This window comes from Pinus tabuliformis, chromosome 3_2 (assembly GCF_031772625.1).
Source record: "Pinus tabuliformis cultivar Carrire ecotype Pingquan chromosome 3_2, CPIR1, whole genome shotgun sequence".
Taxonomy (NCBI): Eukaryota; Viridiplantae; Streptophyta; class Pinopsida; order Pinales; family Pinaceae; genus Pinus; species Pinus tabuliformis.
The window spans coordinates 204,135,961-204,424,318 of record NC_142302.1 but is presented as its reverse complement, the minus strand read 5'-3'; the positions used below and the strand labels follow the sequence as shown (position 1 = coordinate 204,424,318).

At 38.5% G+C, this 288,358-nt stretch overlaps 1 protein-coding gene across 1 annotated transcript; it reads right to left on the bottom strand.

Annotated features, from left to right (window-relative positions):
- Positions 1-70,714: 70,714 nt before the first annotated feature.
- AAR3 (defective in cullin neddylation protein (DUF298)) lies at positions 70,715-205,882 on the bottom strand. The gene is given in 10 exon segments (XM_089416135.1): positions 70,715-71,313; positions 71,457-71,581; positions 105,413-105,458; positions 188,992-189,088; positions 189,405-189,487; positions 189,830-189,908; positions 190,240-190,291; positions 191,565-191,652; positions 205,507-205,608; positions 205,611-205,882. Coding segments are annotated over 10 exon segments (1,125 nt in total). The 5' UTR covers positions 205,633-205,882; the 3' UTR covers positions 70,715-70,882.
- Positions 205,883-288,358: the final 82,476 nt, after the last annotated feature.

Below are 288,358 nucleotides of genomic sequence, written 5' to 3'. Positions count from 1 at the left end.
TCAGCATCTCCAAAAACAGAGATTTCTAAAATATTCGTATCTTTTGCATTTTTTAAGCCAATTAACAATATTCAGCCACATTATTAGTTGTTTCAAATTCAAGTTTGAAAGAAAAAGTGAAACTTTCCTTCAAAGGGGAAATAAGAACAATCCCTGCACCAGCACCTTATTTGGAACATGAGCCATCAAAAAACATTTGCAATACCTTCGATCCTTCATGATTGATTTTATTTTCAGCAGGCTTTAAAATCTAAAAAATTTATGTAGGCAAGGCGGAGTCAACCATATGTAGAATTATTGAACCAACTCCAGTTGTTCTAGCATATATCGGATGATTAGTAGGGTCTTTGCTATCACTAATAATATATACCAATAGAGCTTCTCTGTAAAGTCTTCTTTGTTCTCCTCCAAAAACAGGAACAGTAGCATAAGTTAAATCCATTTGCAAGGTTCCTCCCAACCTTTTAATCCATGACCTAGAAAGTAACATGCCAAATCTCGGAGGGCTATCAGCTACAACAATATCCATTACCATCCCTCTCATAGGTAACTGAAAAATACTTACTGCAAAGTCTTTGGTGACACCAAGGCATTGGACTTTCCGGGAATCAAAAGAATAGAGATCTTGGTACACTCTAGTTATCTCAAGACCTAATTCATCCATAACTACCTTGGGCATTAGATTATGTGAAGCTCCAAAGTCCATAAGACAATTATGCAGGGTATTTTCATGAATATTCAAAGATAGATAGAAGGGAGGGGTAGAGTCATCTTTTTCTTCTACCAATGGACCTAAAATAACAGTGGGATTATCATCTTGAAGGTTAACAAAATCAGAGACTACTTCAGTAGGTGAAGGTTGCAAAGCTTTCATAAAAGTATTTTTGAAATCTTGATTTTTCATGAGTTCAACAAGGGGAACAGGAATCTTGATCTTCTGAATCTCATTTTCAAAATTGAAAGAAGAGTGTGGTTTGTGAGCAATTTTTACCTCAAGTGAAGGAAAATCAGACGCTACCGGAATTTCCAGTTTGTCAGGTTCGGTCACTTGTTTCTCTGCTGGAATATCGGATGCTACCGGAATTTCCGGTCTGTGAGATTTTTCCATTGAAACTTTAACTGCATCTTTATTCTTCTTTGGTTGTGCAACATGCTTAGAAGTATCATCATTTTTCTTTGATCTAAGATTGTATCTGCTTTGATGATCAGCTGCAATCATGGAATGATTAGGACTCACTTCATTATTCTGAGTATATCACATGAAGTCTTCAGAATGTGCTTGTGTAAGATAAATCATCCCTTCTTTGTCTCTAAGACAATTTATATTAGCGCCTCTTTCCAACCCTTCAGCTTCTTCTTCATCTTCAAATATAACATTCTGCAAAGGAGGATGCACCTTTTGATCATCAGCATCTCTTCTTTCTCTCTGCGGAATTTGAGGAGCATTAGGTCTTCTAAACGACTGTCTATTTGGAAAATCAAATGAAACATTTCTAGTAGTAGATGGTCTTGATTCCATATTCAACTTAGACATATCAGTAGTCAATGATTTGACCATCTTGGTGATCCGAATTGGATCCTAAAACTCTCTAAGTTTTCGTGACTGTTTCAAATTATGCTAAAAGATTCAAGTCCTAGAAAAGATCAAAGCTATCAGAAGGAATCCTCGTAACAGTTGCAGTTGTGGTCAAAGCGGAGCAATGAGGACCCTCGGTCGAGCGCGCAAACTGTTGGCCCATGGTAAAGCGCAATGGCACAAAACTGGCAAAACTGGAGGCTAATTCGAGAAACAGAGGTGGATTTAAGCACTAATCGCGTATCACAGGGCATCCCCCTCAGTGAAGGAAAGCCCCGAAGCACCCGGACCCAAAATAGCTATAAAAAATGGAAAAGTAATTGTTTTGGTTCCGTAGCACGAGATTCCCCAAACCGACAAGATATCGGAAGGCTTCGAGGCGATAAGAAATTTTGACTGAGTCTTGCCTGATGCCATACCTTGAGCGACACGCATCCAGTGGATGAGAGAGAAAACTGCCCGCATCGGACAGGTAAACACTGTGGGACTTGTCTGCCCGATATGAAGGACGACCGTAGGATCTGGGGGGGCCAGATCAATGACGGAGATACGTCCTGATGACTGACCGGATTTGACAGGTCAAAAAGCAAGATGACAAGGGATTTGAAGTCTGACATGGATGATGAGTTGGCAAACGATTCATGATTCACGGGCGATCTTGAAGCAAACGGAATTAACAGCCATTCAAAAATGATTCAAGGAATCTGACACCCAGTTTGTTGGGAAATAGGTGGCCACCTCCCTGTGAGGCGTTATCCAGTGATGATGAAGCAGAGCAGAGGAATTTGAACGGACAGAGGTAAGGAAACTAGAAGGCCGAGAAGTGAAAATGAGCAGTCAAAGAACAGACTGGCTTTAAAGCCATGAACTGGAAGAAGCATAGAACAGACAACACAAAGAGGCACACACAGAGACGCAAGAAGCTAATAGCATTGAACGGAGAGTAGAAGCCGAGCAGACCTGAAGGCAGCATCGACCCAGACAGAGCCAGAGAGAGTTAGAGAGTCTGTGTACTCCATTGAAGGCTTGAGAGGTTCAAGCAAACTCCTCGACATAGGCTTGTCATACTACTGTGTCCCTCAGAGGTCGAGTTTCAATAAGGAGAGTCTGTGCACTCCATTCCTACTGACTTCATTCTGATTACGTGAGTCTCGAATTGAGCTCACTATTGTAAAAACTTTGCTTGAAAACATAATAGAGAGGCCACCACTGAAAGGCTAGACTAGGAGACGTAGCCCAGGAGCATTGGGTGAACTGCTTATTAAACTTGTTTTATTTACATGTTTGAATGTTATGTTTTCTCTTATTGCCTCAGTGTCCATGTATTCTAGCAATCTTATCGATCCATTGCATAAGTAACATAGGCACATCCATGCACATGATTCTGTAATACCTTTAATTCTTTGTCCTGGATAAATTCCAGATCAAGTGGTATCAAAGCACTAGGTTACTAAGGTTAGACAAGCTTGTGCTGGATTTTGTTGTTGAATGCTAACTAGATCAAAGCTTAAATTAGGAGAAGGAGAACTGGTTGAAGCTAACCCGGAAATTGGAAGAGTCTATTCTAAGAGGAAAATGTCAGAATAAAATCCCTTGGAATCAGACCCCCAGTTCATGGATAGTTTTATGACCCTGAGATCCATGGTGGAGGAAATGTATAGGGACTTTAAGAAACATAGAGATGAAGATTCATCAAGCTCCAAAAAAGACAAAGGAGTAGAAGAATCTCTCGTCCATGACTACTCTAAAGGCAAAGGGAAAGAAGAAAAATTTATCACGCCTCCTAATAACCCTAAAAATAAAAAGAAGACATCTTTGATTAAATTAGATGTTAAATTTGATTTACCAATATATGATGAAGAGTTGAATGCAGAGAAGCTAGATAATTGGATCAGATAGATTGTTGTTTATTGCAGAGTGCAGAGCATTGACTCAGACAAGAGTAAGATTCAGCTAGCCAGCCTATGCCTTGGAAGCACTGCCTTGGTATGGTGGGAGGGCAGGACACAAGCTGACATGAAGAAACATGGTAAGATTCTTTCTATCTGGAGTGAATTTGTTTCTGCAATTAAAAAGAAATTCTATCCACTAGCCTACATGCAACAAGCCATTATGAGCTGGCAAACTCTTCAACAACTAAAAGGGCAAAGTGTACAAGGTTACACCCAAGAATTTAGGAAAAGATCTTTGATTCTAAGAATTTCTTTAGACTCACGTGAGACTCTGTTGAAGTATATAGGTGGTCTGCACAACTACATCAGGCATACTATCCTCATGTTTAATCCCACTAGCATAGATGAGGTATCCGTTCAGGCTACGCATCTAGAAGCTAGAGGTAAGAATGGGAACCCAGAAGTTGGGGGATCATCCCAACCATTGCAAGCAAAAATAAGGAGAAAAAAAACAAAAATGGAAAGAGAGAAATACAAACACTGTACAGAAAAGCAAGTCTTCATGCACTCACTGTAAGAAGGATGGGCATGACGATCAACACTGTTGGATTCTACATCTGGAGCTGAAACCAAAGAAGTTCGAGGCCAAGAAGAAGAAGACTGTTGCAGTTGTTCAAAAGGATTTGGGGTCAGACTCAGGGGATGAAGCAACAATCGCAACCACAGGTATAAAAGGTAAAAATTCTGAAGCATCTACTAGTACTTTTGCACAATCTACTGATAATGAAGAAAATGAGAGAAAAAGACATGAGATTTTTCATATTCGAGTTATTTCCAATCATCAAAAGATTGATACTTTGTGTAATAGTGTCTCACAAGTAAATTTAATTTCTGAAGCAATTGTAAAGAAGTTAGGATTACTAACCACACCTCACAATAAACCATATCCATTAGGTTGGCTATGTGATAAAGCAAAGCTACAAGTGACTAGACAATGTAAACTTAAGTTTTCTTTTGGGCCAGCATTTGTAGATGAGGTTGAGTTAGATATAGTTCCTTTAGATATATGTGGAATTGTTTTAGGAAGTCCTTACTTTTATGAAAGAAAAGCTATTTTCTATCGAGTTGAGAACAAGTATCTACTCGTTAAAGATGGAATCGAATATATTGTAAGAGCTCATAAGCTCAAGAATAATTATACTCTCATAAACTCAAGGCAGATGAAACGAATTGTAAATTCACGCAAACAATTTTTACTGATGATTGTAAAGGAAAAGAAACCTGATAAAACCAATGTATTTAAGGGTTGTGATGCTAAACAGCAAGCTGATTTAGAAAAAGTTGTTTCAGAATATGATGTATTGTTTCAAGAACCTAAAGGCTTGCCACCCAAAAAGGAAATAGTGCATGATATTAATTTGCAGCAAGATGCTCCATTTCCTAACATCGGAATGTACAGGTTGTCTACTTAGAGAATGCAGAAACCAAGAAGAAGGTACAGGAGCTGCTCGAGAGGGGGTTCATCAGACCTAGCACATCACCATGTGGGTCTCCAATTGTTTTGGTGAAAAAGAAAGATGGCTCGTGGAAAATGTGCATTGATTACCGAGCACTGAATAAGATAACGATCAAAAATCATTATCCCCTTCCTTGCATAGATGATCTATTAGATCAGTTGAAAGAAGTTGTTTATTTTTCCAAGTTAGACTTGCATAGTGGCTATCATCAGGTCAGAGTTGCAGAGCAAGATGCATGGAAGATTGCTTTCAAAAAAAAGCAGGGATTGTATGAGTGGTTGGTTATGCCTTTTGGCTTAACTAATGCTCCCACTACTTTCATGAGAGTAATGAATGATGTACTCAGACCTTTTCTTGATGATTTTGTTATTGTATATTTGGATAACATTCTTATATTTAGCAAAATGTGGGAAGAACATTTAAAGCATGTTAAGTAGACACTAGATGTTTTGGAAAGAGATAAACTTTATGTTAAACTCTCAAAATGTGAATTTGGCAAAACATCTTTGAATTATTTGGGACATATAGTAGGGGGTGGTGAGTTAAAGATAGATCCCTCTAAGGTTGCAGTCATTATAAATTGGCCTGAACCCAAATCTGCTACACAGGTTAGAAGCTTCTTAGGAGCAGCGCAATATTGGAGAAAGTTTATTTCTAACTTTTCCTTAATTGCAACTCCCTTACATGCTTTAACAAGATTGAACAAGGTGTTTCAGTGGGGAGGCAAACAGCAGAAAGCCTTTGACACCTTGAAAGAAAATATTAGTACATCACAAGTACTAGCACTGCCCGATCTTCAAATACTATTTGAGATTGAAACAGATGCCAGTGACGATGCCATGGGAGCAATGTTGATGCAGCACGGTAAACCCATATGTTATCATTCTGAGACATTTAATTCTGCAGTAGTTAACTATCCCACATATGATAAAGAATTGTATGCATTAGTACAAAGTGTGAAAAAGTGGAAACATTACTTAATGGGAAAAGAGACAGTTATACATATTGATCATCAACCACTTCAATATCTACACTCCCAAACTAAGTTGCAGCAATCAAGACATTATAAATGGATGGGTTTTCTACAACAGTTTCATTTAGTCATCAAATATAAAAATGGCATACACAATAAAGTTGAAAATATGTTATCTAGACCAATTATAAATGCATCTACTATACTTAAGCATAATTCAGTATTGCATGAGAGCTACATTGAACAATATGCTCAAGATATAGATTTTAAAGATGTATATGCAACTTTAAGTCAAGGCAAACGAGTAGAAGAATTGGATTATCATGTTAAGGACCAACTCTTGTATCATTTTGGGAAGCTATGCATTCCACAAACTGAAAGGGTAAAGATAATTCGAGAAGCACACACTTCTCTAATATCAAGTCACTTTGGTGTAAGTAAAACAGTTGCACAGCTGCAAAGATTTTGTTATTGGCCAAAAATGAATGAGACAGTTTCTAGATATGTATGAGGGTGTACCATGTGTACTAAAATCAAGCCCAGCAATAGAAAACTAGGCTTGTACACTCCACTATCAGTTCCTTCTCATTCTTGGGAAAGTGTTTCCATGGACTTTGTTGGAGGACTGCCTAAATCTAGGAAAGGTCGTGACTATTTATATGTTGTTGTGGATAGGTTCAAAAAAATGTGTATTTTAATACCTTGTACCAAACAGATTACAACTGAACAAACTGCAAAGTTGTTCTTTCAGCATGTATGGGTTCATTTTGGATTACCCACTTCCATAATATCTAATCGAGATACCCGATTTGATAGGAAATTTTGGTCAAGTTTGTGGGAATTGATGGACACCAAGCTAAAGAAGAGCACAGCTTTTCACCCGCAAACAGATGGCCAAACAGAAGTGGTCAACAGGACAGTGATCTAGTTGCTCAGAGGCTATTGCAGCAAACATCCCAAACTTTGGGATGAACATTTATGCTATGTGCAGCATGCTTACAACCGAGCTAAACATTCTTCTACACAGAGATCTCCTTTCGAGACCTGTTTTGGTTTCACACCAAGGTCTCCCTTGGATTTTGTCTTTGGTAAAGACATAGTAGTTGATGGACACAGTGATGTGGACAAGGCAACCAATTTCATTGAACAAATCCAAGAGATTCACCAGGCAGTACAGGAACAGCTGGAAAAGAGCCAAGCCAAGTACAAGGCAAGGCATGACAAGCATCGAATGGAGCATAGTTTCCAAGTCGGTGATCAAGTCTGGCTATATATCAGCAAAGACAGAATGCAAGGTGAAGGTAAGAAGCTGAAGCCAATAAGGTATGGACCTTTCAAGATACTTGAGAAAATTGGTGAGAATGCTTTTCGCCTTGATCTACCAGCTTACATGCGCATCTACTCAGTTTTTAATGCAGATAGCTTGAGACTATTTGAACCTTCATTAATTGAAGATCCCGAAGAGCAGAGTCAATTGCCTTCTATTGATGATCTGTTACCTGAATATCTTAATGAGTTGTAGGAAGATACAGTTCTGGACAGGAAGGTAAGAACTACATGCAGAGGGGATGTTGAGTACCTCAGGATCAGACTCAAAGGTTCAAAGCCAAGCAGTGCGAAATGGATAGAAATTGAGCAAGCGAGGAAGCAATACCCTCACTTGATTGATGCTTGAAAGAAAACCAACTTTTGGTGGTCCAAAAGCTTTTTCAGTGGGAAGGTCGTGATCCGAATTGGATCCTAAAACTCTCTAAGTTTTCGTGACCGCTTCAAATTATGCTAAAAAATTCAAGTCCTGGAAAATATCAAAGCTATCAGAAGGAATCCTCGTAACAGTTGCAGTTGTGGTCAAAGCGGAGCAACGAGGACCCTCGGTCGAGCGCGCAGACTGTTGGCCCATGGTAAAGCGCAATGGCACAAAACTGGCAAAACCGGAGGCTAATTCGGGAAATAGAGGTGGATTCTGATACACTAATCGCGTATCGTAGGGCCTCCCCCTCAGTGAAGGAAAGCCCCGAAGCGCCCAGACCCGAAATCGCTATAAAAAATGAAAAAGTAACGTTTCGGTTCCGTAGCACGGGATTCCCCAAACCGGCAGGATATCGGAAGGCTTCGAGGTACTAAGCAGTTTTGACTAAGTCTTGCCTGATGCCATACATCATGCGACACGCGTCCGGTAGATGAGAGAGAAAACCACCTGCATCGGACGAGTAAACACTGTGCGACTTGTCCGCCCGATATGAAGGACGACCGTAGGATCTGGGGGGCCCAGATCAACGGCGGAGATACATCCTGATGACTGATCGGATTTGACAGGTCAAAAACCAAGATGACAGGGGATTTGAAGTCTAACGTGGATGATGAGTTGGCAAACGATTCATGATTCGCAAGCGATCTTGAAGAAAATGGAATTAACGGCCATTCAAAAATGATTCAAGGAATCTGACACCTAGTTTGTTGGGAAATAGGTGGCCACCTCCCTGCGAGGCATTACCCAGTAATGATGACGCAGAGAAAAGGAATTTGAACAGACAGAGGTAAGGAAACCAGAAGGCCGGGAAGTGGAAACAAGCAGTCAAAGAACAGACTAGCTTTAAAGCCATGGACTAACGGAAGCAGAGAATAGACAGCACAAATAGGCACACACAGAGATGCAAGAAGCTAATAGCAGAGAATAGAGAGTAGAAGTCGAGCTGACCTGAAGGCAGCATCAAGCCAAACAGAGCTAGAGAGAGTCAGAGAGTCTGTGTACTCCATTGAAGGCTTGAGAGGTTCAAGAAAACTCCTCAGCATAGGCCTGTCATACTATTGTGACCCTCAGAGGTCGAGTTTCAGTAACGAGAGTCTGTGCACTCCATTCCTATTGACTTCATTCTGTTTAAGTGAGTCTCGAATCGAGCTCACTGTTGTAAAAAATCTGCTTGAAAACATAATAGAGAGGCCACCACTAAAAGTCTGGACCAGGAGACATAGCCCAGGAGCATTGGGTGAACTCCTTATTAAACTTGTTTTGTTTACATGTTTGACTATTATGTTTTCTCTGATTGCCTCAGTGTCTATGTATTCTAGCAATCTTATCGATCTGTTGCATAAGTAACCTAGGCACATCCATGCACATGAGTCTGTAATACCTTTAATTCTTTGTCCTGGATAAATTCCAAATCACTTGGTAAGCTCATCTAGCTTAGGATCTATTTCAGAAGTTCCTAAAGTAGAAACTTCATCTTTTTGCTTTCTTTTTTCTCTGTCAATCCCTCCTCTAAGTCTATTAGTTGCTAATATATTTGATTCTACCTCCAGTGCATTGTCCTGCATTTGTGATAGCGTAGCAGATCTTCTTTCTCTCAACAATAAACAAAAGTTAGGATCAAAAGCACCAGCATAAGTGATTTTAGCATAGGCCTCAGTAGGCTTGATTTCAGTAGGTATCTTGCTATACATTTTATTGAATCTTTTAGAAAAATCAGAAACTAATTCTCCTTCATTTCTTTTGATTGCACCAAATTCTGTGATATAATACAAAAAATCTTTCTTGTCACCCCATTTTCTTAAAAATGTATCATCTAGGACTTCAATTCCAGTGATGCTACCAACTGTCAAAGATCTGAACCATTTCCTTACATCACCCTCAAGACTCTAAACAAAAGCTCTCTTCCAAACATCTTCATGCTTAATGTTCAGATTATCAACATAAGCATAAAAATCAGCAAGATGTTCTTCAGTTGTTACCTCCCCTTCACCATTAAATTTAGGCATATACTTGAGATAATCTCCTGCAGGTAATGCATTCATAGGCTGAGGTAAAACTAAAGGAGCATACCTAGCAGCAACAATTGCATCCATTTGGTTAGGGGGTGGATTAAGACCTGCCATGGTTGGAGTTACTGGGATTTGTGGAATAACAATTTGAGGATTTTAAACATTAGATGAGGAAGCACCAACACTCGATGTAGAAGTTGTTTGTTGACTAGAAAATGAGAGAGGTACAAAAAATTTTGTAAAATCAGGAGAGAGAATTTGTTGCACTTTTATAGGAATAGCTTTTGAGAAACTAGAAACAGAAGAAACAAGCTTTCACTTACTCTTTTTCTTTATTAGCTTCTCAAGATCAGGGACTTGGTTTTTCAAAGGAGAATGTGGGTTTGCCCTGGTTCTAGCCTTACTTGGAGCTAGAACTTCTACAATGGAGTCGCTAGGTGTAAAGCAGTATAAAAAGACAGCTGGAACTGTACACCTCAGAACCAAACTTATAACTTTGTCATTTACCCAGGGATAAACTTCAATTCACCTCCCTGGCAGCGGCGCCAAAGATGTTAGCGCAAGGAGTTACTCCTAGACTGCAAAAGGAGTAATCCTTACACATCATGATTTCATTTCAAAATTTAAAACGGTTTTTTTGAGTGGTGGGATGACTTCTGAAGGATGTTTTGAAATGATTGTGTTCCTCTTTAACTTTCATGCATTTGGCAAGCTGTGGCAAGCATAAATTGCATGGTTAAGTGAGTAATATAGGGGAGCAGAGGAAAAGGAACAGGTAGCTGATAATTATCCTAAGAAACTAAGTATCTTAAGACAGTCACTTCAACTACATAAACAGCCTTGTAACAAACTTTGTTTCTTGGCAAGGAGAATAACACTTAGAACATAAGAAAAAGTATAAAGTATTTCACAAATCCTTTGTTAAACCTTCACTAACAATTTCTACTTGAACTGATATTATGATTTACAGCAAACTGGGTAGTAGATAAGTCATCATTAGATCCTCTTAATGATTCTCACTCATACTATACTAGCTACTGTAATTTATCATTTAAAGATTTAAACAGGTTCGACAAGGGAAACAACAATTAGAAAGTAAAAGCATGTATAAAGTATCTCACGAATCCTTTGTGAAACCTTCACTAACAAGTTCTACTTGAACATATATTATAACTTACAGAAAACTGGATAGTAAATAAGTCATCATCAGATCCTCTTAATGATTCTCACTCATACTATACTAGCTACCTTAAATTTATAATTCAGAAAATTGAAAACAGGAGATAGACAAACCACACATTAGATATGAATTGAATCACAAAATCCTCCAGCATGAAGTGTAGAAAATCTACTTTATTAAGCTGAGTCTTCAGGTGAACCAAAATCCAACCCTGAAATGATATTTACAAAAGGTATATATAGGGAGAGAGGCACCAACTCCAACTCTTCTAAATTGGTGGTTCCACTATATTCTTATTAAATGAGTGTCTTTTAGACATTAAGATCATCTCCCATCGAATTACAACAGAAAGTACAGGTGTAGATGCAAATAAGAGGAAAAATGACACTTTGTTGCTGGAAAACAGACTCACTACCCCTTTTGCTACTAAATTTTCTCTTTATGGTCTTGCCTATTGAATGATCATATGTCTTCATTAAATATAGCCTTCAACAACCTCATAACTTTCTCATATCCATCATATTTCATATCCCTATCATTATGAGTTATTGTCTTCCAAAATTGGCCCAGAGGTTTAATGCTGACAGTTGTATGTTTTTGTGGTGACAGGTGCTACCGTAAATTCCGGTAATACCTGTAATAACGAAAAAAATTGGAAACACTTCAAAACTTTCGGTAGGATAATGTTTCCACTTCAAAATTTTAACAGAAATGCTTCAAAATACCCTTTCATCCTATGTGAGTTGCAGCCTCTGCAAGCTTATCCAATTTGGTTTTAATTCTAGCAGATTTAGACCTTGTGATTTTTTGTGTGTCTTCTTTGGTGATGGTCTCTCTCTTTTCTGCTTCTTTTTGGATCTTTTTCCTTTTGCAAGGCTCGGATGGCTGGTCCATGGGAGTTTTTCCTCTTTGCTTCTTCAAGGATCCTCTGATTTCTACATTTAAGGGATCCTTAATCTGTAACTCTGTAGGTTGTTCTTCTATAACTATTACTTTAGTCAACAAACTAGGATTATTTAGGGCCTCTGATTTCAATCTGTATTGATTCTTTTCCCTAGTATGTCTCCTCCTAATTCCAGAAACTATTTTTATCTCTTCTTTCTTGTTTTTACTGGTTCTTGTATACCCTGCTTCCTTCAATATTTCCTCATCAGAATCAAGAGGCTGGTGTTCTTGTTGCTATTCATCTGCTTCCAGAATTTCAGGAAATACCTGCGCTTTATATTTATCTTCAGCTACAAGTTTTCTTCTCTGAGTTCTTATGTAAACCTTAGGAAAAGGTCTAACAGGAGGAACCATTTTTGAGCTTTCAGCTTTCTGAGCAGAAGAGCTTTCTCCTTGCTCCTTTTTCTTTTCAATTTTAGCATCTAAAGGCTTCTTTTTGCTGCTTTTGGCACCTCTTCTCACACCTTCCCTCCTTGTCTTTCTTTTGGAGCTTCCTTCAGCTGATGCAGTTGATGTCCTCTTTGTCTGAACCCGTGTTGAAGAAGGTTTAATAGTTTCTTAGGGTTTTGGTGCAGGTTGGCCTGCTCTATAAAACAAGAAATGGTCCCAAGTCTGGTTCCTCTTTTTCAATTCTTCTTCAACCAGAACCTTGATAATTGCTTGATGATACAGGTTGTACTCTAATGCTTCTTGATGTGTTTGAATCCTCGCTGCCATTTTGGTCAAGCTCTTCAATATGAAATAAGGCAGATTAAGAGTCCTCATACCTGCAAAATGAAAAAGAAACCTCATATGGTAAAGAAAAACTACTATATATCTTCTCTCACAAGTGAGGAAAACCTTAACCAGTTTGATTGTTTCTTCCCATTCTTTCTTCAGATAATTGCTAGGAATTCCTTTGGCCCAGTTAGGATCTATGTATTCATCTCTGATAAAAGCATTGAGACCTCCTCATGTAATAAGTTGTCCTTTAAACTACTTTTCTCCTTCATAGGGAAATTTAAAAACCTCTACAATGGACTGTTCTAAAACCTGCAACTGAAAACAAAAAATGGTAGCTTCTTGTCCATTGAAAGTTTGAGAAAACTCTCGTGCTACACCTTGATGTGAGTCTCCTAACCTCGTGTAGAGTGGATACCAGCCTGCCTGAATAAACAGCCTTCTAACTTTCGGATTAGCATCAACTAGCTCATCTCCTTGGGGTTCAATTCTCTTAAGATTTCCACCTTTCCTAGAATTTGGTGCCATATAATATCTACTTGCTAATTATGAAAAATAGGTGTCAAAGTGTTTGAATCCTTACCCAACAGTTGTTGCAACTATCTTGAGTTAGGCTGCCTGGAAATCTGGGATATGTTCTTTAACTCCTTAATCAGTGTCTCCTTAGCTGCTCTTCAGAAATTCAAAATGGTGACATTTCTTTCACTTTCAAATATTTGAGATGAAGCCATGGTTCAATCTCCCATGCATATAATCCTTCCTGATTACACAAGATTTCATGTCATGATAGAAAACATGTTGTTGTAATGATGAAGTCGAGTTGCCTTGGAGAGTCCAGTTGATCTGTTACAGGTGGTTGTACGAGAATCTTGCAAATCTGGCAATTTTCCTGCATTAATTCGGACTAGCCAGAAATTCCGGTAGCACATTGCGCGGAACAGAAAGAACAGTCGTCGGAATTCAAACAACTGGTTGAGACTGACGCTGCAGACACACTTAAGATTTTGGGAAACACGAGTTATTTAAGATGGGTGGGGTAGAAAATGGTTGGCTATGGCTGTGACTGACACCTAGCAAACATGATCAACCAAAATGATTAATGACTACCACTTGACTTGACTTGGAGTTTGTGACCTATCCAATCACGAAATCTCATGATTTGGATTAGATATTCCGCCATTATGACACGTGGACAATCGGAAACGGTTGCATTTTCGGCTTTATTTTAAAAAACGGGAAACGCTACCGGAAATTCTGGTAGCATCAGAAAATTTTAAAAGAAAACATGAAATAAAACAATAACGAAAAGACTGTCCGAAAAACAGCGGAGATTATCTGAACGAGAAAATCAGGTGCTACCGGAAATTTCGGTAGCATTTTAATTTTTTTTTAAATTTACAAAATTAATCCTAAGAAATAAAAAATCCAAAACCTACTCATGACTTAGCCTAGAACTGTGCTAACAATACTTATCAAGGTCATTTATAAGGTCACATTGTGCTAAAAAATAGTTAAAATTCTCATCCCAACTTGAAGCACTTAAGAGGCTGAACTTTTGATTTCTTACCAAACCCATCAACCCAGGAGGGAAAAACATGTAACAAGTAAGATTTGAACCGTGGCGAGGAGGATAACATCTTCCCCTCTTAACCACCCAAGATAGACACAATTGACTTTAAATGTTTGGAAACATCCAACCCCACCATCAATTATTCAAGCAAGAATGAATTTGTTGATAGCCTTCCCATCTCTAGTTGATCTATGAATGTTAAACATGTCACAAGCAAGATTTGAACCTAGGTAAGGAGTATATCAATTTATCCTCTTACCCACCCATGCTAAAACAATTAAATGTCACCCTATATATTGTTGTAGTAATGAATTATGTGTTGTTTAAGACTATTGTATGTTTAATGGTTTTGAGGTTGTTAATGCCTATTATGTCCACAATGTTGTTATCATTGGTTGAACACATCCTATTACCCTTACATTTTGTTAATAGGAAATGTGAGATTGACACAAAAGACTTATGTGACATAGGTATTTTTTGAGTGGGGAAGTGTGTTCATCATTATTTATTATTACCTTGTTAATGTATTACTATATGAACCTAGTCGGTGACCATATGTATCTACCTTGAACCATAGAAGTTACAAAATTGAATGGGTCACTAGCAGAAGTAGAAAGTGAATTAAACACATATGAAATATTAGTAAGTCTAAATTATAACATAGACATGTACAAACATGTGTGAGATTAGCACCAAGTTGTTTAGAACCTACTCAAAAAGAAAATCATAAATAATAGTTAAATACTTGCTAACAAGTGAGTACCAAATAAAAATAAAATTATATATATATATATATATATATATAACTTGACTACTAACCTCTTAACCCCTCTCTCTCTCTCTCCCTCTCTCTATCTATAAACTTTTATAATTTGACTAATTTGACTACTAACCAATTATTGAAGTTCCTAAAATGTTATATGAAGTTAAAGAAGTTTATATATGTGTTTTTGTTTAACTATAGAAATTAACAAAACACTCTCCCTATATATACATATAATTTTCTTAGCTTCTATAATTTAACTACTAAGCTATAAAAGTTGATAAAACATTATATAAAGTTCCATTAACTTCCATAACTTTTGCTAGTAGTGAGAATATATATATATATATATATATATTCTCAAATACTTAATTATTATTTAATACTTAATTATTATTATTATTATTATTATTATTATTATATATATATATATATATATATATATATATATATATATATATATTCCTTTTAAAAATAAATATAAATATTTAATTTTTAAAAATAAATAAAAAATATATTATTGAAATGTTAAAACTTGAAATAATAATAATATTTTAACTTCTTTATGGTATATAAAATTGCTACTTATTACTTCTTAGTGCTTAGCCTCCTTCCTTACAAAATTTACATTTAATAGATGTGATATAAATTAGTGATGTTTCAACATTAAAACATTTATATTAAAATTTTAGTATTATAAACTTATTTGATTAGTTATTAATTTCTTTTATAGAAATGTGAGTTCAATTCCCACTTGTGACATAGATGTTTTTTATTAATCGATTGTTGGTTAAGACTTTTCCTATGTTAAATGTTTACTGGGGCTAACAAGGTATCAACAATAGCATTCATGATCATTAAGGAGCTTTGTTGTGCATCCCACTTGTATGAAGTATGCAAGTAGTGCAAGTAGGTCAAGTGATTTACCCAAAAAATTGGCCGTTAATGTTAATATTTTAGCATAATATCGGATCTTTAATTATCTAATAAAATTGTTAATCATATCTCTTTTCAATTGTATTAGAACATTCTTTTTTATTATTGTTTTAGCTAAAAGTGTTAATCATCTCTCTTTTCAATTGTATTAGAACATTCTTTTTTATTATTGTTTTAGCATAATATTTGATCGTTAATTATCTAATAAAATTGTTAATCATATCTCTTTTCAATTGTATTAGAACATTCTTTTTTATTATACAATTATAGATCTTATTATTGTTTTCAAAAATAAAATAAAACATCTTAAAATGGTAGTGGATATCTTGGCAATATTGCACTTCATTTCCATAATGTAATGGAGGGCGTTAAATAAAACAAATACTATTAAAAACTAATCAAGTTGGTGAATGACACCACATGGAGAATGTACAAAAAGGTTGCACAAAGGTTGCACAGGGACATAGCAAAAAATAATATGATATTATAAAGTAGTCATGTAGATGGTAAATTAACCTCCCTCTCTGCTCCCAACCATTGACAATGACACCTTAAATCAACCATGGGCATATCCGGGCATATCCAAGGTTATCTTTGTGCAATTGCATATATACCATGCATGTAGTTTCCCTACCCTATGTTTGTATTGTATATATTTATTCATATGAGTTCAAGTTCTATCCCGAGGAACATCCATATCTAGAGTTCCAATCTTTGAACTAGGGTTTATGCATTTGGTGGTTAAGCATTAACTTTGTAATTAATAGTTTTTCATGATACTTTTATTTTTTTCAATAGTTATTTCATTGCTTTAGATTGTGTTTTGTCTTATATATAAGTACTAAATAAGATCATGTTAAGATGTATACCAGATGTATGTTGCATATAGTTGGTTTTTTTAGTTTACCTCCTTTGAAAGAACATTTGGCCAGCTAATTTTGTAGCAATGCCAGGTGGTATGTACAAATGGTAAGAATGAATGGCATGAGGAAACATGCCTTGCATGTTGCATATGTAAACCACAAGTATTATAACTCACAATTGCCAATCAAGGAAGAATCTTGTCATTACTAAGTAATGTCAAATTAGAATGAAAGTTTATTTTGATTAGATTTAAGGTGCGTACATTTACCAACAGATAATGGTAAACACTTAATATAAGAAGGTTGTTATCACATGCAAATAAGTTGGGGAGGAAATGTTTTTTCTTAAAAAGGGATTGGATTTATTTCTCCAGGTGAAATAACAAATTGAAAGGAAATGATTTTTGTTTTGTTTTATAGAAGGTTATATTTATTTCTTCAAAAAAAAAAAAATTGAAGAAATTTTGGATTCAGTTTATTATTTTGTTGGTTATGCCTTGTTTAAAGTTTTGAACATCATGAAAAGTTGATTGAAATATAATGGTTTTTTGCAAAATCTTTAAATCAAAAACCTAATTTCTAAATTGTGTCAAATTGATTGATACCCACATAGTCTTACTTTCTCTTTTGAGAAAATGTGGATTCCTAAATACATATATATACACCAACGTTCTTATACAAGGCAAACCCTTATTATCTTTTCTTGAATTGAACAAATGCAAGAATCATCCAAGGCGGCTTGATCCTTGCATCTTAACGTATGGTCTTGTATTTGGTTGGTGAGGAATGATATTTGTAGAGTTCATGAAATTTGTTTGTCATTTTCACAAACATGATACATCAACAAAAGCTAGTATGAATTATTTTATTTGGATGGAATATGGAAAAACTTTACAAAAAAAATCATTTGAAGAGAAACCTTGAATGACATTTTAGAAGGAATAAATGTTGCACCATCATGATCGACACAATGTTTGATTCACAAAAATATGAATGGGTACTTTATTATTTAAGATCACAAAAAAACGCTTGGGTTGGGAAGTTGAAAATTGTGCATCTAATTAAGTGTTGTATGAGCCATTGATGCTAATGGCCAACCTAACAAAGTGAACATAATGCACTCTAATGATACTTAGTCGCTTCACTAGTGTTGTAACTTGAGCATCATTAACATTAGTAGGATCCACACATTGTTGCAAATAAGAGATGAATTATTGAAAATGCCTACATAACAAATAATTTGGATGATGAATTTGTATAAACAGTGATAAGAAAATATATCAAAATACAACCTTGGATCTTCTCTAACACATCATAATCTATATAAAGCTTGGGAATCATATGAAGAAGCTCTAACATTAGTGAAACATCGGATGGTGTAGCTTCGTGTTATAAGAACTTCAATGCCTTCAATTGGTTAGGTAGAAAGAATCAGTGAGTGAATGGACAATTTATCAATGAGAATTAACTACACAAAAAGGGAAAAGAGTTGTTGCTGCAAAATTTTGGATGACAAAATTCATAGAGACTTATTTCAAGACTTTACATTATGGAAGCCTAGCAATGAAACTATGGTCGTGGTTAAAGCCAATGTTGAAAGGATGAAAGAAATTATAATTACAATGCTAGTGGAAAGAAATAAAAGTGTAGTCCTTATAATGCATCTATGAGAATTTCACTCATTTGGACGTGACCAAACAAGTTTTGCCTCCATTAGGTTTTTCCTTCATTGTGGTTCTCAAAGATTTTGAGCTCAAAAAAAGGAGATTTCAAACATTGGAAAGTTATAACACATTTAATAGTAGTAGGTTGGATAGACACACCATATGGTAGTTTCTATCATAAAAAATAGAAATGGAAAAGGCAAGTACAAGAACCTCTAATGTGAGTGAATAGAAATTTATGGAAGAGGTCGAGTGAATATAAATTATGGATAAAGAAATGCATAAATAGAGTGACCAAAAATGTATCAAAACACAACATTGGGCTTTCTCTAGCACGACACAATCTACAAAAAGCTCATGAATTATATAAAAATCTCTCAATATCAATGAAACACCAGATAGTGGAGCTTCTTGTAAGAATTGCATGTCTTTAAATCGGCTATGAAATGAACAATTTATTAATAAGAATTAATTGTGCCCCAAGGGGTTGCATTTAATGGTGGAGAGCAAGGTGTTTTTTGCCACTGGGCTAGGTTCAATTCCCATGAGGGCTTAAGCTCTGAAGCCATGGGGAAACCTTGAGGTAGTGATCAAACATGTGGTTGCCCCCAGTGAGACTATGTTAAAAATGGTCTTGTGGCCCATGCACACATAAGTGGATCAAAGCCCATCCACGTGTCTTTTTGAAAATCCCAAAAGGTTGGATCCAATGATCGAAAGCAAGTAGTTTTTTGCCATCAAGCAAGCCTAGCCTAGAGCCATGGGGGCACCTTGAGGTAGTGGTCGAAGCTGTGGTTTCACACAGAGAGATTATATTAAATGGTCTCATGACTCATACACACATAAGAGGATCAGAACCCACCTGTGTATCATCCTATAGAGAAGGCCCAAAGGGATTAGATCCAATAGTGGAAGAGAAGACGTTTTCACAGTTGGACACGGTTCAATTCTCATGGGGAGCTTGAAGCCATGGGAGCACCTTGAGGTAGTGGTCGAACGTGTGGTTGCACCCAGAGAGATTCTATTACATGGTCTAATGACTCATACACACATAAGTGGACCAAATCCCATCCCCATGTCCTTCAATTTTAAGGTCAGGTTCCTCTAGAGTGATTGGAATTAGTGGGTTTTGTCCGGTAAGGTGGCCAAGGTTCAAAATTCGTAGTAGTAGGGAGGAAACACAAAATAAAAATACAACCATGTTAAAAGTTGGTGCAGTCCGGACCAGATACGATCTCCAAATAATATTGACAATTAAAATGTCATTAGATTAGAATTTCTTAAACCACAAACTTCTCACAAATCATAGAAATGTTAGCCTAAAATAAATATATATATATATAATATTAAATGACTAAAATTTAAATAAATGAAAAAATGATTAGCATTTTATTTAAAACCTTACATTATGCAAGCCTAGTAAAAAACAGTTATAAACCTAGCAATGAAACAATAATCATGGAAAAAGTGTATTGCAGTGGGAGAGGAATAAAAGTGCAAAGTCCTCAAAATATATCTTAGGTTTTTCCTTCACCGTTGTTTCAGAAGATTTCTAGCTCAATAACCGTGACGATTTCAAACAATTGAAAGCCAAAATCACATTTAACGATAATAGGTTAGGCAAACACACTACATGGTAGTTCTACCATATAAATTTGAAATGGCAGAAACAAGTACAAGAACCACTAGCATGAGTAAATATAAATGTATGGAAGAGGTGGCTTGTGCAAACAATTACAAGATGGGTAATCAAGAATCTAACAATTACAGGATGGGTAATCAAGAATTGGGATGAATCATTTTTATATTTGATAACTTTTTTGAAACCAAATTCAAAGTATTAACATATTATTAAATAAATAAATAAAACTCACATATTATTTTACACATTGCAAATTAATTAAAATTTGAAAAAATAATAAAACCAAATTCAAAGTATTAACTAATTATTAAATAAACAAAAATCTCACATATTATTCTACACATTGCAAATTAATTGAAAGTTAAATTAATTTTTAATTGAATTGTATTACTTTAAACTGTCATATTATATCATTATTTACATCTCTAATAAGCATAGTATATATCGACATATTTACAATCTTCCTGATCTGAGCTCTAAGGATTGTTCGTGGGTTTTTCATTCTTTCTTTTTCTCTTACAGACGTCTATCCATTCCGAGGAATTATTAATAACAAATGTAGAAGACACAATGACGACATTTCCTTGAGACATTTCCATTGTCGAAAGTTTTGGCATATTTTTTGTTTCCTTATAACTATCTGAGTGATATGATTCATGGGTGTGTTTCTGCCCACTCATTGTTGGAGCCAGAGTTACCGCTGAGTGTCTTTCATTTTCAATCAAAAGTTGAGCTTCCTTTATTGTAGGTTGAAAAGGCTTGACATGAGGTTGAATTGAGTTTGATGGGGCTGGATTGGGCAATAGATGTCTCATGTTCGTGTGTGTTGTCCTACTTGCTAGCCACAGTGGTCTAGGATCCTTTGGTTCCCTTTGGATTTTTTCCATCCAGGGTTATTTTTCTTAGCATTTGGGTGGGTATAGGGCCCTTGCAAAAAGGGGCAAGAATTTTGAAGATGTTTGAGTTGTTCATGTTTCCTACAACGAAAAGCAACGTTTTCATAATCCACTAGTTGCAAAGAAATCCTACCCTTTCATTTGTGATGGATTTATCAGATAACCTCTTAGTGAGGTCCATTTCGACACGCATGTGAACAAACGTGATAATTATTTTGAAAGCCTTTCATTGTCTGTGTTGATGAAGCAACCTACTAAATTTCTCACATCTAATATATCTAGATGTAAAAACTGAATGGGCAGATTTGGGAGCCTTACCCAAACTGGAATTGCCAAATCTGTCATGGTAAGAGGATTAAAGTCAGGAAACCATGGTTGGAAAGAGAGACTACATCAGCCCTAAATCCAGGGTCCCTAATTAAAAACCTTCTATCAACCCTATACATTTTTAAAGAACACAACAACAACAAAAAAATGAGCAAAAATGTAGCATTGTATTCTAAGAGCAATTATGGTTCACTCATTCCTAAAGTGCAGAAGTTAAAGGCCAAAAGTCATTAAAACGGAAACTAATTTCATTTTATGTATAATCCGCAGCAAAGAGTCTAGATACAACATTATACACTTCAAGAGATGGTGATTTCGCCGCTTGTTCCACCACGAATGTTAGCCCTAAGAGATATTTATGGTTCGGAGTTGCAAGTTTGTGCTTTATTGCATTTCTAAAGGATTTGGATTGGGATGAGGAGGATACATCCCATCCTTTATCTCCTCCTCTTATTGTCAATACAAGATAAATCGAGACATCTTTGATTATGACATACTTACTAAGTGATTTTTGATCTTGAAGTTGTCCTCTGTGTAGGAGCCAAAAATTGCCATATGGGATTATGACTCAATCTTGGATCTTGGTTGCAAGTGAGGAGGCAAGATTAAAAGTTAAATTAGTTTGTTTGTGAATTGATTACAATATATTTACATATATATTTATCAATCGGTGTAATAAAGGGGAATATGTAATGCTCCGTATTAATAAATCAATAAATAATAAATGATTTTGATAATATTGATAATATTGATAATAATAAAATAAATAAAATATTGAACAATAAAAAGTTTGAATATTAATAAATAAATTATAAATAATAGATAGAAGATAATAAGAGTAAATAAATAAAATAATCAATAATAAAGTGAAGTTTCGAATAAATAAACAATAATAAATTATAAAATTAATAAGAATTCACTATAAAGACATTATAAATTATAAGTTTCGAATAAAAATAATAATAATAAATTATAAAGACATTTTTTTTTAAAGGAGAATTCTATGAGAAGAGGATTCACTATCCATAGTAGTTGATTGAGGGCTCTAGGGTGTTAGCTATAGTAGTTGATTGAGGGCTCGGGGGGGTTAGTTGTAGAAAGACTTAGTAAAATTGAGCCTACAGTGGAGCGGGGAGTCGTCCCCAAAACGTTTGTTGTGGTTAGCGAGATCCAAATAACGCAATGACTCCACAATTTCCTGCAAGCTAAATCTGTGTTTTCCTCATAAATCTTCATCTCCCATGGTGTTGTAAATTAAATACTAACCAAATAAAATTTTTTTGTTGATTATTAATAGCGTTGATTTAAATAATTTGTGTTTTAAAGTCATTATATAAGAGCAAAATGTTTAATTTAAACAATTTACATGTTTTGAAGCCATTACATAAACCTACGATTTTGATTTAAATAATTTACATGTTTTAAAGCCATTACATAAGCGCCTACAATTTATGGAAATGTTAACCCAAAATTATATATATATAGATAACAAAATGACTAATTTTTAAATAAGTGGAAAAACGATGGTAATAAAACAATTATAAACCTAGCAATGAAACAACAATCATGGCCATAGCCAATGCAAAAAGAATGAAAGGAAATATATTGAGGGGGAGAGGAATAAAAGTGCAAAGTCCTCAAAATATATCTTAGGTTTTTCCTTCACCGTTGTTTCTAAAGACTTCTAGCTCGATAACCAAGACAATTTCAAACAATTGAAAGTCAATATCACATTTAACGATAATAGGTTAGGCAAACACACAGCACGGTAGTTCTATCATATAAATTTGAAATGGTGGAGACAAGTGCAAGAACCATTATCATGAGTGAATATAAATTTATGGAAGAGGTAGCCTAAGCTAACAATTACAGGATGGGTGATCAAGAATTAGGATATTAATTTTTTGTGGGAATCATTTTTATATTCGATCATTTTTTTAAAACCAAATTCAAAGTATTAATTTATTATTAAATAGAAAAATCTCAAATATTATTTTTTAATTTAAAAAAAAAAAAAAAAAAACCAAATTTAAAGTATTAACTAATTATTAAATAAATAAAAATCTCACCTATTTTTTTACAAATTGCAAATTAATTAAAAGTTAAATTATTTTTTAATTGAATTGTATTACTTTAAAATATCAGATTATATCATTATTTATTATTTACATCTCTAATAAGCATAGTATATAGCGACATATTTACAATCTTCCTGATCTGAGCTTTTAGGATTGTTCGTGGGTTTTTCCTTCTTTCTTTTTCTCTTATGTCTGTCTATCCATTCTAAGGAATTATCAATAGCAGATGTAGATGGCACAATAACGGCATTTCCTTGAGACATTTCCATTGCCAAAAAAATTGGCATTTTTGTTGTTTCCTTATCACTATTTGAGTGATATGATTCATGGGTGTGTGTTTTTCCCACTCATTGTTGGGCCCAGAATTATCACTGAGTCTCTTTCCTTTTCAATCGAAAGTCGAGATTCCTTTGTTGTGGGTTGAGAATGCTCAACATGAGGTTGAGTTGAGTTTGGTGGGGCTGGATTGGACAGTAGATGTCTCATGTTGTTGTGTGTTGTCCTGCTTGCGAGCCATAGTGGTCTTCGATCCTTTCATTCCCTTTGGATTTTTGCCATCCAAGGTTTTCTTTTCTTAGCATTTGGGTGGGTATAGGGCCCTTGCAAAAAGGGGCAGGAATTTTGAAGATGTCTGGGTTGTTGATGATTCCTATAACGGAAAGCATTGTTTTCATAATCCACTAGTTGCAAAGAAATCCTACCCCTCCATTTGAGAAGGATTTTATCAGATGACCTCTTAATGAGGTCCATTTCGACACACATGCGAACAAATGTGATAATTCCTTTTGAAAGCCTTTCATTGTCTACTTTGATGAAGAAACCTAGTAAATTCTCCACATCTTCTAATATATCTAAATGTAAACATTGAATGGGTGGGTTTGGGAGCCTTACCCAAACTGGAGTTGCCAAATCCATCATGATAAGAGAATTAAAGTAAGGGAACCATGGTTGGAAAGAGAGACCGGATCGACCCCAAATGCAGGGTCCTCGATCAAAAACCTTCTATCATTCCTATAAATTTTTAAAGAACACAACAAAAAATTGAGCAAAAATGTAACACTGTATTTTGAGAGCAATTATGGTTCACCCATTCCTAAAGTGCATAAACTAAAGGCCAAAAGCCATTAAAACGGCAACTAATTGTATTTTTTGCATAATCTACAGCCAAGAATCTAGATACAACATTATCCACTTCAAGAGATGGTGATTTCGCCGCTTGTTCCACCACGAATGTTGGCCCTGAGAGATATTTATGGTTTGGAGGTGCAGGTCCATGCTTTATGGCATTTTTAAAAGATGTGGGTTGGGATGAGGAGGATGCACCCTATCCTTTAGCTCCTCCTCTTATTGTTGATACAAGATAAATCAAAGCGTCTTTGATTACACCATACTCGCTAAGCAATTTCTGATCCTAAAGTTGTCGTCCTCTGTTGAAGTTGTTGTCCTCCGTATAGGAGCCAGAAATCGCCATATGAGATTATGACTCAATCTTGGATCTTGGCTGCAAGTGAGAAGGCAAGATTAAATGTTAAATTAGTTTGTTTGTGAATTGATTACAATATATTTTACATAGATATTTATCAATCAGTGTAATAAAAGGGAATATGTAATGTTTTGTATTAATAAATCAATAAATAATAATGATTTTGATCATGTTGATAATAATAAAATTAAATGAAATATTTAATAATAAAAAGTGAGAATATTAATAAATAAATCATAAATAACATGGATAGGATAATAATAGTAAACAAATAAAATAATAAAAAATAGAGAATATAATAATAGTAAATAAATAAAATAATGAATAATAAAGTAAAGTTTATAAATAAATAATAATAAGTTATAAAAATAATAAGGATAAGTAAAGCTATCAAACAAACAAAATGTAAAAATAAATCAAATAAGCAAAAGTCAAGTTACGAAAAAGGATGAGTTAAAGAAACATGAAGACAAAAAATAGAAGTTAGCATGATGACACATGCATTGTGTGCATGAAGATTCTATTTCCATTTTTGGAATGGAATAAATTGTTCTATTTAATGGATGAAAAGGGGGATGAATAACATTATTTTTTCTAAATGAGAATTCTATGAGAGGAGTATTCACTATATATAGTAGTTGATTGAGGGCTCAACAGTGGTTCACTAGCTATAGTAGTTGATTGAGGGCTCAGCAATGGTTCACTACCTATAATAGTTGATTGAGGGCTTAGGGTGGTTAGTTGTAGAAAGACTTAGTGCAATTGAGTCTACGATTGGGCAGAGAGTCGTCCCCAAAACGTTTATTGCAGTCAGTGAAATCTAAATAACACGACTCCAAAATTTCCAGCAAGCTAAATCTTCGTTTTTCAAGTAAGTCTTCGTGTCTGATGGTGTTGTAAATTATTGATTATTAATAACATTAATTGATATAAATGATTTGCATGTGTTAATTTCAAGCCATTACATATACTATAAGAACAAAACTTCAACTCTATTGGACTCTTTATTGTCACTATAAATAATATTTTATAAATAAAAAAATAAATAAAATTTATATGAAGTGAACTCAATTATTCGATTTTTTGGTACAGAACTCCAATTATTTGATTTTTTATTCTAACACTTTTTGAAGTGTTCTGAGAGAGAACTCCCGAGAGGAAATTATTTTTGAAGTGGTCTGGAGAGAACTCCAGAAATAGGAAATTAATCTGTGCTTAACATGATTAAAAAAAACCATTATTATGATCGAGATAACATAGTTAATTAATTCTAAAAATACTAAATATCCAAAATTTGTTCCAATTGTTTTTTTATCGAGTTTAAGTCGATCCACTCACTGCAAAGAAAAAGGCTATCTAGGACAGTTACAAAAACAAAACCACTTGGACCTAGTTGCGTGATTATAGGCTGACAAGTAATGGGTATGGTAAGACCGAAGTGTTCTACTGGAGTTCACGTACAACTTAACTCCTCACTCTAGTTAACAGAGTAAATAACTATACTTAACACTCCTCTATGATATCTTTATTTAGGTGAGTTGGTTCTTATTTCTGTCCTGTCGGTCTATGTGCTCATATCCGCTTTTCTCTCCATGGAGATCTTTATTACTTTCAGAGAATTTTGAATTCAAATTCCAATTTCTGCTTGTGGTTGAAATTGGGTGACTGAAATCGTAAACATTGGAGCACCAGTTGATTTAACCATCGAAATAACGCAACCCGAGATGAGAAACAAAAAGAAAAGCTTCAAGCTTTGGATCCTCCTGTTGCTCAACGTCTTGGCCTTGGCTATGGGGTCAATTGCAGGGCCTCTGTTGACAAGATTTTATTTCCTGCACATTGGATCCAAACGACGGCTCTCTGTGGAATGGCCTCTTCTCATACTGCGTTTGTATTTAACATATATGTCATGTCCCTTCTCAAATACATTTGTAACAGGGTGCTGCTACACAATTTTGCACAATTCTCACTAAGAGAACCCATCATTTTCGACTTAAAGACTTAGGAGGCAATTCAACTTTATTTGGTTGCTAGTGGAATGTGGGGGCCACCCACATGGGAGTTCTAATTGGCCCATTCGAATAGGCAAGGGCTAACCAGCCATATATTGTGTATTAAATGCTGGCAAGGGCTATGTATGTCAATCAAGTTATGGGGGGCGCATACATATCCATATATCGGGACTCCGGCGGCCACCTCACGTTTCCGATGACATACGCGGGACCCACCATACGCGGGCCCGCCCGCCCCGTCTCGTTCTTTGACAACGGCGAAAATACCCCGCGCGCCAAAACGCCATTCACAACCGTTCGAAATCGGTCTGCGCAAGAGCTCTGTTTCATTCCCAAAACATTCCTGTTACATTCAAACGATTGAAATCTGATTTTGCAGAGACCTGGAAGGAGCATCGAGACCGATATCTTCGCTATTTTCAACGAGAATCAGAAGCCAGGGGCTGAGACAGAGCGTCACTTTGGTCAAGGCTCTATGTTCCACGAGATCACACACATGATCAAGGCTCTATGTTCCACGAGATTCTGCGCAAAATTTTGAATCCAAACACATGGAGAAGTTCACTACCCTGTGAGCCAAATTTATTGCTGTCTTTTGGTTCTGATTTTGCGAGAAGGAATGAACGGTGCTCTCCTTGGGTCCGATTTATCAGTTAGAGATGATTGGAGAGGAGAAGGGTGCCGCCTTTTGCTATTACGAAAACCAATCTGATTGGAATTTAATGCTTTCAGGATGAAGGATAAAATGGAGATGGAAAAACTTTGTGCTGGTTTTCATCTATTTCATCTTGTCCATTGCCCAAAGTATACGAGATCATTCTTAAGCAAATCTAAGTACTGATTTCGAATATTAGATCACATATTTTGAGAATACGATCGGTAATGCACATCCTTAATTGCAGATCTGTATATTGTTCTTGCTGATTTGAAGCCCTAAATTACAGATTCTTGAAGGGCCTAGTCAAAACTTTCCCACTCGTTGGAAATTGGCTGGTATAGAGAGTTGGAAATGGGGACAAACTTCAAAGTTATGATAAAAAGGGACTGTTGAGCGGGTTTTGCTGGAAATCATAGATTCCCGTATCCTCTGATTATTAATTTTGAATAAGCAGGGTATCCAATTTCTGGCAGATGTAACAGAACCAGATGTTTCCACAATTTGAAACCAAGGATATAGCAGACCCAGATATTTCCTCAATTAACCACAGATGGAAAATAGCAGATAATAAGGAACTTTGGGGAGAGCAGGCACACATTTGAACCTCTTCGTGCAGAGATTGCAACAGAGTGCAGTAGGGTTGAGCAGTTTAGGAAGATGAAACAATCTAGACCAGAATTAGTTCCTCGTCAGGTACACTGCACATTTAGGATACAAGCTACATTCTTGGAAGAGGTATGAGGGGACATGGATGGTTGTAGAAACCATTTGGAAACTAAAAGCTCCTTTAAAAACATAATGTATTAGTGACATAATGTAATGCATTAACAGATATTTAATTAATGTATCCCCGCCATATAGTGACTCCAAAAAGTGAAAATTTCTTCACAACAAAATTGTGCCTCTCACACAAATATATAAACCCACTCTGTGATATATATATATATATATATATTTCAATTGTATTGTATTGTAAGTTTTACATCTTTTTGGATGGTATATATACCCTTAAATATATTTTACTGGAATTCATGTTTTCAATGATATCATACTTAGGATCCACTCAGAATGTAACTTACCACACTTGGTAAGAACACAACCAAAGATCAACTCAATCGTGCAAGAACCAATTTACAGTGACAAGTTTCTCAAGGCTGCTCCCTCTGAAGGCATGCCTCCCTAGCTCCACAATTTGCAACTATCAATGATCACAGCTCGTTTTGTGTCATTGGACTTTGGCTCATTGATTTGCCACTAGCTTCTCCTTATAATGAGTTGTGTAAGAGAAGTCCTTATAATGAGTTGTGTATTTGGCATCTTCACAAGATCTCTTTCTCTTGGAATCATGAATTTAGTATAGTAATATGCCAGTAAGGTCCTGTGTCACCTGGAGTGAGGATATGGATACAGGTTGCAGAAATCACACCATGAAAATTTCAGGAAATGGCGAAACAACATATCCACATATGGATTTATGAGCATGGGGAGAAATTTATATAACATAGTCTGCATAAAATGTTTGAGCAGGAACTCTCAAATTTTCTCTTTTTTAACTGTTTTATTTTATTGCTAAGTTGCACTGATATGGATATTGTTCTGAAACATAAATGGCAAGTGTTTTGAAAATCAGTATATATATATATGTAGTCTTGTGTATAGTTAGGTTGCTTGCAGATGTTTAGCCCCACTTTATATTGTTGGCCTTCTTCCCTCTCATATAAATAAAGGAGAGAGTTCTTTTATACATTGATTTGATCATATTGTCTTTGAGATGTGGGTAGTGCAGTGAACTTGTCACTTTTTCTCTTTGTACACTTCATCATATTATCTTTGTGTCCTGGAGTGCTAGGTTCTTGGAGCAGTTCAAGGTTTTGCTAAGGTTAGTATTTCATCCTAAAGGAGTCAAAGAAACTAGTGTTTGTGATAAACTGTAGAGGATAAGAAAGCATTGCTCTTTTAGCTCTTGTGAGAGAAGAAGACTAGGGTATTGGAAACCCTAGTGCTACTTGTGATATTTGATTGAGGAGGAAACATCTTGGACAGTGCTGGGAGACAAGTGTTGAAGCCAAGGAGGACATGCTGGTGTTGATGCTAGCATTGTGTGGATCCTTGGTGGTGGTTAGTGTTTTCATGGTTTTCCCTACCTAGGGTTTGTACTGCCTTTGTGATAAAGCTGTGGTATGTATATGTAGTTCATTTATTCTCTCTCTTTATATATATATATATATATATGAAGTTTCCAACCATCTAAAGTTGTTTAACTGATTTTCAATTAGCATTGTATTTTCCATTGGGTAATTTCCAGCACTTGTTCATTCTGATTTGACATAAAATAGGGCTGAAATTGAAGTGCTTTAACACATAACTAGAAGATAAGAGAGCAGATTTTCTGCTGTAATAAAGTGATTTCCAGATCTGGTATATGCTTTAAAAGTGTGCTCTAAGGGCTGAAAGTTGTTGGCATATGTTTGGTATCTTTTCTTTTGAGCTGCCTAGTGTGTTGGGTTGAAGTGAAGTGAAGCGTGGCCCACTGTTTGCTGCTGTAAATTAAAAATATCAGATCAACCCTAAGGCTGAAAGCACAGAGGGATTAAATCCAGGAAACCTCCATTATGAGGTGAAATTTCTGAAGTTGCATTAATTGCCCTAGACTGAAATTTCATTAATAAGGGGTTTTGACATGAAGGTTCAAGAAAAATTTATAAACTTTTGTAAAATGTCCATGATGATGAGCAAAGCAAGCATCATAAGAGTATGTGAAAGCCAAAAATGCTAGGGAACATAATAGTTGCAATCCATAATTTCAGAAGTTGATACCCAGATTTGTTGCAGACACCACACAAGACAACTATTGTAGATGACAACCTAGAGTAGAATATGAAGCAGAAGCTTTGTGAGATCATGGGCACCTGAAGTTGTAAAATGGCAATAACAGATTTTCCCTCTTGACAAACGCTCATGAAATGCAATTTCAGAAGTGAGTGCCTACAATTGTTTCAGACACCACACCTGACAAATTGTTGTAGATATCACATCAGACTAGAAGATGTAACAGAGGCTTTGTGGAGATCATGGGTACTTGAAGTTTTAAAATGGTGGTCATAGATTCACCTTGTTAACAAACACCCACAAAATGCTGTTGTAACATATGTAAAATGTTTGTTGTATTGGATGCTGGAAACCTGATGTATCAGATGTAAAAAATCTACTGTAACAGGTGCAAATATCTGCTGTAACAGGTGTAGCAATCTGTAGTAATGGATGCCAAAGGAACACTGTATTAGTAACTTAATCTGCTGAGCAATATTTGCAAAGTGCTGATGACCTTCGACAACAATTGTGTTAGATGTTTGGAGGTGAAGAAATCCTTAGACATGTTTGAGAGCCCAGTCACTGACACCAATATATATGACAACTATGCATGAGAAATTAGGCAACGAAACCCTGATATGAGTGATTTACTTATTAAAAGATTGATGCCCTTATCTGTTTGAAATATTTTGCCAGAGATTACTGCAAATCCCAGCTTGCAGTTACCGGTAGGAATGACACTTGCAAATGCTGTATTTTGCAGACCCACAATGAACAGGCCCATTAAGATGTCAAACACAAAGGCTAGGTTTTTATAAAATTTCCTGTTCATTGTCATACGCTGGTTCTTGAAAATGGATTATCTTGTGCCTGTTTTATCAGGGTTGAAGAGACCAAAGTGACGCTCTGTCTCAGCCCCTGGCTTCTGATTCTCGTTGAAAATAGCGAAGATATCGGTCTCGATGCTCCTTCCAGGTCTCTGCAAAATCAGATTTCAATCGTTTGAATGTAACAGGAATGTTTTGGGAATGAAACAGAGCTCTTGCGCAGACCGATTTCGAACGGTTGTGAATGGCGTTTTGGCGCGCGGGGTATTTTCGCCGTTGTCAAAGAACGAGACGGGGCGGGCGGGCCCGCGTATGTCATCAGAAACGTGAGGTGGCCGCCGGAGTCCCGATATATGGATATGTATGCGCCCCCATAACTTCATTGACATACATAGCCCTTGCCAGCATTTAATACACGATATATGGCTGGTTAGCCCTTGCCATTCGAATAGGTGGACGGAGAGGCCCACATGAGGCTAAGGAGGCCCAAGGAGTTATAAGGAGGGAGCAGCTCTTATTTTGGATTCATTCATACATCTTGCAAACAAAATCACTTGATTGTTCACTCTGTTGTTTCGCTGAGTCAACCGGCTGTTTAGCCACAAATCTCTCAAGCGGGAGATTCAACCTCTACTTCGGGAGACCATCCATGCCCGCCCTAGAGAGGTAGTTTTAACAAGGATTTCAGTTGTTCCAGGGCAGTGACATAGCACCACCACCCAGCGCAGAGCAAGCACTGTGTATTTACGGGTAGCCAGGAAACAGGCAGAGAGAGATTGAGGCAAGCAGAGATCAAATTGCTTGTCCGGGAGTTAGGGAGTTGAGGTAGCAGCATTAGACCAGCGTTCTTGCTAGTTTTTATAGCCAGTTGAACCATCATTCTAGCAATTCGAACCGCTGGGCTGGGGGACAGTGCAGAGGCCACACAGCGGATTTTCGTGGTACTTGGGAGTAGCTGAGTTGGGCCAAGAGATCATCCGGGGAGTTAGGGATTGGATAGCATAGGTGAACTCAGCATTTTGGAGAAGTTTTTAGGTGGATTTACTAGCAATTTCCAGCAAGTCGAAATTGGCAATGGAGGTGAGGCTCCAAGGGAGTCGAAAACCAGAAGTTTAAACCAGCCAAAATCGTTTCTGCGTTTTCTGGGTTTTTGACAGGGATCCCAAATTTAAAATTTCATAATTTTATGAGCATCAGAGGTGAGGTTTTAAGTCATATCTTTGCAGCTGACAATTTAGAATTGCTAGGGATTGAATAGTGCCTTTGGGGGTCGATTTTGGGAAGTTCAAATCGGGCCAAACCATTTCTGGGTTTTTTTAGGTTTTGGCCAAGGAGTCCGAGGTTAAAAGCATATAATTTTCTGGGCAATTCCAGTGCACCTTCTAACCATTCGAACTTCAGTAGAGCAATCGTTTCTTAGCATCGCAGTGTAGATTGGTGTAGCAGTTGGGCAACCTTCAACTCAACCATCTTCCTACCTAGGTTTGGTCATGCTTGTCCTTTCAAACAAGTCCAGGTGCACCATTCCATCATCTATAGTATTTGACTTGCAGAAATATAATAAAATGGCTCATAAGTTCTCCATTTGCAGCTTTTATATGGGTGTTTGTTGAATGTTTCATTTTTGTAATTTGCTGCATGTATAATTTGCTTATTATCACTTGTAATCCTATGAAGGAACATTACAGTGATATCAGAGCCATAATCTTGGCTCAGCCTTTGGAAAATATTAGAATCAGACAAACCCATGGCTCAAGGGAAATCCAGTATTCAGAAATTTTGGGGTAGAATTCATTGGGACGATGAGAGGTTGGCCCAGTTGAGGAGAGTGACAGACCAAACCCATCCTCACCCTTACAACAAAGAATTTAGAGGTGTGCAGGTTGTGGGGGTGCAACCATCTATATCATGTGGGGAAATTCGACCAGATCAGGGCACCAGATCTCCTAAAAGGGAACAGACGGGACGTAGACAGTTAGAGGGTGAAACCAAGGGGCGCTTTCGCTGGTGGAGACCTGGCTTTAGATATCAAGAGCCTGGGGAGGAGGTTGAGCATGATGTTGAGAGCCAATGGGATGGTGAGGAGCACATTGATATACCCGGTGTGGCACGAGTCACCTTTATTAGAGACCTCTTTGATAGCCCCAGTTGACACCTTGGTGGAGAGGATATAGCCTACACACATAGAGCCATCTGTTGAGGTTTCCACCCATGGACGAGATGCCAAAAGTGTCTGAGGTATCTAGAGCCATGACTAAGTTTATAGGTGATAGATGCCCACAACAATTCCATTAGTTTCAGACTGACCTTCTAGCATTAAAAAAGAAGGTCGCATTAGTGCGAGAGGCTATTCTACAGCAGAACGAGGAGCTGGAGGGCATGAGAGAAGTTTGTGCCGAGTCTACGACCAAATTGACTCACGTTGGGGAGCGGTTGGATTCCCTACTGATGTAGCTAGAGTGCACGATGGGGAGCGAGAGCATCCCTCTTTGAGCACAGAGACGGAGTTGGTAGCACTGTTAGGTTACTTTTGCCCATTGGACAGAGAGAGATAGAGCTACCTAGTCAAATTTCATGTGTTGACCAAGGTAGCGAGATGAGACGACCTCAGTTGCACAAGGTGCAGCACCCGCATGTTGGGGTTGTTCTATGTGCGGGAGTTCGTGGGCTATGGAGTGGGCTATGGAGATGCGAGTGGACCTAGGTGTAACTCAACAGGGGCTTTCGAACACTGGGGATACCAATAGCGCCGACAGGCATTGGGTTCCAGGTGGAACTACCTACATTTCCCAAATATGCTAGTTGACTACAACCGGGATGGTACAATTGGCCTAGCAGTTGATTGTGCACGTTCACTAGTAGAGTCTCGATCAGCACCAATGGCCAACCAGTTTATGAACAGACTCTTTTGGTTTCTTGGTATGGCATTTGTACACGGGACCACTGGGTGATCAGTGTACTTTGGCAGGAGTTTGTCGAAGGGGGTGGCATTGGCAGGCCACCAGATAGCGCCTTATATAGAGTTAGGGATTCTTCACTTTTGTGTGGGGCACAGGGGACGCAAAGAAGCAGCACAAGGGTAGCATCATTGCTGACACATAGGGAGACTTACTTCTCAGATCCCTCAAGGAGGATGTGCAGTGAAGATCCATTCACCGAAGGGTATGATGATGCGACGATGGAGGTGATGATACTGATCAAATGTGGCCTGACACGTAGAGACATAGCTCTAGGCCATCACATTCAGGGATGTGTGGGAGCATCTAGCATTGAGCAGTGGTCTACAGGTGGGCATGGAGATGCATGGTGGTGTGTTGTAGTGTGTTGGACTGCGTTGTGGAGTGGGAGTGCCTCACAACACATTGAGTACATGCGAGAAGTGACAGGTGCAGTGACACAGACAAAGAGCAGGATGATAGAGGACGACATAGTTGTAGTCAAGGGTATCTAGCAGTGTACGGGGGTAGGTCGCGATGTACAGTGGCATGTCCAAGAGTATTGAGATGATCGGTGGTATGCAAAGGCGTATGGTGCTCCGCAGCGAGGTCTTGGAGTGTTGCCTCCAGGGACACCCATGGACGGAGACACTAGGCATACCTTTGGGTGTAGTTCACCCAGGACCGATGGGGACACAGATGAGTGATACTTGATGGTATCCCCGGGGACTCGCACGCCTGACCCTCTTCTACATCACTTACAGGAACTAGCGATCTGGTTGTTGTCCTTTAACATTCTGGGCGCGAGCAGCATGGGACGGGGACCTCACTCAAGATATTTGGATGACACTTGGTGCGATAGAGGAGAGGCGTCTCAGCGGGGGCATCGGGTCGATGCGCGAGTTGACAACCACAGGTCGAGGGATGAGGTGATCACTGACAGGGATGGCATATTGTTCATCATTGATCATATGCCTAGGGAGTTGGTCACAGAGGAGACATGTGTCACTCTTTCCACTAGGCATGCCTGGACCATGCATGACCAGAGGATACCGTCTACGGCTGAGACAGTTGTCCAGTATGTATCCGGATTCCTGACATTGTATCGGCACATTATCCAGAGGGCGGGTAGTCGAACCAGTTGCGATGGTTGGCAGGAGCAAGATGGATCTGCATACACTGAGTTGATTGCACGTATCAGATACCCATCTATTCCTTGCATTCAGGGGGTGGCCACTTGGCACACGTGGTTTCAAGTGGTCATCAATACTACACAGTGGCAGGCACATGATAGTTTAGTCTGCCTCAGATTAGTCCATGACATATGGAGCCTATATATGGGTGGCACGCAGGGACTAGAGATGAGGGCCAAAGGAATTCCATCAGTTGTCAGGGCTATGTCGCAGCAGGTCTGGCTATGGGATGCAAGGATTCAGTTGATTGATAGATCACTTGTGGTGAGCGAAGTCGTGGCAAGAGTGGTATAGTTCACTCTGGGGATGAAACATGGGGGTTCACAGAGGGTTTCATCATATGGGGAGGCAAACATTCTTTGTTACTGCATAGGTTTAGAGTTAAATTTGGATGGGTAGGCCTTGACGCCATGGAGATGCCTAGGTAGGATGTGTCTCACCTCTTTCAGTATTCCACCATCGAGCTCTAGGAGAGGAGGATAATGTATGCGCAAAATGGGGAGTATGACATAGTCAAAGTAATGCAGCGTTAGTATGGTGGCACCAATCTGGGACTCGCAGGGAACTGGGGCATCAGAGCTCTTCATAGCTCAATAACCTTTAGGGATGCGCCGACTACTGCAGGGGAGAGATCATACAGATCTTCCATTGGGCTTTAGCGAGTCACTGATGGAGCATAGGACTTCTGGTACTTTCACCGGGCAGGAGAGTGAGTGGAGTGAGGGGAGCTTCATGTGGGACAAGATTTCCTGGGATCTTGGTATTGAAAGATTCTTTCAGATCAGGACAGTGCAGAGGTCAAGCACGGTCCAGTGGCACATCTAGCACCCTGGCACATTTTGCAGTGACATTGAGTAGCAACAATTAGAGAATGTTTGCTCGGGGATTGCTTGAGGACAAGCGATTATTAGTGCATGGAGAAGCTCGCTGCATGCGAATGCCACCTGAGAAGGTGAGCACATTTTGGAGCACCCATGTTTGAGGTTGCTTAAGAGCAAGAAACATTTGGGAGGGGAGAACTATCATGTCACTTCTCAAATACATTTGTAACAGGGTGTTGCTACATAATTTTGCACAATTCTAGCTAAGGAAGAGAACCCATCATTTTCAACTTAAGGACTTAAGAGGCAATTCGACTTTATTTGGTTGCTAGCGAAATGTGGGGGCACCCACATCGGAGTTCGAATTGGCCCATTCGAATAGCTTGGAGGGAAAGTCAAACAGGTGGATGGAGGGGCCCACATGAGGCTAAGGAGGCCCAGGGAGTTATAAGGAGGGAGAAGCTCTCATTTTGGATCCATTCATACATCTTGCAAACAAAATCACTTGATTGTTCACTCCGTTGTTTAGCTGAGTCAACCGGCTGTTTAGCCATGAATCTCTCAAGCGGGAAATTCAACCTCTACTTCGGGGGACCATCTGTGCCCGCCCTAGAGAGGCAGTTCTACAAGGATTTCAAGAGTTCTGAGGCAGTGACATAGCACCACCAACCAGCGCAGAGCAAGAAGTGCGTATTTCTGGGCAGCCAGGAAACAGGCAGAGGGAGATTGAGGCAAGCAGAGATCAGATTGTTTGTCCGAGAGTTGGGGAGCTAAGGTAGCAACATTAGACTAGCGTTCTCGCTGGGTTTTATAGCCAGTGGAACCATCATTCCAGCGATTCGAATTGTTGCGTTGGGGGACAGTGCAGAGGCCACACAGTGGATTTTTGTGGTACTTGGGAGCAGCTGATTTGGGCCAAGAGATCAACCGGGGAGCTAGGGATTGGATAGCACAGGTGAACTCAACATTTTGGAGAATTTTTTAGGGGGATTTGCAAGCAGTTTCCAACAAGTTGAAATCGGTAGCTAGAGCTGAAGTGAGGCTCCAAGGGGGTCGAAAACCAGAAGTCTAAACCAGCCAAAATCCTTTATAGGTTTTTCTGGGTTTTTCTAGGTTTTTGACAAGGATCCCAAATATAAAGTTTCATAATTTTCTGAGCATTAAAAGTGAGCTTTTAAACCATATCTTTGCAACAGACAATGTAGAATTGCCAGGGATTGAATAGTGCCTTTGGGGGTCGATTTTGCGAAGTCCAAATCGAGTCAAACCGTTTCTGGGTTATTGTGGGTTTTGGCCAAGGAATCCGGGGTTAAAAGCATATAATTTTCTGGGTAGTTTCAGTGCACCTTCCAGCCATTCAAACTTCAGTAGAGCCACAGTTTCTAGGCAGCGCAGTGCAGATTGGTGCAGCAATTGGGCAGCCTTCAGCTCATCCATTTTCCTACCTAGGTTTGGTCCTTCTTGTCCTTTCAAACAAGCCCAGGTGTACCATTCCATCATCTATTGTATTTGATTTGCAGAAATATAATAAAATGGCTCAAAAATACTCCATTTGCAGCGTTTATATGGGTGTTTGTTGAATATTTCGTTTTTGTAATTTATTGCATGTATTATTTGCTTCTTATCACTTTTATTCCTATTAAGGATCATTACAATGTAGAAAGCAGCCCAACAAAGAGAATCACATCACCCCCAACCTCCCTGGCTTGTTGTGGAATCAGAATTCTCATAGGCTCCAACAATTATCTATACGCATATGGCCTTTCATTTCTGCCCATTTCCACATAGGCTGTGTCGATTGCCAGCGGGCTCGGCTTCAAGGTCCCTTTGAAAATGCACATGCAGATCAGATCAGTCCATTAATGATCCATGAGAAAAAAATTCCATGAATGATGTTGAAGAATTAACTATGGCAAGTCTGGTAAGCTTCCATAATAATCCATGGTTGTAGAAATCGCTCTAGGTCAAATTACTGTAGTTTTTTATTTTTTATACATATATATACTCTTCATGTTATTAGCAGGAATAGAGGAAGAATCATTACATAACCTTCCTCTGAAATGGACCTTGGGACTGGTGGCACATTAAACTGTTAGACCACATCCTCTGAGCTTCACTTCAAGTTTAACTGCTCAACCACAGACTACATCTTACGTCTTACCCTGTAACTGTTAATTGTAATTCAAAACACTTCCGGAATGTTTTAAGATAGAATTTTATTGGATTGACAAATGTATGATCATAGACTCTTCAAACTTCGAACTGATAAAACTTCATTAATCCTTTTTATTTCAGAGATAAGTCTTTATAGGCTTGTTTTCAATGCTTCACTATGGAGCGCTATGATGCTCTCTGCATTGATAATACCTTGCTTATTTGTTTTAAGCATCTGCTGCTGAAATTAAATGAAAATAAACTCTTTAACCAAAAATGTTGCGAGGCTGAAAATGATCCTTTGTCAACAACATAAGGTCATGCTTGCAGATATCGTCTGGGTACCATTGAGTGAACTGTTCACCAATAAGCTTCTTCCTCAGGATTTTGTGGGGGTGATCTCTGACCCGTGGGATTGAGAACATGTTTAAAAATCCTTGTCCTTGTTTGTGTAACTTCTTTCAGAGTTAGTTTTCAGGAGGTATAACTTCTTTCAGAGCTAGTTCTCAGGGTGTGGTCCCATCATTACGAGGGGAGGTGATGTGGTCCAACCATTAAGAGGGGAGGTTTAGTCTGGATAGGTTTCATGGTCCAATATGAGGAAGGACTATGTATGCCTGAAAGTTGCTTCAAGAACAATTTTTCCAACTGAAAAAAACCCTCCTTTCAAAACAGCCTCTTTTAAAAGCGGCTTCAAACTCATTTCTCTACCAGAAATTTCAGCCCAACCAGCGTCACAATTTTATATTATAAAAATTTCAGCCCCGACCAGCGTCACAATTTTTCATTATTTATAGTGGTTAAAGCAATGCTGCTGATAAAAAGATGGGTTTTTTTTTGTGGTTAAAACAATGCTGCTGATAAAAAGATGCGTTTTATTTATAGTGGTTAAAACAATGTTGCCGATAAAAAGATGGGTGTCATCAAGCCACTAGTAAAGCTCGAACTTTGACAAAACATAGAGATATTCCCTAAGAAAGACTCACAAGGGTGCCCTGAGAATGCCGTTTGATTGTAAAATTCTACTAAAACAAAATCTGGCAACTTTTCTGCTAACCATATTCAGATTAAATTTGAAGAAAAGAATTAGTATATATATATATATATATATATATATATATATATTATTGGGTAAATTAGGTGCACTCAATTTATTGAGTGAGAGAGGTGCCCTCCATTCCATTTCAGTAGGATAAAGATATTGTAATGTCATGTCCTGTAAACATTTTGTCGGTGTAAAAATAAAATAAAAATAAACTACTTTAAATAAAATAAAAATTCAAAAACATTTTCAAATTTAAAAATAAAGGAAAAAAACTGCAAAAAAAATTAGAATTTTACTATGCCTTTTGTTCTTTTAATAAAGCTACATTTTAATTTTAATTTAAGCTAAGATATAAATTTAAACAAAACAAAAAACAAAAAAACAAAGCGATTTCTTAAACTTAAACTCAAGACAAAAATAAAGCTTAAACTCAAGACAAATACCTAGTTGTTGATTTGATTCGAGGTGAATCTGAGTGGACTCTGCTCTGTCTACGTTGATCCTTTTTCAGAAGAAAAACTCTGAACTTTCATTCAATCAAAGGAAAGTTTTACAATGGTGTTGTTTTTGTAACATTCACCATCAGTGGTTGAAATCTATGCAAATGTCATCACTACTTTAGGCCAAAACAAATGACAGAGAAACGAGTCTATGATCAAAACCCCTCCACATAAGAAGAGGAAAAAAAACATAAAACAAAGGAAATCTGCAAAGGAACAAAATCCTCAAACGATCCCTTACAACTGCTCCTACCATCAAAAAACTTTTCCAAAAGCATGAAGCCAGGACAGCGGGAGAGTCCTCGTTTGGATAGCACACCTGCCTAACTATCTTGCTCCCTATAGACATGCTGGAAAGTAACCTCCGAGAAAGTGGGCACAATATTTTGAATCAGTTGCATCCAATTGCATAGAGATGGGACCTTGAGAGAACACCTCCCCTGAACCCAATTGATCAAGGTGGGGGAGTCTCCAATAATCAAAATGGTGTCTATCCCAAGCCACAATGAGCACTGAAGGGCTCCCCACATTACTATCAATTCAACTCTACAATTATCTCCCCTGCCACCATACCAAGAGAAATGAAAATGCTCAGATGGATCTATTTATAGAGACACTCCACATCCACATCCCCCTTCAAAGGAGGCCCTGTCAAAAGAGCAGATAGGATAAATTCCTACCACGTCTACATGGGAAATGGATCATTGGGGGACCTTACGAACCTAGGGCCCTATTTCATTGAAATAAGCCACTTTTCCCAGGGCAACATCCTTAATCACAGGAGCTTTTCCGTCGAAGATAAGTGTGTTTTTGGATCTCCATATACCCCAGAATACATAGAGGGGCATCGTCCTATGGGCTTTCACTCTGAGGTTCCATTGACCAATACAATCATGAATAGATGGAGTCTCTTATTAATGGAACTCCTAAGAGGGAGGAAACCATGTCCCATACCGCGGCAGCAAAAGGACATCGCAAAAATAGGTGTATGGTGTCCTTGGAGTCCCTCCTACACAATGAGCATCTACCAAGTCCCACAAACCCTCTCCTGTGCAAGTTTTCCCATGTCAAGATGCATTTGTGAATGACTAACCATGAGAAACATTTTATTTTTAATGGGGCTTCCCACTTCCATATCTTGGATGTGCAATTCGAGAAGGGCAACCTTTGGGAGATCAAAGTAATGTGTTCATATACCTCCTTGACCAATATCCTATCATTCCCAATGTGACCACCCCACATAAGCTTATCCAGACGCTGACAGAGTCCAATGCCATCTGTGCACAGTTGGCTATGATATCCTTCCCAATCAGCCCTCATATCCGTCGGGAGTTTGATCTGCCATGCGTGAGGCCATGTGTGTGTTGCACAGGTAGGACGAGATCTCTCCCATAGGCTAGCCAGAGTGTCAAACCCCTGTGTGTTGAGTAAATTGATGATAGGAATTGATAGGATATGAAAACCACTAAAACCTTTAATGGCGTCCAAACCTACCTTGATTTTCAACTCGTCGCCCACCCTCCAACGTAGATTGCTACAAAGCCACAGAATGGCTATTCTGAAGCTCCTCCATATTATCAATGATCTGACGACCAATGGCACCCCCATTGCAATCCAGTCCTCCAAACCTATCTACTAGATATATTTGTCAAACATGATGCTTTGCCACAATCCCTACTCAAAAGCAGTCTCCATAGATTCGTTGTCCATAAAGTTCTTGTATATCTTTCTCGAAGGCAGTTCTTGGCTACAAAACTGCGTCGAGAAACCAACTCGACCAAACTTTAAGTTCAAGCTGGCCCTCGAACTAGAGGGGGCTCCCTGAAGTGTTATGAGGCTTTTTTTAACGTTGTTCACTGTCACCGGACAACAGTCTATGAAGCACAACGATCAAATCTATGATTTTTTGTAGGTGGTTTCTAATGAGTATCCAATCTCTGATCATAAATAAAAGCTTCTCTTGTTGAAACTTGATCAAAGTGCCAACGTCCAACTTTGACAAAATGACATAACTTAAAAGAGTTTGGTAGATGAATAGAAGAGAAATCAAATAATTAAGTATGCATATTGAATACTTAATCAACGAGATATAGTAGATGCATGTAGAAGAATTCTACACGCCAAACAAATATGCATTCAAGAGATGGCAGAAGGCAACAATTAAATGATGTAGAGGAGTTGATTTAAACAGAGTGTTCAATTAGCTAATCTCAATGTAGATGATAACTTTGCAGCGGGCTGCCAGGGAGGTTGATACTCAAACCTAGTCTTGCCCTAACTCCTATGTTACCTTGAACATATGCAGAAACAGATTATGAAATGATAGGGGAAGATATACAGAAGAAACAAATTATGTCATGAACTGGAGCCAGAAACTTTCAATTAAAAATCCTGTTATAAAATTCTTTACAAAAATTGCAGGGTTTTGGCATCAAAAGCCAACCCTTTTACATTGAAATTGAAACAATATATAGAAATTACAAATCCTAAAGCTGTTACAATTTTTCTAGAAAAAAATCTTAAACAATGCACCTAAAATAAACATAATATCTAAATAAAATGCAGGAGATTTGGAACTTCTGGAAAATCCTTTACCTTCAAATCTGGGAATTGGTTCATTGATGCTGATTTAGATGCCCAAATGTTGCCTTTAAATCTGAAATTGTTTTATTAATGTTGGTCCTCTGCCTTGGAATCTAGAGTGGTTGAAGTTGTTTTCACAAAATCTGTTATCTGCCCTTCAAACTTGGTTAACTTTGCCACCTGTATCAACTAGTTATCCCTTTGATTGTTACTTCAAAGTCCAAAATCTGAAAATAATCTCATGTCTGCTTATGTTTTTCCACCTAGTTGATCAAGGAATTCTTTGCATTTTGGAGCTAAACAAAACTATATGTTGACCTTTTTGCCCATAGTATTTGCCTTCATAGCCTTTTAAGTGCTTAACTATTGCCATAAAATATTTGGGAGGAATATATTTTGATAAAAAAATTCCCAAATATTTTTTTAACATGTAAGTTCATATTTCTCTATTTTCATGAATTTCATAAATGAAATCTCAAAATATTTCCTCAAATGATTTTATCCCGTAAAACCATCCATTGCTTGAAATTCATGTCCTGTTTTGAAATCCATGTCTTGTTTTTCCCTGAATTTATATATTTATGAATAAATAAGATTCATAAACATATTTCATAAAACTATCCACTGATTTCTTTCTCATGGTTTTGAAAACCATGTTTTGTTTTTCCCGTGATTAAATGTCTTTTAGTTTCCTTTTTTACTTCTGTAAAATATTTGGATAAGAATTTATACAAATTTATGTTCACGTGCATAAAACATTACTTCTTTGCTCTGTAAAATTTCATTTTTACCTCTCTAAAATTATTTCACAAGGAGGAAACATCTCTTTCTAGCATTGGAAACTCTACGTTTTGTATTTAAGTGTATTTCTGGAACATGTATCCTCATTTTACCTCATTTTAATAAGCCTCCTCTTACCTCAAGCTTTGGCCCATAATCTCATTCAAGTAAAAATAAAAATGCTCCCTCCATTATTACAATTTTCAAATTTGTTTGCATACTTCATAGACATTCCCGCCTGACATTTATAAATTCAAATCAATGTAAAAAAGTGGTTTTACAACATTCTTGCGGGGGAGTAGTAGATGGTAAATGGTTTAGGTAGGGGAATCCAGCGACGCATGAGATGAAGATAGTGGTAAAACACAGTAAAAGAGAAACAACTTTGCAAAGGGGAATAGGTTAAAGGTTGGATATGCAGCCTTGCAAACCGTAGATTTATTACTTCACACATCTTGAGATCATGAATATAATGGTTTTTTAATGTTTGAAATGAGAGGTGGGGACATAGGTTTGACTTGACTCATTGATTTTAACTTTTTGATCACCCGTAATACATGGTAACAAATGTGATTCTCATACTTAAAGATTGGGTTTGACTCTATATTTATTTTTAACGTAAGTTTAATATTTTAAATATATAATTTTATAAAAAATATAATCACATATATTTTATAAAATTAAATTTTATTTGAAATCAAAACTATTAAAAATAACTCAGAAACATTTATAAAAACGTCAGACAATTCATCATTTAGCAATGGAAAGGGTTAGATGGAATGATATTTAAAGGAAGGCATTTGCCAAGGCAAGGATAAGATTGAAGGAAAGTGGCAAATTTAAAAAACAAATCGTAACTTTTAAAGGTGTCAGAAAAAGTTACAACAAGAACCAAGTTAAAACTTTGGGAATCAATGATGCCCCACCACCCATATTTAATGAGTTTGGCAAAAGCCTTCAATCCAATTAGATGTATCTTCTTTCTTGCTCCAGCGCCAGACCATAGAAATTTAGCAATAATAGAATCTATTTTTTATGACAGATTGGGGAATGTGGAAAAGATGCATCCAATAGAAAGGTATGCCAAGCAGGACCTCCTTAATCATAATTACTTTGCCTCCCAGTGTTAGCCACATCTAATCCCAGCAGTTCAATTTCTTATTAAACTTTGTAACAAACCATTCCTAGTCTTGTATAGTATACTTGCTTGGCTTTAGGTAGCATCCTAAATATTTAAAACCTACTGAAATAGAACGAATTTTGACCCCAAAAAACCCAGTGATATCAAGAGTCTCTGGAGCTTCTACATGGTCTGTAATTAATTTTGTTTTATCTTTATTGATAGATAAACTAGAAGCTTTGTCGAATTCTTCAAATATATTGTGGAAGGATTCTCGCACAGAAAGATTGGCTACTCCAACACATAAGACATCGTCTACGAACATGAGGTGTGTGAGATTGCAACCCATAGTGATCCCACAACCCATAATAGCTCCATCTGTGTAGATTTTTATTTGTATATCCAACACCTTATGTGATATGCTAAAACACAAGACAAGAATCTACTCTACTCTTCAGCAAAAACCAAAATTGGTCAATGAAAACAATAAGCAAAAAAGGAAGAATAGCAATCACACATAACACAATATTTCTCTAGGAAAGCAATTGCTAAAACCCCGAATATCTATATCGCATTAACCAGAAGATCTGAGAAGAAAATACAATGTTTGTTCAACCCGAACAATTCCTACACTAATACAATCTAACTCTCTACCTCACAAGCCAACTCAAGCCAACACTTAGCCAATTCTACTACCTGCCAAGCCCCTACTTCCTTGCGCAATTCTTGAGAGAACTAGCCCGTATTTAATTGGGAAATCCACTCTCCATAACTGCGCAATCCATCCATAGGCCCTCAACTAATTGCATGTACCATCTGTACAACTCGGAAAATTATACAATTGATAGTACATTGTCCCTGAACTCTAATCTCAACTGGGTCTTCCTCTGAACTGATATGCATGATTTATTTAAGAGTGAATCTTCAGTTAAATGGTGTGGTACTGAGGATGCAATGGTGCCCATCCCCACTACTAGACCTCCAACTAGTTCCTCCAGAGATATGTGAGAGGTTCTGATATGTGAGGGGTTATGATCTTTTATACTCTGTTAGCAAGAAGTTTAGACATCGTCTTATTTACTGAATTACATAATGAAATAGGTTTGTAATCAAAGAAAGAAATAGTATTTTTTCTTTGGGATGAGAGTAAGGAATGTAGAGTTTATAGCACACCTGGGATGTACTCGGATAATGTAACCTCCCCCACCATGCTTACCAAGTTTGATCCCATCAGCTCAGAGTATTTCAATAGGTCATCCATCAGGACCAGGGCTCTTGTCCTTGGCCATCTCCTTGATAGTTTGGAGCATTTCTTCCTCCGAGATGGATGTGTCCATCAACGAGATGTCCTCATTAACCAACATTGGAAACATGTTAACAAAACTCAATTTTTTTGTCAAGAAGTCTCCCTCTCTTTCCCTGAATTGTTTTATGAAGAACTATATGCCTCCCTTTTTATCTCCTTGGTAGAGAAATGGATGTTCCCAAATTCATCTTTTATGGCCCATATGGAATTAATGTGAATTTTTTTTGTCGCATCTATGTGGAAGAACTTAGTGTTTCGGTCACCACCCTTTATCCACGCTAACCAACTTTTTTGTCGCCATTCCTCTTCCAGTATTTTGAGTTTTGTCCTTTTTCAACACAAGATTCAAGATTGCTCGTTTTTGAAACTCAGAAAAGTCCAGGTGCAATCGTGTCCCATAGATGAGCAAAGTTTGCTTCAATGGCTTGCAATTCTTGTGTGAGTGTCATTCTTCGATTGTATATCCAGACCCTGGCATCTTTTTTCAGTCTATTTAGTTTGTCCCTAACTCACAGGATAGGGTCGTCAAAAATGGGACAGGCAGAGGATGTCCATGATTGGTGTACCAATTTCTAGAAATCCTGCTCATCTAACCACACCGGGTTAAATTTAAATGGCCTCTTGAGATCATCCAGCTCCTCGACCCATTCCAATATTATGGCATCATGATCATATATGTCTGAGAAGAATGTCCAAGATTGTAACTAATTTAGCCTCCGACACAGTATTGAGTCCACAAAGAATCTGTTGATTCTCTTAGCAATTCCTTCGTCTCTTGAGCGGCCATTCCGCCTTGTTGGACACAACAGGGCCGGGGCAACATCTCTGAGGTCCTTTCGATAAAATAGCTCTTTGAAGTGATTCACCATAGGATCCACTTTTTCCCTGTGACCCCAGCATTCGCTCGCATCCATAGTGAAATTCAGGGCACCTGCTATGATCAATGGATGAATGTCTAGGATGCCAAATGACTCAACCACATCCCAAAAGGATATTTGCTTGGAATAAGGCACATATATATTCATTATCCGGAATCTGAATGGGCAACCTCTGCAACGTCAAGTCAGTACAATTCCTACACAAGAGCTATATGCCTGGAATTTAAAGATTGTTAGGTCCCATATATTTGGGAGACCATCGGAATTTTCATGTGCATTTATTGCACAACCCCGCCAATGTGGACACATCTTGAGCAAAATCTCTATGGCCAGTCCCTTTTCCATCATAGTCTCTTGTAGCATAACAATGGAAGGGCCTTTTGTTTTTATATTGTGCTTCAAGGACCTTCTGGTTTGGGCAGATCCCAGGCCCTCTTACATTACGGGACATGACCCTCATTGGAAAACACTAGCTTTCAAATATATTGCTCTAAGGTCCCGGAGTTGTATTTCTGTCATTTCTTCATTTGAATGGTTAGAAGGTCCAGGGTCGAAAGATAAAAAAGGGCCTCCTCCATGACTTCGGAGAACCGAGAGTTTAAATCAGTCCCAGGACGGCCACATAGTGAGACTTTTGTATTTAGTCTCTCTTCTCCTCTTTCGACTTGACTTTGATATCTTCATACCCCTCCCCCCATCTGATCCCAAATTATATACGAAGTGTTTCTTATTGGAAATGGGCTCAAGTCCTAGTCCCTGTTTTCCATCCAGAGCCTGGAGGTCCTCATCATCTGAAATTGGTGAGGCTTCTGCCTCACATTCCTTCCGATTGTGGATAGGAAATAGTAAAGATAGTTTGCTAGTTTTGTGTCTCGCGTTTTCAATGTCCTTGCCCTTTCTCTTAGTAGGAGTTCGACCTTGCCTGCACGAAGTCCCTACCCTACCAAATTTTTTCCTTTTTATATGTACAAGGGTCTGCCGTCCATTTTGTTCCATTGATAGAATCAGTGTTTGAAACTGTTAGATTCAAGTTTGAGTCCTCGGTGTTCGTAGTCTGCATCAGAGATCTTTGTGGAGTCCCCTCTTCTCTAGTTCCATCTCTAGACCAGGCATCTTTGCCCATATGATCTTCCTCTTGGGAACTTTCATCACCAAGTCAAAGCTGACCTTTCAATTCTTCAGGACCATGTATCCACATCCTTTAACCCATGGTAATGATGCTATCTTGTTCACATTCTCATCCTTTAGGAAGTGGAATCCAAACCACCTGTTTACCATCACACCAACTTTAGGTCTATATCCCAGAAGTGAGGCCTAACTTATCTGGACCCATTCTTTGATTTGGACATCGTTCATCCTAAAAAATTCCCATCTGCCAACTAACATTATTTTTCTTAATCTGACTACGATTTCCCAATACAGATCGACCCCCAGAATTAGCTTCTGGATCTCGTCTTGTGCTTTGATTGGTTTTTTACATTTGTATTTGATTTTTCTCTGTTGAGAATCTTGAAGCTTCTGAGATATCTCCAGCCCGATCTCCTCAGAACCTGAATCATATCCAACCACCCCAAGACCTTGTTTGCTATTATGTTGTTTTATCATCCAAGGAATACGGCCTTCATCATTGCACTTTCCAGACTTCGATCTTTTGGATTTTTGTAATCGGATCCTAAATTCCTTATCCTTCTCAGTAACGACCGTGACTTTTATAAGGTTCTCGATATCTATGTCCAATAGTCAGTGGTTGGCTCTCCATTATGTAGGGTGGTATAACTTAATCCAAGCTTCCTTAAATGGAACAGGGGAGAGCATAAATTTTAACAGGGAAAAATCATTATTAGTATCAATATAGATCTTGACCACCACTAAAAGCACAGCAGGGTATTATTTAGTCAAAGGAACTTCTCCTCCAATGATATAGTAGTATTTTCACCTACCACTTGCTTAGCTAGCCAACCGACATCCATTCGGTGATTGGAGTTTAGACACATAGGATTGTAGAGGAGAGCAAAAGAATATTATTATAGGACAGGACTCATGCTAATCATGTAAGACCCCCATTGGCCACTTCTGCAATCCTCAGACCCCACAGAATCTTTAGAGCAACCAATCCTCATACTGAAAAGAGATAACCAATGTATACTAATAAGACTATTGTTTGTCCCCAACACGCTGTCTCTCCATAGAAAATTGACCAATTGAATTGTAGAGGAACATCTCGCAATGATTATATACTCCTGCAAAAATTGCAACCACTCCAATTGATTGGATGTTTGTGTTCAGAAAAGTACAACGAGATCAGAGATGAAAATCCCAGCCAGAATGTTCACTTCAAATTAGTCTACACCAGGCATTAGGATGGATGTATCAGACCATTTTTTCATAAATATTCTTCAATACTTAACTCTCACGATCTTGTCAACAACTCACTTTAAGCTAGTGACAGCGTCTATGTCACCTTTGCCATAAAGAAACCAACAAACTCATTTCAAATTTATCTACCTCCACCTAACCACTTTAATGCTTTTGTGCTCCACTGGAACCTGCCACTGATCCTGGAAGGCATCCTTCATTCTGAGACCATGGCTCCGAAAGGGGGGAATACATTCAGGATGTATAGAAGCACTGCACTGATGAAACATAATCAACGAGAAGAATCATCCAAGCCTTCAATTGCACCCAATTCGCTCTAAATTCACGAGCAATAATCATGCAACCAACAACACCAAATTCTACACCACCATAAACTACATCTAATCCATTTATCTGCGACTCGACACTTGAAATGTCGAATCTTTTCTTCTACATTCTTTACCCCCTCCTGAAATGTCTATGTTGGTCCTATAACGCAAGGTCTGTGGGCAGACAGAGAACCCCTCTTCTACCTTATTATTTTTTCCCCTTCCTCCGCCCCTCAATTTTACCACGCTCTGCTAGGGCGAGTAGAGGACAAAGTTGTGATCCGCTTATCTAATTACTTAAACCATGCACATGTTGTGTGTCAGTCATCAATTTTAACGGTTGCAATCATGGCCTCCAGATTCCATGTTCTTCGTCGCCGCGTTGACAACTCTGCCAATGAAGAAACTACCCTCTCAGACTTCACCGACGGTACAAGTTTAGGTTTTGATAGTCGCGATGAAATATTTTTACTTAGTAATGCAGACATGGCTCAGATTCATACAATATCTTAGAATCTGATAATCGAGAGGTCGAGTCATATTTCATGATATTTTTGAAATCTGCAATAAACATAAGGATGCCCCCTTTCCTATATCATCACAGGAATGCAATGCACCCCACGAACTGGGTGTGATTTTACTTTTGTTACCATAATAATTAAATCAATCAATTCACATGTGATTTTGATTTTGTTACCATAATAATTAAATCAATCAATTCATGTGATCTTAATTACTCATGTCATGTGGATGGGTTTTTCCTTCTGATTTTATCGATTGATTGGATTGTAATTTAAAGTGGATGGGTTTTTCCTTCTGATTTTATCGATTGATTGGATTGTAATTTAAAGTAAGTTGGATCATTTATCATAAAAATTCATAAATAAGATGGGATTAGGTTAGTATAATAATATTAATTTTTGCAGTGGTAAGTGTAGAAAGATTATAATACAATAATATTAATTTTTGAAGTGGGGAGTTTATTTTGGAACGATAATAGCAAATTGGAACAATTATCATGAAAATGAAATTTTGAAACTATAAGTAACAATTAAGCAAAAGCATATGATAAGGATATAATAATAGATTAATGAAATTATATACCTTGAGGGTTAGGTTAATTGGTTGTTGAAGTATGAGGTCACAAGGTCAATTCTCCTCGACACCGTTGGGTTAGGTTCTGTTAGTTTGGCTAGCTGGATGTGATTCCTTTGGGTTGTGTAGTGAAGGAATTACATATCTCCCTCATACTTAAAAAGAAAATTATTTTTTTTTGTTTTTTACTTTCAGTTACTTTTATCTCTCTATAAAGTTTATGTAAAATTAAAGAGTATATGTTTTAAGTGATTAGTGAAATGATATATTATTTAAATTAAATAATCTTGATTATTAAAATTGTGAAGTCTTTTTAAAATTTTGAAAGGGTGATAGTATTCAAAATGAGATATAGATATTTAAAGATTTAATATAATCCAAGAGAATAAATGGATTATAATGATAAGTTTCTTCTTGATTATTAAAATTGTGAAGTCTTTTTAAAATTTTGAAAGGGTGATAGTATTCAAAATGAGATATAGATATTTAAAGATTTAATATAATCCAAGAGAATAAATGGATTATAATGATAAGTTTCTTATGGAATTAAGATCGAATAATGGATGTGTTTAAATGCACTTTAAATTATTAAACATGTTTTCATATTAGTAATTCTTTTAATTGAAAAGAGCAACACATTAATCAAAAATTATCGATGCAAGGATTGAGACTATATATGATTACGTATACAACATTGATAAGAGAAAGTTAATGGAAAGTCAACCTAATGATGATAGAATATACCATTCATGTTGCTTATGCCATAGAAGATAGGTGTGACTTTCATAGACTCCAAAAAAAAAATTTGTAAATAAACTCAAAGCCACAATATACACCAAGGGAAATTGATAGGAAAGAAGAAAGATAAAAATTGAATGATAGAACCCTTAGATGCACTGACTATAGCATGTTGATGTTCATAAATAAAGTAAGAAGATAAATGAATTATGTCAGTATACATGCATTGATGAGTGCGTGAGAAAATCAAGATGTATCTCGAATGTCTGATAGTACTAGTCGTTGAAAAGAAGTGATTAGATATGAAGTACTAGACTAACATAATGCAAACTTGGACGAGATAACCTGAGGAAGTGAAGAAGACATTTTAAGTAAGATGTGGAGAAATTATAATATAGGACAATTCACTAAAGGTATACATCAAATGAAGCAACTAATGTCAATAGAAGATGATGATGACTTTTGTATGACATCAAATGCAATCAAAATGGGAAGCAATATATAGCTTTTAAGAATTGAAGGAAAGTTCTTAATTTGATCCACAATTGTGGCAATATATGTTGATAAAACAACCTTGTGGATGACGGAAAAGGGATGATTTGTAAGTTCTATAAATGAGTTTAAGAAATCAATGAGTAGCCTATTCTAGAACATGATGGCAAAATTTTGGAATAATTTAAACATAGATAATTCTCAATCAAATTAATCAATTGGAGGAACATAAGTTTTTTGCATCGCAATATCCATAATATTTTCCCCCTCTCATGGGATCCTTACATTGTAATGATAAATTTATGTGACTAACTTCATATGTGAATTACGCAGATCAAGATGTACGATTAGGCTCAGTTCTATTCCTTTGAGGCCTTCAAATAGGATACAATAACTGGATTACATTTGGCAACACACCTTCTTGAATTTGTTATAGGTATTATACCCAAATTGGAGAATAGTACAACATTTCCAAGTTCAATTGTACATTTAAGAAGCGGAGGAAAGGAACTACACTCACTAAGTTAGAGTCAACTAGATAACATGTTTATTTGTTTTTTCTTTTCTTTTTTCCTTAAATTCAAGAAAGTAAAGAATTTTCCATCTATGGAGCTAGTAGACATGGAATTTTAAGAAATTGATATTAGTAGAGAAGTTTATATTTATATAGTATGAGGAAGTCAAGGGGTGTCTCTTTCGAACAAGAAGCTTTCTTAAGGATATTGATGAATGGATTGAATAGTATGAAGGAAGACTAAAGAGTATTGATAAGGGTCATAATGATGATCTATGCAATTTTACACTACCTAGATATGTAGTCATAAATACTTATAATTGGTGAGAAATTAGAAAATGAAGAAATTGCTTAAAGGTTTAAATATTCAAGAATAGCAATTGTCTATTTTTGGCAAAGGAAATAGACTATCAAGATTAATGAGAAAAATCCTAGCATGAAGTGTAAGAAGGAAGGCCGATGAAAATTTTATAACAAGATATTTAGAAGGATTACGCATAAATTGACAAAAGAAGTTAGAATCAACTAATAGAGGATGTACTTAGACTAATTGTTAATTTTAGGTATGTTCTATGCTAGAGCAATTTATTTCAATTTCTTTTCCACATTAGCAATCACATCAGCGTAAAGTAAACTGCAGATAGAACATAAATATAAATCGTAGAAGACAAGCCAAGACAAGAGGACACAAGATGTGGCGCTAGCCAGGGACAAACCCCAATGTGGGGAAACCCTTGATCAATTCTTCTTTTATGTTCTTCAAAGTTCAGCAGAGAAAGTGAGAGAGGTAGTACATTTACAATAGAAGTCAATCACTTTGACTTTTGATATCGGCATGAGATCAGTTGAACACATATTGCTTCAACTAATTCTCTAAGGTGACTTGTTCACTTATCATAGTGCTGCATCTCGTCTATTTGTTGCACATTACCGTGTGACACCTTGTTGTATTGTCACATGTGTTGAACCTTGATGACTGAGCTGCTCTCATCTTCATGTTGCTCATCATGTTGCATCTTCCATGGTCTTATTCATCATCAAGCTGCCCACGCTCATGATCCCATTCATCATTATGCTACCCATGCTCATATCATCATGCATCATTACGCTGCCCATGCTCATATCATCATGCTACTTATTACGCTGCCCATGATCTCATACATCATGCTGCCTTCCTTTGGAGACAGATGCTCCGGCTGTTTTGGCAGTTCCCGATAGTTCCAACTTTTTTGGCAGTTCCGGCTTTTCCGACAGTTCCAGCTTTTCTGGCAATTCCAGCTTTTCCAACGTTTCCGGCTTTTCTGGATTTTCCGACAGTTCTAGCTTTTCCGGCTTTTCTAGCTTTTCTGATATTTCCGTCGTTTCCTACAATTCCAGCATTTCCGGCAGTGTCGGCTTTTTTTGCTTTTCTGGTTTTTCCAGTTCTAGCGTTTCCGGCAATTCCGGCTTTTCCTCAGGATCTCTCCTCCTACTAAAACCCAAAGACTCCTACTAAAACCCAAAGACAAGTAGAGAGAGGAAGAGATCCAAGTGTGTGTAGAAATGACTTGAAGTCCTCTTCTATTTATACTAAAACGTAGAGGTTGAATAGACATGACTGTTTGGGCTTCTGAGCCTACATAATTTGTTGGCAGACTTAACAATTTGTCCATAACATAAATAAATTCATAACTTCATAAATACTTATCGGAATCGGATGATCTCTAGATCAATCCTACACCTCTCAATGAGAGGGATCCAATAAAAATATCAGCTGCCATAAATAATATGACCCACATGGAGTTTGGCCCTAGTTTCCAATTTTAACACTCCCTCTCAACTAGGGAGAACTCCATCCGCTGATCCATATGTCCAACTGTACTATCTCTGCTATCAATGCTCTGCACTGCTCTGCTCAGCTCTATTATCTCTGCTCAGCTCTGCTAGCTCTGCTCTACTCTGCTGGCTCTGTGGCTCTGCTCAACTCTACTGGCTCTGCTCTGCTCTACTCAGCTATGCTGGCTCTGCTCAACTTTGCTCGGCTCTGTTGGCTTTGCTCTGCTCTGCTCAGCTCTGTTGGCTCTGCTCTGCTCAACTTAGCTCTGCTGAACCATGAAGAAGAATTGATCGAGAATGTGTCATACCATTCTCCACTGACACAAAGTTAGTCTCAGAGTGTGTACCACTAGTCCCAGACCAGTCCTCAACCGACCCGAAGTCAGTGTCATAGTAGGTACAACTCCTACCACTGGTCCCAGACCAGTCCTCAACCGACCCGAAGTCAGTGTCATAGTAGGTACAACTCCTACCACTAGTCCCAGACCAGTATCATTGATCCCAGATCAATGAAGGTCATCCTAGCATAAGGAGTACGGTAGATACAGCGATGCATCCATCGGTACTACTATGGTCCCTATCCTCATTTCCTTGCTCATTGATCAGATGAGAGGTACTTCCCATGAGTCCTAGACTGCATGGATAGGATGCCTCAACAGGAGAACTTAATCAATCTTGTCCTCACAGGAAAATTAATCATCCTGCTACACAATCACCATGGAGAACACATCATCCAGGCCTCACAGGAGAACTAATCATCTTGCTACACAATCATCATGGAGAACACATCATCCAGGCCTCACAGGAGAACTAATCATCCTGCTACACAATCATCATGGAGAACACATCATCCAAACCTCACAGGAGAACTAATCATACTGCTACACAATCGTCATGGAGAACACATCATCCAGACCTCACAGGAGAATTAATCATCCTGCTACACAATCGTCATGGAGAACACATCATCCAGACCTCACAGGAGAATTAATCATCCTGCTACACAGGAGAGTGAATCATCCTGTCCCACAAGAGAGCAAATCATCTTGTCCCACAAGAGAGTGAATCATCCTATCCCACAAGAAAGCGAATCATCTTGCCCCACAAGAGAGCGAATCATCTTGTCCCACAAGAGAGCGAACCATGTTGTCCCACAAGAGAGCGAATCATCTTGTCCACAGGAGAGCAAATCATCATGTCCACAGGAGAGCAAATCATCATGTCCCAATGCGCACCACCAAGGGAGGGTGAGTCACCCCGTGGTCGTATGTTGCTCCAGTAAGAACCACAAGCCCCCAGAGCTCCCAGAGCTCAATGTATACAACATGCAGGACCCTTGTACAAGTGTCTCTTGACGACTCCAAGTTGTTCGAGAAAATCACAGATTTGACCTTTCCCCCGAGGCTTAGACAAAGTGTAGCGACCTGTACATCATCTCATAGCGTTGGAGCTTCCTTGCTCATAGACTTACCATATCCCAGATAAGGTAGTATCTGATGTCTATCTATTGGAGCAATCGTCGAAAAAGGGATTCCTCAATAATCGAATCCCACCTCTGGTTGTCACAGAGAATCACAGCGGTACAAATAGCTCACTTGAAGAGCTTCCCCAACCAGGCAGCTTCATATGAGATCATACTCGTAGATATGTATCCGGTCTTAGTGGTGCTTATAACAATCGACTTCTGCTTCCTGCTCATCCATGATATCGAAGCAAAATCCAAAGAGAAACAGCACTAAGAAGTGCTCTATTGATCCTCCACACTACCTGCCCAATCGGCGTTCGAATAATCATGCAGTTTCATATTTCCGGCAATGTATCTCAATCCATGAGAGATTGTGCCTCGAAGACATCTCAGAAGATTCTTGGCACCAATCCAGTGAGGTTCAACCAAATATGAGCTCACCATGCTAGCTGCAAAACATATATCCGGACGGAAGTTCACCAAGAACATCAACACGAATGAGTTTATGAGATTCAGAGGCATTTCCCAAATCTGGTCCGACATCACTACCATATAACTTCTGAAAGTTAAGATCCTCGAGGTAGTCACATGCTTGGAGTTCACCATTCCACATCTAGAATCCAACTCCCTCTTAATTTTGCGAATGAGAGGGTTTGCACCTGTTAGAAGTAGGTCGTTCTCATAAGGTGCTGGTATGAGAGGTCTATCATCCACAACCTTCAGATGGTTTGGATCCGTTTCACTCCTAGTGAATCTCAGCTTTATCAAACGGCTATCGATCCTCTCATACTATGCCCAGGGTGTTTTGCTTCAAGCCATAGAGGGCTTTCTTCCACCTACATATGTGAGATTCCTGATTATCAATCTCAGACCCCTTGGGTACTTCCAGACCTGTGGACCTGCTACATGAGGGGAATGGTCCCCTTGTAAGATTTTCCTTCGGTACATCTCAGACGTGTACTTTCGTGCTCCTTTTGAATTCAGGCATCCATGTCACCATTTGACTCACAGACCTTCGGTGCTATGTGACAATGGACATGGTCCCCAGTGGACTTCCTGCAATTTGATACAACCCTAAACTCAAAAACATATTTGAAAATTCTATTTCCAAACATGTACCTTTCCATCGATGAGTGCCACCCTAAAACCTTTGACTTCCATTTCCGAGATGGACACCAAGTTCTTCTTGCGATCAAGTACATAAAAGTGATTCGGGGTTCCTTGCTTTCTTTGAAGAGTCGACCATTTCCTTGATGACCTGTATTACCTTCGGACACTTCTTCGCATAATGGCCGAACTTATTGCAACCAAGACATCTTCCTTTCCTTCCACCCTTAGATCCGAACTTCCCAATGAAGTGATCTTTAGATGGGCCATCAGAAACTTCCGCTACGCCATTCTGATAATATGTTCTGCTTCGACTTCACCCTTTGTGAACTTAGAAGAGAGATGTGGAACCCATTGATCCTTTTGTCTTGTCCCTATTGTCTTTGGTGATTGCTCATTCACTCTTGCTTGGGCATTGTCTTCACCTCAGCTCTGATACCATGTTAATTTTAGGTATATTCTATGCTAGAGCAATTTATTTCAATTTCTTTTCCACATTAGCATAAAGTAACTGCAGATAGAACATAAATATAAATCGCAGAAGACAAGCCAAGACAAGAGGACACAAGATGTGGCGCTAGCCAGGAACAAACCCCAATGTGGGGAAACCCTTGATCAATTCTTCTTTTATGTTCTTCAAAGTTCAGCGAAGAAAGTGAGAGCGATAGTACATTTACAATAGAAGTCAATCACTTTGACTTTTGATATCGGCATGAGATCAATTGAAGATATATTGCTTCAATTGATTCTCTAAGGTGACTTGTTCACCTATCATAGTGTTGCATCTCGTCTATTTGTTGCACATTACCATGTGACACCTTGCTATACTGTCACATGTGTTGAACCTTGATGACTAAGCTGCTCTCATCTTCATGCTGCTCATCATGTTGCATCTTCCATGGTCTTATTCATCATCAAGTTGCCCATGCTCATGATCTCATTCATCATTATGTTGCCCATGCTCATATCATCATGCATCATTATGATGCCCATGCTCATATCATCATGTTGCTTATTATGTTGCCCATGATCTCATACATCATGATGCCTTCCTTCGAAGACAGATGCTTTGGTTGTTTCGGCAGTTCCCGGTAGTTCCGGCTTTTCCGGCAGTTCCGACAGTTCCGGCTTTTCCAGCTTTTCCGGTATTTCCGACGTTTCCGGCCTTTCTGGCGTTTCTGGTATTTCCGGCTTCTCCAGCGTTTCGACAGTTCCGGCTTTTCCGACAATTCCGGCTTTTCTGGCAATTCCGTCTTTTCCGGCTTTTCCTCAAAATCTCTCCTCCTACTAAAACCCAAAAACAAGCAGAGAGAGGAAGGGATCCAAGTGTGTGCAGAAATGACTTGAAGTCCTCTTCTATTTATACTAAAATGTAGAGGTTGAATAGACATGATTGTTGGGCTTCTGAGCCTATATAAGTTGTTGGTTGATTTAACAATTTGTCCATAACATAAATAAATTCATAACTTCATAAATACTTATCAGAATCGGATGATCTTTAGATCAATCCTACACCTCTCAATGAGAGGGACCCAATAAAAATATCAGCGGCCATAAATAATATGACCCACATGGAGTTTGGCCCTAGTTTCCAATTTTAACACTAATTTCCACTCATTGTTTCAAGACTAGATTAATGATATACTGAGGCTTTTTGTTGAAGAAATTTATCAAGTTTGTACGATGGGAAATGGAAGACGTTATTGTCAAGCCCACCAAACATATAAAACCTTTTGGTGGATGATAATGGTAATGGTGGTTCAATGCTTCAAATTCTAAACCAAAGGTATTATTTAACAAGCGAAAATTGAAGTGGAAGAATCCATAGACCAACTTGAAAAATGGTGAATCTATGATAAAATGGATCAAGGGGTATTGAGATGGGAACTTGAGGAGATAAGCAAATCTTGTCAGGGTGAACAACAATAATTACCAAGTGATGGATAAGTCACCAAGGGTCAACCAACCCTTGAGCAAGTAGATTAAGCATGACAGAACACTTAAACAATGATGATCTAGTGTTTGTGTACCAATGAGTAGAATGGCACTAGAGTGGATAAGCAAAATGTGTATAGTAATTATGGAATTTTAATTTTTATATTAATGATTTAAAGAGATCATACGACCAACAATATATTAACGACGAATTTCACTAAATTTCCTTGGGGAAGGAAGAATACATGACTAGAGATTAAGGCTCAAGTTGAGGAGGTTCATTCAAAGTTTAACAATGTACTTAAATGACTATACCTACCTTATAACTTGTCAGCGTCCTAGTTGAAAAGAGTGGAAATGATTATTGAAAAGTAATTGGTATCTTGATGAAAATATCATAGTATTGAGGATTCAAAACAAGCTAACTTAAGCAAAAAAGATCCTAGATGGATGTTTAATGATATTGTGGCATCAAATGAAATAGATGGTATTCATTGTTTATGCATGTTATTCGATTTGATTGATGAATCATGATAAGAATGTTTATGATTTTGGTTCTCTCCATGTGATACGTGTTGAGATGATTATCATATTTATGACGTTAAACTATGTTTCTATTTATGATGTTGATGCAATATTATATCTTTGATAGCTATGTTAACGTATAATATTATGATGGAATTTCATTATTTTATGGCAAGTGATAATTGCATGAAGTTTCAATGATGTTGTATTTTTATGATGGCATGCGAGAGTTAGCATGTAGATTATGATATTATGATGTTGTAACTAAAGAATTGGTTGCATATTGAGATGTGGTGACTAACTAAAAATCCACCAATGGGCCAAGAGGGTCAGTGTATTTGATGATCTCATGGGAGCCCATAAGTGAGAGAGAATATATAATACCTTGTGACCTCAGGACAGACTCAATCAACTACTTATGCTAGTGGTTTTTTTGTCTTGTATAGTTCTCGATGGGTTATGGGATCATCTTGAGGAGGCAAAGTGTCTACTATTGGAGTTGGGATGCCAAAGTACAGAAGTGGGTGTGGGACTTCGATGTTTGGGGTTGTACCTGGTAGGAGCTATGGAGGGAGTTACATTAGCCTTTCGAGATGCCTAGGGTACGTGAGTACCAGACTAGATGTCTGCCTTGGGGGAAATGAGGTTTGAGCCTTGAAGCTCTAGCATAACAAATGGGGTTTTACCCCTAGTTCCGAAAGTTAAGAAAGAGGGCTTGAGAGTACTCGTGCTTTCTTTGGTGTTGTGATCTAACTTTTGATGCCTATTGTAGTCACTTGGGTGGCCTTATACTAGTTCAACAAAGGGTGGTGGATATAGAGAAGAAATAAACAAATAATTTATAAGTTGAATTTAATTAAACTTAATTTCAAGACAAAGTTCCTTGAAATGGGGAGTATGTAATGCCCCATGCTAATAAATCAATAAATAATAACGATCATGGTGATAATAATAATAATAAAATAAATAAAATATAAACAATAAAAGTGAGAATATTAAAAAATAAAATAATAAATAACAAAGAAAATATAATAATAGTAAATAAATAAAATAATAAATAATAGAGAAAATATAATAAAAGTAAATAATTAAAATAATGGATAATAAAGTGAAATTCAGTATAAATAAATAAAAATAAACTATAAAAATAGTAAGAATAAGTAAAGTTAACAAAAAATAGAAATGAATAAAATAAGCAAGAGTCAAATTAAGAAAAATGAAAAGTTAAGACAAAAATAGAAGTTGACATGATGACACATGGATTGTGTGCATGAAAATTCCCTTTCCATTTTTGGAACAAATTGTTTCATTTAATTAATGAAAAGGGGGATGAGAGGCATTATTCTTTCTAGAGGAGAATTCTAGAACAGGAGAATTTATTGACTATAGTAGTTGAATAAGGGCTTGAGTGTGCCCTGTTGTCGAAAGACTTAGTGCAGTTGAGCCTACGGTTGGGTGGAGTGTCGTCCCCAAAACGTTGATTGCAGTCAATAAGATTTGTATAGCGCAATGACTCTGAAATTTTCGATAAGCTAAATCTTTGTTATACAAGTAGGTCTTCATCTCTCGTGGTTTCGTAAATTATATACTATCCTGCTGAAATGTCGTTTTGTGTTGATTATTAATGCCATTAATTGATGTAAATAATTTGCATGTTTTAATTTCAAACCACCACAGGGAATTTGAAATTACTAATGAAAATATTGAAAACGCTCACCAATTTCATCTATAAAATGTATGTTCAACATGCCTTGAGGTTAATTTTGTTCATCAATTGTTTCACATATCTCTATATCAACTCTTGTGGTAAAGGGGATTATGAAATTGGTCATGAAAATATTGAAAAAACTCACCAAGTTCATTTATAAAATGCATGTTCATCATGCCTTAAGGTTAATCTTTGGTTCATTAATTATTTGTCACCCATCTATATGCTAAGTTTAGGTAATTATGTGTGTTAGGGCTATTGGTATTTTTTTTTGCCCTTTTAGATCTAGAGAAATCAGTGACTTGTCAGGATTACTTGGTCGAGCCCCTGGTTCGGAGTTGATTCATTGTCACTATAACCTCTAAGCTAGTACAAATAGCCCACAGGTAAGCACGTAACAAGAAACTTGTGACTTAGCAAGGAAAAAGGCATCTCAAGGCACATGGGGGATGCAAACCTCTATCCACGTGTTGTCTACCCTTCTAGTCTTATCACAACAGGTAAATATGTCGTTTTGCAACAATTGAACTCAAGTGTAGGTGAGAACAAATCATGTTGCGATGAAACAGTCACAACAACTGCTATGGTTATGTGTTGACGAGTGGTTAGGAGAGGAGCCCTTGAACTAATGGGTGTCACTAATCTTAAATTGGCCTACTTTTCCTTGAGTTAAGATATTACCCAACACATTATGTATGTGTTAGTGGCTCAAGAATTGAGTGCATTGGATCAAAATAAGCACGTAAGTGAGGAGGGTTGTGGTCACATTATATTATTGTAACCTCAAGGAATGAAAGAGGATCAATGGAATGGAGGATTCCCAAAGGCAAGTCAAGAGATTTAAAGTGAAATATCAAGATGTTTCCATTCTTATGTTTTCTTGTGTTGTCAGTATTAATGTGTTAACATTTATGGGGATAGTGATGGATTACCTATTTGTGTGATTAGCTTAATTGTTTTCAAAAGAAAGAATTCATAGAGTTGTCATAGTGGCCTAGCACTCATATTGCTATGTGTGCTAAAATATTCAAGTACCAAAGCACAATGTCACTAAACCATTTTTAGCTTTTAACCACAACTCTTCACAATAGCCACTTTATACTTCTCAAATAACCATCATTTAAGTGTTATGACAACAATTATTATGACTATCATTACAAATAATGTTGCCAGTGGTCATAATGTTCATCATAAAAAACAAAGTTTAATTATATAAACATCAAGAATATAGAATGTTCATTATTAATTAACCATTTAATGGTATTTTTTCCATGGTCATCATTCAGCATATTGTATCAACTAAGCATTTTACATCTTTTAACAACAATCTCTTCACAGATACCATATATAACCCTTATAAACCATGTGGTCACCTTTTAACACATAATATGTATGGTCGTTGTGCAACTAAACTCTTATGGTCCCCTTTGCTAATAACCCCCTAATGCCAATAACTTTTATGGCCCTCATGCTATTATTGACTAGTAATCCATATAATTCATCCTCTATCTCATCCTCTATCCATATTAGTGGCATGTATGGTCCCAATCTTAACAGCTCATATAACCCACAATGTCTTTGCACTAATAACCTATTTGGCCCTTTTGTAATAGCCACTATGTTCTTTATCCTAATAATCCTTGTAAACCTATAATAAGTCTTATGATCTAAATGTTTACGACTCCCATAACACCCTCTTATTCCTTGGAATAATCCATTGAAGAGTTTGTTAAGGCGATGATGTATGACCAAAATTTGCCATTGTTCTTATGGGGAGAAGCGTCATTGACAATCATATATATACAGAACAAAAGTCCTCATTGAATTGTGGAAGGTATGTATGACTCCTAAAGAAGCATTCTCTAAAAGGAAGCCAGAGGTTGGGCACATGAAAATCTTTGGTTGTCATGTCTATATCCATGTTCCTAAGGATAAGAGGAACAAGCTTGAGCCTTCAGGGAAGAAAGGCATATTTGTTGGTTATAGTGAATCATCGAAGGCATATAGAGTCTACATTCCAGAACAATGACAGATCAAGGTCAATCAGGATGTCACTTTTGATGAGAAAGTGGCATATTGAGTCGAGCCATAACGGATTGATGTGGCGTAGCGGCCACTGGAATCGATCTGAATGAAGTTTTTGTTACTTCAAATTTGTATTTAGAAAGTGTCTCTCTAATTGGCTTTTGGGATCGAATCTTTTGCTTTGAGGGGCGAAAGTCTAAGGAAGTTTCAATGGACTCTCTTAATGAGGTAAAACATGAGGATGAGCATTCGAGTTCTACAAAAGGTCCTGGAGAGCTAGAAGGGCCTTGTGAACTAGTGAAACCAGTTATTGTGCCTGAGATAAGAAAAAGACCAGCATGGCTTAAATCTACATTGGAAGAAGTAAAAGGACATGCAACTCCTGATGGCACATCCAGAGAAATTAAGAGACCTAAGACGCTCTCTAGTTATGCAGCTCTCATGACTAACCTAATTGATGCAAAGCCTTCCACTTATGAACAAGTAGGCAGCCAACAGGTGTGGAAGGAAGTTATGACTAAAGAATATCAATCAATCATGAAAAATGATGTCTTGGAGATTATGCCAAGGATGGAAGGAAAGTCGATGGTCACTTCCAAGTGGATATATAAGATCAAGCATGTTGCAGATAGAAGTATTGATAAATACAAGGCACGATTTGTGGCTAGAGGGTTCTCCCAGAAAGAGGGAGAAGATTACGATGAGACCTTTGCTCTAGTTGCCAAGTACAACTCCATTAAATCCATTATCTCTCTTGTTGCTTCGATGGGATGGAATTTACATCAGATGGATGTGAAGACTGCTTTCCTCAATGGTGTGATTGAGGAAGAGGTGTACATAGAGCAACCTCAAGGTTTTGAGGTGCATGGAAAGGAGTTTGGTGTTTGCACGTTGAAGAAGGCCTTGTATGGATTCAAGCAAGCTCCAAGAGCTTGGTATGTTTGTATCAACAGCGACGCGATTGGGATTTACCAAGAGTGATGTTGATCCAAACCTTTATTTTAAGGTTGTGAAGAATGCACTTGTGATCCTATTGTTATATGTTGATGATTTGTTTCTGACAGGTGTTAAGCCTCTTATTATTCAATGTAAGAAGCAGTTGGCTTCTGAATTTGATATGAAGGATCTTGGGTTGATGCATAATTACTTGAGACTGGAAATAAGGCAGAAAGGCAGAGTCTTCCTTGGTCAAGGAAAGTATGTGAACACATTGAGACAGCGCCAAGTTGAATAGAGGCATAAGCATTGGATTACAGCAAAGCACATTCTGAGATATCTTCGTGGTACTGTGAATTATGGCTTGAGATATGTTGCAAACAGAGATGTACAGCTTTTGGGATATACAAATAAATGCAACCTGTGTTGGAAGTGTTGAGAATAGTAAAAGTACCTGGGGAGTATGCTTCAGTTTGAGCTCCGCTATGATATCTTGGATGAGTAGGAAGCAGAGGCCGGTAGCACTTAGCACTGCAGAAGCAGAGTACATCGCAGTTAATGAGGCTTGTACCAAAGCAGTATTGCTCTAGAATTTGATTGCAAGACTGTTTGACCAAGAGTTGGAACCAAGAGTGATAAACTGTGATAATCAAAGTTGTGTGAAGCTTTCAGAGAATCTTGTGTTCCATGACAGGTCAAAGCATATCGAGATCAAGTACCACTAAATCTATGACATGGTGCAGAGGAGAGTGATAAGGCCCAAGTACATCTCCACCGATGAGCAAATAGTTGATGTTTTGACAAATTCGTTGCCCAAAGAGAAGTTTGTGTACTTCAGAGACAAGTTGGGGATTGTGGAGATTACCCCTCTTTGAGAGGGAGTGTTGATTTGGCACCAGCATGGATGGACATTCTCCTGATAGGGAGAATGGGTCTGAGAGGCCCAGAGTGCTCAACAAGTAGAGTTGAGTGAGTGCCTCTCAAAGGAGACCCAATCACACACCAGGAAAGGGTGTAGTGAGGTCTTTGGATCTAATCACACACGGTAAGGGTGTAGTGAGGTCCTTCAACATCTGGGCCCGATCACCAACCAGGGGGTGTTGAGTGAGGCCTTGGAACCGATCACACACTGGAAGGGTGTAGTGACGTCCCTTCAGCATCTAGACCTTATCACCAACCATAAGGGGTTGAGTGAGGTCTTGGCCCAGAGTGCTAACCAAGAAGGGTGGGTGAGTGCTAGCTATTTGAGGTATCAACAGTTTAGCCTAGGAAGAGGTCATGAGGATTGATCACTCTCGAGGAGTGAGTCCTTATATGCTAATGACATTGCCATGGGTTTGGTACCGCCCCGAATATGGCCAAGACAGATCATTATATAAAGGCAGCGCAACACTCCTCAACGGAAATTCGCATCTCTCACACAAGACATCTTCCGGGCAAGCAAGCGAAGGACAAGAAGGATGAATAAGACGAAGAAGAAGACGAATTGACTCTCTCTTTCTCTCTCTTGCAACTCACACACGTGGATAGACTCTTCTTTCCAGTTCGCAATTTTTCTAGGCATTTTGTTGCAGGAGGCTGAAATTCTGGGCAACTGCAGGGGCCAAAATTCTATGTCAACTAGTCGCTGCAAGAGGGCCGAAATTTCTGGTTCAGATCAAGCAGAGTGATTTTCTGGATCAAATTGGGACGCTTGACTTGGAGGGGAAGGCCAAGTTTGACCATAGGTTTAGGTGTCTCTTGTTAATCAAATGAATTTTTCTATTTAAAAGGTTGTTGGGTTTTTCACTTTGGTGGGTTTTCCCAAGGTAAATCTTCTCTCTTCTTTGTGCATTTTGATATCTATTGTTCTACTATCCTTTATGGTTGAATTTCTAAAGCATAATGACCAAATGATATATTGGAATAAAAGTAAAAGAAGATCTACATCAAAAGTAATTATCAGTTTTTCAAAAATATTGTTCTATTTCCTATTGCACTAATAAAATCAACACTTCACACATGAACGAGCACTTGTTATAGCCCAAAAATCCCATTGTTTAGTCACTCCACCGCACTTATTATTTAGGGGAATAAATTACATTAGGTGATACCACAATGGGAACACTTTGTTTCCACATTAATAGTTATCAATCCACCACAAGGGATTATTATCAGTGATCCCACCCCCGCTTGAACAAGGGATCCATTTATTCATAATCTCACCCCTCGCTTAATGTTCAAGTTGTACTCTTGGAGTTTGACCACTTAAGTTGTATGGTATGCTATTTAACCGCAATATATATTATATTGTAATGCGACCAACTGTAGAAGCAAAATTTTAGACAAAGCTCCAATAGTTATCAAAAACTAATATCATTCACCTTGGGGAGTTGTTCAGTGCAAATGGAAAAAGCATGGCAGCTACCTTACGGGTTGTCATAACGTACCATGAAAACACAAACAACACAACCCAATGTGGGTAGCAAAAAAATGCTACCTAAATGGTATAAAATCGCAATCGTTTCTCATTTTCAAATTATTAAGGAGATTATCATCAATAAGTGAATGCATTCACCACTCTTTTTCATGCACTAACCCCTTCTAAGGAAAAACAATAATTATCCATTTCTCTTCATTTTCCATTAAGAATACTTTGCTCCACAATCATAGAACAAGGAGAGAGCAAAACATCCCCACAACATTTTCTCTAGATCAAGCATTAAAGGTAAGTGGGCTCTATTCAAAATTGTTTTTCTATTTTGATTTTCACTTCAATGGATTTTTGTCTTTCTTTCCCTTCATTTTCCTATCTATATTCAACCTTTTTGTAATGTTGTTGATAGTCCTAGGATATATTGCAATACCCAGTGCCTAGGTTATATTGCAATATGTAGTACCCTATTGAGTGCCCTATAGAGTGAGTGTCTAGAAACTCACACATTTATTGCCTATTCAGTAATACCATAATCGAACTTGCACAACCCAATCAAGCTCCATCATAGAGCATTTTCTCGTCCTAAAGCTCAAATTCATCTACCTTTCCCTTCCATTTAAAATCCTTAAATGGCTCATAATTTTCTGTCCTAGAGCCCAAATTCATCCACAACTTCTAATTGAAAGCCCAACATATGCAAACACATGCACTTTGAGTTCAAGTTGGAGAGAAGCCACCTCACGCTACTATTTCCATTCTATGTTTCACCCAAATAGATATGATCTTTATCCATGAGATAGTTGCTAGAGTAATGTGCAGATGTATTGGCGAGCAACACTTCATAGGAGATGATGCCTTGCAAGATATTTGGAACTTTCGTATTGGTGAGCAACACTTCATAGGAGATGATACCTTGTGAGATCTTTGGAACTTATCTTTCCCTTTTCTTGTAAAATTAAATGCACAAAACCTTGGTAGTTTTTGTGTTTGTAATTTGTTTACTTGGCCCTAAATCTCCTTTGTATGGTACTTGAAAGAAAAAGCACTTCTTGATCTCTTTCGTTGTTTGAATTGCTTTATCTTATAATTGATTTAGATTTTAAAATGAACAGAGTTGTGCAAAAGAATCATTGATTTATCAATGGTGTGAAGCATTGACGCTCTTCCCTTTCCTCACCAAACACAATGTCTACACATTTCTCACTTGCAGCATCCCAATGTAAAGGAATGCCCCACCTCTCTAAATGAAAGAAGGTGCTTTGGCTCATATAAACAATTAATTAAAATAGTGCCCTGGTCAGGAATCTAGTCCATGGCATTGCGCTGCCTAAAATGTTGAGAGACCAATGGATAAATTATCCTGGTCAAGAATCTAATCCATGGCATTGTGATGCCTAAAAATTCTTAACGGTTCATATAGTTGAGATCTTCCTTGTACTTGTATATGATGAATAATTCCCTAGTTAAGAGGGGGTGTTGGAAAATGTAACTAGGTTCGGTCTTCATTTAATGTATTTGAGTCATCTTGTAATGTAGTTGTCAAAAGAGTAGAGAAAATATTTATTATTATTATTATTATTAGTATGACGTATTAAAGCATGGGTTTCATGCTTAGGTCATCATGTTTTAGGTCAAAGTCCCCATTGAGAACTTCGAGATTTATTCTGAGTTAATAGAGTCATTGTACTTTTAAAGAGACCCTTCTTGGGCTTTTGAATAATGTTAAAAGGTTAAGTATTGAGTCAAATATGAATTATGTTGTCTCCACACCAAGTCGGCCTTAAGATAATCAAGTTGGCCTCAAAGAGGGCTATTCAACCTCACCAAAGGACTATAAATGAAGCAATTCGAATTCCATTTGAAGCACTCTCTCAGAAGCAAGTTCGATATCTCCTTGAAGCTGGAAAAAGTGTGAAATAGAAGGAGGAAGAAAAGGAAGTGTGAGTTTGGTCTAGGAGAAGGAAAGGAAGAAAATGGAAATTTTGGTGCATCTATCTCTCTCTCTTGTGCCCTGGTTTTGAAGATCGAAGTTCTCTTGTTGATGTCGTAGCCAGTTGTCGTATGTTGTTGCTGCCAGATCAAAGTATAGGTCGAAGTTGTTGGTGTTGGGTGCTGCTGCCTTAGGAAGTTGTATTGGGCCAAAATCGAAGTTCCTATGTGAAGATCGAAGTCTTTCAGTGAAGATCAAAGTCTCCAAAGCAAGGTCGAAGTTGTTGGGTTGAAGAAAGTGTTGCTACTGCTGCTGCTGCCAGGTCAAGTAGGATCATCTGCAAGAGAAGAGGAAGGCTGACTTGGTGTGGAGGAAAGTTTGTGTCAAGGTCTAGAGTCTTGGAATATCTCTAGAAAACTATTGAAGGAAGAATTACTGACTGGGTTTTCCCCTAGAGAGGGGTTTTGCCCTGGCTGTGAGCCTATGGTGTCCATTGTTTTATGTGCTTTTGCTTTGGTAATTGCTTGATGAACTAAAAGAAAGAAGATATAAAGAAACCTAATAAGAAGTCAAGAACATCACAAGTAAATATCAAGTATAAGAAAATCTTCTACCTTTCTGATTTCTAACAGATATGTACTTGAATTTTTCATTAACATTTTATTAAGAGGTTTTAAGTATTCCAGCTAAATGAACCAAGAAGAATTCCACATCTCAGAGATTTCATACAATAAGAAACATTCTAAAACGAGGGTGATATCTGAAGCTTTCAAGATCTAGCTTTGAAATATAAGAATACAACACTCTAAAACACGCTCTCTGTTGATCGAGGTAGCTTAAAATTTCAGATTAATATCACGCTCTCTGTTGATCGAGGTAGCTTAAAATTTCAGATTAATATCACGCTCTCTGTTGATCAAGGTAGCTTAAAATTTCAGATTAATAACACACTCTCTGTTGATCGAGGTAGCTTAAAATTTCAGATTAATATCACGCTTTCAGTTGGTGGTGTAAAACAATTTTTGCTGACATCTAGGGCTGGAATGCATACCCACATGGGTCCATTAACCTTGCACCTTACCTAAATTTTGGAATTGAGCGAGTACATTCTCCAAAATCAAGGATCACAATAATCCCCGCTGGTACTAACGTGAAAATTAGAAATTTTCAGAAGAATCAATAGAAGACAAAAGTTATAATTTATTCACTCCAATTAGAAAGTTGACAACCAATAAATCTAAGGTGGAAAAAAATCAATAACCCAAACTTCCTATGACTTTAGAAGTCAGGATGAAAGTTTACCGAGTACACTGTTAACTCATAAACAGTGCAAATCAATAGAAGACAAAAGTTATAATTTATTCACTCCAATTAGAAAGTTGACAACCAATAAATCTAAGGTGGAAAAAAATCAATAACCCAAACTTCCTATGACTTTAGAAGTCAGGATGAAAGTTTACCGAGTACACTGTTAACTCATAAACAGTGCAAATAATCAAAAAATACTCAGCATGGCAGTTTATCTGACTATATGCTTGGATTCACTTCGACAATAATTTCATGGATGGATGTAGCCAACAACAGGAAAATTTATATAGTCCATTATAACAGATGAACTTGTGGCAAAAACTGGTACGAAAATCTGAATATGAGTTACAAAGCTCTGCCTCAGATTTTAGGATGGGGTGTTTGGCGAGCAAAAAACGCTAGTCTTTTTATGGTAAGTTTATACCCCTTCTGCAGTGTGCATCACAAGGGATAAGTATTCTAAATAGTTCCCCTCAGTTGAATAAGCCTGCTCGACAAATAGCTGTGGAAAGTATTGACTCTTCTAATGCTTCAGGCTATTTTGATGGGGCCTCTCAAAGAGACCCACAATTCTGTGGATCTGGAGGAATTGATGACTTTAAAGTTGGTCCCTACTCTAACAGCTGAAATGGGTGTTACAAATCTTCAAATCTACAGGGATTCACTGCTTGTGATCAAATGGACTAAGGGGAATGTGCTTTTAAGTAATTTCATTCTACAGCCAATATTTGGTGAAATCAAGGGCATTATTCCTGTTTTTAACAGCATTACTTTTCATCATGTATATAGAGAAAAGAACATGGTTGCAGATGATTCAGCCAAGTAGGGTTTGCATTTAATCATGGGCAATGCATCCTCCAGGAAGATGAGTGGACAATCTTGTGATTTGTCTACCCTGCTTTGTTTTGATTCTGGTTCTATATGGTTTACTGCTGTTGGTACTAATTTTCTCTTCAAAGCTTTTTCATAATGTACCTTTTATAGTAAACTTTTTGGAATCTGTGTAAGGAACTTGATATGTCTTTTTTGGTCAGACCTGGACAGATTTAGTGTGTGCTGTTTATGCTTTAAGCTGGGGTTTCCTCCTCCAATGAAGTTATATGAATGCTGTATCACATTTGCAAAATGTAATTTCGTTTATTGGATTAAATTACAATATTTTTTCCACAGGAAGAACCAAAAAAAAAAAGCAAAACACAAAAATTTAAAATACAGATGGACTTGTGGTCTAGAAGAAGGGATAATTTTACTTGGCATGCCTGAGATAGTCCTTAAGCAGGCGTTAAACTATTGAAATAAAATAAAATAACTGACATTGTTATTGAACAAATTGTCTTTGCCTTTGTTTCCCTTAGTAAATGAAAAATACCTCTGAACATGTATCTAACTAACAAATTAGAATTAGAATCTATCTTGCGCAGGATCCTAGCTGCAGTACCATGCTCCTTTCTCTACAAAACTAATCGCTTGCTAAATCAGAAGCCAAGCAAACATTAGTGATTGTGCCAATTTCATACAGAAAGTAATCATTACTAAAAAAATTGCAATTGTTCATGTTCTTAAGACTACCAGACTTAGATTTCACAGAAGGCACCATTGTCGAAAGCCAGATATGATAAACCAATAAGATATTTTATTACACGAATGAAAAGAATATTACCATTAAGCCAATTCCTGCATAGAAACGTTCATAGATCATACAATATACACACCTACAGAAAGCTATTTACTCAATTATACTTTTTAAAGGTGAAATAACAGTACTAGCAACGAAGGAGGAATCAAGATTTAGATGCAAAAGGATGTATGCTGCAAGTTGCAGCCCTGATTCTAGATGTGTGTGGCTGTAAGTGTTCCGATCTTGGCAAAAAGGGTGCTGAAAAGCATGGAGTATATTGCATCTCATCGGTATTCTTAGAAAAGGAACTGCCAAATACACCTTGTGCACAATCACATAGCATTGGCAGTGAAACTACACTTGATTGAGATGGCAGTTGTTGAGGTTCACAGCTCCTATTGTCAGTCTCCATTGACACTCCTCTTGTTGTGTGTAAGTTGTCAGCTGAGCAATAAACTGAACGTAGACGTTTTGGAAACAAAGGACTTGGCATTTTTGCAAGCCTTTGAGAGATGCAATTAACAGATTCCATTTCTGTAGCATCAATAACAGGAGCAGAAGACCTTCTCTTAAAGCCAGCTGAAACATTCATGCCTGCTAAAACTTAAAACACATTACTTATCAGATAGCAAACCAGTAGACACAGCTTAACACAAAATCAGATAAAATTATTCACGCTCAAGGGTTTCTCCAATATATCATTCACCAATAATAGAATAAATGGTTTTTTAACATACCTGGCAAAAGACTAGGTTTGTTTGACATAGACATGCCATTTAAATCAGCAGATATAGAATTCAAAAGATTTTCTGATCCGAGACTAAATCTATCTGGCCTGCGAACAGCACTGGAGCGTGAGTTCCTGCAATACATCAGGCAAATGAAGTCCCCTTCGACATTAATTCTTCAAACAGATGATCAAATATGGTGAAATTTTTTGCATTGAATGGAGCTATACTTTCACAGTTGGCAGAATGCATGTCAGATCTTACACTAATTAGCAAACCAGTGATTGTCAAAATAATTGATGTCAGGTATCAACTGTCAGCAGATGTTTTTAAAAGAATGCCTTTATTTTCAGTGCAATGAGAGATCCAACTCCCTAAATCTAGACATCAGATATGAGATCCTACACGACATTAATAACAGATCTACATATGCAACGAATTCTCGAAATGCTAGAAATCGAGGATTCATCACATTACGATTTCAAAATCTATAGACATACAAAAAATCTGGGATAAAATCATCTGCTAAGCTCAATTTAGAGCTTCGACTGAGCCAAGAGCTGGTTGATGTTGGCTTTTTATGGACTTCTTGTACTACTATGTTATGCCCAAGGTGCTGAGTTTAGTTTCGAGGGAAATTTTGGTTTCTAACCAGACCATTTTTTATTTTGCTCCTGCCCATGGTGGCTGCACTTACAACCTGCTTTTTTTTTAAATATTTGAATGCACATTTATTGTTCATATTCATAATCAGAAGACGAATTTTATCTGCATGAAAAAAGTTAAAACTACCAAAAAAAAATGGAGACAACTTAAATATTTTTCTGATTTGTTATTTTGAATTTCTTGAATTGAATGAGCAGAATATGCCATAGCCCATGCACCAACAGTTGGATACATCAAGGGATCTGTCCTACATTACCCTCATATGCTCTGTCCAGGAGACGTATCCTAAGTCCCACTCAAGTCTCTAAATGCAAAGTCTGTGGATCTCGGGAATGTAAAGCTTGCAATCATCACCCCAAACAATATAAGATACTGATAGGTTCCCCATGGAGTGGTGAAACTCGTTTTGTGTCAATCTTCCTCTCTAACCATGATTTGATTGTATCCATAGTATTCAAAACCAGAACCGGTGACCGGACCGGTCAACCTAATAAACCAGGACTGGTCAGATCTCAATGAACCAGTCTTTAAAAAATACATGAAATAATTAATTTTTAATGAAAAAAACTGTTTTTAAGATTTAAAACCAATAGAGACAAAATATGCAAAGTTTTTCATCTATATACCATGTAAAGGTGAATATATCAAAATGGCACTGAGTGCAATACATATCAGCAACAAAATACATAATCAATGAGGCTCTAAATGGCCTCTAGAGTCCAAAAACAATGCTACAAGCTATGGGACCACTGGCCTACTGCAAGTCTACGTATCAGTGATCAGCATGATCACTTCTCACCATGATCAAATCATCAAACTCAATTAGTTGAGTCTCGACTCTAAAAATTTTCAACTACTTCAGTCACAAACTTCTCAGTTGGTTGAGTGACTTGAGTCACAAACTTATGAAGGTATTCTACCCTAACGTACCCTATTACTTCATTCGGTGCTCTACATGGCTTTACATGGCCTCCTATCCCAGCCAAGTGTTGTTTGAACCTGTAAATACCCCCTCCTTCAATAGATTTTTGGCAATATTTGCAGATCATTTTGCCATCAATCATATCACAATGAGCCCATGTAGTATCCTTGGCTTTTGGAGGTATGGTGGCTACTACTCAGCCCAAACTCACTGTTGTTCCACTACAGCAAAAACTCAACACTCTACAAGCTCACAATGAAGCTCACAAAAACTCCCAGAGACATCATTTTAAAGGCTTAGAGGGGCTGTTTTTGGAGGGAAACAACCCCTAGTTTCCCTCACAGTGTTACTTGGGAGCGGGAGCAAAAGCGGGGAGCGGAAGTGAAAACGGGAGCAGAAGCGACATTTTCAGAAGCTCCCGGTTTGGGAGCGAATCCCGGAGCGATTTTTTAAAAATATATATATATTTTATATTTTTTAATTTTTGATACATATATGTCAACAAAAACATGTAGAATGATGAATTAGATATAAAAAAACATAAAAAAAAAACATAGATTGATCATTGAACCATATCACATCAATCATCTAGAAGTTATAATCTTCATCAACCATGTCCCCAAGTTAGTAACATACATATTACAACTGCAACATATTGAGTCTCGTGAATCATGATTCATCAAATTCAATCTTAAAGTTTCAACTTCAAGCTTTCAAAATTGAAAATTCAATATATAACATTTATCATCATTGATCACCAAAGTTGTACTTGTAAGCTAAGTTTAACCATTACAAGAAATAATATCTTAGATATTTCTAAGTTATAACTGTAAACATGAAATGAAATGTTATAAAATGAATTATGAATAACGAAATGAAATGAAACAACTTTAGTCTTTCACGAAGCATCATATTCATAATTCACAATCATTACCAATGAGTTATAATTGCCAACTTCAAACTTCAAACTTTCATTGTCACAGTCATATATTGTTTACAAAAAATATCATTATGATATGAAAGAGTCAAGAGTCAAGGACTCAAGACTCAACAGTTATGAAAACTAATAGAAACTAGAAAAGACAAGTAAACTGTAAATCTACATGTGGCCCTTGCCATGAGAGTCTCCTGTATGAGCAAGTCATGGTGGTCTTCTAAGAGTCTCCCACACAAACCGACGACCAAAACTAGAAAGCACATGCCCTCCACGTGAGGGTGTAGATGGAGGTGGCGACAACAAAGGAACAAGACTCGAAACTCGAGCCTGCTACTGGATGGTGGAGGTGGCATGGCTACTGCAACTGCTTCATCTTCATCCCTTATAAGTTCCTCTTCCAGTTCTTCAAGATGTATAGTGCCATCCTCCAAATTGTCATCCTCTGGGTGGTTGTCCCAAATTTTATATGTGGGATCCTCATAAGCCCGATCACAGTAATGACTCAACAACCTCAAGTTGTAGTGCACATTAACCAAGCTTTCTGCCCGATTTTCATTGAGTTTATTTCTTTTCACATTATGTATGAAGTTGTGGGTGCTCCAACACCTCTCTGCAGAAAAAGTATTTACAACCTGTGATAAAACTTTTTTTGCCAATTTTGGCAAAAGTCCCTGGCCGCCATATGTTTCCCACCGTGTGAGAGAAGCAAATCTATCTCTATCTTCCATTGCATGGAAGGTACCAAACAAACCAGTGCCACTGAAGTATCTGCCTATTTCAAGGCGCACAGCTGCACATTCCTCCCTGTCATGTATCAATTTTTCTAATGCATCCAAATATCCTCTAATCACCTTTGCATCTAAATGGGGTTTGGTCCTAATGCCACCCCCTGGTGCAGGTTGGCCCAACCAAGATGTAGAGTAGTATTTTGGCGTAAGGATATACGCCAAGCAATGTAGTGGAATATTAAGTTTATTCCATCGTACACACACACAATCGTGAATCAACTTGTACAAGTCGGGATCTTTGTTATGAACAATATCTTTTATTTGCCCCAACATGGTATCATACACCTCGCCAATCACTGGTTTATCTGTATCTGCAAACCGAATCATGTGATAAATGGGCTTGGTGAAATCCAATACTTGCCTCACACTTGACCAAAACATACCATCAAGAGCGGCCTCCTCCACCAGTTCAAAACCTTGCCTGTCAGTTGCATTTGTAGCCCTTTCCTTTAATACCTGCCAGTGTGGACTTGATACCATGCTAGCCAATGACTCTCTTACCTTCAAAAGGCGCCTGAAGGTAAGGTAATAGCTACCAAATCTAGTCTTCGCAATCTTCAACAACTCCAATCTTGAGTGACTGCGAAAAAGGCCATGGGTATTGCTATGATTTGTAATAAATTTTATCATTTGTTTGCCTTTCTTGTACAAATCAACAATCCATTTGTATTGTTCATTTTTGTTCTTAACAACATCATGCATCAAAAGGTTCAATGTGTGAACCAAACACCCAGACCAAAATATGTTGGGTTATTTATCCTCAATAATTGCTCCAGCTGCCTTACAATTAGGAGTATTATCAGTGATGACTTGGATGACATTGTACGGCCCAATACAGTCAATTGTTTCAAGTAATGCTTCTGCGATGTTGATGGTGGTCTTGAACTTGTCTGAGTAATCATATGCATTTAGAAAGATGGCACCACTAACAGACACAGCAAGAACACTTATCAATGGCTTGCCTTTTACATTTGTCCATCCATTAGATACAATGGACACCCCATGTTCAGTCCAAGAACTTGTCATTCTATTCAAAGAATGTGATATTTTTGCTTTTTCATGATCAAGTCCAACAGTTCTTGCCTTGTCATACCCAGGGCTCTTGTATCCTTTAAGGGCATCATTTATGGCAAAAACCACTTCGTGCCAATAAGGTGAGCGAAGAACATTGAATGGTATCCCACGTGCATAGAGAAACCTGTAAACTTTTGAATCCACATCATTCCTACACCCCTCATCAAGGAAATCTGATATGGTTCTACGCCTTAAAGCTGGTGACCCTATGCCTCCATATCCACTACCTTGGGAGGATGCTGAAGGAGTTCTTTGTGATTATGATTGTGAGCTTGGTTCAAAGAAACCCCTTGATTTTTTAGATTTGTATTGGGCTTCCTCCTCTTCCCTTATGTATTTGTCTCTATCTATTGCTGACACAGCTACACAAGTTTTGATTCCTATTTGTTTATCTCCATCCCATGGCCTTTTCCCGCAGAGGTGTTTTCTGGCACAGGTGTATGAACATGTGTAATTATTGTTGCAATGGGGGCAATGAAATTTAGTGGTTCCACCCCCTCTCCCTGCTTCAGGGCTGTTAACATATTTCCACAATGGGGTTTGGTCTTGTTTAGTTTTTTGAGAGTCATGTTCACCCTCCTCCAACTCCTCCTCACCGGGGTTTTCATCAAATCCACTTTCTCCAGCTTCTTCATCTCCCTCTTCATTTTGGCCCCTCCGTTTCCTACTCTCCAGCACCATAATAACCAAAAAAGGAACCAAGAAGAAGAAAATACCAAGAAATATAACCAGGTCCACGATATTTGATATTTGTAGGCTTTTGAATCTGCAAAATTTAATGGGAATGGGAATGGGATGGGAATGAGTCTTGAGAAAATTAAAAATGTATTTAGTTTTACTATTTAGTATTTACTTTTACTATTTATTAATTTTATTTAATTAGATTCATGATTCATTTACTAAATAAATTATACATTTACTAAATTACTAAGTAAACTAAACTAAATTACTAAGTAACTAAAGCCTAAACTACCAAAATTAATAAGTTACTAACCTCCTTGCAGGCTTGCTCCTTGCTCCTCGGTGCTCGCTCCTCACTCCTTTGCACAATCTCCTTGGCTCTCCTCAACTCATTCAAGTCACAATGAAATACAAAATGCCATCCAAGCCCTTATAAAACAAAAAACCAAAAAAAACCAAAAAATAAAAATAAAAATAAAAAAAATTTAAGCGTCCGTGGTTTTTTTTCGCCTTTTTCACTCTCAGCGGCGCGCGCGTCACTCCTGGAGCGAAAACTAAAAGCCCAGGAGCGATCGGGAGCGATTGCTCCCTGATCGCTCCCGGGCTTTAATTTTCGCTCCAGGAGCGACGCTCCCGAAGTCGCTCCCTGTTTTGGCAAGGAGCGCAAATTTTTTTATCGGGAGCGATTTTGGGAGCGCACTCCCGACCCGCTCCCGCTCGGAGCGCGGATTGGGAGCAGGTTCGAAGGGGGGGCGGGGCGCTCCCCCGCAACTCTGTTCCCTCAAACCACTTGAAAAATCGTTAAACAACCTTCCGTGGGGTCCACAGCTGGCCTAGCAATAAATCAACTGATTTATGACAGACTCGGACAATTTATGGGAAAACCAGACGGTTCCATCATAAACCAGCTAGTTAATGGCCGATCAAACCCAAAAAAACACCTCCCAGCCCTATATGACACGATTTTTCAACCAAATTGAAGGCACGGCCTAATGAACCGACCAATTTACGATTCGAACCGGTCAGTTTTGAATACTAGGATTGTACCCTGGAAAATCCATCAAGCATAGACAACATACATGCTTGACCCTTCTACTCTCTACAGTAGATTCTCCGTGTTGGGCAGAGGATAATTGTCTTTAAGGGACAACTACTTAAGATTTCTAAAGTCAACACTCGTTTTGATCCCACCAATTTTCTTTCTCACCACCACTACATTGGCACACCACAAAAAATGTTGTGCAGGAGCCATGATTTTTGTTGCAATCATCTTTTCAACTTCCTTCTTGATAAAGGGCAAGAGAATGGTGTGTTGAACGATATCTCATTTGCATGATTCCATGTCATCATATGTCCATTCAAACACATTTGAATACTCTCAAATCAACTTTGCTCTACGAGGTTAGGATGCAACCTCAAAGGGGTGATTCCTCAAAAGATTTAAAAGACAAAAAGGGTTGTCAAAACAAGATCCAATAAAACCTAGATTTAGCAATCCAAGTATCACAAAAATCCAACAGAGAAAGGTCTTCAAGAATCATACCATTTCCAAGTTGATTAGGGAGTGTTCTTTGCCTAAAAAGAGATTGAATGTTGCTTTTGTTTCCAAGGAATAATAGGGCAAGAATTCTTTCACTTCAACTAAGGAAACAAAAGGTTGAGACCATACCTCTCCAACGTAGCAATACCATCTTTTCAACTTTTTTCTTTATATGGGGCAAGTTGGCAACAGCATGGTGTGTTGAATGATATCCCATTTGTAGGATTTCATGTCATCATATGAACCATGCAAACACATTTAGAAATTCTCAGATTGAGATTGCTATATGGGGTTAGGATGCAACCTCAAGGGGGTGATTCCTCGAAATATTTAAAAAACAAAAAAGGTTGTTAAAATAAGATGCAAGAAGACCTAGATTTAGCAAGCCAAGTATCACAAAAATTCAAAAGAGAAGGGTATTCAAGAATTGTACCACTTACAAGTTGATTAGGGAGTGTTCTTTGCCTAAAAAGGGATTGGATGTTGCTTTTGTTCCCAAGGAATAATAGGGTAAGAATTCATTCACTTCAAGTAAGGAAACAAAAGGTTGAGACCATACCTTTCCAATGTAGCAATACCACTCCTCTATGGCACTCAAGTCAACATGGAAAAACCAAACCTACAATAAAACCTATCTAGTGTTGAAGAATGTAACTAGTGTCGGTCTTCATAATTTATTTGAGCCATGATGTAATGTATTTGTCAAAAGAAAGGAAAAGAAATTTTATAAAAGAAAATTTGACTTTTTCTTTGGTCATTGGTCAATAGGTCAAGAGCCTCCATTGTAGGCTTATAGGTTTATGTCTTAAGTTATTGTCATCATTATTATATCTAATACCCTTCCTAGGATCTCCGTGTCAAGAAAAGAAAATTAATTGTGTATATTCTCCTTCTCCACCAAGTCGGCTACCTAGTCCTCCAAGTCGGCCTCAAGTGGAGTTTCAAACAACTATTAATAGCCTATCATTCGACCTATTGTGGAAGAAGATCATCATCTGCAATTCGAACATCAAGAAAGGAATGGGGTAAAATGAAAGTCTTTTGGCGTCTCTAAAAGGAAACTAATATAGCGAAGGAGGGAAGGATTCTTGGAAGTCGAAAATTGTCTCAAACGCAACCACAGGACTGAAGGTATAGACCTACTTCAAAACTATAAGTGTGGGTTGAAATTCTTGAAGGATCAAGCTCACATTGACTTAAAGGAAAAAAGCCAATACATGGAAGTTGACTTGGTGGATGGAAGGAATTTATGTTTTGGTCAAAAGGGTCTTGGTTGTCTCAATCTGATTGAATCTATAGTGGAAGAGTTTGACTCTTGACTCGATTTTCCCCTCCTTAGGGGTTTTGCCTTGGCTGAGTACCTACATCTTGTGTTCTCTTGTTGTCTTTGAAGTTTTGGCAATTATCTTGATGATGAAAACATAATGAAGAAGAAGAAATAATAACTAATCACAAGGAATTGTCAAGTAAAGGAGAAATCTAATGAATAAGAAACCCTAATGTTGCCCTAATAGATTTCTCAACATCTAGTGTGCTCCAAGAAAATTTGCCACATTCCAAGAAGATTGATCATCCATTCCAAAAAACCCTAGACAAAAAGATGATCAAAATAATTTATTCCAAAAGCTTCCAACAATTTTACAATGACTAGTCGCCTCTTATTTATAGATGAAGGGCTCAACAACCTCTACAATAAAATAGAAATAGATCTCTAACAACCCTATATCTATGCTCAGAAAACCAATATCCTCTAAGAAAGTAGACAAGATATAGTCAACAACAATATTATATGGTGCACTAATGCAACATGTACAAATAGATGCCTCTATAAAGTGGATGTCCTCCACAAAAATGAGCTAGACATAGTCAAAAGACAACAACTTCCCTCCTCTCAAGGGTCAACCTCATCAAAGCACGACAAGATAGCCTCAAAATACTGAAAAAAAATCTCCACAAATGTGGATCTTAAAGAAAATATGAGTGTCATGCCCTCAAAATACTCCATTTGGTGCTTAAAAACCCTACACATGGGAGTTAGATGTCCACTAAGGTCATTCACTCCCTCAAAACGCTTCAATGTCCTTTAAAAAGATGCTTAAGTGGGTGGACAATAGGCATGTGGGACTCTAAGCACAACCTTAATCAAACAGTCAAATAGGATTATAGGAGCAAGTCACCCCTCAAAGGAGTGATAATCTAGCATTTGTGGCATCCAAGAAAATGGGTACGAACTGTTGCAATGCCCAATGCAAGTCTCACAACACCTAAGGATATGACAACACTCTAGGCAAGGTTCACAACACTCTAGACAAGTCTCACAATGCTCTAGGCAACTGAAGACCCCAAAGTTATCACAAATATCGATGTAGGTTATATAGGTCCCACTGTAATTACACAAATCTCAAGGCAAGTACACAAATCCCAATGCAACAAATGATAAGGCATGCCTTGATATACATGCCATTAGGTGAAGAAACATCAAATGTCATCTTTTAACTTCTCAATGACTCATTGAATTGATACCATTTTCTATTGCTTAGGAGTGGAGGAGAAGCGGGAGCGGGGAGCGACATTTTCAAAAACTCTCGAGTCTGGAGTGAATCGACAGCGAATTTTATATAATATATAATTTTATATATTTTGATGCATATGTGCCAACAAAAGCATGTAGAATGATGAATTAGTTATAAAAAGCATAAAAAAGGATTAAACCATATAGCATCAATCATCTAGTAGTTATAATCTTCATCAAACACAGGTCCACAAGTTACAAGTTTTCATTTCCATGGCATGTAAGGGTGCACATAACCAAAATAGCATCGAGTGCAATCCATCGTTAACCAAAAATACATCAACAAACAGGCTCTAGATGGCCTCTAGCATCCAAAAAAATCATGCTACAACAAATACCTACATATCATCAAAATCATTGCCTATCTTGGGATCTTTTTCATTAATATCACCCTCTAAGCATTAACATGAGATAGAAAAAACGTAGCACGCCAAATCAAGATTTTGTTTGAGAGACGGGTACATTTTTAGTAGGGTCATGATAGAGGAGTTCGACAACCAATGTTACTAACATCAAGGTACATAGAGGGATTGGTGCTCTTGATTAAATATGAGTTCCATACCCTAGTACATGACAAAATCCAATGGAAACATTGCAATCCCCCACTCCTGAAATCTTGAAAAACTGATGAGTCTACTGGATTTTGAGTGAGATCTAAAATTCTACCTTCTCCATATGAAATCCAATGAAGTCAGAACCACTCTCAAACATCTTGAGTCATTTCATGGTAATGTTAAAAATTTAAGTAAAAGGATAAAGGAGAATGACACTTTTACTTTAAGAATTTAACATTACCATGAATTGCATATCAATAATAGGGCCATAGGCTTGATCATTAGGCTGCCCCACTCAAAAATTCTTGTTTATTTGAAAAAAAATTGCATATGGAATGTGTTTGCAAAAAAAGCTATGGAGTGAAAAAAAATTAGAAAGCGCGCTCCTGAAATTCGCTCCCACTAGGAGCGAATTTTGAGAGTGCGCTCCCAAGGTCACTCCCAATGTGCTCTCGAAGGGAGCGCACTTCAGGAGTGAATTTGAGGGGGTAGGGGCCACTCCCCTGCAACCTTGGGTTTAACCATGGTGGGGACAACATCAACCTCTATTACATGTGACAACTCCTACGACAAGAAGTACTCCCAAGGACACTAAATTAGATGCATGTGATGTTTAGGGAGGGTAACTTCATAAGTCAACTACCATAGCCACATAAGGTTTATATTCATGCACATGAGTGTCATTAAAGACAGGATGCACTTAGCATTGAGTTACCATTCATTAAATAATTTTTCTTATTACCCCTTTTATTGCTTTTTTCTTTATTTGATTGGTCTCTTTCTTTAGATATGCATTGTTAAGCATGGGACTTTGGGCATTGGTCTTTTTGCAAGGTGGGTTGGCTCAAGATTTATTATTTGGCTTTTACTTTTGGCTACCTCAAGCTTATAGCCCTTAAGATGAGACTTTCTTACATGGGACTTGTTACTCGTCATTTCAACAGGTATACATGTGCACATTTTCATTTAGGCAATACCATTGTAAGCCCAAAAAATGCAACTCAAAATCCTTGTAGGTCATGTGGAGGCTATGTATCATGGTATCCTAGGCCTATTACGGTCAGCCATGGTTGGCCCGCTAGTACCCGCTCTCAACTCCTTTTGCCTTGTATAGGACTGGACGACTTAGGCTGGATCTTTTGGAACTCATGGTTTAGAGGAACCATGGCTTTTGTAAGAGCGATCACACATTTTAGGGGTAGAATAGCCCATGTCCACAATGTACATATGTCTTTCCCATATGGTTATTTTCTTGAGTCTATATGCATTCTTTGGCCATGGTATTTTCATCATGTCAGAGTTCTTCAACATCACAATCTCACATTTTCCAACAGTTTGCATTTCCCACGGAAATTTGCAAATCACAATGCACAAGGCCCCGAGGGTTCAAAGATCAGTAAAGGCTCAAATTGCTTAGCGTTTTTGTACTTGCCATGCCAAGTGGAAATTTTCAAAAATGTTTGTGCAACTGAGAGATATCCTCATTGAAAGAGGGCTATCCTCCTTTTATGGCACATGTGGCCTTATTTGATGCAAAATGAGGTCAAATCTTGGTCAAAGTAGGTATGCAAGGCATCAAAAGGCATCTAAAAAAAATTACAAAAAAAACAATGTCCCAAAATTAGAAAATCAAGCAAGGCATTGGAGATTTACACTTGGGGCTATAGTTTCAAGAGGATGGCCACACACATGAGGGCTAGGAGATCCTCTCAAGCAAATTATAGAGAACATTGGACCGAGTTAGTGAAGGAAAAGGTCAAATTACTCAATCAAAACCCAAATAAGCAAGCAAAAATTAAAAAGGCGTCTCTAATCAAGTCAAGGGGCCAAATCAACCTTAAAAGGCAAGTCATGGGACATCTCAAGAGATACGTTGACAAGGAAAGAAAGTTGTTGGACCTCCTAATGAATCTAAAAATTACTTCAAGTCACTTCAAGCCAATTCCAATTGCAACGTTGCATCTTTTAGGCAAATCATACTCCTATTTTGACGTCACTTTATTTATTAGGGTTTTATGACCAATTTTTGAGCTTGAAAAGTCATTCTCATGCTTCATGGAAGTGCCTTAACTTGTAGTATGGGCATAGACCTTCATTTGAGACATACATTGAAGGTTAATAAGCAATATTTGAGGTGTTATTGTATCTATTTTTGAGGGTGTCGCCCCCTTTGGATAACTTTAACACCTCCCTTATCAAGGTTTCAAGCAATGTAAAAAATTAATTCTCATTGTAATGACTTGGCCTCCAAATTGTGAATGACAAATCTAATCATTATTTTGAGGGAGGGTTTCAAAATTAACTGTTAGAAGCAAGATTATATAAGGTTAGTCCATATGAAAATGTGACATCAATATGCCATAATAAGAACTCCATTTGGTGCAAACAATGTGTCTTGTCAATTGACTAGTCTATTCTCTTATTGGCTTTATTATAAGACTTTTTGCTTCTATAAAAAAATTGTTGGTTATTCCATGTTACCCAAAACTATTGGATCAATCCATTGAGGGGCTACTTAGTCACATGGAGGAAGAAGGCTAGGTTGCTAGGCCTCACTTCATTCTTGTTGAGGTTAGGCTTTTCAAAGACTTATTGTTGGACAAACCCTTATAAGGGGTTCCTCCTTCAAGGACAAGAGCTCTCTTAATCTCATAGTTGATCTATTTGACAGAAGATATTTCACAAAAAATTGCTCCTACTTGGATTTGGACATCGTTAAAAATCTTGGACAAGAGTGGGAGCGACTAGTCCAAGACTCCAAATTCACATTTTGTCTAAAAACACAATGCCAATTTAGTTGGGGTTGTGATCACAATTCGACACCAGAAGAGGTAATTAGAAGAGCGAGGTAAGCCTCGCTTTACCTCTATTGTTTTCAAAAATCCAAAATCTTTTTCCATAACTTTGTCTTTAAATAGACAAAAAACAAAAAAATAAAAAATATTTCATTAGCTTAAGCTTGATTTCATACTTTTCAGCTAATTTTCTCTCATGGATTTTCTTTTAAAGCTTATCTAATTGACCCAAGGAAGGTATAGTTTCTTGTGTTGTGCATGAAACATTGATTATAAACAATTCAAGTGGTTGTACAAGGGTTATGCAGATCTGTAATTTCAATTTACAACAGCAAACTCACAAGGTAAGTGAAACCCTTTCATTAGGATTTTAAACCTGACGGTATATTCCATCATCCCCTTTCATTTTCTTCACTTCCAAGTTGTATTTGAACATTTTTAAAACTGGAAAATTAATTTTCACCTCACTGGAAAGAGAAATAAGCAATAATAAAATCTGAGTTTTGACCCCAATGAGGATTTGCCCCTTTTTATTAGTAAATTCCATGTTTGAATATATCAGCTATTACCCACCATTTTGAAGTGCTAGGAGGTTCATTTAATTCATATTTTAGTCCTAGTATTCAAAATCAGCCAGTTCAAATTGTAAATCAGTCAAATTGATTGATTCATTACGCCCCACTTTCAAACCGGTTGAAAAATAGAGTCATCTACAGACGGGAGGCGTCTTTTGGGTCTAACCGGTCATAAACCAGTTGGTTTTATTGCAGTGTTACTTGGGAGCGGGAGCGAAAGCGGGGAGCGGGAGCAAAAACGGGTGTGGGAGCGACATTTTCAGAAGCTCCCGGTTTGGGAGCAAATCCCAGAGCGTTTTTTATATAATATATATATTTTTATATTTTGACACATATGTCAAAAAAAACATGTAGAGTGCTGAATTAGATATAAAAAAACATATAAGAAAACAACAATAAATTAAATAAAAGAAAAAAATAAAAAATAAAAAATAAAATAAAATAAAAAATAGATTGAACCATATAACAACAATCATCTAGAAGTTATAATCTTCATAAACCACGTCCACATGTTAGTAACATAGTAACATACAACATATTGAGTCTCATGATTCATCAATCTTAAATTTTCAAGCTTTTGAAATTCAATATATAACATTTATCATCATTGATCACCAAAGTTGTACTTGTAAGCTAAGTGTAACCATTACAACAAATAATATCTAACAGGAAATGAAATGTTATAAAATAAAATGAAATGAAACAACTTTCAACTTTCATGAAGCATCATATTCATTATTCATTACTAATGAGTTATAATTGCCAAATTCAAACTAAAATTTTCATATATTGTTTAAAAAAATATCATAATAAATATGAAAGAGTCCATAGTTATAAAAACTACTAGAAACTAGAAAAGACAAGTAAATCTATTATCTATTGCTTATGCTTGGGCCTCTTGCCACCACGAGAAATGTCTAATTTTTTAGTCTTGTTGGAAAATCAGGATCTTTGTCATTAATATCACCCTCTAAGCATTAACATACGATAAAAAAAGCATAGCATGTCAAGTCAAGATTTTGTTTGAGTGATGCGTACATTTTTATGAAGGTCATGATAGAGGAGTTCGACAACCAATGTCACTAACATCAAAGTACATAGAGGGATTGGCGCTCTTGATCAAATACGAGTTCCATACCCTAATACATGACAAAATTCAATGGAAACATTGCAATCCCCCAATCCTAAAATCCTGAAAAACTGATAAGTCTGTTAGATTTTGAATGAAATCTAAAATTCTACTTTCTTCTTATGAAATCCAATGAGGTCGGAACCACTCTCAAACATCCTGAGTCATTTCATGGTAATGTTAAAAATTTACGTAAAAGGATGAAAATGAAGATTAAGGAGAATGTCACTTTTACTTTATGAATTTAACATTACCATGAATCGCATATCAATACTAGGGCCATAGGCTTGATCATTAAGCTGCCCCACTCAAAACTTATTTGTTTCTTTGAAAAAAAATTGCATTTGGAACATTACTGCAAAAAAAAAAATTGCAAAAAAGGTTAAACGCTCCCGAAAAGGCAGGGAGCATTTTTTTTGGGAGCGTGCTCTGGAGCCACTCCAGCTCGGAGGGCGAATTGGGAGCGGGAGCGAGAGGGGGGGCGCTCCCCCACAACCCTGGTTTATTGCCAGGCCAGCCATGGGCCCCAAGAAAGGTTGTTTCGTGATTTTTCAAATGGTTTTTAGGGAAACTAGGGATTGTTTCCCTCCAAAAACAACCCCAAACTTTTAAAAGGATGTCTCCCGTCATTTGCCTCACACATCTCATTTGGAGTTTTTGTGAGCTTCATTGTGAGCATGGAGAGTGTTGAGTTTTTGCTAGAGTAGTGCAACAGCGGAGAGTTTGGGTTGAGTAGTAGCCACCATGCCTCGAAAAGCAAAGGATACTGCATGGGTTCATCGTGATATGATTGATGACAAAATGATCTGCAAATATCGCCAAAAATATATTGAAGGAGGGAGAATTTACAAGTTCAACCAACACTTGGCTGGGTTGGCCATGTAAAGCCATGTAGAACACCAAATGAAGCAATAGGACATAATAGGGCATAATGCTTTCATAAGTTTGAGACTCAAGTCACTCAACTAGCTGACAGGTTTGTGACTCAAGCAGTTGAAATGTTTGAGAGTCGAGACTCAACCAACTGAGTTTGATGATTTGATCATGATTAGAAGTGATAATGTTTATCACTGATATGTAGACTTGTAGTAGGTCAGTGACCCCATAGCTTGTAGCATTGTTTTTGAACTCTAGAGGCCATTTAGAGCCTCATTGATTATGTATTTTGTTGTTCATATGTATTGCACTCGATGCCATTTTGATGTATTCACCTTTACATGGTATATAGATGAGCTTTGCATATTTTGTCTCTATTGGTTTGGAATCATGGTTTTAAATCTTAAAAATAGTTGTTTTTTCATTAAAAAATTAATTATTTCATGTATATTTTGAAAGACCGGTTCATTGAGATCAAACCAACCCCGGTTTGAAACCTGGTTTATTAGGTGGACCAGTTTGATCACTAATACCAATTTTAAATACTATGATTTTAGTATACTAACACTTCCACCCCATATCCATACTTTCTTGATCATTTTTTAGGGCTTGAGGGTGGACCCAAAGTGAGTTATTCCTTGTTTGTTTCTATGTTTTTTTGCAGATTTGCAAGTTCAAAATTTCAAGACAAAAAGAAATTTCTTCATTTCCAACCACATACCAAGGCATCCATCAAGCTTGATAAGGGGTCTTCACTCTCAACCTTTGTTACATTTCAAGGTACACCCATTCCCAGTTTAAGCTTATCTGCAATTTTCTGCAGTAAGAAATCATTATTAGAATAACAAAAAATTTCAACTAACTCCTAGAATCCATCACTCAATAGGAACTATAAGGCACTAATCTATTAATCTTGTGGTGGAGAGTTTTGTGATTGTAGGGAAGCCTCTAGCTTTGTAGGAGTTGTTAGTTTTTGTCGCATCGAATAGTTTTCTGGTCTCAAAACTTTGGGAAGAGGCTAAAACACAGGAGTTCTCAAAAACCCAGAAATCGTTTCTGGAAATTCCACCTAGAGATGGCTCAATTAAAATTAATTGACCATAATTAAAAATTTCCCCAAGTCTATCTTTGGAAAAGTGGTTAATTAATAGGAATTAATTGAGAAAGGTGTGAATTATCTAGAAACTCACACGGATCGACTTAAACATAATCTCAATCATTGATTAATATTTAATCTTGGTAGTTGAAGTCCCAACTGAAGATTATAAGAGGTCGATCGGTAGATGGAGAACACATATTGCAAATACTCAACGATCTAGACAGTTCGATACTCCAATGTAGGTGATTCGCAGGAGAGATCAGGTAGCAAGTGTCAGAGGGGCAGAGACAGTGATCCGGAGGAAGATTTTCTGGTCTCAAAACTTTGGGAAGAGGCTAAAACACAGGAGTTCTCAAAAACCCAGAAATCGTTTCTGGAAATTCCACCTAGAGATGGCTCAATTAAAATTAATTGACCATAATTAAAAATTTCCCCAAGTCTATCTTTGGAAAAGTGGTTAATTAATAGGAATTAATTGAGAAAGGTGTGAATTATCTAGAAACTCACACGGATCGACTTAAACATAATCTCAATCATTGATTAATATTTAATCTTGGTAGTTGGAGTCCCAACTGAAGATTATAAGAGGTCGATCGGTAGATGGAGAACACATATTGCAAATACTCAACGATCTAGACAGTTCGATACTCCAATGTAGGTGATTCGCAGGAGAGATCAGGTAGCAAGTGTCAGAGGGGCAGAGACAGTGATCCGGAGGAAGATTTTCTGGTCTCAAAACTTTGGGAAGAGGCTAAAACACAGGAGTTCTCAAAAACCCAGAAATCGTTTCTGGAAATTCCACCTAGAGATGGCTCAATTAAAATTAATTGACCATAATTAAAAATTTCCCCAAGTCTATCTTTGGAAAAGTGGTTAATTAATAGGAATTAATTGAGAAAGGTGTGAATTATCTAGAAACTCACACGGATCGACTTAAACATAATCTCAATCATTGATTAATATTTAATCTTGGTAGTTGGAGTCCCAACTGAAGATTATAAGAGGTCGATCGGTAGATGGAGAACACATATTGCAAATACTCAACGATCTAGACAGTTCGATACTCCAATGTAGGTGATTCGCAGGAGAGATCAGGTAGCAAGTGTCAGAGGGGCAGAGACAGTGATCCGGAGGAAGATTTCCAGTTTTGGAGAGGCAACAGCAAGTCACTGAAGTATTCCACGGCGCAACTAGCCCGAGACAGCTACAAGGGTCACGCAAATTTTTTTGATGGGTCGCAGTTAGGGTCCCCATATTTTCCCAGTACAGCCGTGAGGATCGCGTGAGTTTTCCTAGCATAGCCGCGCAGATCACCAGAAGCAAAAATGACCTACACAGGGGTTGGATGGCCAGTTTTCAGAGGGAGACAAGGGTCGAGGTTTGCTTATGGAGGGAGAGAATTTTCTCTCCAAATATCTTTGTCAGATTCTTGTTGATTGGATAGCCAACTAGGCATCCAAAGATTGTACTCAGTAATTCATTGTTGCATAAAAATAAAACCCTCATCTATTGTACTGATTTTCCCACTTTCGGTTTTTCCAGGTACAAATGTCCAAAAGTAACTGTCAATATTTTACTGTGTGCTAGCATTTATTAGTTCCTATTTTTATTTCCACAATTAAAATTTATGGTGAAGAAATTGCAATGTGAATATTTCGTTATTTTTTTGTAAACAAAATAAAGTACATAATTAATTTATCAGTTAGAAGAAATATTTCCAGTTGTTGCATTTCAAGGATTTTTTACAAGAGTTGGCCTAAAGAGTGGGGACTTCTACTGAGGCGATAGTGGGAACTTGTCCTGTGTGGTGTTTGTTGATAAATCAAGGGGTAGTGAGGTTAAGCTTGATTTCTTTGTCTTGATAATTACTTGTGAATGTTTAATGTTTTCTTATTACTTCTTAAGTGTTCTTAATCAAGCAATTATACAAATGCTCAGTCTTTCAAGAAAAGCAAAGAGACAAGCAACAAAAAAAATTAGGCTCCAAGCCAAGGAAAAACCCCACAAGGGGAAAATCCCACTAATCCTTCTCTTATAGAATCAAATCAAAATGAGATATCCAAGACCAAGACCAAGACCAAGACTGCCACCAAAAACTCCAAGTCCATCCCTCCTCCAAGTCACCTTCAAAGTCAAAGTCAACATAGATCAAACTAGTCAACTTCTTGAAATTTTGGCCCCCAAAATTTCTGCCCCGAAATTTCGAGCTTGCAGTAGCACAGAATAATTTGGCCTATTCACAGAATTTATTCTCCACATGTGCGAGATTCTCTCTCCATTAATTCAGATTATTTTCTCCTTCGTTGGTTTTAAAAATGATTCTTGTTGTGTGTTTGGATGATCTCCCAAATGAATCGAACTACCTCTTATATATAGTTGTCTAGGAGGGTCAAATAGGTGGCTCTTGGAGGATTGGGTTGACTTGCTCATTTGGTGAACTTTGACTCAGACAAAAATTCAAATTCCTTTGTCTTACAAATGTCCAAATGGGACATGACTCAAATACAATTTCTTTTGACTCTTTGAGCATGAAGAACATACATTGACCAAAAATAAAATATAATAATAACAATGAATATAATAAATATATTAATGATCAAATTACATTACATTATGAAGACCGACACTAGTTACAATTTCAACACTCCTTAACTAGGGAGGTATTCATAATTACTCAACAGGATATTCTCAAGTTGACATATTCATATAAGAAAGGATCTGGATTGATAAGCATCAATGATGATTACATCATCATAACCAGCATTGTCAAAATACCAAAGCCTTGACAGGTACGCTCTATCTCTCTACTAGAGCGGAGCACAATACTAGGAGGAATAAATTTGGACACCACCGCCTCTCAAGGCACATACCCCACCTGGTTGTTCATAGGACCATTTCCTAATCCAAGGAAAAATACATCCTCCAGACCATTCTTTACCAAGTCCATGTATCCAAATTAGGATGTTAATCCTAGTCAACCTCAATACATGACTGAAAATGTACGTCCCTGATGCTTATCCAATCCACCGATCTCCCTACCAGTGTTCATGCACTAGGCTTACGGTTGTTAGTCCTAGCCATAGTATGTGACACATGGAGAACATAGTGCCCATCCTCACTCCCTCTCAACCAGGGGGGAGATCCCCACTCCCTCTCATCTAAGGAGGATATAACTACAAGCCCAAGCTTGTGTCAGAAGTACTCATACTTCCCTTACATCAGCTACCTGTTCTTCCATGGAGATCTGTTGTAGCTTCTCGGCTCCTATCTACGTCATACTCCCGAATCATAAAATGCTTCAACCTTCCTAGTTCTCTGACAATCTTCATGCAACTTTGATCAGTATCATAATTGAATCCAACATGTCATCAAGTAGTTCATCAAACACCTTATGGAGCCAAACTTCTTCGGAGTTGATTGTACAAGCCTTCACATCTTTTTCCTAGGCATTGCAACAAAATTCTACTTCACTCTTTTCCAAGAAATATATCAGCTCCCAACCATTAGTAGTATCTCCATTAGCATCAACCCAATCAATGTGTTCTTGAATCAAATATATCAGGGAACTATTCAATTGTAGGTATCTAATGATATATCAACAATATCAAAACTCTTCAACTTCTTGCTAAAGTGTATTCCCATAAATATGTCATCTATCCTTTTGATCACCAGCTTCTTTGCCAAACTTTAAGTAGTATTGCATCCATCTAATATCTTAAAGCTCCCTCTTTCTAGCTGAGGTAAGTGAATTTTTTCCCTTTTATTAAGTCTTGTTTTCATGTTGCCATCTAAATGACTTCTTCGATGCATACTTCATGTTGAGAAATCCAAAAGTGGGGTAGTTAAACGATTTCTCTGATTATGACATTATCTTGTGATGTTTTCATTATTATTATTACTTCTTATTAATTATATTTTCCTTATCATCAAGATTAATGCCAAGTAACAAATAGAAGAGAACACAAGATGTAGGCACATTGCCAAGGCAAAACCCCATTCTAGGGGAAAACCCAGTCAAAATTCTTCCTTCATTAGATTCAAGATGAGACAACCACGACCCTTACAATCTAGACCAAGACATCCTCCATCAAGTCATCCTTGTACCTGTCAGAGCACTGAATCCTTATCACTGTGGTAGCAACGAAATCATCTCACTATAAGACCTTGTCACTTTGGCAACACCGAAACCTTCTTGTTGTGATGACACCAAATCACTATAGTTACATAGGGAGGGAGATTGCACCGAGATCTTCATTGTTGTAACACCGAGCCTTTAGCACTATAGTTATGCCGAGACAAAAATAGCATCGAAATTGTATTAGGCACCGAGAACTTTTCTATGGTGATACCGAACCCTAATCCGCATTGCCTTACTGTGTAATCCGAACTATATTTCAGAGATGATCAAACTTCATTTCAGCGATATCTGAACTTCTGTGATACCTGAAATGCGAAAAGCTTACCCTCATATATATAGTAGTTTCCCACAATAAATAAGCCAACATGACTTTGTGAAGAGGTGTGTCTCTGTTGTAGGCCGACATGAGTATATTGAGGAAACCGACTTGAAGATGATTTATTTGAGGATGACTTGATGAAGAGGCTGAGTTGATGACTTTGCTGAAGAGGATGACTTGATGGAGGAGTTTTTGACCAATAAATGACTTTGACAACAACCTAAAGCCTACAATGGAGGCTTGACCTATAATTGACCCAAGCATGAAGCCCATGCTCTAACAAGTCAATTTAATAATAATAAATCTTTTTGCTTTTCTTTTGACAAATATATTACATTTGACTCAAGTACAATAATGAAGACCGAACCTAGTTACATTCTTCAACACTTCAAACTGCTTTCTCCTTCTTCATATACGTTTATTAAGATTCAGAAAAATCTTCGTGCTTTGCTACGTTCTTCCAATTCCTCCATCTACTAATAGAGTTTAGATAGTTCTTGTTTTGACCTACAAACTTTACTAGAAGACTATGAAAGAACAAAAAGAAAAGTGCATAAACAAAATAGTAACAGTAGTAATTAAAGAATGGAGATGTAAAGTACTTATCTTTTGAGGAAGCTCAGCTTCCTCTTAATCTTGGTCCTTTCGTAATTTTCACCATCCATGTCCTCATGTTGTCATTTCTGTATTTTTCAAGAACTAGGCCTTCTTAACCATACTTGCAGAGATCTAATACTTTTTCTTCGGTTGGCGTACTTCCTTCAACAGAGGTACCTTCGACCTTTAGTCATCCAACCACAAAGATTTCTTTGAGCTACCGACATTGTCGTTTCTCTTGGTCCAAATAGTTTGCACATACATAGTCTATAGAAGAAGCTTTAGTCGTTCCTTATCAGGGTTCATTCTATCATATAGGTCGGCTTCCATTGATGTAATTAGTCCTTCTTCTATGTATAGGAAGGATGTCTTGGTAGCATGGTTGTTTCACATATTTGTGTTAGAGAGATGGGCTTCATAAACCTTCAGATATCTAGTCATAGTTCTTCCAGTCTCATCCTTCAAAATGTCACAGGTCAGTCCTCTACGAAGATTTGTAATGAGGTCATCTTTATATCACAATGGACATCAAACCTTTGTACATGTCTTAAACTATTGCCCTTTACATATAAACTCTATCCATTGATATGACAAACTCAGTTACGTCCTTCAAGTCCTCTCGTATAACCATAGAACTATGTACCTCGGGACTTCGTATATAATCACAAAAGGCAGTGCCTTATATAATGTCCAAGAATTCGCATTCTTCCACAAAGAAATAGCTTCAGATTTTGTCTTTAGACTTAATACCTTTATGTCTCAAATTTTCTTCCTAAATTTTCAATAGCCTCAGATGTATGTGTTGGGAAGTTCCAATTGTATTCCTCACATATTGACAGTGGATTGTCAAGAAGCTTGGATGCTTGCCTTTAATCTTCGAATTACAATTCCTTAACTTGTATATTCCCACAATTATTTAGATCTTGGATATCGTTATATATATTGCCATAGGTGGCTAGCACGAACCTCAGAGAAATATCATAGGTCTTGATCCAAGTTGCAGAAGAATAAAGCCACATGTACACATTATAGATCTATTACTTAAGCCAAATCGACTCTTCATCAAGCAACAATCGCTCTCATAAATTTCGTCTCAAGCTTGTCCACAAGATGTCATAGAAAAATTCTTCAAGAAACTTGCATATTGTAGTGCCAGGATCTCACAAAGTTTCGCATACCATAATTCCAAATGAGCTTCGCATTCCACAGTGTAGACACTATTTATGTTACAGTGTTGTAGAGACTTTGCATTATTGAGAAATCTATGGCAGCTAGATTAGGGTGATTTTTCTTTACTTTGATAACTTCTTGTGATGTTCTTTACTTCAACTTGTAGTATTTATAATTAGCTTCTTCTTCGTTTGACTATTATAATGTTCTTATCATCAAACAACTACCAAAATATGAAGATCAATAACACAAATGGACATAGGATGTAGGTTGCTAGTAAGGGCCAAAACCTCTCCTAGAGAGGAAAACCCACAAGAAATTCTTCTCTTCTTATAGAATCTTCAAATGACGAATTCCAAGACCTTTAGACCCAAGATAGAGACCCCTCCAAGACCAAGTCAATATTCCTTCTTGATGAGCTTTTTTTACATAGCTTCCAACAATAAACTTTGACCTTCCAACAACTGCTCCAGCAACTTCGACCTAGCAGCATTTTCTACAACTTCGATCTAACAGCTTCTTTTGCAATTTCGATCTAGTAGCTTCACTTGCAACTTTGAGTCTTCGACCTAGCAACTTCACAACTTCGACCTAGCAGCTTCACAACTTCGATCTAGCAGCTTTAGAATTTCGACCTAGCAGCTTCATAAACCCTAGTTCCCCTTCGCAACTTGATTCAAACTTCTTCCTTGAACTTCGCTTTCCCTTTTGACTTCTTTTCCTGATGATCGAACTTCTTCTCTTGCTTGATCGAATGTCTTGGATGTCTTCTTCAAATGAGGTCGAATGTTCTTATATATATATACACTTTCTAGGAGTACGAATGGTCATCATGAGGCCGACTTCATCCCTACAGGCCAACTTGTTCTTTTTTAGGTCGACTTGGTCTTGGAGGGAGACATTTGACATTTTTTGACTTAAATTCTTTTGACTTGATACAAAATGCCCAATAGGGTCTTTTACATATGACAATGACTCTTTCGACTTCTTGACTTTATGAGAAACCCTAGAAGCACACAATGGATGCTTTGACTTTATAAATAAATTGACCTTGAGCATGAAACCCATGCTGTAAAATAACAATAATAATTTTTTCTTTTCTCTTTACATCAAATACATAAAATTAATAGTACATGAGATATTATGAAGACCGAACCTACTTACACATTTCAACATGCATACCATATGAAATTTGTGTATCAAATGCAAAATTCCAGCCTTCTACTTCAGCTAGCAAAGATTAATTAATAGGTAACCTATGCTTTGCATTGATCATAAACTCCGTTCTTCAAGCTTTCATCTTCAAAATTTGATCTTTGTAAATTCGTCTTTTATATGGAGATAGAACATTGTCTTTATTTTGAACCTCCTTGACATACCTTAGATGCTGCAAATTTCGGACCACTATCTCAAACTCGGATCTATGCAACAAATTCTTACCACAAAGCTCTAATAAGTGCTACAAAATTTAGTCAATGCCACAAAATTATGAATTGATGCTTCAAAACTTCAGATCAAGCTCTTGGATCATTGCTACAAGTGTCACTGCTTCATGTTGATTTTCTTGCTTCCGAGATCTTTCCTAGCTCTGATGCCATGTTGATAAATCAAAGTGTAGTGCAATTAGGCTTGATTTCTCTATCTTGATAATTACTTGTGAATGTTTAATGTCTTCTTATTACTTATTAAGTGTTTTTCATCAAGAAATTATACAAATGTTCATTGTTTCAAGAAAAGAAAAAAAGACAACGGACAAAAAAATTAGTCTCCAGGGCAAAACCCCACAAGGGGGAAAACCCAGCAACCCTTCTCTTATAGAATCAGATCAAAATGAGATATCCAAGACCATGACCAACACTGCCACCAAAAACTCCAAGTCACCTTCAAAGTCAAAATCAACATAGGTCAAACTGGTCAACTTCCTAAAACTTCAGCCACTAAAATTTCGGGCCTGTAGTAGCACAGAATAGTTCGGCCTATTCATAGAATTTATCCTCCACATGTGCGAGATTCTCTCTCCTTTAATTCGGCTTCCTTTCTCCTTTGCTGGTTCAGAAAATGCTTCTTGCGTGATTGGATGATCTCCCAAACGAGTCGAACTACCTCTTATATATAGTTGTCGAAGAGGGTCAAATAGGTGGCTCTCAAAGGACTGGGTCGACTTGTTCCAAGGAGGGTCAACTTGCTCATTTGGCAGACTTTGACTCAAACAAAAATTCAAATTCCTTTTTCTTACAAATGTCCAAATGGGACATGACTCAAATACAATTTCTTTTCACCCATAATAAATTCTTTTGACTCTTTAACCATGAAGAACATGCTTTGACCAAAAAATAATAATAATAATGAATATAATAAATATGCCAATGATAAAATTACATTACATTATGAAGACCGACACTAGTTACAGTTTCAACAGTGTCACCCTAGCATCATGTCGAACCTTAACAAGACAACTAATTTGGTCAGTAGCAGGCCTATTAAGTATGGGCCTTGCCATGACATTTGATAAGTCGAGCATGAACAGGAATATGGTATATGTGCATGGAAGTGATGCAAAAAATGGCAGAGTAAAAGATGGTTAGGGAGAATGGACACGCTACACCTTCTTATGTCTCTAGTTGTACGGCTCAACTAAAAAGGGACAAGACTTCTAAAGGAATACTATGATCCATCATGGTACAACAAGGCAAATAATAACAATTTAGAGTGTCATGATTCATTATCAAATTTCACCAATGTTCACCATGATCATGACAAATAGATGGGGCAATATTACCATTCATGTGCAAAAATGAAGGATATGACAACATCAAATACATCAAACTTCATAATCATAATCCATCATAGACAATAGAGAATTGAGGTGCTCCCAACATGTGTACGATATCATCCCCATGCCAAACCAACTAAACCATGCTAGCATCACCATGAAGTCATCAAACGTGGGTATATCCACTGTGTAGGGAAGACCATCACGCAGCAAGATCTATGACATATATACTCTGAAAGACCAATCTAAAGTGCTCACAATCAAGTGTGAAAATAGAATATCACACCACTAGGAGAGTGGTACTCATGTTAAAATCTATCGCATGTGATGAAAATCACATGGTTATCTTTTATAGAGTATGAGGCTTAATAGGCCCTCATACCTGGAGGGGTCGAAGTAAAAGACATATCTCTTATATAAGAGAGTTTCTTCGGCATAAATCACAAGAAATTTCATTTGTCGACGCGTTTCGAACCAACAAGTGTGGTTCATCGTCAGGACAAGTTGAATGAGCAGATCAGGCTTAGAATGATTAAATAGATAGAGCAGAAACTCCAACGGCTGTATTCAAAGACCAGGTAACAGCTAGATTTGACAGGATTAGGGGAATAACCAATATTTAAAAAAAATTGACTTGGTTGGTTAGATTCTTAAAAGTGAACGGACCCTTATCAATTAAAATAAACCCAAATTAATTTACATTAGTAATTAGTTATCAAATATTTTGTATCTAAAAAGTTAGAGTAATTAATAGTTAAATATAAAAATTATTAAATATGTAAAAATACATAAATATCAGGAAGTATAAGACAAAGGGGTTCCATACACTACTAAATAATAAAATAATTATAAATTAATTGATTACTAATAATAGTTATAAATAGAAGTTTAACAAATCAGTAAAAAAAAAAAAAAAAAAAAAAAAAAAGTTGATGAAGTAGGGAAAAAAAAAGTATTGTTAATGGATAACTAAAGGCTTTAGGTTTGCTCTGCATGAATGGCCATGAACCCTTCTGATGGGGTTTGCAAGCCGGTCCACGGCCCTGTAAACCCCCACCTGTACTCCTGTACCTCCACCTTTCTTGCTATTGGCCCGCGCATCTACTCTCGGGTCACCCGCGCCCCGTGATTCACCTTTTCTTTTTACCCTGCTGTACTCCGCGTTCACGCCCATTTCACCAAGGTTTTTTACTCCCCCCAGGGTTTACTGCGCTCCCTGTTTTGGTTCGAAGTCCACGCTCCGCTTGCCGACAGCTCGCAGGCGTCGTTTTCACAGCTGCTGAAGAACGTGACCTGCAGCTAGACCTCCAACAGAAGCATCCCAAACGGTTACTCCGCTGTCGGTGCCGACGTCCTGCGGTTACCTGGTTTCGAGGCTGTCCCTCTCAGGCTATGTCACAAGGTTCGTCGAACTTTAACCTTGAGGTTCGAATTTTGGCGAACCTTAAAAAAAATTTGAGGTTCGGCGAACCTCATCGAACCTCATAGCCATTGACCAAGTCCATAGATCAAAACTCATAACTTCATGTCACAACTCAAGCTTGTAATTTATCCTTGCAGTTTCCATGTCCGTGATAGCATTTTTGATGTTTACTGATGTTGATTTCTTACTATTTTATCCTATAATTCATTATATATATATATATATATATATAGACGAACCTAATGGCGAACCTCATCAAAACATTCGAACTCAAACCGAACCTAATCATTGCCGAACCCGAACTCGAACCCGAACCATGTGACATTGCTCTCAGGCGGTTACCTGTTTTCCGAGGAAGGAACTGCAGCTGTCACCATGGATTCGGAGGAAGTTGATTATTCGGAGTCCCCGCTGGCGGAAAGCTCCATCTGGCACTCCACGTTTGCCTCATCAGGGGGTTTACACAGTGAGCACTTATCTGCTAGTCTGGAGCATATGTCGCCCACCATCGACCCTACTCTCCCCACCTCCCTTTACCCTGGCGAACCCTCCTCCTGGAACTCATTTGCGGTCCCCTCTCCTGCTTCACTAGGGTTTCTGGCGGATTGTCTACAATCTTCCCCGGTTAGTGCTTCCCCACAAGCGCCGGTCATACCCTCCCATCCCCCTCCCCCGATTACCTCTCTGGAGCTCCCCTCCCTCTCGTCAGCAAACCCTCCCATCTCTATCACAAACCCTCCCTCGGGTCCCTCTGCCCCCTCTGGTAGTTATCACGCGGTCCCTCCCCTCCCGGAAGCTTTCCCCTCTCTTGGGACCATCCCCCCTCCCCCTCCCTCCTTCCCTCCCCCCGTGGGTTCTCAGGACACTGCAAATCCGGGCCGTATGTCCTCCCGCCCTGCCAAGAAGCAGCGTTGTTTCAAATCTACGGCGGAGGACGTTTTCCTTCGGCTGGAAGAAGACATTCAGTGGGGCGACGTCATGGATCTAGCGGACTGTGTCCTGATGGGTCGGATTAGAGGCAGACATGCTTCGGCTGCAAAATTAAAACAGTGGGCGACCGAGATTTGGGGACCATATCTTGCGGAGATGCCATCGGTCCAGACTTTTGTGCGAGGATGGTTTGCACTCCGCGTTGCAAGAGCGGACCACACGAGCTGGGTTCTCTCCTCGTTCTGGCATTTTGAAAAAGCCCCGGTCCTCCTCAAACGGTGGACACCCCTCTTCGACCCGGAGACGGAGCTTTTAGGCATTGGACCAGTTTGGGTCCGGCTCCCGGGCTTACCTCCGCAGTACTGGTCGGAAGATATTTTCAAAAGAATCGGGAATGCCCTTGGCACCTTCATGGAAACAGATAAGTCCTATATTGCATCAGGCTCTTTGGCATTCGCAAGGATACTTGTTCACATGGATACCAGGGGGGGCGTGCCTGAACATATCACTATTCAATGGAAAGCTACTTCTAGGAAGCAGAAGTTGGACTATGAAGGTATACCCTACAGATGCAGAAGGTGCCACCAGGTGGGACACCTATTCAGGGACTGCCCCCTCCTTCAGAAGTCTCAGCAGACTGCTCCAGGCCAGGAGCTACCCTCCTCTGAAGGAATGCCAGATCCTCCGGCTGCTGTGGCACCCAGAGCGGATAACATCATCAACTCGGATACGGTGGAAGCGCCCCAAGCCCCCCGCCGCAGGAAGCAGACATCTAAAGCGCCCAGGCCTCCATCCCCTCCGCTGACGCGTTCAAAGGCAGCAAAGGGAGCGGTCTTCTCCTCGGGTATGTCCACTTTTTCGTCTGCCTCTATTTCTCATTTTGCATCATTGAGTTTATCTTCGGCTGGCATCCCCCCCCCATCAGGCTCCCTCCCCCCTCATCCCCGTCGGCACAGGACCTGGTAAAGGTACCCTGTTCATCCCTCCTCCCTGTCGGCTCACTGTATGTTACCTGCCCCATCCCCGGACATACAGGCCATCCTTCTTTATCCTCCTCCCCCTCTTTCCCCCTCCCTTCCTTTCCCTCGCCGTCCCCCTCTGTAAACTCGTCTCCGAGATACCCTACCCGATCGTCCACAAAACTGAAAATCTCGGACTCCGTTGGGATGCCGGTGGATCCCCATCTCTTTTCGCCTAAGCAGGGGCGCGGTCGACCCTCCTCAAAATCGATTGCTCAGAAACAAACGGAGGAAGACATACTCCTTGGCAAACAAAAAACTCTTCCCAGGGCCCTTAGAGCGCAAGATACCCTCCCCCATCCCCCTCCATGATTATTTTGTCCTTCAACTGCAGAGGGTTGGCCAGCCCGGACAAAAAAATGGCACTGAAGCGACTCTTACTCTCAAACCCTGTGGACATTATCTTCTTACAAGAAACTTTATGCAAAGCAGACTCGGCATCCTCCATTCTGGGTTCATGGCTGCCTGGGTGGACTTTCTCGGCCATTGATGTCTCAGGCCGATCAGGAGGCATAGCTATAGGCTTCAAGAACAAATCTCTTATGCTAAAAAACATCTGGGGTGGAGGGGGTTTTCTGGGGGCAGAGATATACTCGAGAGACTTGGAGGAAAATCTCATAGTATTAAATGTCTATGGCCCCTGTGTAAACAGAGAGCATTTCTGGCAAAAGCTCCTTGGTTCCCCAATCCTTCAAGCGGAGAACATCATTCTGGGTGGAGATTTAAATTTCTCTATAGGGTTCTCCGAATCCTGGGGACATCTAGCTCAAATTGATCCCCTCTCTGATTACTTTGGGCAGCTACTTGAAGATCACCATTGGATTGATCTCCCTTCAGCTAAGCTCCAATACACTTGGAAGAACAACAGATCAGGGGATCAAAGCCTAGCGAGAAGGCTGGACCGTTTCATCATGAAAGAAGGGCTCTGCTCCCTTTTCCCTCGAGCTCGTCAATGGGTGGGAAGTGGAGGGATCTCGGACCATAGGCCCATTTTCCTGGAAATAGAAGCAAGACAACGAGCTCAAAATGCCCCATATAAATTCAATGCAACTTGGCTCCGGGATCCATCATACTTAAAGTTGATAACGGATTACTGGAATGCTCACCCAATCTCTGAGAATATGGACCCAGCCAATGGTTTGGTTAGAAACCTCACAGAAATCAAAGGAAAATCTAGAGAATGGGCGAAAACAAAGAGGAAACAGGATGATCAGATTCTCTCCCAGGCGGAACAAGCAATTGAGGCCCTTGAAGAAAATTCAGATGGAACCTATATATCTCCTGAACAGAAAATTTTTTTTGAAGACCTAATCAAAAGGAGATCTCAGATACTCAGAGATAGGGAGGACTCTTGGAGACTCAGGAGCAGAGCCATATGGCTCAAGGAGGGGGATGAAAATTCAAAATTTTTCCACCGTTTTGCAAATGGGCGAAAGGCGATCAACACTATTTGGGAACTGAAAGATGAACAAGGACATCAGGTCAGCAGTCAAGGGGAACTTGCACATCTTGCATCCTCACATTTTAAGAATATATACAAAGCTCCAGGACAAGCAAATCTCTTGGAAATAATGAGGGTTGCAGAACTTTTCCCAAGATTTGTGGATGAGGATGAGGCGGAGGAGCTGACTAAAGATATCTCTCTGGCGGAATTGGAAGCCACTATCAAAGGTTTCCAAAAGGACAAAAGCCCGGGTCCTGATGGCTGGACTATTGAATTCTTCTCAGCCTTTTTTGAGCTTATTGGAAATGACATCCTCAAGGCCATTAACCACTGCTGCCACAATGGATCTATCCCCTCTAGCATCAAAGCCACTTTCATTGCACTCATCCCAAAATCTGATAAGCCAGTATCTTTTAATGACTTCAGGCCTATCTCGCTCTGTAATTGTCTCTATAAGATCCTGGCCAAAATTCTAGCGAACAGGCTTAAACCCATCCTTTCGGCCAACATATCCTCTGAACAATTTGCTTTTCTCCACAAGCGCCAGATCCATGAAGCTATTGGCACTGCACAAGAACTCCTCCACTCTATGAAGAGCAAAAACCTAAAGGGTATGATCCTCAAGGTGGACCTCTCAAAAGCCTTTGATAGGGTAAATCTTCTTTACATCAGAATGCTCCTCACTCATCTGGGTTTCCCTTACCTATTCATCAAAAGAATCATGTGCTGCATCTCTGATGTATCTTTCAGTGTCCTCCTTAATGGTTCCCCCACCCCTTTTTTCACTGCTGAAAGAGGGCTCAGACAAGGCTGCCCCCTATCTCCCCTACTTTTTTTACTCATCATGGAAGGTCTAAGTAGATTGATTGCAGCAGAACACAGAAGAGGTCGTATAAAAGGAATCAAAATCACAGACAACTGTTTCCTCACACATCTCCTGTTTGTGGATGATGTGCTAATTTTCTTAAATGGAGGTATGGCTGATTCATCGGCATTACATCAGGTTTTCGATCTCTTTCAGAAAGCTACAGGGATGGTAATAAATGTTCAAAAATCTACCCTTTCAGCGATCAGTTGTTCTCCACAAGAAGTCATCTATACCAGGAATCGCTTTCCTTTCCAAATTCACCCAATGGAGGAAGGGCTTAAATACCTGGGATTCCGGATCAAACATGGAGGTTACAGAATAGCAGATTGGATTTGGTTAATCTCTAAGGTGGAGAAAAGAATCAATGTCTGGTATAACAGATACCTTACTAGGGCAGGCAGACTCATTCTAATTAAAGCTGTGCTGGAAGCAACGCCGGTGTACTGGATGTCTTTGGCGTGGATACCTAGGGGGATACTATCTAGGCTTCAAAAAATTTGCTGCAGATTCTTATGGAAGGGATCAAATCAAGGAAATCTCTTTGCCTGGGTTAAATGGGACTCCATAGCTAAACCAAAAAAATGGGGAGGATGGGGAATTAAGAGATTAGATTTTTTTGCAAATGCTCTCGCTGCAAAAATGGGATGGCAACTCCTCACGTCCAATAGCCTCTGGCAGAAAGTTGTCTTGGAAAAATATATTGCACCTGAAAGTGTCTTCAGCTGGATCCGCAGGGAACATAGGGGAAGTGGTAATCACTCCATCATCTGGAAAGTTGTCCTAAACTCTCTTCCTCTAATCAGGGAGGGCTTGACTTGGAGAATTAAGCAGGGAAACTCTGTTCGCATTGGTGTCGACCCCTGGATTGGTTGTGGAAACATGCAAAGACTATCAGAGCGGCTCCTAACACATCTAAGGGATCAAGGAGTCACGCACATTGCCCACATTGCTGACCATGGAAATTCTGGTTTCCTCCATCAAGCTTGGAGGTCTTCCCGCGATCTCCACATTCCGGATCAATGGAGACAAGAATGGAATTCTTACACTGAGGCTCTCTCACAAGCTCACATCAGAATATCGGAGGGAGAAGATGAGATTGTCTGGGCCCATGCAAAATCAGGAACATACTCCCCAAAAGAAGGTTATTTGCAGCTAATGCAACATCACCAGCCAGACATCTCACAGCCATGGTGGAAATCAATCTGGCATCTAAAAGCCGCCCCCAGAACTCGGCTACTCATGTGGGCTATTCTCTCCAACAAGATTCCTACTGGGGCAAATCTGATCAAAAGGTCCTTCTATGGCCCCTTCTGGTGCCATCTCTGCAGAAGTAACGAGGAAGATACGGAACACTTATTTCTCACCTGTCCGGTGATTCTTGAATTATGGTCACTCCTCTCTTCTCGTTCCCCCTCCCTTCACCTGTGGCAAGGCCAGACTATCGCTGAGGCTTGGGGTAACTGGCAGGTACAGCACTCAGGAAAAGACAGGAACATACCTCTCCTCATGTGTTGGTCAATCTGGATCGCAAGAAATAGAGCAATTTTCGACCAAAAAATCCCTCACTGGCCGATCACCATTGCCCACATATTAGCAGACCTCGCTCTCATTCCTGATGATCCTCCTCCGGCCCTCCCTCGATCCATCACCCCTGAACTCATTGACAAATCTTTCCCCTGGGCATATTTTGATGGCTCAGCCCAAGAGGATGGCTGTGGGGGGGGAGGCATTCTTTTCTTGCGTGAGAACCATTCTTTCTCGCTACAAATTCCACTGGGAAGAGGCACAAACAATTATGCGGAACTCTCCACTGCAAAATTTCTCATATCCTTTGCACTAGAGAAAGGATGCACAAAATTACAACTGTTTGGTGACTCAATGATTGTTTGCAATTGGCTAACAAGAAAATCAAATTGCACTGCTTTCTCTTTGAGACACATCCTGGATGAGGCACTCAGACTAACAGATGCTTTTGAAAATTTTGACTGTCGACATATATACAGGGAGCGCAACACTCGGGCGGACTACCTATCCAAACAAGCAGCGCAGAGGCAAGAAGAGACCTGGTTAATACAAGAAGATCGGGATGGTACCTTCTTTCAGCACTATCACAGACCCTTTGTTGAACAGGCACAAAGGGATGCTCACATTTGAAAGGGGTCCCAACATGCATAATTTTACTGTTTATTTTGTTTATATGCTTTTACTTCTTTCTGGTTAAAAGACTGTTATGGACTATGGTGATAAAAACAAAACTATTATTATTTTTTTGTAAAATTTTGGGCAGCAAGCTACAGCTGCACAATGATGTCTGAACAATGAAAACTCTATGCTGTTTATCTTTATTTTTGATCTTATACCTCTCCAAACTCCCTGCGTGGACAACAGTTTGATGAGAGGAGAGAATACAATCTAGAATATCTGGTTTTTCTAGTGGCTTGGAACAATGACAAGTCTATTTTGGTTTTCACTGAGAGGCAAACAGCCTCGGTATGCATATGCATAGCATCTACAAAATGTAATTTCTTATGATTAATAGAAATTGCGACTTTTTCTACGGGAAAAAAAACAAATCAGTAAAAAATCGAGTAATAGAGTAATTTAACTATAAAAAAAAAAAAAAAAATTAATAAATATATAAAATAAAATTAATTAATAACTAAATTAAAAATAAATAAATAAATAAAGTTATTAAATCTAAATAATGGAGTAGTTAGTTATAAGAGTTATAAAAATTGGGGTAATACATAAATAGTAAGTTTTAATATTATTTACATTTATAATATTAATAATAAATTAATTTTAATTCAAAAATATATTATAGTTTTTAGAAACACAAAATAACAGCCTGGCGTCACATTTCTGGTAACTAGACATTTAATTTTATGGCAAAGAAATTGCAAAACAAAACAAAATTTACAAGCATAAAGTATACTTCTACAATTTCTATGAGGCAATTAAATTGTTTTGGATTAGCAGACAAAAACATTGACATAAAATCCACTCTTCTTTCAATGGATACCTTGACAACTCTATAGGTCCTAGAAAGGCCAAATACCACAACTGAATAATATACCTGTACATATGTTCAACAAAATCATCAATGAGAACGGGCCAAGCACCTGCAGTGTATGAGAAGACATAATATGTATCAGCCCTCTGCCTGATGTCAATATCATTGAAAAGGTATAAAAGCAGCAACATGATATTGCAAGTTCGTCAACCGCTATCAAATACATTTTACATTTCAACTGAAAACAAAGGTATTTAGGGTATTTTATGCAAACAAAATATAATGTCCTGGAAGAATACAAGTAATAAACTACAATTCTTAGATGAGGTTGATTCTTATCTGAAAATAGCCATAATTCTTGTAATAGACAATGGTTAGAATAGATATAGGTTGATTTATCTGGGTTAGAGAAGTTTGATTTTTCATTTTGGAGCAATAGTCAATGCAGTCAAATTCAAAATAGCAACTTTAAACTTTTCAAGATTCGATTGTTATTAAACAGCCCATAAACATTGTTGCCAACAAGACTGCCATATGTTTTATTTATTTACTTTATCTTAAAATATTTTACACCTTTAATTAAGGAAGAGCTTCAAATAGAGACAACATGAACACAACTATTGGTAATGCAGGAGTACGGTTTTTTACCATGGAAAGGGACAAGAAGCTACTCAACAACTCCGAGGACCCTTTTGAAGGGTATCCCGTCTTCTCCTTCTTAGCTTTCAAGGTTACTCCAAAAGTGTTTACACCATGTTTGAGGATGCTTCATATGATGTGGAGTGCATGGTGCATGGATGACCCTCAATTCTATTGTGATGGGTATAGACATGGAAGGTGGCTCACTCATTGGTTGCCACACCTTGTATGGATACTTGTGTGGCATACTTCATTCTGAGCCATGATGACATTCTTCATGATGCACACAGGATGATTCAGTGGCGTGCTTGGAGGATGACTTGCCTTGGAGGAGTGTTGAGCACCCTAGAATAAGGCATTGAGCCCTAGATGGCATGGGAAAGCTTGGTTGCTTGTGTGGAATCTTGTACTTGACTTGAGAATACTTCATTTGAAGAGTGATCATATATAGGTCGGGTGGACCTAAAGGTATACATGTCTTAAGAGGGCACACTGGAGCTTTGGATGTTTTATGAGGATTGTTCGGCCTTAGAGCTTTGCTTGTTGAATGTATTCACATTGGAGATTGCCATGTATCTCTTAGATTTGGAGTACTTCAGATGTGAGTCTCTTGGATTTGGAGTACTTCAGATGTGAGCCTTTTTAGTAGGTAGCTTATTGAGGACTTGATCCACTCTATGATTAATATTATAAGTCCCTCTCACCTCTCCTACACATAGAGGGAAGAGAGTCATTTCATCATCTTGTACTTTGTACCTGTTCTATCTTGATCTCACATGCTCGAGATACAAATGTTGTGTAAGGAAAACTCATCACCCAGTGTAGTCCTTTTATATTTTTCACTGTCTTAGGTGCTAGGTCTTGGAGGAAATTCAAAGGAAAATCTAGGGTTAGGGTTTTACCCGAATGTGGCAGAGCAGCTACAGTTTGTTATAAACCTTAGAGAGGCAAAAGAAGCATTTCATCTTGTATATTTTGTAAGAGAAGACTACAATTTTATGGTAACTAGAAACCCAAGTGCTATTTGGAAAGTTTATTGTGGAGAAGAGAGGTGGAGATACCGTGTAAACTTGTGAGATGCAAGTGTAAATGCCTAGGAAATTTTTTGGTGGAGTAACCTGCATTGGTTACGAGTGATTCCTAGCTAGGAGGAGGTGGTGTCTATCATTTTCTATGTTTTCCATGGTTAGGGTTTGAAGACCCTGAATTGTACCAGCATGTGATAAGATGTTGGTATGTACATGTACATCTCTTGTACACAAACGAAGTGTTTCAGCAGTCGAAATATTGTGTGCTTGCAAATTTGACTTTCAATTTTATGCTATCTTTTATCTTCTTGAATGGGCAGACTCTAGCACTTCTTGTTCATGTTATTTCAAAAAATATACTACTGAATTTGTTAAATTTGATAGACTAGGAGTAAACTCAAAAATAGATTAGGGCTTTCAAACGCACATGAACAGCTAAGCAAGTTGAACGACCAAAAGAGAGAGCAAGGATTCAACCTATTGTTTGATTGATATTGTGGTTCTGAAATTTATTGCTACATTAATTAAATTCAACAATTACTTGGTTAATTGAGATCATAAGGGATCTAATCACTTAGGCTTGGAAATTTTCATATGGTATCAAATGACAAAGATTACCTCTCTGATAGAGATTCTCAAGTGTTTGCAGCGGTAAATCCACCTCCAGAAAGAAGGGGCAACAATTAGAGGGTTTCAAAGTTGTATTTTAAATTTAGGAATTTGTGCAATAGATCTCAAAGATAACAACGACGTGCCTCAGGTTTGAGGAAAAATGGAATGGTGCCTCAAATTTCTTATCATGGAAGGTGAGTGTTACACTCTTTCTAGAAAAGAATGATCTCTGGGATATCATCAAGGACATTGTGACTCTGCCCACAAACCCGTAGCAGTTGGCAATGCATAACAAGAGTGGGATGTGAAGGCCAAGCAGATGACCTTGGATGCCATAAAGCATATGAGTCATGTACCTGAGAAGAAGATAGCAAAAGAGATGTTCGATGCCCTGATTAGTTTCTACCAGAGTCAAAACATGAACAAGAAAATTAGGGAACAAAAGCAAATCCATGGTGATAACCAAATCAGACACAGTCACCAATTACCTTATGAAGGTCACACAAATTCGTAATCAACTTGTAGAAATTGGGGAGAAGGTTGAGGATGCAAAGCTAGTGAACATGGCATTAAATGGATTCCCAACTTCATGGGAATCATTTTTCAAAGGTGTTTGTGCTCCAGAAAACCTTCCTGACTTTGAGAAACTATGGAATGATTGTATCCAAGAGGAGACTTGGATGGAGTCAACAGCCAACAAGAAGGTTGGTGATGAAAACCTAACTCTATTTGGTCAGTTATATAAGGGTGGAGGTAAAAGGCCCAACAAAAGTAAGGGAAAGAGTGAAGAGTCAACCTCATAGCCAGGAAAGAAAGAAATGAGTACAATCAAGTGCTTCCTTTGTCATAAGAATGATCATTATCAATCACAATGTCCAAAGAAGAAGGGTAAAGGGAAGCAATGACCAAAATAGGTAGCAGCCTCTGCAAGAACTAAGCAGAACAAGTCCACTACTAAGTTTGAAAATAATTTCTAGTTGGTATCACACCTTTCTACTAGCGTGATTTCAAGGAATGCTGGTATGTGGACAATGGGGTATCTCAACATATGAAATTAGCCTAGCAATTGTTTTATAGTCTTAAAAGAAGAACTCGGGAAAATAGGTTGAGTTTGGTGATGATGCCAAGTACCTAGTTGTAGGAATTGGTACTATTCCCTTCTATCTCAACTCAAGTAATTCTTTAGATCTGACAATATCTTGTTTGTTCTCGTTCTCAAGAAGAATTTGCTTTCGTTCCAATCATGGAGGATAAGGCCATTGTAGTTGACTTCAAAAACTAGCCAGTTCTCATCATGCCAAAGGATTCTAACTCAAATATAGCTCAAGTAATAGGGGTTAAAGAACGTAATTTGTATAGGTTGTAGTGTCAACCTATTCTCATCATGCCAAAGGATTCTAACTCAAATATAGCTCAAGTAATAGGGGTTAAAGAACGTAATTTGTATAGGTTGTAGTGTCAACCTATTCAAGCCCCGATGCATAACAATGCTAGCTTATACGAGTTGTGGCACAAGAGGATGGGGCACCTACATCATAGGGTGTTTTGCATATTGTAAGGGAGATAATCATAGGTCTTTCAAAGTTCAGTATTGAGAAACATGGTGTATGTAGAAGGTGCATGCTTGGCAAGCATATCAAGGTTGCTCTCCCAAGCAACGGCCATCAATATTTACTTTATTGATGATTTCTCTCTAAAAGCTTGGATCTACTTCTTAAAGACCAAGGATGAGGTTTTTGGCAGATTTTAGGAATTTGAATCTCTAGTGGAAAACTAGACAAAAATGAAGATCAAAGTCTTGAGATTGAACAAAGGGGAAGAGTATAACTCCAAGAAATTCTAGGGTTTTTGCAAGGAGATAGGAATCAAGGAAGAGTTGATAGTTGACAGTTCCATACAACCCACAACAAAATGGGGTTGCAAAGTAGAGGAATAAATCCGCCATAAGGGCCATTAAGGATATGACACCAGGCAAAGGCATGCAACACAACAATATTAATCCAAAACCAATGTCCTCAAAGGATCTTGGAGGACAAGACACCAAAGGAGGCATTCACTAGTGTGAAGATAGAGGTGAGTCATTTATGGATCTTTGCTTGTCCAATTTATACCCATTTACTAGTAGAAAAAAGAACTAATTTGAAGCCCACCAACTTGAAGAGTTTATTCGTGGTTTCCAACGATACTTCAAAGGCTTACAGCGTCTATATTCCAAAGCAGCAAAAGACAATAGTAAGCCAAGATGTAAAGTTCAAAGAAGTGTTTACAACCAAGAAGTTAAATGAGCCTATTCCAGTGACAGAGGATCAGTGAGAAGCTTTGAAGGTTGAGTTGAGGTCATGAATGATTTCCACAGTAGTACACCAACCTTCAAATAAAGAGGGGGGAGACAAGAACCCCTTCTACTTTCGTCAAAAGACCTCAATGGTTTCCTTAGATGTTGAGGGATGCTTAGATGCATGTGGAGACTCCTTGGAATACATTCAAAGAGAGCAAACCTCTGAAAAAAGTTTCTAGATTGCATGGCATCGATAAGAAACAATCTAAATTTTAACCCTTTCAATATTCAAGAGGTAACATGCTAGCAAGGTATGATGGAATGCCATAGTGGAGTACATCTCCATCTTGAAGAATGATGTTCGGGACGTGGTGCCAAGACCGAAGGAGAAATCAATTCTGAGTTCTAGGTGGCTCTACAAGATTAAGCATGTAGTAGATGGCAACATTGAGAAGTTCAAAGCAAGGTTTGTTGTGAGAGGGCTCTCCTAAAGAAAGAGTGGACTCTGAGGAAATATTTGGTCCAATCGCCACGAATATTTCCATTAGAGCAATTATGGCCTTGGTTTTATTTATGGTGTGGAGGATACATCAGATGGATGTGAAGAAAGATTTCTTTAATAGGATCATTGAGGAAGAAGTGTACACGAAGCAGCCTCAGTGCTTTGAAGAAAGCGGAAGAAGTCCCATGTTTGTTTTGCAATGAGTCAATTCATGGCAGAGCCAAAGCGGGAGCATTGGGTAGCAACAAAACATGTGCTAAGTTATTTGAGAGGCATAGTGGAGCATGGGTTTTAGATATATTGATGTTAGTGAAATGACATTGTAGGGTTATTCAAACTCTGAATGGGCAGGCAATGTAGCAAATAGGAACAACACCTCAAAGTGTTACTTTAGCAAACTTTTGTGGCACTTAGCTTAGTAAAGGCAAAATACATGATAGTTAGTATTGCTAGTTGTGAGCCAATTTGGCTTCGCAAATTACTTGTAGGATTGTTTGATTAGGAGTTGGATCCTATAGTTATTTACTGTGATAATCAAAATTATACCAAACTCTCTGAGAATCCAATGTTTTAAGTTAGGGCCAAGCATATAGACATCGGGCACCACTTCATATGAGATATGAAGGGAGCAAAGAAGCTTCAATATATTCCCACAAATTAGTAGGTAGTTGATATTATGATCAAGCCCTTAGTAAGAGGGAAGATTGAAGATTTCAAAGACAGACTTGTATTGGTGCAAAGCTCCTTCCTTGCTAAGAGAGTGTGTTGAAATTATAGGGGGCGGGGTCGGGGGCGGCCAAGGGGGGTGTACTTCTCATGATTTGATGGTGATCAAACCTTTTTCTAGATTTGATGAGGTATTAATCATGTTACAGTCCTTTGGTGGTGCACCCTAGGTTCAAGCCTAGGTTGAGCTCCTATTTTATCATTGTGTTGTTATCATGGTGGGATTACTTATAGGGACAACATCTTATTTGCATGGTACAACACTTGACGGAGCACACCCACCATATTGGCACACATGTTCATGTTGATTCAATCATTTGGTGACTATTAGGAGTTGTACTATGATTTTTATTACAACATTAACCTTTGAGCACAGATGTTAAATCAAAGGATAATATAATCAATTTTATCCATATTAAGGTATAATCAATTTTATCTAGATTAAGGTCAATTGCTTTAGTGCCCTACTTCACTTGGCAATGGTTCATACTTGGAGGGCTCTATTTGAAGGAGAACGGAGTTTTGGATGGAGAGCTCCCCTATTGGGCACAATTGTCAAAGGTTCCCTGCATTATTTTATCATTATTGGAGAGGTTGGCACACTTATCTAGGGTGTTCTTCATCCGGAGATTGTTTTATTGATTGTGGGTGGCAAGAGATAATTACGTAGGATAATTTTCTCCTAGGAACTCTCTCATCATTATTACATGTATATTTTAGCTACACTTGGCATCTTTTTACCTCTATTTGAAAGTGCCTTCACCTTTTGACTTGGCAAGTTGGCATATATATTATTTTATCTGAGGTGATTATGAAGAAGCTTCAGAGAGGAGCATGTGGCATTTTTGGAAGGCCACACTTGACATATTGCAAGCTCTTACTCAGTATTATTTTCATGATTGGAGCATTGTCTTGAAGGACACACCTGTGGAGATGCTACACTTCCTATTTTGGGGTTAGGCCACATCTTTTTTCATGGAACACTCCATGTACTTGGCACTTCACACATTCATCCATGGAATTGGTTGCCTTGGGATACACACATGTGGATTGGTTGCATGCATCTTGTGGACCACAACTATTTTTTGATCGTTGTTATGGAGCATTCTCGCAAGAGGATTACTTTATTGTTTCATCACTCATGCATCTTGGGGGGCACACTTAAGGAGCTCTTCTAGGCGGACCCTAGAGCACATCCACCTATGTTAAAGTTATTTTATTATACTTTTGCATACATGCATCTTGGAGGGTCGTTTCTATGTAGACCTATAGCATCTTCGCTTGGTTATCATGTCTATTTTTATTTGCATACCCTCTCTTGGAGATTTTTCTTACTTTTGAATGAGATAAAGTTCTCTTTGAGAGGCTAGTGTCCACATAGTTTGACATAGTCAACCATGGATTGAAGATGTTGATGTTTATAGCTCAAACAGGTGTTTCTGCATAGGTTAGGTGCCAAGCATACAAAAGATGTTAGTTCGCCTCTTTTGGTGCTTGAATATGAGGAGAGTGATTAGTATGATTTATTTCCTAAGTTTAACTTAGGAAAAAGTACATTATTTGATTTACTAATTGATGTTGTGTTAAAATTGGCAACTAGGGCCAAACTCCATGTGGGTCACCTCATTTATGGTAGTTGATATTTTTCCTAGATTCCTCTTGTCGAGAGGTGTAGGATTGATCTAAAGATCATCCAATTCCAACAAGTATTTATGGAGATATGAATTTATTTGTATTTACTTGACAAATTGTCAAGGTCGGCCAGCAGTTAAATGTGTGGCACACATGCCCAGTGAATCATATAAATACAAGAGAGGTTGATTCATTTTCTCATCATCTCATCTCACTCTTTCTTCTCTCTCTCTCCTTATTATACAAGGAGCAGTTCACACATGGGAAGATAGAGGACGCATTAGGGCAAGGAGGACGTTGAAAGGAGGACGCAGAAGCTACTGAAGGTCTCTTTGACCTGCGTTGACCAAGCGTTGACTCATCAAGGGTGCGGTTTTGGTGTGGCTGCCTCTCCTAGGCAGGCTACAGATTTTGGCACAAAAATCGAGGCAATCCATCCACAGGTTTGACCAGCGTTGACTGCCCTAGTTTTGGGTAACAGGTTGACTTCAATCAACAGCAGTTTAATTGTGTTTTTGGGGTTGTTCAAGGCTTATTTCTTCAAGCTATTCGAGGGCTAGTTGACCAGAAACTGACCAAGCATATTGGAGGTCAATTTCAACTCGTTTGACCAAGTTTGACTTTGTTGATCTAGGGTTTGTTGCTGTTGATATAAAATTACAGAATTCTGATTTTGTACTATTTCTCTCTATTGAACTATTGACGATAAAAGAAGATTTGATCAAAGGGTTTCCCCGCATTGGGGTTTGTCCCTGGCTAGCCGCGACATCTTGTATCTCTTGTCTTGGCTTGTTTTCTGTTGATCGTTTAATGTTCTATCTGCACTTTACTTAATGCATATGTGATTGCTAATTTGTGGCTAATAAGAAGAAAAGAAGTAAATTGTTCTAAGCATAGAACATACCATAATTTAACATGGTATCAGAGCTGAGGTGAAGACAAAGCCCAAGCAAGAGCAAGAGCAAGAGCAATCACCGAAGAGAAGGTTGGCAAGGCTATCCTAAAAACTTCATGGGGTCCTCAACACTCTTCCCCGCCAAAGACAAGCTCCATGAGAAGTCTGACTATCACGGATGGAAGATGTCTCTCAATCTAACTTTAGAAGATCAGGAAGTGTTGGACCATGTGAGAGGCAATGTTGTTGCGCCTCCATCAAATGCATCCGCTGCTGCCAAAAGCAAGTGGTCCAAGGGAGAAGTCAAAGCAAGGAAGATCATCCAAAACTCTATCGATAAGCGCCTGGTGGCCTATGTGTCCGAGCTGACAACCTCCAAGGAAATCTAGACTGGTGAGTTTATTTAAAGTTAATGATGCAAATCAAGTTTGTTCCTTAGGAATAAGCTAAAGGAAATTAAGAAGGGCAAAGATGAGAGTATGCAAGCATATTTCTTAAGGATCACCGAGATCAAGAATGATCTCTTATCTATTGGGGAAGTAGTTCCTGATAGGGAAATGACTATCACAACTCTTGGAGGACTGCCACCTGAATGGTATATATTCAGGACTACTCTTCTCAACAATAATGTCATCCCAGGATTTGAGGAATTGATGGCTAGATGTATTCAAGAAGAGACAAGGATGGAAGAGCAAGAAATGCCCGCACTTAATGGCCATCCCTCTGACTTTTCTTCTCATGCTAATAGAAGAAACAATTCTAGGGCTAAATCCAAAGGAAAGGCTAGACCGAAGGGTGGAAGAAAAGGACGATGTTACAATTGCAATAAAATGGGCCACTATGCGAGGGAGTGCCCTGATAAAAGGGACTCACACCATGATGATGACCAAAATCACTCTCAAGGCAATCAAAGGAATGGCAGGTCCAATGGCAGAGGTAAAAGAAATGTCGAAAATCAAGGAAGAGGACAACCCTTCAAGAAGGCAAGAAACTCCAGGTATGAATCTAACGTTGTTAACAATAAGCAAGATGAATATTGTCTACCAGCGGCCCTCTCTACTACTGCTCCCCTGGACTCGCTGGGAAATTGGCTTATTGATAGTGGTGCCTCAAGGCACTTCACTGGTTACAAAGAAGCTCTCTCTAATCTGATAGAGAAGGAGACCAACCTGGAAATTGTTCTCGGGGACAACGCAAAATATCGCGTGAAAGGCGTAGGGAATGTCGCTCTTAAATTGAATCAAGGTAATACAATTCATTTGCAAGAAGTCCTATATGTGCCTGATCTCAAAAAGAACCCAGTGTCCGTTTCTGCAATGGAAGACAAAGGCGACAAGGTGACCTTCATTGATGGCAAGGTACGTGTATGGAAAAAGAATTTTAAAGAAGCTTTCACTCTTGGTTTTCGAGTCGATTCATTATATCAGGTCGGAGGAAGTCCGTTGGGTGTCATGTCTTGTGACACATCACTTCATTCTGAACTATGGCATTGGAGGTTTGCTCACCTTCATTATAAAGCTCTACCCAATGCAAGACAAACAGTGACAGGGATGCCCGAGTTCTGAGTAGAGCAAGAAGGTGTATGTCCTAGATGTGCCGAAGGGAAGCTCAAAAGGGGACCATTCCCCTCAAGCCAAAGCAAGACCTTCGATATATTGCAGTTGGTTCACTGAGACATATCTAGTATGATGCCTGTGAACTCCTTGGGAGGATATTTATATTAACTCACTTTTACAGATGACTATTCTCGCAAGACTTGGATATACTTCTTGAAAAAGAAGGATGAAGTGTTCACTTGGTTTCGTCACTTCAAAGCCTTGCTCGAGAATCAAACCGAAAAGAAAATCAAGATCTAAGGACTGATAATGGGACTGAGTATGAATCCAATGAGTTCCATGACTTTTGCAAAGAGGCTGGCATTAAGAGGGAGACTACAACACCATATACTCCTGAGCAGAATGGTGTGGCGGAAAGGAAGAATCGTACAATTGTGGAAGTTGTCCGTGCTATGCTTCACGATCAAAGACTTCCGAAGTTTCTATGGGCCAAAGTTGCAAATACCGTCGTATATGTGCAAAACCGATGCCCTCATCAAGCATTGGGTTCCAAGACTCTCGAAGAGATGTTCACTAGTAAGAAACCTGACGTATCTCATTTTAGAATTTTTGGAAATCCGGTATATTTTCATGTGCCGAAGGAGAAGAGGAATAAATTGGGTGCATCTGGAAAGAAAGGAATCTTCATGGGCTATAGCGAAAACACTAAGGGCTATAGAATCTATGTGATTGGTCAAAGGGAAATCAAGATTAGCCATGATGTCACCTTTGACGAAGATATGGCTCTTAGCAAAGTTGACAATCTTCCTACTCAAAGGGGATCTAAAGAAGCTGACACCAGGGAACCAAAGGGAAAGGAAGATGAGATGATGCCCAATGTGGAAGAACCTATGGATCCTATTGATCCCCCTCCGCAAGAGCCTTCCTCTTCTAGGAAGAGGCCTTCATGGCTAAGGGGGGCACTTGATGATGCTGAAGGGCACGTTGCACCCAGGAGAACCTTCCGGGAAAGTAAGAAGCCGACCAGGTATCAGGGATACTTGACAATCATGAGCACGATCATCCAAAATGAGCCTTCGTCATTCGCAGAAATTGTCAAGCATCAAGTATGGAAGGATGATATCACTAAGGAGTATGAGTCCATCAGTTTTCGCTTCGAAATGGCTTTACAAGATAAAGCGTGCAGTTGATGGAAGTGCGGAAAAGTATAAGGCTCGTTTTGTCGCTCGTGGCTTCTCTCAGAAGGAAGGTATAGACTATGACGAGATATTTGCACCTATTACCCGATATACCACCATCCGCTCAATCATAGCCCTTGCTGCTTCGCAAGGATGGAACCTACATCAAATCGATGTCAAGACCACGTTCTTACATGGTTCGGTCAAAGAGGAGGTCTATGTGGAGCAACCCGAAGGATTTGAGATTCATGATCGAGAATCTCATGTGTGCAGATTGAAGAAAGCCCTCTATGGGCTAAAGCAAGCACCCCGAGCGTGGTATGAGAGAATCAATAGCTACCTAATGAAGTTGGGATTCATTAGGAGTGAAGTTAACCCTAACCTTTAAGGTTGAAGATGAGAAACCTCTCATACTAGTGTTGTATGTTGACGACCTCTTTCTAGCAGGTGCAGACCCTCTCATTCTCAAATGTAAGAGGGAGTTGGCTTTCGAGTTCGGGATGAAAGACCTAGGACTGACGCACTATTTCCTAGGACTGGAAGTCTGGCTGAAACCAGGGGAGATTTTCCTATCTCAAGGAAAATAGGTGGTGAAAATATTGGAGAAATTTGGCATGGTGGACTGCAAGCCCGCCACTACCCCGATGGATCTTGACTTCAAGAAGTTAAGCGGTAGTGCTGCCGGACCTATTTTGCGAAATGCTACTGAGTATCGTCAACTCGTCGGAGCATTGATGTTCTTGGTGAACTCCCGTCCAGATATATGCTTTGCAGTCAACATGTTGAGTCAACATAGGGTTGAGCCTCACCACACACATTGGATTGGTGCCAAGAATCTGTTGAGATATCTTCGTGGCACAATCACTCATGGGTTGAGATACACTGCCGGAGATGTGAGACTACTTGGATATACTGATGTTGATTGGGTAGGCAGTGTGGTGGACCGAAAGAGCACTTCCGGGTGCTATTTCTCTTTGGGATCTGCCTCGATATCCTGGATGAGCAGGAAATAGAAGTCGGTGGCTTTGAGCACCACCGAGGCAGAGTACATTGCTGCTAGTATGGCCTCCTGTGAGGCAGTCTAGTTGTGAAAGCTCTTTAGTGAGCTGTTTAGATTTACATTGGATACCATCGTGATCCTGTGTGACAACCAGAGCGGGATTCGTTTATCAAAGAATCTCGTATTTCATGATCACTATATTCGGGATATGGTGCAGTGGCGAGCAAAATGCTCCAACATATCGGTACAGATGAACAAGTTGCTGACATTTTGACAAAGCCCCTGGGAAAGGTCAAATTCTCGACTTTCCGAGAACGACTTGGTGTCATTCAGAGACCCTCTTATGAGGGTAGAGTATGATGCATTGAGCTCTGGGTGCTCCAGGGGGCGCGGGGTACTTCTTGGAGCGACATGCAACCACAAGGCGTCTCACCATCCCCTGGTGGTGCACTATGTACAGGGTGAAAGGTTCAACCCTCCCCTATGACACCTCGTGGCGACTGTAGGACAAGATGATTAGTTTTCCTGTGGGCGAAGATGATTAGTTCTCTGTGGCGACTGTGGAACAGGATGATTAGTTCTCCTGTGGGCCAGGATGATTAGTTCTCCTGTGGGCCAAGATGATTAGTACTCTGTGGCGACTGTGGAACAAGATGATTAGTTCTCCTGTGGGCCAGGATGATTAGTTCTCCTGTGGCGACTGTTGGACAGGATGATTCGTTCTCTTGTGGACAGGATGATTAGTTCTCTTATCGAGGCATCCTACCCATGCAGTCTAGGACTCATGGGAAGTACCTCTCATCTGATCAATGAGTAGGGAAATGGGGTTAGGGACCATTAGTAGTACTATCGATGGACGCATCGTTTTATCTACCGTACTCCCTATGCTAGGATGACCTCCATTAATCTAGGATCAGTGAGAGTGGTATGACACACTCTGAGATTGAATTCGGCCCTCGGGTCAGTGGAGGATGGTATGATACATCCTCGATCATTTCTTCTTCTTCATAGTTCGAGCAGAGCAAAGCAGGGCCAAGCAGTGCAGGGCAATGCATTTGATGGCTAGGATAGTAGTGACGATCAGACGGATTGCATATGGAGTTCTCCCTAGTTGAGAGGGAGTGTTAAAATTGGCAACTAGGGCCAAACTCCATGTGGGTCACCTCATTTATGGCCGCTGATATTTTTCCTAGATTCCTCTTGTCGAGAGGTGTAGGATTGATCTAAAGATCATCCGATTCCGACAAGTATTTATGGAGATATGAATTTATTTGTATTTACTTGACAAATTGTCAAGGTCGGCCAACAGTTAAATGTGTTGCACACATGTCCAGTGAATCATATAAATACAAGAGAGGTTGATTCATTTTCTCATCATCTCATCTCACTCTTTCTTCTCTCTCTCTCCTTATTATACAAGGAGCAGTTCACACGTGGGAAGAAGGAGGATGCATTAGGGCGAGGATGTAGAAGCTACTGAAGGTCTCTTTGACCTGCGTTGACCAAGTGTTGACTCATCAAGGGTGCAGTTTTGGTGTGGCTACCTCTCCTAGGCAGGCCGCAGATTTTGGCACAAAAATCGAGGCAATCTGTCCACAGGTTTGACCAACGTTGACTGCCCTAGCTTTGGGCAGCAGGTTGACTTCAGTCAACAACAGTTTAATTGTGTTTTTGGGGCTGTTCAAGGGTTGTTTCTTCAGGCTGTTCGAGGGCTAGTTCACCGGAAATTGACCAAGCATATTGGAGGTCAATTTCAACTCGTTTGACTTTACTGATATAGGGTTTGCTGCTGCTGATATAAAATTGCAGAATTCTGATTTTGTACTATTTCTCTCTGTCGAACTATTGAAGATAAAAGAAGATTTTATCAAAGGGTTTCCCCGCATTGGGGTTTGTCCCTAGCTAGCTGCCACATCTTGTGTCTCTTGTCTTGGCTTGTTTTCTGTTGATCATTTAAGGTTCTATCTGCACTTTACTTAATGTATATGTGATTGCTAATCTGTGGCTAATAAGAAGAACATACCATAATTTAACACGCTGGCTATTAAGCCAAGTTTCTAAGAATATATAATTTAATTATCTAAGTAACTTAGATCTAATCTCTACCATTGATCTCAAGTGAGGCTTAGGATCTAATCCTACCCATTGATCACTTAAGAGATTAGGGTTGGGAATTTGGCTTAATAAAATTATAAATTAAGCCTAACGGATAGGTGAAAGACACATTGTGATTGAGAGAGTGATTTTCTCAAAATGTGAGAGGCATAGTGACTTAAGAGAAGAGAAAAGTGTGCAACAAGTGTTTTCCATAAGAGAGATTGTTGAAGGTTGAGTTCTAGCAGATAGAGACCAAGATTTTGGAGGTAGAGGCCAAGTTTTCTGTGAAGACTGGGTTTGTGAGGAGAGGCCAAGTTTTCCAGTCCATGTGGAGGAAAGGAGGTCGAGTTTCCCAATGTGCAAGTCATAAATGTGGAGGCTGATTTCTTGCAGATGAAAGCTGAGATTTGCCAGGGTTGAATATTTTCCTAGAAAATCGAATTTCTGGAGGCCTAATTTCTCTAGAGGTTGAAAAATCCAATGGGCCAAATTCCAAGCTCAAAGAGTGTTGTTTTTTCTATGTATTTCTCTAGGTCAAGGCCCTGATTTTCCAGATTTAATAAAGTGAAGGAAGATTTGTTTGGGCAGAAATTTATGTTATTTATTGTGGCTGATTTTCTATTTATTTCCGCTGCAAATTTATTTGTGAAGTTAAAATGCCAATGTATTTATCAATGTTGCATTAATCATTATCGGGATAATATCGGCGCGAGGAAAAAATCGGAAAAAATTGGAATTATCGGGAAATAATCGTTTGGTACAAAAATATTCATTTTTTTCATTTTTTTTCAATTCTTTTAATATCTAAACCATCTACAACATAAAATAAATACATTGACACATAAATATGATAAAAGAACTAATATATAAGATGTTTAATATCATTTCTAGTGCTAAAATCACACATAACATTGAATCATGTCCTGAATAGTAAGTCCTGACTCCTGAGTCCCAACTCAGCCTCAAAATAATGTCATATACAATAAAATGAAGAAAATAACTGAAGTCTAATCCTATTTATTTCCTCTGTCCCTCTTGCAAGAAAATGCCACAGCTTTCCCCTTCCCTCTAGATGTAGATGATGGTGCTGGTGGAGTTGGCAGTGGAGTCTGCTATGCTCTAGAAGCTGAAGAACTAGAAGTAGGAGCTATAGGAGGTAGACCATGTCCTCTACTAGTGGCAGGGGTAGCCCCGGCAGGTGGTGTCACCTAGAAACATTACAATCTCCCAATCCTGAAATCCTGAAAAACTCTGATAAGTCTGCTGGATTTTGAATGAAATTTAAAATTATACTTTCTCCATATGAAATCCAATGAGGCCGGAACCACTCTCAAACATTCTGAGTCATTTCATGGTAATGTTAAAAATTTAACTAAAAGGATGAAAATGAAGATTAAGGAGACTGTCACTTTTACTTTAAGAATTTAACATTACCATGAATAGCATATCAATACTAGGGCCTAGACTTGATCATTAAGCTGCGCCACTCAAAAATTATTTGTGTCATTCAAAAAAAATTGCATTTCAAACATTTAGCATCCCTTAAAAAACCAAAAGAAACATTATAAAACCTCGCTGCCGGAGACCCCCACGATAATTTCGATTGTTATTGCGATAAATTCGAATTTATCGCGATTATTTCAATTTATCGCGATAAATTCAATAAAAATCGGCAAAAAAAATTCCGGCGATTATTTCGTATAGTTATCGCGATTTTATCGGGACAGCGAAAAAATCGCGATTATTTCAATTTATCGCGATTTTCACAACACTGGTATTTATTGTCAACAGTTTTCAAAATTTTATGGGTATAAAATAATTGTTGAAGAAAAATATATCAAACCTAGTATTAAAAGTTAGAATTGTATCAGAGCACTAGAAGCTCTAACAAGAAGATCAGACTATCACAAGAGTTCATAGCAACAAATTATTATCTTTCCCTTAGTACATTTTAAGGGGTTTTGAAATTGGATATTTGATTTGGAGGTTTGCAAGGATGGCTCCAACAAGGTTAAGGTATGAAAACCGGTTGGAGGGGGCATCCATCTATAGTCCCTAGAAGGAGAGGATAGCATTAGTGTTAATGGAGAACGAGATTGGGAGTTTGCGAATAGCACTCTCACTCCTATTGATGTTGCAGAACCAGTAATATTTAACCAAAAAGACGTGAAGGCCTAGAGAATCCTGAACGGAGTGAAGGATCATGTGATCACTCATCTCTCCATAAAAAAAACAGAAAATGGAAGTGGGAAGCTTTGACCAAGCTATAACAAATCAACAATGCAAACAGAATAACGGTAGAAGCTGAGAAACACCAAGACATCCAAGTCAAATACAATTATTACATATCTCACCAGGATCACATAGGTCTGAGATGAATTGGATGCAATTGGGGAGAGAGTGTCAAATGAGGCGATGATAAGGACAGCCCTAAATGGATTTTCCAAGCCAAGGGCATCCTTCATTAAAGGGATCATAGCACATGAGAATCTACCTAGCTGGGAGAGGTAATGGGATGACTTCATATAGGAGGAGATTTGAGAGGAGTCTCTTCATGGGAGCCAATCTAAGGGTGATGATTAGAAACTTACCTTTGTCGGTCCAAAAAGAAAGGGCAAGGGGAAGAAGCCCACAAGAGGAAAGAGTACCTCAAGAACTAGAGAGGAGGACATGAGCAAATTCAAGTGCTTTACATGTCACTAATTTGGCCACTATGCAGGTCAATGTCTAAACAGGAAAAAGCGCAAGGGGATGACCCAGGTTGTAGCTTCAATAGATACACGGGTGAGCAAATTTGCCAACAAATTCGAGAAGAAATTCTCACGTGTATCTTGAGTTTCTACCACCATAGCCAAGGGTGTGTGGTTCGTGGACAATGGTGCTTCTCATCATATGACATGATCATGTGATTTTGTTAAAATTGGCAACTAGGGCCAAACTCCATGTGGGTCACCTCATTTATGGCAACTGATATTTTTCCTAGATTCCTCTTGTCGAGAGGTGAAGGATTGATCTCCGATTCCGACAAGTATTTATGGAGATATGAATTTATTTGTATTTACTTGACAAATTGTCAAGGTCGGCCAGCAGTTAAATGTGTGGCACACATGCCCAGTGAATCATATAAATACAAGAGAGGTTGATTCATTTTCTCATCATCTCATCTCACTCATTCTTCTCTCTCTCTCCTTAGCTTTGGGTTATACAAGGAGCAGCTCACACATGAGAAGAAGGAAGACACTGAAAGAAGTACGCAAAAGTTGTTGAAGGTCTCTTTGACCTGCGTTGACCAAGCGTTGACTCATCAAGGGTGCGGTTTTGGTGTGGCTACCTCTCCTAGGCAGGCCACAGATTTTGGCACAAAAATCGAGGCAATCCGTCCACAGGTTTGACCAGCGTTGATTGCCCTAGTTTTGGGCAGCAAGTTGACTTCAGTCAACAGCAGTTTGACTGTGTTTTTGGGGTTGTTCAAGGGTTGTTTCTTCAGGCTGTTCGAGGGCTAGTTGACCGGAAATTGACCAAGCATATTGGAGGTCAATTTCAACTCGTTTGACCAAGTTTGACTTTGTTGATCTAGGGTTTGCTGCTGCTGATATAAAATTACAAAATTATGATTTTGTACGATTTCTCTCTGCTGAACTATTGAAGATAAAAAAAGATTTGATCAAAGGGTTTCCCCGCATTGGGGTTTGTCCCTGGCTAGCCACCACATCTTGCGTCTCTTGTCTTGGCTTGTTTTTTGTTGATCATTTAATGTTCTATCTGCACCTTAATGTATATGTGATTGCTAATCTGTGACTAATAAGAAGAAGAAAAAAAAGTAAACTGCTGCATAGAACATACCATAATTTCACAGATTTGTTCACCAATGTTTCAGAGGCAGACTCAAAGCTACATGAGGAGCCTGGCAACAATGTTAAGTGTGCAGTAGAGGGGATTGGTGTTGAGAAATCTAGGGCAACTAGATTTGGTGTGATTTCTCTCTACTTTGATAACTGCTTATGATATTCTTTTCGTCAACTTGTAGTTTTGATTATGGCTAGCTTCTTCATTTCTTGATTATTATTGTTTTCTATTCATCAAACAGTTACCAAACAAATGAAGATCAATAGAACATAGTAGACACTAGATATAGGCTACTAGTCAAGGCCAAAACCTCTCCTGGAGAGGAAAGAGTACCTCAAGAACTAGAGAGAAGGACATGAGCAAATTCAAGTGATTTACATGTCACTAATTTGGCCACTATGCAGGTCAATGTCTAAACAAGAAAAAGCGCAAGGGGAAGACTCAGGTTGTAGCTTCAACAGATACATGGGTGAGCAAATTTGCCAACAAATTCGAGAAGGAATTCTCACGTGTATCTTGCCTTTCTACCACCATAGCCAAGGGTGTGTGGTTCGTGAATAATGGTGCTTCTCATCATATGACATGATCATGTGAGTTGTTCACCAATGTTTCAGAGGCAGACTCAAAGTGACATGAGGAGCCTGGCAACAATGTCAAGTGTGCAGTAGAGGGGATTGGTGTTGAGAAATCTAGGGCAGCTAGATTTGGTGTGATTTCTCTGTACTTTGATAACTGCTTGTGATATTCTTTTCTTCAACTTGTAGTTCTTATTATTATTAGCTTCTTCTTTTCTTGATTATTATTTTTTTCTATTCATCAAACAGTTACCAAACAAATGAAGATCAATAGAACACAGTAGACACTAGATATAGGCTACTAGCCAGGGCCAAAACCTCTCCTAGAGAGGAAAACCCACAAGTAATTCTTCTCTTCTTATAGAATCTTCAAATGATGAATTCCAAGACCTTTCAGACCCAAGACTGAGACCCCTCCAAGACCAAGTCAACCTTCCTTTTGATGAGCTTTCCTTGCATAGCTTCTAGCAACAAACTTCGCCCTTTCATCAGCAACTTCAACCCCCAGCAATAATTCCAGCCTTCAGTACAGGGATACAATTTTCGACCCCTCCTGCAGTAGTTGCATCTTCGCACGTGTGGGAGAGAGAGCCTAGTTTTGACCTTCTTTCTTCTTTGCTTGGATTGCTTCTTCTTCCTTAGACAAATGGATGATGTGTCTTGCTCTTTGATCACAGATTTCAGCCTTCCTTGGAGATCTGAAATTTCACCCTTGATGCTGCAAAAACCCTAGTTTCCCTTTCACACATGTGAGAGAGATTGACCCAAAAACTTTGTTTTTTGTTGTCTTCTAGTCTTTGACTTGTCCTTTGCTTCTCTTTCTTGTTCTTCTCCTTGAGATCAAACTTTCTTGGATGATTCTTCAAATGAGGTTGAGTTCTTATAAATAGGCTTCTTAGGAGGTCAAGTTACCCTTCATGAGGCTGACTTGTTCTCTTGTAGGCCGACTTGGTCTTGGAGGGACTTTTGACACAATTTTGACTCAAATAAATTCTTTTGACTTGATACAAGATGCCCAATGGGGTCTATTACATATGACAATGACTCTTTTGACTCCTTGACTATGACAAACCCTAGAAGCACACAATGGGTGCTTTGACCTAAAACAAATTGACTTTGAGCATGAAACCCCACGCTTTACATAATGACAATAATAATTATCTTTTTCTTTTACATCAAATACATGAAATCAATAGTACATAGAATATTATGAAGACCAAACCTAGTTACATATTTCAACAATTGGTACTATCCAATTTCAGCTAGAGTTAAGAGACCCTTTGGAGGTGACAGAGGTATTGCTTGTTCGTAAACTAAACCAAGTAGCAAGAACCTTCCAGCAATCTCAACCATGGAGGACAAGGGGTATGCAGTGTTCTTCAAAGATGGACAAGTATTTTTCAAGTTAGGAGATTCCAGTTCGAGCACAGGCCAAGTGAATGGGAAGAGAGAAGGGAACCTATATATGCTGAGGGGTCAACCACTACAAGCATTGGTTCATGATAGTAACAACTTGTGCTAGCTATGGCATAAGAGGATGGACATTTGCATCAGAAGGCTTTGCCTATATTATGGGAGATTGGCATTGGTCTTCTTTGTTGAGAAATCTAGGGCATCAAGAGATAGGTGATTTCTCTACTTTGATTATTGCTTGTGAGTGCCTTTTTCCCTCTTGATTATGATCTTCACTTTCTAGGTTGTCATCCAGGGCCAAAGCCTCTCACTCTTTGAGAGGAAAACTCAAACAAATTATTCTTATAGAGCCTTCAATTGACAAATACCAAGACCATGACAAAGACCCTTGACACTAGATCCCTTCCAAGACCAAGACATAATCATCCTCTTTCAATTCTTGGATGTTGATTGCCTCCTTCCATGGTTGCATAGTCTATGATGTTGATTGCTTTCTCCACTTGCTTCCTCCTTTAACTTGATAGTGATATAGATAGTAGAAGACTACTTCTTGATAGATTCTTTCTACAAGAGTAATCCTTGATCCCTTTGGGAGAGAGATCACTTTGATGGAGTTCTTCAAAGGTTAAAGCTTTGCTTTAATGAGAGAGAGCTTGCTTTACAAACCCTTTTGAAGATGATGACAATGTTCTTCGATCTAGCCTTCTTTAGTCTTTGAAAAAGCTTCTACTCCTTAGATGATGGTTGAGTGATGATCTCGGAAATGCTTCTAGGGTTTTTGGTCTTTCTTTCTGCTTCTTCCTTGATGATGATTCCAATACTTTTGCTGAAGTAGATTTCTTCGATCTAGGGTTTTGGTATGATGTAGATCTTTCGGTTTGGTATTCTTCGACTCACTTTGTTCCCCTTCTTGAAACTCAACCCTTGTGTGTCTCTTTGATTAGATGCCCTCTTCTTGACTTTGTCACCGTAGCTCCGATACCATGTTGAGAAATCTAAGGCATCAAGAGATAGGTGATTTCTCTACTTTAATAATTGCTTTTGAGTGTCTTTTTCCCTCTTGATTATGATCTTTACCTTGTTATGTTATTATACTGTTCTTTTCGTCAAGACAATTACCAATTCATGAACAATAAAGAGACAAGAGACACAATATATAGGTTGTCAACCAGGGCCAAAACCTCTCACTCTTTGAGAGGAAAACCCAAACAAATTCTTCTTATAGAGCCTTCAATTGACAAATACCAAGACCATGACAAAGACCGTTGACACTAGAGCCCTTCCAAGACCAAGTCGCAATCCTCCTCTTCACCCTTAGTTAGATCAACATTGCTCTTCTTCTTCCTCTTCTCGGCTTCCTTCAGAATTTCAGGCTCTTCTTGTAGGTCTGCAACTTTTCACTTCACAACATAAACCTTAGATCAGCTTTTGATCTTTGAATAGTCTCCTTTTAGAGGGAGATTCTTCTCACTTCTACTAGGCTTTGTTCAACGAAATCTTCACCCAATCTAGATCACCTTTATATGACTGCAATCTTCGGCCTCCCTTTGCAAACTTCAGATCCGCAACCTTCGCACGTGTGAGGGTAGACTAGCCCAAAAACGATCCCACAATGATGTCCTATCTTCGCTATCCCTTCCTCTTCCTTCGTCGATGTTAAGGCTCCTTCTAAGATTATTTTTCGCACTTGGTTATTTAAAACTTGCTTCACCGAATTGTTGTCCTCCAAATGAGGTCAAGCACTGTTATATATAGTGGTTTGTCCATGACTATTAGGCCGACATGATCACTGGAATAGGTCGACATCATCTTTCCAGAATAATCTCTTTCATTGTAGGCCAACTTGAGAGAGGACTAGTGACAAGGTCTTGGAGGGTGAATTACAAAAACAAAATTGACTTTTAAATGAGTAGCATGCCTTCAATACATGACAATGACTCTTTAGACTTTTATGAATAGATAACTAAATCTCTAAGGGCTCACAATGGAAGCCTTTACTAAAAATAAAATCTCTTGTTGATGAAACCCATGAGGCAAGCATTACAATAATTTTATTTTTCTTCTTTACATCTTTTACATAAAATCACAATTGCATGTCATTATGAAGACCGAGTCTAGTTACATTTTTCAACATTCTTGAGCTTAGTGTGGAGTAGCAAAGTGTTTGCAAAGGATGTGCTTTGGGAAAGTATGCCAAGGCTACTTTTCCAAGCAGTGATTCTAGGTCCAAAGGGTTGTTGGATCTAGTACATTCAGATGTGTGTGGTCCTATGTTAGAGGGCTCATTGAAAGGATACAACTATTATGTGACCTTTATAGATGATTGTTCCAGGAGGACGTGGATCTACTTCATGAAAGCCAAGGATGAGGCCTTCAATTGACATCAAGAATTCAAATCTCTTGTGGAGAACTATACAAGGAGGAAGGCTAGAGTCCTTAGATCAGACAATGGGGGTGAGTATACCTCTAATGAGTTCAAGGACTTTTGCAAAGAAGCATGCATCAAGAAAGAGTTAACAATTCCTTACAACCCGCGGCAAAATGCGGTTGATGAAAGGAAAAACAAGGCCATTGTCGGGGCTTCTAAAGCCATGATCCATAATCAAGATCTACCTATGTTCCTATGGGAGGAGACGTGTAATACAGCAATCTACGTTCAAGACAAGAGTCCTCACAAGGTCTTGGGGGACAAGACTCCTAAAAAGGTGTTGACGAGAGTGAAACCGAAGGTGTCTAGTGTATATCCATGTACCATTAGAGAAGAGGACAAAGTTGGAGCCCTTAAGATTGAAGGGCATTTTTAGTGGTTACAGTGAGACATCCAAGGCATGTAGAGTATAGATCCAAGCGCAAGGGAAGACAGTGGTGAGCACGGATGTGAGATTTGAGGAGCACAAAGCCTTGAGGAAGTGACATGATACAGTGTTAGTAGTGACAGATGATTAGGAGTGAAAGGTTGTGAAGGTTGAGGAGAGGCCAGCACCAGCAGCAACATGTACTCAATCTTTAGATCAAGTGGAGCATGAGGCACCTTCTACTTTTGTCAGGAGGAGGACAAGATGGATGGAGCGAACTCTTAGGGATGTTGAGGAGCATGTGGAGGCTCCTTGGAGGATGTTCAAAGAGAGTAGACCACCAAGACAGTTTCCTAGTTACATGGCTCTCATGAGTAACATCATTGACTCTGAGCCTAGCAGTTCCATGAGGAGGCAGCAAGCCAACAGGCTTGAAGAGATGCCATGGTGGAGTATGCCTCCATCATGAAGAATGATGTGTGGGACATTGTGTTGAGTCCGAAAGGGAAATCAGTGATCAATTCGAAATGGATCTTCAAGATCAAAGACGCTACAAATGGCAGCATCACGAAGTACAAGGCTAGGTTCGTGGCAAGAGAGTTCTCATAGAAGGAGGGAGTAGATTATGAGGAGAAATTCGCTCCAGTCACCACATACACTTCTATCAAGGTTGTTATATCTATTGCTTCAGAGATGGGGTGGAGGCCACATTAGATGGATGTGAAAACATCATTTATTAACAGAGTGATTGAGGAGGTGTATAATATATATCGATCAGTCGTAGGGTTTTGTGGTGCATGGGATAGATTGTCATGTATGCAAGTTAAAGAAGGCTTTATAATAGTCTTAAGCAAGCACCTAGGGCATGGTACTCGAGAATTGATGTGTGTCTGCCAGGCATGGGCTTCACCTAGAGTGTGGCAGATCCCAACCTATACCATATACTATTTGGTGAGAATCCACTCATTCTAGTACTTTATGTGGACAACCTCTTTCTTACAGGGGCAGAGAAGCTCATAGAGATGTGTAAGAGAGACCTAATTGCAGAGTTTAAAATGAGGGACATCAGCATGATGCACTACTTTTTGGGATTGGAGGTGTGGCAGCAAACATGAGAGATCTTCCTTAGACAGGGTAAGTATGCAATTGAAATCCTGAAGAGATTTAGGATGGTTGATTGCAAGCCTATGTCAACACCAATGACTAACAACTTGAGGAGGTGTGGCAGCAAACAAGAGAGATCTTCCTTGGACAGGGTAAGTATGCAATTGAAATCCTGAAGAGATTTAGGATGGTGGATTGCAAGCCTATGTCAACACCAATGACTACCAACTCAAGGAAGTTGAATGCTTTTCAGTCAGAGTCGATGGATCCCACGTCGTATGGGAAAATGACATGTACCTTGATGTATTTGGTGAACACTAGACCAGATATATGCTTTGTGCTAAGCCATTTTACTGTGGAGCCAAGGGTTCATTGGGTGGCAACAAAGCACCTGCTCAAGTATCATCAAGTTACAGGAGTATGGACTCAGTTATGTCAGGAGTGGTGGAGCACAACTAGCAGGCTATATAGACTCAAATTACGCTAAGAGTGCAGCGAACAGGAAGAGCACCCTTGGGTGCTATTTCAATTTTGGGTTAGCAGTGATCTCATGGTTCACCAAGAAGCAGTCTTTTGTGGCACTTAGTTTAGCAAAGGAAGAGTATATAGCAGTTAGCTTGGTGATTGTGAGGTCATTTGGCTTCGCGAGATGTTCACAAGGTTATTTGGTCTCAAGTTGGATGAAAAGAGATTCACTGTGACAATTACAGTTGCATCAAGCTCTCGAGGAATCTAGTGTTCCATGACAGGGCCAAGCATATATAGCTTAGATATCATTTCATCAAAGGCAATCTAGAGGGGAGTTGTAAACCTCAGTATATCTCCATAAATGAGCAAGTGGCAAACATCACCAAGCCCCAAGTGAAGGGCAAGTTTCTGCTTTACAAAGATATGTTGGGGGTGGTGCAGAACACCTTCATCACTAGGAGGGAGTGTTAATGTTTATAGCTCAAACAAGTACTTTCGCATAGGCTAGCTGTCGAGCATGTAGAAGATGTCATATTGCCTCTTTATGTGCTTACTCATGGGCATTAAGTGATTATTACGATTTCTTTCCTACGTTTAACTTAGGAAAAAGTACATTAATTAATTTATTAATTAAAATGGACTAGTAAGCCAAGTTTCTAAGGATAAATAATTTAATTATTTACATGAATTAGATCTAATCTCTACCATTGGTCTCAAGTGACACTTAGGATATAATCCTACCCACTAATCACTTAGGTGATTAGGGTTAGGGATTTGGCTTAATGAAATTATCAAATAAGCCCAAGGGAGAGGTGAAAGACACATTGTGATTGAGAGAGTAATTTTCTCAAGGAGTGAGAGGCTCAATGACTAAAGGGAAGAGAAAGGTGTACAACAAGGGTTTTTCAAAACAGAGATTGTTGGAGGCCAAGTTCTAGGAGAGAGGGGGCCAAGACTTGGGAGGTAGAAGCTGAGTTTTTATGCAAGCTGACTTTTGAGGAGAGGTTGAGATTTCCAACCATGTTCGCATGGAGGAATGTAGGCTAAGTTTTCTATTGCACATGTCGTATAGGTGGAGTTCATTTTCTTGCAAGTGAAAATCGAGATTTGCCAGGGCTAAATATTTCATGGAGGGTTGAATTTCCAGAATCTAAAAATCCAGTGGGCCAACTTAAAGGTTCAAAGAGTGTTGTATTTTTCTATGTATTTCTCTATAAGTCAAGGCCCTAATTTCCCAGGTTTAATAAAGTGAAAGAAGATTTGTTCGGCAAAAATAATTGTTGTTTCTTATGGTTGATTTTTTATTTATTTCCATTGTAAATTTATTTGTGAAGTTAAAATACCAGTGTATTTATTTTCAACACTTTTCATAATTTTATTGTCCAAAATATTTTATGGGTTTAAAATAATTGTTGAAGAAAAACAATCAGACCTCGTTTTAAAGCTTAACAGAAGAGGGGTCTAACTACTGTATTTTTATATTATTTCTTTGACTTTTCATGGAGTTAGTGAAAAATAATTTATTATTATAAGAGAAAAGAGACTCCCTCTACAAAGAGGAGCTTTCTCTCAATTATAACGGTTGTTGAGACTAAAGATTGAGAACCTCTCCCCTTTAGCTACATATGTACATAATATCCTTGGATCTTTATGGAAGATTGGAGGCATATCATATGTTGTTTATGGAGGTTATTGAGACCTAATAACCAGGCATGTCATTTGGATGGTATAATGTGACGATATATTCCCTCTTCTACTTATTGATGTTATTTTTATCTTGCACCTATCAAAATTAGTTGATAGAATTTATGCCACATCACCTCCATATGGCAATCCTAGCTCTTCAAAGTAATTTCTATATAATAATTTTCAGCAAGCTAAGGCACTTTTGTGGCAAATCAACTCTCATTTATCATAAGTAATCATGCACTTACCCTCATAGATCCATATTTCCTTAATATTGGGGTTTTCACATTCATCTTCTGTTCTCAAACCATTTACTTATCCATCCATACTATAAACATTTGTTTTTCTTAGGCATACTCTTCAATATATCACCTTGTGCCTCCACTCTATAGCCTTAGCAATCTTATCTCTTTGGAAGCCCCCCTCAAGTTGGAGAAGATCCGACCAAAAGTGAGGTGAAGAGTTATTATGGTGACAATGGTAGTTGTCCTAAGTTTCATAAGATTAGCTCTTGAATGCTTGGGACTTTACATCATATGGGGATGCTAAATTTTGTTTTAACAAAGAAGATATTGAAAAAAACAAGTAATAGATATGGTCAATAAAGATATAACTAGTAGATTCTTTAGGCATCAAATGGCCCGGACCAATTTGAAGAAATGGTTGAAGGAGTTATGGGAACTGTTACCCATCCAAGTACATGTGTAACCCTAGGAAAAAAATGTTTCTCCTATGTTTCATCTTGCCAACGAGCAGTCATACCATGATCCACAAATAGCCGATTTCAGATGCCTCTCATTCATGATCCCATCAATATATTCATTGATCTAGCCTACTCATTAAATAAAGGTGGATCATTTATTGTTAAGCACTTTAACCATTTTGCTTGCAAAGCGCTTTTATTTAATGTTTACAGCATTCTAGCATGAATCACAGGTTGAAATTGGATTATAGACCACTATTGGTTGTGTACTTTTTCCCCTACTTCACCTTGGTGGTTATCATGTGTCCCTAATCCAGCGTGACCTTCCTTAGGGACTTTTCTTTCACTATCTAGGAGGGGCACAAATAGGAGGCTTTGGTGATGGTAAAACTTTTAATCATTCCTCAAAGTCCATTATCCCATCTTTTCATTGGTTGTTGTCAGACGCTAATATTGTTTCCGTATTGGCCTTGTCCTATGAGATGGGGTCGAATATAACCAAGGTTAATGCAACTGTAACAAAATAAAAAGCATGAGCCAATTGTTCAAATGCAAAAGAGTGGAAAGGGATGAAAAGCAAGAAAAAATCAATTCTTGCTTAAGCTCTACCTCCTCTTATAGATTGTCCATCCTTAAAGGGGGGTTACATGATCATTATTACTTTATAAATTGATAAAACTTGTTGAAAAAGCCATTATCAAGGCAAGAAAGAAAAAGGCAAATATGAGGGCTTGGAAAACAAAAACAATGGAAGGTAACTCAATCAGCTAAGCACTCTCCCAATAAAGGCGCTCATGGACAATGGTTTTGCATAACCTAGTATAAGACTAGGGCACCTTTCGTGAGATAAACCCCAAGCCATAATACCTATCACTTACACCTATCATTTGAAAGGGTCAGCCTAGGAACTGTTCCTCGAATTAGGGTTGGAACCACCTAATAAGGTCATGGTAACCTTCCCACACCTAAGTAAGGTAACTTGCATGCAATCATAAGTTAGTTAGGCGTTCGAAGATGATACTAGTGTAAATTACTTTGGTGGTTTTGGCATTGAAAACAGTGCACCTTAATGCTTTTATGGTTCTTGTACCAATGTTGTTGATCTCACTTGATTCCTCAAGTATGTGCTAGATGATTCTTACATGTGCAATTAGGATCCCTTGAAAGATAATTGATGCTTCTCCAACACATTATAGGGCATCTCTAGCCCCATTCCATGATGATCCAAGACACTTGATGGAGGATGTTGAATCCTTGTTGAGAAGCATTGGATTTGATGATGACTTTGCACTAATGATGTGACCCTCCAACCACAAGACCTTGGATGTTGAGTATTAAAGCCAAGACACTGACTTGAGACATGGTGCACCCCTGACATGACTCGACGCCCCGGGATGGTATTGTACCTCTCAAAGGACATTGCACTATTTTTTAAGGTGATTGATGGTGTTGATCACTTGGGACTCCTTTGGATGGGTAAATGCACCCTCTACTATGATGACATAGGTAGAGGGTGCATCTTCTAATGATGATGTGAGCCCTTTTGAGGATGACGTGGGATTTGGAGGGCTCTTTTGGCAACATGCCACATCATTTGGATGGAGATTCATAGCTTATGGGATGAGATATATCTATCCCTTATGTTAATCCTTGTATCTTTCCATGGAGAGACACTCATTTTGGTTGATAATGTCACCTTTGGAGGCTATTCGACTCACACGTGTGGGCTAATTGAGGCTTAATTTTTTATATTTAATTGATTTAGCTACCTTTTACAGTCATTTTGTGACCTATCCACCTTGTATCATGGATTTAATCATGTTTAGGGCTTTTTAGTCTAATTTAGGAAAATCAAGTTGCCTACCCTCATATAAATAGAAGGGAGTCAAATTCCCTTGAATCATTGTCATGCTTGGAATATAACAACTCTTTGTTAATGATCATTCTCTGTAGTGTGCAATGGAATAGTAGAGCAACTTTCTTGAGTGGATCTTGTGATGTGATGTGATGTGATCTCTTTTCATGGACACTTACGGTGGATCGTATGATGTAATGTGATCTCTTTTCATGGACACTTATGGTGGATCTTGGATGTTGCATGGTGAAGTAAGTTAGTTTATTTGCTTTATCTTGCTTTTATGTTCCATAAGATGTATGTTCTTGTGCTCAATCGGTAAATTTGGTATTTGCTTCATTATCCCTTTTGGAGCTAAGGTCTTCCTCCAAGTATTTAAGGAATAGAGATAAGTTTTTATTTCCCTTAATCATTCAAAAAATTGAGAACCTAAATTGCAAACCCTAGGTTAAGTTAGTTTATTTTCCCTAATTTTGTTTGGATTTAGAATCTCTCCACAATAAATCCTCGATAAGTTTGTAAACTAGACTCCATTTGCCCTAGATTGATAAGACAATAGTCTATCATTTGTGACATTCCTTTTAAAACCCAAAATCGTTTTTCTTTTTCTTTTATGGTAAATTAGGGCTAAATTACAACAAAATCTTGTGTTATTAGTATTTAATGACTTGTTAGTGTATGCCTTAGGGTTAGGTTTTGTTTAAAAGTGCATTAAAAATAATCACCAACGTTCGCGAACTTTGGTTCTACTTCTGAACCAATGTTTACTTGCTTTGTGCGCATGTGAAATATCAGGGATCTCCGCAGTAGGTCCACCAACTTCGCGTTGTCCCTCTAATTCAGGGATATTAATATTCCATGGATCCTCATCAGCTTCTTCCGTTGTAACATTGTAACATTCTAAATCATGTTGTAGTTGCGTACTCCAGTCAGGTTGTACCCACGTGATAGGTTCGACGAGTGTTCGGAAGATTGTTGCTTTAATTTCCTGAAGCGCTTCATCAATGCATTCAAACCCATCTTCAAAACTAAATGTCAGCAAGAAACTTTCTTTCATCTCATCCCAATCAGCGGCCCTGTGTCGCAGCTCTGTTTTTAAATACCAGTTATTCGGGATAACATCCAAGGTATGAATAAAGATATGCACCCACTTAGGTTGAGGTATCTCACCCCACGCCTTAGTCCATCGCGCCAGATGTTCGCGCAGATCATCCTTCCCTGTGTATTTCTCAGTGAGTCGGGTGTTCGCATAGCCAAATCTTAATCACATCATTCTACGATATTCCTTCCAATCAACAAAATTATCCTTGTGCGTACCCCACCATCTTGCAGGCGTAGCCCTTAATGCTAGATCTAAGGCCTGGAACTGATGTTCCTCTAGTAAATCCCTTTCAAAATGGTCAAGAAATATATTGACATCACCCAATCCATCATAATAGGGTAATTTAAGTACCTCGGTAGATACACAACATAGCGATTTTGTAAGTCGATTACATCTCAGCATAGAGACCTCATGCAACCAATTCTGCCAGTTTTCTAATTCTTTGTCTGAATCTGGTTGGCAAGAATTATCCTTCTCCCAATTGATCCTTCCATCCGCAGTGGGATTGATCCAATCTTCATTTCGCGCAATTAACTTATAGATGTGCTCAATCTCATCATCTTCATAATAGTCACGGTTTGATTCTGTGTATCGTGCACCCTCAACGAGATCCAACGAGGCAATTACTCGAAGTTCATTCTTTTCAAATACCATGCTTCGCTTCTTTAAGTTAATGATTGCATTCATGTCAAAGGCCCAATCAATCCCGAGCAGCACTGGGTAGGGATTACTATCATCGACGATCTCAATAACTTCGAAATCAACCACTGCTCTTGCTCCTTCAATATCTACAGTTACTCCATGCAGGCGCCCCATTGGAATTATCTTTTGTTGATTTGCCATGCGCAGCTGAATTGGCGACCATTGTAACTTAGGCTTTCCCATATGTTCCCAAGTCTGCTTCGACAGTACGTTAGCATCGGAGCCCAAGTCTAAGATTACCTGATCCATTTCGAAATCACTGATCTGCGCAGTAATCTCCCTACTAGTTCTTTTCTTGCTTTGGTTCACATTATTGACTATGCGTTGTCTTGGTAACGGCTTATCCTTGCTGACGCAATTATCTATCAGTTCTTGCAGCGCCTCTACTGCCCTCTAATCTCGTAGTAACTTCATGCAGGTATGCAGAAACGATTTCAACACTGTGGGATCTGAATCTTGTGTTGCAGTAGCCTCTTCAGATTTCTCCTACCGCGAGACTATTGGCATCTGGTTCTAAAACGTAGAAGCATCTGGACTCATAAAATTCTTTCTTGCCTCAATGAATGTCTCTTTTTCTCTATGTAAATCAAACCCAGCATTCTTCTGACCGGCTTTGCAGAACCATGAAGCCGATTTTGGCTGGTTGCCTTCAACCTTGTCTTCACCAATGGATACACCGCGTCGCGTGACTATGTTGACACAGGGATCGTCTTCGTGCGGCTTGAATCTCATCATTTGAAATTTTTGCGTTAGCTACTTGTTCTTCTTCTCCTGCACCTTCGCTATTAAGATCGGGCAATCCTCTATAACATGATCAAATTGACGGAAGTATTGACACAAAGGATGTGCCGGATACTGACAGTCGCACGCAAAGTGTCATGGTTCTCTGCAGTTGTAACAAATAATTTGACCCCGACCTCTTCCAGCTCCTCCTCCTCCTCGTCCCCATCCTTGGAATCCTCCATGCACTGTAGGTGAGCCTTGGTCGATCTGCACACGGTTTTCAACCTGCATTCTATACAGTGGAGTTTTGTCCATCATTAGTTCATAGCTTCGACAATTCCTCTCATCATGACCAACTGATTTACAAAAGTTACAAAAAAGTTGCTTTGGACACTATATAAACTTATGTAATAGGGAACAATTATCTGTCAAATGTTGTCCTGAAACTTGGCAAATACTACACCAAGTACTTGCACCGGTGCTTGATCCAGCGAAAGACTCTGGTTTTAGCGGGTTAGGACCTCCCGCAGCTATATAATTCTGGAATACAAGGCATTGATCCTTATGATGACCTTCAGTCTTTCATTTTGTGCACCAAACTTCAGAATGTGTCATTGTCATGTATTGAAAACCCATTTGGGCATGTTACATTTTGTAAAGAAAATTTATTTAAGTCAAAATAGAGTCAAAAGACCCTCCAAGACCTCATCATGGCACAAAGATCAAGTCTGCCTTCATCAAGGAACAAGTTGGCCTAAAGATAGCAATTCGTACCCCTCAAAAGCCTATATATAAGAAGGAACTCAACCTCATTTGGACACACACTCAAGCAAGTTCAATCTCCACAAGATAGAAGCTAGAAATGGACGAAGAACAAGAACAAGAACAAGATCAAAGTTTTGGGTCTCTCTCTCTCTCTCTCTCTCTCTCGTTAGGGTTTCTACGGTTACTAGGCAAGATGAAATTCTTAAGCTGCATCGAAGCTGTGAAGTTGCTTCTAGGTTGAAGCTGTGAAATGCTTCTAGGTCGAAGTTGTGAAGTTGCAAGGTCAAAGTTGTGAAGTTGCTTCTAGGTGGAAGTTGTGAAGCGGCAAGGTCAAAGTTGTGAATCTGCATCAAGGTCGAAGTTGCAGAAATTGTTGTTGAGGGTCGAAGTCGCTGGAAGGTTGAAGTTTGTTGATGGAAGTAGCGCAAATCAAGAAGGAAGGTTGACTTGGTCTTGGAAGAGTCTTGATCAAGGGTCTAGGTCTTGGAATTCGTCAATTGAAGTTCTATAAGAAGAGATGAATTCTTGTGGGTTTTCCTCTCAGTTGGACAGGTTTTGGCGTTGGTTGATCGCCTATATCTTGTGTCCTTTGTCTTATTGTTCTTTAGGGTTTGGTTGTTGTTTGATGAAGAAAACACTAATAATAATCAAGTGAAAGAAGAAGTTAATCAAGTTAAGTAAAAATATACCACAAGTAGTTATAAAAGAAAGAAATTGCCTAATCTAGTTGCCCCTAGATTTCTCAACAGTTACAACCTCATTGGCTTTCATATGGAGATAGTAACACTACGCAACACCGAGTCCAACTCCCACTGTAGCATTCAGCAACCGAATGAATCAAACGTTGGCAGAAACAGTAAAACACTAAAACAAGGAATGGGAAAATTCAAAATAAACTGAAATCGGATAGCAAGTACACATATAATAGTAATGAAGCTCTAGACAGGACGGTAACGCTGCGCAACACCGAGTCCAACTCCCACTATAGCATTCAGCAACCGAATGAATCAAACGCCGGCAGGAACAGTAATAACGTTGAAACAAGGAATGGGAAAATTCAAAATAAACCGAAATCAAACAGCAGGTACGCATATAATAGTAATGAAATGCAAATTAATTTAGGTTCTAGTGACAACAACGTAGATGGAAACATCGAATTAGATATTGAGTTAATTAATGATACACTAGATACGAATAGACATAACATAACGAATAATATAATAGATAATAACAAAATAAAAACTAATACTAGAAACATCAACATAGATAATGAATTAAATAATGATAACACTAATACACTAGATACTAATATTCACAATATAATGAATAATATAATAAATAATAATAAAATAGAAACTAATACTAAGGTCAACAATCAAGAGGAAAATATAAACAATATAACTAGCAAATTTGACAATATAACAATAAAAAACATGTCTCACAATAACTCTATTAACAATAAAAAAATTGTAAATATTTCCTCTTACAAGTTGGAAAAGGAAGAAGTTGAGGTCCTTGACAAAGGTCTCAATTTTGCCCTAGCCCCCAAACGAATCCCTAACAAAGAAATTATCTGCAGTCTTGAAGATGGAATCAAGACTCTCAATGAGGAGGACAAAGAGCTCGTTAGACAAGAGTGTGTTGTCATCCTAAGGAAAGCCAGACCTCCTAAAAGCAATCTAAACCATGAGCAACTTAGAGCCCTGAAAAGTCTTAAGAAATAACAATGACATTGTCATTCTAAAGGCCAACAAAGGTGGCGCCACGGTGGTAATGGATCGTGGGGACTACATAAACAAAATGAAAGACCACTTATATAACAGTGGTAACTACAAAAAACTTGAAAAAAACCCCATCTCTAAAATCACAAGGTTAGTCAAAAAAGCTATTAAAGAGACCAATCTAGACGAAAAACTAAAAATACGCCTTACCCCTGACAGTGAAATTACACCTCGTATTTATGGGGCTCCCAAAATTCATAAAACAAATGTCCCCCTGAGACCTATAGTCAATACTATCAGATCACCCACATACGAATTAGCAAAGTATGTCGCCAGCAACTTAGCACCTCTAGTTGGTAAAACCAGCTCTTACATCAAAGACTCCAACCAATATGTTGAGTTCATTAAACAGGCTAAGCTAGATCCAGGAGATAAGATTGTCAGTTTTGATGTGGTCCAACTCTTCACCAAGATTCCATTAGATGAAGCAATCCAAGTTGTAAAAGAAGTGGCAGACCCCCAAACTGCAAAGTTGGCTGAAATTTGTCTATGTTCCACTTTCTTCACCTTTCAAGGGGAAATCTTTGAGCAAACTTCAGGAGTAGCTATGGGATCACCTCTTTCTCCTATTGTAGCCAATCTCTTCATGGAAAAATTTGAAAAGAAAGCTCTTGACACATACCCATTAAAACCTAAGTTTTGGATCAGGTTTGTGGACGACACCAGCGTGGATTGGCCTCATGGGGATGATGAACTTAAAAACTTTTTAAACCATCTCAATAGCATGTCTAATGACATCAAGTTTACAATGGAGGTTGAGGAAAATAATTGCATCCCATTCCTTGACATCCTACTCATAAGAAACAAGGATGGTTCCATAGGACACAAAGTGTTCAGAAAGAAGGCGCATACTGACAATTATCTACATGTTGATTCACACCACCACCCAGCTCAAAAAATGGGTGTTCTTCAAACCCTCTTCACTAGAGCATGTAGAATATCAGATGAGATCCACACCGAGGAAGAGATTACCTACTTAAGAAAAACATTTACTAGCTTAGGATACAATAACAAAGACATCTTCAAGGCCATTCAGAAGGCCAAATCCGGTAACAAAAAAGATAAATCAAATAACCCCCCAACTACTAATGCCTACCTTCCGTATATTCAGGGAGTCACTGACAAGCTAGCTAAAGTTCTCATAAAGAAGGATATCAAAAATTCATTCAAACCCATGACAACTATCAAACAAATAATGAAATCGGTCAAGGACAACCAGGAGCAACTCCAACAAAAAGGTGTTTATATGATCAACTGTTCCTGTGGAGAACACTACATTGGGGAAACAGGCAGGTCAGTCAAGATCAAGCTCAAAGAGCATGATGCAGATATTCGAAATGAGAGAACTCGTTCTTCAGCTTTAGCTGAGCATGCAAGCAAAACTAACCACCATATATGCCTTGAAGACACAAAGGTCATTGCCAATGTAAGACAACATTTTAAGCGGAAGGTCCGTGAGGCCCTTGAAATCATAAAACACCCTCATAACCTCAATAGGGATGGAGGCTTGGAAATTAGCAGAAATTGGACCTCCCTTCTCACCCCCATTGATTAAAAAGGACCCTCCCTTTCTCACTAGCCCTACCATCCTTCATCCTTTCCACCCTCTGTTCCCCTACCTCTCGCTATTAACCCCTTACCAAACTCACCCCTCCTCTTCATGCTCTACCCTTTAGCATCTCAACTCTCTTCCCCCTTTCCTTTCATTGACCCTACTCTAGGTCTAACCACCTCCCCACCCAACCATTCAAATAATATTAAATTATTAATCATTATAAAAGATTGAATATGTTTATAAAATAAACTAGACTCCATAGTAAATACAATTAAGATTCAATTTATAATACACAAACAATCAACTAATAACACAATACATATGATTCCTTTAAACATAGATAAATAAAATTTAATTAGAATAAAAAAGATAGAATATTAATAAACATAATATTAGAAATTATAAAAGATGGAATACAGTTACAAAAATAAAATAAAAAAACTAGAATTCACATTAATTACAATTAGGTTTCAATTTACAGCAACAATAAAGTAATATCACAAGACATATGATTCTTTTTTTTGGTAGGTAAGCACCAACGGGGGATTTGAACCAGTGACTTATCGCAAGGAGTGCCTTAACAGTACACCCATTCACCGTCAATCCAAAGCCCCATGGGCTACATATGATTCCTTTAACATAGATAAATATAATTTAATTAGAATAAAAAAGATTGAATATTAATCAATAACATAAACATAACATAATATTAAGCATAAAAAAGATGGAGCTTACTTAAAACATAGAAACTACACTTCACATTAATTACAATTAAGATTCAACTTACTCTAACAATAAACTAATAACATAAGACATAACAAACACATTAAACTTCTCTCCTACAAATTAAACTATTGAAAATAAAATAAAATAAAATATACAATAAAAATTTGAATAAACTTATTATAATAATGTAAGAAAAAAACCTAAAAATACATAATAAATTTAATGAAAACCTAGAAACTAGAAAATCACATAAACTTGAATTAAGCAATATTCAAAATATTAAAAGAAATAATTTACTAAACACCTCTCCTTTAAACTTAGACAAATAAAAATTTAATTAGAATAATAAAATAATTAATAAACAATTTATTAAAGTAACAAAACTGATTACATTAGTTAAATAACTAACTAATAACATAAACTTATATAAATCAATAATTAAATATTAGGTGAAGCAATTTAAACATAAATAAGTGCATTTAATTAGAATAAATTTAAAATAATAAAAAAGATTACAAGAAAGTTAATAAAACATAAAAGAAAAATGAACGCAATATATCTATTATTAAAATAAAGTAACTTATATAATTAGTAATTTATTAACAATAACATAATAATAATGAATTTAAATAGAAATCATTAAACTAGTCGGCTCCCCAACTTGACAACCTCACCTAATCATATTTATTACTCCAACTCCTCTTCTTTGTAAATCAGTCCTGATGATGAGTCTTGGTCTAGACTCGAAACGTCGACAAATTAAAAATGAAAACTATGGAATATCCGAATTCATTGTCTCAAAAACCACACCACAGAAATCTGCAAACCAGAATTTTAGACCTCACTCAAAATCCAACAGACTTAACAATTTTTATGATTACATGATTGGGGGGTTGCAACATTTCCATTGGATCATATCATGTACGAGGGTATGGAACTAGCGTTTAATCAAGAGTACCAAACCCTCTGTGTACCTTGATGTTAGTGGTGTTGATGGATGAATTTCTTTGTCATAACCCTAGGAAAAATGTACCCATCACTCAAGCAAAATCTTCATTTGACATATTAACTTTATTCTATATTATTTTAATGCTTAGAGGGTGATATTGATGATGACGATCCCAATATAGGTAACAATTTTGATGATATATAGGTATTTGTTGTAGCATGATTGCACTTAGTGCTATTTTGGTTATATGTACCCTCACTTGTTATATATATGAGAAACTTTGCATATTTGTGTATAACGGTTTGGATTCATATGGATGCACATGAATATATATGTTTTTTACAAAATTTGAATATTTATGTGTTTTCTGGTCAACTAGTTTTTTGGTCCAATTTTTTCCCTTTCTTTCAAGTTCTGATCCGATTCTCGATTTTGAGATTTACTAGTTTCGTTCTAATAACATTGTTTAAGACTCTCTAGACTAACCTAAGCCTTTAGATTGACCCATAGGCCTTTTGAACCCGAGTCTTGAATTTGCTCTTTCATCCACTACAAACCCTAGCTTGTCATATCAATATATAGTGGAGTTTTGTAGGATCCTTAGAGGGCACATACCTTGATATTCTTCGGTTACTTGATCCCTAAGCCCTACCAGAGAAGCCCCCCTTGTATTGGATAGTGTCCTTCACTAAAGGGAGAGGAATAATTGCTAAGGTGACTGTGGTAACACTCTTGTGTGTTGCTCATTTTCTATGTCACCTAGTGAGGCTTTGCACTAGGTGTTAGATTTTGTTGAATAGGAACCCCAACTTGACTATCTACCAAAATTTCACTTTCTCGTGAAACAATTGCTTGCTTTCATATTTAGGTTGGAGCAAGATGAATTAAAATTCTAAGGAAGTGATGGATGTGAGGTAACACCTCTCTATCTCTAAAGAAATGGGAACCTACTTTGACGCACACTTAGAGAAGTCCACAAAACAACCAATATAGATGAAGTTGCCAAGTTTACATTTGGAGTTTTATTCGATGGATGTCTTAGAGCCACTAACAATAATGTGAAGCCAATGATAGCTTCATGCACTCCAATCCCCACTTACTAGTGCAAATTTTGTAGAGGTTGATATGAGAGATAAATTCCCCAAAGAAATCAATCTTGTCATTGAAGGTGAGACCTACAATCAAGATATTGACTATGTCGATATCCCACTCTGCTAGTCGTGTTGTCGTGTATGGCCATTCACAAAAAATTGGTGTAGGAAGGAATCTATAAGTTGTTCTCCAAGAAACGAATTACGCTAATCTCTACCAATGATAGGGGAAACATACAAAGTGAGAACTAAGTTAAAACTTAGAACGGTCAAAGAAAACTCAACTGTCAAAGGTAGAAAAAGGGAAGCCGACCACAATCACAAGTCATGCTGAGATGAAGGAAGGTGCTTACGCCAATCACAAATTGTTTCAAGGAGGAAACATCCATGAAGGCTTTTTTCCAACAAAAACTATTATGTCTCTATTTTCTCCTTCAAATCTTGTTTTCATGGAAATTGGACCCAATCCTTAAGCATTGACTCCTAACCAAATTTGGGAGTCTACAAGAAGGATTCTTCTCTAGAAATTAGAATAGGGACATTAGTTAAGGGGGGATGTCACCTCTCCAATTCTAGGTTCGTGTTTTCTAAAAGTTTTGAAGGGGGAGTTAGGTTTTCCAAGACCTTTGTGTTTAATGAGGAGAACAAAAGAGGGAGAGCAGATTTTCCCATTTCCCTGGGTGGGGAGGGGCTTAAAATCCCTAATCAAGCCCACTATCCATTGAGATCCAAAAAATTTGCTTTGGTTCACTAGGAGGGGTTTCAAGGTGTCCAAAGTTTGAATGGGCACAAGGAAGTTACTATCCCCATCAAAAGAAGGAAATCACATATATCTACAGCTCAAAACAAGGCCAAAAAGGAAAATTTTCAAGTAAAGCAAAAGAAATTGGAAGGAGCCCTTACAGCAACCCATGCCTCTAAAAAGGGTTGCCCATGATTATCATGTCCTTTAATATTATGGGGTTGAGTAGCCCTTCAAAAAAATAGCCTCAAAAAGATTGATGGATCTTTGTAAGCCTTAGATTGTTTTGATACAAGAAACCATGGGTTGGGGGCAAGATCCTGAGAGATTCATCAAAGTTTAAAAATGATTGAGAATCTTTATGTTGACAGATCTAGTTACTTTTTGGAAGAAGACATCCTTTAGGTTATATTTCTCTAGATTCCTGACTCAAATATGGCAGCAAAGCTCATTTCATAGGAGAAGGGAGAAGCTTTTTGTGTTACCAATATTTATGGTCCATGTGACCCCAAGATGGTTTTCTAGGAGGGTTCACTAGCCCATGATCTTTTCAACCAAAAGAATGTCATTTTCATAGGGGATTTAAATTTCACCCTCAATAGAGCTGATATATGGAGCAATGGTTCCAAAGTTGATCCTTTCACTGATTTTTTTATGACCTAAATTGAGGTTGAATCGGTAGATGTTGAGCCTATTATGATCCCTACATGGAGGAATTGGAGAATTTAGAGTGGCAAAGACACTAGATAGGTTTATGGTTTATAATTTCCTATGTTTGATCAAATGCTAGAATTACAATCTAGGTTTCAAACTCAATCAACTTAGCCGAATTTACCCCTAGCCACTTCGACTCAACCAACAATTAATGTAACTAGTGTCGATCATCATAATTGTATTTGTTAAAGGAAAGAAAAAGAATTTTTTATTGTAAAAGAAAATTGACTTATTAAAGCATGGGTTTCATGCTTGGGTCATTGATCTATAGGTCAAAGCACCTATTATGTGCTCTAGGATTTTTTGTACTAAGTCGAAGTCAAAATCATTATGTAAAAGACCCTTCTTTGGCTCATTATGACAAAGAAAGAAAATATTTTTATATCAAAATATTAGGTATTGTTTCTCCTGCAACAAGTCAGCCTATATCAAGTCGGCCTCATGAAGGGACATGTCCACCTTGCAAGAAGACTACATATAAAGGAGCATTCGACCTTGTGAAAATAAGACTAACAATAATCTATTTGATCTGTAATTTCTCTTGAGAAAGGAAGTTCTTAGAGGCAGAAAGGAAGGGCTACTTATAAAAGAGAATGAAAGAAGAAGTATGTTAAAGGAGGATTACAAGCACTGAAGTTTGCCAGGAAGGATTGCAGGACCGAGATTTTGTTAGGATGATTTCAGGAGCCGAAGGTATAGGATGACAAAGAGGGTCGAGTTTCTTGAAGACTTGTTTGATGTTGATTCATGAAGAAATGAACCAAAAGATATTTCATCTATTTGGAAGGTTGACTTGATGGAGGGAAGTCTTGGTCAAAGGGTCTAGGATTGTCTCAACTCGATTTGATTGTATTAAAGGAAGAGTTTGACTGGATTTTCCCCTTCATAGGGGTTTTGCCCTAGCTTGGAGCCTATCTCTGGTGCCTTTGTGATCTTCTTGTTTGGAATTTGTCTTGATGATGAAAAGAACATAATAATAATGATGAAAAAACCAATATAATCACAAGAAATTGTGAAAGTATAAAAGAAATCAAGATAAGGAAAAATAGAATTATATATTGTCCTAGATTTCTCAACACAAACTCGCTGAGTCAAGGCATGACTCGACCAATTTGGTATTACACCGACCCAACTCAGTCAAATCCGTACCCTCCTTAGTCGAGTTGGTCTTATGCCCCACCGTGGCAAGCTATGCATAAAAAATTCAATTTAGAAACTAACAAACAAACAAAAAACTAAAACTTAATTTCTAACAACCTAAAGCCTACCAAAAAATTATAAAGAGAACACCCCACCCCCCCAAAAAGAGTTTGCCTCACACCTCTCTCATTGAGCATTCGGATTTTTGGAGCAGTGTTGAAAAGCAATGATTTAGAGTGAGCTTGGAGCTTGTTTGGAAATTATCTTCAGCCGTTTCTGGTGGATTTGGCATCTAAGTGAAGGGACTAGAGCCCATCTTCAAGCTTGGAGGAGTTGTGGACCAATTGCTTGTGCCCACTGCCAATTCTTCTCATTCCCAAGTATGTTAACAGTTAAATGATAAATATGTACCTACTATTTTCTCTCATTAAATTACAAATCCGAAATTTGTCTTTGAAGTTTTTACTTTCAGCCTTCTAGTACTAAGCAGTTTCAAGTTTAAACTTTGCATATTAAGATAGGGTTTGCAATGTTTCATATTTGAATTTAAACGCGACCCCAAGAGTCAAAGACTCCATATGGATCCATCCTAATCTTGTGGATGAGGAGCTATATTGCAAATACAACAAAAAATGTATGGGGGGGGGGGGGGGGAATTTATCAGTTGAAACAACACTTGGCTGGTATAAGGGGACAAGCCACCCCATGCAAGGCACCATTACAAGAGATTGGAAAAATTAGATTGGAATTGCAAAATGTAACGTCCTCTACAAATTGAGGACGAATAGGACATAATAGCCTATCCATCCCCGTATGCTATAGTCTTCCATAAAGGGGGGAAAACCCCAAAATACCAATTGTTGGGCAAATTTTGGGGCAACTGGGCAAAAAAACGCAAAACTTTGGTTTGGAGGAAGATTTACTCAATCATTTAAGAAGATGAAACCCCTCTAGAAAATCTATAAATAAAGGAGGATTGAATTCATTTTAGATCATCAAGTGTGGATCAATTCATTTGTTCTTGAGCATTAGCTTTGAAAGATTCCACCCTAGTTGACATCCTCTCATTATTCCTCTATGTTTTGGGCAAAGGTTCTATCTAAGGCAACAAATTCTGGGGAGATTGAATTATGTTACTGAAAGGGCAATGAATTTTCTAGACAACAAATTTTGTTCTGGCAAAGTGCTTTTCCTCAATTAGGAGCAGAGAAGACTTTCCTTAATCGTGAAGCAAGTCAAGCTTTTCTTTGACCTTACAATCTAAGCGGATCGTCCAAACTTTATGAGAAGGTTGTTAGCCCTACATTAGATGGACTCTCTAAGGTGGTGCGCATTACATGGCATGATATCATACGAAAATTACGAAGTCTAAGGTTAGGCGAGTTATAGGGATCTGAGGAATTACGAATTAAAATGGCCTAAGGATATGCGAAGTGTTTTGAGTCAGAAATGAGGGTTTAATCTTCCAGCGAAGGTATAAAATGGAAAGGCTAGGGTTCCTGTGATTGCTCGTACTTTGTGGCAGCATAATTTTTAATTTGCTTGTGATAGAAAGCTTTTGAATGATTCAGATGATTCCAGCGTCTTAAAATAGCCAAATTCGAGCATCCTGTAGCATGTTGTGTTATGGTTTTCTGAAGCGGACTAGGGCCCTACAATACATACGGATCCTGAAAAGAGAGAAGAACTTCCGAGGAGGCAAATACGTGGAGGTTGGAGTCAATCTGAGGCTGGAAATTAATGCGGCCTTGAGACAAACTCAAACCTTTCATTTGGCCAGGCAACGATCCGCAAAGGTTTTAGGTGAATCAGTGGTTAAGGTGTTGAATTGAGGATTATACTATAACTTGGTATAGTATTGTTGTCGGGTTCTATAAAACAACTCGCTACACTGTTGGGATTTATTGTCTGGTTGACTGATCATTAAAGTTTCTTTACTCTACTTAGTTTATTGTATTATTAATTAAGTGTTGTTCCTTGAAGAAGTATTTAAGAATTCAACTATATTGAATTAACTGCATGTGGAAGAAAAGGAAATAAATTCAAAAACCCTAATGTTAAAATCACCCTAGGCCAGTACAGTGGTATCAGAGCAAGCATCCTGCGAATTGTGAATGCATGAGCGTTGTATGCTTCATGAGGATACAAGCAACGTCATTGTAAGAAGAAAGAGGGGTACTCACCGTTCAACCATGGGGGATAGAGCAGTGCAAGGGGAACACGACCTTAGCATTTTGTTGAATTCCATGTACAATATCAAAGGAACCAACAGTTGCAACAACAAGGACAACAAATGATTCAAGGACAGCGGGAGATTGCAAAGGTTTTAGCTCAAGGACAGCAACAACTTGCTCAAATAATTGCTCATCTCATGGGACAACAAAATGTTGTTGCCAACAATCGAACCACCACTAATGGTAGTGGTAACCATAACCCTAGACCGCCCACTAACTACGCAAGCAGTGGAAGAAATCACAGAACATTACTTCCACAGTTCACAAATAATCAAGCAACTGCAACCAAAGAAGCATTTGAGCCAAATCAACTTCTTAATGAGTATGTTCGAGATTACGCAAGATTGGAGGAAAACACTTGAGTAGCGATGTCCTGCAATGAATACAACAATTTCAAATATAGAAATACACCCAAGGGACAGCCAAACGTTGAATTTCCACGCAAGGAAAGTAAACTTCCTCTACCCTCATTTAATGTATCATCTAAATGTACAGCGAGGGCTTGGGTGCAAATATTGGACACCTACTTCAGGCTCAATCCCATGGTGGAAGCAAACGCAATCCAATTTGCCACATTACATCTAGAAGGGGAAGCACATGAATGGTGGTATCATGGTCTAGTAACATTGGGGCATGCCAACATCACTTCTTATGAAGATTTTACGCAAAGGTTGATAGAAAGATTTGATCAGAAGAACCCAGACATCCACTTCAGAGAATTGGCACTTCTTAAACAGACGGGATCACATGAAGAATTTATTGCAGAATTTGAACGAATTGTAGTCATGGTAACATATATATTTGAAGAGCAATTAGTCATGCTTTTCGCTGAAGCAATAGCCGAACCTCTACAAGGTTGTGTCAAGGCATTCAACCCCACCACCCTTCAGGAGGCTATCAAGAAGACTCGGGATATGGGAAGTGTGGCCGCTAAGTCCCCATCCAAGCCTTTCATTCCTCCAAAAGATAAGGAGAAGAAGCCCTTTCAATGTGATTGGCCCAGAAAGGACAAGCTAGATGAAGAAACACGAAGTGAACTCAAGCGAAAGAAGTTATGTTTCAATTGCAAGGAGCCATGGGAACCAGGACATTGTTGTTTAGGTAAGGGAAAGATTCACTACATCGAAGTAGTCTCTGATGATGAGGAGGAAAGAGACGAGACCACTCCAAGTACTGAAGAAGAGCCACAGCAAAAGGAAGCAAAAGAAGAAGAAAAGCTTAGTGGTTCCAAGGAAGAGCCACCAAAAGAAGCGAAAAGTGAAGGAAAGCCCAGCAGAGAAAGAAAGTCTCATCCCCAAGTCAAGATTGCAACCCTTCCAGGTACACCCAAGTATTACACCTTCAAGGTCAAGGGAGTTGTCAAAGTGCAACGCATCATAACATTAGTTGATGAAGGAGCCACACAAAATTTCATTGATGCGGCACTGGTGGCAAAAAGAGGACTTCCCACAAAAGAGTTCGAAGGCCTGCATGTAATAGTTGCAGATGGATACAACTTGGATTGCACCCGAATGATACCAGGTTTAACACTCAGTAATTATACTTTTACTAGTGATTTTTATGTATTAGATCTTGCAGACACCAATATGGTATTGGGGGTTCAGTGGTTGTATTCGTTGGGGAAGCACAAAATGGACTATCAGGCATTGGAAATGGAGTTTAAAGCTCCTAATGGTAGAAAATTAGTTCTGAGAGGCATGGAAAATGGTGGACCACAAGTCGTTTCAACCAAAAGAATGGAAGCTATTTTCAGGCACAGAGATGCCGTATACGCAGCATACTATGGGATCATGAGCCAAAAGGTCCCTAGCAATGATAAATTGCAATACAAGGTAGATATTCAACAAGTAATACACAAGCATGCTTCAATGTTCGGTGGCATTCGTCCAGTATTGCCTCATAAGAGAGGATTTGATCATACTATAGAACTGGAAGAGGGAGCTCAGTGTGTGATCACCACGGCCTACCGACATCCGAAGAAATTCAAGGACGAAATAGAAAAGACCATCCAAGAACTATTACAAAAGGGTCACATCAGACCTAGCTCGAGTCCCCTTCCCTCATCTGTGGTCTTGGTAAAGAAGGATGGCACATGGAGAATGTGCATTGATTACTGAGCTCTCAACAAGAAAACTATCAAAAATAGGTACATTATCCCTAGGATTGTTGAATTACTGGATGAACTTCATGGAGCAATTTACTTTTCAAAGATTGATTTACGATCAGGGTATCACCAAATCTGGGTTCAAGAAGAGGATGTGCCAAAAACAACATTCTGATACCATTATGGACACTTTGAATTTTTGGTCATGCCATTTGGGTTAACCAATGCCCCTGCCACTTTCCAATCCTGTATGAACAGTATCTTCAACAAACAACTAAGGAAGTTTTTATTGGTATTCTTTGACGACCTTCTCATTTACAGCAAAACATGGGACAATCATTTGGGGCATTTGGATACAATTTTGAGCATTATGCAAGAGAAGTCTCTCTATGCCAAAGCATCAAAGTGCGAGTTTGGGTTAACAGAGATTCTTTATTTGGGACACAATCAGCGCAAAGGGAGTACAGGTTCATCAAAAAAAGATTCAGGAAATATTGGAACCTAACTGGATTACGAGGATTCTTCAAAATTTGCAGTTATTACCATCGGTTTGTCAAAGGTTTCTCTCAGCTAAGTGCGCCCTTAACAGATTTAACTAAAACGAGGGCATTCAGGTGGACAGACAAATCCGACAAAACATTGAACAAGCTCAAAGAAGTGATGAGCTCATGTCCTGCGTTGGCCCTCCTTGACTTTAGTCAACCATTTATATTGGAATGGCATGCATCAGGAGAAGGGATAGGGGTCGTCTTAATGCAGAAAGGTCACCCTATCGCATTCAAAAGTCGGAAGCTTCAGGACACAGAGAAGCTTTATTCCGTATATGACAATGAGATGCTAGCTATCATGAATGCGTTGGCAAAGTTCAGGCAATATTTGGTAGAGAACATGTTCATAGCCAAGACAAACCACAACATCCTGCATCATTTCCTAGGACAAAAGGACCTGAATGAACAACAGCAGAAATGGGTGAGAAAGGTTCAAGTTTATGATTTTAATATTGAATATGTGAAGGGAAAGAATAATGTTGTGGTCGATGCACTCTCCAGAAAACCAGCAGCATGTGCCCTCATGGAACTTGTTAAAGATTGGAAGGCTCATCTCTCAACAAAGTATGTTAAGAATCAATTTGCTTGCACAATTATCGAATGAGTCATCCAAGATGATAGGTACAAACTGGCCAACAGCGTTATTTACTATAAGGACTGAATATACTTGGTACTTGAGTCCTTGCTTAAAGAGAATATTTTGAAGATCACACATGACATCCCATTGGCTGGACATCAAGGTTTTTTCAAGATGTACCAACAAATTCAAGAACGGTTTTCTTGGAAGGGTATGAAGAAAGATGTGATGAAATATGTCAAGGAATGCATGACATGCCAACAGAATAAGGTCGAGCATACACATCCTGCAGGTCTTCTCCAACCTCTACCTATTCCCAAACAAAAATGGGAGAGCATCTCGATGGACTTCATTACAGGGTTGCCCAAAGTGCAAGGTAAAGATTGCATTTACACTGTGGTGGACAAGTTGACCAAATTCGCACATTTCTTTGCAATCTCATCTAATTATTCGGCCAAACAAGTAGCAGAACTGTTTTTCCAAGAAATCTTTCGGTTGCATAGACTACCAAAGAATATAGTTAGTGATCGCAACAGTAGGTTTATGGGTGTTTTTTGGCAAGAACTCTTCAAGTTGGTGGTGACTGAATTAACCCCTTGCACTAGCTATCATCCACAGGCAGATGGTCAAACAAAAATCGTGAATAAGTGCATTGACGGGTACCTACGTAACTATGTGACGGGTCAACAGAAAGCATGGATCAAGTGGTTGTACCTTGGGGAGCATTGCTACAACATCACCTACCACTTATCCATTGGGATGTCACCATTTAAAGCTCTATATGGGTATGATGCACCATCCTTTATAGACAGGGATTTTGGAGACGACAAGGCGCCTATTGCTAAGGATTGGATACAGGAAAGTTGAGACATCCTCAGAGTACTCAAGAAAAACATGCAGGTTACTCAAAACTGATTGAAGTTGTACACAGATTAGCATCGAACAAAACGCAATTTTGAGGCAGGAGACCTCGTCTTCCTAAGATTGCAACCCTATCAACAGTCCACCCTTAAGAATAGTAGCACTGAAAAGTTGAAGCCTAGGTTCTATGGGTCGTACAAAGTCCTAAGGAAGGTTGGCGAAGTGACGTATGAGTTAGAACTTCCAACGGACAGCAGAATCCATAATGTATTTCATGTGCCGTGCGTCAAGAAGGTTGTGGGGCACCCTTAGATGAAGAAGGGCAACTAGAATTAATTTTGGAGATGCTCATGGTCGTGCGGGAAAAGAAGTGAAGAGGAAGAGTAATTCCAAAATACCTTATCAAGTGGAAGAATTTGCCAGAGGAGGACGCGACATGAGAAGGGAACGTATTTTGCAGCAAATGTGGGACTTCCGAGGAGGTAAATGTGTGGAGGTTGGAGTCAATCTGAGGCTAGAAATTAATCTGGCCCTGAGGCAAACTCAAACCTTTCATTTGGGCTGGCAGGGATTCGCAAAGGGTTTTAGGTGAATTAGTGATTAAGGTGTTGAATTGAGGATTATACAGTAACCTGGTATCATATTGTTGTTTGGTTCTGTAAAACAATTCGCTGCACTATTGGGATTTATTGTTTGGTTTATTAATCATTAAAGTTTCTTTACTCTGTTCAATCTATTGTATTATTAATTAAGTGGTGTTCCTTGAAGAAGTATTCAATTGTATTGAATTAACTGTGTGTGGAAGAAAAGGAAAAAGTTTCAAAAACCCTAGTGCTAAAATCAGCCTAGGCCACTACACCAAATCACTGTGTGAAATTTGAAGAAAACAAACCTAGGCAAAGGAGATGCTTGTAGCATATTTTAAGACTCTAGACGCCATTTAGAACCTCATTAATTATGTATTTTGTTGTTGATTGTATTGCACTTGATGCCATTTTGATATATTAATCCTTACATGTATATACATGAGTATACTTTGCATCTTTTGTCTCTAATCGTTTGGAATCTTTAAAATAGATTTTTTATTGAAATTAAATATTTTATGTACCTTTTAATAAATCGTCATTGAAATGAAATTGGTCTGAGTCATTCGAAATCCGAGTCTGAGTCCAAGTTGACCCTTGACCAATCCCAAGTCTAACTTTGAGTATTAAAACTTTGGTTGAAGTAGGTGGATACTTGAACCACTCTCCAATTTTCTTTTAATTTGCTAAGGAAGGGGGATAGTAAGCCTTCAAGCCCCTTTTTGAATGGCTTGGGAATGAAGATCTTGTTAATCTAGTTACATCTGTTTGGAAACATTACGACACATATTTAAGGGAGTCTACGAATATCTAGTATGTTGCAAATCTCAAGGAAGTAAAAAAGGCTCTTCTTGGGCACATGCTAAGAGGTTGAAAGATGATTAGGAACAAGCTCCAATTGAACTCAAAATTTTTGAATATTATGAGAGTGACTTAGCAGGTTGTATTAAGGATAATGTCAAGGCCAATCTAAGTGCTCTTGAGCAAACAAGATGGTAAATTCTAGCAAAAAAGGAAGCTTAGTGGACGCTAAAGTGTCAAGCCTTAGAGTTAGATAAGGGAAATGAGATTGCAAAATTTTCCACCAATTTGTTAATCGTAGGAAAAATGTAAACACCATTTCGAGATGAGGAGAAAGGATGGATATAAAACTAATACTTTAAAGGAGATAATTGATCTTAGTGTAGCCCATTTTTAAGGGATTTATAAGGAGGATAGAGTTAATAGAAGTGGTCAAGATGACTATCTACTTACCTAGTTTTATAGATGAGGAAGCCAATGCAAACTTGATGGAGGAAAACCCCAAGGATGAATCACCATTAGTAGTTCATAGCTTCTAGAAGTAGAAAGTCCTGGGCCAAATGGGTCTACAATAGAGTTTTTGGATTTTTTAAACTCTTAGAAGGGGATCTATTAAGGGTTGTTAAGGAATCAAGATGCATAGGAAAGTATTTGGAGTATTCAACTCTATTTCTTTTTTGCTTTGATTCCAAAGAAGGACAACCCAGACTCCTTTCATGACTTCAGGCCAATCGCTTTATGTATTTGCATCTACAAGATCATAGGTAAAATCATCGTTTGGACATTATTAAGGCTCTATCTTGGATTGATGTTAATCCACGTAGATTTTAATGTTTATTCGGTTAACTAGATTTATGTCTCTTTTGCATTTTTCATCAATGATTCAGCTTCTAGCTTCTTCAAGCATTCTAGGGGTCTTAGGAAGGGGTGCCCTCTAGTCGCTTGTTGTTTCTCATCATATAAGGAGGTCTCAAGCTTCAACAAGGGTACCATGGAAGCAAAAGGCACTCATTCACTACAAGGTATTAAGATTGGAAGATCTCCCATCTTAACACATTTTCTTTTTGTGTATGGTGTATTGTTATTTTGTGATGGTTCATGGAAGGATGCATCTAATTTGAAAGAGGCCTTAGATTTGTATTGTACAGCCACTAATATGAAAGATAATTTGCAAAATATCCTCTACATGCTTTAATTGGGTAGAGTAGAACCTTGTCAAAATAATCCTTCACCTCTTTCCTTATCATATTTCTAATTTCCAAGAGGCTTCAAGTACTTAGGTTCTTACGTTAAACCTAATGACTATGGAATTAATGATTGGGGATGGCTTGATGCAAAGGTGTAAAGAATGATTAACCTATGGCATCATAGGTAGTTTTCTAGAGGTGGAAGGTTAGTGCTAGTAAGTCAATACCGAAAGCTATTATGTGTACTATAACTCTCTACCCTTTATTCCCAAAGGGGTCCTTGACAAAATTTGGAAAGTAAGCTTCAATTTTCTTCGGTCAAAGAATAGAGAGAGTGAGTATCATATTCATTAAGAAGCAAGCTATTGCCAAGCCTACAAAGTTGGGAGGCTGGGGCTTTAAAACTTTTTTCTCTTTGCCAAGGCTTTTTCTTTCCAAGTGCATTTGGAGGCTTATCTCTATGGATGGGCTTTGGAATCAAATCCTTATCCAAAAAAATACAAAACCCTACTTTGTCAAGGATTGGATTAGGAACCCAACCAAGCCCATTCATAATGTATCCATCATTTAGAAATCCTTCTACCTTTCACAATGATTGGTAACTAGTTGGCTTTGAGGGTAGGAAATGGAGACTTCGGATAGGCATTGATCCTTGGGTGGGTATTGGCGATGCTTACGAGTTGTCTAGGAATTTTGATTGGCTCTCCTCAAAGGCTTAGCATTTTTAACTTGGCCCAAGCAGCATCCCCCAAAACCTCCTCAATTTTGGAGCCAAGAATGTAAGCAGGAAAACCTTTAAACCTTAGAAGAGAATGACATGGAGCAATGGGAAGCCTATGTAGCTAAGCTCTAGATGTGCCATGTTTGTACTAAAGAGGTAGATGAGCTTGTATGGTTCAAGCATTACTTTTATACACCTCATCGACCTAAGGATCCTTGGTGGTGCAAGCCACTATGGAAGACCGGATCACCCTTTAAAATCAAGGATCTTCATGTGGCTCGCTATTAGGAATAAATCACAGTCATGAAATGTACTACAAAAAAGGAATAAACATGTTCCAGGAGGTTGTTCTTTATGCAAGAGAGAGGAAGTTAAATATTAGCCACTCACTTGTCCTATGTTCATATTCCAAGGAAGTTGTAATATCCTAGGAGAATTTTTTCCCTAGAGTTTCAAAAAACAAGGGTTTCAAATTTCCTTTTTGTTTATTTAGTGGTGAGACAAACAAACAGTATGATAGGATCAGCAATAATTTAACAACTTGTAGCATCTCTATTCATTAAATCAATAATATCACTATTTATCCAATCAACAATATCACTGCCATTTAATCAACAATACCATTGTTCAACCATTCTTCAACCAAATCAATCAATTTCCAATCCAACCAAAATGTAGCCAATGAACAATTTTACAACTAACTTCTAATAATCAGGATTGCCTGTACAAGCCCGCAGACTACAACTATTGTTCTGTTGCAAATTCTAGCAAAGGACTTAAGGGAGTACCCTTAGTCCAAGTCTGTTTCAAAAAAATGCTATGAATATAATTCATATAAAAATAATAAATATAAATATAATAATAATTAATTAACTAATAGTTAGTTAGTTACTAATGAAGAGGCAAGTCTTAGAGACATGACCATTCATGAAAGGGCACCTGCCTAGGGTATATAAGCAGGCTCTCATTCTCATTTGTAATCACCTCATATCTTACATCAATTCAATATAGAGTTATATGTCTTACAATGGGCATTTACGTCTTTGAAGTATTTTAAAGATTTCTGCTGCGTATACGACTTTTGGTCGTTACATTGGTATCAAAGCCACATTCACTGATCACCAGGGCTTTGGCCATCAACCTCCCATCAACCTTCTTGTTGTATAATTGAAGCATTTCGCTCAGAGTTTGGAGATTCTCCATATCACCATTGTTGGCCCCAAAAAATTAAATTAAAAAAAATAAGGCCTTCGACCATTGACATTTCAATAATTCTAGTAAAAAAAATATCATCTCATGTAAATTTTGAAGGAGAACATTCATATATATAAAAAGGTTCTACATTATTGATAAAAAGTGCATGATAAAGTCAAAAGGAAATATTTCCAAATATCTTTAAAACTATATGTAAGAGAAGAAAGAGTAGATAAAATTATCTTAATTCTTCATTAAGTGGTTTACAATCTCGTGGTTTTAGCAACCCATGGTAATTGCCCATGGTATTTTCAAGGTAAAAGAAGAACAAAAGGAATACAAAATATCTTTATGAGAATGTAAGTTTTACTTTTTACATGGAGAAAATTAACCGAATCAAAGGCACATAAGTGGACATATATTTTATATTATACCCCAAAGAGGTGAATAACCACGTTTCACTAGGGTTGTAACTTTTCAAAAAGAAAAAAGAAAAAAATTATGAATATATATAGAAGTAATATATATATATATCTCTATATATATATATATATATATAAAAAGAAAAAAAAGTTAGAAAAAGAAAAGAAAAAGAAAGTTAAAAAAAAATTATAAAAAAAAAGAAGAGTTTAAGAAAAAAACAATTGTTGAGAATATAAAATATATATATATATATATAAAATAAAAATTAAAAATAAAAATAAAAATAAAATATATATATATAGTAAAATAAATAAAAAATTTAATTACCAAGGAAAGTTATCAAGTCAAGAAAAATGGAGCCTAATTCGAAAATAATGAAGGAAGTAGTTAAGATGAGTCCCATACAACAATCACTATTTTGGACTAAATGCCCATTTTGTTTAAATGAAATTGGATATACTTATATTCAAAAAAAATGCAATTTAAGATGTCCAAGGTGTGGAAGATTATTTAGTACTGAAGAGAATAACGATGATGAGCATATACAAATAAAACAATTAAAGTAAGAAATCACAAAACTTCAACAAAAGAACGAAGAATCCCAAAAAAAATATAAAAATCTCCTCGTTACTTTCTATTGATTTTTCATGAAACCAATCTTCGAGTAATTAATTAAATAATAGTTAGATAGTTAGTTAGTAATGAAAAGGCATATCTTAGAGACATGACCATTCATGAAAGGGCACCTGCCTAGGGTATATAAGCAAGCCCTCATTCTCATTTGTAATCATCTCATATCTTACATCAATTCAATATACAGTTACATGTCTCACAATTGACATTTACGTATTTGAAGTATTTTAAAGATTTTCGTTGCATATATGACTTTTGGTCGTTTCATTATATGATTCAAGCATCATGTTTATACACCTCGTCGACATCGCAAAACTTCAACAAAAGAACAAAGCATCACAAAAGAAATATAAAAATCTCCTCATTAATTTCTGTTGATTTTTCATGAAACCGATCTTCTAGTAATTAATTAACTAATAGTTAGTTAGTTAGTAATGAAGAGGCATATCTTAGAAACATGACCATTCATGAAAGGGCACCTGCCTAGGGTATACAGCAGTCCCTGATTCTCATTTGTACTCATCTCATATCTTACATCAATTCAATCTACAATATTCAATATACAGTTACATGTCTCACAACAAACATTTACGTCTTTGAAGTATTTTAAAGATTTTCGCTACATATATGACTTTTGGTTGTTACATTGTATCGTTCAAGCATCATGTTCATACACCTCGTTGACCTAAGGATCCTTGGTGGTGCAAGCCACTATGGAAGATCGGATCATCCTTTTAAATCAAGGATCTTCATGTGGCTCACTATTATGAATAAAGCACGTTCTTGAAATGTACTACAGAAAAGGAATAAACATGTTCCAGGATGTTGTTCTTTATGCAAGAGAGAGGAAGAAAATATTAGCCACTCACTTATCCTATGTTCATATTCCAAGGAGGTTGTAATATCTTAGGAGAATTTTTTCCCTAGGGTTTCAAATTTCTTTTTTGCTTATTTAGTGGTGAGACAAACAGACAGTATGATAGGATCCACAATAATTTAACAATTAGGTAGCATCTCTATTCATTCAATAAATAATATCACTATTTATCCAATCAACAATATCACTGCCATTTAATCAACAATACCACTGTTCAACCATTCTTCAACCAAATCAATCAATTTCCAGTCCAACCAAAATGTAGCCAATGAACAATTTTACAACTAACTACTAATAATCAGGATTGCCTGTACAAGCCCGCAGACTACAACTATTGTTCTCTTGCAAATTCTAGCAAAGGACTTAAGGGAGTATCCTCAATCCAAAGTCTACATCAAGAAAATGTTATGAATATAATTCATATAAAAATAATAAATATAAATATAATAATAATTAATTAACTAATAGTTAGTTAGTTAGTTAGTAATGAAGAGACATGTCTTGGAGACATGACCATTCATGAACAGGCACCTTCCTAGGGTATATAAGCAGGCCCTCATTCTCATTTGTAATCATCCCTACTGGGTACATGTCTTACAATGGACATTTATGTCTTTGAAGTATTTTAAATATTTCTGCTGCGTATACGACTTTTGGTTGTTACATTGGTATCAAAACCATGTTGGCTGATCAACAGGCCTTTGGCCATCAACCTCTCGTCAACCTTGTTGTTGTATAATTGAAAGTGTTTCGCTTAGAGTTTGGAGATTCTCCATATCGCCATCTTTTGCCCCAACAAATTAAATTTAACAAAAAAAGTCTTTGGCCATTGACATTTAAATGATTCTAGTAAAAAAATATATAGTCCGATGTAAATTTTGAAGGAGAACATTCATATATATAAAAAGGTTCTACATTATTGATAAAAAGTGCATGATAAAGTGAAAAGAAAATCTTTCCAAATATCTTTAAAACTATATGTAAGAGAAGGAAGAGTAGATAAGATTATATTGATTCTTCATTAAGTGGTTTACAATCTCGTGGTTTTAACAACCCATGGTAATTGCCCATGGTATTTTCAAGGTAAAATAAGAACAAAAGGAATACAAAATATCTTTATGTGAATGGTAAGTTTTACATTTTACGTGGAGAAAATTAACCGAGTCAAAGGCACATAAGTGGACATATATTTTATATTATACCCCAAAGAGGTGAATAGCCACGTTTCACTAGGGTTGTAACTTTTCAAAAACAAACAAACAAAAAAATTATTAAAAAAAAAAAAAACAATTGTTGAGAATATAAAAGATATAAATAAAATAAAATAATTTAAATTACCAAGAAAAGTTATCAAGTCAAGGAAAATGGAGCCTAATTCGAAAATAATGAAGGAGGTAGTCAAGACGAGTCCCACACAACCATCACTATTTTAGACTAAATGCCCATTTTGTTTAAACTAAATTGGATATACTTATATTAAAAAAAATGCAATTTAAGATGTCCAAGATGTGGAAGATTATTTAGTACTGAAGAGAATAACGATAATGAGAAAATACAAATAAAACAATTAAAGGAAGAAATCGCAAAACTTCAACAAAAGAGCGAAGCATCAAAGAAAAAATATAAAAGTCTCCGCATTACTTTCTGTTGATTTTTCATGAAACTGATCTTCGAATAATTAATTAACTAATAGTTAGTTAGTTAGTAATGAAGAGGCGTGTCTTAAAGACATGACCATTCATGAAAGAGCACCTGCCTAGGGTATATAAGCAAGCCCTCATTCTCATTTGTAATCATCTCATATCTTACATCAATTCAATATACAATATTCAATATACAGTTACATGTCTTACAATGGACATTTACGTCTTTGAAGTATTTTAAAGATTTTCGCTGCATATATGACTTTTGGTCGTTACATTGTATGGTTCAAACATCATGTTTATACACCTCGTCAACCTAAGGATCCTTGGTGATGCAAGCCACTATGGAAGATCGGATCACCCTTTAAAATCAAGGATCTTCATGTGGCTCACTATTATGAATAAAGAACATTCATGAAATGTACTACAGAAAGGAATAAACATGTTCCAGGAGGTTGTTCTTTATGCAAGAGAGAAGAAGAAAATATTAGCCACTCACTTATCCTATGTTCATATTCCAAGGAGGTTGTAATATCCTAGGAGAATTTTTGCCCTAGGGTTTCAAATTTCTTTTTTTGCTTATTTAGTGGTGAGACAAATAGACAATATGATAGGATCCACAATAATTTAACAACCATGTAGCATCTCTATTCATTCAGTCAATAATATCACTATTTATCCAATCAACAATATCACTGCCATTTAATCAACAATACCATTGTTCAACCTTTCTTCAACCAAATCAATCAATTTCCAGTCCAACCAAAATGTAGCCAATGAACAATTTTACAACTAACTACTAATAATCAGGACTACCCGTTCAAGCCCACAAACTACAACTATTGTTTGCTTGCAAATTCTAGTAGAGGACTTAAGGGAGTACCCTTAATCCAAAGTCTGCTTCAAGAAAACCAATGCCAAGTTTAAGAACTCTCTGCAACTTGCCTCGGAACTAGTACTATCTCTAAGGAAATGATGTCTTCCACAGCCTCCAACCAAGCCCTAAAATCAGCCTTCCGGGAAAGTTTGATTCCTTCTATTTAGCACCAGAACCCACAGATTAACGTATGTTTTACAATTTAGCCTTCAGAGATATGATGTCTAGCTCTACGAGGGTTACGGCCTACTGTAGAATGGTTTGAACTTATACAGATTCGGCCCTGAAATAGATTGAAAATATTTTGTTTCCTAGTGTTATAATCTGATCTCAGAAATTACATCTAACTCAGGAATACTTCGTTCTACTAACCTCATGGATTACAACCTTCTTCAAATGAGTTTCACAAGGGTTTGACCATAAAAATTCCGCTCGTTTATGCTCAAAATACCCTCACAGGTTTTCAACAAATTTATCTTAGAACTCATCCCCTTGCCTCGGGATATTTCAATATTTGGCCTCAAAACAGGTATGCATGAGTTCAGGAAGATTGTAGTTGCCTTTCCACAGGAAAATTCCGACTTGAGTTAGGGTGTTTGGTCACTATCTGATCCACAATGACTCTTCATAGCCTCAAGTTTGATTTGCCTCAGGAAATTGATATTGAAACCTTACTACTCTTCAAATAATAAATCCCTGTTTCCAGAACAATTAAACAAGAAACAAAATACGATTGAAGGTCTTCATTGCCTCCTTAGATAGATAGTTCCTTGTGCCAAAACAAGTAGAAAAATAAAGAGAAGTGACTAGGTAGGGTGGGATCACCTCCATGGAAACTAGTCCAAGAGAGAATGGGGTCTTAACCCTCAAAGCCTCAGGCTCAATAAAACAGAGATGAAGTAATACAATCCAAGTCATGCTTAATTGATTCAAAACCTCTTGTATTTATAGATTTCCTTGAGGGAGCTTTCCTATTTAATTAGTTGAGTGTCGGTCACATCAAATCCCAACTTTGGGTTTTTTTTACCCTAGCTGCCCAAACATTGGGTATTTTGGGGTTTTACCCTTTATCGAGGACTATAGTCTACTGGGATCAATAGGCGACTTCATCCCTTGGGCCAATTAATCCCACAGGGAGCAGAAGCCTGAAATAAACTAATTCAGAGCTCTTCCTTTGATTGCATCATGAGATATATGGTTGGCCAGAAACACAGGCAATTTTGAGGATAGATTTCCTCCTTTTCCAATGTATTGCTAAAGCTCAAGTTATTTTATCCAACTTTAAATTTGTTCCTAAAATTACCCCTCACAAGCAACTCTCCCATCCTCCTATAAGATAAGGTTGGGGCTTTGGGGCACTTTGATGGTGCCAATCAAGGTACCCGTCCTAGTTGTGGAGCGGGTGGCATTTTCTACTTAAATGAGACCCACTGCATCAATTTTATTATTGGCCTAGGAGAGGGGTCTAACAATTATGCTAAACTCTCTGCCTTAAAGATCCTTCTTGAACTAGTAGTTGAAAAAGGTGTGTCCAATCTTCAGGTGTTTAGAGACTTGTTATCCGTCATTTATTCTAAAAAAAGAAAATTGGAGAATCCTGAAGGCACCCATTTGGAAAATGGTCATAAAGGACACATGGAAACTGATTGTTTTGGTATCAAAGTTATCTTGGCGGTACATTGATGGTGCTATTCAAGGTACCCTTCCTATTTGTGGGGTAGGTAGCATTTTCTACTTAAAAGAGACCCATTCCCTCACTTTTAAGGCTGGCCTAGGAGGGGTCTAACAATTATACTGAGCACTTTGCCATAAAGATCCTTCTTAAACAGGCAGCTGAAAAAGGAGTGTCCAATCTTCAGGTGTTTAGGAACTTATTATTCACCATTACATCTAAAAAAATCTTGGAGAATCCTAAAGGCACCCATTTGGAGAATGATCATGATGAACACATGGAAACTGACAGTTTCAGTTTCACAGTTGCCTTGGATGCCCTCATGACTGGCATGTCAAGTTTTGGGACAAGGATAACTATTTTGTCAGTTCCTGAACTAATACCATTAAAGCGTACTCCACCAAGCCCTATCTACTACCTACTTGATCTAGAACAAATTTTCCGTGGAAATCCAAAGAAGAACATCCATGCTGGTATATGGAGAGTGTGAAACTATACAAGAACAAGTGGAATTCCTTATTGATCAGGCTACAAATCCTATTTTGCTTGGTCATATTTTATTCAATTCTCCACCCTCTAATTATGAATTCCAAGAGCACACTATCAACACAACCTAGTTAACAAGTTGTGTTAAATTTCCACGAAACTCTGCAACTACTTAGATGAATAAATGAAAATTGAAACTAGTTCACTTTCACTAACATAAAGAGTTTTTTAACAATTCATATGCAATGGAATAAAAAAACAAAGAGATAAAAACACATCACACAAGTTGACACAATTTTCTCGGGAAACCTAACAGGAAAAAATTTGTCTCATTAATGTGGTCTTTCATTGACTGTCTTGGAGCAATTGAATCAAATACAAAGCAATTTGTCCCTCTGAGAACATACTTGTTCTCTTGTTGATCTAGCTTGGACTCGCCCTGCCAACCTTTGATCCCAACTCCTAAATCGTAGCGCACTTGTGATCTCCTATTACTTAGGTCACAAGCTCTCTACACTCTCCACAAACAAGCCTCATTCACAACCTGTGAGCTCTATCTTGTCACAATCATTTGTGCACAAAACTATTCATGATTCCTTGTGCCTTCACCCTCCTCTTTATAGATTCGATCCATGCTAAATTAGGCAAGTACAAATTTAGAACTTGAGTTGTGATTGACAAGTTAACTGCGTCAAATTGGTTCTCTCTCCAATCATAACTGGAGTTATAACTCGCCCTTCCTTCAATCAATCAATGAAGTCCCAACTCATCCTAAACTGAATTCGTAACTACCAACCAATCTTGTAGTCAAACTGATGAAGACTCCCACTTAACTGAAGCTTCAACACTACGCATGAACTTGTGATGATTATTCCCATAAACTGAAATTTAACTCACCACAGCTAAAGTTTATCTCCTAAGGACAACTCAAGGTCTTCACTAGCTAAGGCACAAGCCAAAAGACATTGCGCGCTACATTTTCAACACTCCCTCATAGCGAGGAAGGTACTTCTGGAAGAACCTCGTCTACTTGGACATGTCTTCAACACCACCATGTTATCTGTTGTTGCAGTTGCTCCCTCTGAACTAGAAGACTTCGCTGCTCCCTGTTGCGGAATCTGATCTAGAGACTTGTTCCTTCCAACCATGCTCCTAGGATCCTGATCTTGAGCATTCATCGATGTTAGCTCATACCAACTAGTCCTGACAGATCTGGAAAAGGCCTTGTTAAAATTGGCAACTAGGGCCAAATTCCATGTGGGTCTTCTTATTTATGGCAGTTGGTATTTTTCTTGGATTCCTCTCATCAAGAGGTGTAGGATTGATCTAAAGATCATCCGATTCCGACATGTATTCATGGAGATATGAATTTATTTATGTTATGTGACAATTCGTCAAGGTCGGCCAACAACCAAATTACCCCCACTTGTCCTCAACGTTTTATTATAAATAGAGGTGGCCTTCATGTCATTTAGTCACTCATCTCTTGAGATCTCTCTCTCCACTTGTTTGAGTTTTAGTGGAAAGAGAGGCCTAGAAGAGAAGGCATATACGCTACCCTAGTGGAGATGACCTAGCGCTAGACACAGTTATGGAAGAAAGGCTTTAACGCAGGTCAAGAAGAGACCCTATGCTGTTGTTCTAGAGTGCCCTAGACATAATCATGAAGAATCCTCTATGCTGCCCTAATGAAGATCAAATCACAGTCATGAAGGAGACCTATTTGTTGTCCTAAAGGAAGCTCTTCTTCGCAGCAAGGAGAGGATTCAATTCGGTCTTAGGGAGCTTATATACGCTGGCAAAGGAGGCTCTAATAGAACCCTAGCCGCAGTCAAGAGGAAGGTTTCTACCCTCAGCCTAATCCGCAGTCTCAAGAGGCATCTAACTGCCCTAGCCGCAGTGAAAGGAGAAGATTCCAGCCACCGGAAATGGAGGTCTCTAGCAGCTGTCAATTTGTGCCTTAAACCACAGTCCAAACAAGGAGTTTAATCTACTATTTAGTGATGCCCTAATTCGTAGTTATGAAGAAGCCTTATCCGCAGCAATGGAGGGCTGAAACATAAGTCCTATACATAGTAATAAAGAAGCCCTAAACACAGTCCATAAAGGCTGCCCTATCCGCAATAGGAGGAGATCCCTAGCAACCATTAAGGGAGAGATATAGCTGTTGTGGAAGGGAGTTTTGGCCGCATTCAAAGGAGGCCTATACCAATAGCCAAAAGAGTCTAAACCGCAACAAAAAGAAGATTGATCAGCGTGGGTATTTAAGGGTTATTTTCAGGGGTCCAATTAGAGGGTTGAACTGCTAGTTGGTAGGCCAAGGCTAGGAGGTTTGATTGAGCACTTGCTTGAGGGTTATCAAACACTCTAATAGGTTGTCATAAGCTTGTTCTAAGGGTTGTTGTATGCCACTTGGATGCCACTGTAATAAGAAGAGGCATAGCCATTGTTCAGTCATTGTTAAGGGCTTGAAGGCTACTATGAATAGTAAAGGGGGCAGCCTTTCCTTGGAGGACAATTGCAAACAAATTTGGGCAGATTTTGTGATTGTTAGGAGACAATACATTGGACCTTATTCAGGCTAAGTCTTGCTGAGCTAAGCCAGAGGCCATAGCCAGCAACATGATGTTGGAAGGACTGCGTTGAGGTTGATTCAACGAGGAAGGTGCAGCATGGTGATGGAATCACTTTGAAGAATCAGTTGAAAACTTTCTGCCTTCACTTGAGTTCAAAACTGCAGTCCTTGTCATCAGATCTGCAACCTCATTGGGTCATCTTCATGGTGAAGACCTCTGATGTCTGACCTCTCCTCTTGCGTTGGCTTGTCTTCTGATGTTTATGTTTATGTTCTATCTACACTTTACTATCATGTTGATGTGATTGCTAATCTGAATATTATCATTGGGCTAATATGAAAAATTGAAGTAAATTGCACTAAGCATAGAACATACTAAAAATTAACAGGCCTCATGCCTACTCTTTGTCATTAACATCGATCCTGTGCTAAGTCCTCGCACGATTGTGGGTCTGTCTCAGTCCTTTGAGACACCTATGAATTTTGTTGCCAATCCCCTGATTAGTACGATCTCCCTCAGAGGGTTGACCTCCACCAATCTTGTTGGTTGTTGGTATTGATCTTCATACCACCTGTTGGCTACGACCAGCAACTGTTGGCCATTGGCCCATGCCTATTATTGACCACTCTGTGTGAACTACCTTATAGCAATACACTTTTTCGAAAATGAATTCCATCATGTTCAAGCATTCAGATCATCCTAGATTCATCATCATCAGTTCCCAGTTTGTCAAAGTTGTAAACCCATTCTACAAAATGTTAATGTAAATGATGCTAGTAAGACCATGTATGTATGTAACAACCTAGGTAAGCATATTATTTGGCGACGAATTTCATCCTAGAAGGTTTTTCGTCTCACTGATTCATTTGTGTTTCTAAACACGAATGATCGACAGTTTTTTCCCTCCAGCCTCACCCCAAAGCTAGGGTGGAATTTATTGTCAAGGTCTTACGTGAGCCCTAATGTTTTAGTCAAGTCTTTTGTAAAAGTGATTTGAGAATAATTTAAGCTAATTAGCTAAATTATTTTATTACAAATCACTTGGTCTACTATATCATATTGAGTCGCAGAATTAGGTAATAAATTGAGGGTCTATAATGAACGGGTGTTCCCCCTTTGAGGGTTGAAATTCTAATATCTTGATGTAAAAAATATTTTGGTGCATGGTCCCTCATATTTAAACACCATGGCTAAAATATTGGAGGGTGGAAAAATTATTAATCCCTTCAAGTGTCAATTAATTAAATTTTTTGGCAAAAATAAATTAAAATCCTAAGCCAGAAATTTAATTAATTAGAGTCAAAATTAAAATCCTAGAGAAATTAAATTCTCCAAGTGGAAAAATTCGTGGGTCTTAAAGAAATTAATTTTTGGAGGTCCCCCACCAAGGGAATATTGAAAATTCAAAAAAAAATAGACCCTGGGGGCTATGATGGTTTAGTCAAAGTCAATTTTTTGAAGAAATTAGCTCAAAATAATTATTTTTGAGCTAATAAAAAATGGATTAAAAGAGAAATTCGAAAATTCCTCAAAAATAAAGATTTTCAATGGTGGAGATTAAAAGATGATAAATATTTATCAATGGTCGAGATTACTTTGACAGGGATCAAGCCAACTAACCATTATTTTCCACTTGGGGGATTTATCTATAAATTAGAAGTCATTTGCTTCTCAAATTACAAAAAGAATTTGAGAAAGCTCCGAGTCAAGCTCTGCTACTAGAATATTTTTCTAGAATTCATAAAGAAGACATTGGGGTTTATTCATGGTGGTGTGTCTCTTCTGTCTACTGGTAATATTTTTCTGAATCATGTGCCTAAATTCTCTATTGAATTAAATTTTATAAGTTTTTCGTTTCATTAGCCACCAGTTGGATTATCTATTTACACAGGTATCTTACATTAGGTATTGGGTTTTAGAAAAGCATTCTAATTTGATAGATCTAGCAGGTATCTCTAGATCTTTAGGGTTTTTACATGTATCTAGCCCCTTTTGAAGTTAAAAACTTAATCTTAAGTGTGCAAAGATATAATCAAGATTCACATCTTGGTCGTGAGGGGAAGTCTTCGATTGAACCAGCCAACTCCCAAGTCCAGAGACCTAAGAGCCCATTGTGTTAAATTTTCAGGATCTATCTAACAATTGGTTTTGCAGAGATCTTAATCATGGCTCAAAATTTAAAAAAGAAAGCTTTTTCTCTTTTATCTCTAATTTAATTGTGCAAATAAAGATAGATCTGCTAATTAGAGCTTGAAATTTATTGTGAATATTGTAAAATAGATCTTGTAAAAAAAAATCTAACTCTTGTTTGCACCTAGGGTTTTTGGGGTTTTGGGGTCTATTTTTTCTTTTTTGTATATATTTGGGATTTGGGCCTTTAAGATTTTATTTGTGTAGGTGAATTTCAAAGCTAGATCTGAAGAATTATCAAGGGTTTCAAGGGTTTTAGCCCTTAAGAAAATTTTTAGAGGATTTCTAGAGGTGGATCTAAGCCTAGGAAGGCAAGATCCACCCTCTATTATTCTCCCAAACTCAACGTCAAGCTTCAGGGAAATTTTGTGACTGTTTGAAAAAAGAATTTCGAGATCTGGAAATTCTTCTCTAAATTTTATAGGGGTTTTAGTGCTTCAATCCTTGTTGTGGCTTTCTCTCCTCCCAAGCCATCAGTTTCCTTCCCCAAGCCTCTCTTTCCCTGCATCACCCATCCTTCCTCTCTTTCTTCATTGCAGCCTTGTTTCTCCTTTCCCCTACCCTTATGTCTCCTTCACCGCATGCCTATTGTGGCCTTTTACCTCTGTTGCATTCCCTTCTACCCTGTGTTGCCTTCTATACCCCTCCAAAGCCCTCCGCTGCCTCTCATTCTCCTGCGACAACCCTTCTCCTCCTCTGTCAAGCTTGTCGCAGCCTCCGTTAACCCTCTCCAAGCCTTCCTACTCTCCTTTCTCCTCCACCGCAACTCCTTCTCTATCCCTCCTTCCTTTTGCTGCCTGTTTTGTCCTTTTTTCCTTAGCTGTAAGGCCTTCTTTCCCCTGTGTTTCCCTCAAGGGACATCACCTCTTCAACGCAGCCTCTTTCAAGCCCATAATCAACATTGAAACCCTCATCTCTACCTTTCCTAAGTTACTAAACAAGTATATGATTTCTGAGCTAACAATTTCAATAAATTTTGGGCAAGTTGTTGTGGTTACAGGTGCCTTAAGCCTTGAGGGATTGGTGGACAGATCTATGAGCTCATTCTAGGCCTTGGGCCTCAAGGTTTTGTTTTTCTAAACTCTTTATCTATTTCACTGTTCACTTACAGCAAAGTAAATATCCCATCACAACGACAAATAACTCATATAAATAAACTAAAATAAATTTAAAAACTATCTTGTCCATTGGCAAGATAACTTAAGCATATCTGGACATCTTTTGCTTGGATTAAATAGCAAGTTTCAGTGACTATCATAAGGGTTTCAAAGGTCTAAAATATATCAGTTTGCATAAGTCTTCTTCATTGTTGTTCCTCTCTTTCAAAACACACTAAATTCAAAGAAACGAGGACTTTGGGACTATTTGGCAGTGAATCGCATCATAAAATGTTAATTTTAGGTATGTTCTATGCTTAGAGCAATTTATTTCAATTTTCACAGTTAGCTCAATATCTTTTCCAAATTAGCAATCACATCAACATTAAAGTAAACTGCAGATAGAACATAAACATAAATCGCAAAAGGCAAGCCAAGACAAGAGGACACAAGATGTAGCGGCGCTAGCCAAGGACAAACCCCAATGTGGGGAAACCCTTGATCAATTCTTCTTATATGTTCTTCAATAGTTCAACAGAGAGAGAGAGAGAGAGACAGTACATTTACAACAGAAGTCAACACTTTGACTTGTCTAGATAAGAGCATAGATCATCTCTAAGAAGATGATACATGAGATCAATTGAATACATGTTGCTTCAACTAATTCTCCAAGGTGACTCCTTCAGCTATCATCGTGTTGCATCTTGTCATCATGCTACACCTCACTGTGTTGCACCATGCTGCACCCATCATCACAATATTGGACCTCATGACTACTGCACTGTTGTCCCATGTGCCATTGTTGATCCATGTTGTCATACAGCATGTCTCATGTGCTTGCAGTACCATGCTTGCTACTATTATCCATGTTGTCCATGCTAGTTGTTGTACCATGCTTGCTGTTGTACCATGTGCCTTCTGCCATGTCACAGCTGTTGTCCCACTTAGCCTTGCCATACCTAGCAGTTGTCCCATATGTCTTAAGCATAACTTGCTATTGTCCATGTGTCTTAGCAGCATTATGCTTGTTATTCCATGTATCTTAACATACCTTGTTGTTGTCCCATACATCTTAGCAACACTATGCTTGTTGTCCCATGCATCTTAACATACCTTGCTGCTATCCCATACATGTTAGCAGCACTATGCTTGTTGTCCCATGCATCTTAACATACCTTGTTGTTGTCCCATACATGTTAGCAGCATTATGCTTGTTGTCCCATGCATGTTAGCAACACTATGCTTGTTGTCCCATGCACTTAACATACCTTGTTGTTGTCCCATACATGTTAGCAGCATTATGCTTGCTGTCCCATGCATGTTAGCAGCACTATGCTTGTTGTCCCATGCATCTTAACATACCTTGTTCTTGTCCCGCGCATGTTAGCAGCACTATGCTTGTTGTCCCATGCATCTTAACATCTGTTGTTTCACCATGCTCCACTACTATACTGCATCACAGGTTAGGGCATCACCCTACAGCCCTTATTCTCCATACAATTCAGCACAAAAGCCTTCTAAAGGTTGCGGTTCTCCAAAGGGAATAACCCTCCACACCTATGTTATTCCTTTTGGCTTGTTTAACTTCGGTTGGGGCTGAATTAGACCAGCATTTAAGACTAGATTAGACCATCATTTAGGGCTGGATTAGACCGACGTTTAGGGCTGCCTTTAGGTCTGCGTCTAGGGTTGCCTTCCATCTTCGTCAAGGGCAGCCTCTTTTCTCCAACGTCTAGGGCTTCCACTCCTAGATTTCTCTTCCACTAAAACCCAAGACAAGTTGAGAGAAATCAAGATAGAAGTGTGTGTGTAAAATGACTCTCAAGTCATCTCTTTTTATACTAAAATGTTGAGCACATGTGGGGTTTATTTGGTTGTTGGCCGACCTTGATGAATTGTGATATAACACAAATAAATTCATAACTCCATGAATACTTATCGAAACCGGATGATCTTTAGATCAACCCTACACCTCTTGATGAGAGGGATCCAAGAAAAATATCAGTTGCCGTAAATAAGATGACCCACATGGAGTTTGGCCCTAGTTGCCAACTTTAACACTCCCTCTCAACTAGGGAGAACTCCATCCGCTGATCCATATGTCTGACTGTACTATCTCTGCCATCAGTGCCCTGCACTGCTCTGCTAAGCTCTGCTCTGCTGAACCATGAAGAAGAATTGATCGAGAATGTCTTATACCATTCTCTACTGACCCGAAGTCAGTTTTATTGATCCCAGATCAATATCACAAGAGAGTGTCTCAAACCACTCATACTGATCCGAGATCAATTTCATTGATCCCAAATCAATGGAGGTCATCCTAGCATAGGGATTACAGTAGATACAATGATGTGTCCATCAATAGTACTACTATGGTCCCTAACCCCATTTTCCTGCTCATTGGCTAGAGGAGAGGTACATCCCATGAGTCCCAGACTGCATGGGTAGGATGCCTCGACAGGAGAACCATTCATCTTGTCCCTAAGTTGCCTCGGGGTATCACAGAGGAAGGCTGAGCCATTCACCCTATACACAACGCACCATTAGGGGAGGGTAAGTCGCCCTATGGTCGTGTGTTGCTCCAGTAGTACCCCAAGCCCCCCAAAGCTCCCAGAGTTCAATGTATGCAACATGCAGGACCCACATAAGGTCTCTCAACGACTCGAAGTAGTTTGGGAAAGTCACAAATTTGACCTTTTCCTGGGGCTTTGACAGAATGTCTACGACCTGTACATTAATCTCAATGTGATACAGCCTCCTCACTCATCGACGTACCATATCCCAGATAAGGCAATGTTTGATGTCTATATACTGGAGCAATCATAAAATACGGGATTCCTCAACAATCGAATCCCCCATGGTTGACACAGAAGATCACGGTGGTATCTATCATCTGTACAAACAGCTCACTGAAGAGCTCCCGCAACCATGCAGCTTCACACAAGGTCATACTCGTAGCTATGTATTCAGTCTCAGCGGTGCTCAAAGAAACCGTCTTCTGCTTCCTGCTCATCCAGGATATTGAGCAGAACCCAAAGAGAATCAGCACTCAAAAGTGCTCTTGAGATCCTCCACACTTCCTGCCCAGTCAATATTCGAATAATCATGCAGCTTCATATTTCCGGTAGTGTATCTCAATATATGAGAGATTGTGCCCCGAAGATATCTCAGAAGATTCTTGGCACCAATCCCGTGAGGCTCAACCATATATGAGCCCATTATGCTAACTGCAAAACATATATCCGAACGGGAGTTCACCAAGAACATCAACACGAATGAGTTTATGAAACTCAGAGGCATTTCCCAAATTTGGTCCGGCATCACTACCATATAACTTCTAAAAGTTAAGATCCTCAAGGTAGTCACGAGCTTGCAGTTTACCATTCCACATCCGGAATCCAACTCCCTCTTACTTCTGCAAATAAGAGGGTCTGCAGCTGTCAGAAATAAGTCGTTCTTAGTAGGTGCCGGTATGAGAGGTCTATCATCCAAAACCTTTGAGCAATGGTTTGGATCGGCTTCACTCCCCGTGAATCTCAGCTTCATCAGAGAGCTATCAATCCTCTCATACTACGCCTAGGGAGTTTTGCTTCAAGCCATAGAGGGCTTTCTTCCACCTGTATACGTGAGATTCCTGATCATGAATCTCAAACCCATCGGGTTGTTCCAAACCTGTGGACCTGCTACATGAGGGGAATAGTCCCCTTGTAAGGTTTTCCTTGGGTACATCTCAGACATGTACTTTCATGCTCTTTTTTAATTCAAGCATCCCTGTCACCATCTGACTCACAGACCTCCGATGCTATTGTCAATGGACATGGTCCCCAGTGGACTTCCTGCAACTTGATACAACCCTGAACTCAAAAATATCTTTGAAAATTCTATTTTCAAACACGTACCTTTCCATCGATGAGTGCCACCCTGTAACCTTTGACTTCCATTGCCAAAATGGACACCAGGTTCTTCTTGCGATCAAGTACATAAAAGAGATTTTGTAAATGAATCGAGTTACCCTCATTCAATTGAGGGGTAACATTCCCTACACCCTTTCCGAGATAGGTGGTATCGGCTCCAAGTATAATCCCACGATTGGTTCCATCTCTACCAAATTAGAGAATGCACCCTTCTATCCGATGAAGTTCCTTGAAGCACTACAATCAATAAGCCAGATTCCCAAAGAATCTGAAGGAGAGGGCCAATACAAGATAACGCTTCTTTATCTTATCAGAAACAAAATTTGATTCTTCATACCTGGGGTTCCTTGCTTTCTTTGAAGAGTCGGCCATTTCCTTGATGACCTGCATTACCTGTCATTCCTCTGATCATTGAAGATGTCCCTGGAATGATTGTTATCTTCATCAAGAGATGTGTCTCTGCCATTCGGACACTCCTTCGCATAATGGCGAACTTATTGCAACCAAGGCATCTGCCTTTCCTTCCACCCTTAGATCTGGACTTCCCAATGAAGTGATCTTTAGGTAGGCCATCAGAAACTTCCGTTGTGCTATTCTGATAATATTCTCTGCTTCGACTTCACCCTCAATGAATTTGAAGAGGGATGAGGAATCCACTAATCCTTTTGTCCTTTCCCAACTGTCTTCAGTGATTGCTCTTTCACACTTGCTTGGGCATTGTCTTCACCTCAGCTTTGATACCATGTTAACTGTAGGTATGTTCTATGCTTAGAGAAATTTATTTCAATTTTCACAGTTAGCTCAATATCTTTTCCAGATTAGCAATCACATCAGCATTAAAGTAAACTACAGATAGAACATAAACATAAATCGCAGAAGACAAGCCAGGACAAGAGGACACAAGATGTGGCGCTAGCCAGGGACAAACCCCAATGTGGGGAAACCCTTGATCAATTCTTCTTATATGTTCTTCAATAGTTCAGCAAAGAGAGAGAGAGAGATAGTACATTTACAGCAGAAGTCAACATTTTGACTTATCTAGCAGATAAAAGCATAGATCATCTCTAAGAAGATGATACATGAGATCAGTTGAAAACATGCTGCTTCAACTGATTCTCCAAAGGTACTCCTTCACCTATCATTTGTTGCATCTTATCATCATGCTATACCTCACCGTGCTGCACCATGTTGCACCCATCATCACAATGTTGGACCTCATGACTACAGCACCTAATGATGCACTGCTGCCCCATGTGCCATTGTTGAACCATGTTGTCATACAGCATTTCTCATGTGCTTGCAGTACCATGCTTGCTGCTGCTATCCATGCTGTCCATGATAGCCATGTTGTCCCTGCTAGTTGTTGTACCATGTGCCTTCTGCCATGTCACAGCTGTTGTCCCACTTAGCCTTGCCATACCTAGCAGCTGCCCCATATGTCTAAGCATAACTTGCTGCTGTCCATGTGTCTTAGCAGCATTATGCTTGCTATTCCATGCATCTTAACATACCTTGCTGCTGTCCCATACATCTTAGCAGCACTATGCTTGCTGTCCCATGCATCTTAACATACCTTGTTGCTGTCCCATACATGTTAGCAGCATTATGCTTGCTGTCCCATGCATCTTAACATACCTTGTTGCTGTCTCATACATGTTAGCAGCACTATGCTTGCTGTCCCATGCATCTTACCATACCTTGCTGTTGTCCCATGCATGTTAGCAGCACTATGCTTGCTGTCCCATGCATCTTAACATACCTTGCTGCTGTCCCATGCATCTTAACATACCTTGCTGCTGTCCCATGCATGTTAGCAGCACTATGCTTGCTGTCCCATGCATCTTAACATACCTTGCTGCTGTCCCATGCATGTTAGCAGCACTATGCTTGTTGTCCCATGCATCTTAACATCTGTTGTTTCACCATGCTCCACTACTGTATTGCATCATAGGTTAGGGCATCACCCTACAGCCCTTATTCTCCATACAATTCAGCAAGACAGCCTTCTAAAGGCTGCGGGTCTCCAAAGGGAATAACCCTCCACACCTATGCTATTCCTTTCGGCTTGTTTAACTGCGGTTGGGGCTGAATTAGACCAGCGTTTAGGGCTGGATTAGACCATCGTTTAGGGCTGCCTTTAGGTCTGCGTTAGGGCAGCCTTTAGTCTGTGTCTAGGGCTGCCTTCCATCTGCGTCTAGGGCATCCTCTTTTCCTCCAATGTCTTGGGCTTCCACTCCTAGATTTCTCTTCCACTAAAACCCAAGACAAGTGGAGAGAAATCAAGATAGAAGTGTGTGTGTAAAATGACTCTCAAGTCATCTCCTTTTATACTAAAATTTTGAGCACATGTGGGGTTTATTTGGTTGTTGGCCGACCTTGACAAATTGTCTTATAACACAAATAAATTCATAACTCCATGAATACTTATCGGAATCTAATGATCTTTAGATCAATCCTACATCTCTCAATGAGAGGGATCCAAGAAAAATATCAGCTGCCATAAATAAGATGACCCACATGGAGTTTGGCCCTAGTTGCCAATTTTAACATAAAAAGTTCACTGAAGTACAGTTATCTTACTGTTATTCTAAAAATCACTCATTTGTGTCATTTGAAATTCTGATTATAGTGCTTTAAGTGCTCTCATTTGCTCACAAGGCTGTTATCATTGATATTTGTTGAATGTCTGATATAATAGCCTTAGTGTAACTTTGTTATCTCATTGCTAATACACTTTAAATATCATCTTTCATTTGCATTCAGAGTCTAAAGGGACATATCTGGAAGTATCTAATTGAGCATCGATAGTATCATTGATAATCACAAACATTGGCATCTTGTGTTAGAACATTTTAACAACATTACTTTTTGGGATAATTGCCATATTGTTACTTGAATAATTGTTGAAGTGCTCTATTTCTCTTCCTTACCATTTAATTAAAGCATATTGTGGATCAACATTTGGCATCAAAGGTTTAGCTTGGAGATTAGTATTGGTTAGGGATATTTGCATTTATCTCATTGGCTAAAAATCTAAGCGCTATAATTGTTCATGGTTTTATGATTCTTGTTTAAAGTTGAATGTCTGATATAATAGCCTTAGTGTAACTTTGTTATCTCATTGCTAATACACTTTAAAGATCATCTTTCATTTGCATTCAGAGTCTAAAGGGACATATCTGGAAGTATCTAATTGAGCATCGATAGTATCATTGATAATCACAAACATTGGCATCTTGCGTTAGAACATTTTAACAACATTACTTTTTGGGATAATTGTCATATCGTTACTTGAATAATTGTTGAAGTGCTCTATTTCTCTTCCTTACCATTTAATTAAAGCATATTGTGGATCAACATTTGTCATCAAAGGTTTAGCTTGGAGATTAATATTGGTTAGGGATATTTGCATTTATCTCATTGGCTAAAAATCTAAGCACTATATTTGTTCATGGTTTTATGATTCTTGTTTAAAGTTGGATAAGTAAGCCATTGGAAGATCATTAGATTTATCTCTAGCATTCTATCAATTATCTTGGTTCATTGGTTGGTGATTTTTCTAAGAGATTAATTGAGTAGGTTTCACCTTTAGCATTTATTCTTATGGTTGAGATCGTCTCTTGAATATCGTTAATAAGTACTTGTCGATATAACTCAAGATTAACCATAATTAAAGTACTTAAAGCATTAATAATCTCACCTTAAGAATCATTCACTAATTTCACCTTGCATATCATTTTAAGTTAGTCTTGCATCTAAAAACTTACCTCCAAGCATAAGCTTGGTTGATAGATTTCTAGGACAACCCTTCTCATCTAGCTTGAGGGGCCTCGGCAACTCTTCGGTGCTTAACACAGTGACCTTGCAGTCATCAAAGCCATAGTCTCTGTAGCGCTAGAGGCACCAGGTGATAGGAACCTAACAGAAGGTATCGTTAATCAAGCCCTTGCTTGCTTCCTGTTGGCCTCCTTCCCACAACCTACCTTGGAGCCCAGTTTCAAAATAGCTAAGGGAAGGTCATACGTAGATTAGGCATCTAATTAAAATTAACCAAGATCTTTACATTTCATATAAGTTAGTAAAGCATTTAAGCAGCAGTTGTCCATCTAGTACTTGATCTCAATTTTAACTCCATAAGGCACTAGTCTCAAATATATAAATTTAATCTAATCCTTAAAATCTTGCTAGATTTAACCAATTGCTAGGCCACTCAACTGTGTCTCCCAGACTCTTTGGTTCCCAACTTGTCCTTCATCATCTCATTTCCATAGGGTCTACCCCCCATAGCCTGTTGTTGGGAGATAGTTACAACGGAGAGGTCGGGGATCAGGGTGACAGCCCCTGACCTGAGTCGTTGTCGTGGTGCTTGTACAATTTGAGTGACAACACATGTCATCGCAGATCCCTTGCCCAGCAACTCTTGTTGGCCACTGCATCTCACAATTTCTCCAATCATGCCCAGCGTGGTACCTTGTCCGCGACAAGATCCCCTGCAGCCATCCTTGGCTGCTCTAACTGTTGGCTTGGTTGTTTTCCAACGCTTGCGCTCTGTTGACTTCAACACCTTGTGACTGCTTAACCCACGATCCTCTACACACTACCCAGGTCTGCTACCTGAGCATGTTGCTTGCTACTCGGACATTGTTGCACAATTCCCAAGGCTGCTCGAAGCCTTCTTGCTCCCTACCCGAAAATTGTCGATGTTGCCCAAACACTTCGAAGTATTGCAGCAAAAAAAAAATGTGTGGTCCTCTGCTACCACAATTACGGATCAATCGAACGATCCCCTCAACCAAATGAGGTCCTCGTCCAATCGTTTTGATCTGCCTCATTATTGGTCGGTCCCATCCTGATATTTTCAACAAGATTGTCCTTGGCTTCCCTGGCCCGACAACACTACTAAACTCCTCTTGTGGCTCAACCCTTTTTCCTCAGACAACTTTCCCTTTGTCCCTACTCGACCACATGCCTGCTACATTGCCCTTGAGTTGTTTTTGCCTAGAACCTTCTCTATCGGTTGATCCTCGCGTTGTTGCAGCCAAAATCTCCTGCTCGTGGGTGGCCTCATTGGTCCCTTCAACTGCTAGTCGACTCCTGCTACCCATGATTGAGTTTGTTCGTGCCCAACTCCGTTGATTTCCTGTTGGCCTATCTCAATCTGCCACCGGACCATGCTCTTGTGGGCCTGGCTCCCCTACACTGGTATCCTGCGTGCTTGATCGGCCACACAGCGTCAGTCGGTCGCTATTTGGGCCACTACGTAGTCCTCACACCCTATAGCCACCTCCGCAAACTCAATAGCCAATCTCCACAAACAATCTTTGCGTCCTCAACTCTTGCACATTCGAATTGTTGTCTCAACTTTCTCGATTTTTTTTGTCTCCCACGCCCCGCATCCAATTGTTCCTCTAGCAATGGTTGGCTTCAGTCCTCCCAATCCTCTGCACGATGTCTTGACTTGCCGCCTTTGCGCCCTGGCGGCTGTCAACTCAGCCTCTATCAATTGTGGTGGCTTGTCGACTTGCTGTCAAGCACCACCACATGCCAATAATTTTTTTTAAAATGTTTTTTCAATTTAAAAAAAAATCAGGCATTTTCTTCTTTTTTTCGAAACGGATTCTCTTTTGTTCGACCCAAAAAAAACACCTGGAATGAATTATAAACAAAACAAAAAAACTTTTATTCAAACTCTAGCGCAAGCGTTTTGCTTGATCTGCGCTCTTCACTAACTAGTTAATCTGGTATTGTTCTTTATGTTGATCTTTTCTCTGATACCATGTTAAATTTCTAGGAAACTCTGGAATAACTAAAAACTGAAACTAGTTCACTTTCACCAAAATACAGAGTTTCTTAGCAATTCATATGCAGCGGAATTAAAAAACACAGATAAAAACACATCACACAAATTGACACACTTTTCTTAGGAAACCCAACAGGGAGAAACATGTCTCCTTGATGGTCTTTTATTGATTGTCTTGGAGCAATTGAGTCAAATACAAAGCAATTTGTCCCTCTGAGAACATACTTGCTCTCCTGTTGATCTAGCTTGGACTTGCCCTGCCAACTTTTGATCCCAACTCACAAATCCCAACGCACTTGTGATCTCCTATTACTTAGGACACAAGCTCTCTACGCTCTCCACAAACAAGGCTCTCTCACAACCTGTGAGCTTTGTCTTGTCACAAACCTTTGTGCACAAAACAATTCATGATTCCTTGTGCCTTCGTCCTCCTCTTTATAGATTTGATCCATGCTAAATTAGGTAAGTACAAATTTAGAACTTGAGTTGTCATTGACAAGTTAACTGAGTTAAACTGGTTCTCTCTCCAGTCATCACTGGAGTTATAACTCATCCTTCAATCAATAACTGAATTCCCAACTCATCCTAAACTGAACTCGTAACTGCCAACCAATCCTGTAGTCAAACTGATGAAGACTTCCACTTAACTGAAGCTTCAACACTACACATTAACTTCTGATAATTATTCCCATAAACTGGAAATTAACTCACCACAACTGAAGTCTATCTCCTGGGGACAACTCAAGATCTTCACTGGCTAAGGCACAAGCCAGAAGACCTTGCTCACTATATTTTCAACAAGTTGAAATCACAAATTGATTGATTTGAGGATGATAGAGGGATTTTCGATGAAAAAGGGCAATTCTAAAACCTCCACAACTAACCCATTTAGAGGATGGGGTCAAGAAGTTTATGGACATTCAAATGCAAATTCAGAGTATTTGTGCAGAGATTGCAGGAAGCTTTGGTGTTCTGTCTGAGGAACTTACCCTGTAGGAATTTACAGGGTAAGTTCCTCAGACAGAACACCAAAGGACACCACTCACAAACAGATCACAGATCAATACACCAGTATTTTGACGTGGTTAAAACCCTCAAAGAGGGAAACAGTCCACGGCCTGAGCCAACGCGGCCACTTCAGGCAATTTATTAATAAAAGAATGAAAATTTACATATGCTTCTCTCATAGACGGATTACCCTACAAATGACCCTCCATGCTCTTTAAATAGAGATCATGGACCAATCGGGTGTTAAGCCACGGATCAAGTGTCGGTAATACCGAGGAGAGAATGAACTGTCGGATCACTACATATCGTGACCATCGGATCGTAAGTTACAAAATGTACATAGTAAAGAAACACACTTTACCTAACTCTATACTAGACCAAGTTGTACTTAACTATTTCCTATGTGTCGGAATATCCTAACATCCCCCCTTAAGAACAACTTGGGATAGGATTGAAGGATTTACAAATATGACACAATAGGAGAAGGAAGGAGGCACTAGAGCCTATCCCCCCTTAGTGACAACTTCCTGAACTCCAACGATAAATCGAAGTTTAGTGAACTTTGCCTCTGTGAGAGCCTTTGTAAAGATGTTTGCAACTTGATCATCTGTTGAACAATATTGCACTTCAAGAACATGGTCGTGAATGAGCTTTCTGATGAAGTGCATGTGCAGTTCAATGTGTTTGTTGCGCTGATGTTGGACTAGATCTTTGCATAGCTGAATGGCACTTTGATTATCACACCAAAGTGTAGTCGGATGTTGCTGCTGAAAACCAAACTCTGACAGAATCTGACGAAGCCACAAGGCTTCCTTACTAGCTTCTACGACACCACGATACTCTGCTTCTGCTGAAGAAAGAGAAATGGCACCTTGTTTCTTGCAAGCCCATGTAATAGGTCCTGAACCAAGAGTGAACACATAACCTGCAGTAGACTTCCGATCATCAGGGTCACCAGCCCAGTCGGAATCAGTGAAACCAACCAATAGAGGAGCTGCTTCGGCACTATAATGAATCCCAAACTGAACTGTACCTCGAACATAACGAAGTATTATTTTAGCTGCTTTCCAATGACTTTCATGTGGGTTTTGCATAAACCGAGCAACAAGGCCAACAGCAAAGGAAAGGTCAGGACGAGTATGGGTTAGATACAAAAGTTTTCCTACAAGTTGACGGTATAAGGTAGCATCAACTTCAGGAGAAGTACAAGTGACTGAAAGTTTGACTCCAGACTGAAAGGGAGAAGGGGCTGGCTTACAGTCTTCCATGGAAAATGGCGTAGAATATCACAGGCATACTTGGACTGAGAAAGGGAAATACCTTCCTTGGATTGCAAGACTTGAAGACCGAGAAAATAATGTAAGTGTCCTAAGTCTGTCATTTCAAACTTCCTTTTAAGGCTAGACTTCAAATGGTTTATAAGGTTGGGATCACTACTAGTCAGGATAAGATCATCAACATAAAGAACAAGAATGATAAGAGACTTGCCCACTTTATTGGTGTAGACAGTATTGTCAGAATGACACCTAGAGAAGCCAGATTCTAAAAGAAAGTTATCCATTTTGGCATACCAAGATCGAGGAGCTTGCTTGAGACCATAAAGGGATTTCTTAAGCCGACATACAAGGCTGGAGTCTGTTTGTATAAAGCCAATAGGTTGTTCCATATAGATTTCTTCATGCAAGTCCGCATGCAAGAAGGCGGATTTAACATCCATCTGATGGACTTCCCATTTGAAAGAGGCAGCAAGGGAAAGAACAAGGCGGATAGAGTTCATTTTGGCAACAGGGGAGAAGGTTTCAGTATAGTCAACGCCTTCAACTTGTGAAAAACCCTTAGCAACAAGACGAGCTTTATGTTTATCAACTTTCCCATCTGGTCCATACTTGGTTCTGTAAACCCATTTGCATCTAACAAGTTTTCGTCCCTTTGGTAGAGGAACAAGATCCCATGTATCATTTGCCAATAATGAATGATATTCTTCATTCATAGCTGCTTCCCAATCTGGATGGCCTGAAGCTTCTGCAAAGGTGTCAGGATCATAATTCACTGTAGCTTGAGCCAGTAAAGAAGAGGCTCTCTCGAACTGAGAACGTGTACATCGCTGATCTGTAGGATCACCGACAAGATCACCTGCTGCATCCCGAGTAGCACGGACCCATTTTGGAAGCTGAGGAGCTGAAGGAGGATCCTGAGAAGGTGGGGGAGGATTTTCATCCTCGCTTTCATCATCTGAAGAAGAAATATTTTCAAAAGTAGAAGAGATAGGGAGAGGTGGCACATCCGTCGAACTAGGCTCGCAGGCCGATATATTTTCAGCAAACTTTACATCTCTTCTAATGATAACATTTTTGGACTTAAGTGGAATAAGTCTATATCCTTTGACATCTTCAGAATATCCAACAAAAATACATTTTTCACTCTTAGGTTCTAAAGCTTTATGTTTCTCATCTGGAATATGGGCCCATGCTTCACTTCCAAAAACACGAAAGTGACTTACATCTGGTTTGATTGAGCTCCATGCTTCTTCTGGAGTGATATTCTTTAAAACCTTAGTAGGAGTGCGATTTATTATGTAATTTGCACAGTTAATTGCTTCTGCCCAATAATTAAAACTAAGTCCTTTAGATTGAAGCATACAATTAGCCATTTCCTTTAAGGTGTGATTCTTCCTTTCAGCTACACCATTTTGTTGTGGAGTATATGGAACAGTATGTTGCATTTGAATTCCATTCTCAGTGCAAAAGTTGATGAATGTGTTTTTAACATATTCTCCGCCATTATCATATCTTAGCTTAAGAATTTGATGTCCAGATTGTTTTTCAACAAAGGCCTTAAAGGCCAAGAACATGTTAAATACTTCACTCTTGAGTTTTAAGAAGTATACCCAAGTGCGTCTGGAGAAATCATCAATGAAAGTTAAGAAATACTTGTAGCCAGAGAATGAAGCAACTGGAAGTGGACCACATAAATCACTATGCACGAGCTGTAAAGGGGCTGAGGCGTGCCAAGAGGCACGTTTTTCAAAACTGTCTCAATGATGTTTTCCGAGTACACATCCGGAACAAACACCATCTCTGCAAGATAACATTGGAAGACTTGTCACCATATTTTCTTTACATAGATTCTGAAGAGAGCGATAGTTTAAGTGACCAAATCGCTCATGCCAAAGTTTGCTCACTTCATCATTATGAGCAACAAATACTGAGGGAAGATTTGATGACCCAATGTTGTGAAACGTATACAACCTTGTAGAATCATCAGCAATGCCAGTAGCTAAAATCTGTCTAGGATCTCTTAGGTCCTTAATTACAACATCGTGAGGTGAAAATTCAACGATTTTACCTTCATCTGAATGGGTTATCAAATATACAGATAGAAGGTTGCAGGATAAGGTTGGAACACATAATACATCATTAAACTGACCATTGTCTAGATGAACAGTTCCAGTCCCTACAACACTAAGAGATCTATCATCACCAACATATATATTTTTGGTGTTACAATCATTTAAAGAAGAAAACATGGCTTTGTTTTTGGCCATGCGATAAGAAGCTCCAGAATCAATGAGCCACTCATGAGAATGAGAAGAAGATACATTTAGTGCATAGCCAGACCGAGATGCTTGACAACCACATGCAGAAAGTGCCATTCCTGAAGATGAAGTTGAAGTTGAAGATTGCTCCAAATGGATGTTATGCTTCTTTATTGCTGCTTCCAAGGCTTCCATCTTCTTAAAGCATTTGGATTCTAAGTGGCCATCTCGATTACAAAAGTTGCAATGTCTATCAGTCTTCTTCCCTTTGTTTTTATTTGTCTTATCATTTTGTTGAAATGATTTTTCATTTTGAGGCTGAAATTGCTTAGGACCATTCTTTTTAGGATACAACTTCTTAGGATTCTTTGGATTTGGTTGTTGCTGGGCGGCTAACGCTTTCTTAGAAGAGTTTCCAAGATGAAGAATACCAAGGTGTAAGAGTTTTTCTTGTTCTCTTATTAAAGAATCACAAAAGGAATCAAAGGAAGGGACTTGGAAGTTTGTCCTTGAGAAATGAAGGCTTCTCTTGTGGTGGAAACAAACACTATATAGGCTGGTCCCAACTTAGTAAGAATGGAGTAGATAAGGCTACTATCTTCTTTCTTAACCTTAACACCTTCCAAGAGAAGTCTAAGGGTCTTGAACTTGGACAAAAAATCTTCAATGCAAGAAAAATTATTGGGGTCCAATGTAAGCAATTCATTTTCAAGTTGATGGGCTTTAAGTTCATTTTTAATTCCAAAGACTTTAGTAATCTGTTTCATTGCTTCATCAGGAGTATCAAGTTCTGCAATATGGAATCTAAGATCTGGAGAAATAGACATCCCTATCAACCCACGTGCTTGGTCTTGCCTATTTTCCCATTTAGCGCTGCCTTGTCTTCATCTTTCGGTTTGGTCTCTTGGCCTGTGGCTATTCTGTAAAGACCTTTACTTCTAAGTAAATCCACAATGTAGGACCACCATTGGAAGTAGTTGGTGATGTCAAGAATAACTTGGCATGGGCTTTCCATTTTAAAAAAAACTGAAGCTATAGATGCTGAAACTAAGTGAACCAACGGAAAGATCTCGAAAAATTAGGTTGTTTCCAAAAAAACGGTTCTGAAAACGGCTTCCGGATGAAGAAGTTATGGCTTTTTGAAAAAAATTTGATGAAGTCGCCGACGAAGTGCGGGAATGTGCGGAAATAAAAAAATCCGCCCCCACAAAATGGAGACTTGAACCCAAGACCTCTACTCTCATAAATTAGCTTTGCACCAAGTAAGCTATACAAAAAGTTTGAGAGAGAGAGAGGGGGGTTGATGCTTTGGGTTGCGTGCTTGCTTTGAGAAAGCTCTTTTTCCCTACAAAACAAAAAACACAAAACCCAACACGGAAATACAAAAAAAAACGAACCTTACGGCTCGAAGTTAGCTTTAGCCGAAAACTAAATATTTTTCTCAATCTTTCTGATTTTCCGAGATCACACTAAGGCGCAGCGGAAAAGAGCGTACGCATGAGAAAAATCCTTCCTTTCTGTTTCTGATTTGCCCAGATCGCATAGAGTCGCAGGGCAAAGAGCATACGCAAAAATGAAAGGTATAGATCCGGTAATAAAAAAAAGCTAAATAAACCGAAAACCGAAATAAACAGAGAGAAAATAACTGTAAACTGCAAATAAACACTGTATACCTCCAGATCTTAAAAATGACGCAGCTAGGGCTACCGGAAACCTTTTCGCGTGAAACGAAAGGGGTTCCTCACTGGAACAGATGCTCCTAACACAACAGAGCAGTCCTCTCGGCCCGAAAGCAGTCAGAAACAGCAGATCTAGGAAACGGTAGTTGGATGCAGTTCTACCGGCTTCAGATTTGGATCACCAACGGACGCGGCCCTCAAATAGCTTTGATACCATGTAGGAATTTACAGGGTAAGTTCCTCAGACAGAACACCAAAGTACACCGCTCACAAACAGATCACAGATCAATACACCAGTATTTTGACGTGGTTAAAACCCTCAAAGAGGTAAATAGTCAACGCGGCCACTTCAGGCAATTTATTAATAAAAGAATGAAAATTTACATATGCTTCTCTCATAGACGGATTACCCTACAAATGACCCTCCATGCTCTTTAAATAGAGATCATGGACCAATCGGGTGTTAAGCCACGGATCAAGTGTCGGTAATACCGAGGAGAGAATGAACCGTTGGATCACTACATATCGTGACCGTCGAATTGTAAGTTACAAAATGTACATAGTAAAGAAACACACTTTACCTAACTCTATACTAGACCAAGTTGTACTTAACTATTTCCTATGTGTCGGAATATCCTAACACTCCAAAAGTGGATGAGCATGACCTATCCCTAAAGAAGTTTGATCGATTACATACTCAACTTCAATTGCTTCATAGAGAAAGAATGGAAGACTTCAAAAAGTATTTGACTATGTTAACACTGTGGCTTTTTCTGTTGTCATGGGGATAGATCTAAGATTGGTTCTAAAATTCATCCAAGGTTGGATGATTCTGCAGGAAGTCAGTCAAAATAAGGCATAAGTAATGACACCCTTACCAAGTTGGCCAAAAGAAGAGTGGCAGTTGCAAAAGATCCAAGAACAGGGCACATGATTAAATTGTGGAATCTAATGAGTATCGCTAAGGAGGAACAGAAAAATTTTGTTCATGTAACTTGCAACATTTCAGTTTCTGTTAATGAGATGTCAATGCCAAGAGCACTTGCTTTTAATACCATTCACCAGGCTGAGGTTGAAGTGAAGAGATTGGATCAGCTTAACGCTGGCAAAATGAAGGAGCTTCTGCATAAAAACAAATGAAGCTTAAGAGATATACAGGAAGGCTCATATGGAAATAGACGCCAACTCTGCACAGGAGAAGATAATAGCGATGATTGATTCTGGAACCATTAATCAATCAGACCTTCTAGCAAGCATGGATGACAAGATTGTGATGGGACTGTCTCCATGGAATCAATTATGACAGATGCGTGAGATGCAAAAGAAAGCATAAGTTTGAGTGAAGATCACCGGGAATGGTCTGTGATAAGTGTAATTGCATCTAGAACATTGGTGCAATTATAAAGATCCAAATCATTTGTTATGAATACAATATATATAAATAATAATGATTAATTAATTAGTAATCATAACATTCCTCCAAGTATACGAACTTTGTTCGTATACACTGGTTTGTTACATTGGTATCAGAGCATTCCTCTGAGTATACGAACTTTGTTTGTTACAAAATCATTTGTGTGATCCTCTTGATCACTGTGTTATTCTGCCCAGTGAGGTCGACCTGGTGACAGTGAATATACATCAGGTCTTAGTGCTCCTATCTTAACATAAGTTTCAAGACCAATATATATAGATATATATGGCTCAGCAATCCTTAGATACTTGATGAACCATCCTTGAAGTTTTGGGTGGTTTAACAAAAGAAGGGTTTGATCCAGGGTAGACCTGAAATCCAAACTAGGATAGAGCCGACTTCAAATGCAGATTGGAACTGGGCCAACCTGTGCATCTAAGGCCCAAGGCCGACCTTTGATATTAAAAATGAATTTGAGGGGTACATATTGAATTGCTGATGGAATCCTTTCAACTTCTGAAGAGGTACATGTTGTGCCTTGGATGAAAGTTCGAGGTGTCACTTGCAAAATTAGTAGGAAATGAAAGTCTTTGGAATGGCTTTTGAAGGTTGGAGTGCCCACTTTGGAGCCCCACACATATCAATACTTGGATTAGGAAGTGTGGCTTGTAGAAGCACTTGCCCTTGAAGGGCCTTTGGAGGCTGGATGCTACACATTGAAGTCCGTTGTTTCCATCATTTATGAAGGTGTCCCTCTCTTTGGGGATTGTTTGGTGTAAATTATTGTATATGTCGCATAACAAGCCAAATCTTTTAATATTTTAGCTTAATTAATTAGAGAAGAGAGCTTTTTGCCCTCAATAGGCTAGAATGGAGGCTTTTACCTAAGAAATTAATATTTTAATGTAAAATGAAGTTGCGCATCTCCCTATAAATAGAGATGCAGTTCCTCATCATTTTCTCATGGAGGAATTGGGGGAGAAATCCCTTAGCATAGTCTGAAATTTGGTTGGAGCTTTTGTGTCTTGGATTTGGTGCTATGGATGAAAGGCTAATGCACCTCATTGAGAGGAGATGATTTGTGGATGACTTTTGCAACTTCTTTGATGATTCATGGCTAGAGTTTATGGATGAGCAATGTTTTCTTAAGTGGTCTCATCAAGTCTTGTGGATTTATTTGTTGGATATATTAACTGCAAATGTGAGGGTGCATTCCCTTTGTATTGTTCTTGGATCGACCCTTTCTTGTAAACCCTAGAAGAGTTCTAGAGGAGAACCTTCCCTAGAAATTATTTTGGAGCTCACAAAAGGCAATAGGCGTATCCACTATGGTTAGTAGTGGACAACCACAATCATTACCCTTAGTCCATTCAATCCTTTTCAAGAGAGACCTGGTTGACCCCATATGCCCAGTGAAAAGACGCTAGTTTTACGGTCTTCCCATCAAGCCTTCATACCCTAAAGTTTTACCAAAACCATTTTGCTGAATTTACACTCCATCGCTTTGGAACTCTTTAACTTAAATCTTAGCAAAGTTAACCTAGAGAGGCCTCCCTCGAGCCAGACAAAAGCCAGGCTGAGCTGAGAAGAGGGTTGGTGAAGTGACAGTGGCCTCCATCTTAGTTTCAGTCAGATTGAAGTTGAGCTTTCAGGCTATATTTCAAGAAGTGCAAGTTTGTGTGCTAACAAGACTCACCAGTGGTAATAGACTGGAAGAATGGGAATAGTAGGGTGTCCAATTTGGTTCTAAGTTTTGTTTTCAAGGAGGTGAGAAATTCTTTATCTGTATTTAAATCTCCTTTGCTCATGTTCTCAGAGAGCTCAATTCTGTCGCTGACACCCTGTCAAAAGGGCTCAACCTGGTTGCTGGCTTGTGCTCTTGGAAGGAATCAAAGGATGGATCCCTTATTCAGGAACATATCCTATCTATCCTTGTCTGAGCAGCAGCATTTATGGTTTCTCTGGTTGTTCCTTGATTCTGGTCTGATTCAGTTATCCATACTTGGCAATGTAAGAACTGGCTATGGGTTTGTGGAAATTACAAGAATGGCTCTGTTGTTCCTTTAGTAACCTATCTGAGTACTAATACTCAGTTTTCCTGAAAATCCTTGGACAGATGATTATGTATAAATGTGATGCTATTCTAGCAGGTCTGCGTGGTGATGTGTATATGAAGAGATCCAGATATATTTCAGAATACTTTGTATAAGAATTCTACTGACAGATTGGTGATGATTAGTTATCTGTGATTTTTTGGATCTTTCTTGCAATACCCATAGCATACACGGAATGTGAACCCTCTTCATCTTGAATAAGATCATGATTTCTTGTCTAGGGAAAAAACAGGACTGCCATCTCAAAAATAATCCAGTAACAAGAGTCTTTCAGAAATCTAATGCATAAGTAGTAATGCACTGCTTACAAATTACCTTCAGGATCATAGTTACTCAGATCCTCATGCACAACTCTGCTGAACTCAAGGACTTGCAGCCAAGTGTCCCCAGAAATATTATACCGTTGATGGTTCTGTGCAAAAGAACATTAAAAATCAGATCCCATAATCAGACCAGAACTATTCGAAAATGAACAGAACCAGGTTTACATGGAAGGAAATAAAGTGTCAGTGAAGCAGACAAGATTGCAACTAACTAAAGAGGCATATCTACTTCCCTAAAAATAAATAGTAAATGGATAGGCAAATCTGGCCATCCAAACACAAAGGACTAGATGCCCCAAAATCCACGGGAACAATGGAAAGATGTAAACAGACCTGTAGAAATATGAAAAAAAAGTAATCTCCATAAGAAATACAAACAATTTGCACAAATAACAGAATTAGTACCTCCACAAATTCACACCACTGGTCAAGCAGCCTGAACCTTCCTAACAATACCAATCTCCAAGCCTCTACAGCTGTCCTGGCAACTGGACCAGAGGCAAACAAGTGAAAATGATGGGGTAGCATATCATTATATGAATGTCTAAAATAACTATGAGAAAAGGGGTTGAAAACAGGCATTGTAATGTCCAGCATACATGCATGAAAACTACTTTTTCAAAATAAATAATGGTAGATTGAAAAAAAAAATTGAGTTCGGCTTTGCAGCTTTGCCATTGGAATATCCCTAAGTAATTGGTCAAGACCTCATATTATTAGTGCATAGTTCAATTTAACTTGACATGATGATTTTTTCTACTAAAACGTCCACATAAAAGTACTTTATCAAATGTAATACCTGGAAATCACTTTAAAGTTTAAACACTTACCGATGCTCTTTTGTCCTCTTTCACGACATATGAAGTAGACAAATCTATAGAACATTGTAAATCCTTGGGCATCTAACAACTATAAAAGAAACAACTGTAAGAAAATTGCAAAGCATGTTTTGTGGAATAAATATGAACATTAATAACTTGTAAGAGACTAAGTGAACTTGGAAAAAATAAAGAATTCAATCCTACAAAAAGTGAACACATTGCACGGTAAACCAAAAGCAGGTAGGCTGGGATAGTGCTCAAAAGGAACAAAAAGAGTGGGAAAATAATAATTTTACTTGTTCTTATATATAGGAACAAGCTTCATGAGGAGGAAAAACACAGTCAATTAATTCATAATGCCCCCACATAGAGTGACTGACAAAATAATCCCTGGCATTTAAGGAATAGTAGAATCTCACATCTAAATTAAGCTCAGACTTTAGCTCGCGCAGGCCATCAAGTGCTGCATGCCTGCGTATGGAAAACAAAAGTTATAAGAAAAGAAACAGACAAGAAAGATGTATAGGCAGGACAGGCAAAAGAAGCAAGCTAGCAGTCCAACATACTGTTATGATCAAGTTTCCATTTCAATCTTGTAACAAGGATTAAACCCCTCATTGTGAAACGATTAGAATTATGCAGCTCTCAACTAAGGCATATCTAGAAGACATACCACTCAGGATCAAATCAGTTGCTTGAGTGAAGGTTTGAGACAAACATACTATGGATTAGGTTTGCCTGCTGTATCACTCCAAAGGAGTATATTATAAACATGCCAAGTCTATTGTTTTGGAATTTGGATGGTATTCCCAAATGCAGAGTCCTTACTCCATAGTTTGAATCTCCATATCAACTCACTCGTGTTTTTCATTTCAATAGAATAATTTCATGGGCTCAATATATGTCTTCCTAAGATTCCTATATAATCCTTCCAATCTATTCATTATTATCCCCACAAGCGGCTATATGGAAATTATCAAAGCCTAGGACTCTAATTCCAACAAAATGTGCACAGAATTGACATAAAAAGGAAGCAAAAACATGCAGATTCTCCAATAATTTTTTTGAAGCGGCCGACTTTCAATCCCCAGCAACTGAATCAAGTTCAAACAAGGAGACTGAAAGCAATCTTCTATGGAAGCTAATACTGAACCTGCTCTGAACTTATTGGCAAATTTCTCGATTAACAAACTAATAAAGTGGGATCAAAGTACTAGCAACACAGAGCAGCCACTCTCAATTCCCAACAAAAATTCAAAAATCAAAACATCCATCTCTCTCACTGCCCGTTTTATGTTCTTCCATAGGCAACAATAGTCCTTAAACCTTTAACTATTCTATATTCTTGTTTCAATAATCATGTGAGTATCGAGATTTAGAATGGGATAAGGAAAACATAGAAGACTAGAAAACCATATCATTAAGACTCAACACAGGCAAAGCTAACCATTTCAGAACTATAATCCCCTAATAGGAACTGTCCAATGTTCACCAAACAGGGGATGCAATGTTCTGAAAAGACTTAAATTCCCTCTTCACACATCTGCTTTGTGAAAAAATACAATTACCTTCAAATGCCAATTTGAGATTGTAAAGCTAAAACTATCATGATAAAATATCGTGAGCAAATAATAGCACAAATCAAAAGGAAGGCAGTTATCTAGCAAAACAATGAGGATAATCAATGGCAATAAATGCATTTCTTCTAAATTGTCTCTGAAAAAGGAAATGGCTGGTACTAAACCCTGTCAATCCTTGAGAATCTGCATAAGCTGACAGTACAGCCAGAGGTGCCTTCACTTTTCCTGGGGTAGCATCCAAAGATATGCTATCTGCAGAGAATAAAAATAGCATTCAAAGCCTCGTCAAATGAGATATCACAATATATTTTGAATAAACACATTTGTAAAAGCACACAGTAACATAATATATTCAATATAGAATTTGATAACCATTTAAAATAAGTATTGAATATGCATGATACCAATCACCCACAATACATCATTTGGGATCAAACTCTATTACATTAAAAGACAAAGAAGGGCAGGAAAGAGCAGGATATTTGTGATAAAAGTGTTCTGTGATTTTCCGATATAGGGCCAGCCAATAAAGGGTAGTTGATAGTTATCATAATGCAGATTTTCACAGCAAAATGTATAATTTATATGATTTTTTAATTTGAGTATGAAAATTTTAGCCCAGCATTTCAAGTGAACTCTTTATCCATCATCAGGACTGAGGAGCAGCCAAAAGATAAACTTCACTCAAAATATCAAGCTTAAAATCTCATGACGTAGGTTCCAAGCACTACTACAACAAATTTACAACTATTGGGGAAATAAAGCATTGACTTCAACATTCAAATTGTCAACTACCCTCCTCATCAGAGTATTGGTCTTGTTTGGTGTAAAGTGCATCAAAGTCAAAATGGTATTGGCTGGAAACAAAAGGACCACTTCTTTCCAAACCTGAATCACATTACTGATGTAACGACTGTTTAATATGATAAAAACATTACAATTTGAAACCAAAAAAATCAAAAGCATTGAGAAATACTATGCTGAAGTTTGCATCTTCTAAAATCAAATAGCATCATCAGCAACGGACAAACATTTATAAAGCATTGACAGTTCACTCAGATGGCACCATTACTTATAATAATCACGTCAACATGACGTCACACACATGTGAATGCCTTTGCAATATTGGCAAGAATCATCTCAACAGCTTTGCCGTGAACATGAAAAATTGTGGTATGTAGGACATCTGTTAGCTTTCAGAGTTACTCCAAAAGTGTTCACACCATGTTTGGGGATGCTTCATGTGATCTTGGGTGCATGGTGTACCGTGTATGGTTGACTTTTGGTTAGAGTTCACACAATGTTTGGGGGTGCTTCGTGTGATGTTGGGTGCATGGTGTATGGTTGACCCTGACTTTCTCCATTGACAGATATGCACATTGGGGGCATTTTATTCACTGATTGGCAGACTATGTATGGATGTTTTGATGGCCTTCATCCTTGTTGCATTGGAGGCCTATGGGACTTGGTTACATTCTTCATGTAGTGTGCATGTCAGAGAAGGTTTCTTGCTTTGAGGAGGTTGTTAAGCACTAGACAACATCAGGTTGCTTGATTGTTTGCATAGAGGCCTACACTTTGGTAGAGGACACTTGGGTTGTGCGAGTGCAGTGGACATGTAGGCACGTGCAGGCACATGGCCTAGGAGATACATTGGAGCCTTGGAGCACTTGGAGGAGCATTGGAGCACATGTGCGACTTGTAGAGAAAGTGCTTCACTTCTATGGATCTACTTATATTTTGTAGGTTGCTTGTAGTGGACTAGATCCACTAGTCATTGTGGACCTTCCATTACCTCCCATATAAATGTAGTTTCATTGGTGGAGATATGTTTTAGTGATTTTCCCTAGCTACGGTTTTGGAGAGCTTGTGGAATATTGTAGCAAAGCTTGCGATAAGCTGTATGTACCATGTACATGGATTTCATTTCTCCTTTATATACATAAAGTTTTCAGCTGTCCAAAATTTTCTTATCGCAGATTTAATTTTCAGCTAACATTGTATTTGTGCCTTAATAAGATTTAGTGCTGTGATTTCTCCTGTCATAAAGTGATTTTCAAATGTGACTTATGCTTGAAAAGATAGCTCTTGGGAGCTGAAACTCGTTGGCATAAATTTGGTATTCTTTCTCTTGGATTGCATAGTGTATTGGGTTTGTTCTGAAGTGAAATATTTTCCACTGTTTGCTGCTGTAAATTATATTTCAGTTCAGCCACAAGGCTGATAATTCACAGATACTAGATCCAGTAAACCTCTCGTAAAGATATTTTCTCATGAACAGTAAAATATTTCATGTTAAGATCTTAGAGTTAATTAAAAATTGTTTGAACAGGTAACTATGGTTGACTCAGCAGGCGTCAGAACAATACAAATTGTGAAAACAAACTTGGAAAATAATTTAAAACAAATGGCTGAGCAATTAAAAAACACAAAACAAAACCTTATTTTCAAACAAAATGCAAAAAAAAAAACTTGATATACCAGAGCACCACCTGCAAAAAAAAACTCCCAAGGGCAATGTTTTCACATTATTTTCAAAAATAAAATTGTTTCTAATCCACAATTCTGGTAGCACCAATTTTGAAGAGCACTTCCAAGTTCATCTTATTCCTGGAGTCTCATTTAAGAGATTTGTGGCTTAGCAGGGTTTCATTCTTGTGGCTTATATAATCTGCTTTAAGGTTAGAAAATGCCCTTTGATTTGACCTTGGGAGAGACTTCTATGTCATTCCAATTTCTAAGCCAATAGAACTAGATTCAAAGATAAGGTCCATTTCAGTTACATACAGCATTTTGGCTTGCACATAAAACAATTTCTCCCCTGTACTAAACTGAGAACTTCCCTGCAGCCCATTATGTTTATTAATAATAAATACCAATGTGAAATTTTCCTTCAACATCAGGAGTATTTTTAGCCATTGAAATTCCTTCCACTACTTACTACATATGTATATTATTTGTCTGAAGCAAAACCTAGAGATTGTGTGCCTTTTCAGCATAAGCCAAAACTTATTAAAAAACATGCATAATTTTTTGGCTGGCAGAAATAAATCTATTGTGACTGATAAAAAATCCATACATTTAACCTTGAACTGCTTTCTCAAAATTGTAGCATGATTGCACGTTCAGTAATAACAAGCCAAAAATCATACATATGAAAAGCTGTGGGAAACAACTCGTTTTCCGGAAGATGAATCCTGTTGCAGATTTGGAATGTCAACCGCATAACAATGTACTCTGTGGATTATTCTCCAGATCCACGATCTACAACTTCCAACCACAGAAATCTTCAAACAGTTACAATCCATCTTTTTTTGTGACAGAACGTATTTCATATTAAAATTTTATATATGCTGTGGGATGTTGGCATTATGATTCAAGTGTTGTCCTTGATGGCAACTCATTCAAAGGTATGATACAGGTGATGGTAACTCAATCAGAGGACAGATCTTAGTACAGCAGGTCAAGAGAGAGATATACGCAGGTTCATCATGACCAAGCCGCGTATACACGCGGGTTAGACGTTCCAAAGACGCGTATGCCTATACACGCACTTTCACGCAAGGATAGGCGTGTATAGGTCCATGGTATTGGTCCATGGTATTTGGTCCGAAGTGTTGATCCCAGGTATTGGGTCCAAGGTATTGTTTCTACATGGTTTTGGACCATGGTATTGAGAGAAGCCTAAACCTATATAAGGAGAAGATCATTAGGCAAAGGATGATGAGCAAGTAATGAATGTCTGACGAAGTGTGAAGATCTAGTATGCTGGTTATGGGTTTGTGATGCTTGGCTCAAGTTGGAAATGGCAGCGAAGGTATAAGTAATTATCTTTAGATCTGTACGCGGGTTCTCTCTGGTGAAAGCGCGTATACACATGGTTTTGATATAGTCAAGTAGCGTATGCATTATGAGATTTGATATTTCAGGTTGTTGTTGGTTCTAGTGGTTGTTGCAGAGTTCTGGGCTCTGGTCTGTGTTCTGGTAACTGTGTTTTGATGACAGGGTTTCAGTGATTCAGTATTGGGTGATTTAGTGATTGATGATTCAGGTATAGTTGATGATTGTCTTACAGTGGTGATTGTTTTGTACTTATGGATCCAGTATGAAAATTTATGAAACGTGGTCCCTGGAAGTAAAGAGAAGGTAGTAGCCTTCTGTAGGTCAGCACTTACGTACTAGTATTTCAGCGAGTACAAGAGCTATGGGGGTTGTAGCTCCCTTCCAGAAGAAGCTGGAGAACGAGAGAGAGTTGTAGCCTCTGCAGGTTGCAGCCTGCGTGCTGGTAAAGGACTGCACCAGTACATTGTAAAAGAAGTTTCTTATTAAAGGAAGATAGAAACAAATTGCAACAGATGGTTTTCACCCACATTGGGTTTCCACCTTATATCATGGTGTTCATGTGTGCTCCTTATGTGTGATGATCTGTTCTGTTTTACTGCACCTGTTTACTGTTAATATGGTTAATAATGTTCCGATGCACTCATTGAAGATCAACTAACTGAATCATAAGTTTACTGGATATACGCGAGTTTCATTTAACACAGTTGCGTATATATGTGGGTATCCTTAACTGAAGTAGCGTATATGAGGAAATGAAAAAGTTTTATTGATTTGATAACACTGATACACCCCCCCCCCCCTCAGTATTATTTCCAAAATGGGAAACAACTTGTTTTCCTAAAGATGAATCCTGTTGCAGATTTGATCAGGGCTGACTAATTACACCATTTCCCATCCATGGATCATAGGTACGTACTCAGAGGGTTTTCTGTTGAGCATTTTTCTTGGGAAAAAATAGCCAGTCCCAGTACTTGATACTACCACACCCTAGAAAGATTTTAAAGATACAATCTATGTGAGATACCAACTTTTAGTTCACTATAATATTTTAATAACAAGGATAAGAAAGCCCATCAACAAAGTTTTCATTTCATCAACAGGTGCACTAAGTATTTTGCCAAACAGAACTATTACCCATTTCCATAACAGCTTAACAGCTATTGCATTTTTCACCAAATGTTTACAAAATGCATGATATGGTAAATAATTTTTGCATAGTTGTGGACTCCACTCTGCAGTAAGATAATCTCCTACAGGAATCAACAGAATCAACGGAATACCCTTTGAGAACGATATACTGTTGGGCCTTAGATGATGCCTTTTCATATACCAAAGAATTAATTCCAGACTTCTAATTCTGTTTAAATTGCTAACTGACACCGTAAAAATTCTAAATAACAGGTAAGATTGTACTTGTACCTATCAGATATGCGACAGATTTAAGTCGCAACATTGGTAAATTCTGTTGATTTTCTAGTGTAATCAAGACTAGAGCAATTTTTCTATCTGATAACTACTTCTAATGATACATTTTAACTTCTTTAAATCATATTCAAATCATCAAGCAGTTACACTTGGAAAACTTTCAACCATCAGTAGAGCAGTAGATCACAATGAAAACAATGGACAAGAGACACCAAAATTTCGGCCAGCAGCCAGGGCAAAACCCACAAGGAGAAACCCAGCAAATCTTTCCTTAATAGAGAGATAGTTCAATTCATCAATAGTACATCAGTCAAAAGAAAATGTCTTTGATAAGATCATATGGACAAAACTCTGTCTTCTTCCACAGAACTTTGCCAGAGATAAGGAGCCACAAAAAAGCTCACATACTACAGAGAATAGCGCCACGGAGGAGCTCGCATACCACAGAGAAAGCTACCATAGAGAAGCTTGCATGCCACAAAGAAGCTCGCCTGCCACAAATAATAGTGCCACAGAGAAGCTTGCATACAACAGATAATAATGTCACAGAACTCAGCCTGCTTAGGTCTTCAAGGGTAAGGAGTAAGAGATAGAATACTTGCATCTAATTTCGTCCTCCAAACAACTTGTCTTATTTGCATAGAACAGAAGGAGATATGAGATCAATCGATGTGTAATGGAGGAGAAGTGGTCTCCTATAAATAGCCTTCAATAGGAGGTCGAATGGGTGCCTCAAAAGGGACCTGGCCGACTTAGGGATGACTTGGCATTTGTTGAGTCATTATTTCAAATTTAATTTTTATTTTCTTTTGATGAAAATACCAACCATGGCTACCAAAATTTCCAACACTCCACCTTAGTCAGGGAGGTACTTTTCATTTGCTCTCTCAAGATCAATCTACCCAACCATTCCATGGGTCTCTCAGCAATAGGCCAAGGGAGAGATCAGATGTACAAGTCTCTCTCTTCCAAGATCAATCTCCCCGACCAATCCATAGGTCTCTCAGCAATAGCCCAAAGGAGAAATCAGATGTACAGGTCTCTCTTTCTTTCAAGATCAATCTCCCCGACCAATCCATAGGTCTCTCAGCAACTACCCAAGGGAGAGATCACAAGTCTCATCATAAGGAAAGATACATAGCATCAAACACATCCCATCAATCAATATCGTTCATGAGGCCAAACTCTCCAACCATATGCAATGGTTACACAGGGTCCATCTCCCCAACCATAAACAAGGTCTCTCGGTCCATGACCCAAGGGAGGAATCCCTATCTCAATTCCCAACTATATAGTCTCTCAGCCCACAACCCAAGAGAGAGGACTCATCCTTCCCGACCAAACTCATTGGCCTCTCAGTCAACGACCCAAGGAAGGGAACTTGAGATCAATCCCAGACCAATCCATTGGTCTCTCGATAACTAAATCACAAAATCAAAGTCCTCGACCAAACTCATTGGTTTCTCAATCAACTGACCTAAGGGATCACTTCATGCCTCAGAACCAAGCTCCCTAACTAGACTCACTGGCCTCTCGGGCAATTGACCTAAGGGAGTGACAATATTCCTGACCATAATCTATGGTCTCTCAGCCATAGTTTTAAAAATTGGCCAGCATGAATGGAAAACCAGTCAAACCCGTCGATTCATTAGGCAACCAGGTCGAATCAGGGAAAAAACCTGGTTTAAGGGCCGACTTAGCCAAAAAAACACAAAAAGCGGACCAAACCGACCAGTTTATGACGGAACCGGCCGCTTTATGGTCAAACCGGTCGGTTCAGTCATAAATCGCTTGGTTCATTGCCAAGGTCGCAACAGACCCACACAGAGTCTTTTTGGAAGCTTCCTGGGTGTTTTGGAGGGAAAGTAAGGGTTGTTTCCCTCCAAAAACACCCTCTCCAAGCCTTTAAAAGGAGCTCACCCCCCTCATTTGCCTCACACATCTCATTTGGAGTTTTTGTGAGTTTGATTGGGAGCTTGGAGAGTGTTGAGTTTTTGTTGGAGTAGTGGAACAGCAAAGAGTTTGAGCTAAGTAGTAGCCATCATGCCTCCAAAAGCCAAGGATACTGCATGGGCTCATTGTGATATGATTGATGGCAAAATGATCTATAAATATTGCCAAAAGTCTATTGAAGGAGGGGGTACTAACAGGTTCAAGCAACACTTGGTTGGGATAGGAGGCCATGTAAAGCCATGTGGAGCACCAAATGAAGTAATAGGGCATATTAGACGTTTGAGACTTAAGTCACTAAACCAGTAGAGAAGTTTGTGACTCAAGCAGTTGCAAAGTTTGGGAATCGAGACTCAACCAACTGAGTTTGATCATGATGAGAAGTTTCAAGTGATAATGTTGATCATTAATATCGTATATGTAGACTTGTAGTAATGCTAGTGGCCCCATAGTTTGTACGCTTTGTTTTTGAACTCTAGAGGCCATTTAGAGCCTCATTGATTATATACTTTGTTGTTGATAGGTATTGCTCTTGGTGCCATTTTGATATATTCACATTTACATGGGTATATATATGAGCAAACTTTGCATATTTTGTGTCTATTGGTTTGGAATCATGGTTTTAAATCTTAAAAATAGATTTTTTTCATTAAAATTTAATTATTTCATGTGTTTTTTTAAACACAGTTCATTGAGATCTAACCAGTCCCTGTTTGACCAGTTCCGATTTGAAACCCGATTTATTAGGTGGACAGGTCCGGTCACCGGTTCTGGTTTTTAAAACTATGCTCTCAGGTACAGCCCAAGGAAGATCCTCATGATGTTATCAATCAATGCTCCCTCTCCAAGAGGGGTTCTCAGCTATTCCAGGCTTCTGATAAAACATCATCAAAATGCTCATCAATAGAAATGTATTCGAGCCTCACAGATCCACATAGGACAACATCCTGAATATATAGTGATACTTGGTCTCAATGTGCTTCTACCTGACATGAAAAACCAGGTTCTCAAAAAGCTTTAAACGGCTTTGATTATCTCAATATATAATGGTTAATTCCAGCACCTTATCAAACAAACCAGCAACTAGCTTTCAAAGCCACACACCTTCACAAAAGGCTGAACAGGTAACAATATACTCAGCCTCAGTTGTACTAAGAGCAACAGAAGTTTGCATGAAATCATAACAGAGCCCAAGCCAAAAACAAAACCAAAAGTGTTCTTTCTATCATCAGTGCATGCGTCCCAATCAGCATTAGTAAACATATGCATTTGCCATATCTCAAACCAAAATCAGTGGTGTTATGCAAACATCTCAATATTCACTGCAACCCAATGCACTTGTTAGGGCTGAAGCAAGAATTAGCAGATATCAAGTCCAAATAGTTCAATGAGCTAATCAATTTTCGATACATAGAGGGATCATCCAGATCAGAATCACAATCTGGTATCTTTTTCAAATTTGTAACCATGGGAGGATCCATGGACTTACAGTCCATCATGCCCAATTTCTTTGCCCAATAAAGATTACATCATGCTTTTGCCAAATTTCTAATCCCAAATAATGATGCATTAAGACCAAGATCCTTCATCTCAAATTCAAAAATCAATTGCCTCTTTCATTGGACAATGTTAAATGAGAACGTCAGCCCCCGTCAAAAACAAATCATCTACATACAGCATCAAAATCAAGGGCTCACCTTCAACAAATTTGGATCAGCATTATTCTTCAAGACTTCCAGCCATCTTCATCTTGGAAGTCACAACTAGCTTATTTTCATCATGGATCAAAACATGCTTCAATCAGGCTTATATTATCTGCTCCCTTTGAGTCCAGTGCTCATCTAATCACAAGTCTTCTTATCACTTTGTTCTTCCATCAATTTCCACAACCTTGGTAGTCTTCACAATGTACCTGCAATCCTCACTAGGAGGCCATGGAAGAACAAACACAACCAAACAAGATACACAAGGACAAGAAGAAGAATAACAATAATGATTTAAAATAGGAGAGAAACAAGACACTTATCTTTTGAGAACATGTAGAGTCCCTCTTGATCTTTAGTCTTCTTGCAAATCAATTTCGTCCACATCATCATCATCATGTCATTCCTTCTTAGAGCTAGGGTTTCTTCTTTCAAGCAAAAACAGCCCAAGGCTTTCTTCTCCAACCCTCTGATTGATTAGATAGGGCTATTAATTGATTAGCTAGGGTTTTGACTCCAAACCTTAATAATTCTTCAAGTTTAGTCAAGGGTTTACAAACCCACTCATCCTTGCATTCTTTCCCAACTTCAACATTCATGTTTTCAATATTAGTATTAGGAATGATCAATCCTAGGGTTTTGTTCATAAACCCTAGGGAATTTTTGTTCAAACCCTTACTAGGATTTTACAAACCCAAAACATTCCAAGAATCTAATCAAGACATTCATTCTTCCAAATCCTAGATTTTGCAATCCATTACGTCTCAAACTTTCAGCGAGATATTAGAAGATGTATTCAGCTCATAATTTGATCAGCCTTCAATATTTTTATAAGGAGATTCCACCCTTGATATGTCTCAAGCTCTCAGCAACTTTGCATATATTTCCAATGTCCAAAGCTATCAAGGAACTCTTTTATCACAACAACAATATTTCCTCTTATCAAAGTGCGACAAACATCATTATTCTAAGGAAGTTCTTCAAATTAAGATGTCTTCGGTCATTTTATGATTATGTCTTGATATTCAAATCTTGAAGAGGAACTCAACCTTTCTTTATCTAATTGATTGGGTCCTTGTACAACCTAGATTTTCAACACATGTATACATGACTTCTTCAGTGGAATAGCATGAATTCAATGAAAAAATTACAACGGTCCTAAATGGGTTTTCCAAGAAACCCTAAATGAGTAATCTCATGACCGATCATAAAATAGCCTCTTGATACAAGTCTTTTATTTCAATAAGAATGTTGACAAAGCAAGATCCAAAGTCACGGTGGATAAATACATACTTTCCATTTGAAGACTTATAGTTGAGCTACCCATCACTGTAAAACTCAAGGTGAGATTTGGCATGAAATACATGTTATTACCTTCTATATTACAATCATATTCTAGATTGTGCAATAAGACATCATGTTTGTATTTATATCTTGCATTGTATCTTTGTTTATTCACTTAAGGCATTAGTCCATCAGTCCTTGTAGTGAAGGAAATTTCATTCTTGAAGTCCTTCAATGCAGCGCCTTTATGATCTTTCTTTAAGACTAGAGGAGCAATTTGATCCTTTTGATGATTTTGGTCTTAAGTCTTAGGAATACGTCCTTATCTTCTCTTGAGAGATTAGTATCAACATATTCGATGAATCTTAATATAAACATGATTGCAAGGTTCAATAAGTCTAGAAGGAGTAACTTGACTTTGTAGTCTAATCTTCATGTCAATACATGACCTTGTAGCTTTAGCATTCCAACAGACTTGACTTTTCTTGCTTGAGTCGGTTCTTAGAACTTATGATCAATTATAGTATTAATGCTCCTTGTAGTAGTCTATACTATCTAAGAAGTCATCGACTGAGGATCTCAAATTTCTGAGGTGAATTTCGTCCTTCAGCCTAATTTTAGTCTCGATCTAGTCTTCAAAGGGAAAAACTTCTATATGTATTTGTCATCGTTTTATAAACATTATCATGATTCTTTCCTCAAAGACATACTAGCACTTAAATACCACCGAGATTTCATACAATATCACAGAGACAATGAGGCTCAGTCTTTGCATGTAGAATAGGCTCTCCATACAAACTTCGGACCTTTTCTCAGATATTGGATGGCAACCACAGACCTCAGTTTTGGCATAATAATGATCTCCAACTTGATTACCTTAGTCAGAGGCTCAGACTTTCTCAAAGAGTTTGGATGCCTTTAACAATATTACCATGGAGAGAACTTGAATGCTACAGAGAGCTCGAAAGCCTCATAATTCAAATCCAACACATACTTTCGACCCTTCTTTCACGAAGATATATCATAGGGAATTCGGTCCTTTAGAGAGAACTTGGATCATAACTCAGATCATCATCATTAAGCAGAAAGGTAATTCGCATAGTTTCATTGTTTTATATGGCCTCAGACTTCGCATCATTTCGCAGTGAAGAAGTGCCTCAGGTTCACAAGTTTCCACAAAACATAGGTCCCACAGGTCCACAAGAAAACAAGTGCCTTCATCTTCTACTCGGCCTTCCAGGTCTTCCTAAGTGAGGGCAAGATCTTCCCGATACTGCTCTTCAAACCACCATAGCTCTGATACCATGTTGATTTTTCTATCTAGTAACTACTTCTAATGACACATTTTAACTTCTTTAAATCATATTCACATCATGAGGCAATTACACTTAGAAAAATTTCAACTATCAGTAGAGCAGTAGATCACAATGAAAACAACAGAGAAGAGACACCAAAATTTAGGCCAATGGCTAGGACAAAACCCACAAGGGGAAAAACCAGCAAATCTTCCTTATGAGACAGAGAGGTCAATTCATCAATAGTACATCAGTCAAAAGAATATATCTTTGATAAGATCATATGGACAAAACTTTGCCTTCTTCCACGGAACTTTGCCAGAGATAAGTAGCCACAGAAAAGCTCACATACTACAGAAAATAGTGCCACAGAGAAGCTCGCATACCACAAAGAAAATTGCCATAGAGAAGCTCGCATGCCACAAATAATAGTGCCATAAAGAATCTCGCATACCACAGATAATAGTGCCACAAGGAAGCTTGTATACCACAGATAATAATGTCACATAACTCAACTTGCTTAGGTCTTCAAGAGCAAGGAGTAAGAGATAGAATACTTGCATCTAATTTCGGCCTCCGAATAACTCGACTTCTTCGCATAGAACAGAAGGAGATATGAGATCAATCAATGTGTAATGGAGAAGTGGTCTTCTATAAATAGCCTTCAATAGGAGGACAAATGAGTGCCTCAAAGGGGCCCAGCCGACTTAGGGCCGACTTGACATTTGTTGAGTCATTATTTCAAATTTAATTTTTCTTTACTTTTGATGAAAATACCAACCATGGCTACCAAAATTTCCAACAAATTCCAAGGTTTACAAAAGGTTGTGATTTCGGAATGTGGCTCTTCCAATCACAAATATTGCCACCCGCTGTATAATTAAATATTACTTCTGCCCACTCTTTTCTTTTTCATTTAATTTTGTTCTCTTGTTGTTTCATAATGCCCAACTTTGTCTTCTTCTCCTTTTCCATTCATATATTTGTTGCTTACTATATTTAACTTTGCACCCTCCATCAAATTCCACGTCTTCTTTATTTTCTTTTACAATTCAATGTGTTCTATTGTCCTCTCTTTTATTTTATAAGACTTCAATATGGAGACAATTAAGCATGTTTACACTACATATCTGCTGAACGGCATATCTTCCTGATAGTCTTCCGAATTATAGCTTTAGCAATGGGATCATATCTCTAGTATCTACTTGCCAACATTGAATATTTAGTAATTTCGTTGTTAAAGAAGATTTATTTCTCACCCTTTTCTTAATCCCAGGTTAAAAGAAAATTTGTTTTTCACCCTTTTCTTAATCTCTGGTTAAAAGAAGATTTGTTCTTCACCTTTTTCTTAATTCCAGGTTAAAGGAGACTGGATTGTTTGTGAGATCACTTGTTGCCAATGTGGCATTATAGTTCTGATTATCTAAATTGAATTTATATTCATGTTGCAATTAACCAACAATGAACATCAATCACTCTACACGAAAAGCAGCATACATGTTACTGAAGTGGTCTACCAAGACAGCTACAAGCTATTGAAGGCCAGCATTTCAAGTATCATGTGAAGTAACTGAACCAGTTCATGTAATACATAATAATAAATACCCAAGAGCCTAAGCAACTAAAATCCAGATTTTGGGTAACCAGCCAAAAGTTAAAACTGTATGATTGAATAATACCTGCGTGCGGTAAAAAAATTTAAATAGTCATGTTTAAGAGAAAGTGTTGCAGATTATGAATGTTGTAAAATGGGGAACAACGATGGTAAATGTTGTGCAATAAAGAACACTGAAACACTCCATTGAGATTGAGAAAGGACTGCAAAAACATAGGAGGGTATCAAAGCTTGCCACAAATTTCAAACATCTATCATTTATTATTCTTCAAGTTTCGCGTGTTGTCGATAGGGTCACGGTCCACAGGTGAATATGTTCGCATTTGAGGCCACTCATCAAGGTTCAAATCACCCAGAGAGACAAATAAGCGGTTTAGAGTCTAGATCAGGTGCAGCAGCTTAGCCAAATGGCAAATGAGAGTACTACTTCTGATCATTGGTTCACCACTCGATGCCCATCTTGCCTGCGCAAGAAGGCCACATACGGCGCACCATTTGTAATGCTTCTCTTTAGTTTGACCGAATCACTTTGCACAAGATAAATGTTTGCCATGTTAACTCAAGCTAATGAAGCATTGTGAGGAGCGTTACTGTCAAAAATGTATAACAACGGCCATGTAAACCAGTTATGCCGCTTATTTCTTGTAATCTCAGCAGCTGGCATGACATACAATAATGGGTGGGACCAGCAACCAAAGATGCAATGAATGTGTACTAAATTACCCACTGACCAAACCTAGGTGGTAAAAAACCACCAGTTGAGTTTGGATTCTTCCATAGCAAATGAAAGCCGCCATACCTAACCTAGTCTTACATTGGTTGAAAAAAGGACACACTTTGAGCCTAATTTATCTCATCTACCCTCTATAACAAATGTACTAGTCTGATGTCAATCATTCATCAACAATCACAATTCCAACTCGCTCAAAACTTTTCAACTTCAGAGACAAATCCAATACCAAAAAGCAAAGATAAAATTTTGGGAACATACCGCAGTAATCTATATAGATCTTGGCCATATTGCTTGAGAGAGCAGAAGCCACGCCCATTCTCGTACCCTGTGAAGATGATAAATACGGTAGGGGTATGGTTCAACACGCCCCAAACCTCCAACCATCAAATGGAAACAAGACAGGACATGAGAGGAGGGGCTCTCTCAAACTCAATTTCACCGCGCGCCCACACAGAAGAGACACAGAAGTTGCTCTTTCCTCGACGGTAAAGGAGATCGAAACCCACCGGGTGAGACTTTTATACGACGAGCATTTGCAATACTAATATGTCCGCACGCCATGCTGGGGACACATCATCACCACGGGAGGGCATTTTAAACGTCGCTGATTTCATTCATTTAATTTCAGTGGTGTGAGAGGGGAGGACAGGCATGATGCTTTTACCGGCATGTGTATTCATTCTTGTGATGGTTACCTTTTTTCTAAGCTTCAGATATATGATGCTTTTACCGGCATGTGTATTCATTCTTGTGATGGTTACCCTTTTTCTAAGTTTCGGATATCTTATGGCAATACGTTAATGGGGAGTAAAAAAATTTAAAATTTAAAATTTAAAAAAACTAATGAATTTTGTTAAAATTTTAGAGATAGTTTAGGCTTTAAATAATTTAAATTTAATTGCAAAAAATTGTTTTAAAATTTGTGTTGTGTTATAAATTAAATTGAATTAGTTTAAATTTTTGGGTTGTGTTATAAATTAAATTGAATTATTTTAAATTTTAATTCATTACATAGTTAATTTTTGAGAGTTAGTTTAATTGATTAATATCGCTAAAGCATTTTACTAATGGGAGGTAATGGAATCAATTCTTCTTGATGCTCTTGGGGTTAGGATAAGTTTTAAGAAGGAATTTAAATGACAAAGTTTTAGTTACTACCCACATCACATTTGGTGGCAAAATCAATGAGAAAGCTTTATAGCAATGTTGGGCATTTCAAGTGGTCAAGTCCCACTGGCACAATCGGTTGAGGATGGGCCTCGTTAGAAAGGCGACCCAAGATCAAACCTCATGGAGGTTGTTGCACCCGTGCTAGGGGTAGGAGACACGCTAAAATCTAGTTAGCTTAGGATTGGTGTGGCCCAGGCCGGGTGCAATCCCCGGGTGATTTTGACGGCTTAGATGTCCTTGTTCGCGGTTTCTCAAGCCATAGGTCAAGCCTAGATAAACACAAATCACTTGACAGACAAACAAAAATGTTAGGCATTTCAAGTGGTTAAATTGGGGGCTCTAGAAACTCAGAACCATTTATCATGAAGGAGTGGGTCCTTGATCACTAGCTTGACCTTGCTTAGTCTTACATGCCATGCACAAAGCAAATGGTTCCTCTTTTGGTTATATAGATCTTAGACTTTCTCAACTTTCCTAGAGAGTGTCTCGAAAAGAAATGCCAGCTTGTTAGTGATCTTTGTTCCACTCAGCGATATAGGAGACTGGTACATTGAAAAGGACTTGACCTATATAAGAATCTATGGAGCAACACCAGCCCCACACTTACTTCCCAAGTTTATGCTTGACAGGCTAGTGCAATCTTTGCAACCCATTTGCCTCTCACGCCTAAACAATCCTATTGAGACAAGATGGCCTTAACTGTTGCATAAGGAACATAAGCAATGATCTTAGAGTATTGCAATGTTTCCCTTTCTCATCTTTGAACTATAATTTGCATCGACCACTAGAAGTTGCTCTTGGATAGAGACATATCTTGCTTTTAGGACCTAGCTTGGGAGCTCTGATGCAGTGGGAAGCCATATTGACTACAGGCTAGCTTTACCTTGTTGCAGGTCGATCATCCTCACTCCTTGGTTATTTCTTGCTCTTACGCCTTTAAGTTGTTGAGTTTTGAACACCACCACCTCTTTTAAGGTTTTGGGTTCTATTTCTTTCTTGTCAAATTTTGTTCCCTTACAACCTCGTCGGCACCTCATTCTCTCTCAGAACTCTAACCTCTGGGGCACATCCTCTCCCTGGACCCATCCTTTCTTGGAAAAATTGCTTCTCGTCCGGCCCTCTCTTGATTTCAACCCCCTATCCTGGAAATTGTTCCAGACGTGCTTTCCTGCAGATACATCAACCCCTATCCACCCCTATCTCTTATATGACACCTACCTCCTTGCTCTCATGCCTAACCTTCCTCCTCATGTAGCCAACATTCCCTGTAAGAGAGCTTGTGTCCTTCGAGGGGAGTGTACTCTTAGGAGCATGACAAACAAGGCAACACACAAGCTCGGCTCATAGTTGAAGGCTCAGTAACACGTTTTCACGATCTCACCTTGCCTCTTATTTAGGAAGAACCCTCACAGGTCAAAAGCGGAACAATGAACCAACAACGTCTTCTCTTAGACACAGAGGTATTGGCAAATATGGTTGATTGGGTGCCTAATGTAGGTCAGACATGTGGAGGATATAATCAATACATGTACACAATGGACTTGTATTGACACATGAAGTATTTACTAGGGAAAATCCTATTGGACAGGAACAAAAACAGGGAGGACCTCCTCACCTCCATGGAAAACCTACATCGGCACATAACAGACATGAACCATCTATTAGAGCGCATTAAGGAGCACCTTGGCATCCCATCTAATATTGGTTGCTCACCGGGCAACAACAAGGTGCCAATCCAAGTTGCAGCGATAGGCTCGAATCCCTCCTCTCAACCTATTGACTCTTATTATGTTTCCATTTTATTAGTTATTGGCTTCTTTGTCTTTCTTTCAAGGCCTCAAAGACCCAACTGTCAACATATGTATTTTGTATTTTGAATCTCTAAATAGTTTCTTATCTCCTCCCTCTCTTAACAAGTACATTTTTAGATATAATAAGATTCTTTTGGTGACAAGCGAATCTAATATCTCCAATACTCTCATGTAACATCTTATTAAAAAAGAAATACAATTTATATTCCAAAAAACCAAAAAATAAAATAATATAATTTTAGAGATTTTTTTTATTATTATTATAAGTCACTTTGTATTATAAATAGTATTAAAAAAAACACACACATTCACTTCAACAAAAAATTGAGTTACAATTTAAATTGTAAAAATTATATTATTTGCCTCATAAATTTTAAAAATCTGTAAATAGTATAAAACTCGGACTTAAATGTCACTCTAAACATGGATGAGATATGGGGCATCAACAGGAAAAGGGATCCTCTGGCTGCGAGAATTAAAAACGAGCTGCTGAAAAGAAATTTTGTGGATATCCTCCCTCCCCAAATGCATCCGACGTGGGAAAATGGAAGAATTGAAAAGGCCTATATAGCAAAGAGACTTGATAGGTTTATTCTTCATGCCAGCTTAATTGATGAGATGGGTATGCCTTTCTCAACGATTGAGAAGGTTTTCATTTCAGACCATAGACCGATTGTGCTTGGATGGAAGGCCAGTGGTTACAGGAAAGGATATTCCTTCAAATTTAACAGAACTTATCTGGAGGATCCTGAGTTTAATGAACTCATTAAAAATGCCTGGAGCGAGATGTTATCGTCCAATCCCTGCTCGTTCTTAATGAAGTTCAGAGATAAATGGAACATATCCGAAGAGTGGTAAAAGAGTGGCAATACAACAAAAGACAATCTAACAAAAGCGAACTTCGGAAAATCCAGTCGGAATTGGATAAAGCAGCGGAAGCTATGGCTGCTCATCAACTATCTTTTCAGATGAGGATTCACATAAAAAAATTACAAAAGAAGAAAACAAAGTTATTAGAGCAGGAGGAACTGTTCTGGAGGCTTAAGAGCAGAGCGTTGTGGCTAAGAGAAGGCGACTGAAATAAAAAAAAATTTCATAAATTCGCAAACTCTAGGCGGGAAAAGAACTCTATTTGGAAAATAAGTGATGGAAAAGGTGGTTTTCTCCATTCTCAACAGGAAATTTCAAAGGAGGCAGTGAGATTTTTTGAGAGGCAATATAAGAGATCTGAAGACAGCAGTATCCAGGATATTCTTTAGGGTATTGAAGTGTTTCCACAGATGTTTGATGAGGCCACAAATGATCAGATTTTTCATCCGGTATCCGAGGAGGAATTGCTAAAATCAATGAAATCTTTTAAAAGGGACAAGTGCCCCGGCCCGGATGGTTGGTCAATAGAGTTCTTCATTCACTTTTTTGATCTAATCAAAATTGACCTGTTAAAGATGGTAGAAGCAACGAGGATGTCGGGCAGCATCAACCAAAAGACATCCTCCACTAATATTGCTCTCATTCCAAAAAAAGGGAATGCAGAGTCTTTCATGGACTTCCGTCCGATCTCACTGTGTAATATATCTTACAAAATCATATCAAAAATAATTGCTGAAAGAATCAAAGGAATCCTATCGTCATCCATAACAATGGACCAGCATGCTTTCCTACAAGGAAGAAATATACTAGATGCGGTGGCAACAACTCAAGAAGGTCTTTTTGCTATCCATGCAAAAAAGAGTGATGCAGTCATTCTCAAGATCGACCTTTGTAAAGCGTATGATTGTTTGGAATGGGGATTCATTAGATGCCTGCTTGCGAAGATTGGGTTGAGGGTCGGCATGATAAAATGGATCATGGCATGCGTGGAAAAGGTGAATTATGCGGTTATCATAAATGGGCTTCCATTGTCTTTCTTCCTTGCATCCAGAGGCCTTCGCCAGGGCTGCCCTTTATCCCCGCTTCTATCTATGAATTCTCTCAGTTTACATATAAATAAGGCTGTTCAGGAAAATAGGTGCCGACCGTTGAAAATTTGCAGAAATATTGCGATCTCTCATAATCTGTTTGTGGATGTTATCATTTTGTTTGGGATTTTATGCAGAATCACATGGCTTTCATACTATGAAATTCTCAAAAATTTCCAGAGGGCAACTGGGATGCAGATTAATTGTTCGAAGTCTATTATTTATCATAATGATATAAATCAGGAAGATATCGACTGGTTATTTGCTCTTTTCGGTATTGAGACTCTACCCATCAGTGGGGGAATTAAATATCTGGGATTTTTACTGAAAGCAAATGCTTACTCAATAGCGGACTAGCAATGGATCCCAGAGAGATACTACAAGAAAATATCAGTATGGGAGTACAAAACTCTCTCCTTGTCAGGTAGAGTAATCTTGGCACAGTCAGTTTTAAACCAGATGGCTGTCTACTGGGCTCATTTGTTCTTCCTCCCCTCAAGCATAATTAAAACAATGAATAAGCTCACTGCTAATTTTATCTGGGGGGGACAGGCTGGAAAAAGTAAATATCACCTCACAAAACTGTCACATATTACTTTGCCGAAGGATATGGGGGGAGGGGGTCTTTTGGATATGCGATCTTTTGGAAAAGCCCTCTTATGCAAAACGTTGTGGAGGGGTGTTTTCGACGAAGGGCCCTGGAGCAAAGCTATTCAGACGAAGTATTTAGGCAGAAAGGATTTATCTTTCTGGTTCATAAAAGATAGGATTAGTTCATCCTATGGATCGTCAATTTGGTTAAGTCTCCGTAAAATTGAAAACTTCTTTCTGAAGAATTTGATATGGCGATTTCAATCGGGAAAAAAGATCCTTATCAGAAAAGATTCATTTCTAAGTGGCATGGAGGAGATCATTGTTCTGGAATCCTTCCTAGCTTTCCTCCACAGAAGAGGTATTTTTTTATGGGATGGTTTAATCTCCGGATGGCAGGGTCCTATTCCACTGTGGTGCGAAGCGGATAGTCTGAAAATGCCGGCTGACATTGCAGCTCAATGGGACCTTCTCAGGATAAAGCTCAGGAACTGTGGCATTTTCCGCTCGTCGGAGCATGATTATTTAACTTGGAAAAATGCAAAGGGGATGAATTCCATTCGGGTAAAGGATGTTTATCAGAGCTTGATTAGGCGAAAACAGTCTTCTTGCAATTCTACATTCCCTCCCGTTCTCTGGAAAGTTGGATGCCCATCCAAAATGGTTTTTTTCTCATGGCTGCTATTTCACAATAAAAATCTGTCATGGGCGAACTTAAGAAAGCGGGGATGGCAGGGGCCAGGTTTCTGCCCCATCTGCAGGTCTGCAGAGGAAGATAACTATCACTTATTTTTTAACTGCATTGGTACTCAGCAACTGTGGCTATCTCTGGAGAATTACTTCGGCATTCAACATCTGTCTCACGCTACTATAAAGGAAGCTTTTATTTGGTGCAGTCAGCAAAAAGAGTCGTGGAGGATAATTTTCATCACCTCTGTATGGAGCATCTGGAAATGGCGCAATAATTTCATTTTCAAAGGAAGAAGCTCCCCTTTTCTGGAAATCCTTTTTAACATTATTTCTCTCTATGAAGCAGTCCCTTTTTTCTCCCCCAAGCAAAAGAAACAGGTTGGCATTGACCCTTCACAGGTACACTCGTCTATGCCAAGAGCGTTTTTTGATGGCGCTGAGCAAAATGGATCATGTGGCTGTGGTTTTCATATTTTAGTAGATATGGACACTCAATTTCTAATTTTTTGGAACGGGGGAAGAGGCACCAACAATATAGCCGAGGCAATGGCCCTCGCTGGCCTTTTAAACTTCTGCCTCTTTCTTAATCTTCGGGGTGTTTCTATTTACGGAGATTCAAAAATCATGGTGGAATATGTCACAAGAAAAAATACCATCTCCAGTCCTCACCTCGTTGGATGGTTAGACAGGATAAAGTTCTACTGGAATCTTCTGAAGGATGGCTCAATACGTCATATCTACAGGGATAAAAATCGGCAGACAGATGCTCTATCGAAGAAGGGTCTTCTTGAGGCTCCTGGTCTTTGGCATCTACAGGTCTTTTTTGAAAGGATAATATGCTCCATACAAGATTTTTATCCTTATGACTTTTAGTTTCTCTCTTGCAGATCATCAGATCCTTTTAGTTTGTCATTTAGCTTTATATGTTTCCAGGTCTGTGGTATCATGATGTGGTTTCTTGTTTTTTTGTCTCCACAGGAACATATCTCAAAGTTTTTTCTCCTATGTTTTTCTTTGGATATCTTTTTGTAGCATAGTGCTTTGGCTGATCCTATTTTGGTTCCTGTTTCCAGTTTTCATCAGATTGTGGGAGAACAGTCTTGTATATTTGGCTCTGTCTCCCCATTTTTGATCATGGCTTTTTTATGTTGATCCAGATCCAGATCCTTTTGAGACATATGCTATGTATTCAATGAATGTACATGTGGCCTTTTTATATATCTTATATAAATATAATCGTGCTTTTTCGCCTTGAAAAAGAAAAAAAAAAAAAAAAAAAAAACAAAAAAAAAACAAAAAAAACAAAAAAAAAAACAAAAAACAAAAAACAAAAAACAAAAAACAAAAAACAAAAAAACAAAAACAAAAACAAAAAAAAAAAAACAAACAAACTCGGATTTATATAGATGATGTTTATATTAAGAATACGATAGATGTACAATTATGCATACGCACTCCAAGAAAAACATCCAAATATTTATTGAAATTTATAAAAAGTATAATATATATATATGATTGATAAAGATAAAATGGTATGGCCTCATAACCACTCTGCAATATGGAGTATAAGATTGAGAGATCAAACATTGTTCCTATATTGTGCTCGCGAGGACAACTAGTTTCCAACCCTGAAATAAAAAAGCTTAATTAAAAACAGGACTATTCTTTTGACTAGCCCTAAATAATAATGTTTTCACGTAAGATATCCTATAGAAAAGACCATGGCAAGGCCAAGGGATTTATATGGTATTCATCATTGTTGACTAGGGCATTAGATGTATTCTTATGGAATGTCCTCTTTTGAAAAGAGATGTTTACTCTTTTTAGGAACGGAGGGCCAATCAGATAATTCCAAAATGTTGGATGAAAAAGTGATTCTCTTTTAAATAATTAAAATATAATTTTAAAATATGGATGGGAAAGTTCTTTGTTGAAAGGCATATAGCTCCAACCCAAAGCCCTAGTTGTGTCTTCGGACCTATAGTTCACAAGAAACATTGTCATCTTCCTCAAGTTTATCTCTCTCGCTTAAGAAGTTATACTCGAGGTTAGATTCAGATATAAGAAAACCAAAATGATACAAAACAAAATATTGCAAGAAAAGTAGGAGGTTGATAGAACTTTTGCATCCAATTTTTTTTATGGGTTTTTTTAACCTGCATTAATTATAATAAGTTTAAAAAGTTATAAAGTCAAAATGAATTTTAAAAAGTTATGGGTTTTTTTAATATGCATTAATTATAATAAGTTTTACAAGTTATAAAGTAAAAATGAATTTTAAAAAGTTATATATAGTGTGATAAAATTTTTATTTTTAATAAGTAAAATTAATAACAAATTTTTTTTAGTTGTAATGAGTTACATTTAATTCTTAACCAAATTTTAAAATGATTATGAAGTATTTGAAATTTGTAATAGTATATTATTTATGTATAAGTTAAAAGTAAAAATTAGTATTATATAGTATTTAGTATTTGCTATTTAGTTTAAATAGGGTTAAATTGATAATTAGGATGGAGAATAATCAAAATGGAGAATCTTTGGACAAAAGTGGTAAAAAGGAAATATATAGACCCCACTCCATTAGAAGAATGGATAAGGAAGCAAGTTAAGAAGGAGAAAAATGGCTCGGTGGTGTGGAAAGCCACTGTGGAGGCTTTCAAGATGATAGAACAAGGGCTGGCATGGCAGATTGGGAATGGGGAAAACCTGAAGGTTGGGAAAGATCCTTGGGTTGGATGTAATGAAAAATATGCCCTCTCTCTAGGTTTAATCAGACATCTAGAATCAAAAGGTATCAGGCACCTAAGTCAAGTTGAGAAAATTGGTTTCTCAACGATATGGGGGCAAGCATAAAAATCTGGTGAAGAGCTAGGCCTTCACCCAGCCTAGTGGAACGAATGGAAGGTATACACTGAGGAATTAACTCGGTCTAATGTAAGGATAAGGGACAGACATGATCAGTTGGTCTGGGCTCACGCGGAAAATGGATCGTACTCCCCAAAATTCGGATATAAATATCTAATGAACAGAAAAGGATGGGGAGACCCAGAATGGTGGGACAAGCTGATATGGAAACTAAAATGCCCAGCAAAAGCTAGACTCTTCCTTTGGTGCATTTTAAAAAGAAAAATTCCTACTTGGGACTTGCTTCAAGCTAGGTACAAACAAGGGCCGGGGAGATGTTCTCTATGCAAGTCGGATTCTGAAAATATAAGCCATATATTCCTCGCATGCCCTTTTGTCAAAACAGTCTGGGCAGAGGTCGGGAAACTCATTGGAAAAAGGATTGAATGGGAGGGGGAAAATGTTCAGGAGGTATGGGATAAATGGTGGCGCAATTATCCCGATTGGAAAATGAGGAATCTTCCACCTATCATATGCTGGGGAATCTGGATTGCAAGAAATAGGAGTATTTTCATGGAGAAGGAAACCACAGCTGAATCAATTGCAATTCAAAGTACTGCTATCCTTGAAAATATCCCTGATTCAGAGGAAGGAATTAATACCAGGCAGATCAGGGAGGAGCAGATCAGAGAAGGGATTCCATGGGCATATTTCGACGGGGCTTCTCAGAACAACTCAACAGGAGCAGGAATGATTATACATTTAAGCAAAACCCAGTCTTTAAAAGCATCTGTAGGGCTAGGCACAGGGACAAACAATTATGCAGAACTATCAGCCTTAAAACTCCTCCTATGTTGGCTTATTCACAGGAACATTCTCACAGTTCAGATCTTTGGAGATTCTTTATCTGTTATTAATTGGGTCAATGGTCAAAGTAGATGTCACAGTTATATGCTCAGACCTTTGCTAGAAGAAATTTTGTCCTTGAAGATTTATTTTAATGTATTTTCAATCTGCCATATCTACAGGGAGCGAAACGTTGCAGCGGACAACCTTTCTAAAGAAGGTATACAGCAAGTTATGGGTAGTTGGAAAGTAATGGAAGGAGATCAGGGACAGATCCATGTGTCGGATTAACCTCCATACTCTTAATATTTCCTATTTTTACAACTATATAGTTTTTCTTATGTTTTTGCATAAACAATTGGAACCTACTGTTTTTTGTTTGAACTACTTGTTGACAAACATCGCCACAATTTTTTGTTGAATGTCGTTTCTATTTTCGTTTTGGGCTGTTTTCCTCTTAAGAGGAAGCCCAGGAAATAGTAAATGGACATAACCAGACGGATCTCCTTCTTTTGGACTATTCTTAGTGCTAAATGGGCTGAAAACGAAACTGTATTATTACGTCTTTCAGCTAACCTTAAGCCAGATTTTGAGATACAGAAAGGACTGTTTCTTTTTGTAGCAGCTCTATGAGTTCTTCATACAGCAAATGGAATGCCTTTGGCATATACTTGTAACTTTTTATGTTTAATGAAAAGTTCGCTTTTTTCCTTGGAAAAAAAAAGGGTTAAATTGAAATAAAAAATAATAAAATCTAAAATTGTATATATCTTATCTTGAAATAATAAGACAATTAATAAAGTGCATGAGATATCATTTTGTATATATGTTTATAAAAAAATTATTAATATATTTATTTTTAAAATACTTAAAAAATAAGTCCATGGGCTTTGACGGTGAATGGGTGCATTGTTAAGGCACTCCTTGTGATAGGTCACTAGTTCAAATCCCTCGTGGGTACTTACCTACTAAAAGAATACTTAAAAATTAATTAATTTATTTTCAATTTCTATAATTTATTATAACTCAAATTTAATTTTTTTTAATTAATAAATTATTATGTATGATTAAAGTATATTTTGAATGTTAAGATAAAATGTCTATTAAGAAATTAAGTAAACTGCTATGTAGCAAAACAAGGTTGCATAACTAGCGTTCATGTCACTTAGTTTAATTATTGAATTTTGAAAGATATGAAACAACTATTTATAACATATATTTGGATGATTAGTTACTGCTTTAATATACTAGAAATTAAAAAAAAAAAACAGTAATAAAATAATGAAAATTATCTCAGCATTCTTGTTATCATATCTTTGCATTTAATAGAATTACTTCAACCAAAAAAAACTAGACTATAGAGGTTTATTAGTTGTGCTTTTACTACCTAGGTGGAATTCTCCTTAAAACAATTATTATCAATGTGTGAAGGTCATAATGGGAATTTTGTTCCAAAAATATCTCTTATCTTGAACATAAAAACAAACAATATTAATGTCCAAGGTTATAATGGAAATTTTGTTCCAAATAATTTTAACCTTGTGAAATATGTTATATAATTTATTGGTAAAGTTATTAAAATTTATTTGCTTTCCATTATTAATAATTATATTGAAAATGTTGTATAATTTATAAAGAAGATTTATTGTTATAATACCTAATATTATCTAAAAGAATTACAAAATAATAATATCAAATTCCATATCATCATCACAATGATATTTGAAATTGAATTTTACCTCAATGTAATAAATCAACTATAATAATATAGAGAAATTAATGAGACAACATCATTTTAATGATGATGATGATGATGATGTTTAAAATCCACTAAGACCAATGTGGTATATTGGACCTTAAGAAGGAGAATCTAATTGTAATTCTTTAGGATCTTATTTCTCTGCTCAAAAAGAAGGGAAAGAAGCGCACTAAGATCACTATAGTTGGGCTGACTTAGTAAGTCAAGAAGATTGGAAGTGTGACAGATGTTAGAGAAATGAGAGCGGATGTGAGTAAGGGTTGGACAATCTAAAAGAAAGTGCTTTTCATCCTCCACTTTCTTAGTATCACAAAGTTGACAAATTATATCATCCCAGGGAGTCTTGGGAGTAGACCACCGCCCGGTTTCACTCCGAAGTTCATGAGAGTTAGTTCTAATCTTAGCGATGTTCATCTTTTTCTTCGAGTTGGTCAAAATAGAAAGATAATTTTGGTTCTCAAGGGTGGGGTTGATCACCTCCTTATAATATCTTAGCTTCCTTTTACCCTCCATCTCTTTATCATCCCATAACTTATCCTTAAATTTGGAGGTGATAGTATCTTTGACACTATCCTTGCTTCCCACGATGATCTCCTCATTTATCCCCCGGTGGTTGAGCCAAGATTAAGCATCCTTATGCCACCCATGCTAAATTTAGAAGCAATTTTAGGAAGCCTCTTAGATTCCATGTTGTAAAGCTTCTTCTTATACATTAGGTATTTAAACATAGCCCTAATTTCAATAGGGGAGAGGCCAACTTCAATCAGGAGGATAGGATAGGGGGTATTTCCCTTGATCTTGAGGTTGTAGGCTATGAATTGCTTTTGGATCATCTCAGTATTTCTCTAAGACCCTTTGGATATACTGCAACCCCAGACTTCACAAACATATAGGACAACGGGGGTGACGAGGGTCTTAAAGAGGAACCTTTTTTTACTCCAAATACAAAGATCGACAGCCTTACAATTGTTTTCAAGTGCAAGATATGCTTTCCAGCCTCCAATAATCCTTTTCTCAATGTTGTAGTTCCAATTACGCTGATAAGGGATGTCAATACCCAAATATTTATAAGAAGAGACCTATTCCAAGCAATTGTCATCATAGACGAAATTTCCATGGGTGGTCTTTTTGGATTTAATTATCATGATTTTAGTATTTTCGATATTAATCATCATACCCATCTTGGACCAATAATCATGAAGAGTCTTAAGTTGCTTTTCCATGTCCTCATGGCTTCTAGCAAGAAGAACGATATCATTAGTGTAGAGGAGAAGAGTGATGATAATACCAGCGAGCTCAGTTCCTTTACACCCCACGATTTCCAAACACTCCTCTAACTTATCGATGTAAATACCAAAAAGGGTAGGGGAAAGGGGACACCCTTGCTTAACCCCGATATTGCATTTAATATCTTTAGACCACCCTTCGGTGGTTTTAATCTTGGAAACAACCGTCTCATAGAGGTGAATCACAACAATCTTCAACTCAGGAGGAATCATGATCTCATCAAGCCTTTTCCAAAGCTTATCCTAGGGAACAATGTCAAAGGATTTTCTAAAGTCCACAAAGCAACAAAATAGATCAGCTTTACTATTGCGACATTCCTCGGCAATGATCCTAAGAGTGACGAGATGGTCAATAGTCAAGTGGTATCTCCTAAAACCAGCTTGCCCTTTAGCTCTTTTACCGTGGATTTCAAGCCAATGGCTAATCTTCTTTTCCAAAATGAGACCATAAATCTTAGCTAAGATGTGGCTAATCATAATGGTCATGTAATTAGCGGGAACAATTTTGTCCCCATTCTTAAATATAGGCACAATAAGGCTTTGCTTCAAAGGCTTAGGGAAGCCATCCTTTACAGCCAAATTGAGAAGCTTATGAAGATGAGGAATGAGGGTAGATCTTCCCAGCTTTAAGATCTCAGCTTGGTATCCTTCAATGTCTTTAGCTTTCCCCCTAGTGAGCTTATTAATCCTAGACTCAATGTCCTTAAGAGAAAATATATCTTCCTTAATAGGAGTGCTAACAATGTTGTCCATGGTGTACGGGGACTCATACAACTTCTTAAGATAGATGTACCACTTTTCTAAGGGGATCAAATGATTATCTTTAGATTTACAAACAAGCACATTCCGCCAAAATTATCTGGGTACAACTTTAGAGAGGTGAAGAAGATGCTCTTGTCTCTTATTAATATATGACTGCTTCTTCTCTTTAATGAGGGCTTTGTATATACTAATATTTCAGAGATTTACAGTTTCATTAGGAGCATCACAGATAGTTTTCCTAGCACTCTTGCAGTCCTTTCCATACCAAGGGTTCAAAGTTCTATTGATCGTTTATATGAAACCTCAGTAGAGAACTTGTTAATGGTAGTGGAAAGGGTAGTAGTAAAATTGCAAAAAAAAAATATCAATATTGTTATTATAAGTCACGAAACTTAAAGCTCTATTTAACTCCTTTAAGGAAAGGTCTATATTATTTCGATTGAAATGAGTGTGTCTTTGGATTTCACTGGTATCCTGCATGGGGCCGGTATGCATAACTAGACTGAGGGTTAAAGACAAAGGTAGGTGGTCATAGTCAAGCTCGAAATCGTTAAGAAGCTCAAAGTTGGTAATATGGTTAAGGACATGGGTGTCTAAAACCACATAGTCCACAACACTATTGCCCAACCCATGTAAACAAGTCATCTGGCCAGAGGAAGGCCACTTTCTAATACAATTACAAATAATCAAGTCATGGGAGTTACAGAGCTTGAGGAGCTCTGTAACACCCTCCTCCCACATCTACCCAAGTAACCATGCCAACTGGGGTAAACATGCGACAAGAGGATACTATGATTGGATTCGACCTCCTATGTGACCTTAAGGAAGTGGAATCGACGGAAACATAACACATAGACATCCAACATCAGCTTCAAGTCCCTCAAGAACCAATGTAACACTTCAGACAACTTGCTCTTGGGTCCTACTGAAGTTTTGACCAACTTAAGACTCAATCACTCTCATGCTATAGGCATGAAAGCATCCAGATCCCAGAGTCGCTCTCATAGGCTTGCCTGCCAACGTCCAGAGACTCATTTTTCCATTTTTGTGCCAGTGTCCCCAGGATTTGAGCCACTTTTTCAGGCCCATAGCCCAGGTCACTGCCCATAATGGAATGATAACTTAGGAGCAGTAAAATAATAGGGAAACAATGATGCAAAAGCAATAAGTTAAACAAGACCTTAATCATACCCCTACTAGCCATGACAGGCATTTCGTCAAACATGTTGCAAGCATGTAATCTATAGGTGTAACCAACAGAATTAAACATAGGGATCTTATACTTATCTGAGAATCGCTAAGAACCATTGTTCCCTCATGTCATTTGTTGCATTACCATCTATTAGACCATAGATACATTATCCATTCATTTACAAGTAAAAACATGTTGAGAGCCATACATAGTTGTTGTCATAAAACACACATATAACTAGCATAATAAAAACAGAAATACTCATGAAAGTACAACCATATAGACCACATATAATCCATTAAAATGCTCATAGAAATACAAGGAGAAATAACCTTTCATTAATGATGAAAAAACCAAACCTGGGATGGGACTTCCACGTTCCACCCAACCATAGAATGGTTGAGCCAAATCTCTCTTCAGCCATTCACCCTTGTGCCATATTCCAAGCATGAATGTGGGACTCAAACCAAAAGAACCAACCAGGGCATATCGAGGCTAAACCACCTCACCATCATCAATAGAAACCAGGCTTTACCGTAATCCATCTCGGATCATTAGGCCAACACATAAACATATAATAACAAACTTTATAGTGATCTCCACCCGATCACTAGGCCAAACAAGCATGGATGCCACCAGATTTCTCCACCTACACCGTGAGGAATTTTCCTGTCTTCTAGTCTCTCAAGCTTTACCGCAATCCAAACCCGGATCACTAGGCCCTACACTAAGACCCCAGTGTCTCAAGATTTTCCGCAATCCACATCAGATCACTAGGCCCTAAACCGAGACCCACTCTCCAGGTTTTACCGCGTATCCCAAACCTAGGATTACTAGGCCCAACGGAGAACAAACCACTTATAGGCTTTACCGTATATCCCTCCATTCATCGACAAGGATTCCTAAGCCATCCGAGGCAACACAAAATCTGGCTTTACCGCAACCCACAGTCTGGTTCAGGGGTTATTAGGCCATGTGTTCTATCATTTCGGAGATCCACCTCACTCAGCTTCGAATCCATCTGACAATCCAACTCAACTAAAACATGAGAACCCCATCACACCATGGTTATCTAGAAATGGCAAGGTTAGGTTGAAAACACTGTTACACCTGACAAAACCCATGCCATAACAACAAAAGAACCACATGCAATACCATGCATACCAAATCTAGCAAGGAAAATACACATGCAAATCAATACCTGCAAAGAATCATGTTGTAGTTACTTGATCTTGCTCTTCCTTGCTTGTTCCTTCCTTCCTCTTGCCTTCCTTATCTTTCTTGATCCCATGCATAACTAAAGAAAAATCTTAACACTGACTAAGAGCTTGTGAACTAATCCTCAGAAGCCTTTCTATGAATGAGGCCTCTATTTTCTTCATTTTCCATTATTTTCCTTCAATTTCCTCCTCACATGCAACCTGTGACCTTTCACCTTCCTTTTCTCCTATTTTCCATTATTTTTATAAATAAATGCCTCGTGCCTTTCCAAAGCCTTTTTCATTGGCTTTGCCAGTTTCCTTAGTCATAAGCAACCAAATGAACACCCCCTAAGTGTTGGGTGTGGAGCCTGATTATCTTCTGTATTCAAAGGTGTCGCCACATTGGACCCCAGTTCGAAATGGAGCGGCAACGCCGCCCGTAAAATATTCGCTGCAAGGGGGGTCTTTGGGGGGGAGGGGAGGCTACGACCTTTGGGGAGCACCCCCCTAGAGAGGGGATCGGGGGCAGCGCCCCTGAAGCTAAGACGAGATGTAAAATTACCTTGTAAGAAGTTGTAATTTCATAGTCAGTATGGGTCATTCATTAGGCGGAGATCCGACGGTAGAAGTTATGTTTAATTTAGGGTTTTTTGCCCTAGAAGGCAACCCCTCGCTATATATCAGGGAATTGTATTGCGTCTATGTAGATCGGTATTCTGAGTGAGGAAGAGAGAGGAGATTGAGAGCGAAGAGGGAATTACAATGGATCTGCTGTAGGTTGTATCTCTTCAGTTTGCTGGATAATATAAAAAGAAGGACTGGTTGTTTCTTCGTGGACGTAGCACAAACTGGGTGAACCACATATATCTGTGTCTCTCTTGTTTTATGCGTTTTTTGTGTTTATATTTCTACAATATTTTATGTGTTCCATTGCTCTGTAATATATAATTTTCTAACAACTGGTATCATAGCTGAAGGTCTATTTGGTTGATAAACTCGCAGGAGAGAAGGGTTCATGGTTCGAGTGGGAGCAATGGCGGAAGATGGTAGGTTTAGGGTCGAAAAATTTAACGGCCAAAACTACCAGCTATGGAAGATGCAGATGGAAGATTATTTGTACCAGAGAGATCTGTACCAACCATTGAGCGGAAAGACAAAGAAGTCGACAAGTATGACAGACACGGAATGGGATATTCTCGACAGAAAAGCACTTGGAACAATACGGTTGTGCCTAGCGTCGTCAGTAGCGTTTAATATTTCAAAGGAAACGACAACAGAGAGTTTAATGTCGACATTGGCCAAACTATATGAAAAACCCTCGGCCTCAAATAAGGTATTTCTTATGAAGCGTTTATTTAATATGAAGATGTCAGAAGGTGGATCTCTTGTTGATCATTTAAATGAGTTTAATACAGTTACCAGTCAGTTAAGTTTTGTAGGGGTAACTTTTGATGATGAAGTTAGGGATCTATTATTCTGTGCTCATTGCCAGAAGTTGGAATGGTTTAGTTATGGCCATTAGTAACTTTGTCTCTGGATCTAGTACTTTAAAGTTTGATGATGTAGTCGGTGCAATCCTTAGCAAGGAAATGTGACGGAAAAGCTCTGGTGAGACATTAGATAATGTTTTGACTACAGAGATTAGGGGAAGAAAAATGGAAAGAGGAAAGAGCCCTGGATATCGTAGTAAGTCAAGAAAAGGCAGATCCAAGTCCAGATCGGGGATAGTGTGCTAGAAATGCGGGAAGAAAGGACACTTGAAGAAAGACTGCAAGTCTCGAAAGGGAAAAGAAGGAGACGCGCAGCAAGAAAATAATCATGAAGTGAATGTAACAGGTGATGTGTTGCAAGATGCTTTGATTCTTTCTTTAGAAAATATTATTGATGCCTGGGTGGTAGATTCAGGGGCCTCATTCCATGCCACATATGATAGAAAACATTTTCATGATTATGTTCAAGGAGATTTTGGACATGTTCGATTGGGTGATGATAAACCCTGTAAAATCATTGGAATGGGTACAGTTTTCATAAAACAACAGAATGGAAATCAATGGCTATTGAAGGAGGTAAGGCATGTTCTAAATTTGAAGAAAAATTTGATTTCAACAGGGCAGTTGGGAGGTGAAGGTTGCGTAACTACTTTCACAAATAAAACTTGGAAGGTCACTAAAGGATCCTCGGTAATAGCGAAAGGAGGTAAGGTTGGTACATTGTATTTATGCAATGGTATTTCTAATTATGTTAATGTTTTAACCTCTACAGGAGAAGATACGGCATTGTGGCATCATAGGCTCGGGCACATGAGTGAGAAGGGGATGTAGATTCTTCACTCAAGAAATTTGTTGCCAGGTTTGAAGCATGTTGATTTAAAATTATGTGAGAATTGTGTTTATGGAAAACAGAAGAGAGTCAGATTCCTTAGAGTTGGGAAAGAAAAGAAGAGTGAAAAATTAGAGCTTGTGCATACAGATGTATGTGGATCTGCTCAGGTATCATCTCTTGGTGGCTTATGTTACTTTTATTGATGATGCAACCAGAAAAACCTGGATTTATTGTATTCAAAATAAATTTGATGTATTTGATACTTTCAAGAAATGGAAAGCTTTGGCTGAAAATGAGACAGGAAAAAGGTTGAAGTGTCTCAGATCAGACAATGGAGGTGAATATTACAGCAAAGAGTTTGATAGGTACTGTTCAGAGAATGGAATTCGTAGAGAGAAGACAGTTCCGGGAACACCATAAGAAAATGGTGTGTCAGAAAGGATGAACATGACAATCATGGAGCGTGCAAGGTGCATGAGATTGCATGCAGGATTTCCTTTACCATTTTGGGCAAATGCTGTAGATACTGTTGTTTATCTAATAAACAAAGGGCCTTCAAGTTCCTTGGATGGTGGTATTCCAGAGGAGGCATGGACAAGTAAAAAGGTAAACTACTATTTTTTAAAGACTTTAGGTTGTGAAGCCTTTGTCCACATTAATAAAGAAAATAGAACAAAGCTCGAGCCAAAATCAAAGAAATGTACCTTTATTGGATATAGTGTTAATGACTTTGGTTATCGTGTTTATGATTATGAAAAACACAAAATCACTAGGAGCAGAGATGTCATATTCAATGAAAAGGTTTTGTATAAGGATCAGCTGCAAGAAAAAAACAGGAAAAAGAAAATAGAGAATACGCAGTGCTTGATGAGATCACAGGAAAAGTGATGGTGCCTGAAAATTATAATGATCAACAGCTAAAACAACAACCACAATAGCAACAAGCACCTCAAACACCTGAAAGTGGTGTTAGAAGATCTACTAGGATAAGTAGACCCCCTGAACGATACTCTCCTTCATTATATTATTTACTGTTGACTGATTCTGGTGAACCAGAATGTTATGAAGAAGCAGTGCAAGTAGAAACCAGGAAGAAGTGGGAGCAAGCCATGAAAGAAGAGATAGACTCTTTAGCACATAACCAGAATTGGGACTTAGTCAGGGTGCCTGCAGGTAAAACAACATTGCATAATAAATGGGTTTACAAGTTGAAGGAAGAAGATGGAGGTAGAAAAAGGTATAAAGCTAGACTTGTGGTGAAAGGGTTTGCACAGAAAAAGGGTATAGACTTTGATGAGATATTTTCTCTTGTTGTTAAAATGACTTCAATCAGAACTATTTTAAGTCTAGTAGCAGCTGAAGATTTGCATCTTGAGCAATTAGATGTAAAGACAACCTTTCTCCATGGGGATTTGGAGGAAGAGATATATATGCAGCAACCACAAGGATATGAGGTAAAAGGGAAGGGGAAACTAGTGTGCAAGTTGAAGAAGAGCTTGTATGACTTAAAACAGGCTCCAAGGCAGTGGTATCTAAAATTTGACAGGTTTATGTTTGAACAAGGTTATACTAGATGTCACTCTGATCATTGTATTTATCTCAAAAGGCAAAATGATGGCAGCTATATTATATTGTTATTGTATGTAGATGACATACTTGTTGCAAGTTCTAACATGCAAGAAATAAATGTGCTCAAAAGAAAATTGACAAACTCATTTGCAATGAAGGATTTGGGTGCTGCAAAACAAATCCTTGGTATGAGAATAACTAGAGACAGGAAGAATAGCAAATTAACATTGTCTCGAAGTGAGTACATAGAAAAGGTGTTGAAAAGGTTTAATATGCAGAATGCAAAACCAGTTAATACACCTTTGGCTAGCCATTTCAAATTAAGTAAGGAGGAGTGTCCTAAGACTCAGGAAGAAATGGCTCATATGTCTAAAGTTCCATATGCATCAACAGTTGGAAGCTTAATGTATGCAACGGTTTGCACAAGGCCTGATATTGCACATACAGTGGGAGTTGCAAGCAGGTACATGAACAATCCACGAAAAGAACATTAGATGGCGGTGAAGTAGATTCTCAGGGATTTGAGAGGTACCACAAATCAAGCATTATGCTTTGGTGGTTCAAACATTGCTCTACAAGGATATATTGATGCAAATATGGCAGGTGATAGAGATAATAGGAGGAGCACAATAGGGTATGTGTTTATTGTAAGTGGAACAACTTTCAGTTGAGTCTCAAAACTGCAGAGTGTTGTTGCACTCTCAACAACAGAAGTAGAGTATGTTGCTGCTACAGAGGCTAGTAAAGAAATGATTTGGTTACAAAGGTTTATGGATGAATTGGGTAAGAAGCAGGAGTTGGGCAAGTTATACAATGATAGCTAGAGTGCCATACATCTTACAAAGAACTCTGCATTTCATTCCAATACTAAGCATATACAACTCAAGTACCATTTCATACAGTCAGCGTTTGAAGATAGACAATTGAAGCTGGAAAAGATAAACACTAGCTAGAATCCTGCAGATATGTTAACAAAAGTTGTAACCAGGGAGAAACTAAGAATCTGCTCAGTTTCAATTGGTCTTCAAGTATGATGAATAAGATGAGAAACAACCAGGTCCAAAGTAGAGTCATTATCCAGCAAATGAAGCAGCAGTGGAGTTGCTATAATCAGTCTCCAAGTGGGAGATTGTTGGGTGTGGAGCCTGATTATCTTCTATATTTAAAGGTATTGCCGCATTGGACCCCAGTTCGAAATGGGGCGGCAATGCTGCCCGTAAAATATTCGCTGCAGGGGGGGATGGGGGGGGGGGCGGCTGCGACCTTTGGGGAGCACCCCCCTGGCGGGGGGATCGGGGGCAATGCCCCCGAAGCTAAGAATAGATGTAAAATTGCCTTGTAAAATGTTGTAATTTCGTAGTCAATCTGGGCCATTCATTAGGCGGAGATCTAACGGTAGAAGTTATGTTTAATTTAGGGTTTTTTGCCCTAGAAGGCAACCCCTTGCTATATATGAGGGAATTGTATTGCGTCTATGTAGATCAGTATTATGAGTGAGGAAGAGAGAGGAGATTAAGAGCGAAGAGGGAATTACAACGGATCTGCTGTAGGTTGTATCTCTTCAGTTTGCTCGATAATATAAAAAGAAGGACTAGCTGTTTCTCCGTGGACGTAGCCCAAACTCGGTGAACCACGTATATCTGTGTCTCTCTTGTTTTATGCGTTTTCTGTATTTATATTTCTGCAAAATTTTATGTGTTCCATTGCTCTGTAATATATAATTTTCTAACACTAAGATGTCTTGCCCAACATTCAGCTTGGAATACGTGTCCCATTAACCGTGGTCTTATATATTTTTACATGGAATTTTTACCAGGGTTGTTATAGAATCTCCCCCTTGGGGAATATTGTCCTCAGTGTTAAACCACACCAAGACCTTAATGAAACCGCTGAAAAGCAAACATACTACCCATGGAGCTTTATAACTTAGTTCGTTGTAGTATTTTCAATGAATGACCTGCTCAAAAGAAAGACATGATGAAAACATACCGCATACTGGAGCTTTATAACACAAATCATTACGGTATTTACAATAACCGCATATACACATGTGCACATTTACTAAACCAACAAATAAAAGGATATGATGAATGTATCAATCAACAAAGGAATCCCGAGGATCACACCTCCACCCTCAAAGTAGTACTAGTATTCACCTTCTTCTCGGAAAGTCTAAAATTCGATGTCACAGTCAAGTCTGCATCCAATGTTCAGCGCTACCATCCTGTGTTGCTTGTCCTCTCAGCGAATAGTTACCGGCTCATTGTTCCAGGGCACACTCCCAATGTGCATCTGATTCCATCTGGTAATGCTAATGACTAAAACAAATATATCAGCGACCTTCCCTTCTCTGCTACACAGTCCCTTGGGAAATCTAATCACCCCCTTTCATGCAGTCACTCACCTTCTAAGTTCCCCATAATCCCCTATCCCAGGTGATCCATCCCTTGGCAAGGCTTCCTCACATCGGAAGATACAAAACCAAGGCATACCCCTGCCTCAAAAGCATCATACCAGTCATAGGATGCTCATGGCAACCAATGGACATTATTGGGTACCAGTGCCCCATAATGGCCTTGCTCCTGAAGTGCTTTACCAACATATTGTTGCATGTTCCAATTCCTTTTGTTGCTGCAAATTCTCGCAGTCGGTTTCAGCCACTCAACCGGGCAGGTTCATGCATTCATGTTCCAAACACATAACTTCAATTAGATTGAAATAAATTGAAATAAATTCACATCATGCCTCATTAGTAGCTTGTCAATAAGATACACTTGCAATCTTGTTTACTTCCTGTCACAGTAAGTCAAACTAGCATCTTTGACTAAATCATCTTGTATAAATACATCACATTAGGTTAGCTCAAAACACAACCATCATAGGTCAAAATCATGAATCACATGTAACCATTATAAACCAAAATCATAGATCACATGTAATCATCATAGACCATAATCATAAATCACATGCATAATAAAACTGAAATACAATACCGATACTTATCCTTCATCGATCCTTACTTTTGCGTTTGTCCTTATTCCATATGCACTTTGAATCAATTGCCACACCCAACAAACACCTAGTGCCTTCTCCTCAACCATGTGCACATATATATAGTGTGCATCACACCTATACCACCACACACGACATACAACACCATGCAATACATGCATCTACACCCAGTGTACAACACAACACAATACATACTGCTACGTCTAGTGTATGACACAACACAACATGTATACGTACACAATGTACATTACAAGACATACATCTGCACACAACATGTGACACCACCAAATGCATACATATACATCTGATATACAACACAACTCATACATCTATACCCGATTTACAACGCCACACAATACATGTACCTACACCTGGTCTACAACACAACAAAATACATGTACTACACAAAGTACAACACAAAGAATACATATGTCATGATACCACGACTACACAACACACATTTATAGTACCACATGTACACAACAAAACATGTACAACATGCACATAATACCACATGTACACCGCAACCACCTGCACAATGTGTGCATAACATCACATGTACATGGCACTACCTACACAATGTATACACAATGCCACATGTAAATCATCCCACCTGTACAACGTGTACACAATACCACATGTACACAATACCACATGCAAGACATGTACACGACACCACATGTACACAATGCCACTTGCATGACATGTACACAACACTACCTGCACACCGCGCCAATTGTACAACATGTGCATATCACTACATGCATATAACACCAATTGTACAATCATGCATACAACACCATATGTACCTAGCACCACCTGCCCAACATGCATGCAACACCATAGGTACATAGCACTGCATATCCAACATGTCATCATTTGTACACAACACTGCATATACAACCTGTACATAACACCATCTATACTCATCACTACATATGAAATATTCACACAACACTATATGTACCATCATGTACATAACATTGCATAAACAACATGTACACACACTATATATGCACAACACTGCATGCACACAACAACAAAAATGCAACATGTACAACATATACAACATGTGCACAACAATAGTACCACACATCCCCAAAACCACATTGCCTCTACCAAGAAACCTTGCTTCCAGAGTCTTACCCATGCTTGTCCCAGCATGTCGCGGACCACACTGCTTTCATTTCGCTAATGTATCCCTCAGTATAGCATGTCCATAACATAGATATAATATAATCACATAATATCAACTCATAACCACATGATATTGACCTCATATATTTGTCATGACTATTCTTTCCACTTGATTCCTCATAAGCTAGGAACCCCGTCATGTCGTTCACCTGCATAAGCAATCATTCTTGCGCAAGACAATCCCTGACAACCCTATCAGACAATGACATAGATACATATATACATACATATATAATCATCAGCATAAGACAACCATCATTATGTTAGAAAATTACATACATACATACATACTTATATAAACATCAACATGATCATGATCATAACATAATTACTAGATATCATAAGGTCTAGGTTAAGAGAACTTCCTTATTTGTGCACAACATGCACAACATTGAGAACCACCGTTCCCAACTTAGTCAAACCATCTGACACCTGAGGTCCATCTATTTTACCTTTTCTAGTTACCCTTCTCACATTTGTACTGCCACCGTCCATTTACCACAACGGACCCAACCAGTCTGATCAATTGTCATAGTATTACCTTTTGTTGTGCTTACTCATGCAATGAGATTCATCTGGGTCTTACATCATGTGTTGGGTACCACACATCTCTCCCAGAGCTCCATTAACTTCCTCTTTCCCGAATAATTCCCAAGACTCAAAACATAAAAGGCAATGCCGAGAAGAAAACCATGAAAACCAATATTGATACGACACCACAAACAAAGTGGCATGGCCATGCAAAAGACGCAACAAAATCACAGTTAAGCACAACAAATCACTAAAAGACCAAAAGCAATCAACAGACACCATGACTCAATCCCCATGGCTCTTAGGAAAGCTCAACCTGAGCCTTCTTCGAGATTTCATGGCAATTTCTGTCCCTGCATCATACTACCATCACCGCATAACTGTCAGTGCATAAATAAACATAAAAATACACCAGTTACCTTACCTTCTTGTGCCAAGCACGTTGCTTGCAATTGAACACATCCACACCATCTCTCAAGGGACTCCAATCCCCTTGAAATTTCCATATGTAACTAGAGACTAGCTAATACACTTGTCAAGCATATATTCATGAATCTAACACACATCCACATAATTTTAAACAAAACCAAGGTTAAGGAGACTTCATGTATGCAAAGCACTCATTCATTTTGAATTAGGGTTTCCAAACATAGCTAAAAGAATTCTTGCCCACTTCCTTTCTTTTACCATTTTACCTTGTTGCAATTGAGGCTTACTGTGTACTATCACATCACCCAATTGTTAGTTATATAAACACATAGACCATTACCTTGTCCTGCTAATACCAAGCATGTTACCCTACAACTGCTCACACATGTCAACCACATGTTCCATCATCAAGAAAATAATATCTATCAATTTGAAATTAACCTTTACCAAGACTAACAATCATGTCATAATCCCTAGTCAGCTCAGAGTCATTAGACTAATGCTACGACTATCACCTACTACACTCAAGTGCATAGCAACTGTCTCAGCACATATGCATTAGTACAATCATCTTAAAACAAGATCATTTGAACACATACTCATATTATGCAATTCATCAAACACTCAACCAACCTTCAAACGTACCATGTTAAATAAATCAACTAGACGACGTAATAGACACCAAACACTCAAACGCCAATTAGATGACATAATCCAACAGTCAAGTACCCAATATACAACATAAGAAAACTCATACCTTAATATATCTTAGGGGAGGCTATCTTGTCTGCACAATCAATCAAGTTAGCACGATATAACTTCACAACATATCAACTCAAACATAAATAAGATCACGATATCCATAATAGTCACTATCTAACATGTTCACATCATAAGCTCATAAAAATTGTCGTTCATGCATAAAAATCACATATGTACGATCAATCTAGATTAGTACAACATAATGTCACAATAAGTTGACTCATACCTGAATGTCGTAACCCTAACCATATGCATAGGCTAATCCAATTTAGCATGATACATATAACATCAAGATCTTAATGTAATAACCCCAATCACCAAGTTACTAGCATACAACAACAATAAGCTATATATCATGCTCATCAACAACATAACCTAATCATCAAGTTATCTAACATAAGACAATAATAACAATGCATATGAGCATAGGTTACTATCATTCATGAGTATCTGACATATGTGAATATGACTACACTAATCATCTATCATCTATCATGTACGTAACCATAACATCAAAATACATGTACATAAACCTAATGCATATAACGATCCTTGACTTACATACTTGCATGCCAAACATACAATACTTGTATGATGATCTGCTCTTACCCCAAAGTCCAATGTTGCAACCTCATTATGATGATCTGCATCTCCTGCTCTATCTCAACCAACACATTAACATCATAACAACCAATAGCATCATGATGACCTAAATTACATACAATGACTTCACAAGGCATGTTTGACCAACTATTCATGCATAACTATAACCAAAACCCTACATACATAACAACTGCATATAGACATATAACACATGAGTACCAAACCATATACACATCATTCTAACTAGAGTCCAGTCATCAATGCATGACCATATCAACTGCCCAAACCATGACCTCATGCATGCAAATAACAACCACATCACATGCACTTGAAAACATGTGAACACTGACGTGTATAACAAATGCATATACAAGCATATACTCATGAGGACGACATCATCAACCTTCGTATGGCGACATCAATGCAACCATGATCAACACCATGCAAATGCAACAAGCACATGGACTACATGCATAAGCTACACATATGCAACCAACATGAAAGCATGATCAACACACAACCCATTGATTATGAGGGTTGAACCATGCTCTGATACCACTCTGTAACACCCTCCTCCCACATCTACCTAAGTAACCATGCCAACCAGGATAAACATGCGATGAGAGGCTACTATGATTGGATTTGACCTCCTATGTGACCTTTAAGGAAGTAGAATCGATGGAAACATAACACACAAACATCCAACATCAACTTCAGGACCCTCATGAACCAATCCAACACTTCAGACAAGTTGCCCTTGTGTCCTACTGAAGTTTTGACCAACTTAAGACTCAGTCGCTCTCATGCTATAGGCATCACAGTGTCCAGAAACCTAGAGTTTCTCTCACAGGCTTACCTGTCAGCGTCCACAGACTCATTTTGCTAGTTTTGTGCCAGTGTCCCCAGGATTTGAGCCTCTTTTTCAGGCCCGGAGCCAAGGTCACTGCCCATAATGGAATGATAACTTAGGAGCAGTAAAAGAACTAGAAAACAATGATGCAAAAGCAATAAGTTAAACAAGACCTTAATAAGACCCCTACTAGCCATGACAAGCATTTCGTCAAACATGTCGCAAGCATGTAATCTATAGGTGTAACCCACAGAATTAAACACAGGGATCTTGTACTTATCTGATAATTGTTAAGAACCATTGTTCCCTCATGTCATTTGTTGCATTGCTATCTATTAGACCATAGATACATTATCCATTCATTTACAAGTAAAAACATGCTAAGAGCCATACATAGTTGCTGTCATAAAATGCACATAGAACCAGCATAATAACAACATAAATACTCATGAAAGTATAGCCATATAGACCACATATAATCCATCAAAATGCTCATAGAAATACAAGGAGAAATAAAATTTCATTAATGATGCAAAAGCCAAACTCAGGACAGGACTTCCATGTTCCACCCAACCATAGAATGGCTGAGCCAAATATCTCTTCATTCATTCACCCTTGTGCCATATTCTAAGCATGAATGTGGGACTCAAACCAAAATAACCAACCAGGGCATACCGAGGCTAAACCACTTCACCCTCATAAATATAAATCATGCTTTACCGTAATCCACCCCGGATCACTAGGCCAACACAATAAACATATCATAACAGGCTTTACCGTGATCTCCACCCGATCACTAGGCCAAACAAGCATGGATGCCACCGAATTTCTCCACGTACACCTTGAGGAATTTTCCAGTCTCCTAGTCTCTCATGCTTTACCGCAATCCAAACCTGAATCACTAGGCCCTACATCGAGACCCCAGTCTCTAAGGCTTTTTTGCAATCGACACCGGATCACTGGGCCCTAAACCAAGACCCACTCTCCAGGCTTTACCGCATATCACAAACTTGGGATTACTAGGCCCAACGGAGAGCAAACCACCTCTAGGCTTTATCGTATATCCCGTCATTCACTGACAAGGATTCATAGGCCATCAGAGGCAACACAAAATCTGACTTTACCGCAACCCATAGTCCAGTTCAAGGGTTACTAGCCCATGTGTTCTATCATTTCGAAGATCCACCTCGCTCAACTTCGAATCCATCCGGCAATTCAGCTCAACTAAAACATGAGAACCCCATCACACCATGGCTATCCGAAAATGACAAGGCTAGGTTGAAAACACTGTTACACCTGAAAAACCCATGCCATAATAACAAAAGAACCATATGCAATACCATGCATATTAAATCTAGCAAGGAAAATACACATGCAAATCGATCCCTGCAAAGAATCATGTTGTAGCTGCTTGATTATGCTCTTCCTTGCTTGCTCCTTCCTTCCTCTTGCCTTCCTTGCCTTTCTTGATCCCCTGCATAACCAAAGAAAAAGCTTAACACTGACTAAGAGCTTGCCAACTAATCCTCAGAATCCTTTTTATGAATGAAGCCTCTATTTTCTTCAATTTCCATTATTTTCCTTCAATTTACTCCTCACATCCAACATGTGACCTTTCACCTTCCTTTTCTCCTATTTTCCATTCTTTTTATAAATAAATGCCAAATAAATGCCTCATGCCTTTCCAATTCCTTTTCCAATGTCTTTGTCAAGTTCCTTAGCCAGAAACAACCAAATGAAACCCCTTAAGATGTCCTACCTAGCATTCAGCTTGGAATATTTCTCCCATCAACCATGGTCTTATATATTTTTACATGGAATTTTTACTAAGGATTTTAGAAGCTCAGTGCCAAATAAGTTCTCAGTTCTATCTTCATATTTTCTCTTGAACCTAGTAGCTATGACATCATCTTCATCAAGCCACAAGGGGTCTGGGTTAGAGTGGTTATTTAACGTAATAGCTTGGTTGGTAGTAGTTCTAGCATTGAAGTCCCCAAGCAAAAGGATATTACCTTCATTCCTCAGGTTATAAATGTCTTTTTCTAAGGTAGTGAAAGGGAAATTCTTATCTAATTTGTTTTTCTTATAGGAGGTAGAGTTGATAGGGGCGAAATAGCAGATTGCAAGAAAAATCCTATTGGAGGAAGAATCGAAGATTTTGATCCAAATATACTGATTGAAGGGGTCGATAGTATGAAGCTAGATGTGAGAAGAAACATTGTTCTTAATATAACATGCTATACCACCAAGCCCCCTTCGAGAGGATTTCTTATTCCAAGCAGACCAAAGAATGAATCCATCAAGGTGAGGAACCCTAGATTCGTCATGCTCCCAAGTCTCAACTAGAAAAATAAGGTCAATATCACATAGGATCCAACTTAACATAGGACCTTTATGCCATGGAAAACCTCGACAATTCCAGAAGAGGATCCTGAGTGATCCTAATCCCTATTAATCGTTTGTAGTTTGGAATCTATCTCGAATAATAGTTTTTCTATTCCTAATGATAGCCATTTCCCTTCTTTTCTTGCCTCCTTGACCTTTTGGACTTATTTCCTCAGTTCAACTTGGTCTTCTGGAATCAGATATTCATTTATAAAGATTATGGTTACCTTTAGGCTTGGGGATTTCTTGAGGTCATTGCAGCTTACCTTAATACATATCAGTCTATGTTTGTTCTCAAGTAACTTTCCTACCCTGATTTCTTCTGTGATATAAGTTGTTTGAAATTGAGATTTTGTTTTTTATTGTTATTTTACTATTTCTAATGTGTCCTCATTGTTTTTTTCTTCTTTACCAACAATTATAAGGTGTAAGGATCTTTTGTGGCGCCCATGGTCGAGTTCAATCAATTTGTTGATTTTCTCTTTTATGGGTTTAATATCTAATTTACTGTTTGTGTTATTTAGGGCTGGGTTATTATTTAGTTGTTCTTTTAGATTTTTAATCTCACTTTTCAGGGTGTCATTTTCTTCCATCATTGATTGTTTATTGTGTTCTATTTCTTGAATCCTACCTTTCATTCATTGGAGTTCATTTTCAAGGGAGATTATTCTATTTTCTAGCGATTTGTGATTGTTTTCGAGCAATGCCATTAGTTCTATTTTAAATTGGTTTTCCCTTTCTTCTCTTTGTCTGTCTACAAATTCAATGTATTCATAAAGACTCTCTAGAGTAATTTTACTTGGTCTCCCTTTGCTATAGGGGGGCTTATATATGTGAGGGGAAGCACTCATAGTGTAAACAAGTAAAATTTAACAAAAGAGGGTGAGAAGGAACGTATGTGCCTATTGGAGCAGTCAAAATTGGGGCTTACTTCAACGTTCGGGGTTAGGGCTTACCTGCCTTGTTGGACCCTCGCTTTTGCCCGTACTCTCGCTTCTTAGCAACAATGAGGGTAGATTGACTTTTGGACAAGAGTTTGGATTAGATTATATAAGAATTTCAGTTGGCGAATTCCACAGACGCAAGTGCTCTAACCTCTAATCCAGATTTGATAGACTAAACCTTTCTCCAAAGCCTATTATATTGGTCCTTTAACTTTTTTGTATTCCTTACTTCAATTTTTATCCTTTACTTTTTAGGGAACCTATTATACTGGTCATTCAACTTTTCTTTATTCCTTGACACCAAGAATCTAAACTATGGTGAGTTGAACCCAACCTAAGAAAGAGGGTGTAATGACGTTGTTAATTGCCAAACCCATCCACTCTGACAACGTTAGCGTATGGGAAAGAGATCGACGATGGTAATTTCGATCTTGGTTTTGGCTACCTTGGATAGGGTTTGGTCCTATTATACTTCAGGTACCCTTGGAGGACCAAATTCTCCACAGACAAAACTCACATCAACCTTTTGGGCCTGAACCAAACATCGGTTATCAAATTGTGCTCCTTATAATGTTTCCTGTGTCAATACAAGACCATAACAAATAATACAATATGCTTATTTAAAAATGCAATTCTATGTTTTATATGTTGGCACACATTTAAAACATAATAATATAAGTAAAAAATAATGCATTCACATTTCAGTTGATATATTTTTGAGTTAATTTTTTTTTTTTTTTTTTTTTTTTTTTTTCCATATTTTTGTAGTTTATTTAAATTTGGATTTATTAAGTATTGAAAAGACTAAAAAATTTAATTATATATATATTTGACAAGATCAGTTAATTTTCTATTTCCAGAAAGAAGGGGAGGAGCTAGCTCCTATTACATTCGAGAGTGTCTGGAGTCAAGCCATAGGAGGAGAATGGGAACGCAGTCCCTGAGGCCTGTAGGCTTGATTCCCAAAATTCTAGAAGAGCCTAAAACTATTCTGGCATATTGCCTTACAAACTGAAACAGTAACAAGATAAACTTACATGACATATTACTTAGAGACTTTTAGAGAACTTAATAGCTGATTAGTATTGATTTACAGAGTGTTCTTGCTGAGACCTCTGCTTGTTGCCTTGATATGTTGAGTTTTCTCCCTCCTGGCTCAGAGTGGTGTTTTTGAGGAATGTAACAGCCTCCTCCAGATGTACACATTTGTTTTGGAGGGAAATAATTCCAGCTTTATGGTTCTCAAACTACTTCTTTTGATAGTTGATCTCCATAATCATCTCATATCTGAGGTCTTGGATTGTTTCTTTAAGTTTGCTAATCATGAATTTATTTGCTTTGCAAGTGGCGCAACTATCATTCTGGGCAGCTTTCTCCACCGGGTTGAACTCCATTTCTGTAGTATGGTTCTCTGTGATATTGTATTGCTTCCTGAAGTTCCTGTTTGTGCAGTACCTTAATCGATTTTCACTTCCCTTGAACAAATGACTCCACTTCTGCTTTTTGTTGTCTGGATGATTTATTTTCCTTCTTTGAGTTGTTGATAGGGACTGTATTAAGACACCAATGCGGAGCTTGATTGAATTGCGAGCTTGTTGAAGAATTGAGATGAGGACAACGTATTCGTAAAAGCTCTCTCCCTCAATATACTTACAACATAGAGGATGTATATTTAGTAGTTTAGTCAGGGCACTGTCAGTAGTATGCACGCATAAGGAAGAGGACTCTTCGCACTAGTAATTTGAAAGAGACTTGATGAGGGAAATGTCCAGGATTCTTAGATGGGTTTTGCAACCAGAGGACTGGTGAGGACAGTGTGGAACAAAGGCTACATGATTATCATTTATAGGGCTGCATATGGGTAAGGATAAGGAGGGCTCGTAATTTAAAGAAGGAAGGCGAGTGAGATAATGATCATGAAAAATGTGGTTCATGCATATCTGCAAGGGAATAAGTGGCTTAACCTCCTTGAACTTCAGGCTAAGACTGAGCCTTGATTTTCTCAGGATTTTTTGATAGAAGTCACGAGACCTCCATGCTGTTTGAGCTGTTGGTATCTCTGTGCAGTGATTTGCTATGGTCCTTCGAATCTGCCTCTTGTTGATCTTCTGATTTGTTTGGAGAAATGTGTATTTTGTCATGATCATTGATTGGACAGTAACTATGGGATCGAATTATGATAAACCTCCTCATTTTCTCTTATTTCTCCTTCCATTCTGGTAACTTCCATGTTAGCATAATGATCAGCTGTGTTGTTGTTCTCTCATATGTGTTTGAATGTGACTTTGCCTAAACTTACCAGATTGTTCCTGATTCGTTTGAGAATCCTGTTCATGGCTGCATTTGATGGATTTTTGTTGTTGACCATTGCTTCAATTATGATTGCCGAGTCCCCCAATATTATTGGGTCTTTGATCGCTTTTTTTTTTAAGTATCGTAGAACCCAATAACAAACTGTAAGCCTCTGCCCTGTTATTTGAAGTTTCCCCCAGACCCCATTCATAGGAGATCAACATTTTCCCCCAAGGATCATTTATGTTGCCTCCAACACCTACTTTTCCTGGATTATTTTTAGAGGCCTCATCGAAGAACAGGCAAAATCTATTTTGATTTCCTTTCCAAGTTGCAAACTCTTCCTCATTTAATCTGATTTTCCAATTCTGTGTTGGAGGTCTATCCCTGAGATTTTTATTTCCATTGTTTCTTATTGTCGCCTTGTGTTAATTTGGGTATGTTCTATGCTTAGAGCAATTTATTCAATTTTCACACTTAGCTCAATATCTTTTCCAGATTAGCAATCACATCGGCATTAAAGTAAACAACAGATAGAACATAAACATAAATCGCAGAAGACAAGCCAAGACAAGAGGACACAATATGTGGCGCTAGCCAGGGACAAACCCCAATGTGGGGAAACCCTTGATCAATTCTTCTTATATGTTCTTCAATAGTTCAGCAGAGAGAGAGAGAGAGATAGTACATTTACAATGGAATTTAACACTTTGACTTATCTAGATAAGAGCATAGATCATCTCTAAGAAGATACATGACATCAGTTGAAGACATGCTGCTTCAACTGATTCTCCAAGGTGACTCCTTCACCTATTGTTGTGCTGCATTTCGTCATCACGCTGCACCTCACCGTGCTGCACCATGTTGCACCCATCATCACTATGTTGCATCTCATCATGCTTCATTAATCGTGACTATACCCAACACTGTATTGCATTATGTGCCATTGCTGCACCATGTTGCCATACTGACCTATGTGTTGGCTGCATCTTGCTTGCTTATTATCCCTAACATGCTTGTTGTCCCTAGCATGCTTTTTGTCCTTTTGCATGCTTGCTGTTGCATGCTAGATCGTCAGTTCCCGGCAATTCCGGCTGTTCTCGGCAATTCCGGCTATTCCCGGTAGTTCCGACAGTTCTGGAAATTCTGGCAGTTCTGGCAATTTCGGCTATTCCTGGCAGTTCCCGGTAGTTCCGGCTTTTCTCGGCAGTCCCGCAGTTCCAGCAATTCCGTATTTTCCCGGTAGTTCCAGCAGTTCCCGGCAGTTCTGGCAATTCTGGATTTTCCCAATAGTTCCAACAGTTCCCGACAGTTCCGGCAATTTCGGCTATTCCCGACAATTCCGACAGTTCCGACTTTTCCAGCTTTTCCTGATAGTTCCGACTTTTCCCAGCAGTTCCGACAGTTCCCGACACTTCCGGAAATTCTGGCTTTTCCCGACAATTCTAGCAGTTCCCAGCAATTCTAGCTTCTCCTGACAGTTCCGGCTTTTCCCAGCAGTTCCCGGTAGTTCCGACAGTTCCCCACAGTTCGACAGTTCCGACTTTTCCCAGCAGTTCCGGCAGTTCCCCGCAGTTCGGCAGTTCCGGCTTTTCCTTGCAGTTCCAAGAGTTATGACTTTTATGGGCAGTTCCAGCTGTTCCCAACAGTTCCAGCAATTTACGGCAGTTCCAGCTTGTGCACTCTGGATTAAGGCAACGTTATCCCTTAGGATCTCTCCTCCTACTAAAACTCAAAGACAAGTAGAGAGGAAGAGATCCCAAGTGTGTTGAAATGACTTGAAGGCCACCTCTATTTATACTAAAACATTGAGCACAAGTGGGGTTTATTTGGTTGCTCGCTGACCTTGACGAATTGTCCCATAACACAAATAAATTTATATCTCCATAAATACTTATCGGAATCGGATGCTCTTTAGATCAATCTTACACCTCTCGATGAGAGGGATCCAAGAAAAATATTAGCTTCCATTAATAAGATGACCCACATGGAGTTTGACCCTAGTTGTCAATTTTAACACTCCCTCTCAACTAGGGAGAACTCCATCCGCTGATCCATATGTCTGATTGTACTATCTCTGCCATCAGTGCCCTGCACTGCTCTGCTCTGCTGACCCATGAAGAATAAGAATTGATCGAGAATGTCTCATACCATTCTCTACTGACCCGAACTCAGTTTCATCTGAAGAGAGTGTGTCACATCACTCTTACTGGCCCGAAGTCAGTTTATTGATCCCAGATCAATATCACAAGAGAGTGTCTCAAACCACTCATATTGATCCCAGATCAGTTTCATTGATCTCAGATCAATGGAGGTCATCCTAGCATAGGGAGTATAGTAGATACATTGATGCGTCCATCGATAGTACTACTATGGTCCCTAACCCCATTTCCCTTCTCATTGATCAAATGAGAGGTACTTCCCATGAGTCTTAGACTGCATGGGTAGGATACCTCGATAGGAGAACTAATCATCTTGTCCAGAGGAGAACGAATCATCTTGCCCCACAGTCGCCACGGGAGAACTAATCATCCTGTTTCACAGTTTCCACGGGAGAACTAATCATCCTGGCCCACAGGAGAAGTAATAATCCTGTTTCACAGTAGCCAGGGGGTATCACATGGGAAGGTTGAACCTGTCATCTTGTACATAGCGCACCACCAGGGGAGGGTGAGTCTCCCTGTGGTTGTATGTTGCTCCAGTAAGTACCCCAGGCCTCCCAGAGCTCCCAGAGCTCAATGCATGCAACATGCAGGACCCTTATAAGAAGGTCTCTCAACAACTCCAAGTCATTCGGGAAAGTCACAGATTTGACCTTTCCCTGGGGCTTTGACAAAATGTCTGCGACTTGTACATTAGTCTCAATGCGATGGAGCCTCCTCGCTCATCGACTTACCATATCCCAGATAGGGCAGTATCTGATGTCTATCTGCTAGAGCAATCATTGAATACGGGATTCCTCAATAATCGAATCCCTCCTCTGGTTTTCACAGAGAATCACAGTGGTATTCATCATGTGTACAAAGATCTCACTTAAGAGCTTCTGCAACTATGCAGCTTCACACGAGATCATACTTGTAGCTATGTATTTGGTCTCGATGGTGCTCATAGCAACTGACTTCCGCTTCTTGCTCATTCATGATATCGAAGCAGAATCCAAAGGGAACCAGCACTGAGAAGTGCTCTAGTGATCCTCCACACTGCTTGCCCAGTCAGCATTCAAATAATCATGCAGTTTCATATTTCTGACAGTGTATTTCAATCCATGAGAGATTGTGCCCCGAAGATATCTAAGAAGATTCTTGGCACCAATCTAGTGAGGCTCAAACAAATATAAGCTCACCATGCTAACTGCAAAACATATATCTGGATGGAAGTTCACCAAGAACATCAACGCGAATGAGTTTATGAAACTTAGAGGCATTTCCCAAATGTGGTTCGACATCACTACCATATAACTTCTGAAAGTTAAGATCCTCAAGGTAGTGACAGGCTTGTAGTTTATCATTCCACATACGGAATCCAACTCCCTCTTACTTTTGCAAATGAGAGGGTCTGCACCTGTCAGAAAGAGGTCGTCCTCATAAGGTGCTGGTATGAGAGGTCTATCATCCACAACCTTCAAACAATGGTTTGGATCGGCTTCACTCTTAGTGAATCTCAGCTTCATCTGACAACTATCAATCCTCTCATACCGGGGAGTTTTGCTTCAAGCCATAGAGGGCTTTCTTCCACTAGCATACGTGAGATTCCTGATCATCAATCTCAAATCCCTCTGGTTGTTCCAAACCTGTGGACCTGCTACATGAGGGGAATGGTCCCCTTGTAAGATTTTCCTTCGGTACATCTTAGACATGTACTTTCATGCTCTTTTTGAATTCAGGAATCCCTGTCACCATCTGACTCACAGACCTCTGGTGCTATGTTTTAATGGACATGGTCCCCAGTGGATTTCCTACAACTTGATACAACCCTGAACTCAAAAACATCTTTGAAAATTCTATTTTCAAACACGTACCTTTCCATCGATGAGTGCCACCTCGTAACCTTTGACTTCCGTTGCTGAAATGGACACCAGGGTCTTTTTGCGATCAGGTACATAAAAGAGATTCTGTAAATGAATCGAGTTACCCTCATTCAATTGAGGGGTAACATTCCCTACACCCTTTCCGAGATAGGTGGCATCAACTCCAAGTATAATCCCACAGTTGTTTCCATCTCTACCAAATTCGAGAGAGCACCCTTCTATCCGATGAGGTGCCTTGAAGCACTACGATCAATAAGCTTGATTCCCAAAGAATCTAAAGGAGAGTGCCAATACAAGATAACGCTTCTTTATCTTATCAAAAACAACATTTGATTCTTCATACCTGGGGTTCCTTGCTTTCTTTGAAGAGTCAGCCATTTCCTTGATGACCTGCATTACCTGTGATTCCTTTGATCATTGAAGATGTCCCTGGAATGATTGTTATCTTCATCAAGAGATGTGTCTCTGCCATTCGGACACTCCTTCGCATAATGGCCGAACTTATTGAAACCAAGGCATCTGCCTTTCCTTCCACCCTTAGATCCGGACTTCCCAATGAAGTGATCTTTAGGTAGGCCATTAGAAACTTTTGTTGCGTTAGTCTGATAATATTCTCTACTTTGACTTCACCCTCAGTGAATTTGAAGAGGGATGAGGAATCCACTGATCCTTTTGTCCTTCCCAACTGTCTTCGATGATTGCTCTTTCACTCTTGCTTGGTCATTGTCTTCACCTCATCTTTGATACCATGTTAATTTGGGTATGTTCTATGCTTAGAGCAATTTATTTAAATTTTCACACTTAGCTCAATATCTTTTCCAGATTAGCAATCACATCAACATTAAAGTAAACTGCAGATAGAACATAAATATAAATCACAAAAGACAAGACAAGACAAGAGGACACAATATGTGGTGCTAGCCAGGGACAAACCCCCTTGATTAATTATTCTTATATGTTCTTCAATAGTTCAACAGAGAGACATAGAGATAGTACGTTTACAACGGAAGTCAACACTTTGACTTATCTAGATAAGAGCATAGATCATCTCTAAGAAGGTGATACATGAGATCAGTTGAAGACATGCTGCTTCAACTGATTCTCCAAGGTGACTCCTTCACCTATCATTGTGCTGCATTTCGTCATCATGTTGCACCTCACCGTGATGCACCATGTTGCATCTCATCATGCTTCATTAATCATGATTGTACCCATCACTGTACTACGTTATGTGCCATTGTTGCACCATGATGCCATATTGACCTATGTGCTGACTACATCTTGCTTGCCTGTTGTCCCCAGCTTGCTTGTTGTCCCTAACATGCTTGTTGTCCCTAGCATGCTTGTTGTCCTTTGCATGCTAGTTCGGTAGTTCCCGACAGTTCCGGCTTCTGCCTTCTGCGTCAGCGTTCCCGACTGTTCCAGCAATTCCGGCTATTCCCATCAATTCCGACAGTTCTGGCAATTCTGGATATTCCTCGCAGTTCTGGCAATTTCGACTATTCCTGGCAGTTTTGGCAGTTCCAACTTTTCCCGGTAGTTCTAGCATTTCCCAGTAGTTCCTAGCAGTTCTGGTAGTTCTGCCTTTTTCCGGCAGTTCCGGCTTTTGCCGGTAGTTCCGGTAATTCCCGGCGGTTCCAGCAATTCTAGCAGTTCTGGGCAGTTCCAGCTTTTCCAGATTTTCTCAGCAGTTTCGGCTTTTCCTGACAGTTCCAACATTCCCGAAAATTTCAATAGTTCTTGCTTTTCCCGACAGTTCCGATAGTTCCCAGCAGTTTCGGTAGTTCTAGCTTCTCCCGACAGTTTCGGCAGTTCTAGCTTTTCCTGCAATTCCATCAGTTCCCGCCAGTTCGGACTTTTCCCGGTAGTTTCGGCAGTTCTAATTTTTCCCAATAGTTCTGACAGTTCCAGTTGTTCCTGACAGTTTTGGTAGTTTCCGGCAGTTCCAGTTTCTGTCTTTTGGATTAGGGCAACGTTATCCCTTAGGATCTCTCCTCCTACTAAAACCCAAAGACAAGTAGAGAGGAAGAGATCCCAAGTGTGTTGAAATGACTTGAAGGCCACCTCTATTTATACTAAAATGTTGAGCACAAGTGGGGTTTATTTGGTTGCTAGTTGACCTTGACAAATTGTCCCATAACACAAATAAATTCATATCTCCATGAATGCTTATCGTAATTGGATGATCTTTAGATCAATCCTACACCTCTCAATGAGAGGGATCTAAGAAAAATATTAGCTTCCATTAATAAGATGACCCACATGGAGTTTGGCCCTAGTTGCCAATTTTAACACCTTACTAATCCAATCCCTTTCTTCTTGCTGTAGAAGACTATTGTCGATTGCTGTTGTTCCCTTCATATTTAAAAATTCAGAGGTAAGTCCCCATGTTTTTGACAATATCTTCCCAATTTTTGGTGCTTGATCTTTGAAGATGATTTTGTTCCTTGAGAGCCATATTTGCCAACAAAGAACAACTAGGAGGCAGTCCCAAAACCTTTTAATGGTTGCCTTGTTCTTTGTTGAGTAGGGATATGTTTTTTTTCCATTCTATGAAGAATTCCATGAAAGTTCTGGAGAAATTTAGATCAACTTCCAAAGGACTGGTTAGTTGCTTCCAACATTCTTTGGTGACAGTGCAGTCTAGGAAGAGGTGTTGTATAGATTCTTCTTCCTTTAAACACATCGGACACCTTGACGGGCTAGAGAATCCTTTTCTTTTGAGATTTTCAGCAGCGAGTATTTTCCCTTTTAGTAGGGTCCATGTGAAATTTTTTATTTTTTGGAGGCTTTCAATTTTCCATATAAACTTCCAAGGAGCCCAGTCTTGTTGATTTTGTTGTTCTTGTAGAGCTGTATATCCGGTCTTAATTGTATAGCTTCCTCCACTCGGGTCCCATACTATTGTGTCATCCTCCTCCATGCTCATTGGTGTTGCTCCTTTGAGGTGGTGCAGAAGGTTGTCCCATTGACTTTTTAGATTTGGAGGGATACCTGGAATATACCACTCTTGCCAATTTCGATTTTCCCAACGGGAAATGGAGTGAAGAGATGTAATTCCTCTATCCTTCATCCAATTTTGTATGTCTTCATGGCCTGAAAGAAGGTTTAAAGGCTCCTTCCCCATTATTCTATCATCCCATACCTTGATATTTTTTCCATTACCTGGCATTTTTGAGATATATTTGCTGATTGTTGGTATCATTTTCTTCACAAGCTTCCAGACTTGCGTGCATGGTCTTATTGGAACATTTTCAGACAACATATTTGTTCTTGGATGGTTCATATATTTTGAGGCTAGAGTTTTTTTCCACCAGCTATCCTTGTCGGTTATCATTCTCCAAATGATTTTAATCCCTAGAGCAACATTCATCAAGTCGGGCAGCCTTATAGATAAGCCTCCTTTATCATAAGGCAAAGTTACTTGCTCCCATTTTACCAAACTGAATTTTTTATTCTCTTGTTTCCCTCCCTGCCAGAGGAAACCTCTTATGATTAGTTCCATTTGCTTGTGTGCACTAGCTGGAGCCAAAATTGTACCGTATTGGTATATTGGGAGCGTCGTGAGCATAACTTTGATTAGAATTACCCTGCCTGCCATGTTTGGCCACATCATTCCCCATTTTTTATTTTTCTCTTTCATTTTCAATTTGTTTACTCCACAACTTGGCCTTCAGATTTTCTTTTGATATGGGTGGTCCGAGGTAGAAGAAATGGTTCCAGCTTTCTTGTATAGGGATCTCAAGAATTTGTGAGATTCTTTGCATGGTTTGAGAAGAGGTATTCCAACCATAAATTCTACAACTAGTATTGTTTAAAAGACCCCAAAGACCTTCAAAAAATTATCCAAGACTTTTTTAAATCTTTGAGCAATTATGCATGAGGCACTGACCAACAAGAGAGTATCATCAGCAAACAAGGAGTGGTTGATACTTTTAATTCCTTTTGAGATTTGCAGGCCATTTAAGATTCTTTCTCGCCTTTTTTGTCCAGTTCTCTACTTAGAGTATCAATCATTATTATATATAGAAACTGAGAGAGAGGGCATCCTTGCCTCAATCCTATAGAGCTTTGGAAGAAGTCAATAGGTCTTCCATTTATAAGCGGTGCTATCCATGGATCAATGATACAAGCCTTGATGACCTCGATAATTTCTTTTGAGAACCCGAATTTCTTTAGGACAACCATGAGGTATGGGAGGCTTACCCTATCAAAAGCATTGGCCATGTCTAATTTTATAATAATTCCTTTTTCTTTTCTCAGCATGCTTGAATGAATAGCTTCCTGGACCACTATTACATTATCAATGATCTGCCTATTTGGGACAAAACCTCCTTGGTTTTCCGAAATTATCTCCAGGAGAACTTTCTTTATTCTATTGGCTATAATCTTTGTTACTATCTTGTAGGAAGAATTGCATAAGGAGATTGGCCGAAATCTATTGAAAGTGGAAGGGTTATATTCCTTTGGTATTATTGTCAAATATGAAGATTTAGTGTCGCCTCCCATTTTTTTTTGTTTTTGAACACATTCCTTACCATTCTTAATAAGTCTTTTTTTATTGTTTTTCAGTGCTGCCTATAGAAGGTGATTGTGAAGCCATCCGGGCCCGGTGCCTTATCCGGGTGAAGGCTCCATACTGTTGCCTCTACTTCTTCTTCTGAAATTTCTTTCATTATTTTTGCATTTTGTCCTTCACTTATCTTGTTTGGAGTATGTTGCAGAAAATTATCATGGTCTACTGCTTCTCCATTTGCTGTTAGGAGGTTTTTAAAGTGGTTGTGTGCCTCTTTTTTTAGTTCCTCCACTCCCTTAATTTCTTGTCTGTCTACTTGGATTTTGTCAATTTGATTTCTTGCTCTTCTCATTTTCATGGAGTTGTGAAAAAATGTTGTGTTTTTATCCCCTGCTTTCAGCCATAGGCTTCTTGACTTTAATCTCACCTCTTCTTCTTCTTTTCGATTTTCTCTGTATATTTCCCAAAAAAGTTCATTTTCCTGTAGATGATCTTGTTTATCCTCCTCCTTGTTTTCCTTTGCCTCTTGTAAATTATCCATCTTTTTTATTAGCTTTGCCCTTCTCTTTTCTTTTCCTTTTTTTTTTATTTTGCTTTTCATTTTCTCTTGCCCATATTTTCACTTCCTTTCTCAAATTTTTTAGCTTGGTTTCCCACACAAAGTAAGGCGAACCTGTGACCTTTTGTGACCATACTTCTGAGATTAATTTTCTGAAATCTTCACTGCTGTTCCATATTGGACAGTATTTAAACGGTAACGACCCTTGGTTGTCCATCATTCCCAAAGTGGTTGCAACCGGCTTGTGGTCAGATGTCGTGGTATGTATAATTTTTTATCTTGCTGAATTAAAACTGGAGATGATGTTTTCTTGTACCAATATTCGGTCCAATCTTTCTTTTATATTACTTTTTCCGACCCTTTTGTTATTCCACGTGTACTTTCCATTACTTGGAGGGATATCAATTAGCTTGTTTTGTTCCATGATTGTTTCAGGAGCCTCCCTAGATGGGTCTACATGGTAGGTCCCTCCAAATTTCTCCTCTATATTTAGAACCAGATTGAGTTCCCCTCCCAAAATTTTTTTTTTTTTGTTTTGTGTGTCATTTAGAGTTTCTTGAACCGTGTTCCAACATTGCTCTTTTTCCCTGAAATGGTTGGGAGCATATATGTTGATAAAAAAATATTGCTCCTTGGTGTTTGTTTCCTTTAAATCTGTTCGGATCCAATATTGTTCCTTTTTTTTGCTGTAGCATTTCCCATTTTCCTTGCTTCCATAGTGTATAAAATCCTCCTGAGGCCCCTGTGGTTTGTTGAGTTGTTCCTTCATAATTTTTAAATTTTTTTTATCATTATTTTAATTCCTGGCAGCTTATTTTGGTCTCCTAAAGCATGAATATATCGGGGTTTTCTTTTGCTAGAATATCTCTTGTTGCATTCACTTTAAAGAGTGTCTCAAACCATGACAATTCCATGAGACCACAACCATTACTTGTTTGTTTGGTGAGATGAGGGACCTTTCTCTCTTTGCTTATTTTGATTTTTCTCATTATTCCCAGAACTTTTCCCAAAGAAAGAATCCATGGGTTGCTGCATTCCTAAGTCCATCTCTTTAGCTTCCACTTCATCTCTCAGCTCCTTGTTGGATTTTATTCCTTCTTTCTTTTGGTGTTCAAGGGTTTAGAGGGATTCCTTGGATTTATTTCTTGTTAGTATTCTGTCCACCGATGGAGGAGGTGGAGTGCGGTGGATAATAGGGATTGAAGGCGTGAGTAAATGGGAGGAGGAAGGGAGATGAGGGGGAGATAGGGGAGCTGAAGGCTCTTCCAAGGGGCCAAAAGGTTTGGTATTGGCAAGAGAGGAGGGGTTATCTGCAATGGGAGAGGATGGAGAAGGTTATGAGGGAGCCTGAGGTTGGTTTGAAGGGGGAATGGTCTGTTTGTTTGACAATTTTTTCCTTTTGACTTGTTCCCATTTGGATTCAAGTTCTTCTGCATTTTCATTTTCTTGTTTTTTTGGACATCTATTTGCAAAATGACCGTATTCATGACATACCTTGCACTTGAAGGGAATCTGTTCATAGTCCAGTTGTTTTATATGCGTCCATTGGTCTACTTTGATATTTACTGCCTCTGGGAGACCTTTACCTAAATCCACTTCAACACAGATCCTCACACACCCATTCTCTTTTGGTTTCCATCTGTCAATGGATTTCCCGACAACATTCCCACTAGCTTTCACCGATTCATCTCCCCAACAATGAAGAGGGAGATGAGGCAGCCTAACTGAGACCGGCATGACGCTGGGAACATCTATTTCAGGGTCAAAATCAGGGGTCCATCTGTTTAAATATAATCCTCGCATATCCATGAAGTATGGGTCGTTCCTGAAGATTAAATCATGGTCTTCCTTTGTTTCAAAATGGAAGGTATAATACCCTCTTTCGCAGAATCTTATGGAGATTTTCCTAGTTATTGAAGAAGTCCAGTTTCTTTCGACCCATTTCTAAACAGATTTGGGGGATGGCCATAGACCTGTAAACTAACCAACCAGTCCTTGTTTTGCTAGAGATAGTGCTGCACGACGAGGGAGAGTCGGAGGGAGGGATATCTCAGGAATATCATCAAGTTTCTTCACAAACTTGGTTATTGACAACTTGGTTTTAGGAGGTCCAATGGCAGATATTAGAGATGCAAAGGCATTTGCAGATTCTTCATGCTCCTGTTGACGATCTGTGGATGGATCTCCATATTTTGAAGGATCCGTCTGCTCCATTAAAGCGGTAGGAAGCTGCAGGAAGGTGGATGGGAACCGCGTGCACACGAGGCTAGGTTGCGCGCGTTCATTAGAGGCGGCGCGAATGGAACAAGGTTTTTTTTACTTGTTATATATATATATATATATATATATATATATATATATTAAAAATGCTATACATTAATAAATTTGATTTCTTTGTTAAAATGATTGAAATGTGCTATTAATTTTTTGTTAAAATGATTGAAATGAGCATTAAAGTTGTGAAGACCATCAAATTTGAAAATGCCTCATATTTCAAATACTCACCATATTCTGAAATCACAACACTAATATTTAAATGGAAAAGTGGTAAGTACTTTCCAATACACATGATATTATATTTTGAAAAGAGTATCATATTTTTAAAATATAATTTGAAATCTATATATATATATCAAAAGCAATTAATAATAATCAAATATCAAATTAATTGCTATAATTTTATTTTGGCAAAGACCATTATAAAAAACAACTTTATTTCATAATTTTGAACTACTTTACCAGCGTCTTATTTGTCACCATCATAATCAAAATTAGATTTTATTTATATTAAAATAAATGTTTGAAAAAATTACACATTTTATTTAACATTTTTCAAAATTTCAACTAAATATAAACTTTATAAAAAGTTTGAAAATATGGCAACTGCCATTTTCGAATTTTTAAAACCTTCAACTAGATTGTTTTATTAAAGGTTAGTTGTCACCTCTATTACACCTCATTATTGTGGGAAGTGATATAGATGTGTATGCTTCAGCTCACACATTGAATATAAACTCTGCAAATACCTGCGAAATCCGAAATAAAACATGGCAGCCATGAAAAGACAGTGGAGTCGAGCCATGTAGCATATCAATTGCCAAACCCAAAATAAAACGTGGCAGCCATGAAAAAGTAGTGGAGTCGAGGCATGTATGATATTAATTGCAGTGGTTGAGAAAGGTAATGGTATATATTTAAGTTATGATTACAGAATAAGAGACAACTCTAATGAACCAATAAGAATGAAAATAAACAACATTAAAATAATTGAAAAAATAACCCTTAGTATTGTAAATTGATTTTTGGTCAAATAAAAGATTAATTCAAGGTCAGAGTTAGTGAATACGTTATACCTACCAACGAACATACGATATATATATATATATATATATATTCTTTTCTTAAAAAAATAAAATTATCGCCTAACTTGTCATTCCTCTCAAAATATAAAAGAAAAAGAATTTTAAAATATATATTATTAATATATTTATTTTTAAAATAATAAAAAATAATAAAAAAATAAAAATTTTTCACTTTCTATAATTTAATGTAGCTTAATTTTTTTTGTCGATAAAAAAATAGTCATTATATTATTAGAAGATCAACAGATACAAAATACATCTCCATAGGCTCAGCCTAGCTTTATGGAACAAGTAGCCTGGAGGAAGACCATGACTACCAGTGTCACTGATTATTGCCGATTGGCTTACAGGCCAATACTTACAAAGCACAAAATAGGCAAAAATACATATCATAGGAATCCACATTATGGAGGTGGATTTGGAGGAAAGGCTGGAGGAGCAGCAAAGAGAGCAGCGCGTTCATGCATGTGGAAGTCTATGTGTGCCACCCTCGCTTCCAGGGAGTGGAGGTGGTCATTTGTTCGCCTGTGGTGACGATGTAGACTTTCCATTGAGTCCAGGATCTCGTTCTGCATGTGTTGAAGAACATTGATGTAATCTACCAATTCATTTCTATCTTAACACTTCTGCACCCTTAGAGTATCGATATTGAGTTGAATGTTGGTCAATTGAGCAACAATAGACTCCAAGGAGGCGGGGGCCTCTACTTGACTCGGGGAGCGGGCTGGTGACAGAGTCGCACCCTCTCCTGAATGATGGCTGCCAGTAGTTTCAGTAGCGGAGCTTGGTTCCTCTTCTTGCTGACGCCCTGCCATGCGTGGAGTCGCCCCTTCCCGGCGTGCACATCCACTTTGATGGGGCATTAGAACACAATCATAACCACTAGCCACCCTTGAGAGGATGGCGTTCCACCTAACTAGAGAAAAGAACAAAAAAAATTGTATTGAAATTGCAGAAGGAGTAAACAGAAGACGTTACTGAGACCTTTACCGACCCTGCACTTTCGAGATTGAGGTGTCGTTGTGAACATTATCCACCCTCCTGCAAAGGAAACACCAATGGTAGAAGAATAGGAAGCCACAGAGAGAGCCCATGAGTCCATTGGAGCTGGTCTTGCATAGAGCTCACCGATCGACAAGACACCACCAGCGAGATGGGTAACAAAGTCCCCCCCACCGAGATTTACCCATGACCAAACTGAGAGAAAGCATAAGTTCCATGAGTTATCCCAATTCACCCAGAGAAAGGGCTAATACCTTGGAGTTTCATGTTGCTGCGGGGCCGAGAGAGCCCCTGCATCCCATGGCCATTTCGGCTGTTGGTAGTCTCCCTCCTCTAGGCTATAAGCAATGTAAATACCATGCCTATCTGCCCCTAGCCAGAACTACAACCAGGAAGAATTAAGACCAGACAGACTATGCACCAAACACTCCTTCCTCATCACCTAAAGCTGTCAAATAGCCTTCCAGGGTCTCCCTACCTTCATATAAACTATCGCGCCAAGATCTGATCTGTCAGTGGGTACGACGTAACATGGAGCTTCATAAATTCTCACATGTGGCTCATGGAGGCCAATTGGGCTCCATGTGCCACCACGCCGCCATCTAGAGACAACGTTCATCACCCCCATCGGGGAAATGTAGCTCAAATTTAATTAAATAATTTTTATATAATTATATTTTTAAATTAATAAATATTTTATGTAGGACTAATTTTTATTATTAAAAAATCTATACTGAGAGCTACGCACGCTCCCATGAGCTCCACCCTGGTGCGCCCTGAGGGCCTTCGCAAACTTGAGCTTCGAGCAGACCAGAGAGGCCTCTTGCTGCGTTTATGGAACCACTGGAGGATGGAGATCCTCCTCTAGGAAAACAAACCTATGAGCAAGATGAAAATGCAGATGCCTTTGCATCTTTGGTCTCAGCCATTGGCCCTCCAAAACCCAGACCTTCGATATCCAAGTTTGTGAAGAAACTTGAAGACATCCCAGAGATTTCTCTACCTCCGTCTCTTCCATGCCGGGCGACGTTGTCTCTATCTAAAAGTGGCTTGGTTGGCAAGTTTACGAGACTATTGCCATCACCTCGTTCGGTTCAGAAATGGGTTGAAAGGAATTGGACCTCTTCTATAAACGAAAAAATCTCCATAAGGTTTTGTGGAAGAGGGTATTACAACTTTCATTTCTAAACAAAGGAAGATCGAGATTTAATCTTCAGAAACGACCCATACTTCATGGACATGCGAGGCTTGTACTTAAACAGATGGACCCTAGACTTCAATCTTGAAATGGATGTTCCCAGTCTAGTGCCAGTATGGGTAAGACTACCTCATCTTCCTCTACATTGTTGGGGCAACGAATCTGTCATGACCATCAGGAATGTAGCGGGGAAGTATATTGATAGATGCAAACCAAAAGAAAACATGCATGCATGTGCGAGGATATGTGTCAAAGTGGATCTAGGGAAGGGCTTACCGGAGGCAGTAAAGATCAAACTAGATCAATGGATGCACATACAACAACTAGAATATGAGAAGATACCATTTAAATGCAAGGTATGTCTTGAATATGATAATTTTGCAAATACATGTCCAAAAAAAACAAGAAAGTGAAAACTTAGAAGATTCTGAAGCAAAATGGGAACAAGTTAAAACGAAAAAATCAGCAAACAAACAACCCCTCCCCCCCTCAAGCCATCTCCGGGCTCCCCTTCCCTCCTATGATCCTTCTCCATCATCCCCCCCTCATTTAATCCCTTCCTAATCTCCTCATCTTTCATCAACCCCAACCCCTTTGATCCTCTGGATGATCCTCCCATTCCTCCCCCATCACCCCCCTCCTCCCCTCGTCTCTCTCCCTCCCATATCCTCACCCCCTATGTTCCTATTTATCCTCGCAGCCCTCCTCCCTCCTCAATTGATAGAATTTTGACAAGAAACCAATCAAAGGAATCTCTTCAAACCTTAGATCACCAAAAGAAAGCAGGAAGAGAATCTAACAAACAACTTAGAGATGAAGCAGTAGCAAAAGAGATGGCATTAGGAACGCAACAATCCATGGAATCCTTTTTTGGGAAAAGCTTTGAGAACAATGAGAAAAACCAAAATCATCAAAGAGGGAAAGGACCCTCTACCCAACAACTAAATAAATAATGATTGTGGTCTCCTGGAATTGTCGTGGTTTGGGACATCCTTCAAAGGAAATGCAACAGATGATATTTTAGTAAAGGAAATCCCATATATTCTAATATTTCAAGAGACCAAAACTAGTTGCCAAGACTCGGAAAAAATGATCAAAAATCTAAAAAACTATGAGGGAACAACTCAACAAGCTATAGGGGCCTTAGAGGGAATTTGCACATTATGGAGAAAAGAAAAATGGGAGTTGCTACAACAAAAAGAGGAACAACACTGGATTAGAACAGACCTAAAAGAGAATACCACCAATGAGCAATTTTGCATTGTCAACATACACACTCCCAACCACTTCAGGGAAAAAGAACAATGCTGGAATATAGTCCAAGGGACCTTAAATGACACTCAAAATAGAAAAATAATATTGGGAGGGGACCTCAATCTTGTCCTAAATGTAGAGGAGAAATTTGGAGGGGTTTATCATTCAGACCCTTCAAGGGATGCCATTGAAAACATTATGGAAAAAACAATCTAATAGACATCCATCCCAACAATGGTAAGTATATGTGGAACAACAAAAGTGTAGGAGGCAACAATATAAAGGAAAGATTAGATCGGATTTTGGTTCAGGACAACATCATCTCCAACTACAATTCAACAAGATCAAGAATCATACATACAACGACATTAGATCACAAGCCGGTGGTAATCACTATGGGGCTGATGGAAAATCAAGGTCCAATACCTTTCAGATACTGCCCAATATGGAACATCAATGAAGAATTTAAAAATCTAATTGTGGAAATGCGGTCTCAAAAATTCACGGGGTCCCTTATTATGTGTGGGAAACCAAGTTAAAAAACTTGAGAAAGGAGCTGAAAATATGGGCCATAGAAAATGAAAAGCAAACAAAGAAAAGAAAGGCCAAGTTATTAAAAAAAATGGAGAATCTTCAAGAGGCAAAAGAAAACAAGGAGGAGACCAAAGAGGACCATCTTTAGGAAAAGGCCCTCTTTTGGGAAATATATAGAGAAAACCGGAAAGAAGAGGAAGTGTCGAGACTAAAGTCAAGAAGCCTTTGGTTAAAAGCAGGGGATAAAAACACAACCTTTTTTCATAATACTATGAAAATCAGAAGAGCCAGAAATCAAATCGACAAAATCCAAATAGAGGGACAAGAAATTAAAGGGGTTGTTTAATTAAAAAAAGAAGCTCATAAACATTTCAAAAACCTCCTAACAACAAATGGAGAAAGAGCAGATTATGAAACCTTTTTGCAGCATGTGCCAAACAAGATAAGTGCTGAGCAAAATGCAGAAATTATGCAAGAAATCACAGAAGAAGAAATCGAGTTAGATGTTTGGGGCCTCCATTTAGATAAAGCATTGAGCCCGGATGGATTCACAATTGCTTTTTAGAGGCATCATTGGCAGATAATAAAAAATGATTTAGTAAGAATGACAAGGAATGTGTTTATTAAAAAAAATGGGAGGTTTTAGTAAATCCTCCTATCTGGGTTTAATCCCAAAGGATGCTAAACCTTCCACTTTTAGAAGATTTTGGCCAATTTCATTGTGCAACTCTTCTTACAAAATAATAACGAAGATAATAGCCAACCAAATAAAGAAAGTTCTCCCTGAGATTATCTCGGAACACCAAGGAAGCTTTGTTCCAAATAGACAGATTATAGACAATGTTCTGGTGTTCCAGGAAGCTTTACACTCAAGCATGCTGAAAAAAGAACAAGGAATCATCATTAAATTGGATATGGCCAATGCCTTTGACCGAGTAAGTCTTCCTTACCTCATTGCTGTCTTAAAGAAATTTGGTTTCTCAAACGAAATCATTGATGTAACCAGTGCCTGCATTATGGGACCATGGATAGCCCCATTGATAAATGGAAGGCCGAGTGATTTCTTTCAAATTTTTATAGGGTTGAGGTAGGGCTATCCTCTTTCACCTTTCTTATCTATAATAATGGCAGATTCGTTAGTTAGAGCTCTGGAAAAGAGTAGGAGAGAAAGATCACTAACTGGTTTGCACATTTCACATGGTGTAAGAAGCATTAATCATTGTTTGTTCGCAGATGACACTTTGTTGATGGGTGGAGCCTCTTGCATCATTACCAAAAGATTAAAAAAAGTCCTTGATAACTTCATGGAGGTCTCAAGTGGTCTCTTAAACAATGCAAAATGTAGAATATATGGTTGGAATGCTCCCTCCCGCACTATGTAAAGAATATTTCAGATTCTTGAGATACCCATACAAGCAAATTGGAATCACTTCTTCTACCTTGGACTACCTATATCTAAAGAAAATATAAAGGCTAAGTTATGGAGCACACAAACTGAAAAGATGAAGGAAAAAATTCCAAAGTTGGGGAGCGATGTGGTTGAACATTGCGGGCAGGGTGACTCTAATCAAAGCCATGCTCACTGTGTTTCCAATTTACCAATATGCCACTATTTTGGCTCTGTCCAGCATCCACAAACAAATGGAATTAATAATAAGAGGTTTTCTATGACATGGAGGGAAAAAGGAGACCAAATATTTCAACTTGGTAAAATGGTAACAAGTAATTTTTCCCTATGAGAAGGGAGGCTTATCCATAGCGCTGCCTGGAATGATGAATGTTTCCCTAGGGGCCAAAATTATATGGATAATGGTAAATGGAAAGGAGAGCTAGTGGAAATAAACTTTGGCTTTAAAATATATGAATCATCAAGGAACCTACTTGCTGGATGAAAATGTCCCAATAAGGCTATGCTCGCAAGTATGGAAGCTAGTCAAAAAAATGTTACCTACTATCATCAAGTACACTTTGAAGATGCTCATAAATGGCAAAAGTATCAAGGTATGGGGAGATAGAATCACGGGGAAAGAGACTTTATCAACTCACTAGATATCCAAGAGATAAGAGAATGGATGAAAGCTAAGGGGCTAACCACCCTGCATTGTATCTCTCGATGGGAAAACATAAATTGGCACGTCTAGACATTCCAAATCTGCCTCCATTTTTAAAAATACAGTGGGATCTCTTAGTCTTCCAACTGAAAGGATCAGCCCCAACAAGTATGGAAGATGAAGACACAATCATCTAGGATCCTAGTGGGGGTGCCTACTCAGTCAAGTTCGGATATAACTCTCTCCAGGCTCAGCAAGATGAATAAGATTGGTCCCACTGGAAATATATATGGAAGACATAAAGCCTCCCCAAAGTTAAAATGTTCAGTTGAACTCTCCTAAAAGGGATAATTATTACTGTTGATAATATTAAAATAAAGGGATTCTTTGGACCGTCAAGGTGCTCAATGTGCCTAAATGAAGAAGAATCCATCCAACATATATTCTTGGATAGTCCATTTAATAGAGAGTGTTGGAAGCAGTTTTCTAGTCCTTTGGAAATGGAGCTCAACTTCTCCAAAACCTTCAATGACTTCTTTACTGAATGGAAAACAAATTACCCTTACTCAATGAAGAACAAGCAAACCATTAAAAGGTTTTGGGAAAGTCTTCCGTCATTTCGTTGTTGGCAGATTTGGCTCTCAAGAAATAAAAGCATCTTCAAAGACCAAACCCCAATGATTGGAAGAGTTATGTCAAAAACTTGGGGACTCACTTCAGAATTTATAAACATGAAAGCTTTAAAAGCAATAGATGGTAGAAACCTCCAACAAGAAGAAAGGAATTGGATTAGCCAAGCAACTATCAAAAGTAACTAGAATACTAGTCCCAATGTCATACCCCCAGCTCAAAACTGGAAAATTAGATTAACTAAGGAATATTTTTTAACATGGAAGTGAAATTTGAACAGGCATTGTCTCTTCTTCGACTGTGCCTCCAAAAACAATCTGGGTAGAGCTGGAGCAGGAGGGATCCTCCTCAACCCAGGGGTGAATAATACAATCACTTATGAGTGGGGGTTGGGGGAAACATCCAACAACAAGGCAGAGGCTTATGGCCTGCTAATGGGAACCAATATTAAAAAAAATAAAAAAATCAGAGACCATATTATAATGGGAGATTCAACAATTATAATTGAAGCCATGGTCAGTAGAAGAAATCCTCCAAATGCTGCCATGCACCGAATCCTCAAAAGAATAAGGCAAAATATGGAAGGCCTAGGAAATGTCACTTTTAAACATATATTGCGGGAAAACAACAATATTGCGGACCACCATGCAAATTTGGAAGTAGCCAGGTCTGAAGGGGAAACAAGAGTAGTTGAGGTCCTCACATCTATTCCTTAGTCCTAATTTCCCTGTATGAAAATCATGTCAACAATCTCTTCACTCTATGAATTTTCGTGGTTCAATGCAAGGTGATCTGCAATATTAATACATATCTCTGAAGAGATATCTTTTCAACTTACAAAGCATGAAGGTCGCGTGACTCCACACAAACTTCTCTATGCATATTTTTCCACTCCTCCAGTCCTAAGATTATCAAATTGCCTCCAATAGTGATCCACCAGGTATGCAACTCCTCTTTGCAGTATGAGTCTCCTTTCGCTCCCTCTTCTCCTTTATATTTCGGGCCTCCCTCTCCTCTGCTCACTCCCTAATCGTCCCTTGCTCTACTTGTTGAAATGTCTCCTTGACGAGCTCCCTGTTCCTTTATTGTCCCCTTCCTTCTTCTCGGCCTCTGTCCCTCCCTTCTTCACCTTCCCTCAGCCCTCTCGGGTCTCCTCGCTCCCTCTCTATGTGATCTCAAGCTATCTCCAAGATCGCAACCTATGGATTGTTGCTTTCCTCTTATCACATTCCTCTTGTAAAGTTCAATCCTACGCTCTACTCTCCCTTTGGCTATATGCACATTTTTGCTCACTCCCATGACGTCCTCCTCATCCCCTCCTTTTCGTTGTCTTCGTTGTAAGAATTAGATTCCTCTGCTCCCTGTTTCGAATCAAAAAGTAGTGTGGTGCTTTATCCAAGGGAAGTTGGATCTACGTCTATATAGCAAGAAGGATTATAGGCAACACTCTAACAAGCTCAGGGGAACAACAACAGGGCCTTCTTCTAGCAGAGAGGCCAGGAAGAACCAACACACCACATAGAATCATATCTCTTATCAAAGGACAACATAAGATTGCTCAACAATGGACTTAAACCCAGTAGATCGAGCTTCCCAAAATGAGAAATGTGCTACATGCAGAGCTAACAAATTTATGATCGTCAAGATAAGAGAGACAATTCAAGACTTAAAGGTTCAATTGAGGTCTGAAAATTGTGCTTTGAAGAGACAACTAGAGAGTCAGAAGGCCGAAATATACTCCCTCACCAATAAATGCACCCACCTTGAGGAGACAGTTAGCTACCTCAAAAACATTACTCTGAATCAGGAGGGAGAAAACTCAAACTATCAGAGTAGTAAACAGAGATCCCAACAAGATTAATATGTAAACAAATATTAAATTGCCCTATAGATGTTTTTGAAGTCTTTTAGTTTCTGAAAGTTATGTTACGTAAGTGTATTTTCTTGCTTTCTCAGTTTGTAAGGCAGTTTGCTAGCAATGTAGTAGGAATCTCTGGAATATTTGGATTCATGGCTAAAGGATCCTGGGACTGCGTTCCTGACACTCTCTCCTTCAGCATGACTCTTTCCAGCCCAATATGTATGAGGAGCTTGCTCCTTTCTCTTTTTTGGAATATATATAAAACCATAACCGATCTTGTAAAAAAAATATTTTATGTAGGACTAAAGCATAGTTTGAATGCTAAGATAAAATGTTTATTAAGAAATAAAGTGATATATTTTTTTCAAAAGAAAAAATATATTTTTTCTTTTGAAAAAAAATAATATTTCTAATTATAAGATAAATTTAAACTAAAAATAAAATGTATAACCTAACAACCTTTTATTTTAAAAATTAAAATAATTCTAGTCATGAAGCTCTGTTACTTCAATATTTATGTAGAGGACGTTGCACAAACATGCATTTCTAAATTATTATTATTATCCAATGTTAAGGTCACGACTAAGCCAGACACCAAATAGGTGTATGAGACCCCTTTGTTTGTGGGACAAGGGACCCACCTCCACGGAACTATTTGACTAGTAAGTCTACAAAGGCATACATACTAAATATTACAATTCTTAAAAATTATAAAAATATGTTTACAAGTTGGTATCCTATTAGGTCTAAAAAAACAAAATGTGTCTCTTGTTTAAAAAACAAAATGTCTTTCTTGTTTTTGAGAAAATGTAACAAACAAAAAAAATAAGTCAAACAATAATACCAATGAAAAACAAATTTATAAAATATATATTGTATATGAATTTTCCATTATTATAATTTTTATCACTTTGGAATTTTATTTTAAAAATTAAAATAATATCACTTTTGAAGCTATTGTGGTTTTAGTATTATTATGGTAAAAAGTTAATCAAGAATCATGCACACAAACTAATCCATTTATGTGGAAGATTGTACAAACATGCATTTTCAAATGTGTCAAAAATTTGTGGTAGAAAGCTAACCAACAATCATCGACAAAAATGAATCCATTTATGTGGAGGACATTGCACAAACATGCATTTTCAAATATGTAAGATTTTGAATACAAAATAAAAAAATAAGATAAATACTAATTTCAAGTTTGTGTTGTTTTAGTTGTATTATGGTAAAACACTAATATGTAAAAATGGTAATACTAATTTGAAGTTTGTGTTGTTTCAATATTAATATGGTAAAAAGCTAATATATAAAAAAATAGATATTTTGCAACTCTAAAAAATTGAAAAAACATCTTTAAAAGTTTTGTATATGGCTAGATTTACAATAAGAAATAAAAAATTAAGATAATACCAATTTCAAAATAATACTTTTGTATATTGTTAGACTTACAGTGCAAAATAAAAAATCATGGTAATACCAATTTTGAAATTTGTATTCATTTCAATATTATTATGGTAAAAATTTAATCAATGTTCATGAACAAAAGCTAAAAAGATGTTTAAAACTTGTGTATCATTAAACTTAATACAAAATACTCTTCTTAGCTCTTTAGCATTTTGTAAAACAATATTTTAAAATAACTTGCATTTTAAAATTTAAAAGACAAATCCCTGATCGGGGTGTGAGCCAGTTGTTTAGAACTATGGGATTGATTGATATGATGGGGAGTATGGGAGGGGGATGGAGGTATCTCATTCCTCACACACTCAATTGGATGGCAAAGGTGGCAGCATGCATGCATAGAATTAATGGTGAGGGAGAAGGTGGCAGGGTCGTTTGTATTCTGGAGATTGCGAAAGGCTCCTCTCCATTAAATTCTCATAACCCTCACACGGAGAGAGTGGTGCTGGTATTCAAAGAGTTGAGTGATAGCAATTGGCAAGTGTTGGAGACCGACGCAGCCTGCCACCTGCGAGCAGTGGATTTCACCCCTTCACCTGTCTTCTCTCGCGAGTATGTACTTATGACAAGCTCTTACCTTAAAAATCCCCTTGTTCGCTCTATGTTTGTGCTTTTTCAATGGCGAAGTATGTTCACTATATCTGGAGTTAATGAGAAGATAATTCGTGAAAGGTGGAAGGAAATTATGGTTTTCTATGGAGAATTGTCTGCTGCTCAGTTTGTTGTTTCTATATGTTTCAGCATCTTGCTTTCGCATATGGGAATGTATTCAAGGTTTCTGGTTTAGAATTTATCTAGTCTTGTATGCTGACCTACTTGTGGGAGCGACTATGACAACATTCTAGTGTTTTTGGTTCATATGTCTCGGGTATTTCTGAACATGGCTCTCCTTTCTCTATTTAGATATCTTGGTTTACGTTGTCCAAGGGAGACTTGGATGGTAATATTACACTTCCCAAGCCATACTCGTAGCTCTTAGCCTGTCATTTGGTGGCTAGTAGAATTATAACTCATAGTAACATGTCTGTACGCTTGGATATTCCTACAGATCCTTCTGTGTTGAGAGGGTTTTGGATTCTTAAGTTTGTCAACAAATCGAGCGACTGATATTGTCTCGCCCAGGTTCGTGGTTAGCCATTATAGTGGTATTGTGGGTGATAGCCGAGTTATTGAGCTCATGGATTGCCCTTCATCTATCATCTACTCTTTAGCTGGGGGGTCGTGGTCACAACAAAAATCAAGGGCCCCACAGTAGTGCCAGTCAGTCCCAGCCTCAGAGTCCAAGAAGCCGAGGCTGAAAAATTTACCTCCCGCCTTATTCATGACGCAACTCATGCTTTTCAAACTGGAAGTCTGGATCAAGTCTGCCAACTTATCTCAGGTTGGGAAGTTGAATTGAACCATTAGGCCACAAAATCAGATTTGGATTTGGGTGATTGACAAGATCTGGCACCCAATCCAGGACACTCCAGAGGAAGGTCCTCCTAATACAAGAAAACAATCTATCTTTACTGGATAATGAAGAACCTTGTAGCCAAAGCTTTGGCTAACCCACCAGGTGAATCCTACCAGACAAAATACGGGCACGATGAAATTCAAAAAGACCTCCAACTGATTCAGTTTCAATTGCAGCAAAAAAATGGTCGCCTCAGCCACATTGAGTGACACATTTTGTGCATCCCTCAGTCCGAACTTCCAAGATTTAGTGTGAAGGATCTGACTCCAGTGGATTCTTATGAAGATTAGTAGCATGGTTATCTCAATTTTGGCTTAAATTTTGTCATATGTAGTACTTACAGTTTCTAGTTTATGATCTTAGATATCTAGTATATAGAAGGATACATGATATTCAAGCATATATAGCTCTTCTTGACAGTCTTAAACTTTTCTGCTTTTGGATGGCATATAATGTCGTTAGGTGGCCAACAGATCTGGTTTCTCGTCAGTTAGGTTGAGGCCACCAACGATTTGATTTCTACATGTAACGTTCCTTTTGAAGAAATTTAATGAAAAAGGTCTTGCCGAGGTTAGAAAAAAAGACAAAACTAAACACTTTACTTAATAAACAAAATTAAAAACACTTTCTAGGAAATCATAAACCTCATTGTTTTCAGAAAATATAGCAACCAATAACCTGTTAATTTGTTTAAATCTAGTTGAAAAATTCGACTAAAATCCCATCTACATTGTGGTTTCTCTTTAAAAAGATGATAAAAAATGTGTTGAAAACTATAATTTACACAAAAACTTGTTAACTTCCTCAGAAACAATTTTGAAACTTATTATTTCTCTTATACACAGACAGTAACACGAATCAAATATTAACATTTATGTAACCACCCCTCCCACATTTACCCAATTTCACTGGTTTGTTAGGGTAAACATGAGATGAAGAGTTACTATGACATGACCAACCTCCAAGCTTCAGTTATGGAAGTGGGGCCAACAACTGGAACTTACTAACCACAAACTGACATCCTACAGGGCTTATAGGACACTCAGGGGCCAAAGGACCACCCTAGGTGACCCAACCCTGAGCTAGATTTCCTTTTTAGTGACCTAACACCCCAACTACATGCACAAGCCTACATGGGTGTGGTTGTGACCCTCCAACTGCATGCACAAGCCTGCCTGGGTGTGGTTGTGACCTAAACTACTCATTTCAGTGCCTGCGATCCCAAGATCTAAGCCACAAGTCCAAGCCAACCTCCAGACCACTGCCCATAACTTCTTAAAATTTTCTAGAATGATACAAGTCTTGAATCATACCAGACTTGATCAAAGACTTAACCTAACCAACCCTAACCATGACAATCATTTCGTCAAACATATGATGAACATGTAATCTACATGCCATTAATGCATATATGAACGTAGGAGTCTGAAACTTATTTGGGAATCATCAAGAAGGTGTAATTCCCTCTCATAATATTTGCAATAACATTTGTTAGCCCATGCATCCATTAACCATGAAATACTTATCAAATCCTAAACAAGACATAGCTAGAGTACATTGCAAATCCATGCCTATAACCTGTGTATAATAAAAATATTAACCATGACATAACAACCATCAAACCACCATAATATCGAGTACAAGTTCTCATAGAATACAATAGGAAAATAACTCTTATTAATTTATGCAAAATCCAACCAAGTCAAGGACTTCCAAGTACCACCCGACCATAGATTGGGTTGAACCAAATCTTTCTTTCAGCTAATCGCCCCTGTGCCATATTCCAAACATGAATGTGGGAACTCAATACAAAAACAACTAGGGCTCCCAGAAGATTAAACCACCTCCATTCTCATGCTCCCACAATCTCGCAAAAACCGGTCAAGAGATCGCATAATAAAACCAAGACATAAACAACCAGGGCTTCCCAGAGATTATGCCACCTCCACCCCCAACCATTGGGAATTTTCCTGAGACCACCTCACATGGTTCCAAAACATTTCGGAAATCCAAAGCTCAACCAGACAAAAGAATCCATCACACCATGGGTATCTAGAAATGGAAAGGAAATGTTGAAACCACTGTCACACCCGACAAAACCCATGCCAATGACAACAAAGAGCCAAATACACAAATTCATGTACTATGCATTCACAAACCAACTAGGAAATCACACATGCAACTTGTTACCTGCAATTCTTCCCGTTGAAGCTACTTGATCTAACTTTCCTTGCTTGTCCTTTGCTTTCCTTGTCCCTCCTTTGCTTTCCTTGTCCTTCCTTTGCTTGCTTTCTCCAATGTTAGAGTACTCCAAAAATACTCCTAGTATGTAATAGTATGAGAGAATAGAGAGAGATCCAAAATTGAACTGCCAAAAGCTATGAATTGATCCTCAGAATCCTTTTTATCATTGAGGCCTCTATTTTCTTCATTTTCCTTCAATTTCCCTCTCATGCAAATATGTGACCTTTCATCTCCCTTTTCTCCTATTTCCCTTTATTTTTTCGTAAATAAAATGTCAATTAATGTCTCTTTTCCTTTTCCAATTCCCTTAGTCTAATAAACTGAAAGTGACACCCACTAGGATGTGTTGCCCAACATTTAGCTTGGAATACGTGTCCCATGACCTTGGTCTTATTTTGCCTTTATTAATTTTATTACAAGAACTTTTAACCCGGGGTTGTTACAATTTCATTGTTTCTAAATACATGCTTTGATTAAATTATATCATACGTACTGTGAAATTGAAAATAAAATCCATCACCGTATAACATGAATAATTACTATTGACTAAAGACGATGACAAACAGGAAGAGGCGTTCTCATCCAAATCAGCTCAGAACTACTTAGACACTTTATTTATTTCATCCAAAATTATTTTTAAAACAAAGTTACTCCCCATCCATTATTTAAATAACTGCTATTATGAGTAATGACCACTAAATTTCTACAATACTCTTATACCCATACATTAATGTGCATCATCACAATGAACTCATATTTATTTTATTTCGTACATCCATGCTATTTAGTACATGTATTTCAACAACATTAAAGCAATAATGGTTACCAAAGTAAGAAAACAAATAATTTTCAAATTTAAAGATTTATTTCACGAGGCACCATTAAAGATTCGCTTTGAAATTTTCAATTTCTATTTGTTGAAAGTGTTAAACGTGTCAATAAATCATATTTGAATCTAACAACGACTAAGGAAGAATGGTGGTGAGGACTACTGGCATCACACCATTAATCATGATTAATGGCTTTAGTAAACAAAAACCCTTGTCATAAATCACGAGAAAATGTATACGCATCCAACTAGAATGCATTATGGCAATATAAAAGTTTATTGAGGCCACAAATTCACTTGAAAAGTTGTGGAAATTTCGGCATGATTTTTGCCAAAATCCACCGGAAATTTTGGGAAATTTGGGTTAAAGCTGTCAAACTTCAGGATTTTGGGTGCCCAGGGGGTTTATGATGGTGCTGAATCCATTTTCACCATTAAAAAAATAGTTTAAACACTCATATAATCAGTTTTTTTGAAAAAAAAATCACCAGATTCTAGCGAAAAATAAATTTCCAGGCAAACTTGTGGCCTCGATAGACAATTAGCTTTGTTAGTATCAAAATAAAACAAATCTTCAAAGATTTAGTAGTGGGGGCCAACTCAATAACTAAATCAATATCATGATATTTATGACACTGCACTAGTGAATGCTTTCATGGTCTTACTTCTCAGTGGATTTAACGGTATTCAACAATTCATTTTCTCAATTGCTTATTTTCTTTCGCAATTCTCTCTACAACACATTTCTTTTTTTGCAGAATTGTTTTAACATTTGTATTTTATCATTACGTACTTTATAAACACACAAAATCTAGAAAAAGTTTCAACATATGTAATAGTGATTGCATCTTACCTATTCACTATTTATTTCTCTTTTGCCTCTCATATTTGCATTTTCTTTGCCCTAATAATTCCGGCATGATTTTTGCCAAAATCTGCTAGAATTTTTGGGAAATATGGGTTACAACTGTCAAACTTCAGGATTTTTCGTGCCCAGGGGGTTTTTGATGGTGTTTAATCCATTTCCACCATCAAAAAAATAGTTTAAACACTCCTATAATAAATGTGTTTGAAAAAAAAATTGTCGGATTCCATTGAAAAATAACTTTCCAAGCGAATTTGTGGCCTCAGTAGACAATTAGCTTTATCAGTATGAAAATAAAACAAATCGTTAGCGATTTGGTAGTGGGGGGCCAACACAGTAACTAAATCAATTCATGATATTCATTTACCATTGTGAATGACTATTGTTGGTAGTTTCAAAGCTAATTGTCATAATTGTCATGAGTTTTTTTATTACTGCATATATGCACTTAGCCATTTCGAAAAACTTGTACCACTGTGAGATTGTGCAGAAATTTCAATCCATAATCATGAATCCAAAAAGATCGTTAACAAATTTTGGGCAATTTAAGCCAGAAAATGCACCAGAACCTCTCACAACGCAATACAAATAGACAATGGCCTTATATTATATCACAGATTCCTGTTTGTATGACATGTATTTCAATGATATTAAATCAAGAGAAAAATACACAGTAAGTGGAGAAGATGGTTTTACAATATCGATACTTATTTCCATTACTTCCCATAAAAGTTGACTTTGATTTTTAAACTGATATTTATTAACTGTGCCATATGTGGTAGTTTCCACATGAAGAATAACAACAACTAGTAATTGTGATTAAAACAACAAATTACAAATTTATGTGACATTGGAGATGAATATAAGTAGTAGATAAGCGAACCAAGCTATTTACACTTATACAATCAACCAAGTGGTATTTGAATTTTCCAACTGAAAAGAAGAGAAACATAGACATTTTCACTAGCGAATACTTTCTGGGTCTCACTTCTCAACGAATTTAACGATATTTAACAGTTCATTTTCTCAATTGCTCAGCTTCTTTCACAATTCTCTCTACAACGTATTTATTTTTTCTGCAGAATTATTTAGGCATTTGTATTTTCTCATTACGTACTTTATGAACATGTTGACAGTGCTGGACCCACCAACATTCAGGAGATCTCCCCGATAAGAAGTCCCAACTAGATCTCAAACTGTTTGGAGTAGGAGTCCCAATAGTGGGTGGTAGTGTAATACCTTGACTATGGTAGCGTGCAGAGGTAAGTAAGATAACTTTGGGTGAGAGCAAGTGTGTGACCCTGTGGAGAGTTAAGTGCGATGCATGAAGGTTATGACACATTGAGGGGAAAAGGAGGTGTGCCCCTTAGAGGCCAGTAATAGTACGTATCTTGAAAGGAACACACGAGTGGAATGACATCACAAGCTAAAATGAGGAATAGTCCATAAATTAAAGTGATGGGTTAATCCAACAACATGCATCCAACAAGATTCATACAATTGCATACAAAGTAGTTCATAAGCAATTGCGTAAGTTGAATAACATGCATTGCTAAAGCAACTAGATTAGTCCAACTACAATAACAACATATGGATGAAAGTGTGTTGGCTCTGATATTATTATTATAAGTGAAAGTTTCATTCATACATACACTATTGATGACCACTAGCCCCAATAGTGGAACATTACAGTCAAGAACACCTGCTCCTCCAAAGACGTATACTTGCTCTACGTTGTGGAGAAGCCAAGGCTCGCCACAAGCCTAAGCCTAGCCAAAAGCTTACCTCCCCAAAAGCTTGTTCTATGAGTCATGAGGTTCTATTTATAACAAAGGGTGGGGTGACCCTTGACATTCCCCTTTGTGACTCTTTGACTACCCTCATGACTCTTCAACTTCTTTACAAATAACTTATTACATAACATGATGACCTTTCACGTTCCACTAATGACACTTGGAATTTCACTTACAACATATTTACAAATATTATTACATTTTCCACATGTACCCATGTAAGAAAAATTGGCTAGAAACATCCTAAGAAGACAAAACACTATGACTTCGAAGTTTTGGAAAAGACCAACTCGGAAACCTCCACTTGGTGCTTCTCAGTCACATATTGATGCCAAGCTTGGTATTGTGTGATGATGTCCCCAGACTACTCGATGGTGTCTTTCCGATAGAAGACTCTTTCCTCCATAGCATCCAGGTATATAGTCTTGGAACCTATATCCAAATCGTCCTTAAGCATGTGTAACATGGTGTTGACCATGAAAAGACCACCAATGTACTGCAGGTTATGTGCGCTCAGCTCCAAGTCATCCCTGGTGGCCTCTCGCCTTGGGTATAGCCTTGGTGAGGGAACTGATTAATGGGATCCTGTGCGTTCTTACCATGACATCCAAACTCTTGTACAATCATGCATATGAGGCATGTATGCTATTGAAAAATGGGGCAAGCTGCTCATATTTCTGGATCATCATCTAGACCTTCGCTTTCTCCAACTCTGCTTGTGGCTTCATCTTCTTTGGCAAGTGAAGCGGGTCCCCTTTATATCGTATTATCCACTCTTGCACATGGGCGATGGCAGAATGTATGTTCTTGAGATTTTGAACAAACTCTTTGCTCTGCTGCTATAAGCCATGCACACGAACAACTGCTTTATGCACAGTGACAAATCCTTCATAGAGCTTCAACATGGTAGTCTCAAGTGTTGATACTTCAGCAAGTATCTCTTTCCTCATCTTTGCCATTGCGGAAACTACACTCTGTTGCTTAAGTTGTTCTACCTCTTACCTGAAAACCTACAGATTCTTTGCCATTTGTTCATTCTCGACCAAAAAGAACTTAATGTTTGAGCTCATTGCTCCTGCATAGGCTAAAGTGGAATTGGCAAGGGTAGTTGGATGCTATTTGATATATGGAATTATCACCCTTTCCTTGATGAATGTAGGTGATGTGTGATCATCTAGGAAGTGCTTCCTCGACGTCTGTACAATCCTATTCTGCAACTCATTAAATGATAGATTGTAAAAATCCATGACTGGTTCATCATCAAGGAGAACAATTTCTCTTTGCTCTCTCGGAATTGGTTCTGGTGGAGACTGAGAGGTGACCTCTGGTGCTTGCGGCATATGGTTAGTGTCTTCATTCTGTGGTTCCTGCTCCAACTCCATGTATGTCACTTCAATCAATTGCTCAATTTGCTGAGAAAGCTCCCAATCTTGCATCTGTTTACCCTCTTCTTCCATTGTCAGTTGTTCTAACTCCTCAACCTGTATGGGCATTATTTTCTCTATCATTGCATGTTGCCTTTCTCTTCCTCCTATTTTTGCTTCTCTTCTCTTTCTATCCTTCTCAGCTCCTGCTCTTCCTTCAAATTCTTCTTCATTTCCTGCACTTTAGTTCTGCTTCTTGCAACCTTTTCTTTTCTCTCTTCCTTCGCTATGCTCTCTTTTCCACTGCTCCCTCTTTGCGTCCGCTGCCAAAGATGCATTCTCCGTGATAGGATATGTCGTCATCTTGCAAATTTTCTCTGCCTCTGGGTTCTCGACAATCTTCCTCTTGCCCTTGTCCTGCATTGGATTGCTTCTTATTGTTGTTGTTGTTGCTTCCTGAGCTGCTACTACCTGCAGAGCAACCTTCCAAGTTGTGGCTATATTGACTGACTCATGGAGCTTGGAGTCATTGTAACAATACCTCCAAGGGTCCTCCTCATGCCAGTGAAATGTCCCGTGGATCCATGGATAGTACACCTTCGCATAGTGGTTCTTGCAAATATCGTGGGGATCATACAAATTAAAGTCTTTGGTGCCGAACTCAAACTTCAATATCTCCTTAGCTTCGACATCTACATCTTTCAACCTCTTAATATCATGTAATCTAATCCGCAAAGGAAGAGCGGGCCATGGTTCTTTCTTCTTCCTATTCAATCCTACTGATAACCCTATGTATAGGTGATATGAGGCCTCTTTCATGACCAGCTTGTCCGTGACATACCTTGGTATAACATGCAGAGGCTTCTCTCCGCCAAACACTCCGATGAAGGTGCTACCAGGTGAGGCATACCAATCTGCAATGTTAAGTATCACCTCCATTGCTTCTCGAGACATGCAAGGTGGATCCTGCTCAAAGATAAGCTTATACAATGGGATGATGAAATGGTCAGTCGGCCTTGCCATTACTCCTTGGTATTTGCAACTGGAAAGCAAATTGCAATAAATGTTGAAGGGAATCTCTTTCGGTGTTCATGTCCAGCTCATGTCAGGAAAATTTTTCTGGACACAGATTGCATCCAGTAAGTATGCAGACATGTAAAATATTGCTTGCTCATCGTTGGGCAGATTCTGGGCATTAGTCACATCGATTTTCAACTTATGAGCCAACAAGTCTGACTAGTTGAATGACCTTCCATCACTCACCAACTGGTCCAATACAACTAACCAACCTTCAGGAAAGGTCTCTGTGCTCTCTTGACCATATATTTGGCATGCAAAGATGATAAAGAATAGATAAGCCTTCCTGAGAGACTTTGTATTGTAAACATGATTGGGTGTTTGTCTGAACTTTGAAGACTCTTTCATCCAGCGCTTGACTATATCTCTCATGTTCACCTGGCTATGGGTGGAATAGAAAAGTGTGTCCATGCGCCTTGTCGGCTGAGGTAAATGATACAACTGATGAAAGTTCTTTGCCCTGAAGGTGGCAAGCTCTATCCCGCTGACACTTCTTAATGTCATAGTCTCTGGATCTGTGTGTGAGACAATCCAACTAATAATGTCCACACTTGGGAAGGTGGGGTACCTGCATGCAGCCTTGTATAAGCCTGACTGCTGGACACTGATATATACCTGTCGGTCTTCTAAGTCTTCCTTGAAGTCATTTGCAAAAGTATCCTTGATTTCTTTCCATGTCAAATTTGTTCCCTTTTGAATGAACAAATGAGTGTCTGCATAAACTGGTAGATTAATTGACGTCTGCTCAACTGCTTCCCGAGTACTGCTCTCGACGGTTTCCTTTGATGCGACTCTCTTGGAGGCCATGTTAAGTGTAACTTTTAGAGATATTCTCAACAACTGCTATACCTAGAGACAGAGAGGAGACTCATGGTAAGCAAATGTTATCTTAAAACCAAAAGCAACTTCAAGGCAAGACCAAACAACAAACTGGGCTAATGATGGGATATACTGCGCAATTGTGGTTCACAAGGGTCACTGGCTGCCTGCTAGAACTGTGCATTGCTTAGTCTCAACAATCAGTGTGGAAGGCTTGTTGATTGGAACTACGCCATGCGTAGTTCAGTTTGGGCACACGCAAGGAGAGACTATGCATTTCGCAGTCTTAGTGGCAAAGACCGAGAGGTTGGCTCCTAGAACTACGCGGTTGGATCTAGGCCACCTCTACATAATTTTAGAAGCAAGGCAGAGGCCTTGAGCTCCCAGAATGCGCAGTGCATGCAAGGGAAAGCAAGATCCAGGCAAGGGTAGCCCAGATCTTCCCAAGGGAGTGTGAAATCGAGCAGATCTGAAGGATGGTGTAATGCTGAGTGCAGATATGTTTGAGTGATGATGCATGCAAATGAAACAAGTGCAGGAATCAATCAAACTGAAGGAAAATGAAGCATATGAAGAGAGTCGTCGCAATGGCGAATCTTAGTGCAAACATAGGTTAATGCATGCAACACTTGGGAAAGGAAATGCAAAACTTGAAACAACACTTCTACAAGCTAAAACGAGTTAAAACACGGTCAACAGTCAACAAAACAACTGAAACAACACTCTCACAAGCTAAACAAGAAAATCCAATAGAAAAAGCAACAAAATACTAGAAAATATAAAATTACCTGGAAAAGCGACGACGATTGCACCAAAGGTTCCTTAATCTCCCCGATAATGCCAAAGCTACAAGATTGAATGTGAAAATGAGATTTGGTAGTGTGCTTAAACAAATTTGTTCAATTTAGGGTTTATGATGCGAGGGCCAAAAGTCAAGGAAAAAGAGACCCTTGGCGACAATTTCCAAAATAACTCAAGTGCCTCCTTCGGGGTGCTAAAAATATAACCCTATTTTCTAGGGATGTTTTTTTCATTTTTTTTCTTTTTTGCTTTTGCAGGAAAAGATGCCATGCATTGCTCGGAGAGATTGCGCAATTCTGGTGAGAATCGAGCAACTCCCTAGTTCATGCATTGGGCAGCTTCTGAGGAGAAGGATTTTGCACAATTTCTGGGATGAGTGGCTTTGGGCTGCTTCTCATGCTTTACGCAATTTCCTAGCTGAAGGCTAGCTGTCAACTAGCATTACATAATTCTTAAGCTCAAGGCTCATTGTCAGCTTGGACTGCGCAATTCCTGAGAGCAAGGTTGGTTGCCCTCAAGGATTGTGTAGTTCTCCAAGGCAAGCCCAGAACTGGATGGAAACTAAGTCAAGAGATTGGCTTGTGGATTAAACAATAAACCAAGTAAGCAAACACGAGACAAGATGCAAAGGATGAGGCTCAATTAAAGCACACGTACCTGGATCAGTGCAAGATGAGCTACTGTGATTTAGAAGGGAGGTTGCAAAATGAAGCATAAGCAAAATTTTGGAGTGTGGTTGTAGTTGCTACAACATTGGCGACACACTGGCAGAACTCCAACTCTCTGTATGGACCTTGTCTCATGCAAAATGAGTCTAACTCTTCAGGAAGTATTGTTTGATTCTTCGATTGTCATAGCTTCTTCATTGGCTTGAGTTAAATATGTAGTCCCTACCATCCTATTTATCAACAACACACATACCAATCCAAGTCAAACTGATTTGTTTTGATTGGGGATGAGGGGTTTATAGATGCACAAGTAATATATAATGTTTGAGTTTTAGTTTCATCTCTGGTGTTGATCCACTGCCAGCAGGCCTTGACAATACCCCGATGGAGTCACTTCAGGAACACAAGCATTGCTCCATTGCCAATGAGCCTGGACAATACCCTGGTGGAGTTAGTTGCTTCACTTCTCTGCGTAGGAAGCCTTTGTCTTCTTTCGCCTTTTATTTCTTTTTTCAATGAACTGTGCATAGGCACTTATTTATTTCATCAAGCAGAAGAAGGATCCCGACTTATTAAAAGTAGAAGAGGTTTTCCCTTCAGATAAGGATATTTATATATACCTTTGACATACTTGTTAAGTTCCCTCCTCTCCTTACTCTACTTGACAGAGTTGATAAGGGTTAACCAAATATAGAATACCGATTAGAGTAGGCGATACTAGTTAATAGTGCAAGCATCGTGATTCCACCATGACTCTCTATAAAAGGAACATATTTTCCATCAAGGTATCATCGACTGGAATAAATGCAAGATTCTCATAAGGAGAGGGAATAGACAGATAACCAAGTGTTGATAGTTGTACAAGTTCCTCTTGGATTTCACCCTGCTTGTCTAAGAATATAAATGCGGTTTCATGCGGAAACTAACCTATGGGTGCGAAAGCAAACAAACAAAGGAAATAAGCAAGATAAATAAAAACAAAGTAAGAAAATCAGTAAACAAACAAGAAAGCAAACACTACTCCTACTCCTTAGCTATGCAGAGAATAGGCCAACTTACGTGAAGTGATACTTCCAATGCAGCCATCGGCGCATTGGTTGGCCCATGTAGGCGACAACATGATTGACAAGAAAGATATGCAAGCAAACCAAGCAATAAAGATACAACAATGTAAACCAAAACGTTCGAAGCTTGAATGCATCCACAGAAAAGTAAAGACAAAAAGCACATGAAAGGAACTTTGTGGACGTATGATGGTGTCTTATCACATTGTGTGTGGAAGGTAAGCATGTACACACCTTCGAACTTGAAAGAAGAACAAACATAAAGAAAGAAGAAAACTTCCATTTTGAAATAGTGCTTGCTACATACAACTCCTCCAATGCATGAGCAACATGATTGTGTGATTCCAGTGGAGGATGCAAAAACAGTGAAATTGTTAGGCCCATATAATACTAGTGTAACCCCTTATTGTTATTACTATAACCCGCTTATTATATTGATGTACCCATGTAGTGCCCATATTGTTACTATTGTGCCCCATAGAAGCCCACTATTGTTATTATTGTGCCCCTACATTATTATTGTTATGTCGGCTCTGATTATGTTATGACCCCTTAGACTCCTAGATATAGAAAGGAGGTCTTTTCATTTGTATCATCGAAGAATTATTCAGTTATGTAATGTAAAGGAGGTTTCCCCCTCGATTAGGCTGAACTCTAAGGCATTGATCTATCTTTTCTATCTTCTCTTGAGCTGGTTTCATAACATTTGGTATCAGAGCTTTGGATTCTAGGGTTTCGCTGCTCCAAACAGGTCATCGTGGCATTTTCGCTATAAATTTTTTTCTGTGACGTTTCAGAAGTCGCAAAAAAACCCATTTGAGAAGAAATCGCGATGAACCTTTCGAATTTCAGAGCTTTTCATGCGATATTTGCGGAGATATGATCTGAGGAAGTTGGTCTTTTTGCAGACTCCTGAATTACATTCAAAACAGGTGACCTGGGGAAAATCGTCATAACTTTCTCTCTGAGCATCGTATTGAAATTTCGTAAGAAGGTACAGAAAGAGGACGGATTGTAGTTTTCTTGTATATATTTTTCAGAGTCAAAGGTCAAAAAATTGACACGTGGCACTTCATACAAGTTCGCTCTTCTGGAAAGGTCTATAATTAGGTCATCTTGGGAGATTGTGCATAACTCTTTTTTGGAGAATCCAATTTGGATCAGACCGGTGGCATTGGAAAGAGGACACAGAGGGCTACTACAGGTAGCAATTTCAAAACTTAAATAACCGCAAGTACAGAGTTACAGTCGTTTCAAGATCGAGGTCCTAAAATCAAGAAAAAGCAAGATGAGGAAGTTTGATGGCAAGGATCCGGTAAATTGGATACTTCAGATGGAGCAATATTTTGATCTACATGGTGTACCACTGTTACAAAAGGTATGTATTACATCTTCATATTTAGAACCAGATCAATTTTTATGGTATAAAGGGCTTTGTTCTCGTAAAAAACTTGTTACGTGGTCAATTCTCACAGAGGAAATGATAGCACATTATGAGGATACAAAGAGCAACACCTTCTTTAGAGCAACACCACAACAATTGGAAAGAGTAAAAGGGCTTTGTGACATATTTGAAAGTAAAATCATGGAAACAAGGAAGTCTACCCCTCAAAACTTTAAAGATGGACGTGTTGTCTCTCCTAGCCTTCCACAACCTACAAGGGTTACACCACAACAATTGGAAGAAAAAAGAGAAAAAGGGCTTTGTTACAATTGTGATATCAAATGCACTAAAGGTCATAAGTGTGCTGAGAAGAAATTATTTTACATAGAATATGAAGAGGAGGAAGAAAAGGATCAAAAAACATCAAAAGAAGAAGATATACGCCAGGACCCCACCCCAGAGAAAGAAGAAATGAATCAGACCATATCTTGTAAAGCATTGGCAAGAATTACCACTCCTCAAACTCTCAAGATAGAAGGACATATCAAGAAGAAAAAGGTGCAAGAAGTGAAAGATCACATCGGGAAAGAAGAAATGAATCCAACCATATCTTGTAATTCATTGTTCGAAATTATCACTCCTCAAACTATCAAGATAGAAGGACGTATCAAGAAGAAAAATCAAGAAGAAAAATGTTCAAGAAGTGAAAGATCACATCGAGCATCAAGAAATGAATCCGACCATATCTTGTAAAGGATTGGAAGAAATTACCACTCCTCAAACTCTAGAGATAGAAGGACATATTAAGAAGAAAAAGGTTCAAGCAGTGAAAGATCACATCGAGCATCAACAACAAGTTCTCCGACTTTTAAAGGATAACGCCACTTCGGTGCAAAATCAAACGAAACAACAGGTAGATCAACATCGTAGTGAAAAATGTTTTGATGTAGGTGATTGGATATTTTTACTGCTATATCTCAAGCAAGCTATTTATGAGAAGGAAATGGTGGCAATACTACATGCACTTAAAAAATGGCGACCTTACCGAATGGGAAGACTCTTCAAGGATGAGGATGTGGAAGCATTGTTTTGTGCTATTTATATTATCCAACTAGATTGGATAAACGAAGCAAGGGATGAATGGAAGAAGGACGAAGAAGTATGGCCACTTATTCAAAAGTTGCAAAAGATCCCAATTCAAACAATATTGCCAGAAATTGAAGAGGAAGGAAAAATCATATTGGAACCTGGAGCAGTCACAGAAACAAGAACCCGACAGCTACGAAATCGATCAATTTCAGAGTATCTCATCAAGTGGAAGAACTTACCCGCTGAATATTCCACATGGGAGGACAAGAATTTTATACAGAAGCATCAAGAACTACTCAAGCGTTGATGACAATGCTTTTTGAAGGAGAGGGGCATGTTAGGCCCCTATACTACTAGTGTAACCCCTTATTGTTATTAGTATAACCCACTTATTATATTGATGTACCCATGTAGTGCCCATATTGTTACTATTGTGCCCCATAGAAGCCCACTATTGTTATTATTGTGCCCCTACATTATTATTGTTATGTCGGCTCTGATTATGTTATGACCCCTTAGACTCCTATATATAGAAAGGAGGTCTTTTCATTTGTATCATCGAAGAATTGTTTAGTTATGTAATGTAAAGGAGGTTGCCCCCTCAAAGAGGCTGAACTCTAAGGCGTTGATCTATCTTTTCTATCTTCTCTTGAGCTGGTTTCATAACAGAAATAGATTGATCTTCAATGTGAACAACAGAGTGATGAGGATATTGGGGAGATTCAACAAATTTCTGATCGGAATTGGAACTAACCTTAAGGCTACGAGAACCTGACATAACCAAGTCAGCTTGAGCTGAAGTGCCTCGACAACTTGAGGAGTTTCCAATTCATCAGAAGATAGATCATCAAACACTGATGGCTTAGAAAGATCAACAATAGAAAAATTAGAATCATGATTAGATGAATGAATGAAAAGATCACGAGAGCCACGATAAGAGAACTAAAGATGGTGGGCAATGACATCCTCATGATTTGACGAATCATAAAGAGGGGACGATGAAAAATGAAAAATTTCACCCTTTATGTTTCCGGAAATGTAATATGAGAGATTGGGAGGATCTGAGAAGAGAGATATGTCCTCTCCGCAATCGAATAAAGGGCAGGCATCCCATGTGTTCTACAAATGATCGGAAATATAAAAACCTGGAAATTAATTTTCACAAGATGGAGCAAAAATAGTAGAATCATGGAAGATGTCATGATAAAGTAGATGAGGTGTGGACAAAAAGAGATCATCCTTCACCGTCGTTTCTTATTCAGACTCCCACACATACTCATAAAAAATGATAGCGTAGGTTAGCTGTTCAACACCAACTCCGTCCAGAACTTGATTCTTGTGAACATCACTTGTGAGATATGAGACGAATGAACACAACACACCAAAATCTGAAGGATCAAAGGAACCAAAGGACGAAGGCTGAGGAGACGAGACCACATGACAACCATCGGTCTTACAGTCCAAATTTTCACAGAAATCTTGAGTAGGTGGGGTAGGAGGAGATAGTGACAGATCAACAGGTGGATTTGCAACTTTCCCCACCTCAACCTGCAAAACTAGAGTTATTTGATGAGAAGGGGGCGAAGGGTCACTTGGGACAACAACCTTGCCCATCTCAGATTTAGAAGCTCTAACACTTAGGTATGTTGGGAGAGGCTTGAAAGATTCTAACTCGTGTGGATTCTGAGAAATGTGAACAAGATACTAAAATCTTTCCTCCAAAAATTTCCAGTCAACTTCATTTTTAGGAAATTCTCAACAATAATGAAGAAAATGATCGTGATCAAGAGATTCATCAAGAGATTTTTGCAATTTTTTTTTTTAATTGAGTGATTTATGGTCATAAAGAATGAAAGAACGACATAATTCTTTGAACATGTGATCAAAAGAGTGTATAGAGGCTGCGGGCAATGTGTGAAACCATTGATTTGTGTGCCCTTCGAATGTGAAAGTGAAAAACCCACAGGAAATGTCATCCAAGAGGGACATCACGTCTGTCACAGAAGCCAACAAAGGCAATTGTGTGCCTAAATAGGGGCATTCCATTATCGCCATTGAACTTATATTTGGACAAGTCATCTATAATGCTCATCAGTGCTTCAAAATCAACATCGTGAGAGAAACATGTCGGGGTTATGATCTCAACAGAAGCCATGAAATACGTTCATAAATTCAAAAGAGACTTCAATGGTTCAGCTTGTCATCTGGCCCTCCTTCTAGCACCAGAAACGTTGACGGTGTTGGACCTGCCAACATTCAGGGGATCTCCCCGATAAGAAGTCCCAACTAGAACTCAAACTGTTTGGAGTAGGAGTCCCAATAGTGGGTGGTAGTGTAATGCCTTGACCATGGTAGTGTGCAGAGGTAAGTAAGATAACTTTCAGTGAGAGAAAGTGTGTGACCCTACGGAAAGTCAAGTGTGATGCATGAAGGTTCTGACACATAGAGGGGAAAAGGAAGTGTGCCCCTTAGAAGCTTGCAATAGTACGCAACTTGAAAGGAACGCACGAGCGGAATGACATCACAAGCTAAAATACGGAATAGTCCACAAATTAAAGTGATGGGTTAATCCAAAAAAACGCATCCAACAAGATTCATACAATTGCATACAAAGTAGTTCATAAGAAAATGTGTAAATTAAACAACATACATTTCTAAAGCTACCAAATAGTCCCACTACAATAAAAACATATGCATGAAAGCATGTTAGCTCTAATATTATTATTATAAGTGAAAGTTCCATCCATACATACACCATAGACGACCACTAGCCCCAATAGTGGAACATTACAGTCAAGAACATCTACTCCTCCAAAGAAGTATACTCTTTCTACGTTGTGGAGAATCCAAGGCTCATCACAATACTCCCAACCCTTTTCCAAGCCTAAGCCTAGCAAAAAGCTTGGCTCCCCAAAATTTTGTCCCATGAGTTATGAGGTTCTATTTATAACAAAGGGTGGGGTGACCCTTGACATTCCCTTTTGTGACTCTTTGACTACACTCACGACTCTTCAACTTCTTTACAAATAACTCATTACATAACATGATGAATTTTCACATTCCAATAATGACACTTTGAATTTCACTCACAACATATTTACAAATAATATTACATTTTCCACATGTACCCGTGTAAGAAAAAATAGGCTAGAGACAGCCTAAAAAGACAAAACACTATGACTTTGAAGTTTTGGGAAAGACCAACTCGACAACCTCTACTTGGTGCTTCTTGGTCATATATTGATGCCAAGCTTGGTACTATGTGATGATGTCCCCAAACTTCATGATGGTGTCTTTTTGATAACAAACTCTTGCCTCCACAACGTCCGGGTATATGGTTCTTGAACCTGCATCCAACTCGTCCTAAAGCATTTGCAGCATGGTGTTGACCATGACAAGACCACCAATGTACTGCTACACGTTATGTGCGCTCAGCTCCAAGTCATCCCTGGTGGCCTCTCGCCTTAGCTACTCCATGTACTTGTCGATATCTAGCCAAACTTGGTTCTTGGATTTAGCCTCGGTGAGGGAACCAATTGACGGGATCCTGTGTGTTCTTACCATGACATCCAAACTCTTGTACAATCGTGGATATGAGGCTTGTATGCTACTAACGAATGGGGCGAGTTTCTCATAGTTTTGGATCAGAATACAGACCTTTGGTTTCTCCATCTCTACCTATTGTTTCATCTTCTTTGGCAAGTGAAGTGGGTCCCCTTTGTATCACATTGTCCACTCTTGCACATGGGCCCTGGCAGCATGTATATTCCTGAGATTTTGAAAAAACTCTTTACTCTGCTGCTGTAAGCCATGCACACAAACAACTTCTTTATGCACGGTGACAAATCCATCATAGAGTCCGCATGGTAGTCTCAAGTGTTGATACTTCAACAAATATCACTTTCCTCATGTCTGCCATTACGGAAACTGCACTTTGCTGCTGAAGTTGTTTTTCCTCTTGTCTGACAACTTGCAGAAAATTTTCCATTTGTTCATTCTCGGCCAATAGGAACTTAAACTTTGAGCTCATTTCTCCATCATAGGCCAAGGTGGCATCGACAAGGCTAGTTGGATTCTTTCTAATATATGGCACTATCACCCTTTCCTTGATGAATGTAGGTGATGCATGATCTTATGGGAAGTGCTTCCTCTATGCCCATAGAATCCTCTTCTGAAACTCATTAAATGATAGATTGTACACATCCATGACCGGATCATCATCAAGGAGAACAACTTATCCTTGCTTGCTTGAGTTTGGTTTTCACTCTAGAGGTGGTGGAGACTAAGAGGTGACCTTTGCTGCTTGCGACATAAGGTCAGTGTCTTCATTCTGTGGCTCCTGATCCAACTCCATGTATGTCACTTCAATCAATTGCTCAATCTGCTGAGTAAGCTCTCGATCCTACATATGTTCACCCTCTTCTTCTGTTACCGGCTGTTCTGACTCCTCAACTTGTATAAGCGTATTTTCTCCGGCATTGTGTCTTTCCTTTCTTCTTCCTCTTTTTTTTTCTTCTCTTCTCTTTCTATCCTTCTCAACTCCTGTTCTTCCTTCAACTTCTTCTCTGTTTCCTGCAACTTTAGTTATGCTTCCTGCAACCTTTTCTTTTCTCTCTTCCTTTGCTCTGCTCTCTTTATCTATTGCTCCCTCTTTGCCTCTAATGCCAAATCTGCTTTCTATGTGATAGGGTCTGCCCTCATCTTGCATCTTTTCTCTACCTCTAGGTTCTCGACAATCTTCCTCTTTCCCTTGTCCTATGTCGGATTACTTCTTATTGTTGTTGTTATTGTTGCTTCCTGCACTATTGCTGCATGCAGAGCAGACTTCCATGCTGTGGCTATAGTGACTGGCTCATGGAGCTTGGAGCCATTATAACAATACCTCCAAGGGTCCTCCTCATTCCAGTGAAATGTCCCATGGATCCATGGATAGTAAACCTTTTCACAATGGTTCTTGCAAATACCATGGGGATCATATGGATTAAAGCCTTTGGTGCCAAACTTGAACTTCGATATCTCCTTAGCTTCGACATCTGCATCTTTCAAGATCTTAATATTGTATAATATGACCCGCAAAAGAAGAGAGGGCCACAGTGCTTTCTTCTTCCTATGCAGTCCTTTTGATAACCCTGTGGAGAGGTGATATGAGACCTCTTTCATGACTAGCTTGTCTGTGGCATACCTTGGTAGAACATGTAGAGGCTTCTCTCTGCCATATACTCTAATGAAGGTGCCACCGGGTGGGGCATACCAATCTACAATGTTAAGTATCGCCTCCACTTCTTCTTGGGGCATGCAAGGTGGATCCTGCTCAAAGATAAGCTTATACAATAGGATGATGAAATGGTCATTCATCCTTGCCATTACTCCTTGGTAGTTGCAGTCGTAAAGAAACTTGCAATAAATGTTGATGGTAGTCTCTTTCGGTGTCCATGTCCAGCTCATGCCAAGAAAGTGTTGCTTCACACATATTGCATCCAGTAAGTATGCAGACATGTAGAATCTCACTTGCTCATCCTTGGGTGGTTCTAGGCGTTATTGTTGGAATTATGGCACAGGTTTGGAGCTATGGCACATGTGTTGTCCTTGATGGCAACTCTCTTTGGTAACAGATCTCAGTTCAGGCTTTCAGAATGAAGGAAAAGACATATACGCGGGTTCATCTAGACAAAGTCGTGTATACACGCGGGTTTGACGTTTCAAAGGCGCGTATGCATATACACACACTTTCATGTAAAGAAAAGCACGTATATGTTGGAGAACTTACTTTTGGTCCATGGTAGTTAGTCCTCGGTATTTGAACCTATGGTTTTGGACCATGGTATCTCGACAAGTGTGTTGATCCCAAGTATTGGGCCCTTGGTATTGTTTTGTTATGGTTTTGGACCGTGGTATTGAGAAAGGTCTAGCACTATAAAAGAGGGAGGAGATCATTAGGCATGGATATCATCTGAATTATTGAATATATGATGTTATGCTAGATCTGGAATACTCGTGATTGGATTATGGTATAGATCTGGATCTAAAGGAAGGAGGAACCTGAGCACAAGAAGGATAAGGTCTATTGATGGATCAAAATCTCAAGAACATTGGTATCTCTGTATGATTTTGATCTGTTATATGTGGTGCACACTTGATCTATAAATCTAATAATCTGGGTTAACTAATGACTGAATGTTTAAAAGAATGAATTATCCTTTATAGATCTGTACGCAGGTTCAGTGAAGTGCAGGCGCGTATACACGCTTTTTCTGTAAGTGAAAGAAGCGTATACGCAGGTTGGTTGTGGTACAGAAGCGTATACTCGCAGGTTTCTGAATAGTGAAGTAGCGTACATATCTTGATTTATGCTCTAGCTGCTTCTATTTTATTGCTGCAGTGTTCTGGGTTCAGAATTTGGTGTTTGGTTACAGTTACTGTGTTCTGGGTACAGCGGTCAGAGAAGGGTTTATTTGATTCAGCTTTGATTGGTAAAAATAAGTTTGGTTGATGGAGAAATTCTTGATGTTTGATTGATGTTACTTATGGATCCAGTCTGAAAATTAATGAAACGAGGTCCCTGAAAGCAAAGAGAAGGTTGCAGCCTTCTTCAGGTAGGATCCTGCATACTAGTATCTCAAGGCTAGTACAAGAACTAAGGGGGTTGGAGCTCCCTTCCAGGAAAGGTGGAGAACGGGAGAGATTTGTAGCTCTCTGCAGGTTGCAGCCTGCGTACTGGTAAAGTCTGCACCAGTACAAAACATTGTAAAGAGAAGTTTCTAATTAAAAAGAAGGTAAAGACGAATTGCAGCAGGGGGTTTTCACCCACATTGGGTTTCCTGCTTATATCTTGTGTTCTTGTGTGTGACTGTCTTCTGCTCTGTTTCACTGTTTCTGGTACTGTTTATTTGCTTCTGATTCACAGATTAATGACTGACATATGAAAGATAAATCAAATAATAAGGCTGCTTTATATAGGTGGGTTTCTTTATCTGTAGTTGCGTATATACGCTGTTTGTATTAACTAAAGTAGTGTATATGATCTGAAGTTGAAAAAGAAAATATTTGACTTAATAATACTGATTCACCCCCCTTCTCAGTATTATTTCCAACAATTGGTATCAGAGCCAGGTTCTTCAGAAGAAGCTTGATCGCTTGAAGAAAGATCTTTCATCATGAGCAACTACGAGAAGGAAGCATCAATTAGGCCACCGATTTTTGATAGGACAAACTTCGTTTATTGGAAGGTAAGAGTTACTGCCTATCTTCAATCTCTTGGTACAGAAGTCTGGGATATCATAGATACAGGGTATACTTTTCCATCAGCAACTCCTACAGATCCAGCTAAGAATATGAAATATGAAACAAATGCAAAGGCGGTCAATACTCTATTAGGATGCCTATCTCAATCAGAATTTGTCAAGGTAATGTAGTTTAAATCTGCAAAAGAGATATGGGACAAGATTGTTCTGAGCTATGAAGGAGATGATAAGGTAAAATGAGAAAAACTTCAAACCATCAGGATTCAGTATGAAAATCTCAGGATGTATAATGATGAAAGTGTGGCTAACTATTTTCTTCGTGTAGATGAGATTGTTAATTGTATGAAAAATTTGGGTGAAGAAATAAAAGAGGCTGTTGTGGTTGAAAAAGTTCTAAGATCTTTGTCCCCTAGGTTTGAATCTAAAGTTTCTGTAATAGAAGAAAAAGAGAATCTACAAATCCTTAAAATGTCACAGCTTCACGAAATTCGAACTGCTTATGAAATGAGGAAAGGAGGTCCATCAGACAGGAGAGAAGCTGCCTTCAAGGCTTCAGGCAAAGGAGAGTATTATGAGTCAGGACATGTGTAAGAAGAAGAAGAAGAATCAAATTTTGTCAGAAATATTCAACGGGGTACTGGACGGTTCCAAGGTAAGTTACCTTTAAAATGGTTTGCTTGTGGAAGAGTCGGTCACTATGCTGCCAAATTTCCTCACAAGGGTAAGATTGACAAAGGGAAGGAACCTGTTAGATGGAACAAGAAATAGAATGCAACTAAGAAAAGTTACTACACTCATGAAGACAGTGATGGCCTATCAAATAGTGACGAAGATGAACGAGGTAATGATTATAAACTTTTAATGGCCTTTGAAGATGATGATTACATGGACGCTATAGATGTAGATGGTTTTTATGAAGAGATTTCTCGACTCAAAATATGTTTAGAAGAAAAAGATATGATCATTGATACTCTGCAATTCCAACTTGATGAAAAAGAAAAATCTCTTGAGAAGTTAGAATGTGAAATTGTTGGCCTTAGAAAAGAAATTGAGAAAACAAAGGCTCTTAATCTCAAATTTGTTAAAGGATCTGAAACTCTGGATGAGATTATCAATGTACAACGTTCTCCACTAATCAAGACAGGTTTGGGTTATAATGGAGAAACATCTCAAGCATCCACCTCAAGGAGTTATCTTGATGCAGCAAGGAGGAATGAGCAAAAGCCCAATGAATATCACCAGGTAAAACAGGGACGAATTACAAACAAAGACTACCAGGTAAACCAGGGGCAATCCATCTTAAGGGTGAACAAAAGCTACAATCAGCCACAGGTAAAAACTTCTCAATTTGCTTCAAGAATGGATGACAATAGAAATTACAATCATTTGACTGGTAGATTTGATAATCACAGAAGTTTCTTCAATGGCCAATGTTTCTCTTGCCATAAATTTGGTCACAAAGCAGCTCAATGTGTTGCCTATAAGACAATCATGACTAGAGAAGCTCAAAAACAAAGAAGTATGACTGGGATTACGAAAAGGACCTATAACAACTTTTCGACACTTGAAAATGAAATTGAATGTTCTATTTGTAATAACTTCGGTCATGAAGATTCTGAATGCAGGAGCAGGTTTCAGCAAACAAAGGAACAAGCCTCAAACACCAGAACATGGAGAGTAAAGGAACCACAACCAGAAAGATGTGGGATAGCCTTTTATGCAGAAGGACAGGAAAATCTATGGTACATCGATAATGGATGTTCGAAGAATATGACAGGTGATAGAGAAAAACTTGAATCATATACTGCTTTAGAAAAGGGAAAGAAAGTTTCTTTTGGAAATGATACCCCTGCAGCCATAAAAGGAAAAGGCACTGCTCAGCTGAAAGAAAAGGTCAAAGCTGGAAATGTTTTGTATGTTGATGGCTTGAAGCATAATCTTCTGAGTGTTAGTCAGATGTGCGATCAAGGAACCAAAGTAATATTCCGATTAAATGGATGTAGTGTTCGTGATCTTGATACAGGAAAAACAGTGATCAAAGGTAGAAGAACTCCAAATAATTTATACATATTTGAAGAAGGACAACAACAATGCTATTTGAGCAAGGATGATGAACACTGGTTATGGTACCGGAGGTTGGGGCATCTAAGCTTTTCACAAATAAGGAAAGCATGCAAATATCAGGTAGTTCGTGGTCTTCCAGATATCAAAATTCCAGACAACACAATATGCAAATCATGTCAGTTTGGTAAGCAAACCAGAACTAACTTCCCTGACAAGGAAGGATCAGCTAGCAGGCCTCTTGAGCTAGTGCATACAGATATATCTGGTCCCTTTAGGACAAGGTCACCTCGAGGAGAAGAATACTTTATATTATTCATTGACGACTTCTCCAGGATGGTTTGGTTAGGACTTATGAAGCATAAAGACGAAGCATTCGAAAAATTCAAATCCTTCAAAGCTTTGGCCGAAAACGAATCAAATCACAAAATTAAGTGCCTCAGGTCCGACAAAGGTGGGGAGTTTACCTCAAATGAATTTTTGATTTCTGTGAAGAACATGGAATAAGAAGAGAATTCTCTACAGCTAGGAATCCTCAGCAAAATGGAGTGGTGGAAAGGATGAACAGAATGGTTCAACAAATGGCTCGTGCTATGCTTGATGAGTCTGGAACTCCCGCAACCCCCTGGGGTGAAGCTACATTTGCTGCGGTTGTTATTCTCAACAAAACAAATGTCCGAGTGAACAACACTCAAACTCTGCATGAGCTCTGGTATGGTGAGACTCCTTCGATAAAGCATTTCAAAATTTTTGGGAGCAAATGCTATATTAATAATACTGATGAACAGCTTGGCAAACTTGAACCTAGAGCAGATGAAGGCATTCTCCTTGGTTATTCTCCCCACAACAAAGCATATAAGTGTTACAATAAAAGACTTGGAAGAATTGTTGACAGCATTGATGTAGTGGTTGATGAAAAAGGATACATCCCCAGGGAAGTAAATCATGAAAATATCGAAGAGGATGAAGACTACTCTCCAAATCAGACAGATGATGAAGAAGAACCTAAAGAGGCACCTGAGGAGAAAATAAGGATAGAAGAGAAGACTCCATCCAGGTACGTTCAGAAGAATCATCCAGAATCTTAGATTTTGGGGCAGAAAGAAGCAGGTGTACAAACAAGAAGAACAATTGCAGAAGCCTCAAGCTATTTGGCATTGCTCTCCTCCACTGAACCACAAAATGTAAGAGAGGCATGCAAAGATGAATGCTGGGTCAAGGAAATGGATGTAGAACTTGAGCAGATCGAAAAGAACAACACTAGGGAGTTGGTTCCTAGACCAAAAGATAAGAATGTCATAGGGACAAAATGGATCTTCAAAAATAAGTTGAATGAAAATGGGGAAGTAATTAGAAACAAGGCCAGACTTGTGTGTAAAGGGTATGCTCAATAATAAGGAATAGAACTTGAAGAAACTTTTGCTCCTGTTGCTAGACTTGAGGCCATCCGAATGTTCCTTGCTCTCTCAAGCTTTCAGAAGTTCAAAGTTTTTCAAATGGACGTGAAATCAGCCTTTCTGAATGGGGATTTAGAAGAAGAAGTGTACATTGAGCAACCAGATGGTTTCATCCTTGGGAATGATCCAAATCTTGTATGTAGACCAAAAAAGGCTCTCTATGGTCTTAAATAGGCTCCAAGGGCTTGGTACTACTGTTTGGACAAATATCTTCATCAACAAGGTTTTTCAAAGGGCTCAACAGATAGCAATCTTTACATAAAAATTGAAAATGACAAATTGCTAATACTTGTTGTGTATGTAGATGATATTATCTTTGGTAGCAACGAAGAAGCTATGAGTCAAAGCTTTTCCTTGGTGATGCAGAAAGAATTTGAAATGTCTTTGCTTGGAGAACTGACATATTTCTTGGTTTGCAAATCCAACAAAATGAAGGCGGTATCTTCTTGTCTCAAAACAAGTATCTCAAGCAGATTTTGAAGAAATATGGCATGGAAGATGCAAAACCAGTATGTACCCCCATGGTCACAGGATGCAGCCTCAGTGTAAATGATGAATCAGCAGCAGTGCATCAACCAACCTACAGATCTATGATTGGAAGTCTACTTTATTTGACAGGTACCCGACCAGACATCATGCACTCAGTGGGAATAGTTGGAAGATTTCAGGCAAATCCAAAGGAAACTCATCTTCAGGCAGTCAAGAGAATCTTCAAGTACCTTCAAGGAACTCAAAACTATGGCTTATGGTATCCTAGAGATACAGATCTCACACTTCATGCTTACACGGACGCAGATTGGGCCGGAAGCGTGGATGACAGGAAGAGCACAAGTGGTGGTGCATTCTTTATGGGTTATCTTGGTTCAGCAAGAAACAGAGTTCGATTGCCTTATCTACAGCTGAAGCGGAATATGTGGCTACTGCATCTTGCTGCACTCAACTTCTTTGGATGATGCAGACCTTGCAGGATTTTCAAATCACTTGTACACCACCTATCTCCATCTTATGTGATAATACAAGTGCAATCAGCATTTCAAAGAACCCAGTCATGCATTCAAAGACCAAGCACATACTGATCAAGTATCACTTTCTCCGGGAACAAGTGTTGGAACAAAAGGTCAAATTGGAGTATGTTCCTTCTAAGGAACAAGTTGCTGATATTCTCACCAAACCATTGCCCAGGGAGGCATTTGACTACCTCAGACAGAAGCTGGGAGTAGTTGATGCATCATCTTGCTGTTAAATTGTGTATGTTTCAGAGAAAAATGTGTGTACGCGAGTTGAATGAGGAAGATACGCATACATACGCCGAGTTATGCAGGTGTAGTCGCGTATATGGAGTTCTGAAGAAAATCAGCAAGGACAGACTTTGGTTGAAGAGAGTCTGATATGGGTCTAACAGAGACCATCTGGTACAGGTTCAGGGCGAG